The sequence below is a fragment of the Dendrobates tinctorius genome, unplaced genomic scaffold (genome assembly GCF_039654945.1).
Source record: "Dendrobates tinctorius isolate UK_male_01 unplaced genomic scaffold, ASM3965494v1 ptg000018l, whole genome shotgun sequence".
Lineage (NCBI taxonomy): Eukaryota > Metazoa > Chordata > Amphibia > Anura > Dendrobatidae > Dendrobates > Dendrobates tinctorius.
In genome coordinates, this window is record NW_027361686.1 from 17,759,181 (window position 1) to 18,047,538 (window position 288,358).

The 288,358-nt window shown below is 44.5% G+C and overlaps 1 protein-coding gene across 6 annotated transcripts; it reads left to right on the forward strand.

The window, feature by feature from the left end:
- Positions 1-5,075: 5,075 nt before the first annotated feature.
- LOC141082566 (myosin-10-like) lies at positions 5,076-202,523 on the forward strand. Of its 6 annotated transcripts, none has more exons than XM_073566532.1 (44): positions 5,076-5,195; positions 119,701-120,068; positions 130,768-130,924; positions 136,345-136,372; positions 136,667-136,769; positions 148,176-148,196; positions 150,576-150,668; positions 151,555-151,618; positions 152,376-152,474; positions 154,109-154,252; positions 154,826-154,921; positions 157,578-157,696; positions 157,771-157,923; positions 159,673-159,846; positions 159,988-160,161; positions 161,239-161,353; positions 166,465-166,533; positions 167,309-167,502; positions 168,333-168,454; positions 169,429-169,498; positions 169,681-169,841; positions 169,952-170,060; positions 170,722-170,853; positions 172,424-172,630; positions 172,849-172,986; positions 178,650-178,773; positions 178,895-179,066; positions 179,149-179,361; positions 182,618-182,762; positions 184,121-184,327; positions 185,195-185,299; positions 185,411-185,563; positions 185,632-185,880; positions 186,681-186,893; positions 187,249-187,461; positions 187,550-187,711; positions 188,872-189,000; positions 189,352-189,440; positions 190,152-190,275; positions 190,745-190,953; positions 192,083-192,191; positions 193,451-193,623; positions 195,562-195,585; positions 199,588-202,523. In XM_073566532.1, the coding sequence occupies exons 2-44, from the start codon at positions 119,721-119,723 to the stop codon at positions 199,721-199,723; spliced, it is 6,039 nt and encodes a 2,012-aa protein (XP_073422633.1). In that variant the 5' UTR covers positions 5,076-5,195; positions 119,701-119,720; the 3' UTR covers positions 199,724-202,523. The 6 variants fall into 6 exon arrangements, with proteins under 6 accessions (XP_073422633.1, XP_073422638.1, XP_073422632.1 ...); XM_073566537.1 differs by lacking the exons at positions 5,076-5,195; positions 148,176-148,196 and adding exons at positions 90,269-90,423; positions 144,039-144,068; XM_073566531.1 differs by lacking the exon at positions 5,076-5,195 and adding an exon at positions 90,269-90,423.
- Positions 202,524-288,358: the final 85,835 nt, after the last annotated feature.

The following is a 288,358-nucleotide window of genomic DNA, read 5'->3' on the forward strand; positions in this document are numbered from 1 at the left end:
GGGACATTATTACAGAATGGGGCCAGGATGGGGGGTGGTGGCGTGGATGAGGGTTCGGTGACCCCTCCTGAAGGGGGGGTACTGTTGTGAGTTCATTCTCTGGTTCACCAGTTGTAAGTTCCTCTTCTGGACTCCTTCTGGACTCCCTCTGGTGGTGACGGGAGGTGGTGCGGCTGGTTTGATCGGTGGAGATCTGCCACCTGAGAATGAGGATGACGATTGGATCTCAGGATTCTCAGATTGGATTTAAGACAGCAGACGCCCTATTCAGTTGCTGGTGATTCCTTCTGGCTTGTCAGCTCTTGGTTTTCAGCTCTGTTTCAGTCATCTAAAGCTAAGTTTTTCTGCTAATGTTCATACTTGATTTTGTTGGTCTATTCAGTTTTGTGTGTGGTCTGCCAGCCCCGGCTGGGGGCTGAGCTGAATTTCCACTCTTATTTATCAGTATTTTGCCAATTGGCTTTTTGTCCCTTACTAGTTCGGTCTCTTTTTGCTCTGTCTCAGAATATTTCAGAGTGCTGATATAGTGGGAGAAGTCTAGTGACTTCAGGGTTAATTTTGTTATCAGAAGTGTTGGACATTATTTTTGTAGGGTTTTTTGCAGGTTACAGACAGTGTCTTTCCTTTCCTGTCAAGTTAGTTTGGGCCCCATCATTTGCTCAGCCTATTTTCCTGCCTGTGTTTGTGCCTTCATCTTGTTTCACCGTCAATACGTGTGTGGGGGCTATCTATTCCTTTGGGGTCTGCTCTGGGGCAGTTAGTTTTCCCTTTTCTTGCTTTAGGCTTATGTAGTCCTCCGGCCGTGACGGGGCGTCTAGGTTCATCGTAGGCACGCTCCACGGCTACTGCTAGTTGTGTGGTAAGATCAGGGATCTGCAATCTGCATAGTTACCAACCCCTCTGGTTTTCTGTGGCTTAGCTTGTTTTGCTTTTTTCTCCTCGGTGACCCATTCATAACAGGGGACGTTATTACAGGAAGGGGACAAAATGGGAAGACATGATTACAGGATGGGGAGACATTATTACAGGATGGGGACAAAAGGATGGGCAACAATATTACAGGGCACCGTACATCATAACATGTTAGTGGAGACAGAGGTCCAAATTTTGCACTTAGGTCCATAGGCCTCGAGTTATGCCACAGGGCAGGTGGACTTTTCTCACCATGGTGGTAAAGGTGAGGTGCCCTTTGCCATTACAGCAGCCTGATACGTGCACAGCTCCTCCACACCAAGGGCCGGCGTCAGCGGCAGGCAGATCAGGCAGCTGCCTGGGGCCCCCAGCCAGTGGTGTGCCGCTAATAGCGCACATCACGCAGCTGCTATTGGGCCCGTGAGTCAAGGGGGCCCGCCTGCCGCCAGCGCTAACTCCCTACCCCTGTGCCACAGTTCAAAACAATGATGGAGGAAAGAGCGTCAGCTGACGCTCCCTCTTCCATCTGCCTCTGACACTGCGGGTGCGCGATGACGTCACTTCATCGCTTACCTGCTGTGTGCCGAGCAGTGCAGCCGCTGAGACTGGAGCCGGGAGCAGCGCGGGGCACGAGGAGAGGTGAGAATTGTGTGCTTTTTTTTTTTTATATATCAGTGAGTGAGTACTGGACTGTGGGGCTATTCTTGGGGGGGGGGACTACATTATATTCTATGGGGGGCTGTATTAGATTCTATATTAGATACTATTTGATGGGGCTACATTATATTCTATAGGGAGGTGGGCTGTATTGTATTTTATGGGGGGGCTGTATTAGATTCTATGAGGGAGGATTGCATCATACTCTTTGATCGGGCTACATTATATTCTATGGGTAGGTGGGCTGTATTATATTCTATGGAGGGGCTGTATTATATTCTATGGGGGGCTGCATTATACTCTATGAGGGGTTGCCATTTATTCAATGGAGGGGCAGCATTATATTATATCAGAGGGCTTGCATTATATTCCATTGGGGGTTACATTATATTGTATGACGGGGCTACTTTATATTGTATGTCGGGGCTCCATTATATTCTGTGGGGTGGCTGCATTATACTCTATGTGGGCTGCATTATACTGTATTGATGACTATGGGGAATACATTACACTATAGGAAGAACTATGGGGTGCATTATACTATGGGAAGTGAATTGTACTACATGGATGACTATGGCGGTGCATTATACTATATGGAGCACTATGAGGAGTGTATTATACTATATGGAGGACTGAGCAGTGTATTTTAATATATGGAGGACTAAGAATAGTGTATTATACTATATGGAGGACTGAGTAGTGTATTATACTATATGGAGGACTGAGGAGTGTATTATACTATATGGAGGACTGAGGGGTGTATTTTAATATATGGAGGACTATGAGGAGTGTATTATACTATATGGAGGACTATGGGAAGTATATAATATTATTTGGAGGACTGAGGATTGCATTAGACTATATGGAGGACTGAGGAGTGTATTTTAATATATGGAGGACTATAGAGAGTGTATTATACTCATGCACCTCTTCTGAGGAAGAGACTCTCCAAACGCGCGTCAAGGGGCATATTGTAGCAGTTTGGATCCTGGGTAACTATGATTATTCTATAATTAGATATATTATATATTTTTAATTATTGTCATGCACTTTACACATTTTGTCCACCTACTGACCGGACATGATGTGCTAAGAAATTGAATTAGCTTACAGGTCCCTTTTACCATTTTGTATATCTTATGATTTTATTCACATGGGTTCCTGTTTCTTAGATGATTATAACCCAGATTGTATATCCAGTTTGATGTGTTAGAACCTCCAGTTGTTTGCAGTGTTTTATTTCTTCCTGGCATATTTTGTAAACATTTTGCTGTTATTTATTTATTCTGGGATACTATTGCAAGCCGTTTTACATTTACCATTATTATTGGATGTAATTTTTCCATTTGCTCATTGTTTACTTGTTTTTTCATTTTTTTCTTTTTTTGTGTGTGTATTGTTATCCCTTTTTAGAATATTTTAAAATATGATTCAATAAAATTTCTATTTTATACGTACCATTTGGAGGATTGTTCTTGTGTAAGTTTTTTCAGTGTATTAAACTCTATGGAGGACTGAAGTGTATTTTAATATATGGAGGGCTATGAGGTGTGTACTATACTGTATGGAGGACTATGGGGAACACATTATACTATGTGGAGGACTATGGGGTGTATTACACTATATGGAGGACTATGAGGTGTGTATTATACTGTATGGAGGACTATGGGGAACACATTATACTATGTGGAGGACTTTGGGGTGTATTACACTATATGGAGGACTATGAGGTGTGTATTATACTGTATGGACGACTATGGGGAATATATTATACTATGTGGAGGACTATGGGGTGTATTACACTATATGGAGGACTATGAGGTGTGTATTATACTGTATGGAGGACTATGGGGAACACATTATACTATGTGGGGGACTATGGGGTGTATTACACTATATGGAGGACTATGAGGTGTGTATTATACTGTATGGAGGACTATGGGGAATATATTATACTGTGTGGAGGACTGTGGGGTGTATTACACTATATGGAGGACTATGAGGTGTGTATTATACTGTATGGAGGACTATGGGGAACACATTATACTATGTGGGGGACTATGGGGTGTATTACACTATATGGAGGACTATGAGGTGTGTATTATACTGTATGGAGGACTATGGGGAATATATTATACTATGTGGAGGACTATGGGGTGTATTACACTATATGGAGGACTATGAGGTGTGTATTATACTGTATGGAGGACTATGAGGAATACATTATACTATGTGGAGGACTATGGGGTGTATTACACTATATGGAGGACTATGAGGTGTGTATTATACTGTATGGCGGACTATGGGGAACACATTATACTATGTGGAGGACTATGGGGTGTATTACACTATATGGAGGACTATGAGGTGTGTATTATACTGTATGGAGGACTATGGGGAATACATTATACTATGTGGAGGACTATGGGGTGTATTACACTATATGGAGGACTATGAGGTGTGTATTATACTGTATGGAGGACTATGAGGAATACATTATACTATGTGGAGGACTATGGGGTGTATTACACTATATGGAGGACTATGAGGTGTGTATTATACTGTATGGAGGACTATGGGGAACACATTATACTATGTGGAGGACTATGGGGTGTATTACACGATATGGAGGACTATGAGGTGTGTATTATACTGTATGGAGGACTATGGGGAATACATTATACTATGTGGAGGACTATGGGGTGTATTACACTATATGGAGGACTATGAGGTGTGTATTATACTGTATGGACGACTATGGGGAATATATTATACTATGTGGAGGACTATGGGGTGTATTACACTATATGGAGGACTATGAGGTGTGTATTATACTGTATGGAGGACTATGGGGAATATATTATACTATGTGGAGGACTATGGGATGCATTATACTAAACAAGCAAAATGCTGCCTATTCGTGTAATTGGATTGCTTATGCCAGAACAAAAATTATTCTCAGCAGCACACCGTCAGTGTAAACTGCAGATATCCTGTTGATAACATGATACTGTGTGGTGATCTGTTAGTAATCCATTAGGCTATGTGCACACGTAGTTTTCGGTCCTGCGGATTTTTCTGCATGGATTTGGAAAAATCCGCAGGTAAATTCTCAGGTCAAAAGACTTGTGGTTTACCTGCGGATTGCTCTGCGGTTTTGCCCTGCGGTTTTTCATCTCCTCAATGGAGGAGATGGCAAACCGCAGGGGAATCCGCAGAAAGAATTGACATGTCAATTCTTTCTGCGGATTGAAAACCGCAGATAATCCGCGTGGAAAATTCCGCACCGTCTGCACTGCGGCTTTTGATTCCCATAGGGAATCATGGTACTGTACACCGCAGCAAAAGCTGCTGCGGGTCCGCAGCGGCCAAAACCGCTGCGGAACCGCAGCAAAATCCGCAGCGTGTGCACACCTGATGCCGCACACTCATCCTCCTACCACCAGGCTCCTGCAGTGCTACCCTCGGCCGTCAGCAGGGGGCGCTGTGACGTGCAGGCTGCCGGGCTCTTCGCTCTGCCGTCCACCTTCCCGGATCACGGGCAGCCGCTTCCTCACTGTCAGCTGTTTCATTGCAGGGAAGTCGGTGGCCAGACGGCAGGAGGCAGGACTCGGTGCAGCCAGCAGGTAACGCGTCACGTGATGCCGCCGCTCTGTTCTGTACAGTATGATGCGATAGTGATGTGCTCCCCGGCACAGTGCTGCACTGTGGGCGCCTCCTCATCTACCTGCCGGGGGCGCTGTGCCGAGTCCAGGCCTGGTCAGCTGGCAGAGGTGCCTGCAGCCTCGGGCGCTGTGCTGTCACCCGGAGCGCACAGTCAGTGCCAGGCCCGTGCCCGCTCTGCGGCCGCCAGTGACGCGGTACTGCTGCGTCTGTGTGTGCACAGTGACTGACCCGTGAGGCCCGGACGTGTGAGGCTAGTGTTACGAGCTTTAGTGTCTATGACTCCATTCATATGACCGTAGCGTTATATAGGAGCGATATAAATGGTAACAAGCGTCACTATTACATTTGGCGGGTTTCATTTTAGATTTAACAAAAAATGACCATTGTGAAAAAATAGGTGTGTGTTGTTTTCTGACAACTTTTTTCTGTATCCGTCATTTGGCCGTGAGGATTGGTGTTCTGTGTGCGTGCGCAGCGTGGAGCTCTGTGTGCAGCGTGGTGCTGTGTGGAGCCCCCAAGGGGTTAACTGCGGCACCTAAGTGGATAAACGGCAGCGCCTCTGGCAATCACTTGCTGTCTTTCAGATTACAGTGGTGATCTATTTATATAATTGCCTGGTAATGTTTTCATTTCCTGTTCTGTCCTGATGTCACCGTATCCCAGAATTCCAAGCAGAGGAAGTTCACTGACCGCCATATTGGGACACTCAAGTGATGGGTGTCTCAATATGGAAACTGCTGCTGGTACCAACCTATTGTGCGGTACCACCAGAAGGACACTGTCGCACCACACACACACACACACGTACACACATTCTATTACGCCGTACGCAACACACCCACACACACTCTGTACGCCGTATGCAACTCACACAGACACTCACGCAGCCTCTTGCGCGGTACCACCAGCGGAACACCGTCGCACTGCGCCTGTGTGAATTCCGGGCAGGCGCAGCGAATAATTTGGCAGCAGCAGATGCGCGTTGTGTCTACAGGCAGAGGAAGCCGGTCACATTAAGCCTGTGTGCCCACGTTGCATTTTTTAAGCGTTTTTGATGCGTTTTTCGGGGTCAAACCACATCAAAAACGCTTAAAAGAAGCATCCCATTCATTTTAATGCATTTTGGCCTTTTTGTGCCAATGGATGCATTTTTTACCGCTAAGGAAACGCTTGGCGGTAAAAAATGCAGCATGTTCATTAATTTCCGCTTAGGTCTGCGTTTTTGAATATTTCCTATAGTCCAAAAGACGCGCGGAAAAAAACGTGCATTTTCTGGGCTGGAGAACCTGTTTCCTGAGCGTTCAAAAGCGCTACTGTGGGCACATAGCCTAAACGGGATTTCCCTCGAACGAAAGTTCATTTTAAGAATGGTCTGTGTCTGACCGTGTATGGAGCATACCACATCTCCTGGGCAGGGGAGGAAGCAAAAGACAATACTGACATTACAGTGGGGGATCACAGAGGATTCATTTTGTGAGGTAAAATATTTCACTGACTGTGTTTAAACAATATTTTACCTCACAAAATGTATCCTCTGCGATCTCCTGCTGTATAATGTAGGTGAGTACATGAGGGGGAGAGATTCTCAACGCTGCAAAGCCTGCCCCCTGACATTACCGCCCTCCTGATGCGATAGCATCGGGCCTCCATCTAGTATAGTATAATCGATCAAACAATCCCAGGTCTCGAAGAGACCAGAAGTAAAAAAAAAAAAAAAAAAATACACACAAATACAAATAAAAAATTCTATTACCCTCTAAAATGATTTATACCATACGTCAAATGGCAAAAAGAAAACAATCAAAGCTCAAGAATTGCTGTTTGTTGCTTGCTGCACTTTTTCTAAAATAATTGCAATAAAAAGCTATTGACAAAAGAGTGAATAACGTTGCTGGTCTCATAAATGGCAACAATAAACCTTAGTTTAAAAAATTAACATTTTTTTAACAACTAAAATATAAACCACCTTAGAATTTGGTAACTCTACAATGTCACTTATTGGAGAGAGCCGTGTTTTCAGGTCATTTGTACTGCACAGTAAACAATGTTAACATTTCTCCTGTTTTTCAGATAAGTCAGTCAAAAACTACAAGGTGTTCTGCCAATAATAAGGCCTCATACAGCAGCGTCTATGGGGGAGGAAAAATCGCACAGACAAAAATGAAAAATAGGCTGGTCATGAAATGGTTAAAGTGAATGCAAGACGCGTCTGCTGCTGTTTCTGTCATTGTAACAGCAGTATTAGTGTAAAAATATTCCGGCCCAAAAGTTACTAGGAGGCTTGTGATATAGATGAAATACATCCCCTAATTTGTTGTAATCCACAGCTCATGTGGGCTACTGGCGAGGTCTCCGCACTCCATCACTTCATGCCGCCATACTGCACCCTGTACCAATTCTGCGCACACATACAGTGTTGATAAATCTGCCTCCTCCCTGTATGTCTCTTTTTATTCATCACTGGCAACATTCTGTAATGCTGTAGATAAGCCCCGATCTAACCTGAAAGGTAAGAAAAATAAGTTTTATTGTTTTATTATACTCACCCGGGGGCGGTCCGGTCCGATAAGTGTCGCCAGTCAGGCCCCTCCCATCTTCTTGCGACGCTGCCCTCCTGCTTGCTTCATCGCTCCCCAGAATCGCGCTTCTGCAGAGTAAAGTACTGCAGTGTGCAGGCGCTGGACCTCTCTGATCTTTCTCGGCGCCTGCGCACTGCAGCTCTTTCCTCTACCGTCAACAGGGCAGAGAAGTACGCCTGCGCTGGATCGCGATGCCGGGGAGCCATGAAGCAAGCGGAGGGCAGAGAAGTTTGCCTGCACAGGAGCGCGATGCCGGGGAACCAGAGAGAGAGTCCTGCATTAAATTGGTTTTATCATGCAGACAAAAGCAGCAGCATTCAGGAAATTATCCAGCAGCTGTGTCACTGTGTATCCAGCTCTGGGGTGAGGTAAGAGACTTTCCGCTGCCTGATTCCTTACTTCTCCCCCTGTCCGTAGAGTATAATGGGCTGTGTCACCTGACCCCCTCACTGCGATGGCAGCTTGTTTTGTCATGTTTGAGCTGACTAATTCAGGATGCAGAAGGGGAGAAAAGGTAATGGCTGAAAAGTGGGGAAGAAGGCAGATTTCTCTATTACAAAGTTCCATTGGCCTGTCCTATTGATGTATGCAAAGTTTGTGGAAAGAACAACTCGCATTTAATAAACTATCACCATTATTACACTGCAGTCAGTAATCTCTATAAAGCAACGTGCAGAGAAGACGCCGGTCATATGTAACCTGCCATAAAGGAATGCTATCAATGACTTGATAAATGAATATAATAAATGGTAGGAATAAAAATTAACCAAGAAACATGTTCAAGTATTACACCAAAATATTTATTTATAATGTAAAAAATGTCATCTGGTGTCAAAAACAGCAATCAGTGAGATCTGGCGTGACAGATGGACACACAGACATCGTACAGAGGAAGAGGCCTCCGTTATTTCTGGGTGCTGTGTCGTCAGTGGAGTAGAGCAGGGAATGGTGGCTGCCCGCACTTTCTACAGAGGCGCACTGTCTATACTACGTGCAGGGAGGATCACAGTCCGCGCCGTCATGTCAGACATTTTATAGGCAGGTGAGGACCATGCATCTCGTGTGACTATCTAAATGGCCGGTCCCCAGAGACACTTCCCCGTCCTCATTGAGTGTCAGATCTGCCATACACAGGCATCCATACACTCATGTACGGAGAGACCTGTCACTCAAGGGGAGCAGGGTGGGGAGAAACTGCCCTAGACTAGCCTGTTAGACCGGTCACCTGTGCTCAGGTGCATTTCGTTTTACTCCTTTATCTGTATGATACTTTTTGTATTATAAATGTAGATTGGTAATACAATAAATTGGTTTGATAAGTAGAGGCCAAAAAATGTCTTCCGGTTGAGGTGCCACCTGCAGGTCATTGTGTCTTTCTGCAGGTTTATGAAAATGACTGTTTTAAACTGTATTTAGTGATAAAATCGTGAATGTGTGGTTTATTTGGCTGTTTTCTTGCTGAAGGGAGCAAGTTTACCTTTCAAATGGTGCATCATTTGTGTGTGTGTGGGGCGAAGTATTCAGCGAAAAAGCACTGCATGTATACAGATGTGTTTGCATATGTGACTCACCTGCAGTGAAGTGTGCAATCCTCCAATTTGGCTAAAATAGGCTGGGCAAGCTGGAAAGACCCCAAGGCAGATGTTTGGATTGTTTGTGATGCTTGTAAGCAGCTTTGCTGTAGTGTGCTTTAGGGTACTGTGGTGCCACTTAAAACAAATGTGGAAATTTTTTCAAATTTATCTAAGAAAAACTGAAATATCACATGGTCATAAGTATTCAGGCCCTTTGCTCAGGCACTCATATGTAAGTCACATGCTGTCCAATTCCTTGTGATCCTCCTTGAGATGGTTCTGCTCCTTCATTGGAGTCCAGCTGTGTTTAATTACACTGATAGGACTTGATTTGTAAAGGCACACAGCTGTCTATATAAGGCTGTGTGCACACGCTGCGGATTAGGTGCGGATTTTGTAAAATCTGCAGGTGAAACCGCAGGTCAAAATACCTGCGGTTTTACCTGCGGATTGCTATGCGGTTTTGCCCTGCGGTTTTCCATCTCCTCAGTGGAGGAGATGGCAAACCGCAGCGGAATCCGCAGAAAGAATTGACATGTCAATTCTTTCTGCGGATTGAAAACCGCAGATAATCCGCGCGGAAAATTCCGCACCGTCTGCACTGCGTTTTTTGATTCCCATAGGGAATCATGGTACTGTACACCGCAGCAAAAACTGCTGCGGGTCCGCAGCGGCCAAAACTGCTGCGGAACCGCAGCAAAATCCGCAGCGTGTGCACACAGCCTAAGACCTCACTGCATGTCAGACCAAATGAGGATCATGAGCTCAAAGGAAATGGCCATGTGATATTTCAGTTTTTCTTTTTTAATAAATTTGCAAAAAGTCTACATTTCTTCTATTTTTTTTTTCAGTCAAGATGGGGTGCAGAGTGTATATTAATGAGAAAAAAAATGAACTTTTTTGAATTTACCAAATGGCTGCAATGGAACAAAGAGTGAAAAATTTCCAGGGATCTGAATACTTTCCGTAATCACTGTATGTCTAATATTTTTATTATTTCAGTATCATGTTCTTTTAAATTGACTATTGAAATGGTGGTATTATTTGTAGAGGTCTCGCATTGATCCCATTTTGTGGTGTACACAATATAACGGGCAGTGCAATAACAGCGCCGTTTGTCTCCTTTTCGGAGTCTTTCTCAGTAACAGTGAGTGGTAAGTACACAGGGTGCATTACATCCGCCATGAGTCCGTATATCCCTGACATACAGTGCCCATACACATTGTGCTCACACACGCTGCATTTTAGCTGTATGTTTTCTACAGTTGTCCGCACCATAATACCTGATAACATTCTTCTCTGATTCATGCATTTTTCATGTCTGCTCCATTTTTGGTGGAGATTTGAAGCGATGATTTTTTTAAATGTATTTTTCATGCAGGTGTAGGTTCGGTGAGCCGAGCTGGGGGGTGGTCCCTCTCTTACCGCGCACAGATGTAACAGAGACACGATGGAGGCAAATGCCGGGTACAACAGGTCCAAGTTTTTATTCTCTTGCCGCCCACTAGACGGCCTCTGCAGTACACCACACTTCAATGCACTTCACTTTGCTTCACTTTACTTTCGGCCCTCCGTTCCCAGAGCCGCTTCCCGCACACCGTACTTTACACTGGGGACGTGTATGTATACACCGTCCCCTCTTCACTCTTTGACGCTTCTGTCAGATCCGTCACTGTGGCCGCCTTAGGCCCGTAAACCAACAGTACTTTTACTGAACAGTCGTCTCTCTCAGTACGATATGCTTTACCTCAGTGCCTCGTCTTTTCTGCGGTACTTTCCTGTCAGGACCACTCCCCTGACGTTCTCTCTCCTCAGTCCCCCCGATTTGGTTTTCCTCAGAGTGCCCAGACTATCGTAGTCCTCCTGTTACTTGAGCTCCCCCTGAGGACTGGAACTTTCTGGAACCCTTCCTCAGTATTTATACCTTTCCTGGTTCCCTGTAACTCCGCCCCCCATGACCAACGGTTTCCTAAGTCCTAAGCTGATGTCAAGTCCTTTGTTCACACTCCTCCCTGCCCTCTAATGGTCAACCCAGGTACTGCACGTCCACTAAATTTTCCTAGCTGTTTCCCCACTGTAATAACTGACACCTACCTACACTGTGCAAACCTTTCCTTCTTCACTCTGACTAGTCTGTCATCCGTCAGGTCACCTTCCCTACACTCCCCCTTCCTTTGTCCATTGTTGTCCTCGACAATCGTCATCCCTGCCTTCGTCGTTCTGAAGCTTCACCTACACTCTGTTGTCGGACCAGCTGTTGGGCCAAACCCACTACCTGCGGGGGCCGAACCATACTGGGAGCACCATGCTCTGAGTAGCCTACTGCTACTCACCAGCGCGCATGCCACATGACAATGTCTTTCACACTGGGCTAGGTACACCCATATTCTCCCTATGGCGTGTACCTTCCCCTACTCTCCCCTTCTGTTACCTTCCACTATCTGGTACTCCATGATCGAGGCCTCACACCTACCAGTTCATTGCCGGCGTCCATCTTTCTCCTTCAGGGGTGTCCGTGGTGTCGGGGACCTGACCTAGGACGGCCGTCTTTTCACATCTTCCACCCTTGTACCGTTCTTTCAATTACATGTCATGGTCGGCGTCCCAGTCTCCCAGACCTCTTAACACATAGATCCTTCTTCGGATCTCACACTTCCCTTTGGTCCCTCAGACCTTCTCTTATCCGGACCTGTTGCATTTTACTTTGGCATATTATACATTTAAACAACTTTATAATAGCACAAGTACCCATTTTTATATTTTTTTTTCATTTTCTTTTGCTCATTTTCTTTAAACCAGCATTTAACAAATAAACATCACATGCTTTTTCCTCCCCCCCCCCCTTCCTTGGACATATGCACTCCCTTGCTAACTTTTCATTAACGTATACATCATCTGTCCTTATGCTTTGGCACAACGGTGCAACGAAATTTAGAGAGTTCAAACCACTCCCAGGCGGCCGGCAGCGAGGGGCCCCACAGCCGTGGAACGCCCGGGATATAGGGAGTGTCCTAGGAGTTCATACTATGGGGGTTCACGGTCCTCTGGCTCTGCAACCACAGCTACCGCGTAGTAGCCACGGGGCAGTACTCCTTGTAGTACGACACCCAGTCCCCCTCATGTAGAGCCCGGCCGTGACAAATAGATGCCACATTAATATAGACCTTTTGTCCAGTCTCATCCCGGATAAAACCATATCATCTTTCGATGTTGGTGTATACCAGCCGTCCCCGTGATCTCTTCACCGCCATGCCAGCCTCCCCCTTTTCATGCAGCTGTTTCCAAACCGCTTGCTCCCGAGCCTTCTTCCCCTTAATAACCCCCGCAACCCAAACAGAGGGTGCCGCGCCAGTCCCAGAGTCCGGTGGGCGTGACTTTGCCGAAAAAGCGTGTGGGGCAGAGGTGGCCGATATCTGCGGCCCAGCAGCCGATGGGGCCGGGTGGCGAACGGGAACAGCTGTGTTTCCAGAAGACTGAGTCGCAGGGCCTGTCAAGCAGGCCTCAGCCGGTTCTAGCGCTGGCATAGCCGTGACCGCAGGGTAGGCCGCATCCAAAACCTCCAACAGAATCGGAGTGGCGGCCGGTTCTGGTAATGAAGCTGTTACCGGTCAGGGGAGCACAGCCGAGCCTTCTGTAACTGAGCTCCGCGCTGATGTCTCCGGACGGGATGACTTGGGGATGGGGGCAGGGGCCTCGCTCAACTCCGCGTGCACCATAGGGCCCTCTGCGGCCAGACCGTCCGATATGCTGGAGGCTGCATGCCGCGGCAGAATGGTGGGGGCCGCTTGTGACGCTGCCGGCAGGGCCGGGGGTACTCTCACCTTCCCCGGCGCCGCGGCCTCCGTCACGTCACCACGCGGCTCCTCCCGCAGTCTCCGCTCCTCAACTAGTTCCGCGGGCCTAGCCTCCAGGCTCAGGGACTCTGCGGTGAAGTCCTCCGCCGGTATCAATGGCGGCCGCTCCTTCTGGCTCCGCACAGGCTCCGCTTCCTGCCTGTGGCTCTGAAGATGACGTCTTCTGGCGCAGCTCAGTCTCCCGCCGCCATTGCCACTCCAGGCGGCCGATGCCCCGACACCCGCAGCGTCTCATACCGTCCGGTGGGCAGCAGTCAAATGGCGCCAAGCAGCCGCACCCAAGCTTTTCTTCGGTGTCACTCCCTCTGTGGGGTGGGGCGTCGGCAGGCCTCTCCACCCACCGGTCAGGGTCCAATATATGGAAGCGTCGGTCTCCGGGCACATACCGCTTCCCTTTGGGGTACGTTGGAGGGGGTCCCAGTCCATTCTGAACAACTGCGAACACCCGGACCTCTCCTCTACGCTGAAGCAATACCGCCATACTGCACAGTACTTGGTACCGCCCCGGATCCTCTGCTGGCCACACAGATCCGCCACAGCGCTCCCCATTTGTATTCCACAGGTAGGTAATTTGTAATTCACAGGTGATTGTAATCCAAACAGCGTAGTCCCAGTCTTTTTCCATTCTTTGAGGCAGGCCTGCCGCAGAAGATGACGTATTAGCGGCGTTGATCCTGCCGACTACGCCAAGTGTAGGGTCGTGAGCCGAGCTGGGGGGTGGTCCTTCTCTTACCGCGCAGAGATGTAACAGAGACACGATGGAGGCAAATGTCGGGTACAACAGGTCCAAGTTTTATTCTCTTGCCGCCCACTTGACGGCCTCTGCAATACACCGCACTTCAATGCACTTCACTTTGCTTCACTTTACTTATCGGCCCTCCATTCCCAGAGCCGCTTCCCACACACCGTACTTTACACTGGGGACGTGTATGTATGCACCGTCCCCTCTTCACTCTTTGACGCTCCTGTCAGATCCGTCACTGTGGCTGCCTTAGGCCCGTAAACCAACAGTACTTTTACTGAACAGTCGTCTCTCTCAGTACGATATGCTTTACCTCAGTGCCTCGTCTTTTCTGCGGTACTTTCCTGTCAGGACCACTCCCCTGACGTTCTCTGTCCTCAGTCCCCCCTGATTTGGTTTTCCTCAGAGTGCCCAGACTATCGTAGTCCTCCTGTCACTTGAGCTCCCCCTGAGGACTGGAACTTTCTGGAACCCTCCCTCAGTATTTATACCTTTCCTGGTTCCCTGTAACTCCGCCCCCCATAGCCAACGGTTTCCTAAGCCCTAAGCTGATGTCAAGTCCTTTGCTCACACTCCTCCCTGCCCTCTAATGGTCAACCCAGGTACTGCACGTCCACTACACTTTCCTAGCTGTTTCCCCACTGCAATAACTGACACCTACCTACACTGTGCAAACCTTTCCTTCTTCACTCTGACTAGTCCGTCCGTCCGGTCACCTTCCCTACACAGGAAAGCATTGATTCTGCATTTTACACAGGCTCCTCACACACTGCCAGGAGTCATCATAAAGCCACATCTGCATTTGGACAGTTAAACAGCATCTGCAGTATTGGTGCAATAGAGGAAGATGGCCTAAGTGTCCTGAGTACGGCCTGGACTGTGCTGGGGCCGGTTTCCAGAAACCCTGAGAGAGGAGGACAGCAGGGAACATGGGATACCCTACAATGAGGGCTCGTGGCTGAGCAGGGAGGTGACCGCTCGCTCCGACAGGCCCTGCCACCACCTCCGCACACATGGAGCCAGAAATGGACACACCATTGAGTTAAATATTAATAACGAGGAGACATTGCTATGTCCTGCTACCTGATTGGGGCATAGATTTCCATACTGAATGATGCACTCTGTGGCCTGGTTACACAAGGTGAGATGTATTTCTGTACAGTCGGGCACACGAGTGCTGTGCACCGTGATTTTGGATGTAATGAGAGTATTTGTGATGGAAGCTGCGGGTCTTTTTACCACCTTACTGCCAGAGAGACTACGAATCGGAGACAAAACATTGCTGATCTGATATTGGTGAATAAGACACCTCCATTCCTGAAGTGCTGCCTACTGCTGTTTGTAGACCAGCAGGTAGGGGGCGCTGTAGTCCTGGCTTTCCACACCATGTGCAATACAGGAAATATTAGCCATGTTAATGGATCCTCTGGCCAATTCAGGAAACACTAGTGCTGAGCTCAGTGACCCGGCGGCCTCAGAGACATGTCTGTAAGACTGCTACATACAAGGCAGCTCAGCCTGTGCAGTCATTGAGGGTTGTAGCCACTGTCATATTTTGAATTATTATATTTTTAGTATTTAAATAAATGCTGAAATGTACTTTTATGTCTTCTGTTGAGTCAGTGGCCCAACCTGACCGATCCACTGGCAGCATGGATCAGAATCTGGCTGCATCATAGCGTTTATCTGTGAAGCGCTGCTGTGCTGCAGAGCGAAGCATAGATTAGTAGTGTGTGTATAGGGAGAGATCGGTCAGTCCAGGGCAGCGGGCGAGAAGAAGCTGCCGGGCACCCGCCGGTCTGACCAGTCTCACCTGCAGCACGTTCCCCAGTGGCTAACAAACCGCAGGGTGTGTGTGTTAGAGGAATCTTGCAGAGCTGGATCACTGTCCTCTGGACACACTGTTGTTGGTGGCCGTTCTGATGGATATTATCTGCAGGTTTTATGGAGTCATCAGTTTTCTGACACAGATGAAAATAAGAGAAAAACTTTGACATGTTCCTCCAGAATCTGTCATGCCACCTCTGTGAGAAAAGCAAACCTGAATCCTGCATACTGCAGTGTAGACGTCAGCCCTTCTAGGCTCGTCCTCCGTATATCGGCCACATAGGCTGCTGTGCTGCTCACTAAAAGAAATACCGGCCATGCGCCACAGTAAACGAAGCTGGCTTTCTTCTATGTGAACCGCTCCTCAAGTGTTAGTGAGCTAGCACATAATTGTATCTTCAGTTTTGTTCTTTCCTGACATTGTTCACACAGTCCAGTTTGATGCTTTCTTTTTAGCAGGAAACAATGAGTGGCTCCTTAAAAATGGTTAGTTCTAGAATATATTTGTTGTTTTTAGAATTCCTTTTCTGGTTATAATAAAGACATGTAAAATGTTAAAAAAGCCCAAACTGTGCTGTGTGAACCTGGCCCTAGAGGTTTGTATCCTGCATATTCTTTCTGTAAAACAATTGATACTCTTATTTTTCTAGTTAAAGGTTAACGGGAGAAGGGCAAAGGTTATTTTTCCCATGTCATTGATAAGATTAACTATAGTAAAGAATACAAGTGTTGCATGGTAACATCATTACAGGTCAACAGTCAGATACTTAGCCGAAACCTGGAAAGAAAAATATATTTGTTCCTCATTTTCCTGCCCCTATGCACATTGGTACTTCAGTGGGTGTCTGATTAACACAAGTTATTGCCTGTCCATACAATAGTGGATAACTTTCTCATTGGAGTGGGGGTCCAGTGCTGGGACCAGACTGATTAGCATATCGGCACACTTTTATCCCTGTTAGGCTAAGTGCACACGTACCGGAACTCTCGCGGAAATTACCGCGAGAATTCCGGAATTCCAGTCTGCGGGAAAATCGCATTTTAAATTCCCGCGTAATTAGCTTGCAAAATGCTAGCGTTCTCCAAGCGATCTGTAGCATCGCTTGGAGAACTGATTGACAGGTTGGTCACACTCGTCAAACAGTGTTTGACAAGTGTGACCAACTTTTTTACTACTGAGGCTGCCTATGCAGCATCAATAGTAAAAGATAGAATGTAAAAAAAAAAAAAAAAATACTGTTATTCTTACCTTCCGACGTCCCGCGCATCCGTTCCCAGTAATCCTTTGCGAAAATGCCCGCGATGACGTCCGTTCTCGCGGGATCGCGACGTCTCGCGAATGACCGCGAGACTTCGCGATCCCGCGAGATCGGACGCCATCGCGGGCATTTTCGCAAAGGATTACTGGGACCGGAGCGTGGAGAGAAGCGGGAAGACTGCGCGGGATGTCGGAGGGTGAGAATAACAATATTTTTTATTTTATAATTCTATTTTTTACAGGGATATGGTACCCAAAGCCCGGAGGACAGTCTCCTCTCCTCCGGACCGTGGGTACCATCCGCAATTGTTCTGCTTACTTTCCACATGGTGTGCACAGCCACATGCGGGAAGGAAGCGGAACAATGCAATCCTATGGGTGCGGGATCGCCGCGATTCCGCAAAATAATAAGCATGCTGCGTTTTTTACCACGAAGCGATTCCGCCGCGGTAAAAACCGCAGCATTAGCACAGCATTGCGGAATCCCATAGGAATGCATGGGATGCTTATTTTTCGCGTTTTCGCGGCAAAATCGCGCGGTTAAAACCGCCGCGGAAACGCGAAAAAAACGCCACGTGTGAACTCAGCCTTAGAGTGTTAGAGTGGTGCAGCAGTGCTTATAAGTAACCTGCCCTTCATTCTTTTTCTAAAGGGCTGCAGAGTGCTATACTTGCTTTTTGTGAAAGTTCCTGTGGTTGGCTCTCCAACCTGCCACGCCATCTTGTAACAGGGTTAAAAGATCCCTTTCGGAGATAAAAGGTGGGACACCTGCTGATAGTCAAGTTATCACCTATCCAATGCAGGAGTCGCAAACCATTTCAGAGAAATGTCTGTCCAGTCTCTGTTTGAAGACTTCCATTGAAGGAGAACTCGCCACCTCTCATGGCAGCCTGTTTCACTCATTATTCACCCTCACTGTCAAAAAGTTTTTTTTAATATCTAATCTGTATCGTCTCCCTTTCAGTTTCATTCCATTGCATCTCATGTTTCCATGTGCAAATGATAATAAGAATGGTCCCTCTACGCTGTGACATCCCTTCAGATATTTATAGACCGCTACTAAGTCTCTTAGCCTTCTTTTTTGCAAGCCAAACATTCCCAGATCCTTTAATCATTCCACATAGGTCATACTTTGCAGTCCGCTCACCATCTTGTTAGCTCTTCTCTAAACTTGCTCCAGTTTTTCAATTTCTTTTTTAAAATATGGTGCCCAGAACTGAACACATTATTCCAGAAGAGGTCTGACCAAGGAGGAGTAGAGAGGGATATTTACTTCACATGATGTAGTCTCTATTCTCTTAATACATCCTAGAACTGTTTGCTTATTTTTTCTGCTGCATCACACTGTTGACTCGTGCAGTCTGTGATCTATTAGTATACCCAAGTCTTTTTAACACTTGCGGTTGCTTAGTTCTATTCCTCCCATTCTATAGATGCAATTTTCATTTTTCTTGCCCAGATGTAGAATCTTGCATTTCTTCTTGTTAAATACCATTATATTAATCACTGTCAATTGTTCAAGTTTATATGGATCCTTCTGAATCCTTTCTCTGTCTTCTCTAGTGTTAGCTATCCCTCTTAGCTTTGCATCGTCTGCAAATTTAATTACCGTATATACTCGTGTAGAAGCCGACCCCCCCCCCCCCCAATTTTGCCACAAAAAACTGGGAAAACTTATTGACTCGCGTATAAGCCTAGGGTTAATGGTGGTCCAAGAAGATGCTCCATAAATACCCCCATATGCTGCTGCACAAGGGTTAATGCTGCCCCATAAGATGTTCCATAAATACTCCCCATATGCTGCTGCACAAGGGTTAATGCTGCCCCATAAAATGCTCCATAAATACCCCTCATAATATGCTGCACAAGGGTTAATGCTGCCCTGTAAGATGCTCTATAAATACCCCCTATATGCTGCACAAGGGTTAATGCTGCCCCATATGATGCTCCATAAATACCCCCAATAATATGCTGCTGCACAAGGGTTAATGCTGCCTCATAAGATGCTCCATAAATACCCCCCATATGCTGCTGCACAAGGGTTTATTGCTGCCCCATAAGATGCTCCATAAATACCCCCCATAATATGCTGCTGCACAAGGGTTAATGCTGCTCCATAAGATGCTCCATAAATACCCCCCCATATGCTGCTGCACAAGGGTTTATTGCTGCCCCATAAGATGCTCCATAAATACTCCCCATAATATGCTGCTGCACAAGGGTTAATGCTGCCCGAAAGATGCTTTATAAATACCCCCATATGCTGCTGCACAAGAGTTAATGCTGTCCCATAAGAGGCTCCATAAATACCCCCTGTTGTGAACTATCTCGATTTGACTTCTGAGTTGGGGCTCCCTCTGGTGGTTACTGTGGGTAGTGGAGCTGGCCGAAGTCTGCCACCTGACGATTGGAAATCCAGGGTTACTGACTGGAGTATTTAAGTGAGCAGGCTTCCTTCAGTTGCTGCTGGTGATTAGTTTTCTTCTTGTGCATTCTGAGGTCTGCTGTCTCCTGCCTGATCCTGCATTTTTCAGTTAAGTTGTTCATTTGCTAATCCTTTGCATCTAATCTGGTTTTGCCTCTTTCTGCTTTGCTGTGAGGGTTTAGCATTGTTACCTGCTGGGGCAGTGCTGGACCCCGCTCCATATGTTACAGCTTGTGTCAGTTTGTTCAGTCCTCTGTTATATTAGTCTCTTTTTGCTTTGCTGCCAGTTCATACCAGAATGCTGATATAGTGGGGGAGAGGTTGTGAGACCTCAGTGTTTTTTTGTACATAAGACGTGTTGGGTTTTTTGCGTGATTGCAGACAGTATCTTTCCTATCTAGTCAGTTTGTGCCCCATCATTTGCTCAGTCTATTTTCTGCCTGCGTTTGTGTCTCATCTTGTCTCACCGACAATATACTGTATGTTTGGGGGCTATTTATTCCTTTGGAGTTCTACTCTGGGGCAGTTTGGATTTCATCTTTCTTGCTTTAGGCTTAGTTAGCTCTCCGGCTGTGCAGAGGCGTCTAGGGCATCCTAGGTACGCCCCACGGCTACTGCTAGTTGTGTTGTTAGGATTAGGGGTCTGCAATCCGCTAAGTTACCAACCTTTCTGGTTTGCTGGTGGTCTAGCCTATTCCTGCCATCCTCGGTGACCAGTTCATAACACCCCCCATAATATGCTGCTGCACACGGGTTAATGCTGCTCCATAAGATGCTCCATAATTACCCCCCATATGCTGCTGCACAAGGGTTAATGCTGCCCCGTAAGATGCTCCATAAATACCCCCCCCCATAATATGCTGCTGCACAAGGGTTAATGCTGCCCCATAAGATGCTCCATAAATACCCCCCATAATATGCTGCTGCTGCAATTAAAAAAACAAACAAAAAACAATGACATACTCACCTCTCCGTCGCTGGGGGCCAGGTGCCGGTGTCCTGAGCCCCCGGCACCGGCGATATTTACCGGTCCCTGTTCCATCACCGACCACAGTGACGTCATCGCGCCCTCTGACCTGAATGTCACAGCAGGAGGACCCGGAGACACAGCGGTGCATGGTGATGGAACGGGGACAAGTGAATATTGCTCTGCCCCGTCATACTCACCCCCTCCTGGCCCACGGTCTTCTCTACAGCCCCTGCTTCTCCATCGGTTGTCTGCTTCCTGCATTCAGAGGTCACGTGGTACCGCTCATTAAACTCATAAATATGCGCATATTCATGAGTTTAATGAGCGGTACTAAGTGACCGCTGAACGCAGGAAGCAGATGACAGAGGGAGAAGCAGGGGCTGAAGAGACTTGCCAGGAGGAGGTGAGTATGGTCTCTGACACCCCCGCTCCCCCGCCCAACCCGGTATATGACTCGCGTATAAGCCGAGAGGGGGACTTTCAGCCCCAAAAAAATGAGCTGAAAATCTCAGCTTATACACGAGTATATACGGTAGTTTATATTCAATTTCCTTATCTAGGTCATTTAATGACAAAACCAAGGCCAGGCCAGATCCTTGTGGTAACCCACTTGAAACACTTTTCCAATTGGATGTGCAACCATTTATTACCACCCTTTGAGTACGATCACTGAATCCACCTAACCGTAGCCTTGTCAATCCAATACTTGCTCATTTTTTCAATAAGGATAGTATGAGATACTTTATCAAATGCTTTGCTGACATCGCGATATACTATATATACCGCATTTCCCTGATCCACCCAGTCAGTGTTTCCATCATAGAAGGAAATTAGACTAGTGTGAGATGACGTTTTTGCTACAAACCCATCCTGGCTCTGGTTAATTACTGTATTCTTAGCAATACTTAGATACATGCTGTTTAATAATTTGTTCAGAGTTCTTTCCTGATATAGAAGTACGGCTCACAGGCCTTGCTGGCTCCATCTTCTTTCCTTTTTTGAAGATAGGGACACCATTTGCCCTTCTCCAATCTTTTGGTACCCCTCCTGTTTTCCAGGATTTTTCAAAGATTCTGTCTAGTGGTTCTGCAATTTCCTCTGCTAACTCTTTCTGTACCCTAGGATGTAATTCATCTGGACCAGGAGATTTAAATTCAGGTAAAGTAGCTGAGTGTTCCCTCACCATCTCTCCATTTATGGATAGTGTGGATTATTTTATTCCTTTGATTTCACAGTGAAGATCAGCTGATTTTACATTTACTTTCTTAGATAACACAGATTCAAAATAGAAATGTAAAAGTTCGTCCTTCTCAACACCATTTTTTTCCTCTTCATCCGTTTCATTCTCTAACAAATATATCTTCCACTCTTTCCATTTAATATATATTTATTTTTTTCCTTTTTAACAAATGATTAAGTTTTGTGTTCATCCATCCTGGTCTCTTAAAAAGCTTCCAATTCTTTCTTTTTGAGATTGTAGTAAATGAAATTCTCACCACACAATCTCCCATCCTTCTTGGACATTTCTGTCCTTTAAAACATCCAGCCGTTGGACCTTTCCTACCCTCTTTCTAAGTCCATTAAAATCTGCCTTTCTGAAATCCAACCTTAAAGTCAGAGTCATCGCTAGTCTTCCTTCTCTTGTAATCCAATATTTGAGGATCGCATGATCGCTGCATCCTAAATTCCTGGCCACCTTAACTTCCTCAACCATGAAGCAACCATGAGCAAGATGAAACTCCAATACTTCTGCTACCAGCGAGACAATGATCTGTTGTGTGGTGACGCGGCCTTCTTATCCCATAGGGTCCAGTTGTAGTCACCCCTGACTATGAATGTTTTATCTCCATTGATAACCTACTGTATTGCTAGGTTATCGATATGGTGTGACTGGGCAAGCCCTTTATTGAAAGCTATTTTCTATGGATTGGATAAGGATAACTTTCTGATCACTTGGGCTGCTTTCACACATCCGGCTTTTTGAATCCGGCACGATGCGGCGACATTTGGAACAACTGGATCCGGTTTTGTCCCATAGAGTTGTATTGTCGCCGCACCGTGCCGGATGGGTATGCGGCTCATCCGATTTTTGCCGGATACGGCAAAAAGTAGCCGTCCGGCGTCTGCAAAATACGTTCGCTGCAACGTTTTTTTGACAGCGCCGGACCGGTTTTTCTCAGAGCGCATGCGCGGAGACTCTGAGTCTAGCAGAGGTCTAGCTCGTGTCTCTGCCCTGTTCATTGTGTACTGTATATGACTTCAAAAAAGTTTCATCCCACTCTGCAGTCACTATTACATCCTGTATCCAGTTCAACATGAAAAATTTGGTGAAATGCCCTTTTTAACCAGTGAACCAAAAGGCAACTAAAATGGTTGCAAACTGAGGAGATAAAAGCACACATATGGTTTCTTAAATTTTTGAGACCAGTCTGGGCTGGATGCATCAGTAAGTCCACAGTTTAATGGAATTCTTAGCTACTGGACAACCCTTTGTTAAAGCCTGTGGTCCTGCATATATAGTAAAAAAAAAAAAAAATTCATTTTCTGTATCCAGTGTTGTTGGCACGTGACATTGTCCTGTGAATGCTGCATTCTGTCAGTATCTACTGGCGCCCATGTGACATTGTCTTGAGAGTGCTCCATCCTGTCAGCATCTACTGGTGCCCATGTGACATTGTCTTGTGAGTGCTCCATCCTGTCAGCATCTACTGGCGCCCATGTGATATTATGTCTTGTGAGTGCTCCATCCTGTCAGCATCTACTGGCGCCCATGTGACATTGTCTTGTGAGTGCTCCATCCTGTCAGCATCTACTGGCGCCCATGTGATATTATGTCTTGTGAGTGCTCCATCCTGTCAGCATCTACTGGCGCCCATGTGATATTATGTCTTGTGAGTGCTCCATCCTGTCAGCATCTACTGGCGCCCATGTGATATTATGTCTTGTGAGTGCTCCATCCTGTCAGCATCTACTGGCGCCCATGTGATATTATGTCTTGTGAGTGCTCCATCCTGTCAGCATCTACTGGCGCCCATGTGATATTATGTCTTGTGAGTGCCCCATCCTGTCAGCATCTACTGGTGCCCATGTGACATTGTTTTGTGAGTGCTCAATCCTGTCAGCATCTACTGGCGCCCACGTGACATTGTCTTGTGAGTGCTCCATCCTGTCAGCATCTACTGGCACCCACGTGATATTATGTCTTGTGAGTGCTCCATCCTGTCAGCATCTACTGGCGCACACGTGATATTATGTCTTGTGAGTGCTCCATCCTGTCAGCATCTACTGGCGCCCACGTGATATTATGTCTTGTGAGTGCTCCATCCTGTCAGCATCTACTGGCGCACACGTGATATTATGTCTTGTGAGTGCTCCATCCTGTCAGCATCTACTGGCACCCACGTGATATTATGTCTTGTGAGTGCTCCATCCTGTCAGCATCTACTGGCGCACACGTGATATTATGTCTTGTGAGTGCTCCATCCTGTCAGCATCTACTGGCGCCCACGTGACATTATGTCTTGTGCTGCATCCTGTCAGCATCTACTGGCTCCCATGTAATATTATGTCTGGTGAGTGCTCCATCATCTCAGCATCTACTGGCTCCCACGTGACATTGTGTCTTGAGTGCTCCATCCTGTCTCCAAATGTTGACATGGTGCCCGCCATCGATTCCAGACAATTTTGCGTTCAAAAAGTCAAATGGTGCTCCCTCCCTTCTGAGCTCTGCCATGCACCCAAACAGTGACTTTCCCCCACATACGGGGTATCACCATATTCAGAAGAAATTGAGCAACACATTTTGTAATCCATTTTCTCCTGTTACACTTGTGAAAATAAAAAAGTTTGGATCTAAAGTAAATTTTTTTTGCGAAAACAGTTAAATGTTCATTTTTTCCTTCCACTTTGGTTCAGTTCCTGTGAAGGCTAATAAACTTGTTGAATGTGATTTTGAGCACCTTGAAGGGTGCAGTTTTTAGAATGGTGTCACTTTTGTTTTTTTCTGTCATATTGACTCTCCAAAGCCACTTCAAATGTGAGGAGGTCCCTAAAAAAATGTTTTTTGTAAATTTAGTTGGAAAAATGAGAAATAGCTGGTCAACTTTTAACCCTTTTAAAGTCGTAACAAAAAAAAATTGTTTCCAAAATTGTCCTGATGTAAAGTAGACATGTGGAAATGTTATTTAACTGTTTTGTGTGACACAATTCTCTGATTAAGGACACAAAAATTAAAATTTTTGAAAATTGCTAAATTTTTCCTAAATTTTTTATTTTTTTTCAAATCATAAATAAACGCAAATTATATTGAAGAAATTTTACCACTTACATGCAGTACAATATGTCACAAAAAAACAGTCTCAGAATCGGTGGGATCTGTTGAAGCGATCCAGAGCTATAACTTCATAAACTGATAGTGGTCAGAATTGTAAAAATTGGCCTGGTCATTAAGGGGTTTAGAAGTAACAATTGCTTCCATTAACACTATCTCTGTGGCAATTACTGTATCTTAAGGAAACGGGTAAAAGTAAGGTTCAGATATTCCAGAGATGTGTCCACCTTGTGTTCATTAATAAAGGTTTAGTATGGCAGCATTAGACTGTGAAGGAAGAAACGCTTCAATTAACTTTTGCTTTTCTTGGAATGAAACTCAGTCCCTAGTTTTGCTTATCCTGCCGGCCTCCATGGCCTTTATTGCTACATATTTTGAATGTTACAGCATTCTAGCAATGTGTGATTTAAAGTAATTTTTTAAAATCATTTTCTCAGTCCCTCTAAAATGTGTGACGTTTCCACAGTCAGTGATGGTTTGGGGAGCCATGTCATCTGCTGGTGTAGATCCACTGAGTTCTATCAAGACCAAAGTCAGCGCATCCGTCTGCCAGGAGATTTTAGAGCACTTCATGCTTCCCTCTGCGGACAAGCTTTGTGGAGATGGAAATTTCATTCTCCAGCAGGACTTGGCACCTGTCCGCACTGCCAAAAGTACCAATACCTGGTTTACAAACAACAGTATCACTGTGCTTGATTGGCCAGCAAACTCCCCTGAGAATCTATGGGGTATTGTCAAGAGGAAGATGAGAGACACCAGACCCAACAATGCAGACGAGCTGAAGGCTGCTATCAAAGCAACCTGGGCTTCCATAACACCTGAGCAGTGCCAAAGGCTGATCGCCTCCATGCCACGCCACATTGATGCAGCAATTGATGTAAAAGGAGTCCCGACCAAGTATTGAGTGCATTTACTGAACATACTTTTCAGTAGGCCAACATTTTGGATTTTAAAATCATTTTTCAAACTGGTGTTATAAAGTATCCTAATTTACTGAGATAATGACTTTTGGGTTTTCATTGGCTGTAAGCCATAATCATCAACATTAAGGCTAAGTTCACACGTACCGGAACTCTCGCGGAAATTACCGCGAGAATTCCGGAATTCCATTCCGCGGGAAAATCGCATTTTAAATTCCCGCGATTTTCCTGCGGAAAAACTAGCCTTTTGCAAGCGTTTTCCAAGCGATCTGTAGCATCGCTTGGAGAACTGATTGACAGGTTGGTCACACTCGTCAAACATAGTGTTTGACAAGTGTGACCAACTTTTTACTACTGAGGCCGCCTATGCAGCATCAGTAGTAAAAGATAAAATGTAAAAAAAAAAAAAAAGTGTTATTCTTACCTTCCGACGTCCCGCGCAGCCGTTCCCAGTAATCCTTTGCGAAAATGCCCGCGATGACGTCCGTTCTCATGGTAATTCGCGATGATCGCGAGACTTCGCGATGATCGCGAGACATCGCGATCCCGTGAGAACGGGCGCCATCGCGGGCATTTTCACAAAGGATTACTGGGAACGAGAGCGTGGAGAGAAGCGGGAAGGCTGCGCAGGATGCCGGAAGGTAAGAATAACAATATTTTTAATTTTAATTTCTATTTTTTACAGGGATATGGTACCCAAAGCCCGGAGGACAGTCTCCTCCCCTCCGGACCGTGGGTACCATCCGCAAATGTTCTGCTTACTTTCCGCATGGTGTGCACAGCCACATGTGGGAAGTAAGCGGAACAATGCATTTCTATGGGTGCGGGATCGCCGCGATTCCGCAAAATTAATGAGCATGCTGCTGTTTTTACCGCGAAGCGATTCCGCCGCGGTAAAAACCGCAGCATTAGCACAGCATTGCGGAATCCCATAGGAATGCATGGGATGCTTATTTTTCGCGGCAAAATCGCGCGGTTAAAACCGCCGCGGAAACGCGAAAAAAACGCCACGTAGCACGTGAAATAGATCACTCTGTAATGAATCTATATAATGAGTTTCACTTTTTGTATTGAAGAACTGAAATAAATTAACTTTTTGATGATATTCTAATTTTGTGAGAAGCAGCTGTATAACACGTGTAAAAAGAAAAGGGCACACTGCCAATGTAAAAAGGTTGTCACACAAGTATTGAGAATTATACTAGTCAAAAGAAAAATACAATACATATAACAATGCTCAAATCTATATAGAAAATTAATTTATTAACAATTTAAATAGACAATCCATCATTAAAACCTAAAAGGAAATGCATTGCCCTACAGGCACCATGATTAAATAGGATACAAATAGCGCTTTCCAGTATGAATATATGCACAATGTATACATGTAATATATATATACACAATAGAGATCAAATAATTTATTCATAATTATTTATGTCTGTGAAATAATGAATCAAATCTATATAATGAAAGACATAGCATATATACCTGATGTTATCATGGTAACCACCAATAATGTAGTATCCAATAGCTGGTGAGACAAGTTCGACTTGATAAGTAAAGTTTCTCGCATGAACCTGACGCGTATCGCTGTTCATCAGCTTCATCAGGGGAAGTGTGAGAAAATAAGGAAATTCCAAAGTATATATGGCGAATATAATGAAGAAGATAGAATATCGGTTAGAAAGTTCTCTGACTTGTTGCTGGCTACATGTCATCATTGTGCGCTAGTAGTCACACCTCACTATGTACTATGGTGGCAATGGTCCTAGATTACGATGCACAGACATTGGTGTCACTGCTATGCGCTTACAGACATGACACCATTACACTCCCTCACCGGTATTCTGCCTTCTTGTCGGGCAGCATGTATCAGCTGTCGGGGTCCCTCTAAATGTTTGATATTGGAGCTAGGAGACGTTTGCCTGTTTTGTGAGCTGACAGTCCAGTAAAATCCTTCGTCATAGTCACTGCTGTACTCCATCCAAGGCCTCATTCCGACATCTTTGAGTCATATGTCTTCTACCTGTGTTTTTCACTTATGTAACCCATACCCATTAAAGTCTATGGGGCTCTTCACATGTGGTTTTTTTGTTGACCAAGTGGTCTGCAAATAATCATGGAGATAATGTCTGTTTTTAATTTTGGATCAAAATATTGTAGGGAAGGAATTAATGTTAATCGGCTCCCCTTTCAGGGAAGAAGGGTCCATGAGGACTGGGCCCCAGCACCAATGGGAAAATTCACAGCTATGAATAATGGTTGCTCATCCGAAATGCATATGCTTATTGAGAATTTTTTTTCATATTTTTTGCTTTTTTTCACCATGTTTTTAATTGCACAGTAAAAGTTATGTTGTAGCATTTTCCCGTTGGTCCTGGAGCCCAGTCCTCATGGAGTCTTCTTCCTTGGATCAAAGTCACCCATGAATCACTAGTCTGTAGACTCGTGAAAATTGCGGACAGCACAGAGATAGCGTCAGTGTACTAGCGATGAATAGGAGAAACCTCACAATTCACTTTTTATTTTAGAATATGTGAAAATCGCTGATGAAACTTTGATGATAAAAACTGAGACACGGATCAAGCACTGATGGAACTCGGATCCCAGACACTGATGAATAATGGTCCGTGGTTTTACATAAGAGAATAATCACAGACCTCTGAATGCTGAGTATCTCCAGAAATACATAGGATGCGTGATCGGAGCGGGGCTGCTTCCTTCGTGCTACTTTTATCGTCTTTCTTACAATAGATCCCATTGTGGATGGCAGGTAGACGTAGCATACTATCATTTTCCTTTCCGTAGCTAAAGCTTGGCTGTAACATGTTATACACAGTGACATGTCCCATACTGATACATTCCTACCAGCCCCACGCTGTGTCGGACTGGGATGCCAAGGGCCCACCAGTAACATTGACTTTGGGGGCCCACTTTTCATCTGCATACACATATTGCATTACCCTGGTTCACAAATTTACCTCTACCTCTATATAATAAACGGGGCAGTTTGGTTAATGAATGAGGAGATGCTGTTTTTTTCTGTACTGAGGAAATCAAGTGAATTATGCCAAGTACTACCCATACAGTGGGGTTGGGGGCCCAGATCTGCACCAGGGGATTCCCCTGTTACCCTGTGGGCCAATTCGTGCCTGGCTCCACGCCATTCAGTGTTGTCAGCTCTTCCATTCTCTCCGGTGATGCCGACAGACACAGGGCAGCGCCAACACTTATCCTGCATGACTGCTAGTAGTTTTGGCCAATTAGAGAGACATGTATCCTTCTACTCTCAATGCTTTCTCCCAGACAGCATTGAGAGTAGAAGGATACATGTCTCTCTAGTTATAGCACTATGGCACTTTATGACAAGCTAGTCCCCTGAGGAGTTTGCTTAGATGAAACGCGTTGGGCACCTGTTTAGGGAAAGTGCAGGGCATGTGCAATATAGGGTTAGCTGTGGACTGCCCTTGTGAGGGCGGGAGTTTGGGGGATAGATGACTGCTAGCCCCATAGGGATCAACAGGGTAGGGATCAACAGGGTATTGTCTTCCCATCGCTGTTTTCCAGGGACCCTTGCTAATATACAGGATCTCTGAAGACTCCCGGCTCTCCTTCATCTTGGCTGTGAGACCGTTACTTATTTATGTTTTTACCTTCTCGTATATATGTGTAGCCATTACTTTTTGGCTTCCATCATTATTATATATGAGCAATTTGGGTTATGGCATATGTATGCTTAATTGTGAATTACCAATTGCTGTATCCTGGTGATATATTATCTATTCTAATGATTTTTAGGTGACAATTTACATCCTTAATAGTGTGTCAAGGCGGGTTTTTCCCTTTTCATTCAGGACCCTTTATTAAATCAACATTTTTAATGTATTTTTTTCAATTGGGTGACACACTTATTATTTAACAGATTAAAAGTTATGTTTTAATTTCACCTATTGCTGTATATTGACATTCCTTTTTGGTGAATCTTCTCTGTGTCAATTTTTGACAAGAAATTGTTTTTGCTTTATTGCGAATGTATATGATATATGTATGTGAAATTATGTAGTATATGTTGTGTATGTGATGGTATGTAATATACAGTATATAGTGTACGGTATATGTATGTGACTATATATGATATATGTATGTGAAATTATGTAGTATATGTTATATGTATGTGACAGTATGTAATATGGTATATGTATGTGAAATTATGTAGTATACGTTATGTGTATGTGATATGTAATATACAGTATATAGTGTACAGTATATGTATGTGACTATATATGATATATGTATGTGAAATTATGTAGTATATGTTATATGTATGTGACAGTATGTAATATGGTATATGTATGTGAAATTATGTAGTATACGTTATGTGTATGTGATATGTAATATACAGTATATAGTGTACAGTATATGTATGTGACTGCATATGATATATGTATGTGAAATTATGTAGTATATGTATGTGACAGTATGTAATATATGGTACATGTATGAAATTATGTAGTATACGTTATATGTATGACAGTATGTAATATATTTTATATGTATGTGACGGTATATGTATGTAAAATTATGTAGTATACAGTATATGTATGTGACGGTATGTAGTATACGGTAGATGTATGTGACGGTATGTAGTATACGGTAGGTGTGACGGTTTGTAGTTTGTGGTATATGTATATGAAAGTATGTAGTATACGGTACACAGTTGTGCTCAAAAGTTTACATACCTCGGCAGAATTTTTGCTTTCTTGGCTTTTTTTCAGAGATATGAATAACAGCAAAACATTTTCTCCACTCATGATTAGTGGTTGGGTGAAGCCATTTATTGTCAAACTCCTGTGTTTTCTCTTTTTAAATCATAACGACAACCCAAAACATCTAAATAACCCCGATCAAAACTTTACATACCCTGGTGATTTTTGCCTGATAACATGCACAGAAGTTGACACAAATGGGTTTGACTGGCTACTAAATGTGACATCCTCACCTGTGACGTGGCAAATGCCAGGAAAATTGTTCTGGATGCAAAAAAAACCCCACAAATAACATCAACTGAAATACAGGACTCTCTGAAAACTAGTGGTGTGACTGTTTCAAAGTGCACAATAGGGAGGCACTTGAAAAATGGGCTGCATAGTATATGTATATGATATACATATATGGTGTGTGTGTGTATCTATATAATGTATGTGATGTATATAGTATACAGTATATGTATGTGATGGTATATAGAATCTCTATGGACTTTCCACTTTGGTTAAATACCACAATGGCCAAATATATAACATAGGTGCATCTGAATATGGTGAGAGAAGCAGAGAACTGCTGGCATACGTGTTGGGCCCAGTGTCCATACCCGACACCTCCCTGGATTCATTAGCAGTTGAGGACAGGCTGGAACCTGTAGTGCTTGTCAATAACGATGTTACTGCGGTGACTTAAGAACTATTTATAACATGATCTCTTCTGAAACCGCTTTAACCCTATAAAGTCAGCTCTGTATGTGGGAGGCATTACACACAATGTGCACCGCAGACCACCCAGCGGGATCATTGTAGGGTTTGTGTTGCCAGTAATGAGTTTCAGGCTATGTGTTAGGGGAAAGTGCATGCTATTTTGATTTTATCGTTCCAGACATTTGTCAGCCAAAAAAGTGTTTTATTTGTAAGGCGACGTTTTGTGCCTTTTGTACTCGCATTCCTGAGGATTTCTTCGTGGTGTTGTAATGTCAGCTCGTGTGTTGTGTTTGTGTTGGCAGCACATTCTCGCAGGTGTGTCAGCCTCATTCTTCAGCCGACCTTTATTTAGGCACCAAGGATTAGGTCGTGTTCACACGTGAGCTTGAGTTGCGGTTCCACTTTTATGACAATATGTTTCTGGGACATATTCTTGGTCGTGATATTAAAATACTAACCTATTTGGTATGTATGGGAGCTTAATGGAGTAGAACAACAAGTACCAGTAAGGGGACGTCCATAGGGTATGGAAACTGGGCCCAACACTTGGAGACGTATGTCAGTAGTTTTCTGCATCTCTCACGAAACTCAGATGCACCTATTTTATAGATCTGGCCATTGTGGTATTTAACCGCAGTGGAAAGTCCATAGAGACTTTATATACCGTCACATACATATACCGTATACTACATACCTTCACATACATATACCGTATACTATATATCGTCACATACATATACCATATACTATATTATTATTCATTATTATAGCGCCTTTTATTCCATGGCGCTTTATATGTGAAAGAGGCAAATAGAGACACGTACAATAAACATGAGCAATACAAGTTACACACAAGTACAGAAGGAGAGAGGACAGAGGATGGGTGAGGATACTCTAGGAGAGGGTAGAGCTGGTCGTGCGGTGGTTCAATAGACTGAGGATCATTGCAGTTTGTAGGCTTGTCGGAAGAGGTGGGTCTTCAGGTTCCTTTTGAAGGTTTCCGTGGTAGGCGAAAGGCTTATGTGTTGGGGTAGAGAGTTCCAGAGTATGGGGGAAGCACGGGAAATCATGTATGCGGTGTTGGGAAGAAGAGATAACAGGAGTAGAGAAGGAGATCGATCTCGAGTGGTGCGGTTTTTGGGTGTTATGTTTGACACCAATCTCTCCTTCACATCCCATATACAATCTCTTGCCCGATCTTGCCGCTTACATCTAAAGAACATCTCTAAAATCCGCCCTTTTCTCACCATGGAAACAACAAAATCCCTCACTGAAGCATTATTGATCCACTCCCGCCTGGATTACTGCAACGCTCTATTAATTGGCCTCCCTGTTACTCAACTATCCCCTTTCCAGTCCATACTTAATGCAGCAGCCAGGGTCATATATCTGGCTAATCGGTTCTCGTATATCTGGCTAATCGGTTCTCGGACACGTCCGCTCTTCACCAGTCCTTACATTCGCTGCCCATTCATTATAGGATCCAATTCAAAGTACTTGATCTCAACCACAAAGCTCTCCACAGTGCAGCACCCCTCTACATCTCCTCCCTCATTTCTGTCTATTGGCCTAACCGACCACTGCGCTCTGCAAACGACTTTCGACTAACCTCTGTACTAATCCGTACCTCCCACTCCCGACTCCAAGACTTCTCCTGTGCTGCGCCAATCCTCTGGAATGCTCTACCCCAAGAAATTAGGACTATCCACAGTTTGCATGGTTTCAGGCACTCCCTCAGAACACATTTGTTCTTAGCGGCCTATCACGTTCACTAATCAAAGTCATTCTATGTGTAAATGTGCGTGTGTAGCTCATTCACTATCTCTCCATCCATCCCTCACTCTCTCAAGATGGCTGGACCATTATTGTAAATACACCATTGTAAATACACACCTGTACTCTGTATCTCCCCCACCTCATTGTACATTATAAACTCTCACGAGCAGGGTCGTCTTATTTTGCTTTAATTACTGTATTGTTAACGTTATTACTTATGATTTGTGTTTTGAAACTGTTAAACTGTAAAGCGCTGCAGAATATGTTGGCGCTATATAAATAAAGATTATTATTATTATTGAGCGGAGCGAAGGTTACATGTAGGTAAGTACCAGGAGATCATGTCACAGATGTATGGAGGAGACAGGTTGTGGATGGCTTTGTATGTCATAGTTAGGGTTTTGAACTGGAGCCTCTGCACAATAGGAAACCAGTGAAGGGCTTGGCATTGGGGAGAGGCTGGGGAATAAGGCTATGTGCACACGTAGTTTTAGGTCCTAAAAATCCGCAGGTAAATTCTCAGGTCAAAAGACCTTCGGTTTAACTGTGGATTAGATTGCGGTTTTCCCCTGCGACTTGACACCTGTACAATGGAGAAGGTGTGAAACCGCAGCGGATTTCGCACAAAGAATTGACATGCTGCAGATTTGAACCAGCAGCAAATCCGTGCGGCAAAATCCACAGCATGTGCACAGCGTTTTTCAGATTACCATTGAAAACAATGGTACTGTACAACGCACCTAAATCTGCTGCGGACCCGCAGAGCCTGAAACGCTGCGGATCCGCAGCAGAATCCGCAACGTGTGCACATGGCCTTACGGAGAGACGGGTGGATTAGTCAGGCAGCAGACTGTAGGATGGATTGGAGTGGTGCTAGAGGGGAGACCAGAGAGTAGGAGGTTGTAATAGTCGAGGTGGGAGATGATGAGGGCGTGCACTAGCGTTTTTGCATTTTTTTGATCAAAGAATGCACGGATCCGGGAAATATGCACCTATATGCCATCACATCACTTACATATACCGTATACTATACACCGTCACATTCATATACCGTATGCGATGTACCATCACATACATATACTATATACCATCACATATATACTGTATACTATTTACATCATATACTATACTATGTACCATCACATACATATACCGTATACTATATACCGTGACTTACCGTATTTTTAGGACCATAAGACGCACTTTTTTCCCAAAAAATTTTGCGGAAAAATGGGGGTGCGTCTTATGGTCCAGATACACTTACCAGGAGACACATCCGAGGCTGATGGGCGGCGATTTGGCAGATGATCGGTGGTGCGGGGGCTCCACCGGCATTGGTGGAAATCCCAGAGCCCCTGCACATTCATCCCTGAATGTAATGCTGAATTGAGCTTCAGGAAAATGGCCGCCGGAGACGGCGCATGCGCAGAGTGAGATCTCCGGAAACGAGATCTCGTCTCCCGAGATCTCACTATGCGCGACTATTTTCATGAAGCTCAATTCAGCATTACAACAATGGAAGTGCGGGGGCTCCGGCCTTTCACAAAAGGCTGGCGGAGCCCCCGCACCGCCGATCACCTACAAAAGTGCCGCACCAGCCCGGAATGGATGTGCGGGGGCTCCGGGATTTCCACCAATGCCGCCCATCAGCCTCGGATGGATGTGTGGGGCTTTCACAAAATGGCAGAGCCCCCACACCACCGAACCTGCTGCCCCAGACAGGTATGACCAGACCACCTCCTGTGACCCCACTCCACCAGCGCTCCATATCACACCATACCCCCCAGGTAAGCTGAATAATTCGGACTGTAAGACGGACCTTCATTTGACGCATTAATTTTTTTCCCTATTTTTCTTATGAAAATTTGGGATGCGTCTTTGGTCCGGTGCGTCTTATAGTCTGAAAAATACGGTACATATACTAATACCATATAATATACACCGTCACACACATATACCATATGCTATATCCCGTCACATACATATACCGTATGCTATATACTATATACTGTCACAGACATACAGTGGGTACGGAAAGTATTCAGACCCTTTAACATTTTTCACTTTCTTTCATTGCAGCCATTTGGTAAAATCCAAAAAGTTCATTTTTTTCTCATTAATGTACACTTTGCACCCCATCTTGACTAGAAAAAAAGGAGAAATGTAGAAATTTTTGCAAATTTATTAAAGAAAAACTGAAATATCACATGGTCATAAGTATTCAGAACCTTTGCTCAGACACTCATATGTAAGTCACATGCTGTCCATTTCCTTGTGATCCTCCTTGAGATGGTTCTACTCCTTCATTGGAGTCCAGCTGTGTTTAATTAAACTGATAGGACTTGATTTGTAAAGGCACACACCTGTCTATTTAAGACCTCACAGCTCAGTGCATGTCAGACCAAATGAGAATCATGAGCTCAAAGGAACTGGCCAAGGAGCTCAGAGACAGAATTGTGGCAAGGCACACATCTGGCCAAGGTTACAAAATAATTTCTGCAGTACTGGTTGCAATTGAAGGAAACATGAATGCGGCCAAGTACAGAGATATTGTCATGGGACAGTAGGGAAAAAAACAGGAGACGTGGAACCTGGGCCCCTGAACTGCCCCTTAGGCTAAGGAGGTGCCCTGACTTTCCTTAACTTGGGGGTACACTTGATGAAGTCCCCGACCTGTCCCTATCTCCTGTTTAGCCCTGAGCTAAACCCCAACCCCCTCCCCAGGAGGTGAGATGGGGAATAAAGTGTACTGCACCAATAACACGAAAGGAAACATAAAACAGACACCACGGGGTTAAAGCAACTAAAACTTAGCTTTATCTGCTGCCAATGCTCCAAGCAGCAGAGAAAGGCACCCGATCAGCATCCTGCAGCAACTCCACTGATCCAGATAAGCTGAACCCCCTCTCCACCAGGTAGGTCCAGTCTTCACCAAGGTTAGTTAGCAAATGACCAGTATTACCAACAGGGAGCAGCAGCAGCTGATGACCTTTTATAGGAAGGAGGGGGGAGGTCACCACCTGCTGACTAATTAAACATGCAGTAACACCAGCGGCCACGGGGGGCAAAAACCCAGCAGCCGACCAACTACAGTTGTAGTAACACCAGCGGCCACCTGGGGCAAAAACCCAGCAGCCGACCAACTACAGTTGTAGTAACACCAGCGGCCACCGGGGGCAAAACTCCATATTAACCCCCGAGGCCAGAAAGAAAAAAGGTTCATATAAGAGAGTCCAGACTCTGCCACAGATCCGAAAATGGATCGTGACAGATATCATGGATGAAAGCCTGTTCCAAAATGCTCTGGACCTCAGACTTGGCCAAAGGTTCTCCTTCCATCAAGACAATGACCCTAAGCACACAGCTAAAATAGCAAAGGAGTGGCTTCAGAACAACTCTGTGACCATTCTTGACTGGCCCAGCCACAGCCCTGTCCTAAAGCCAATTAAGCATCTCTGGAGAGTCCTGAATATGGGTGTCCACCAACGTTCACCATCCAACCTGATGGAACTGGAGAGGATCTGCAAGGAAGAATGGCAGAGGATCCCCAAATCCTGGGGTGAAAAACTTGTTGCATCATTCCCAAGAAGACTCATTGCTGTACTAGCTCAAAAGGTGCTTCTACTCAATACTGAGCAAAAGGTCTGAATACTTATGACCATGTGATATTTGCAGTTTTTCTTTTTTAATAAATTTGCAAAAATTTCTACATTTCTGGTTTCTGTGAGTCAAGATGGGGTGCAGAGTGTACAATAATGAGGAAAAAATTAACTTTTTTGAATTTACCAAATGGCTGCAATGGAACAAAGAGTGAAAACTTTACCGGGGTCTGAATACTTTCCGTACCCACTGTATATCGTATACTATATACCGAATACTATATTCCATCATATACATATACCGTATACTGTATACCATCACTTACATATGCAATATACCGTCACATACATATACTGTATACTCTATGCGCCCACATACATATACTGTATACTATATACCATCACATATACCGTATACTACATACCATCACATATACCGTATACTATATACTGTCACATATACCATATACTGTATACATAATATACCATATACCATCACGTACATATACCGTATACTACATCACATACATGAGTGACATCTCTCTTTACTAAAAATGTACAATTATTATTGTACTGTCAAATTACCAGAAATACAAGGAACCTGTAAGTCCACAGTATTCATGAAAAGAGGGTTTTTCCTCACTCCTGTGTGATGGACTCCTCCATGTGTGGACTATGAGGCCACAGTCATTCAGTGGTAAGGTCTCATTCACGCCTGAGTGATTTTTCTTGTATGTAAAAACAAGGTCCGTTATTCATTAGTGTTTGGTCCGTATGTTCGTTTTTACCATCAGTGATTTTTTTGTTCATGCGAAAAAATAAATCAAAGTTTCTCCTACCCAGTTCAATATTAATCACGGACTGTGCATGGATGACATGACCTTTTTCACAGACCCATAGACTTGTATGGGTAATTATGATCCATAAATCAGATATAAAATGAACATGTTGATGTTATTTTTTCACGGACTGCATAGACGTATGAACACACAGACTGTAATGAGTAGGCATTCTCTCTGTGAAAAACTTGGAGGGAACGGACATGTGAATGCACCTAAAAAGCACAGGTAGAAGCTCTGCTTTACTTAGGACATGGGGGTCAAATAATACAGAGGTCAAAACTACAAGCTTGTGGGCCAACTCTGACATGTATTAAAAATGTCTGTAATTGAGGAAGTTTTTCCTGATCATCAAATATAACGATGAACCTTTTCATATGGAAACAAACTTAAAGGGCTTGTTCCACAAAGTGAATTTTAATTAATAGATCTTAGAATAAAATATTAAAATAATATAATATTTTATGGAAGAGCAGTTAAAAAGCATATGGCCCGAAATCTTAATTTACATATGTAATTACAGAGGATAAAAACCCTACTTCCACAGTGAATTCTTCCACAGTACCTCCACATGCACGGTATGATGACCCTGCTGTACCCAAATAGTTCTCCATCGAGCATAATGGACCCACATAGTCCTCCACACAGTATAATTAGCTCTGCATTGCCTTCCATACAGTATAATGGCAAAGACCTACTGATAGGGAATTTAGATTGTGAGCCCCATCGGGAACAGTGATGATAATGTGTGCAAACTGTAAAGCGCTGCGGAATATGTTAGCGCTATATAAAAATAAAGGTTATTATTATTACACCGTACAGTATAATGGCCCCACACAGTGCACCATACGTTATAATGGCCCCACATAGTTCTCCATACAGTGCAATGGGATCCACACAGTGTAATGGGCCACACACAGTCCTCCATACAGTATAATGACCCCACATAGTTCTCCATACAGTATAATGGGATCCACACAGTATAATAGGCCAAACATAGTGCTCCATACAGTATAGTGGCCCCACACAGTGCTCCATAACTACCTGTAATTGAGTGCCAACCATGGATGTATATTATTAGTATATGTCAGATTCCCTGCACATAGAGTTCACATGCTGTAATGGAGACCAACATGTCCGCACCATGATGTTTCCTCATATAATATAATAACGTGCCTGTGAGAACCCCATCACTCCTGGCTAGGACTATCCTCACATATCTTCAAGATTGACTTTGTAAAAACTACAGCAATTGTTTCTTTGCGCAAAAATGTATTTATTTATTAATTTTGGTCTTTTATATTTTAGTGCAAAAAGTCACATGTTTTGCTAAAATGTCCTAAAATTAGTGCAAAAAAATTCAGGCCCAGATAACATCACTTAATTGAATAGAAAAAAAACTAGCTTGGCCCGTGCGGAATTTTCACACATTGGTTGTCGGGGGCGCAGGCAATTTCAGAAAAAGCAAGCTGGTCAAATGTAAATGTATTTCATGAGCTGATGAACACAGACAGGTATTTATATATGTAGATTGGTAATACAATAAATTGGTTTGATAAGTAGAGGCCAAAAAATGTCTTCCGGTTGAGATGCCACCTGCAGGTCATTGTGTCTTTCTGCAGGTTTATGAAAATGAATGTTTAAACTTTATTTAGTTGTAAAATTGTAAATGTGTAAATGTGTGGTTTGTTTGGCTCTTTTCTTGCTGAAGGGAGCAAGTTTACCTTTCAAATGGTGTATCATTTGTGTGGTGGGGCGAAGTAATCAGCGAAAAAGCAGTACATGTATACAAATGTGTTGGTAGTGTGCTTTGGGGTACTGTGGTGCAACCTGCAGGTAATTTTCCCTTACTGCAGGCTTATGAAAATTAATGTTTAAACTGTATTTTGTTATCAAGTCGTGAATGTGTGGTTTGTTTGGCCATTTTCTAGCTGAAGGGGGCAAGTTTACCTTTCAAATGGTGCATCATTTGTGTGTGTGGGTTCAGTGTGAACAGGGATACAAAGTAATCACCGAAAAACAGTGTTTTGAAATAATAGAATAGATTCCGGCCCCTGTATTCCATCCAAATATATAAAAATATACAATTCATTGACCAGTTTATATAAATAGAAATGACAATGAGGTATACACATACAAGTAAATTATACATGCGGTGCTCAGCATAAGGGCTTATACTCGCTTGCGAGAGACTCGCACGATTGTGATGCGAGTCTCTCGCATGAAAACCTGGGACTGGCACCGGCACTCGGACTGAAGCGTGCGGCTACATGTATTTCTATGCAGCCGCACGCTCTGATCCCAGTGCCTGCGGCAGTGCCAGGTTTTCATGCATCTCTCGCAAGTATGAGCCCTTAGGCCGGTTTTACACTAACCGTATTTTTGCGTGCCGATTTTGCGGCCCCAATAGATTTCTATGGGGCTGCAAAATCAGCCCACAAAAATTACATGGTGTGCCGTGTTAGATCGGGCTTGCTCGACCTTTTATACGGCGTACGGACACGGCCCCCATTGTAAATCAATGGGGCCATAAAAACAAAGGGAAGTTTGATTTTGCGGGACGCCGTCACTTCCGGTTTTCTGGAACACTGTTTTTTTTCACAATATTTCCATAGTATTGGAAAAAAAACCACAGCGATCCGCAAACTTTTTTGCGGCCCATTATTGCGGTACACAACAAAAAAATTCTGCGATATGGCCCGCAAAAACGGGCCGCCAAAAATGCGGTAAGTGTAAAACCAGCCTAAGTGAGTACACCTACTTTGAAAAGCAAGATTTTAATTAATATCTTGCTGAACACAAGAACTGTTATAAAATTTTGAAAAGACTGAGTTTCCTAGAAAATTTTTTTAATTCATAACATGAAAGTAAGGTTAGTAATATAACTTGTATTACAAAGTCTTCAGTTTTACTCAAATTAGTTGATGCAAAAATGAGTACACCACATAAAAAACAACTACTTCTAGTGTTTTGTATGACCTCCGTGATTTTTAAGGACAGTGCTAATTCCTCTAGGCTTGGAATGAATACGTTGGAGACATATTGCAACATCTATGTTTTTTCATTCTTCATCAATGACCTCATTTAGAGCCTGAATGCTGTAAGAAGAGTGATGCTCCACTTGTCTCTTCAGAATTCCCCACAAGACTTTGTGCCCACGTCAGCAGGAAAAATACAGCTGAAAAAAGGAGCGTTTTTTTGGTGCGTTTTTGCCCTGCATTTTTGACTGATTTGAATGAAGTCCATGGTGAAAAATGCAAGCAAAAACACAATTGACAATTAGCAGATTATTTTCTCCACCAAATCTGCAAGTCACAAATAAGGAACGTGTGCATGACACGCCAGGTTTCTCTCTCACTTGGCTGGCATCAGGTTTTGCTAGCAAATGTGCAATATGTACACAAGTGCTTAGTGTTCAATTGGGTTCAGATTCACCCTCCTTCTCATTTTCTGTGTTTTGCCACCATACAACCTGGAATTTCACTGTTTTGTTTTGTTTTTTTGAGGATTTGCATCAGTAAAGAACATGCCTACATCTGTGATCATTTTTTTTTATTGTAAAGTAAACAACAAATAGGACAAAATAACTGAAACCATCAGTGTGCATAGCTCTTCACCCCCCTAAAGTCAGTAATTTGTAGAGTCTCCTTTTGCAGCAATAACAGCTGTAAGTTGCTTTGGATAAGTCTCTGAGCTTTCCACATCTTGCCACTGGGATTTTTACCAATTCCTCGAGGCAAAACTGGTCCAGCTCCTTCAAGTTAGGTGGTTTCCTCTGGTGACCTGCAATCCTCAAGTCTGACTACAGATTCCCAGGTCTGGGCTGTGAATAGGCCACTCCAGACCATTTACATGTTTTCCTCTTAAACGACTTAAGTTTGCTTTAGCAGTATGTTTTGGGTCATTGTCTTGTTAGAAGGTGAACCTCGGTTCCTGCCACAAATCACTGACATACTGAAACAGATTTTGTTAAAGAATATCCCTATTTTACTCTTCGCCACGACAGCACCCACTGGAGGTATCGGATCCGCCCATTTGGAACAGGAAACCCTACAGGAAAGATAAAAGGGGCGGTCCGCCTTTCCTCCTCAGTTTTGGTTTCCTGTTCCAAATGGAGCAGGATCCTGCAGGATCTTACCTGGGCCATGCATCCGCCTGTGCGGTCTCCTCGGGAACGGCAGGGGCTGCGGTCCGGAAGCAGCGTCGGGGGAGATTCCGTTTGACGGCTCCCCCCTCGTCTGGTGGCATAGTGGTAATGACCGGGTCCGGGGAGGGCCGCCCGGTGTTACCGGCATCCGGGGGATCCCCCCCCCCAATCGGTGGGGATATAGCGTGGAGGTGAGGCCATGAGCGCGCGAGCCGCGCGTGTGAGTAACGGTGGCGCTGGAGCCGGCCGGCGCCCGACGCTCCTATACCCCGGAAGTAATGGTTGAACTTCCGGGGTAGGATGGCGATGACGCGGCGCATGCGCCCTGTGACAGGGCGACTTCCGGGGGCACGACAAGAATAAAGATAAAACAGCGCTGCAGCGCTACATCGTTGGAACCATGTCGTCCCCCGCAGAGTCGCAGACCCCAGCAGGTGATTCAGCTGGGGGCAACTCCACCAGGGACCGCAGCGCCAGGACAGAGACTGCCCGCAGGAGCGAGGCAGCAGAAACCCGATCCAGACCGTCTCAGCCATCCGACCCGGTATTAAGCTTCACTGGGTGAGTGTGCAAAGTATATACTCTACCTATTAAGCTAACCTCCTCCCTCCCCCCCCCTCTCTTTACCTTTGACCTCTCACTTCAGTCAAAGAAAAAAGAAAAAACTAAACATAAAGAATGCGCATTATGTTCAGATCCTCTCCCTGACTCCTACCCCAAAAAACTCTGCAAACAATGCATGAAAGAGACCAGGCAGGGGTCGACGATATCTTCCAAAGTTATCCGAGCCATAATTAGGGAGGAAATACAAGCCATCAACCGCGCCAGCACTCCCGCAGAGTCCAGTCATAAGAAACAGGTCATTGTTAGTTCAGAGTCAGAGGAAGAACAGGAGTTAAACTCAGGCTCCGCATCCACGTCCTCATCGTCATCCTCGGAGATGGAAGGACGCGCATGTTTTCCACTGGACAGCGTAGATAACCTTGTAAAAGCGGTTAGAAATACTATGGGGTGTGAAGAGGAAAGGGGAGCCCAAACCGCGCAGGACATTATGTTTGCGGGATTGGCAGAGAAAAAGAGGAGATCATTTCCGGTGATACCGGCAATTAAGGACCTCATCAAAAGAGAGTGGGAAAAACACGACCAGAGGGGTTTTCTCCCATCAGCTTCAAAACGGAAATACCCGTTCACTGATGAAGATCTATTAAAATGGACTAAAGTACCAAAGGTGGATGCCGTCATATCCTCCACTTCCAAACAGACCTCGATCCCGTTCGAGGACGCAGGATTGTTAGCAGACCCATTAGACCGAAAGGCTGAATCTTCGCTCAAAAGGTCCTGGGAATCCACCACCGGGGTATTCAAACCCGCAATAGCCAGCACATGTACTGCTAGATCAATGCTGGTATGGCTAGATCAATTAGACCAGCAGATTGAGCAAAGAGTGTCAAGGGAGAAACTGCGTGCAGCCATCCCGTTGATAAGAGGTGCAGCTGCCTTTATGGCAGACGCTTCAGCGGACACCCTAAGACTGGCAGCGAGGTCGGCAGCCCTGGTGAATAACGCCAGACGCGCGCTGTGGATAAAGAGCTGGAAAGGGGATGCACAATCAAAATCCAAAATTAGTGCAACCCCATGCGAGGGTGAGTTCCTCTTTGGAAAAGCCTTAGACGAAATTCTCGCCAAGGCAAAAGAAAGGAAAAAGGCCTTCAGTGATTCTCCCATTCCGTTTTATAGGAAAACCTTTAAGAGACGGCCATTCGGGAGAAGAAGACAATCGGACAGAACGAATAGATGGGCCACGAAAGACGAAAAGCAGAAGGGTACCATCTTCAGAGGGCCAACATATAGGAGAGATAAAAATTAAGAGTTTAGACCCACCAGTTGGGGGTAGATTAAATTTTTTTTTTACCAAGTGGGAACAAATTACGTTAAACCCATGGATTTTGAACATAATCAAGGATGGAATAAAGATTGAATTCCTTCGGATCCCCTATGAGTTCTTTGTTATAACTCGCCTTAATTCCTCACTTCAGCAAAAGGCTCTCGAAGACGAGATTCGAGTCCTACTAGCTAAAAAAGTTTTAGTTGACGTCCCTGAGGAACAACAGGGTAGAGGCTTTTACTCTCCCCTGTTTTTGGTGTCTAAACCAGACGGTACGTTTAGAACCATTATTAATTTAAAGAAGCTAAATTCATTTATAAAAAATTATAATTTCAAAATGGAATTAATTAGATCCACTATAAAGCTTCTTTTCCCAAATTGCGTAATGGCAGGGATTGATTTAAAAGATGCTTATTATCACCTCCCTATACACAACAGATTCCAGAAATACCTAAGAGTCGCAGTGGAAGTCGAGGGAAGGATTCGTCATTTCCAATACGCGGCAATGCCCTTCGGGCTTTCCACGGCACCAAGAATATTTACCAAGGTGATGGCAGAAGTGATGGCCTACCTTCGCCAAAAGGACACACTAATTGTGCCATATCTAGACGACTTCCTAATAATTGGGAATTCAGTCAAACAATGTACTGAACGCGTGACTGACGCAATCTCCTCTTTTCAGAGCCTTGGCTGGATCATCAATATCCAAAAGTCCAGACTCGATCCGCAATCTCTCCAGACATTTCTAGGATTTCAACTAGATTCCTTGACCCAGAGATGTCTACTACCTCAGGTAAAAATCACCCTCACAAAACAAAAAATACAAGCAGCTATAGATAAACCACGTGTATCCTTGAGAGGAGCAATGTCACTATTAGGATCACTAAATTCTTGCACCCCGGCAGTCCGGTGGGCCCAGTACCATGTCCGTACGCTACAATACCAGATCCTCCAAGAGGATAAGCGACATAGTGGTCATTTGCAGAGCAAAATAACCCTGTCACAAGAAGTCTTGACTTCCCTAGAGTGGTGGTTAGACGATGACCATTTATGTTCAGGAGTTCCATGGGTTATAGTTCCATCCTGTATCGTAACCACCGATGCCAGTCCCCAGGGCTGGGGAGCCCACATGGAGAATGGGTTTCATCAGGGAAGGTGGAGTAAAGAGGAATGCGATTACTCATCTAATTTAAAAGAACAGACTGCAGTGTTCTATGCTCTATACAACTTCCTTCCGCAGCTCCAACAGAAGCATGTAAGGATCCTATCGGACAACACCACCACAGTGGCATATATAAACAGACAAGGAGGAACTCGATCAGAGACTCTGATGTCTTCAGCGGCAAGAATTTTAAACTTAGCAGAAAACTATTTTTTGTCCCTCTCGGCCCTTCATATCAGAGGCGAGAGCAATCAAAAGGCAGACTTCCTAAGCCGACACACTCTACGACAAGGAGAGTGGTGCCTCAATCGGAAGGTCTTCAGGGACATAGTAGCCTCATGGGGACAACCCGAGGTGGACCTTTTCGCCACAAAGGAGAACAGGCAGATAAAAACATTTGCCTCCCTATCTCCGTCAGATCACCCAGACATACTGGACGCCTTTCTAGCTCCATGGAATTTCAACCTGGCGTATGCGTTCCCTCCATTGATCCTCCTACCTCAAGTAATTTGGAAGATCAGAGACGACAAAGCAAGAATAATCTTAATAGCACCGTTCTGGCCAAAAAGACCGTGGTTTTCGTGGCTGCAGATTATGTCAATAACAGATCCTTGGATCCTTCCGACTGCCAATCTACTCTCCCAAGGCCCCTTTTTCCACCCTCAAGTGCTCAGCTTGCACTTGACGGCGTGGAATTTGAGAGGCAGTTATTGAGGACAAGAGGATTCTCGGAGTCCTTAATTACTACACTTCTACAAAGTAGAAAACAGTCCACAACCCAAATTTACACTAGAATATGGAAAAAATTTCTTCAATTCCATACAGTACCTCATACAGCAGAAGTTCCGATAATCCCAATCTTGGAATTTCTGCAGAAGGGGAAAGACTTAGGCTTAGCAGTAAATACACTGAGAGTACAAATATCGGCATTAGGAGCACTATATGGCCATAATATAGCAGGCAACAAGTGGATAACTCGTTTCATTACAGCATGTGAACGAATAGCTCCAATCCACATACCCTCCGTCCCTACATGGGATCTAAATCTGGTCTTAGACGCCCTAACGGTAGACCCCTTTGAGCCGATCGACACAATACCCTTCAAATACTTAGCACTTAAAATGGCCCTCTTAGTATCACTGACCTCAGCTAGAAGAGTGGGTGATATCCAGGCCTTGTCAATAGATCCACCTTTTTTCCAAGAATACCAAGACAGATTGGTATTAAAACCAGACCCTGCCTACCTGCCAAAAGTGGCAACAAAATACCATAGATCTCAGGAGATACTCCTCCCAACCTTCTATAAAAATCCCTCTACTCCGGAAGAGCAGAAGTTCCATACTCTGGACGTCAAAAGAACTGTCCTAAAATGTATTGAGAGGTCCAACAGTTGGAGGCAGAGTAGGGCCCTATTTGTTTCATTTCAGGGCTGTAAGAAGGGGTATGGAGTCACGAAGAGCACCATTTCCCGGTGGATCAGAGAGGCCATTCGTTTAGCCTACTCCGCAAAAAACGAAGATCCTCCAGGGAACATCAGGGCGCATTCCACCAGGGCAATGGCAACCTCTTGGGCGGAAAAGGGAGATGTTCCGATTGAAACTATATGTAAGGCGGCAGTTTGGTCATCCCCTTCTACCTTCTATAACCACTACAGACTTGATCTTTCATCAACCTCTGACTTAAGCTTTGGCAGGACTATCCTTGGCACGGTGGTCCCACCCAGGTTATGGTCTCTGGAATCTCTCCAGTGGGTGCTGTCGTGGCGAAGAGTAAAAAGCCGGATTACTTACCGGTAATGCTCTTTTAATGAGTCCACGACAGCACCCGCTCACTTCCCCCCCTAAGGATATCAATAGTTAAAGTATATTAACCAAATAATGGATAAGAAAGATGTTAAAATAAGAGAACATTGCCTAATCCTTGGCGGTCCTTCTGGTACTCTGAAACGTAAAACTGAGGAGGAAAGGCGGACCGCCCCTTTTATCTTTCCTGTAGGGTTTCCTGTTCCAAATGGGCGGATCCGATACCTCCAGTGGGTGCTGTCGTGGACTCATTAAAAGAGCATTACCGGTAAGTAATCCGGCTTATTTCGCACCATCCATGTTCCCCCTGACTCTGACCATTTTCCCTGTCCCTGCTGCTGAAAAACATCCCTGCAGCATGATGCTGCCACCACCATGTTTCACTGTGGGGATGGTGTTCTTGGGGTGTTAGCTGTGTTGGTTTGGTGCTAGACATAGTGTTTAATTTGGTGGCTAGAAATTTCAATTTTGGTTTCATCTGATCACAGCACATTCCTCCATACATTTGGGGACTCTCCCACATGGTTTTTGGCAAGCTCTGCTTGAGAACTCTGCAGCTCCTTCAGGGTTATTTTTGGTCTCTGTGCTGCCCCTCTGAGTAATGCCCTCCTTGCCCGGGCTGAGAGTTTTGGTGGATGGCCCTCTCTGGGCAGGTTTGTTGTGGTACCATGTACTTTCCATTTGATGATAATAAAGATTGGAATATATTTATCACCCAACCCTGACTTGGACTTCTCAATAACTTTGTCCCTGAGCTGTTTGGAGATCTCCTTGTCACAGTAACAGAAATATATCAATAATATTAAGGGATCGAGAGTGAAAAACTGAATAGGAAGACACTTTTAATATACAGTTGTGGCCAAAAGTATTGACACCCCTGCAATTCTGTCAGATTATTACTCAGTTTCTTCCTGAAAATGATTGCAATCACAAATTATTTGGTATTATCTTCATTTGTCTTAAATGAAAAAACACAAAAGAGAATGAAGCAAAAAGCAAAACATTGATCAATTCACACAAAACTCCAAAAATGGGCCAGACAAAAGTATTGGCATCCTCAGCCTAATACTTGGTTGCACAACCTTTAGCCAAAATAACTGCGACCAACCGCTTCCGGTAACCATCAATGAGTTTCTTACAATGCTCTGCTGGAATTTTAGACCATTCTTCTTTGGCAAACTGCTCCAGGTCCCTGATACTTGAAGGGTGCCTTCTCCAAACTGCCATTTTTAGATCTCTCCACAGTTGTTCTATGGGATTCAGGTCTGGACTCATTGCTGGCCACCTTAGAAGTCTCAAGTGCTTTCTCTCAAACCATTTTCTAGTGCTTTTTGAAGTGTGTTTTGGGTCATTGTCCTGCTGGAAGACCCATGACCTCTGAGGGAGACCCAGCTTTCTCACACTGGACCCTACAATATGCTGCAAAATTTGTTGGTAGTCTTCAGACTTCATAATGCCATGCACACGGTCAAGCAGTCCAGTGCCAGAGACAGCAAAGCAACCCCAAAGCATCAGGGAACCTCCGCCATGTTTGACTGTAGGGACCGTGTTCTATTCTTTGAATGCCTCTTTTTTTTCTCCTGTAAACTCTATGTTGATGCCTTTGCCCAAAAAGCTCTACTTTTGTCTCATCTGACCAGAGAACATTCTTCCAAAACGTTTTAGGCTTTTTCAGGTAAGTTTTGGCAAACTCCAGGCTGGCTTTTTTATGTCTCGGGGTAAGAAGTGGGGTCTTCCTTGGTCTCCTACCATACAGTCCCTTTTAATTCAGATGCCGACGGATAGTACGGGTTGACACTGTTGTACCCTCGGACTGCAGGGCAGCTTGAACTTGTTTGGATGTTAGTCGAGGTTCTTTATCCAACATCCGCACAATCTTGCGTTGAAATCTATTGTCAATTTTTCTTTTCCGTCCACATCTAGGGAGGTTAGCCACAGTGCCATGGGCTTTAAACTTCTTGATGACATTGCGCACGGTAGACACAGGAAAATTCAGGTCTTTGGAGATGGACTTGTAGCCTTGAGATTGCTCATGCTTCCTCAAAATTTGGTTTCTCAAGTCCTCAGACAGTTCTTTGATCTTCTTTCTTTTCTCCATGCTCAATGTGGTACACACAAGGACACAGGACAGAGGTTGAGTCAACTTTAATCCATGTCAACTGGCTGCAAGTGTGATTTAGTTATTGCCAACACCTGTTAGGTGCCACAGGTAAGTTACAGGTGCTGTTAATTACACAAATTAGAGAAGCATCACATGATTTTTCGAACAGTGCCAATACTTTTGTCCACCCTCTTTTTTTATGTTTGGTGTGGAATTATATCCAATTTGGCTTTAAGACAAATTAAATGAAGATAATATTAACAAATAATTTGTGTTTGCAGTCATTTTCAGGAAGAAACTGAGTATTATCTGACAGAATTGCAGGGGTGTCAATACTTTTGGCCACAACTGTACATTTATAATTCATATTGAAACAGTTGCCAGCTGTATAGGAGAGATGGAGGTTTGAGGGGAAAGACAGTAATTTGATAGGGCTTTTTTCTTACTGGTTTTGACATACAATGGTATGTTATAATTGTGATTTACACAGCACTTAGTGCCACGTATTGGTGTCCTTACCTTGTACTTTTTATGTACCGTATATACTTGATTATAAGCCGAGGCACCAAATTTTGCTGCGAAATAATGGATAAACTTATTGACTCGAGTATAAGCGAGGTATGCATTGTCCCCTCATCCCTATCCTGGTATGCATGGCTCCTCGTCCCTGTCCTGGTATGCATGGCTCCCCCGTCCCTGTCATAGTATGCATGGCTCCCCCATGGTATGCATTGTCCCCTCATCCCTATTCTGGTATAAATGGCTCCCCGGTCCCTGTCCTTGTATGCATGGCTCCTTATCTCCTATCCTTGCATGCATGGCTCCTTATCCCCTATCCTTATATGCATGGCTCCCCGGTCCCTGTCCTTGTATGCATGGCTCCTCCATCCTTGTCTTTGTATGCATGGCTCCTTATCCCCATCCTTGTATGCATGGCTCCTTATCCCCTATCCTTGTATGCATGGCTCCTTATCCCCTATCCTTGTATGCATGGCTCCCCTGTCCCTGTCCTTGTATGCATGGCTCTCCCGTCCCTGTCCTTGTATGCATGGTTCCCCCATCGCTGTCCTTGCATGCATGGCTCCTTATCCCCTATCATTGTATGCATGGCTCTCCCATCCCTGTCCTTGTATGCATGTCTCCTTATCCTTTATCCTTGTATGCATGGCTCCTTATCCCTTATCCTTGTATGCACGGATCTTATAAAAAAAAAGCAAACATCCTAATCACTTTCCTGCGCACCCTCGCAGCATCTCGTTTCGGTGCCTGCAGCTCCTGCAGCCGAGCGATCATGTGGCCCTGCTCATTAAGGTAATGAATATTCACTCCATGCCTATGAGAGTGAAGAGGCATGCATATTATTTATCTTAATGAGCTGGGCCACATGATTGCTTGACCAGAAATGCTGCTGGCGCCAGAACAAACGAGATGCAGCGATGCACGCATGGAAGGTAAGTAGGATGTGTGCTGGATGCTGGCGGCTGTCACTGTGCATTATTACAGAGAAATGAATATTAATTTCTCTTTAGCAGCGGCACAGGCTTTAGCCACAGCTGCTGGCTCCCACCTCTGTGACCCGCTGCTGGCGGCTCCCCCTTCCCCACCAGCTACTGCCTCTGATCCGCCGCTCCCCCTCCCCCACTTGCTTTCTGGGACAATTGACTCATGAATAAGCCGAACGGGGGTGTTTTCAGAACAAAAAAAGTGCTGAAAAACTCGGCTTATACATGAGTATAGACGGTATGTCTTTTTATTGTTCTCTAGTGTCTAATAAAGATTTTTTGTACAATTTTTAAACATGCCTATAGTTCTCCTTTTTGAATATGCTAATTTTGGAGTTGTCTAGTAGTGGCTAAGTGAATTGCACTTGGCTAATGAATCAATATATGAGTCTGGGTTTTTGTATATTAACCATGTGATGCATCTGAACAGTCACACATGAAACATATCGTTTGTTCTGTTGGTTAGTTTATCACCATTTTGTGCACTTGGGTTTATTATTTTATAGTTTTTAAGAGATCTCTTTGGTCTTCATGGTGTTTGGTTAGTGATGCCTCTTGCTTAATGGTGTTGCAGTCTCTGCAAATTGTTTGTGTTCAGGGAAATATCGAATTGATTTAAAGTCTTACTTTTCAAATGAGGTGTACTTATTTATGCTAAAATTGTAAATGTATATGTGAAGTTAATTTTTCAAAGTAGAATTGTGTGGTTCATGAATTCTGCACAAAACAAAAATGCTCTTTATTTTTATTTTTTTACCTGTTTTTCATTTTTTTTTTAATCACACAAAGTTGTCTGTTCTGCTAAAATGTTGCAAAATTTGAACAAAAAGAATGCTTTAATCATTTTCAAGGGGTCTGGAATATATTTTGCAAAAATGTTGACTCTTTAAAAACTCATTGATTAGGCTGGTTTCACATTTGCATATTAAGACAGCATTATGCTATATTATGTTGCATACATATTACATTGTATATACATTATATAGGTGATACTGTGACTGGGGTGTATTGTTGCAGTATCACCTATGTAACATATGTACAGCAGTATCACCCATATATTGTATTTATAAGGCCGGTTTGACACTAGCGTGTGTGATGCGATAAACTCGCACGAGTCTCTCGCATCAACACCCAGCGCTGCGGCTGGCACTCGGGACCCGAGCGTGTGGCTGCATAGAAATACATGCAGCCTCATGCACCGCTCCGAGTGCTGGGGGCAGTGCCGGGTGTTGATGCGAGAGACTCGTGCGAGTTTATCGCATCACACACACTAGTGTTACCCTGATCTAAGTCACAGTATCCCCTATACATAGACTGCTGTATCTGCATTATATAGGTGATACTGTGATTATGCACACTTAGGCTACTTTCACACTTGCGTTTTTTTGCGCTGCGCACCGTGCGTTTTCTTGTTTTTTGCACATGGTTTTTACAAAAAACACATGTGTTTTTTGCGCTGACATGCGCACGTCAGTGCTCCCATAGACTATAATGTGTTTTTGGGTGAATTTCGTGCGCATTGCGTGTGCATGCGTTTTTTTGAGACCGGTTGGGCGCACAAAAAATGCAACAGGATGCATTTTGTGCGCCCGGACGCACACTACAAAAAAACGCATGCGCATATGAATGCGTACAAACGCATGACTATGCGCACCCATGTTAAGTATAAGGAAAAAAACGCATGCGCATTTATGCAAAAAAACGCAAGTGTGAAACCGGCCTTAGCAGCCACTGTCGCCTATATATATTGTATACACAGCAGTCTATATAGAGTATATAGGTGATAGTGCAAGTGCTGTAAATACACAAAGTTCGATATGCATACGTTCTTCAAAATGTAAATTGAAATCCAATGAGACGCCCATTTTTGTCTGATGTCATATCGAATGCATGCACATAAACAACGCAAACGCATGCAAAAACACATACACGCATGCAAACGCAGCCATTTTTGGCGTCATGCGTAAAATGATGCGGATAAAAAATGCTGCGTAAACATGCGGTTGCATGCATATGCGGATGATACGCTGCAGACGCAAACACTAATGTGAACCTAGCCTTAAAGGGCTAAAACTGTTTAAAAGCCACAAACCCCAAGCACCGTGACAAACAAAAAAGAGGCATACACATATAATATAGACTTAAGAAAAGGGGAAAATAAATACCTACCGTATCTATATAAATGCAGCAGACGCACTGTCTGGCCTTGGTCTAATAATACATTTGATATTTTGTATATAGTTAGATAACTGAAGGTGTTTTCTTCTTCTTTCAGGGAGAGTGATTCTTGCATATTGTTAACCTTTAACTGCATTGGTCGTCTGCCAGACTATGTGCACACAGTTACATCTACCAAGGAAAAGAATGACCTCATTCATGTGCGGGATTAACGATCGCTCATTAACTGCAGCAAACTGTGGTGTCAGCAGCGGCCTTTACTCACGATCATTAGTATGAATGAGCATGTTATAGCACTAATAATGACCAGAACTAGGATGTAATGGTAATTTAAGATATCTCCAAGCCTAGTAATGAACTATACATTGGACTATACATTGCAGGCTGCCTGGTTAGGTGGTGATAGTGTACAGTGTGATCTTTACACTAGATTCATGCTGTCAGTCTTATTATTAGTCTTATTAATCTCCTGATTGGATTAATCCAGTAGTCAACAGCTGGTATTGCAGCAGGAGATGGAAGTAATAGTGTCTGGGTCCACATACCAACCCCATGCTAGCACAGCATGTAGCAGACAATCAGGTAAGGGGGAGCTGAGGAGGAGGGAGAGAGGAGTTACCACCAGGCAGAAACAGGGCTGTGGAGTCGGAGTCGGTGCTCATTTTGGTGGAGTCGGTATAAAATGGACCGACTCCTAAAATATATAATAAATTGGGTACAGTAGTTCAATGCAGAATATGCTGAATATTTTTTCATAGGAATTTGGGAAAGTTATGAAAGGTCCTATAAATGGCTGTTCTATTCCTGATCTAAGGCTACATTCACACACAGCATTTTTGCTGCGTTTTTTGTGGATACGTTTTTCAGCTGCAAAAGCCGATCAAATTTTTAAAAAACCGCATCACCTGAAAGGTTTCTGAGCTCATAGATAATGTTTTCAATAGCAAAAGCAGATTAGAAATCTGCTCTATCCATTTATCCATATCTGTCTCCATATCTAATCTGTACCAAAAAGAATGAAAACCGGGTAGCACACAGACTGACACTTCCTGCCAGGCAAAGGAGGAGGAAAGAGCGTCTCAAACATCATTAACAATATATTTTGTAAGTGACAGTGACTGTAACAATGACAGCAGGATGTGTTTAACAGACCGCTCATCGAGCTTGTGGTGAAGGACGGTGTACCATTAACATTATTTGCACGACCAGCTTTTACAGCTCTTAATGGAGAAATGGCCCCCAAACTTGGTGTTTCTCTAGAAAGAGAAAGTATTAGAAAATTAGTGATTGAAGAAGCCCTTAAACAAAAGGAAGATCTTAAAAAGACTCTCAAAAGACGCTTCATGTTTCTTAAAATGGACGCCTGCACACGTCACAGAGTGAACTATTTTGCCATCAATATTCGATATGTTTGTGACAACAAAAATTGTTACCAACACGCTGGCAGTAAAAGATACTAAAGCTCATCACAGCAGCCAGTTTCTCCAGGCCTTAGTGGAAAAAGTTCTGCAAGATTACGAACTCAAAAAAGAACAGGTTCTTGCTATTGTAACGGACAATGCTTCAAACATAAGTACAATTACACTGAATAATAAACAGCTAGAAGAACATTCAGGATTCAGTATGTTTGAGATGGAAAGCCACAGTGCTGCTCATGTAACTGAGGAACAAACAGATATTACTACAGAAGAACAGCAAAATTATACTGTAGAAATAGATGATCTTGTTGAAGCGGCATCAAAACATTTTCCTATTCATCACATGCGCTGTGTTGTGCACACGCTGCAGCTGGCAATAAGAGATAGTCTGCAAGAGGGACATGCTAGAAATCTGATTGGAAAAGTGAGGAAATTGGTTATTGCCGCCAGAACCCCTAAAATTGATTCCATCTTGAAGAGACGTGCTGGAAAAAAAAGGCAATTGTTGATCAACTAAAACCGTTTCTTAGAGATATGGCGAACCCTCAGGTAACCCTAAATGAAGGTCAATGGACACAGGTGGCTGAATTGAAGGAATTGCTTAATCACCTATTTACCTTGACTAAAAAATTACAAGCTAAGGATTTAACTCCTGGCATTTTCATGAGGGAGTGGAAGAACTTGCTATTTTTCCTGTCCCAAAGAGGAGATTTAATCGCAGATGGCATTTCTGCTTCAATGAAACGGAGAGAGACACAGCTATTGGAAAATAAAATTTTTCTGGCAGCTGTTTATGTGGACCCAAATCATCGTATATTGCTTGATGATCAACAGCTTACTAAAGGAAAATAAGCTCTGACTGAGGTAGCAGTTAGGATGAGTGGCCTACAGGAGGACTGCCAGGCGCAAGAGGACTCTGGTCCTGACAGTGCTACTGCTGCCATATCTTCATCCTCATCAGATGAGGAGTTTGACTTTAACAAGTATTTGTATGACATGAGCAGGCAAAGCGTTGCCGCAAGGAAAAAGATTTCACTCCGTCTCCTATAGCAAGCAGATTGACCATAAATGTTTCACTTGCTCTCAAAGAAATAGAAAAATTCAACCGTTCATCAAAACTGACTGTGCATGAGGCAATTCCTTTATACCGGAAATTGTTAGCGATGTTGCCCATGATATTTAGTGTGTTTTTGTTGAAAACTGTTTTTTGCCACTTATAGTTTATTACATACTGTTATATATATATATATATAACACTATGTGATCGATATTACATAGTGTATTACACATTTACAATTTATTGCAGTTTTTTGTGTTCTAAAGTTGTATTCCAATAAATATTATGTTCTATCTAAATATCTTGATTATTGTATCATAAAAATGATTTAATGTCTGATGTTCACATTGTACTACAATACATTTTTCACTTAAATATAAGCAATATATGTTGGAGTCGGAGTCGGTGTAAGGGAAATTGAAGAGTCGGAGTCGCAGGTTTGGCTTACCGACTCCACAGCCCTGGGCAGAAAGAAGTGTTGGGTGGAAGGGTGTGAGCAGATAATGTAGAGCCTGTTAGGCATCTGTCTAGGCTCCAGCCCCGGGCTCCGCTTCCTTCCCCCATAACCGCTAATCTTTAGGGTATGTGCACACGCTGCAGATTCCTGTGCCGATTTTTCCGCGCAGAATCCGCAGGTAAAATGACCTGCGTTTTACCTGCGGATTTAGTGCAAATTTTCTGCAGATTTCGCCTGCGTTTTTACACCAGCGGATTCCTATAATAGAGCAGGTGTAAAAACGCTGCAGAATCCACACAAAGAAATGACATGCTGCAGAAAATAAACCCCTTCGTTTCTGCATGGAATTTTCCGCAGCATGTGCACAGCGGATTTTGTTTTCCATTGGCTTTCATGGTACTGTACACCGCATGGAAAACTGCTGCGAATCCGCAGGGCCAAATCCACTGCGGATCCGCAGCCAAATCCACAACGTGTGCACATACCCTTAATGTACTTCACTTCATGTTTCACAAGTTGCCCTGTGAATTCCAATGACCTCTTCACCCAAGGGCTTTTAAGGCCGATTCAGACACTCTTGTGTCTGTGGATTAAATAAGCTTTGCGTACTTGGAGTTTATCTCCCTAAGGATGCTTTCACTGCATTTTTGCACCTGTTTGTTGTTCTTGTTGGGGTTTACGTCTAAGCCCCCCAAAACAGGATTCGGGTGTATGCGCCGACAGAACCGTATACCTTAATGGTGCCGACAGAGTGAATGTGCGCTCTGTTGTGTATAATTTTCGGGAGTACCCTGTTGCAGATGCCATCTAGCATATCCTTCCCATTGTGCCATCGCCTTCGTGTTGTTCAACCTCAACCAGGGTGTCCTTAGCCCTCATAAATGCACTACCTCAAACTCTTGTGGTTAAACTTCAGGACGCTCACCGTGTGTCACAGCCTAATTCCTACCGCAGATATTCTGCTTTGGGAACATCTCCACATTTGTCTGCTAATGCCCATTTTGTTAGGTATCACTGGGCCGGGCTTTGTGAACGACTTCACCCTATACTTTAAAGCTTGTCCCCAGCTATTTTTTTTGCTCAGTTGATTGTGACATTTACTTTTGTTATTTTTAGATGCTTTAGCTTGTGAAGGGTATGATTCTATGATGCAGTCTCTGCCATCTTTTCTATCTGCCTTCTGTACAGTGTTAGACAAACCAGGTCATGTCCACTCAGCTGCTGCCACACTCCTGCTTAGACAAGGAATGTTATGTCATCCATTTCCATATCTCATTTTCTGAATTGCACTGGAACAGTGACACTCCTGGCTATCTTTTATGCTGGGCCATCCAGTCAGATCAAATATGAGCTTGCGGGCAGAGATTTGTCATCTTTCCATGATCATGTAATTTTCACTGCAACCCAAGAGGACTTGCAATTTAAATAGCAGTCAAAATTAAAAGCTCACGATTGCCGTTTCCTATATTCTAGAGCTTCATCAAAATCTCCTCCCAGAGAAGGTTTTCTGAAGCAAAACTTTTGGGACTTTCATGGCTAAGGCTATAGTCTCCAATCATTCAGAGATCGTCTGCCTAGTTAGCACAGTGGAGATTGTCTTGTTTTCAAAATTACCTCAAATCTCTACCTCAACCACCACCTCTGAAACTCTGCATCCATTGCTTTTGTTTCTAATTTTCCTGCTACTTACCAGGACTTTAGAAATGTCTTTTTTTAAACAGAAGGTGTCACGCACAGTGTGGGAAGACTTAAGTGCAACACGAAGGGATGAGGGGAAGGGAGCCCAACACTAGGGAAGTGAGAGTGGAGACCCCTAGGCAGATCTTAAGTCACGCTGTAGGCCCTAAACATCCCTATATAGGTTCTGCACCTATCGCCGAGCAGCAACCTAATCCCTGCCTGACCCTGGCAATAAGCACTGCTTAGGGAAGGACTGGGAGAGCACTAGTCAATCCTCTCTATAACTAAATACAGCTGGGATAGACAAACAAGGGGAACACTTATCTTGAGTAGACTTAAGGGCCTGTCACACTAAGCGATATCGCTAGCAATATCGCTATAACGTCACTGGTTTTTGTGACGTTATAGCGATATTGCTAGTGATATCGCTATGTCTGATACTTACCTCTGACCGCTCCCCCCGCTGGTTATCGCTGATCGCATGAGAACGTCCTGGGCCGTTTCTCGTCGGGCGCTTCCTGTGGCGCCGACGAGCGACGCGTGGACACGGGCGGGAGGCTGTCAGGATCACCTCGTCTGACAGGTAAGTAACGACCCCCGACCCCTGCGATGTCGCTGGTGAGATCTGCCTGTGTAGCAGCTCACTAGCGACCACTTAGCGATGCACCAGCGATCCTGACCACGTCATATCGCTGGTCGGGATCGCTGGTGCATCGCTAAGTGTGACAGTACCTTTAGAGAGGTAACACAGACGTCCTCCAACAGCACCAAAGAGGAAGATAACCGACTGCTATAGCTCCAAGCCTCAACAGGGGAACATGGAAATATCACCGGCAATTCCCAGAAGCAGACAGGAAATCTATAAACAACCAGGTCCAGGTATGTCAATTAAAGCCAGGGGAAGGTTGCCACTGGGTCCAAGAACCAGAAGGATTAGGAAGGTGACTGCAAAGCCAACTGCAGAGACCTTCTGCAGTCAGATGCTGTGTGCCTGTCTGCAGCCTCTGACACACCCATGACAGAAGGCTCAGACACTATCTCCACATTATCCTATTGAGTGTGTTTCCCTTCTTCCAGATATTGAACCATCAAGTGGAAGAGTATATCTTCTATCTCTCCCTGAGACTGAGGCAATATCTGCTTATGTTAAAGATTATCTAGAAAGGGGGTCCATCCAAAAATTTATATCTGCAGCCAAGTAGACGTTGCAAAAAAGAAAGATAGGTCTCTGATATCGTGTATAGACTTTCGAGGACTGAATAAAATCACACTAAGGGTGGTTTCACATTAGCGTTTCAGGCTGCAGCGTCGGCCTGCGCACGGCCGCGGCTAAGCCCCGCCCCCTGCCGCGCCTCCTCCGGTAGCTCCGCCAACAGGTTGCATTTGGCGCTGGTTGGCGCACCGTCAAAAGGACGCATGCACCGCCAAACGCATACCTGCGCACGGCCTGCGTCCCCAGTGCTAAAGATAGGGGACGCATGCAGCGTCATGCGCCCGTAGGCGGAGCTACCGGAGGAGGCGCGGCAGGGGGCGGGGCTTAGCAGCGGCCGTGCGCAGGCCGACGCTGCGGCCTGAAACGCTAATGTGAAACCACCCTAAAAGACTATTTTCCAATTCTCATCATATCATAACTATTTAACAGGACTAAAACTGCCACCATCTTCACCAGATTAGTCCTGCATGGAGTTTATAACCTAATTGACATTAAAAAGGGTGATGAATGTAAGACCATATTCAACACCTGTGATGGTCACTAAGATTGTCTAGTTATTCCTTTTGGATTATACAATGCTTGGCTATTTTCCAGAAGTTCCTGAATGAGATCTTTCATGTTGCCCTAATCTTTAGATATTTGGACTCGCATCATCTTCATGTCTGTTCCATTCTGAAGAGACTGTGATAAAACCATCTTTATGTCAAGCTGGAAAAATGTGTCTCTGAGCTTTTTGAACTGTTGTTTCTTGGATCTATCATCTCATCTGGAAGTCTGCATATGGATCCAGAGAAGTTTGCATGTAAATTATTACCACAATTTAATGAAAAATTACTCTCTAGTGTTTTCTCCTCAGAAGGGCGTTAATTCTTGGAACTGATTGGATTCTGCTGTTCAAACTTTCCAGTAACTGAAATCTTGTTTGTCCACTACTCCAGTTTTGCACCGTCATGTCAACAGATCGTTCTTCCTTGCATTGGAAACCTCTACTATTGTTATAGGAGCAGTTGTGTAAAAAAATCGTCTAAATCAAGAAATGATCTCTGCACACTCTTCTCCCAAGAAATTCTCTCTGGCAGAATGGAATTGTTCAATTGGTGAGCTTTTAGTCCTAAAACTAGCTCTGGAGGAATGGAGACATCTACTTGAATACCCTGAATTCCCAATGTTCATCTTTATAGACCACAAAAATATGGATTATCTTCAGTATGCTATAGCCCGATATCCCATCAAGCTTGATGGTCTTCTCATTATTGAACCTATCCTTGCTTCCATCTCTTCTTCTTCTGGAAGGGGTCTTCAAAGTGGGGTTCTATTGTGCACCTTTTTTTGGCTCCTGGTCCAGGGTCTTCTAATTTCACCTGTGGCTGCTACCCTTTGTTGTGCTCTGCGTTGGGTTTCACAAGTTTCCTGCAAACTCCATTGACATAATCACCCAAGGCCTTTTAAAGGGAACCTGTCAGCAGGCTTGTGCACAGTAAACTACAGACAGTGTCAGGTCGGCACCATTATACTGAATAAAATGATACCTGGTTGATGAAATCTGTCTTGTGTCTGTTTCTTAATCTTTATTTTCAGTTTTGTGTTAATGATATGCTCATGCCCTAAGGCGGGGCTGGGGTATGTGGTGCGCTGATTAGATATTCATAATGCAGACTGCTGACAGGTTACTGCTCCCTCACTGACCTGCCCCCTAGTTTACATAATGACTAACATACTGAGTAAGAAAAAACGCTTCTGCAGGCATGTGCCGGCCATGTCACCTGCTCTGTAGCATAATCGCTTGTTTAGTGTGCCAATAATACAGTTTCTTGATGTTATTCAGCTAGGGGAAGAAAAAAAAAACTATTTGGAAATGGTGTCCACGCAGTAGCAGCTATCGGTGTCTAGCTGTGATCCGACAGCTGCTACTGCGCATGCACCAGCGGCACCATTTTACTGCAGTTATAAAGAAAAAAATTCTTCTCCAAGATGGCACCGCCCGCTGCAATCATCTCCGCAATCTCCTGTTTGTTTTATGTATGCATTTACTTCCTGGCTCAGACATGCAGACAACCCTTCGTCTGCTGTATGTTTAACAAATTTATCTTTGGACTTATTCACACTGCAAATGTTGATGCAAGTCTTGAACACTTTGTATTGTACATCTTGAGTTCCTATGTGTGTTATCCCTGGCTCTGTGTCTTCTGCTGTGCTCTTCTTATCTGCCTGATGTCCTGGCCTTTGCTGTTCCACATGCTATCCGGCAATCCTGGCCACTGTACCATTGCTTTTGGTCTGTGTTGTTTAACCTGACCTGTGGCTTTGGATCCAGCTCACCAGTTGGACCCATAACAGAAGCCAGAACTGCTGAAATGTCACGTAATGGAGTGTATCTGCCAGCTGTCAGGAGGCACCTCATCAGGCTATGCTGTGGAGCTAGCCAAGATAAGCAGCTACTAACCTTTAATCATTGATTTTTAAAGGATATTACACATCTTCGCACATAATTGTTTATTTGGTTCTGAAATATAAAGTTAAGCATTGTTATAAAAAATTTTTAAAATGTTAACAATTTTCTACCATTTTGCCACTGCAAGGTGTCTGTTAGGCTGAGTTCACACGTGGCGTTTTTTTCGTGGCGATTTTGCCACGAAAAATAAGCATCCCATGCATTCCTATGGGATTCCGCAATGCTGTGCTAATGCTGCGGTTTTTACCGCGGCGGAATCGCTTTGCAGTAAAAAAGGCAGCATGCTCATTAATTTTGCGGAATCACGGTGATCCCGCACCCATAGGAATGCATTGTTCTGCTTACTTTACGCATGTGGCTGTGCACATCATGCGAAAAGTAAGCAGAACAATTACGGATGGTACCCACGGTCCGGAGGAGAGGAGACTGTCCTCTGGGCTTTGGGTACCATATCCCTGTAAAAAAAAAAAAGAATTTAAAATAAAAAATATTGTTATTCTCACCTTCCGATGTCCCGCACAGCCTTCCCGTCTCTCTCCATGCTCCTGTTCCCAGTAATCCTTTGCAAAAATGCCCGTGTTGGCGTCCATTCTCGCGGGATTGCGAAGTCTCCCGGTCATTCGCGAGACGTCGCGATCCCACGAGAAGGTACGTCATCGCGGGCATTTTCGCAAAGGATTACTGGGAACGGGAGCGTGGAGAGAGGCGGGAAGGCTGCGTGGGACGTCGGAAGGTAAGAATAACACCATTTTTTATTTTTTGTATTTTTTACATTTTGTCTTTTACTACTGATGCTGCATAGGCGGCCTCAGTAGTAAAAAGTTGGTCACACTTGTCAAACACTATGTTTGACGAGTGTGACCAACCTGTCAATCAGTTCTCTAAGCGATGCTACAGATCGCTTGGAAAACGCTAGCAATTCTGCAAGCTAATAACGCTTGCAAAATGCTAGTTTTTCCGCAGGAAAATCGCGGGAATTTAAAATGCGATTTTCCCGTGGAATGGAATTCGGAATTCTCTCGGTAATTTCCACGAGAGTTCCGCTACATGTGAACCCAGCCTAAGGCTACCTTTTGTAACCTTGATTGTGGCTGTTAAAGGGTTATTCCCAAAAACTCAACTTATGCTCTGTCCATAAGATAAGGGAAAATTTGCTGGTCTCCAGGGACACCATAATTGGTGCTCTGGAACCCCAAAAACTGAACTCTGCGGCTCTGTTACGAATGGAGCCAGGATACACATGCTCAGTCTCCCAATTCATTGCCTTTGGGACTGCCAAGTACAAGGCTCAGCTTTTTCCAACAGTCCTATAGACAATCAGTAGAACAGAGGCTGTGCATGTGCACCTCTGCTCCATTCAGCAATGAGCTGCAGAAACCAGATTTTAGGGTTGCAGAATTCTGATGTCTGGGTTATTGGGTGTCCCAGCAGTCGGTTTCCCAGTGATCTGCATGCTATGCCCTATTATAAGTATAGGAGATAACTTTCCTTTTTGGGCCCTAGGTCTTTTATATAGCTGAGTGATCTATAAAATATGTTACAAATCAGGTAGCTCCTGAGGGCTCGCTCCTGTTTTCTTAACTTCTCTCAGTGTTATCGATAACCGCAGAAAATGGAAGAGGATTGGTCACATATCTCCACATCATCAAGAGGGGAGAAAGTTTTTTTCAGTCTCAGGAAGGACAAGCAAAATACCTATTGGAAAAGGAGAAATGCACCTGAAGAAGTAAAGTATTGTAGTTGTGCTTATTAGCTTTGATGTGAATCGATTCGCAGACCCTGTTCCATCAAAGGTGTCTGTAGCCTTTAAAGCCGATCTGTCACCAGATTTCCCAATATAAATTGCACACTGTTAGACCTGATAAGCCTGGTGTACTTACTCTGAAAATCCATGTCAAATTGGCAGTACAATTTTTCCTAACATGTCTAACATGAATTTTTAAGGTGTGCAGCATTCTTGTAGTTCATACATGTACGTATATGACTCATAATATGCTCATTTTAATATGACTAGAAAACTTTCAAAATGGATTATATAATCATTATAATATACACTCACTGGCCACTTTATTAGGTACACCTGTCCAACTGTGTGTTAAGACTTAATTTCTAATCAGCCAATCACATGGCGGCAACTCAGTGCATTTAGGCATGTAGACATGGTCAAGACAATCTCCTGCAGTTCAAACCGAGCATCAGTATGGGGAAGAAAGGTGATTTGAGTGCCTTTGAACGTGGCATGATTGTTGGTGCCAGAAGGGCTGGTCTGAGTATTTCAGAAACTGCTGATCTACTGGGATTTTCACGCACAACCATCTCTAGGGTTTACAGAGAATGGTCCGAAAAAGAAAAAAAATCCAGTGAGCGGCAGTTCTGTGGCCGGAAATGCCTTGTTGATGCCAGAGGTCAGAGGAGAATGGGCAGACTGGTTCGAGCTGATAGAAAGGCAACAGTGACTCAAATTGCCACCCGTTACAACCAAGGTAGGCAGAAGAGCATCTCTGAACGCACAGTGCGTCGAACTTTGAGGCAGATGGGCTACAGCAGCAGAAGACCACACCGGGTACCACTCCTCTCAGCTAAGAACAGGAAACTGAGGCTACAATTTGCACAAGCTCATCGAAATTGGACAGTAGAAGATTGGAAAAACGTTGCCTGGTCTGATGAGTCTCGATTTCTGCTGCGACATTCGGATGGTAGGGTCAGAATTTGGCGTAAACAACATGAAAGCATGGATCCATCCTGCCTTGTATCAACGGTTCAGGCTGGTGGTGGTGGTGTCATGGTGTGGGGAATTTTTTCTTGGCACTCTTTGGGCCCCTTGGTACCAATTGAGCATCGTTGCAACGCCACAGCCTACCTGAGTATTGTTGCTGACCATGTCCATCCCTTTATGACCACAATGTACCCAACATCTGATGGCTACTTTCAGCAGGATAATGCGCCATGTCATAAAGCTCGAATCATCTCAGATTGGTTTCTTGAACATGACAATGAGTTCACTGTACTCAAATGGCCTCCTCAGTCACCAGATCTCAATCCAATAGAGCATCTTTGGGATGTGGTGGAACGGGAGATTCACATCAGGGATGTGCAGCCGACAAATCTGCGCCAACTGTGTGATGCCATCATGTCAATATGGTCCAAAATCTCTGAGGAATGCTTCCAGCACCTTGTTGAATCTCTGCCACGAAGAATTGAGGCAGTTCTGAAGGCAAAAGGGGGTCCAACCCGTTACTAGCATGGTGTACCTAATAAAGTGGCCAGTGAGTGTATACCGTACATGTATTTAAATAAAGTACACCAGTCTAATCAAATCAAGGGGAACTGTTTTATAATGTATGCTATTTTGTATTGTGAAATCTGCTGACAGGTTAATATTGGACACCATTCAGATAACCAAAATGAAAACTTTTGACTTTGATAAGAGTGAAAAATTGTAAAACACCAAGTAATTACAATTCCTAATTACCATGTGCATTATTTTGTTTTCATATCTACTCGCAAAACATTTTTACACTGATAAATCTTTAGTAAAATAGCTGTATCACATGCTGCAGGCGTCCACTAGTGTTTGGGGAGGAATTCACTGTCCACCCTGTGCTTGTATAGAAAGATAGGAGGACTTTATAACTTCAAAGAGAACCTGACGGTTGGTCTCACAAATTGATGGTTAGAGTGATCTCCCACAATCACTTTTTAAGACCAATAGGAACTCATATAGTGATCAACCTAAACCTTGTGGTTTTACAAATACACTCAGTTAAGTTAAATTGTTAAATAAAAGTTAATTTTTAGTCACATTAGTTAGGATCTATTTGCTGAACCTAGGCCAGACGGAGTCCAGAGTAACTCTGCGGATTCATTGTAGTGAATGGATCCATCGGTGGTTTCACCTGTCATGTCACTCAGAGATTTAGATGTAAACCTAGATGTACGTGCTCAGTGTAGAGCATAGGATAAATGTGATCCCAAACCTTATGTAAAATGTTCCCAATAAAAGCTTCAACTCAATCCACAAAAAAAGCAAGACCTCACTCAGGTCTGTCAGCTGTTAACTGAAATATAGGGGGCTTCCATGTTATTGGTAGTACAAAGGCCCTGTAAAAGCGAAATGGCTCCTGGCCTCGCAAAAGAAATACAGCAAATTCTATAGTCCCAAATCCAAATGCCCCCCTCCCTTCTGAGCCCCAGTGTTCTTAAACCACATAGAGCATCCACGTTAGGGATTTCTGTAGTGATGAGAGCCCGCATAATTTACGGATGCGTGTCCCCAGAAGCATGGGCAGTGCACTACAAAGTACTGGTCACTACCATGGTAGTTTGCAATTTTCACTCAGCAACATCCTCTGCTGTTGTTTCTAGAAAACACCCATGGAGTCAAAATCATCATTACACTTGTAGATCAAAGGGGTATCATTTCCAAAATGGGGTCAATTGGAGGGGATTCTGCTTTTCTAGCACTTGGTGACTCTGTATATGGAGTCTGCAAACTATTCTAGGAGAATCTGTGTTCCAGTGGGCAAATAGAGCTCCGTCCCTCCCAAGTCTCTCCATATGGCTGAGCAGGACTGTACAGCCACATATGGGTATTCCTACATTCAGCAGAAATTGTGGGGAAAATTTTGGCATCATTTTTGCACATTTCCAAGTGTAAAAATGTAAAATCTGCAGCTAAAACACAAATTATGCTGATGTAAAGTAGACATGTAGGAAATGTTATTTATTACATATCGAACAAATGTTACCACTAACATGAAGTACAATATGTCACGAGAAAACAGTCTCTGAATCAGCGGGAGCCACTGACGCGTTCTAGAGCTATAACCTCCTAAAGGGACAGTGGTCAGAGATGTGGAATTTGCCCTGGTCAGGAAGGTGATAACAGATTTTGGGGTGAAGGGGTTAATATTTCATGACAAACTTTTGTTTGTTAATCAGCAATAAAAAGTGACCTAATTTGCATGACAGTGTATTTTTTTTTTCTTTAGCCCAGTCATATATGCAGATGTGACTGCAGTCCTAGTGCGTTTCTGATGTGGCAGGGGGCAGGTGTTTTAAATCATAGTCGCGCAAAAATGTGCATAGGTGCTTGTATTGTTCTAGTAACACAGTGGCAAGACTGTGCCTTTAGCCGGTAGGGTTTTTTTTTACCGGTTAGACCCTTTTTTGTAGGGAAAGCGCTGGTGTCGTATATTGCTTGGTACAATTCTACCCTTCAGATTCCCACCACAACGCTTCGTCTCATGGTACCTGCTGTGATTGTATCCACACGGCCCCTCTGCCGTCCAGTGCAGTCCGTGGTGCAATCAATGGCCATTGGCTCTCATTTCAGCAGCCATTTTTCCTAGGTACTTTGGTTCCCTTGGGTAAGTGTCATGAGTCTACATACAATGCAGGATCTACGTTCACTAGACCTTTGGCCCTATCCATGATACTGCAAGCGCTTTATGTTGTTTCTCATTATATTTCCTTGTAAAAATTCCATCCTTATCTGTAGTGACCCCGGACAGAGATTCTCCAGATTCAACCCATGATGGCAAAGTACAAAGATATCATTTAGCGCAAGGGTGCAGAAAGTGTTACTCTGTTCAGCCCTCGGGAGCTCATTAGAAGTCAGTATAGACCAGCATAAAAGTTCAGGAGGTGCGTTGTGTCTGTCAGTCCTGCCAAGAGCCACAAAGACGGGATAATTGGCGATGAAACGGAGACATTAACATTTGATGAGCTCCAGCCCGGGGAACAGACCGAAGTGCATTAGATCGCAGTGTCTCGGTGTGGACAGGACCTGATACAGCGGTGCTCGCGGCTAGGACAACCAGCCTCTATCACTGGAGAATCATGTCCTAGCCACATTGTCTCATCACATCCATTTGGTGAATGCCTCGATGTGATGCTTTGGACAAAAGAAAAATAACTCAATGTGCTATTCATCCAACAGGGGAAGACTGATAAAAAACTCAAATTCTGAAAACCAAGAGACCCGAACATTAAATGATTTGATAAACCCATTATCATTTTTTTTTTTTATTATTATTATTGCATAGCCGCAATTCTGTATTTTTGCTTGCTACCATTTTTATAAAAAAAATTGTTCTTTCTGCTGCAGATCTAGCAGTTCTCTAAATGCTAAGCTCTGTATAACCCCGCCCACACCAGTGATTGGCTGCTTTCTGTGTACACTGTGCATAGGCGCAAAGTGGCCAATCAGTGGTGAGGATGGGGTTTAAGGGCCTTTCACACAAAGCGAGATCACTAGCGATATCGCTAAAGCGTCACCGATTTTGTGATGCAACAGCGATATCGCTAGTGATCTCGCTTTGTGTGACACGTACCTGCGAAATCGCCCCCCGGATATCGCTGATTGCGCTCGAAGTGCTTGGGCCATTTTTTCCTTGCTGGCGCTGACTAGTGACGCATGGACGCAGGCGGAAGTTGTCATCATCGCTGCGGTGTGACAGGTAAAAGCAACACCCGACTGAACGTTTATCGCTGCTGCATCGCTGGTGAGGTCTGCCTGTTTGGCAGCTCACTAGCGACCATTTAGCAATGCACCAGCGATCCTGACCAGGTCGTGTCTTGTCGGTATCGCTGGTGCATCGCTAAATGTAACGGTACCCTTATACACAGCTCATGAATATAGAGGACTACTTGGTAGTAGGTTTACTTGACATCTTATGGTAATCTGCTGATAAACATCAAAACTACAGCAAGCAGCCCAGTGACACATCACTGGAATCAGGGGCTCTGTCTTTACATTATGTTGTTCTCAGATTAGGAGGCAAAAACTTGGTGACAGATTCCCTTTAAGTAGGGCTCCATGCACCCATAATGGCAGCAGATTGGTCTGCTGACTGGTTTTGGTGATTGACCGGCCAGTAGAACTGACAGTACAACATAGTTAAATTAGATGTGTGGTGCATGTTCTGCATCCCATCCTAATAAGAATTGGCCAACGAGTGCACTCGGCACAGGCCCTCGGCCTCCCGTAAGAACGTCTACTGCAATTTAATGCACTTGAGAAAGCAAAAAAAAAGGTATGATCTAACCATTGAGTAACCTGTCCCAACAAGTAAAAGCGGCTAGCTGGAAGTAGTGTGAGTAATTATTTATGAAAGTGTAGGTGTAATGTGTACATACATGTGAGAACCAGAGCAGAGATCATTACGTCAGTCATGTTATTGTAGAGAAAGTAGTGAGGAGATGATGGAATGATTGGAGTGGTAGTTTAGCGTTAACCAGTGGAAAGCCGCTATGTGTTGATATAGTCATTGGAGATAACCATATCCAACCACGGTAATAACCGATCACTTGAACATTTTTGGGTTACTTCATTTATATTTATTTGCTGTGCTCTTCTTACAGAGGTCAAAAACATACAGGACGGTATCCGTTATTGGCATCGGTGGAGATCAGTTAGCGTCTCTTCTGTTAGACCCATGATAGCAGGAAGCTGAAGAAGGGGAGAGGGAAACCAAGAGAGCGCTACCTAACAATGACAGTGGTGATGCGTTTGTATATGGTCACCTATAGCGGTAGTGCAGACTAGGCACAGTTCTATGAATGATTTTGTCAGGCGTTGGATTCCAACTTCGTGGCTTTCTGGCCATGCGAATAGGGTGATGTGTTAGTCCTGTTCTGTTCGCTGCTCCAAATGGAAATATATAGTGGATAAAGCTTTTACGGAGGTGCTTCCCTCTAGTAGCTGGAATCCCAAGAAGACCTTGATTTTAGAGCAACCTCCAGGTAGTGTTCCAGAGTAACAGTATTGCACTTGCGTGTTTAAAATGAAATTTATTCACTAAATATTTTTTACATGCACTAAAACACAAAAAAGCTTTTCAAAACCACAACGCGTTTCTGCACTGAGCCTTCCTCAGGTGTATACCCCACAATGCGTTTCTGCTCTGAATGAGCCTTCCTCAGGTGTATACCCCATAATGCGTTTCTACTCTGAGCCTTCCTCAGGTGTGTACCCCACAATGCGTTTCTGCTCTGAGCCTTCCTTAGGTGTATAACCCACAACTCATTTCTGCTCTGAATGAACCTTCCTCAGGTGTATACCCCACAATACGTTTCTGCTGTGAATGAACCTTCCTCAGGTGTATACCCCACAATGCGTTTCTGATGTGAATGAGCCTTCCTCATGTGTATACCCCACAATGCGTTTCTGCTGTGAATGAGTCTTCCTCAGGTGCATACCCCACAATGCGTTTCTACTCTGAACCTTCCTCAGGTGTATACCCCACAATGTGTTTCTACTCTGAGCCTTCCTCAGGTGTGTACCCCACAATGCGTTTCTGCTCTGAGCCTTCCTCTGGTGTATACCCCACAACTCATTTCTGCTGTGAATGAGCCTTCCTCAGGTGTATACCCCGCAATGCGTTTCTGCTGTGAATGAGCCTTCCTCAGGTGTATACCCCACAATGCGTTTCTGCTGTGAATGAGCCTTCCTCAGGTGTATACCCCGCAATGCGTTTCTGCTGTGAATGAGCCTTCCTCAGGTGTATACCCCACAATGCGTTTCTGCTGTGAATGAGCCTTCCTCAGGTGTATACCCCACAATGCGTTTCTGCTGTGAATGAGCTTTCCTCAGGTGTATACCCCACAATGCGTTTCTGCTCTGAATGAGCCTTCCTCCGGTGTATTCCGCACAACTCATTTCTGCTCTGAATGAGCCTTCCTCAGGTGTATACCCCACAATGCATTTCTGCTGTGAATGAACCTTCCTCAGGTGTATACCCCACAATGCGTTTCTGCTGTGAATGAGCCTTCCTCAGGTGTATACCCCACAATGGGTTTCTGCTGTGAATGAGCCTTCCTCAGGTGTATACCCTGCAATGCGTTTCTGCTGTGAATGAGCCTTCCTCCGGTGTATACTCCACAATGCGTTTCTGCTGTGAATGAGCCTTCCTCAGGTGTATACCCCACAATGCGTTTCTACTGTGAATGAGCCTTCCTCAGGTGTATACCCCGCAATGCGTTTCTGTTGTGAATGAGCCTTCCTCAGGTGTATACCCAACAATGCATTTCTGCTCTGAATGAGCCTTCCTCAGTTGTATACCCCACAATGCGATTCTGCTCTGAGCCTTCCTCAGGTGTATACCCCACAACTCGTTTCTGCACTGAATGAGCCTTCCTCAGGTGTATACCCCACAATGTGCTTCTACTCTGAATGAACCTTCCACAGGTGTATACCCCACAACTCATTTCTGCTCTGAATGAGACTTCCTCAGGTGTATACCCCACAATGCGTTTCTGCTGTGATTGAGCCTTCCTCAGGTGTATACCCCACAATGCGTTTCTGCTCTGAGCCTTCCTCAGGTGTATACCCCACAATGTGTTTCTGCTGTGAATGAGCCTTCCTCAGGTGTATACCCCACAATGTGCTTCTACTCTGAATGAGCCTTCCTCAGGTGTATTCCCCACAACTCATTTCTGCTCTGAATGAGCCTTCCTCAGGTGTATACCCCACAATGCATTTCTGCTGTGAATGAACCTTCCTCAGGTGTATAGCCCACAATGCGTTTCTGCTGTGAATGAGCCTTCCTCAGGTGTATACCCCACAATGGGTTTCTGCTGTGAATGAGCCTTCCTCAGGTGTATACCCCGCAATGCGTTTCTGCTGTGAATGAGCCTTCCTCAGGTGTATACCCCACAATGCGTTTCTGCTGTGAATGAGCCTTCCTTAGGTGTATACCCTACAATGCGTTTCTGCAGTGAATGAGCCTTCCTCAGGTGTATACCCCACAATGGGTTTCTGCTGTGAATGAGCCTTCCTCCGGTGTATACCCCGCAATGCGTTTCTGTTGTGAATGAGCCTTCCTCAGGTGTATACCCAACAATGCATTTCTGCTCTGAAAGAGCCTTCCTCAGTTGTATACCCCACAATGCGATTCTGCTCTGAACCTTCCTCAGGTGTATACCCCACAACTCGTTTCTGCACTGAGCCTTCCTCAGGTGTATACCCCACAACTCGTTTCTGCACTGAATGAGTCTTCCTCAGTTGTATACCCCACATCTTGATTCTGGTCTGAATGAGCCTTCCTCAGGTGTATTCCCCACAACTCATTTCTGCTCTGAATGAGCCTTCCTCAGGTGTATACCCCACAATGCGTTTCTGCTCTGAATGAACCTTCCTCAGGTGTATACCCCACAATGCGTTTCTGCTCTGAGCCTTCCTCAGGTGTATACCACACAATGCATTTCTGCTCTGAATGAGCCTTCCTCAGGTGTATACCCCGCAATGCGTTTCTGCTGTGAATGAGCCTTCCTCAGGTGTGTACCAACCCCACAATGTGGTTCTGTTCTGAATGAGCCTTCCTCAGGTGTATATCAGGATATACACCTGAGGAAGGCTCATTCAGAGCAGAAACGCGTTAACGATAATTAAACAGCTAAAAAAAATGTGTAACTAATTCGCCACGGTTTAATTCTCGTGATCCACTGTTGTCCTATGTGAAGAGGACTAATAGCTAGTGGATGGACAGGATCGCTGATATTACTTGTTGCAAGCTTTGTGTATGAAGAAAACAAATTACTGTTTGGGTGCATTTGAGTCATTAATACTTTGGCGCTAATATTTTAGGAGCACTGTTCTTTTCAGAAGCACTGTCTTGTGATACTTTTTTATTGGAGGTAGTTACATAGTAACATAGTTATTAAGGTTGAAGGAAGACTTTAAGTCCATCTAGTTCAACCCATATCCTATCCTAAACTTCCCTAACATGTTGTTGTTATCACAACATTATATATCAACTACAGTATATGGTGAGCAGCGCAAACCCCGAGCTCTGTAGGAAAAGTATTAGCATACTGTAGGAGTTCAACTTCTACATCTAAGGCCATGTTCACACGTTGCGTTTTTGCAACGTTTTTTAATGCAAATTTTAAGCTGTTTTACGGTACCAGCAAAGCCAATAGGATTTCAGAAATCTCATGCACACACTGGTTTTATTTTATTTTCCTGACTGATTTGGAAAACTGCTGTGATTTTGAAAACTGTAGCATGTCGCTTATTTCCGCATTTTTTTCTGTGTATTTGCAGCCTTTTTTCATCCATAAGAAGCAATGGGTAAGTACAAAAGCGGAGCAAAAAATGCAGATATAAGTTTTTGCTGCGTTTTTGGTTCAAAAACCTTAAGGAAGTTGCATCATGATTTTTTGGGGGACACTAAACTTTGCCAGCATAGACAACAAACATAGCAAAAATGCAGGAAAAAAAACACAGCAAAACATGCTAACATTCTTTTTTTTGCAGCAGCTCCAAGTAGGTTTTGCCTGCAGAAAATAAAATGCAGCAAAAACTATAGCCTAAGGCTATGTGCACAGGATCAGGGATGGCTCAGTATTTGTTCAGGATTTAACGCAGGTGAAATCTGCACCAAATCTGCATCTAAGGTCACTTGCGTTTGGATGCTTTTTTTTTTACATGCGTTTTTGATGCGTTTTTTCATTGCATACTTTTTTTGTCACTTGAAATAAAGCTATGAAAGTTGGCTTCTGGGAGGGGAAAAAAAAAGTGATTTCCTGTTTGCAGATATATTAGGGGTATGTGCTCACAGTCAATAAACGCTGCGGGTTGGACGCTGCGTACATCCGCAGCGTCAAACCCGCAGCGTCCAGCTGTTACAGCATAATGGACATGAGGCACGTCTTTCCAGACCACCGCGTGTCAATTTATGTAGCGGAGACGCTCAGTCTCCGCTGCGTAAATTACCCATTCACTTTCATTAGATGCGGTATAAATGCATTGTCTTCTTAGTCACATGCGTATTAAGTGCGGGAACGCGGCTTACTACGCATGTGTAGTAATTTACATAATGGTGAATCTTGTGACACAGCCGGACGTACATGACACAGGATGTGGAGAAAAGCACAGAGAGAGGTCCCCTCTTTTTTTTTTTTTTTAATAAATTTAAAAAAATAGCGTGGGGTCCCCTTATATTTGTTAACCAGCCAGAGTAAAGCAGACTACTGGGACTTTTATTTTAGGCTGGTAAGGATCCAATATCCATGAACTTTACCAGCCTGATAATAGCAGGCCGCAGCAGTCTGCTTACCTTGGATGGTTAGCAAAAGTCGTGGGATCCCTTCCAAAAAAAATAACGCGGGGTCCCCCTATTTTTGTTAACCAGCCAAGGAAAAAGCAGACGGCTGCGGCCTGGTATTCTCAGGCTGGCGAGGCCCATGGATTTTGTCCGATACCAGCCTAAAAATAGCAGCTGCCCCACAATTGGCACATTCAAAGATGCACCAATTGTGGCACTTTTCCCTGCATTTCCCACTTGCCCTGTAGCGGTGGCAAGTTGGGTTCATATTTGTGGGGTTGATAGCACCTTTTTATAGTCCTGTGACATCAAGCCCAACGGCTTAGTAATGGAGAGATGTCAATAAGACACCTATCCATTTCTAATCCTATAGTTATATGGTAAATAAAGACAGCCAGAATAGAGTCTTTTATTTGAAATAATCACAGACTCCTTTAATAGATATTAATTAAAACATACTTTATGCATCTCCTATTCCACCGATGCCCTTGTCTCCTGGACGAGAATTTAAAATAAAAAAGCAACAATATCCTTACCTGTCCACTGAGAAGATATACATACTGTCCCATGACGAGTCCAGCTCTGCTACATCTGTATGCCTTTGGCTGAATGGTGGCATTATGCCACCATTCAGCATGACATCCAGAACACAGCGGAGCTTGAAGATGATCACCGGAAATAACTCGGTCCTCAGCGGTCACGTGTGCTGCAGTTCTCACGGTCAGCTGATCATGAGAACTTGGCTAGTGACCGGAGATAACCCTGTCCCTGGCAGGTCATGTGCACTGCAGTTCTCGCAATCAGCTGATTGATCGTGAGAACTGCAGTGTAGGTGAACTTCCAGCTAAAACAAGGTACTCTATTATTTAAATTAGTACACATGCGTACTAAGCTGCGTTCCCACACTTAATACGCATGTGACTGAGAAGATAATGTGGTTTTACCGCATCTAATGGAAGTGTATGGGTAATTTACGCAGTGGAGACCGAGCGTCTCTGCTACATAAATTGACATGCTGCGGTCTGGAAAGACGTGCCGCATGTGTGTCTCCGCAGGGAAGCCGGAGGCGCCCGTGCACACATAGTGGGCATGGGATTTCTTGAAATCCCATCCACTATGCTGTAACATCAGGACGCTGCGGATGTACGGAGTGTTCAACCCGCAGCGTTTACTGACTGTGGGAATATAACCTTAGACTTCTGTGAAGATTGTATTTTTTTTACTAGAGGGGTAAAGACCTTTCTCTGTAAGCAGCTGTCCTCAGCTGTTGCTTGGTTTCTTTGCTTTTCTTTTTGCAGATGTATAATTCATTTTGTGATTGCACAAAATGTGACTTTGCCCTTTGATCAATATGATTCTGCACTTGGCATGTAGTCTACTAAAATACCACAATTGACATGCCAGATGCTGAGTCATATATGAAAATCAGCAACATTAAACAATCACACATCAACTGAGGATGTAAAAAGTCACCAGGTTTTTTTCGTATAAAAAAATCATACCAAAAAGAAGCATTTCACAGCTTTTTACGCCTTTAATATCGCCCATAATCTGTACCTATCAATAGAAAAAAAATCATTTTGAGTGGGGAAAATAAAACTAGCAACACTAAAATAATGTGGCTGCATAAGTGTGATCACCCTCTTATAATTGTGTATGTTTAATACTAGTCATTAGCTGTTCTAGCAGGAATTTCCTGGCATTTTAAGTTGCATTTTACAGTAAAAATCCATGGACTTTACAACACAGCAAAGGGATATCATGGTTGAAAATTTTCAGTCAGGAGAATACACAAAAAATCCAAGGCATTAGAGACACCATGGAACAATGAAGACAGTCATTAATAAATGGCTTACATTTTGCACAGCAGTGATATTAACTGGGATTGGATGTCCCCCAAAAATTTATGAAAAGACAAGAACAACGGTCCAGGAGGCCGCCAAGAGACCTACAACAACATTAAAGGACTTGCTTAAATTTCTGGCAAGTCCTGGTTATGTACATCATGTGACCAAAAAATTTCCATATTCTCCAGTCTTCTTCAAAGCATCCAAACCCAGCTACGTTTTGCAAAAAAAGTCTCCCCAAAACCTATGAGAAAATGTTATGGTCTGATGATACAAAGGTATGTTTGGCACAATGCAAACGCTGTACATCACCAAAAGAAAACCATACCCACAGTGAAGCATGATGTAGGCAGCATTATGCTTTGCTGTTTTTCGGCAGCTGTAAGTGGGGTTAGTCAAGATGGAGTAAATTATATACAGTTCCAAATTTTGCAACAAAACTTTTCGATCTCTTTTAAAGAGCTTAAAATGAAGAGGAATTTCACCTTTCAGAATAACAATGATGCTAACCATTCCTCCAAGTCAACAAAAGAATGACGTTGTCAGATCAAAGATTTGGAATGGTCCAGACGGACCCACTGACATGAATACAAGAGAAAAATCTGTGGGTTGTCCTAAAGAGGGTGCTGTACACAGGAGTTATCCTTGTAGTATAACACATTTCTGGCACTACTGCAAGGAAGATTGGGCAAAGATTGCCAATTCTAGATGCGCCAAACTGATAGATTCCTACTCTAAAATACTGAATGCTGTCATATATTCAAAGGTTATGTCAACAAAGTATTCATTTAAATGAATAGAATAGAAATATCATTTTCTACAGTTCTGGCATTTGCATTAATATCCCCTTTATTTTTCTTGGACCAGCAGTCCTCCCATTTGATCCATGTATTTTTACATTGGCAGGAGACTGCAAGGCTATGTTCACACTAGGCGTTTTGCTGCGTTTTTTGTGCTATAACCTGATTCTAGAGAATAAGACTTTTTTTTTCGACACTATACTTAATCAACATGCACAAGAGACAAATCTTGCATGCCAAAACCGCACAAAATGCACAGCAAAAAACACAAGAAAAACCAAGGGAAATAAAAAAAAATGCTGAGATGCCTTGTGTGAACTTACCCAAAGAGGGGTTCCACCTATTTTTTTGCTCTGTCCGAAGTATGGGCGCTTATGGAAGGTGAGTTTTTTTTTTTAGCACCTTTCTACTTGATATTGGTACTGTGTGGCGACCATTGTTGCTGTGGTGCTGTGCCTGTTGGTTGGTGTAGTCTGGAATCATGGGGACTCAGCCTCAAAGCATGAGTGCATTGAGGCACCAGGTCGCCCGCCCTGCTGGTGCACTATTGCTGTGACAGTAGTTGGCCCACAGCGCCACACCTTAAGGTTAGGGACCCTCTAAGAGGTTCACCGTGACGTGGCAGTGGGCTTCATACAGTCTGGTCAGATTGTTAAACTAATAACCTTCAGTTTTGTTCATTTTTATCTAGCAGTATTAGATTTATGATTTTTTGGATGTGCGGTCCTTGTCTTTTTCTATAATTTTGGCATATTCAAAGGGTACTTCAACAAAGTACTCGTTTATGGTTACACAATGGTAAACCAGAGACACAGACCAAATGCTGATGGTAAACCCAAGACATGGACCAAACGCTGATGGTAAACCCGAGACACGGACCAAACGCTGATGGTAAACCCGGGACACGGACCAAATGCTGATGGTAAACCCGGGACACGGACCAAATGCTGATGAACCTTGGATTAAAAACACTGATGAAGTCAGACTTTTTTCACATACCAGAAAAATCACTGATGTGGCTTAATTTGCCACAGCTTTATATGATGTTAATTGGTGACCTGTTAAATGTGAATGCATCCTAAAGCCAAGTTCACACATTTGTGAAATATGGCTTGTGCTTGGATTGCAACACTTGGCTTGACCAGCAGGTCTTCTTAAAGTGATACAGTGTGAGGCTTTTGGTACAGATCAGGATACTCGCTTGCTGGTACGAGTATTAAAATCTGAGTAAAGGCTGCACATAACGGATGTGTGAACCCAGGATTTGTGTACATGATAAATAAGCACTTCTCCACCTCCCATCAAAGTGTTTATTCTCTTAATGTATTGCAATGATCAGCGGGACAGTCACAATTTTGACAGCCTGCCCCGCTGTCCCAGCCGGGAGTTTACTTTTCCCGCACAGCACTGATAAACCACCACGCCCCCCCATGCACCGACCCCATCCATTCCTCACCCTCCCAGCGAGACCCAGCGCAGCCCCTCACTGCTTATAAATCCCAGCAATGACATCGCTAGGCTGTTCTCTCTCCCTCTCTTTCTTTCTCTGTTCTTTTTTTCTGTCCCCTCTTTCTCTCTGTTCTTTCTTTCTCTCCTTTTTCCCCTCTTTCCCTCTCTCTCTGTTCTTTCTTTCTGTTCTTTCTCTCTCTGTTCTTTCTTTCTCTGTTCTCTTTCACTGTGTTCTTTCTTTCTTTCTCTGTGTTCTTTCTTTCCCCTCTTTCTCTCTCTCTTCTTTCTCTCTAATGTTTCTTTCTCTCTATTCTTTCTCTCTGTTCTTTATTTTTCTCTCTGTTCGTTCTTTCATTCTTCCCCCTCTTTCTCTCTCTGTTCTTTCTTTCCCCTCTTTCTTTCTCTCTCTGTTCTTTCTTTCCCTCTCCCGCTCTGTTCTTTCTTTTTCTCTTTCTCTCTCTCTGTTCTTTCTTTTTCTCTTTCTCTCTCTGTTCTTTCTTTCCCCTCTTTCTCTCTCTGTTTTTTTTGTTTTCTTTGATCTTTCTCTGTTATTTCTTTCTCTCTGTTCTTTCTTTCTGTGTTCTTTCTTTCTCTCTGTTCTTTCTTTCTCTCTCTCTGTTTTTTTCTTTCCTTGAGCCTTCTCTCTGTTCTTTCTTTCTTTCCCCTCTTTCTTTTTATCCCCTCTTTCTTTCTTTCTCTCTCTCTCGGTTCTTTCTTTCTCTGTTCTTTTTCTTTCTCTGTTCTTTCTTTCTCTCTGTTCTTTTTATCTCTCTGTTCTTTCTTTCTCTCTATTCTTTCTCTCTGTTTGTTCTTTCTTTTCTTCCCCTCTTTCTTTCTCTCTCTATTATTTCTTTCCCCTTTCTCTATCTCTGTTCTTTCTTTCTCTCTGTTTTTTCTTTCTTTCCCCTCTTTCTTTCTCTCTGTTCTTTCTTTGTTTCTTTCTCTGTTTCTTTCCCCTCTTTCTCTCTCTGTTCTTTCTTTTTATCTCTGTTCTTTCTTTCTCTCTGTTCTTTTTCTTTCTCTGTTCTTTCTTTCTCTCTGTTCTTTTTCTTTCTCTGTTCTTTCTTTCTCTCTTTTATCTCTCTGTTCTTTCTTTCTCTCTATTCTTTCTCTGTTTGTTCTTTCTTTTCTTCTCCTCTTTCTTTCTCTCTCTATTCTTTCTTTCCCCTTTCTCTATCTCTGTTCTTTCTTTCTCTCTGTTCTTTCTTTCTTTCCCCTCTTTCTTTCTCTCTCTGTTCTTTTTCTTTTGTTCTCTCTGTTCTTTCTCATTGTTTGTTCTTTCTTTGTTTCTTTCTTTTCTTCCCCTATTTATTTCTCTCTGTTCTTTCTGTTTCTTTCTTTCTTTCTCTCTATTCTTTTTCTTTCCCCTTCTTTTCTCTATCTCTGTTCTCTCTTTCTGTTCTTTCTTTCTCTCTCTGTTCTTTCTTTCTCTGTTATTTCTTTCTCTTTGTTTTTTCTTTCTATCTCTGTTGTTTGTTTGCTTGTTTCTTTCTTTCTCTCTGTTTTCTTTCTTTTCCCTCTTTTTCTCTCTGTTCTATCTTTGTTTGTTTCTTTCTCTCTGTATCTTTCCCCTCTTTCTCTCTCTCTCTGTTCTTTCTTTTTATCTCTGTTCTCTCTTTCTCTCTGTTCTTTCTCTCTTTGTTCTTTCTTCCCCTCTTTCTTTCTCTGTTCTTTCTGTCTTTGTTTCTTTCTCTTTCTATTCTTTCTTTCCCCTTTCTCTAGCTCTGTTCTTTCTTTCTGTTCTTTCTTTCTCTGTTCTTTCTTTCGTTCTTTCTATCTCTGTTGTTTGTTTCTTTCTCTCTGTTCTTTCTTTCTTTCCCCTCATTCTTTCTCTCTGTTCTTTTTTTCTCTGTTTTTTCTCTCTCTGTTTGTTCTTTCTTTTTCTTTTCTTCCCCTATTTCTTTCTCTCTGTTTTTTCTGTCTTTGATTCTTTCTCTCTCTATTCTTTTTCTTTCCCCTTTTTCTTTCTCTATCTCTGTTCTTTCTTTCTCTGTTATTTTTCTCTTTGTTCTTTCTATCTCTGTTGTTTTTCTTTCTCTCTGTTCTTTCTCTGTTTGTTCTTTCTTTCTTTTCTTCCCCTCTTTCTTTCTCTATTCTTTCTTTCCCCTTTCTCTATCTCTGTTCTTTCTTTCTCTCTGTTCTTACTTTGTTCTTTCTTTCTTTTCTTCCCCTCTTTCTTTCTCTATTCTTTCTTTCCCCTTTCTCTATCTCTGTTCTTTCTTTCTCTCTGTTTCTTTCTTCCCCCTCTTTCTCTCTCTGTTCTTTCTTTCTTTTGTTCTCTGTTCTTTCTCTGTTTGTTCTTTCTTTGTTTCTTTCTTTTCTTCCCCTATTTATTTCTCTCTTTGTTCTTTCTGTTTCTTTCTTTCTCTCTATTCTTTTTCTTTCCCCTTTCTTTCGCTCTCTGTTCTTTCTTTCTGTTCTTTCTTTCTCTCTCTGTTCTTTCTTTCTCTCTGTTCTTTCTTTCTCTCTGTTCTTTCTTTCTCTGTTATTTCTTTCTTTGTTCTTTCTATCTCTGTTGTTTGTTTGTTTCTTTCTCTCTATTTTCTTTCTTTCCTCTCTTTCTCTCTGTTCTTTCTTTGTTTCTTTCTCTCTGTTTCTTTCCCCTCTTTCTCTCTCTCTGTTCTTTCTTTTTATCTCTGTTCTTTCTTTCTCGCTGTTTGTTCTTTCTTCCCCTCTTTCTTTCTCTGTTCTTTCTGTCTTTGTTTGTTTCTTTCTCTATTCTTTCTTTCCCCTTTATCTCTGTTCTTTCTTTCTGTTCTTTCTTTCTCTCTGTTCTTTCTTTCGTTCTTTCTATCTGTTGTTTTTCTTTCCCCTCGTTCTTTCTCTCTGTTCTTTCTTTTTTTCTCTGTTTTTTCTCTCTCTGTTCTTTCTTTGTTTCTTTTCTTCCCCTATTTCTTTCTTTCTCTCTCTGTTCTTTCTGTCTTTGTTTCTTTCTCTCTCTATTCTTTTTCTTTCTCCTTTCTTTCTCTATCTCTGTTCTTTCTTTCTCTGTTATTTTTCTCTTTGTTCTTTCTATCTCTGTTGTTTTTCTTTCTCTGTTCTTTCTTTCCCCTCTTTCCATCTCTGTTCTTTCTTCCCCTCTTTCTTTCTCTCTCCCTTTCTTTCTTTCCCTCTCTTTCTTTGTCTCTGTTATTTCTTTCTCTCTGTTCTTTCTTTCTTTCCCTCTCTGTTCTTTCTTTCTCTCTATTCTTTCTTTCCCTCTCTCTGTTCTTTCTTTCTTTGTCTCTCTGTTCTTTCTTTCCCGTCTTTCTTTTTCTATCTCTCTGTTTTTTCCTCTCTCTCGTTGTTCTTTCTTTGTCCCTCTTTCCCTTCTTCAAAAGTTGGGAATATGGTGTATGTACAATTGCTCATTTTGCTTTTCTACCCAGCTAATTATTCTCTTTTCTCTGCTGTAGAAACAGGAAGTCTCTTGTCCTTGCATTTATCATTCCCCTCTTCACCTCCTGACCAAGCTGCTCCCTCCCCCTTGCCAGCTACTTTTGCAGTGATTTATGACTCATACTGGGAAAATTAACCTCCTGTTTCTATATAGAGCTTAGAAGAATTCAGCTCATTAGTTCTTAATCACGTGATGTCATAGATATGGAAAGAAGAACTCGGTGGGTAGAAAGGCAAAATGAGAAATTGTAAGTACACGGTGCTATATAATATGATGACAAAGGCTGGTTTCACTCTTGCGTTTTTTGCGCTGTTTTTTAGCGCAAGAAAAGCATGCGTTTTTTCCCCATATCTTTTACATGGGTGCGCATAGGTGCTCATACACCTGCGTTTGTATGCGCATGCGTTTTTTTGTAGTGTGCGCTCGGGCGCACAAAATGCATCCTGTTGCATTTTTTGTGCGTCCGACTTTCCCCAAAAAAACGCAAGCGCACACAATGCGTTTTTTTTTTTTTACAGCAAAACACCCATTAAAGTCTATGGGTGCGCATTTTTTTAAAAAAAAAGCAACAAAACACGCAAAAAAACGCACACAAACGCATGATGCGTTTTTTTCATGCGTTTGTGTGCGCAAAAAACGCACAGCAAAAAAACGTAAGTGTGAGAATAGCCTAAGCAAACTAAAAGGATAAAAATGTTCATAGGAGGAGAGCTTCTTTAGAGAAGGTTTTGATGACCTATCTACATGATTGATTATCAATAGCAGATCGTTGGGGTCCAGCACCATGGCTCCTTCACTGACTAGCTTTTTTTTTTTTTTTGCTCTGGCATCAGACAGATATAAACACTTTGATCAGAACTGCTGAGCACAGCTCTGATCAAAGTGCAGCAACCTTTTAAGCTGCTGCAGTGCATCTGTTACTTTTTTGCATACAAGTTGTGCTGCGGTAGTCATCATCGGCTGTCTATGGCTAAAAACATCTGCATTTTCTGCATCTAATGCACTTATATGGGAAAAATTTCCATCTAAAGATCAGCAAGATAAATCGACATGTCAAGGATTTTAAACACTAATCGCACACTGGCGCAGAATAGGCCCCAGTGCAAGAACAGTATATGGGCCCTTTGTAGTCCAATAGCTCATCATAATGCACGATTCCATTCACTTTGGGGTGGTAGTGGGCTCCCTTATTTTTCCAGTTCCTGTGCAGCTGTGTTGATTGCAGTATAGGGAAGGTGACCTGATGGACGGACGGACTAGTCAGAGTGAAGAAGGAAAGGTTTGCACAGTGTAGGTAGGTGTCAGTTATTACAGTGGGGAAACAGCTAGGAAAGTGTAGTGGAGGTGCAGTACCTTGGGTGGACATTAGATGGCAGGGAGGAGTGTGAGCAAAGGACTTGACAACAGCTTAGGGCTTAGGAAACCGTTGGTCATGGGGGGCGTGGTGACAGTGACAGTTTCAAGGAACCGGGTTAGCTATAAATACTGAGGGAGGGTTCCAGAAGGTTCTAGTCCCCAGGGGGAGCTCCAGTGACAGGAGGACTGCGACAGTCTGTGCGCTGTGAGGAGAATCTAAACCAGGGGGACTGAGGAGAGAGAACGTCAGGGGGGTGGTCCTGACAGGAAGAACCGCAGAAGGGACGAGGCACTGGGTGTGAGACACCGTATTTGACACGACGACTGATTAGTGGAAGCGCTGTTGGTTTACGGGCCTAAGGCGGCCACAGTGACGGACCTGTCAGGAGCGTCGACGAGTGAAGAGGGGACGGTGTACGCATACGCGTCCCCAGTATAGAGTACGGTGTTTGAGAAGCGGCCCTGGAAACAGAGGGCCGTGAGGTAAAGAAAGTGTGGTGTGCTTCTGAGGCCGTCAGACGGACGGCGAGTGAAATAAACTTGGACCTGTTGCACCCAGAATTTGCCTCCATCTTGTCTCTGTTTCGTCTCTGCGTGGTAAGAAGAGGGACCACCCCCCCCCAGCTCGCCCCACCGACCCTACAGCACCAATGGTATATCTACCCCCTGACAATGCAGGTCAGTTTACGCTGCTTAAAAAAGCACAGCGGACATGAGCTTTCGATAATTCCATCCACTTTGCTGAAACTACACTGACACAGCGTCAAAAACTTACCAAAAACTCATCATGGGAGCTCAACCTAAATCACAGCTTGGATCTGAAGGAAAGAAAGAGTCAAGGTAAAAAATGTTGCTTGCGTTGTATTAAGGGGTTGTCCGCCACTCTGACAACCCTTTTTCAATCCATACGTTGCTCCCAGTAAAATAATAACACTTAGGCCATGTTCACATGTTCAGTATTTGGTCAGTATTTGGAAGCCAAAATCAGGAGTGGGTGATAGTGCAGAAGTGGTGATGTGTTTCTACTAGACTTTTCCTCTGATTGGTCCTCTCCTGATTTTGGCTTATCAGAGGAAAAGTCTAATAAAAACACGTCCCCACTTCTGTATTTATCACCCACTCCTGGTTTTGGCTTACAAATACTGAGGTAAAATACTGACCAAATACTGAATGTGTGAACATGGCCTTACATTCACTTACCATGCCATTCCAGCGGTGTGGGCACTGTCTCTCCTGCGCCTCGTATGACATAGTTATGTGACGCCATCCATACAGCCAATAGGCGGCCGCTTCCCTCTCTCTCTAACATACATCCGGTGAAAGTGAGCACTGCTGTTCTCTCACTTCCTCCGTCTGAAGGCGCTGCTGGCCACAGTGCTTGCGTGACGTAACACTGTCACTTGTGTCCCAAGAAACTCAGTGCTGACATTACTGGAACAGCGCCAACACTGTGGGCGAGTATACATTTTATTTTACTGGGGGCAAACGGGGTTTCAGAGCAGTGGACGTCATCAAATGAAGTATCAACAGTCAGTGGAAACCAAGGTCATCAAACAAGAGCTGGATTCAAAATCACCCGGAAAATCACAGTAAGGCCGGGATCACACATGCGAGAAACTCGGACGAGTCTCGCATCTTAATACCCGGCCCTGCCGCCGGCACTCGGACCGGAGTGTGTGGCTGCATGTATTTCTATGCTGCCGCACACTCCGCTCCCGATTGACAGGTATTAAGATGTGAGTTTCTCGCATGTGTGATCTGGCCTAAAAAATGAAATCTAATACAGGTTCAAATTGTGTGATTTTCATCAGGACAACTCCTCATGTCTCCGATGTGCCTGTATGCACTCCCAATAACACTGGAGCCTGCCCCTGATCAGATGTTGGATGGGTGTCTTGGTGACTCTCCTCTCACACCTGGATAAGGGCAGCACTAAGCTCCTGGATAGCTGGCAGCGCTAATAGGAGTAGTCAAATATCGTGATACACAACGTCGTACAGGTTCTTAACTGGGTTCATGTAGAAAATGTGAGGGCCAAATAATGGCATCCACTCTGGTCACATGAGGCTGGTGTGGGGTATTGCTGAGGACCTAGGCCCACTGCATCCAGGTACCTAACAGCAGTCAGGGTACAGTGAGGTTAGGGCGCCTCTGTGAACAATATACCTCCTTGTAAAGCTGGACAATGTTACAGGCAGCTAAACATTCTCGATGTCCCCAGATTTTACGTCTGTCACATCTTTTCAGTGTGAACAGTGGCGTAGCTTGTGGCAAGAATTTTGCACCCCCCACCCATGTACCATTAGCACTCTCTGCGTCCCTTCCAGCCTAATTGAACACCCTTTTTCCTACGTATATGAATTGTATATTAAGAAAATACTGATACTAGGCCATGTGCCCACGTTAGCGTTTTTAAACGGTCAGGAAATGGGTCTCCTTCCCAGAAAACGCGTTTTTTGCGCTTTTTTTTGCGGAAAAACTGCGCGTTTTTGATGCGTTTTTTTTCCGTGCGTCTTCTGGGCTATAGGAAATAGCCAAAATAGCGGACCTAAGCAGAAATGAATGAAAATGCTGCGTTTTTTTAACGCTAAGCGTTTCCTTAGCGGTAAAAAACGCATCCATTGGCACAAAAAGGCCAAAATGCATTAAAATGAATGGGATGTTTCTTTTAAGCGTTTTTGATGCGGTTTGACCTCGAAAAACGCTTAAAAAAACGCAACGTGGGCACACAGCCTTACAGTTTGCCCTTTTGCGCTATATTTTTTCAGTTTTCTTACTGAAATCTGGCATAAAATTTTAAGTGAAAAATTTTTTTCACTTTTTTTTGAATGTTTTATTACAATTTGAGTGTATTTTGGGTAATGCTAATCGTTATTCATTGCCAATGAATAAGGATTACAATCCGAAACGCGTCTGCTCATTTTCCTCATTTATGTAACCCCATGCACATGGCTGCTACATTTCTGGATTTTTTTACTGCTCAATAAAGTGTCTATTTTTGCTGAAGACCTATATGCTGGATTTTTCTCCAGTTTTCTTCAGCACTCAGATGTCACCCGGCTGCAGTGTGATGATTCCCACACACCCATAGATTTGCAAGGTCCAGTATGATCCCAATATTGAACATGCGATCCGATGTTGTGTCCGGAGTGTACTCTGCCGAAAATACGCTGGTCTGCCCCTGCCCTTACGCTGTGATGTGCAGGCGGTCCCTTCATTTTCTGAACAGTGTGGATCTCTCCCACTCATGAGGGGACAGTTCTTCTGATACCCTGCAGGGCGTTGCTGTGGTGCAGGCTCCTTATGGAGTACTCAGAGGTGATTGCTTGCCTTATTCTCTTTTATAGCATATAATGACAGTGCAGGATCCTGCTATTTTATACATACTGTAGATTTATGGCGTGTTTTAATATGAAATTAAATAAAAAAAAAAAACCCTGTGTAAACACCCCAAATAAAAGATCCCAGGGGGTCAGGTGGGAAACAGGAGCCGTTATTAGAGATTGATTCTAGTCTGTGCTCGCTGTTATATAAAGCTGTTCAGGATCTCCAGCTCTGTAAATCATCATCATTTAACCCCTGGTTTTCCTTCCGTAAAGGTGAATTCCAGCGCCATTGTGCATAAGGTGTGACTTCTGGCAGACGGTTGCCATCATCCTGCCCCACCCTGTAGATTGTCTCTGTCATTGTCCAAGTATTTGAGTGCACATACAGAACACACCCTACCTGAGTGACGGCACCTCCTGTTCCTGGCGCGGGGCCAAAGGGTGGTGAGCTTCTGCGCTGCATTTTCTGCCCTTTTTTGGAAGTGGGTAAAACCTGTGTTTTTGCTCTCCTCCTCCTCGCAATCACATTTAGAAGTCTTGCGTGATCTGCAGGGTGTGGGTGAAGGAGTGGCATCGGTATACTTCACCTCTTTGAATCATTTTATTTGGATTTTTAAGTGGCAATTTTGCATCAAACTCTGGGCAATGCTGAGCAGATACTAATGTGCGGTTAGTCTTTCTAGGTCCGCTCAGCAACCTCCGAAATATTGGAAGCGCTAATTTCAAACTAGATTTTGTTTTGAATTATGACAACATATGAAACGAAACCCAGCTCATTCACCAAACTTTAATACATGAGACATGAGATTATAATATATTGACACCCTAATAGTGCGGCAAATGGGGCCGGGCAAGGTCTCTTTTTTGATTCTCACACACTAAATCTGAAAGTGTTCGAATTTGAGTGAAATTGCAAGAAATCAGACTTGAAGGCAATAATCGGCAGATCGATCCACTTGTCTCTAGCGTTCTATGACCTGTCTGAGAGAGGTGTTCAGTAGCAGATCGGGGCAGGCTGAGCATGTCATAATAACCCAACGTGGTGCCCTGTAGACTCCTCTAAAGGGAACACAATCACTCAGATGTCTGTAAAATGCAGAAACCTGGAGATGTACATATCCGCTTTCATTTCTTCTCTCAGCGGCTGTGTGATTGATCAGTTTTCTGTTCGTACTGTTGACTTAGGTAAGCAGTGTTTGCACTGGAACCTGTGCGTATCGGGGTAATGGTTATGCCATATAACGCTGCTGTTTGTGTGATAATGGATCAGTAGTCCTCTGCTATCGACTATAAAGATGAACTGCAAGCAGTCAATCCTATTGTCATCATATGGCGATTAGGGACTATTCGCATACACCACCGCGCTGTGCACTCTCCAGGGCATAGTCAAATGTTACACAGATAAGTAGAGAAAGTATTGGAGCTTTCCACAGCTCTCATCTCACCCCAGTGTTCTTAATGACCCCTTTAAAGGAGGCCTTTAAGTTTTGAAACTTGTTTGCTTTTAGTATAATTTAAAGGGAATGTTTCATCAAGTTTATGTTTCCCTGTCTGTGGAGGGCAGCAGCATAAGACCCTGTTTCCAGTGCTGTGTTACTGTCCTGTGAGTAGTAGTTTTGATAAACATTATTTTCCCTGCTGCAGCTCTGCTAGTCCTCTCAGTGATGAGCGCAGTGCATCTCCGCCCACATCAGTGATGAGCGCAGTGCATCTCCGCCCACACCAGTGATGAGCGCAGTGCATCTCCGCCCACACCAGTGATGAGCGCAGTGCATCTTCGCCCACACCAGTGATGAGCGCAGTGCATCTCCGCCCACACCAGTGATGAGCGCAGTGCATCTCCGCCCACACCAGTGATGAGCGCAGTGCATCTCCGCCCACACCAGTGATGAGCGCAGTGCATCTCCGCCCACACCAGTGATGAGCGCAGTGCATCTCCGCCCACACCAGTGATGAGCGCAGTGCATCTTCGCCCACACCAGTGATGAGCGCAGTGCATCTCTGCCCACACCAGTGATGAGCGCAGTGCATCTCCGCCCACACCAGTGATGAGCGCAGTGCATCTCCGCCCACACCAGTGATGAGCGCAGTGCATCTCCGCCCACACCAGTGATGAGCGCAGTGCATCTTCGCCCACACCAGTGATGAGCGCAGTGCATCTTCGCCAACACCAGTGATGAGCGCAGTGCATCTCCGCCCACACCAGTGATGAGCGCAGTGCATCTCCGCCCACACCAGTGATGAGCGCAGTGCATCTCCGCCCACACCAGTGATGAGCGCAGTGCATCTCCGCCCACACCAGTGATGAGCGCAGTGCATCTCCGCCCACACCAGTGATGAGCGCAGTGCATCTCCGCCCACACCAGTGATGAGCGCAGTGCATCTCCGCCCACACCAGTGATGAGCGCAGTGCATCTCCGCCCACACCAGTGATGAGCCCGGTGCATCTCCGCCCACACCAGTGATGAGCGCGGTGCATCTCCGCCCACACCAGTGATTGACCGTTTTATCCTACACTGTATATAGGAAGCAAAAACTGTGGGCAGCGCTACAAATAATTATGGGAAAGAGAGTGGTTTATTAGGCCATAGTGGCCAAGTGCGAACCTTCAGCCCCGAAACATGGCCACTATGGCCTAATAAACCACTCTCTTTGCCATCACTTTTTGGAGTGCTGCCCCCAGTTTTTGCTTTCTTTCTGGATGGTCTGGTTCTTGCCAGAAGCTGTGCAGCCGTACTTCTCTGCTGCTGATCCTGTTTCTCTATGCTGTGTATAGATAGGAATCCGCTGAATACCCATGGGGGAAGAACAGACAAAGCTCACGATTATCAAGAACTACATAGCGCATCATTGAAAGGACTAGGGGAGCTGTAGCAGATTAATCAGTGTTGTATCAAAACTACAGCAAGTAGGCCAGTAAGTGACCCAGCACTGGAATCAGGGCCAACAGCACAATGATGCCGATGGTCTGTACTGTCAGTCAAGAAGCTAGAGCGCATTCTGTCCCATCCAGCAAACAGGAGGCTGAAGGGCACTGCGCTCCTGCAGAAGATGACAGGGCAACCACAGTAGTAATAATGTTTGCTTGGCAAGTCCTCCAGTGCTCTATTCCTGTCATCCCAGTGGTCTCCGCTGGTCTCTTTACTACTGTGGTCATTCATATAGGACATGATCACGATCACGGCAGCAAGTGGAAATGCATTGGGAGGCAGAATATTTAGGAGGTGAGGGTTTTCTATTTTCTACCATTCCATGGTGGCAGAAGTTTGTTTTTTTTAAGTCCATGGCAACTCAGTAATTGTCATTGTTGAAATCACCGGACAGATTGGGAAGCAGTGATTTCACGATCTGCCATAATTATCAGCATTGGAGCAGCACAGAGGCCTTCTGCACGATGGCCATCAGTCAGTGGTGCACTGCGGAGGTGAATGCAGACTGTTATGTGAATAATGCATATCCATCGTATAATGAAAGGTATGCAGCTATCTGATGTATTCCTGGCCACTGTGCTTTGCTGCAGCATACTATCCTAAAGGCTTCTGATGACAGCTTGGCCCGGGTTTTGGAATGATACTGGCTGCTGTAGTGCTAAGGAGGCTGTATAATCACTATACCTGCTTGGCGTAAAGCAAGTGCATGTCGTCACATTGCAACCAGCAGTTTGTTAAGAAAATCCAAGTCACTGGATGGTATCACGGTAGCAGCAGAATGCTGATTACAGCACGGCCACATTCACTTACATTGAGTGTCGTCGTAGCAGCGCCGTAGTCCAGTTTTTGGACATATGGCTTAACCCCCGCTCTCAAAGGGATGTATACGGAATTTAACATTGGCCTATTCTTAGGATAGTTAATCAGTGTCTGATCAATGGGGGGTCTGACACCCGGCACCCCTGCCATTCAGCTGTTCCTGATTCAAATCAATAGGGAGCGAATGTGCAGTACCCGGCTGCGGCCACTTTTCCATCGATGGAGCTGTGCAGCTCTGCAACTGACTGTACCGGACACTGCCGACGCCAAGAGCAGCTGATTAGCGGGGGTGCCGGGTGTCGCCTCCTCACAAGTCAGGTCAGACATTGATGACCTATCCTAAGGATACACCATCAGTGCTAAAGTCCTGGACAATCCCTCTTAATATTTCTGCTCTCTGATAATAAAAGATCTTGAAAATGATAAATTGAAGTACAGAGTAAGGGCTCATTCAGAGGTCCATTTTACTAGTGCGAGTGCTAGCCATGTTTTTCACCTTTGATACTCTATGGGGCTGTTATCGTGTCTGAATTTTCCTTGGACAAAGTGGTCCGACGACTCACAAAACCATGGAGACTGGAGACTTTTCCGATATTGATCTAAGTGTTGGATCAAACTCGCCAGTGCAAGTCTATGGATCCATGAACAAATTGAACAGCATTCAGATGCTCCTCTTAGTTTTTCACGGACTGTTTGATAGGAGATGTGTGAGAAACCTACATCAGTTTTTTTTCATCCAAGAAAAACTGATGACCCTCTGATGAAGAACACTGATGACACTCTGATGAAGGACACTGATGAAACGCTGATGAAGAACACTGATGACACTCTGATGAAGGACACTGATGACGCTCTGATGAACGACACGGATGACGCTCTGATTAAGAACACTGATGACGCTCTGATGAAGAACACTGCAGTGATGATACTCTGATGAAGAACACTGATGACTCACTGATGACGCTCTGAAGAACACTGATGACACTCTGAAAAACAACACTGATGAGGCTCTGATGAAGAACACTGATGAGGCTCTGATGAAGAACACTGATGAGGCTCTGATGAAGAACACTGATGAGGCTCTGATGAAGAACACTGATGAGGCTCTGATGAAGAACACTGATGAGGCTCTGATGAAGAACACTGATGAGGCTCTGATGAAGAACACTGATGACGCTCTGATGAAGAACACTGATGACGCTCTGATGAAGAACACTGATGACGCTCTGATGAAGAACACTGATGACGCTCTGATGAAGAACACTGATGACGCTCTGATGAAGAACACTGATGAGGCTCTGATGAAGAACACTGATGACGCTCTGGTCAAGGACACGGATGATGCTCTGATCAAGAACACTGATGACACTCTGGTCAAGAACAGTGATGATACTCTGATGAAGAACACTGATGGCGCTCTGGTCAAGAGCACAAATGAAACTCTGAACTTCTTTTTACGTATGATAAAATTCTTGTCTGAATGAGGCCGTTAGAAAGTTACAGAACCTTTGCCTAATGATTACTCTTCACATCAAACCAGAATACTTTTTTAACAGAAGATTCGCTGTGCGGAGTGGACCACATGTGATGTGCGCAGAGCTGGGATGTGTCCAGTCCCAGCTAAGCATCTGTTCTCTATCACAATACACAAGTGAATTAAATGTAGAAAGTTTTATTTGGCAGAAAGTAATGTAACAAAGTAACAATGGGGCGTCCAATGAGGAAGCATTTTACACCTTTGTCAGAGTAGGTTAGCAGTGTCCTGAGCCCATCCCTTAGTGTAGGTATGATGTGTGGTTACATGGAGCAGAGCCTTCCGGGCCCCTCCTTGCAGTGACATCAGGGACCTCTGCCTCCCTCTCCTCCTTCCGGACATGCACTGACAGTACTGTCTGGATGCACTGCGAGCTGCAGGACACATCCACTTTGGAGTTAACTACCTGCTCTGCAGCTGGGGGAATCTATTTCTGCTTACTCTGGTTCTGCAGGAAAGCTGCACATTCCGTGAGAACAGGTACGATTCCTAATCCGCAGCCGGCTGTAGGGTGGTGTTTAGGCTCCAGATTGTGGAGGATTTCCTAACAGCGGGACATTCTGATATCTACGGGTATAGCTTTTCCTGTGTGGAGAGGTTATATCTGTAGTTACTGTATCTCGCCATATAGTCTTGGGGTACAGGTGTACTAATATTCATTTGTTCTGAGGGCGAGTTACCAAATGTAATGCTGTAAGACGAAGTGCAGTAGCCATACAGCGCAAAGAACAGATTTACTGCGTTGCCAGGTGATCATTTCTGATCTGTTCTGCACAGGATCTATGATTGTACTTATCATGCTAGTTTTATGTAGAGCAGTGGATCTTCAGCGGTTGTGGAACTACAAGTTCCAGCATTCCCTAAGACTTCCTCCTAGTTTACAGGTTGGGGACTACAGATGTGGAGAGTAGTGCGATGATGATAATAAGTTTAGCCTATTTTGTAAAGATCATCTTGTAAAGTACGGAAATTGATTTGTCACTCTATACAATTATCACTGGATATTATCAGAATTTTTGCAATCACACAATCTTTGTAGTTGATAACTATTTTGCATAGGTTTGTACAGTAAATCGCAGTCTTGGCTAGAGACATGCAGTGGATAGCAACGCTTTACATTGTTTTATGGTACAGATAGAGGCTGGTCACTATAGAGCGTCCGTGGTACAGATAGAGGCTGGTCACTATAGAGCGTCCGTGGTACAGATAGAGGCTGGTCACTATAGAGCGTCCGTGGTACAGATAGAGGCTGGTCACTATAGAGCGTCCGTGGTACAGATAGAGGCTGGTCACTATAGAGCGTCCGTGGTACAGATAGAGGCTGGTCACTATAGAGCGTCCGTGGTACAGATAGAGGCTGGTCACTATAGAGCGTCCATGGTACAGATAGAGGCTGGTCACTATAGAGCGTACGTGGTACAGATAGTGGCTGGTCACTATGGAGTGCCCGTGGTACAGATAGTGGCTGGTCACTATGGAGCGCCCATGGTACAGATAGTGGCTGGTCACTATGGAGCGTCCATGGTACAGATAGAGGTTGGTCACTGTGGAGCGTCCATGGTACACATTAGGGTGACCGGATCTCATATGGGGGGGGAAAAATGTCAGAATCTTGTTCGTCTGGACCCCACAAAACGATTCCCCTTTCCAGATATTGAGAGAGCCAAAATTTGAGCTCGATCAAACGACGTTAACTCGTGCCGCTCGTCGCTCAAAGTTTGAAAAAATCCAAATTGAGGTATTTTAAGATTTAGGTATTTTGCATAGTCTGTTAGACTATAAAGAATGTGACAACAACATTGCAGAAATAGCCATGACCAAATTTTCGAACCATTTGTGGTATTTGAATGCAGAGTTGGTGGGATTATCGTTTTTTGATCCCACCATTACAGACAATGAAAAGTTGTTAATGGCTAATAAATTGCTCAGTAGCACAGATGAACCATCAGAGCACGCTAACCTACATGAGTTGATAATTTTACATAGTTATCTAATCTATTCTAGAGCTTTTGTTAAAGTAGTTTTTGAAACGTCAGAATATAATGCTCGGCATTTGCTTACAACTTGCAGGACATATTGCTTTTGTTCTTCATCTTTTGTCAGAAGGTCGTTAAAGTCGGTTACTTCCTACCTCTTTTAATTTTTCTTTCCTAACTTTTGGATTTACAACCCTAGCGTGCTCTGATGGTTCATCTGTGCTACTGAGCAATTTATTAGCCATTAACAACTTTTCATTGTCTGTAATGGTGGGATCAAAAAACGATAATCCCACCAACTCTGCATTCAAATACCACAAATGGTTCGAAAATTTGGTCAGGGCTATTTCTGCAATGTTGTTGTCACATTCTTTATAGTCTAACAGACTATGCAAAATACCTAAATCTTAAAATACCTCAATTCGGATTTTTTCAAACTTTGAGCGACGAGCGGCACGGGTTAACGTCGTTTGATCGAGCTCAAATTTTGGCTCTCTCAATATCTGGAAAGGGGAATCGTTTTGTGGGGTCCAGACGAACAAAATTCCGATATCGATTTTTTGCGGTCACCCTAGTACACATAGAGGCTGGTCACTGTGGAGCGTCCATGGTACATATAGAGGCTGGTCACTGTGGAGCGTCCATGGTACACATAGAGGCTGGTCACTGTGGAGCGTCCATGGTACACATAGAGGCTGGTCACTGTGGAGCGTCCATGGTACACATAGAGGCTGGTCACTGTGGAGCGTCCATGGTACATATAGAGGCTGGTCACTGTGGAGTGTCTATGGTACACATAGAGGCTGGTCACTATGGAGCATCCAGGGTACACATAGAGGCTGGTCACTGTGGAGCGTCTATGGTACACATAGAGGCTGGTCACTATGGAGCATCCAGGGTACACCTAGAGGCTGATCACTATGGAGCGTCCATGGTACACATAGAGGCTGGTCACTATGGAGTGTCCATGGTACACCTAGAAGCTGGTCACTATGGAGCATCCATGGTACATATAGAGGCTGGTCAGTGTGGAGCGTCCGTGGTACAGATAGAGGCTGGTCACTGTGGAGCGTCCATGGTACACATAGAGGCTGGTCACTGTGGAGCGTCCATGGTACACACAGAGGCTGGTCACTATGGAGTGTCCATGGTACACCTAGAAGCTGGTCACTATGGAGCATCCATGGTACATATAGAGGCTGGTCAGTGTGGAGCGTCCGTGGTACAGATAGAGGCTGGTCAGTGTGGAGCATCCATCGTACAGATCTCTATGTCTCTGGTGACATTGGATCATCCCGGGGCCATACACGAGACGTTGGAGTAGTCCTCATAGTCAGTGCCTCTTGCTCCAGCCCCTTTATGAGTGTTTCTCCGAGTTGCCTGGAGTGTGAGGCTGGGACCGTGATGTGGGTGCACTTAAAAGCTTTGCCAATTCATTGGCATGAACACGTTTCCTTGGCACATTGTGTAAAAAGAAAAATAATAAACCCAGGAGAGTGCAACTAACTGATGTTTTTCTTGGCGGAGCGGTGAATGCTTTATTATTTGATAGTAATAGATTACAACTATTTAACATACGGCAGACAATAGGGTGTTTATGAAGCCCATAAACATGAAGCCCCGTCACACGAGTTCCCACCTGAGCGTCACCTCAGTAGTAAGCGGTTACTTACAATGCCGCCTGCTGAGAGCACATTAATGGCTGCTGGTCACGAGCCTTATTGCTATTTAGCTATGATACATAAGCCTGGTGGGACAAGCATGGGCCGTGCACCGCCGGCAGGGGTGGACAGGGCTTCTGGCTTAGATATTGTGCATATTATTCATGTAGTTTCTTCACATAATGCAATGCGTGAAAGGTAACTGAAGGGGGGAAATGATGGATCCATAGATTGAATGGGCGTTTAGTCTGGATATTGCATCAGTGAATTTGCTTTGCTCCAAGCTGTGAGAAGGTCATGGGTGTCTCGTGGCTCTAGTTTGAGGGTCCATCACTTTTATAGCCTCAGTGGCATAATTCTTAAATCAAGATAACCTGGGTTATAACAAGCGTTTATCACCATTTCACAGGGTGAGAAAGCTATGATCGCTGACTGTGGGACCCCCACCATCATCACGATTCTTACTCCACAGTCCTCTCTCTGAATGGAGCTGCAGTGCTCACTCGTGGCCACTTTTCTATTCACTTATATTAGACTTATGGATGAGTTACCTACATCAGTCTCATAGAAAGATGGTCATGCACCTGTTCTAGAGCTCCAATCACACAAAAGTCTTTGAACAGCCAAGTCGCAGAACCATTAGGTGTCCTAGCAGTTGGACCCCCAGCATTCATACTTTTTATCACCTGTGTTGTGGAAAAGTGATAAATGGGTTTAGTAGGAAATCCCCTCTAAGTTGCATGAACTGTAGGGACAGGTCAACAGTTGAAGAGGAGACCTCCACAGTACTCCTGCCGCAGTTGAGAAGACCCTCCGTGGCTGTGTCTTGGCTTTACCCGTGGGCCTCTTACTAGTCCTGGGAAACGTGTAGGTTATCGTTGACTTCACCCTTGGAGATGAGGCTCCAGCTGTAGGGTGGGGCAGAGCTGTGCGTGACTTTGTACTTGAAAGATCAGAAAGCACATTACAAAAGGCGTCTTCACACCATTTTGAAGATATTTTACCATTTTTGTATATATGCTCCGAAGCTTGCAGAAGGCAGTTTAGATGGAGAAACATATCAGATTCTTCAGGCCATCCCTACCATAACAGCTATGCCAAGCAACAATTTTTTATTGCTCCAATGCAAAAAAAAAAGCTATTTTAGAAATATCACACGTTACTCAATGCATTTCTGGCATTGCCGCCCTTAGTCATTGAATGTCCTCAAATATGAACGGTTTCTTTCTATACGTCACACGGTGAGGCAATTTTCTTCCGCTCTCTTGTATAGTTGGATTAGCAATTTTTGAAAATAATACTATTATGACTGCAGGGTCTGACTGCACCAGCTTAGGCTGTGACCTTCAGGATTTTTAATTAAGATTATTTTTAATTTTGAATTAAGGTTCAGTGTCAGAAACATGCGGCAATTACCTGGGATGATGCCGCTTGTAATAAAGTCTGCGGCAGATGACGTCTAGTGTGTTCCTGCCCTTCAGATAAATGTCCAACCCTGTAATGACTGTATCCACAAACCAGGCTCCCAGAAAGAGCCACGCTCATGGTTAGTGGCCCTCCATTCTGGCTAACAGAGGGGTCCTTTGCAGGAGACACCGTTTATGATATCCATATGCCCCATAGATAACCACTTTGAGTATAATTTTCTTAGTTTTGCTAATGAGAATTTTTTTCTAAACTATACAACAGTTTTATAGAAATGTTAGAAACTAAGAATTTTTTTTACAGTATTTCTACATAAGCTGTAAAGATAGACACCTCTTAGGAACCAGAAAGCGATATAGCCAACATGGTGGCTCAGTGGTTAGCGCTTTGCATTGCTGGGGCCTTGGCTCTAATTTCCACCAATGACAACATAATACTAATTAGTAATAATAATCTTTATATAGCGCCAACATATTCCTCAGCGCTTTACAGTTTAAGGGTAAGTCCACACTGGGCATTTTTGCTGCAGCAATACCTGATTTCTTGGCAGGAAAGAAGCTGTGGCAAATGTGCAGGTTTAGGTGCATTTTTGTTGTGGATTTGGTGCAGTTTTGGTGCGTTTTTGTGTCTTTGTCAATGCTAATGTCCATGACTTTTCTGCAGAAAAAAACCCTGCGTTTTTGCTGCATTTTTGCAGTGTTTTTTCAACACCCATTGAAGCCAATGGGTGAAAACCGCTGAAAGAAGTGACATGCTCTATGTCCAAAAAATGCAGCAAAGCACAAAATCCTGATGACACAAAAAACAATGTGTGTGCATGAGATTTCTGAAATCTCATAGGATTTGGTGGTACTGTAAAAAGCAGCTGAAAATTAGCATAAAAAAGCGCAGCAAAAACGCCCAGTGTGAACATACCCTAACAGTTTCAAACACAGCAGTCGTAATTAACGTTAACAATAATAAAATAATTAAAGCAAAATAAAATGACCCTGCTTGTGAGTGCTTACAATCTACTATGAGGAGGGGGAGATACAAAGCACAGGTGTGTATTTACAATGATGGTCCAGCCATCTTGAGGGAGCGTGGGGATAGATAGAGATAGTGAATGGGCTACACACACACTGACACACAAAATGACTTTGACCAGGGAACGTGATAGGCTACTGTGAACAAATGTGTTTTGAGGGAGCACCTAAAACTGTGCAAGTTGTTGCTGGTCCTAATTTCTTGGGGTAGAGCATTCCAGAGGTTTGACGCAACACGGGAGTAAAGGCCCTTTTACATTTAGCGATGCACCAGCGATCCAACCAGCGATCCGACCCGGTCAGGATCGCTGGTGCATCGCTAAATGATCGCTAGTGAGCTTTCATACAGAAAGATCTCACAGCGATGCAGCAGCGACGCAGCGGACGATACTTACCATTCACACACAGCGATCCTGCGTCCTCCCGCCCGCGTCCACGCGTCGCTCGTCGTCACAGCAGGAAGCCCAGCAGGAAGCGCCCGACGAGAAATGGAGCCGGACATTCTCTCGCGATCAGCGATGAGCAGCGGGGGAGCCGGTCGCTGGTAAGTATCACACATAGCGATATCGCTAGCAATATCGCTATAACGTCACAAAACCAGTGACGTTTTAGCGATATTGCTAGCGATATTGCTTAGTGTAAAACCCCCTTTAGTCTTGGAGTCAGGTGTGGGAGGTACGGATTAGTGCAGAGGTTAGTCGAAAGTCGTTTGCGCAGCGATCTGCTTGGCCAATAGACAGAAATGAGGGAGGAGATGTAAGGGGGTGGCGCACTGTGGAGAGCTTTGTGGGTGAGAACAAGTACTTTGAATTGGATCCTATATTGAATGGGCAGCCAGTGTAATGACTGGCGAAGAGCAGACGTGTCCAAGTACCGATTAGCTGGATGGACGACCCTGGCTGCTGCATTAAGGATGAACTGGAAAGGGGTAAGTCGAGTGAGGGGGAGGCCAATTAATAGAGCGTTACAGTAGTCGAGGCGGGAGTGGATCAGGGTGACAGTGAGCTTTTTGTTGTCTTCATGGTGAGAAAAGGGCGGATTCTAGGGATGTTCTTTAGGTGTAAGCGGCAAGAGCGGGCAAGAGATTGTATATGGGAGGTGAAGGAGAGATTGGTGTCAAACATAATACCCAGACAGCGCACCTGCTGCCAGGGTGTTGTTATGGTGCCACCCACAGAGAGGGAAATGTCATATTTAGGGAGGTTAGTAAACGGGAGCAGAAGTTCAGTTTTGGAGAGGTTGAGTTTCATATAGAGAGCGGGCATGATGTTGGAGACTGCGGACAGACAGTCACTGGCGTCCTGTAGTACAGCGGGGGTAAGGTCAGGGGATGACGTGTATAGTTGTGTGTCATCAGAATAAAGATGGTACTGAAAGCCAAATCTGCTGATGGTCTGTCCAATTGGGGCCGTGTAGAGAGAGAAGAGAAGGGGGCCAAGGACTGAGCTCTGAGGTACCCCAACAGTGAGAGGAAGAGGAGATGAAGTGGAGCTAGCGAACAAAACACTGAAGGAGCGGTCAGAAAGATAGGAAGAGAGCCAGGAGAGAGCAGTCCTTAATGCCTAGTGACTGGAGCCTAGAGAGTAGGAGATGGTGGTCAACAGTGTCGAAAGCTGCAGAAAGGTCGAGAAGAATGAGCAGAGAGTGGTCACCGTTACATTTTGCTGTCAAACGGTCATTGGTCACTTTGATGAGTTCAGTTTCTGTTGAATGTGGGGGAGGGCGGAAGCCAGACTGTGACGGGTCTAGGAGTTAGTTAGGTAATGGGTAAGGCGGGAGTAGACTAGGCGCTCCAGGAGTTAAGAGATGAAGGGGAGATTGGAGACTGGTCTGTAGTTTGTGCAGCATGGGTCAAGAGGGGAGGGAGAGATTAAAGGGAATCTGTCACCCCATTTTTCGAGTATCAGCAGCCGACACCGCCATCAGGGGCTTATCTACAGCCTCCCATCTTCTAACGATGCTGTCCCCTTCTTTGCTGCCTGTCGTGGCTCCTGCACAGGCACACTGCTCTGCCCTGTTGAGGGCAGATCAGAATACTGCAGTGCGCAGGCGCTGGACCTCTCCCGGCGCCTGCGCAATGCAGGACTCTGCTCTGCCCTCAACAGGGCAGAGCAGTGCGCCTGCGCAGGAGCTGCGACGAGAAGCAAAGAAGAGGACATCACCGTTAGAAGATGGGAGGCACCGGACCGCGACACCCATCGGACCAAAACCGGACCCAGACCGCCCCTGGGTGATTATAATCTAAGTCGTTTTTCTTATCTTTCAGGTTACATCGGGGGCTTATCTACAGCATTACAGAATGCTGTAGATAAGCCCCTGATGGCGGTGTCGGCTTCTGATACTCGAAAAATGGGGTGACAGATTCCCTTTAAAGATTGTAGTTAGGTGAGTTGTGACGAGTGGAGAGAGACTGGAGGAGATGTGACAGAATGGGGTCAGTAGTGCATGTTTTCTGACGTGAAGAAGAGAGGAGCCTGGAGACTTCTTCTGTGATGGGATCAAATGTGGAGAGTGAGCCAGAGGAAATGCAGGAAAGGAGGGGAGTCACAGCACCTGGTGGCTGGGAGCGGATTTTCTGACGGATATTATCTATTTTCTCTATAAAGTGGGAGGCCAAGTCATCAGCGCAAATGTCTGTGATAGGGCCTTGTGCTTTCGGCCTGAGGAGTGAGTGAAAAGTGTCAAAAAGTTTCTTGGGGTTGTTGGATAATGAGGAGATCAGGGTGTTGTAGTAGGTCTGTTTGGCGAGGTGAAGGGCAGAGTTATAGGTTCTTAACATAAATTTGAAGTGGATGAAGTGTTCTGGTGTGCGAGTTTTCCTCCATAAGCGTTCAGCACTCCTAGAGCATCGCTGGAGAAATCGGCTTTGCGATGTGAGCCAGAGCTGGTTTACTCTGTATTTGGAGATTCTGTGGGTGAGGGGGGAGCTACTTGGTCAAATGTGGTTCTGAGAGTGTCGTTGTTATGATATACTGCCCTATCAGGATAGGAAAAAGAGGACATTGGGGACAGTGATGAGTGTAGGGTAATGGTTTGTAGATTTCTGATTGGGTGGTAGGTAGGAGTGAGCTGGGGTGGGCGAGGATTTGTGAGCGTGAAGGAGAGAATGTTGTGGTCCGAGAGGGGAAGCGGTGAGTTATCTAGGTAGGAGATTGCACAGAGCCGGACAGAGACCAGGTCAAGGGTGTTACCGTCTTTGTGTGTTTCAGAGGTCGAGAGCTGTGAGAGGCCGAGAGTAGTGGTTAATAATAGAAGCTGGGATGCAGATGTGGAAGTGGGGCTGTTAATGGGGATGTTGAAGTCTCCCAGGATAAGGATTGGGAGTTCTGAGGACATGAAGTGCGGCAGCCAGGCACAGAAATGGTCAAAGAAGTGGGTGGGTGAGCCTTGGGGGCCGGTATATGACCGCTACTCTGAGGGAGAGGGGACGGAAGGGCCTGATGGTGTGGACCTCAAAAGAAGGAAATGAGAGTGATGGAACTGGGGGGGGGGATGACCTGGAAAGTGCACTGCGGGGTCAGGAGTATGCCGACTCCACCACCAGGTCTGTTTGTGGATCTCGGGAAAAGGGAGAATTGTAAGCCACCACAGGAAATGGCAGCAGGGAGACAGTGTCAGAATCCTGAATCCAGGTTTCAGTGAGGGGCCAACAGGTTAAGAGAGTTGTTCAGAAAGTAATTGTGCAGGAAAAGAAGTTTGTTACATAAAGACCGTGGATTCCAGAGGGCACAATTAAAAGGAGATTTTCAGACCCCCTTTAAATTTTTCACTCTGTTTCATTGCAGCCATTTGGTAAATTTAAAAAAATCATTTTTTTTCTCATTAATGTACACTCTGCACCCCATCTTGACTGAAAAAAACAGAAATGTAGAAATTTTTCAAATTTATTAAAAAAGAAAAACTGAAATATCACATGGTCATAAGCATTCAGACCCTTTGCTCAGTATTGAGTAGAAGCACCCTTTTGAGCTAGTACAGCCATGAGTCTTCTTGGGAATGATACAAGTTTTTCACACCTGGATTTGGGGATCCTCTGCCATTCTTCCTTACAGATCCTCTCCAGTTCCATCAGGTTGGATGGTGAACTTTGGTGGACAGCCATTTTCAGGTCTCTCCAGAGATGCTCAATTGAGTTTAGGTCAGTGCACTGGCTGGGCCAGTCAAGAATGGTCACAGAGTTGTTCTGAAGCCACTCCTTTGTTATTTTAGCTGTGTGCTTAGGGTCATTGTCTTGATGGAAGCCAAGTCTGAGGGTCCAGAGCACTCTGGAAGAGATTTTCATCCAGGATATCTCTGTACTTGGCCGTATTCATGTTTGCTTCAATTGCAACCAGTCGTACTGTCCTGCAGCTGAAAAACACTAGCATGATGCAGCCACCACCATGTTTCACTGTTGGGATTGTATTGGGCAGGTGATGAGCAGTGCTTGGTTTTCTCACATACCTCTGAGAATTATCACCAAAAAGTTCTATCTTTGTCTCATCAGACTAGAGAATCTTATTTCTTATAGTTTGGGAGTCCTCCATGTGTTTTTTTTAGCAAACTCTGTGCGGGCTTTCATACATCTGGCAGTGAGGAGACGCTTCCGTCTGGGCACTCTGCCATAATGGCCCGACTGCTGGAGGGATGCAGTGATAGTTGACTATGTGGAACTTTCTCCCATTTTCCTACTGCATCTGTGGAGCTCAGCCACAGTGATCTTAGGCTGTGTGCACACGCTGCGGATTCCGCTGCGTTTCCGCAGCGGTTTTGGCCGCTGCGGACACGCAGCAGTTTTAGCTGCGGTGTACAGTACCATTCATTTGAATGGGAAAAAAAAAACGCTGTGCCGACGCTGCGGAAAAAACCGCGCGGATTTGCTGCGGTTTTGAATCCGCAGAAAGAATTGCATGTCAATTCTTTCTGCGGAAACCGCTGCGGGTTCCTATCTCCACCATTGTGGAGATAGTGAATCCGCAGGACCAAACCGCAGGCAAAACCGCAGATAATCCGCAGGTCTTTGGACCTGCGGATTATCTGCGGTTTTTGCAAAATCCGTGCGGATTAATCCGCAGCGGATTCCGCAGCGTGTGCACGTACCCTAAGGGTTCTTCTTTATCTCTCTCACCAAGGCTCTTCTCCCACAATTGCTCAGTTTGACTGGACTGCCAGGACTAGGAAGACTTCTGGTGGTCCCAAACTTCTTCCATTTAAGGATTATGGAGGCCACCGTGCTCTTATGAACCTTGAGTACTGCAGAAATTCTTTTATAACCTTGGCCAGATCTGTGCCTTGCCACAATTCTGTCTCTGAGCTCCTTGGTCAGTTCCTTTTGACCTCATGATTCTCATTTGGTCTGACATGCACTGTGAGCTGTGAGGTCTTATATAGACAGCTGTGTGCCTTTACAAATCAAGTTCTATCAGTTTAATTAAACACAGCTGGACTCCAATGAAGGAGTAGAATCATCACAATGAGGATCACAAGGAAATGGACAGCATGTGACTTAAATATGAGTGTCTGAGCAAAGGGTCTGAATGCTTATAACCATGTGATTACTTTCCGTACCCACTGTATGTCACAACGCTCAGCATAAATGGACATGCTGCGGACTTGAGATCTGCAGGGCAGGTCAATTCCCATTGTGGATGAGATTTGCTCAGAACTCTGCTTCGCTGGTACTGTAATATGCATTACTTTGTATATAATATGAGGTGGAAAATCTGCTGCATATCAGTTCTGTGTGAACATAACCTTTAGAGGAATCTGTCACCAGGCTTTTGCCACCTAATCTGATAGCAGCCACCCTGATTCCAGCGATGTGTCTACTTGGCTATTTTCTGCAGTATTGATAAAATCAATGTTTTATCAGGGGGAGATTATTACTAAAGGGCTAGCAAAACTACTGGCATGCAGGCCTCAGTATTCATGAGCTGTGTATAACCCCACTCTCATCACTGATTAGCAGTTTTCTGCCTATGCAGGGTGTACACAGACAGCTGCCAATCAGTGGTGTGGGCAGGGTTATATAGACCTCAGCATTTAGATATGTGACAGATATGCTGCAGAGAAAATAGGGAATTTATCAATATTGTAGCAAGCAGCTGAGTAAGTGATCGCTGGAATCAGGGTTTCTGCCCCTACGTCATTCTACGTAAATTGTCTCCTTTGGTGGAGTCTGAAACTTTGAGAAATTCTTGCTTATCAAAGAAGAGGTAGCACCGAACCAATAAGGACTGAAGTTGTATGTGCTGGTTCTAGGTGAGGAGTATTGAGATCTGAACACCAGCAAGCAGTGATTTGTTGTTTAACCGCTTACAGCGGATTACTGCTTCTGTCTCATTGTAGGCTAGGAGTCCATGTAGGTGAGTGAATGTCATACAATCGCATACAAGGTGCATCACTGCTGGCAGAAGTACCTTAATCATATTTGTTAAGTGTCCTAACAAAGTTTTTTTTTAAATCTGCCATGTAGTTCAAGAGATATTGGCCTTTCTATTAAAGTACTAATTGTTATGGTCTTCAACCAGGAGGCATGGCTCACAGATCCTCATGGGCGTGTCTTTAGGCTGCCCTGCGAGCCACGCCTCCATATAGAATTGAAATAAAAGGGTTTTGGAAAGGGTGAAAGCTCAAAGCCCTCATTTTAAATGAAAAAGGTCCGTGGAAGTTGTATCCTCTGGAATCTTTGGCCAACATGACCACTACCTTCTGGCCTCGTAGGAACATTCAGCAATACTTACCACAACTATATAGCAGCTATAGTATTCGTCATGGCTACATGAGGAATACATTTTTCTCCCCAAACCTTCAGTAAGGGCTAAAATGTGCAAGAATGGTAATATGTACAGGGAGACAGACACAATGTAAGGCCCACTACCACGGCAATACATGGTCTGTAGTGTCATGAGTGACACATGAGTTGAGCTGTCACTGACAGCACCACCTGCTATGTGGGTCTCCATGGCACATAACTCCCTTAGTCACTGGGCTGTAGAAGATGAAGCCAATATCGCTGTCCTGAGCTGTCATTCTTCAAGAGCGCAGCATCCCCAGGAACCGGGGGGCCAAGGACCGGCGCGCTCCTCAGGAAACCACATGAGAAAACCCCTTTAACAAGATCATTTACGGTTACAGCGGCTGCTCCTTGTACTCAGAGCGGTGACTGAACCTGCGCCGGCGCCACCCCATGGGCAGCTGTTTGGCTTATCCATACAGTAACACAATAGTTTTCTGACAGCTCCCCCTAGTGGTGACTGCAGGCAACCATAAATGTATGACTTACCTATGCAGCGGGTGAGGGTCTCCAGCTGCTATAACAATATATTACAAAACGGATGTGAAACAGCATGTAGTTGGCCATTTAGTCTTCCAATAATAATGCATGAATATGAATTTAGTTAATATTTACAGGAATTTGCTCCAAGCATTTAAGTCTAAGGGTTATATTCAGATAGCGATTTCTCCATAAGAGCTACAGTGAAGCTAACATCCATGAGTAAATCTCTCGCTAGATGCCTCCAGAAGGTGTGGCGGTAATTGGTTGTACAGCAAGGCTTTGTATTTTCTATCATCAAAGAAAGGCATCTCTTGATGTTTTCAAGCTCTGGGGAAGAAAAGTCGATTGCACACAAGTTTTTTAGCTTCTCTCTAGAAAAAATGTTCTATGCAAATACCATACGTTTTATTTTACTTAAAGGGAATCTGTCAGTAGCATCCATCCTCCTAAGCCGTCTATATCGGCATGTAGGTCATAGGCACCTGAATACAATGATATCATGGTATCTGAGATCTGATGTTTTGTTCCAGAGGATTTCTTGTTTTTCATATATGTAAATGAGCTATTCAGGGCTATGGGTCGGACATAGATCTGCATGAGACTCCGCCTCCAGGGATTATCTCTCTATATAAAAATGAATGTGTGTGTGTATCACCAACCATCACAAAGCATCTTTCATTTCACCAGAGCTGTTTAAAAGAAGCTGAGCTGTGACTGGTTGCTATGAGCAACAGTTTTCCCGCTCCAGAAAACACCTCAGCAGACACTGACATGGTGGGAGAAATATAGCATCCCTGGGAACATAAGCTCCCAGCCATTGTCTGCCCCCCTGAAAGGAGCAGAGAGCACAACAGAAATGAATCCCCCCCCTCCTGTGCCCATATACACATCCTCTATCCTATAGGCACATCTTCCCTCTTAAAGGGATCATTGGTATGGAAGTCAGGGCAAATCCATCCAGAGCTTTGGTTCTAACCCCAGGCCTCTCTTAAAGGGATTCCTAGTATGGAAGTTAGGACCGTTCCACTCAGCTCTGTGGTTCTGACCCCAAGGTCTCTTAAAGGGATCCCCGGTATGGAAGTTAGGGCAATTCCACTCAGCGTTCTGATTCTGACACCAGGCTCTCTTAAAGGGATCCCCGATATGGAAGTCAGGGCAATTGCCTTCAAATGCTTTGGTACTGACCCCAGGCTCTCTTAAAGGGATCTCCTGTATGGAAGTTAGGGCAAATTCCTCAGCGCTCTGAATCTGACCCCAGGATTCTATTAAAAGGATCATTGGTATGCAAGTCAGGGCAAATCCACTCAGCGCTCTGGTTCTGATCCCAGGCCCCTCTTAAAGGGATCCCCGGTACGGAAGTGAGGGCAAATCCACTCTGCGCTTTGGTACAGACCCCAGTCCTCTCTTAAAGGGATCTCCATTATGGAAGTCATGGTAAATCCCTCAGCTCTCTGATTCTCACCACAGGCTTCTATTAAAGGGATCCATGTAAGTTAGGGCCATTCCACTCAGCACTCTGGTTCTGACCCCAGGCTGATGGGATGATGTGGGATATTAGGGGGAGTAGTCCGGTGCCTCTGGCTGGCGGGATGATGTGGGATATTAGGGGTAATAGTCCGGTGGCTCTGGCTGACGGGATGATGTGGGATATTAGGGGTAGTAGTCTGGCGCCTGTGACGGGATGATGTGGGATATTAGGGGTAGTAATCCGGTGGCTCTGGCTGATGGGACAATGTGGGATATTAGGGGTAGTAGTCTGGTGGCTCTGGTTGACGGGATGATGTGGGATATTAGGGGTAATAGTCCAGCGGCTGTGACGGGATAATGAGGGGAAATTAGGGGTAGTTGTCCGGTGGCTATGGCTGACGGGATGATGTGGGATATTAGTAGTCTGGTGGCTCTGGCTGACGGGACGATGTGGGATATTAGGGGTAGTAGTCTGGCGTCTGTGACGGGATGATGTGGGATATTAGGGGTAGTAGTCCGGTGGCTCTGGCTGACAGGATAATGTAGGATATTAGGGGTAGTAGTCCGGTGGCTTTGACCGGATGATGTGGGATATTAGTAGTCCGTTGGCTCTGGCTGACGGGACGATATGGGATATTAGGGGTAGTAGTCCGCTAGCACTGACTGACGGGATGATGTGGGATATTAGGGGTAGTCGCTAGCACTGACCGACGGGATGATGTGGGATATTAGTGGTAGTTGTCCGGTGGCTCTGGCTGACGGGATGATGTGGGATATTATTGGTAGTAATCCGGTGGCTCTTGCTGACGGGATGATGTGGGATATTAGGAGTAGTAGTCTGGTGGCTCTGGCTGATGGGATGATGTGGGACATTATGGGTAGTAGTCCGTTAGCTCTGGCTGACGGGATGATGTGGGATATTAGGGGTAGTAGTCCAGTGGCTCTGGCTGACGGGATGATGTGGGATATTATTGGTAGTAATCCGGTGGCTCTTGCTGACGGGATGATGTGGGATATTAGGGGTAGTAGTCCGGTGGCTCTTGCTGACGGGATGATGTGGGATATTAGGGGTAGTAGTCTGGTGGCTCTGGCTGATGGGACTATGTGGGACATTATGGGTAGCAGTCCGGTAGCTCTGGCTGACGGAATGATGTGGGATATTAGGGGCAGTAGTCCGGTGGCTTTGACGGGATGATGTGGGATATTAGTAGTCCGGTGGCTCTGGCTGACGAGATGATGTGGGATATTAGTGGTAGTAGTCCGGTAGCTCGGGCTGACGGGATGATGTGGGATATTAGTGGTAGTAATCCGGTGGCTCTGGCTGACGGGATGATGTGGGATATTATAGTGAATGTGGCTATGCGGCATGGGCGGGGCTATACACTCAGTTTTTTTATATATATATATATATATATATATATATATATATATATATAGAGTTATAATTTGTTATAACTAACCGTAGTTAGTTACTATGCCCGGGCAGCATCGAGCTCTTCAGCTAGTTATAAATAAAAGCAGGAGTCACCAGTGTGAGACAAGTGACACAGAACAGAACTAAACTTTGTCTCCTTGCAAACATGTTAGCAGCTGTAGCTCTCACTGCTCTGCCGTATTGGAACAATATTACAACCCTGTTTTCAAAAGAGTAGATCCACTGAGAATAATAACAGATGTCAGTAGGAAATACATAGAATCAAAGGTACCACCAACAGATCACTCATATGATAGTAGGGATACACGTGACAATCTGCCGACCTGACACTGTCTGTAGGTTACTGAGCACAATCCTGCTGACAGGGGCACATTAAAGGGACTGTGTCAGCACAGAATGACTGTTCACACCAAATACAGGCGCTTCATGGTGGGACCAGTTCTTTATATACACCTTCCCTCCTGCTTGGTTCCCTCCATCTCCATCCTCCCTCTGAGTCTATGAAGCCAGAGCTGTCAATCAAAGCAGAGGCGGAGGGATAGTGAGGGATAAACAAGCCGGTGGGAAGGTGTATTGGAAGGATTGGCCCCGCCATGTAGCACTGAGCGGTGGCGCTTAGAACAGTCATCCTGTGCTGACACCGTCCCTTTAATAACAGCTTGTGACATTCTGATTCATGAAGAATGGGTGACGTCCTGGCTGTAGCGCACAGCACTGCTGTTTCAGATGCCTGTAATATTAATGGAAGCATTGCAAGAGCAAGATAATGGATCCGTCTATATGGAATATTGATGTCTGAAATGTAACTCTTATGTTTGTGCTTGATGCTATAAAAGTCAGCAATTATGATAAAACAGCCATCAAGCCTCTGCTCCGTTTCTGGACAAGTGGTGAAAATATGATTTTAGAAGTAGTTGCCAGGGGGTGTGAGGAGCCGTTCGTTTTAGTGCCATCCCCATGTATTCTCACAGCTGTGCCCAGCATTATAACCCGTCACTAGTTTATATTGGCCTGTTAGATATTTATTACTAACATTTAAGGGGTTGTCACGATTGCGTTTCAGGAGCACGCTGCTCCCCAACCTCCTGTCTTCCTGTTTGCGATAGGTGGACGCTATGCTGATGAATGATTGACCGTTCCCATAGTGCAGGCAGGTTCGCCTCTTTAGCATCAGAGGAGTACAGGGGTCCTGAAGCTGGCGGATGCGGGACTTTGGAGAACACTTCCAAGTTCTATAGAAAAGAGCTTGTAAGCATTGCGCTCCTTGGCTAGGAGAACCGCCACTGCTGACAGACTGCAGAGGAGGCTGGTAACCTAGACAACAAGCAGCAATGTAATAAAAAGCCCTCCATTCTTGAGAATAAGGCTATGTGCACACGGTGCGGATTCTACTGTGGATCCGCAGAGGATTTGGCCCTGCGGATCCGCAGCAGAACTGCAGGTGATGTACAGCACCATTCTAGCCTATGGAAAATTGAAACCGCTGTGCAGATGGTGCGGATTTTTCTGCGCGGTTTTGCCTGTGGTTTCAAATCCGCAAAGAGAATTGACATGTCATTCTTTTCTGCGGATTCCGCTGCGGTTTGCCATCTCCTCTATTGTGGAGGTGATAAACCGCAGGCTAATCCGCAGGTAAACCGCAGGTCTTTTGACCTGAAATTTACCTGCAGATTGTGCAAAATCCGCGGGTGAATCCGCACCGTGTGCACATAGCCTAAGAATAAATTGCAAAGTTGCTTTTATAGGAATTAAATTACAAGACTGCGTGTTTTTTACAAGCACTTTACGATTTTAACTTTTAAGAACGTGAGAATAACTGTGACCAGCCAAGGTGAAGACCGTGATGGTCACACCGTGATTCCTGGCAAAGTGAATGTTGCCGTAAGATTCAGAATTTTGTCTGTGGCTCGGAATGTGTCTGGAAGGCTGGCATGTCTAATATGGGTTTGGACATCTACTCCTGGCCATTCTCACGATCTCTTCTTGCGGTCAGTGAATTGAAATAATCACATGTATACATTTGTGTAGCAAGTGTTTCTCTACTTATTGTTCTGAGAAAACATGATTTTCCTCCTTGACACCTTAGCACAAAAGAATAAGAAATGTTGAGTATTTGCTGGCCAGGCAGTTGTGGCGTAGAAGCCAGTATAGTATGTGTCCCTGGAATGAGGCGGGAGGCGCAGAATTGTTTGTACAGCACGGGAGGCCGAGGACAGTACGCAGCCTGGCAGCCGGCCATCGTTCCGTGGGCTGGATTGTGCGGCTGCCGTGGCCGGTGCATGCCAGGCTGACCCTCCAGCACTGTGTCCGGCTTTGTCCCACCAAGCGTTTGTAGGCCGGTTCTTCCTATTATTTTTATGGACAATAGACTCTTCACAACATATTCCATTGGGTTTAATGAAAAACTCACCTTTGGCTTTTATATCATTAATGACATGAGTAGTGGGAATAAATAGTTGGGATAGTTGTTCTGGGCTGTACGGTATTCTCCAGGAGATAAATCCGTTGCTGGTGAGGAATGAAGTCTGTGGCCATGAAAATACTGTACTCCTTTGTCTTACACTCACCACATTTACAGAAGCAAAACTAAAGCTTCATTCAAATGCTAATGTGTGAACTCACAGGCGGCAGAGGGGTCCCGGCACAGTGCTCCGACTGTACGTCGGGACGGGCCCAATAGATGTCCTGTATATACCTGCTCCCACTGTAAGGGAGTATGCCCAGCTCCGTCATTCATGGCCACAATATGAAGAAGCGCAGCGGGCGCTGCCATTCTGCTTCTGTAACCCCCATAGTTGTGAATTGGGGCCAAGGAAGCAGTGTAGCATGGCGAGCTGCGCTGAGATGGGAAGAACCCTTAGGGTTTCTCTCTGTAGTGGATGAATGTCAGCTGAAACCCCGCAGCAGATGTCTGGGAAATGAAAGGGTGAGGCATGTTGAACTTGTGCATGCCCAATCTTTTTGATGTGAGATAATCCGCCGCCCCCCCTGAGCTGTCTGACAGCAGTTTATTTCCCCCGTTCTTGCCAGATTCGATCATGTATGTGCAATGCAGGAAGCATGGCTGTCACAGTATAGCACACTTCACTTACCATGTCATCAAAGTTACTAGATAGATTTTAAAATTTGAGAAATGAAATAATATTCCCCTTATCTTAAAAATTGCCAGATGTCACCTTAGCCAAAAAGCTGTTGTTTAAAATGCTACCCATCCCCTAGCAGTGTCCCGGCTGCTGAGGCTCGCCCGGTACAGCATTGTAAGCTTACTCTGTCACCTGTCTGGGATGGGAAGACATCTTTCAGCCCCCTGGGATGAAGGTGCTGTGCTTTTGCCCATTGTACTGCTACGTGAGCAGTCCATCATCTCCTTTTACTACATGCAGCATGGATGAGCAGACATGCACTAATAGTACACCCCCACAATGGCGATTACTCTCAGGTCTTACGGTGACTATCCTGCGGTACCCCATACCCGCAATCACCAAATCCTGAGACAGACACTGCTCTATTGGAATCAGGCAGAGCAGCACTTATGTGCAGAGCTACGCACATGCTCTGCACTGTCAGAGCTTTCCCAAGCCTCCTGCTAACCTCTGGGGAAAAATGGTCTCTGATACTATTTTCATGAAGACCGCCATCAGCTAAATATGTGAGATCGCCGCCCGCAGCAAGGATGGCCCAAGCCCAAAATATAAATGACAAAGATAATGAATGCAACAGAGGCAGCGGAGGGGCCGTGGCTGAGCCCTCTGAGCCGAAGACCCTACCCACAAGTCCCGCCACGGAGCACTGAGGAAACCGAAATTTATCATGATGATTTAATGAAAACCAGGCTACAGATTTTTACACTGAATATTTGAATGAAATCAGTATGACAGCGCCATTCTGCCCATAGCTTTAGTTGAAATGCAGCCGCAAATTTGCAAGGACCCTGCTCCATGCTTTACTGTTGCCTGCAGTCACTTATTATTCTTATCTTCAGTCCTTCAGCAAACAAACTGCCTTCTGCTACAGCCACATATTTCACATCAGTGCTAAGTACCTGCATTTTTGTGCACCCCAGGTCCTATGTTTTTGTACATAATAGAGTCCTTTGGCCTTCTTCCCATGATAACGGCATGTCTTTTTGGACACAATTCTTCTGTGCAGACCACTTCTGGACAGACTTCTAACAATAGATGGGTGTAACTTGATACCATAGGTTGCTGACAGTACTGAGTTGATGACACTGCTGGACATTTTCCAATTTGAAGGGAAGTAATAATCACGATGTGTCTTTTTTTCTGATGCACTAAGTTTCCATGGCCAATGACTGCTTCTACTGTTCCCAACATTGTGTATTTCTTGTTGCGTCCTCAATAGAGCTTGGACAGCACATCTTGTAACCCCAGTCTGCTTTGAAATCTTTGGGAGAGACCTTGCTGATGCAGTATTACTACCTTGTGTGTTGCAGTACGCAGTCCTGTCATGGCGAGTGACCTGTCACATAAAACGGTCTTCATCAAACTCACTTTTGTGGTTGAGTTTCGCAGGTGCGAGATTTTGCATGGCTATGTGGATGATGCAGGAGGCCTCATCCACGTCTATCAGAGCAGGAGGGACGGTATAGAGACCGGAGAAAGGATGCCTATTGGACCTGACTGGCACGATTGACACAGAGTGCGGGAGAATTTATAAAGGTTTTGGTGGGTATACAGGGGGGGTGTCAGGAGGTTATATACCGCTTTATGGAATGCAGCACAGGCACTGATTAAGGTAATAGTCTTAGTTCACATGTGAAAAAGCTGCTGACAGGTTCCCTTTAAGGTTCTATTATGATAACTTGTATGGCCAACTTATTTTTAAGATCTTTAGATATTACTAAAGAATTGACGACACAGGACAATAGTGGGAATACTATTGACACAGATCTGTACTGTGTGGCGTACTTGCAAAGTATAAAGAGCCTTGAGCACATGTGGCCGGACCCGGTCATGAGCTTACACGCTGCAGCATAATTCTGCCTTTTCAGCCCAAGACACATAGGTTGGCTCTTCAAAGTACGCCTTCTCTGAAATGCTGCAGCCTCCGGGCATCCGATCTCTAATTCATGCTGCTCACAGGTCGGTCAGCATTAATCAGATGACAGGTTCCCTGTAAGAAAAGTAAGCTTACCAGGTATGCTCCTCTGCCTCTCCCTGCCAGGCAAGCTGCCTATGGGTGCACGCACGGGGAATATTCGCATGCCTTTGTGCAGAGGACATGACCACTTACAGCCCATGCATGGAAGCTGCGAGGCTCGTATGTTTCACACCTGTCTGTATAGTTTGCACTGCAGTCATTTACTTTAAAAACGTCATTTGTTTTTGGCCAGACTTCATTCAACTCTTCACGCTGTTAGTTTTTCACTATGCCGTATTCTCCAGCGAATCCATTGTTGGCTGAAAAAAAGTATAAATGTTTTGCACATACCGTATTACCTGTATGTACAGTGGGGAAAAAAAGTATTTAGTCAGTCAGCAATAGTGCAAGTTCCACCACTTAAAAAGATGAGAGGCGTCTGTAATTTACATCATAGGTAGACCTCAACTATGGGAGACAAACTGAGAAAAAAAAATCCAGAAAATCACATTGTCTGTTTTTTTTTCATTTTATTTGCATATTATGGTGAAAAATAAGTATTTGGTCAGAAACAAAATTTCATCTCAATACTTTGTGATATATCCTTTGTTGGCAATGACAGAGGTCAAACGTTTTCTGTAAGTCTTCACAAGGTTGCCACACACTGTTGTTGGTATGTTGGCCCATTCCTCCATGCAGATCTCCTCTAGAGCAGTGATGTTTTTGGCTTTTCGCTTGGCAACACGGACTTTCAACTCCCTCCAAAGGTTTTCTATAGGGTTGAGATCTGGAGACTGGCTAGGCCACTCCAGGACCTTGAAATGCTTCTTACGAAGCCACTTCTTCGTTGCCCTGGCGGTGTGCTTTGGATCATTGTCATGTTGAAAGACCCAGCCACGTTTCATCTTCAATGCCCTTGCTGATGGAAGGAGGTTTGCACTCAAAATCTCACGATACATGGCCCCATTCATTCTTTCCTGTACCCGGATCAGTCGTCCTGGCCCCTTTGCAGAGAAACAGCCCCAAAGCATGATGTTTCCACCACCATGCTTTACAGTAGGTGTGGTGTTTGATGGATGCAACTCAGTATTCTTTTTCCTCCAAACACGACAAGTTGTGTTTCTACCAAACAGTTCCAGTTTGGTCTCATCAGACCATAGGACATTCTCCCAAAACTCCTCTGGATCATCCAAATGCTCTCTAGCAAACTTCAGACGGGCCCGGACATGTACAGGCTTAAGCAGTGGGACACGTCTGGCACTGCAGGATCTGAGTCCATGGTGGCGTAGTGTGTTACTTATGGTAGGCCTTGTTACATTGGTCCCAGCTCTCTGCAGTTCATTCACTAGGTCCCCCCACGTGGTTCTGGGATTTTTGCTCACCGTTCTTGTGATCATTCTGACCCCACGGGGTGGGATTTTGCGTGGAGCATCAGTGGTCTTGTATGTCTTCCATTTTCTAATTATTGCTCCCACAGTTGATTTCTTCACTCCAAGCTGGTTGGCTATTGCAGATTCAGTCTTCCCAGCCTGGTGCAGGGCTACAATTTTGTTTCTGGTGTCCTTTGACAGCTCTTTGGTCTTCACCATAGTGGAGTTTGGAGTCAGACTGTTTGAGGGTGTGCACAGGTGTCTTTTTATACTGATAACAAGTTTAAACAGGTGCCATTACTACAGGTAATGAGTGGAGAAAAGAGGAGACTCTTAAAGAAGAAGTTACAGGTCTGTGAGAGCCAGAAATCTTGATTGCTTGTTTCTGACCAAATACTTATTTTCCACCATAATATGCAAATAAAATGAAAAAAAAAACCAGACAATGTGATTTTCTGGATTTTTTTTTTCTCAGTTTGTCTCCCATAGTTGAGGTCTACCTATGATGTAAATTACAGACGCCTCTCATCTTTTTAAGTGGTGGAAGTTGCACTATTGCTGACTGACTAAATACTTTTTTTTCCCCACTGTATGTGTATGCAATGTAGGTGGATGTGAAACTATAAGGGTGTGTCCTCAGAAAATCATCTACTGACCAAATCAGGTTTTTGTTTTAAAAAATGTCAGTGATTTTGGTAATCATGGTCTTTATAAAGAAAAAAATAAACAATGTTTACACTGAGATGTTAGACTCCTACTTCCTTCATACTTCTACTGCTCAGCACTGCCCCATAGTATACGATGGTCCTAGTGCTATCCCATAAACATCAGGCAGCGTATGCACCTATGTGAGCAAGCCCTCAGTGATCTCGCCAGAGTGGTCACTCCCAGGCTGAGCAGACCCCGATAATTGGTGTGGTCTGGAGGGTATATTATTTGCTGGAGTCTGGTGGAGCAGTAGTAGCCCCCCATCCAGGCTCTAATGATATCTAGTGATGTCGCCAGAGCGGTCACTCCCAGGCTGAGCAGACCCCAATAATTGGTGTGGACTGGAGGGTATATTATGTGCTGGAGTCTGGTGGAGCAGTAGTAGCCCCCCATCCAGGCTCTAATGATGTCTAGTGATGTCGCCAGAGCGGCCACTCCCAGGCTGAGCAGACCCCGATAATTGGTGTGGTCTGGAGGGGATATTAAGTGCTGGAGTCTGGTGGTGCGGTAGTGGCCCCCCATCCAGGCTCTAATGATGTCTAGTGATATCACCAGAGTAGTCACTCCCAGGCTGAGCAGTCCTCGATCACTGGTGTGGACTGGAGGGGATAGTGGGTGCTGGAGTCTGGTGGTGCGGTAGTGGTTCCCCCATCCAGGCTCTAATGATGTCTAGTGATCTCACCAGAGTGGTCACTCCCAGGCTGAGCAGTCCTCGATCACTGGTGTGGACTGGAGGGGATAGTGGATGCTGGAGTCTGGTGGTGCGGTAGTGGATCCCCCATCCAGGCTCTAATGATGTCTAGTGATATCACCAGAGTAGTCACTCCCAGGCTGAGCAGTCCTCGATCACTGGTGTGGACTGGAGGGGATAGTGGGTGCTGGAGTCTGGTGGTGCGGTAGTGGCCCCCCATCCAGGCTCTAATGATGTCTAGTGATATCACCAGAGTGGTCACTCCCAGGCTGAGCAGTCCTCGATCACTGGTGCGGACTGGAGGGGATAGTGTGTGCTGGACTCTGGTGGTGCGGTAGTGGCCCCCCCCATCCAGGCTCTAATGATGTCTAGTGATATCAACAGAGTGGTCACTCCCAGGCTGAGCAGTCCTCGATCACTGGTGTGGACTGGAGGGGATAGTGTGTGCTGGAGTCTGGTGGTGCGGTAGTGGCCCCCCCCCATCCAGGCTCTAATGATGTCTAGTGATATCACCAGAGTGGTCACTCCCAGGCTGAGCAGTCCTCGATCACTGGTGTGGATTGGATGGCATGGTGTGTGCTGGACTCTGGTGGTGCGGTAGTAGCCCCCCATCCAGGCTCTAATGATGTCTAGTGATATCACGAGAGTGGTCACTCCAGGCTGAGCAGTCCTCGATCACTGGTGTGGACTGGAGGGGATAGTGTGTGCTGGAGTCTGGTGGTGCAGTAGTGGTTCAGTAGAGCCCCATCCAGGTTCTAATGAAACCTGGACCCAAACACCTGTTAGGTAAGCTACACAGTGACTGGTATCATGGCCAGAGTGGCCTCAGTGCCACATACCTGCCGTCCGCCATCTTACCTCCTGACTATTTATATAAAGCCGTACTGTGTGGTCACGGTGATAAATTATCTTACCAGTAAGCATTCTTCATATTTATGATGTGACTGAAACTAATGTTGAACTTTTATCAGCAATATTGAAAGCAAATGTAATGACCCCATATTGTGCAATGATTAACCTGCGATGTCCTGGACAGTGTTCAGGAATGTGTATTACCGGCACTCTGGTCTCCTACTCTACCTGATAGCTGTGTGAGCGCACAGTATGGCGGCAGGTGCACTGTGGGGCAATGTGTGGGTGACAGATGTGTCATTGGCAGACTGAAGACTACAGTGACACATACACATTAAAGTCTAGTATTACATGCAGATAATAATAAGAAAAGCCTACACCTTTTCAATGTCTACATGACCTTACTAAGCTGGAGCATTAATTTAATGGGTCATTTGTTGTGAAATGTGCAGTAAAAAATGTAAGAACAGAAAAGTGTGTCTAAAATAATATATAAATCACACTGAAGTTTATATGTACCTGAAAAAAGCGTTTAAAAACACAAAAATACTTCCCACGTGATTAAGTGGGGGTTGGCCAGTAGTGGCTAACCCCTGTATGGTTTTGCTATGATCTCTAAGGGTGCGTGCACACGCTGCGAAATCTGCTGCGGATTCATCCCCGCGGATTTCGCAAAATCCGCAGATAAATCCGCAGGTCAAAAGACCTGCGGATTATCCTGCTGTTTGGCCCTGCGGTTTCACATCTCCACAATGGAGGAGATAGGAAACCGCTGCGGAATCCGCAGAAAGAATTGACATGTCAATTCTTTCTGCGGTTTAGCAATGTACAGTACCATGTTAGGCTAGTTTCACACTAGCGTTTTTTTGCGCTGCGTTTTTGCGCAGTGCAAACGAATACAAAAACGCATCATGCGTTTTGTATGCGTTTGCTTTTTTGCGCATGTGTTTTAACCATTTTTTAGCCATTTTCAGGCTATGTGTGTGTACACGTATGCAGAAAATTTCTGCATAAAAACCGGACTCCTTCCCAGAAAATGCGCGTTTTTGCCGCGCGTCCCCAGACACACAGAAAATAGCTAGAAATGCGGAATTTTCCACGAAATTAATGAGCATGCTTTTTTTTTTTACCGCAAAGCGTTTTTTTCACGGAAAAAAAACGCATCAATATGCACAAAAAGTGCAAAATGCATTAAAATGAATGGGAAGCTTCTTTTAAGCGGATTTTTTGGTAAATCCGCTGGAAAAACGTGAAAAAAACCCTGCGTGTGAACACAGCCTTACTCTTAAAACGCATGCATTTTTAAACGCAGATGTGCACATCTGCGTTCCCATAGACTAATGTTTTTTTTGCGCATTCCGTGCGCATGCGTTCTTTTGAGACAGGTCGGACGGACCAAAAATGCAACAAGTAGCGTCCGGCGTGCCTGGGCGCACACTACAAAAAAAGCATGCGCGCGTAAAACGCGTACCAACACGTGCAAACTCTAGACCATGTGCCCCCATGTTAAAGATAGGGGAAAAGGACGTATGCGCAAAAACGCAGCGCAAAAAACGCTAGTGTGAAACCAGCCTTAGCCAATGGGATTTCAAATCCACAGTGCCCACGGTGCGGATTTGCTGCGGTTTTAAATCCACAGCATGTCAATTCTTTCTGCGGATTCTGCAGCGGTTTGACACCTGTTCCATTGTCCAGGTGTCAAACCGCAGGGGAAAATTGCAGGCAAATCCACAGGAAAGCCGCAGGTCACTTTACCTGCAGTTTTACCTGCAAATCCGCGTGGAAAAATCCGCAGGTGAATCTGCACTGTGTGCACTCACCCTTACTGGTCTGCAGCCCTTTCCATCTCTACCGCCCCTCTGCGCTTCTATCCCCATAAATGCCGTACGTGCTGATTCCAGCCTGATATTTCTATCTTCTCATGACATTTACCTTCTATTCTGCAGAGAATTGTCCTGTACAAATAACCTGACAGTAACGTGTGTGAACAGCGCCCACACAGCCCACGCTTCTACCACTGAAGTCGGGGTTTATTACACTTTTTGGCACTGATATATATGAGAGGTAATAATGTGACCTGGAATGTAACTGGGATCCTTTGGAAAACTATAAATTTAGTGGCACAGTGAGTATTATAGGACCACTAAACTTCAAATATGTTTTCAGGGGAATGTGCCATGTATGTATGTCATTCATTAAATCTACATCCTTAGTTTAGAAATAGTGTACAATTAATTATTTCATGTACAGTCATGGCCAAAAGTTTAGAGAATGACACAAATATTATTTTTTCACATGATCTGCTGCACTCTGGTTTTTGTGTGTGTTTGTCAGATGTTTTTATCACATACAGAAATATAATTGCAATCATATTATGAGTAACAAAAGGTTATATTGACAGTTAGAATGAGTTAATGCAGCAAGTCAATATTTGCAGTGTTGACCCTTCTTCTTCAGGACCTCAGCAATTCTCCCTGGCATGCTCTCAATCAACTTCTGGATCAAATCCTGACTGATTTCAGTCCATTCTTGCAAAATCAATACTTTTATTTTGTCTGAATTTGAAGGTTTTTGTTTGTCCACCCGTCTCTTGATGATTGACCACAAGTTCTCAATGGGATTAAGATCTGGGGAGTTTCCAGGCCATGGTTCCAAAATCTCTAGGTTTTGTTCCCTGAGCCATTTAGTTATCACCTTTGCTTTATGGCAAGGTGCTCCATCATGTTGAAAAAGGCATTGTTGATCGCCAAACTGCTCTTGGACGGTTGGGAGAAGTTGCTCTTGGAGGACATTCTGGTACCATTCTTTATTCATGGCTGTGTTTTTAGGCAATACTGAGAGAGAGCCCATTCCCTTGGCTGAGAAGCAACCCCACACATGAATGGTTTCAGGATGCTTGACAGTTGGCATGAGACAAGACTGGTGGTAGCGCTCACCTGGTCTTCTCCGAATAAGCCATTTTCCAGATGTCCCAAACAATCGAAAAGGGGATTCATCGGAGAAAATGACTTTACCCCAGTCCTCAGCAGTCCACTCCCTGTACCTCTTGCAGAATATCAGTCTGTCCATGATGTTTTTTCTGGAGAGAAGTGGCTTCTTTGCTGCCCTCCTTGAGACCAGGCCTTGCTCCAAGAGTCTCCGCCTCACAGTGCGTGCAGATGCACTCACACCTGCCTGCTGCCATTCCTGAGCAAGCTCTGCACTGCTGGTAGCCCGATCCCGCAGCTGAAACACTTTTAAGAGACGGTCCTGGCGCTTGCTGGTCTTTCTTGGGCGCCCTGGAGCCTTTTTGGCAACAAGGGAACCTCTCTCCTTGAAGTTCTTGATGATGCGATAGATTGTTGACTGAGGTGCAATCTTTCTAGCTGCGATACTCTTCCCTGTTAGGCCATTTTTGTGCAGTGCAATGATGACTGCATGTGTTTCTTTAGAGATAACCATGGTTAACAGAAGAGACACAATGATGCCAAGCACCAGCCTCCTTTTAAAGTGTCCAGTGGTGTCATTCTTACTTAATCATGACAGATTGATCTCTAGCCCTGTCCTCATCAACACCCACACCTGTGTTAATGGAGCAATCACTGAAACGATGTTAGCTGGTCCTTTTAAGGCAGGGCTGCAATGATGTTGAAATGTGTTTTGGGGGATAAAGTTCATTTTCTATGCAAATATTGACTTTGCAAGTAATTGCTGTTAAGCTGATCACTCTTTATAACATTCTGGAGTATATGCAAATTGCCATTAGAAAAAATGAAGCAGTAGACTTTGTAAAAATTAATATTTGTGTAATTTTCTAAACTTTTGGCCATGACTGTAGTTATATTGTACATTTTTATTTTTTTCACTTTCATTAGGGTGGCCTTATTTCTGATGATAACTTACTTTCCTGCATTATCTGCACATCGGTGGCATGTGCTATATGTCTAAAGTTATGAATTGGAGATCATGGCCAGAACGTGTTCATATACTATAGGTGCTGTCACACTTAGCGATGCACCATCGATCCCGACCATGATATGACGCGGTCAGGATCGCTGGTGCATCGCTAAGTGGTTGCTAGTGAGCTGCCACACAGGCAGCTGCGGATGCTGCGGATTTGAAACTGCAGCAAATCTGCGCGGAAAAATCAGCAGCATGTGCACTGCGTTTTTCATTTTCCAGTATCTATAGTGGTACTGTACACCACAGCAGAAACTGCTGTGGATCTGCAGGGCCAAAAACGCTGCGGATCTGCAGCAGAATCCGCAACGTGTGCACATGGCCTAACGTATGGAAAGTGCTATGGTAATGGCTGGAAACTGGAGCTAGCCAATCATTACTGGAAAGTCTGCTATTCTCCTGGAAGGTTTCTCTTTACTTTACTGGACCTGGTGGCACAGTGGGTGGGCACCCTGCAGATGTGGGCCGCTTTTCCATCATGTAATGCCAGCTTTACTGTATCGTGTATTTGATCTCCACACACATCGGTCATTGTTACAGGAGGGAACGGGCACTTTCCTGCTTACAACAGACTGACTTAGATTTTCCATGAAGTTTCTATTCATTTTCCATGACTTTTTTTAATCACTTCCCTTACTCATGTAGTGCTTCTGGCAGACAACCAAATGCCGTTTATTGCCTTTCTGACTGCGCTGTAACATCATGTCATAGCAGAAATCCTGGGATTTTTCAGAAGAACCGGCATGACCTATGTGTAATGAAGAGTTAATGATCGTGAGGCAGAAACATATACTTCAGTGGTCCCGTATTCTGCATATATTGATTATTTTTTTTTATCTCTTTCTTCTAGGGCCCTGATCAGCTCCCAAGATGTCATCTCGAAATTCACATAGAGATGATGCTGAACGCTACCTTTTTGTCGATCGTAACCCTGTGAGTATCACTGCCACACAGGCTGACTGGACAGCGAAGAAGCAGGTCTGGGTACCCTCTGAAAAGCATGGCTTCGAAGCGGCCAGCATCAAAGAAGAGCGGGGTGATGAGGTGGTGTTGGAACTAGCAGAAAATGGCAAAAAAGTAGTGGTCAATAAGGATGACATCCAGAAGATGAACCCACCCAAGTTTACCAAGGTGGAGGACATGGCTGAATTGACTTGTCTGAACGAGGCATCTGTCCTGCACAACCTGAAGGATCGCTATTACTCCGGACTCATCTATGTGAGTACCGCTTACATTAAGTCATGTTGTTTATCATTCTTGTGGAAATGAGCAGATACATTTGCTGGACTTTGTCCCAAAGGACAGGTTAGTTATCTGTGGCTGCTGGACTGAGCCCTGTGGACCACCTCGTACCTCCTGGCATCCGCAGCTCCTCTTATATTAGCTGGCCTGGTGCAACTTCGTTTGTGTGTCACTCTGCCATGATGTCATACTAGGCCGGCTGATCAAGAGGAGCCGCTAATGAGGTGTTGTGCTGAGCTCCTGTCCAGTGGCCACAAAATACTGACATGTGCTCTGGATCAGGGTTCTGCGAATCAATTTGTTCATCTCTAATAGTAAGTTATTGTTACATGTGTGAAAAAGGCAAAGGAAGCCATTGTATTTCATGCTACCCTCTAGGAATATATATAGAAGAGATGTGTATATGGGGGATGTGGTGAGACCACTGGCATTTCATCCACTTCATACTGTCATACACTTCTCATAGTCTGACTCCAGTGCAGTAAATTTACAAGTGGCTTAGACCTGTTAATATATTAGTTTCCTTATTGTCTGCACGTGAGGTAGAGAAGCAGATCCATGAGCAGATGTTGGTTTGTGCTATTGTTTATGCCAGGCTCTCCATGCCAAGAGCAGGAAAAATGTTTAGGAATGAGAAAAGTTTCATATTTTTGTGCAGAAATTCCATTCTCCCACATTGTCAGCATCGGCTCTATAGCTACGGTCACGGATAGTAAAGCTTCGGGACCACCAATTGATCAGAAGAGCATTGTTCAGTCTGTGCTGTGGAATTCTGTAGAGCCATGATCCCGATTGTGTCCCTTCTGTCCTCTACCATCCGTAGGCACATTAGGCCGAGCCTCTCAATCCCCTTCTGTCCTCTACCATCAGTTGTCACTTTAGGCCAAGCCTCTCCTTCCCCTTCTGTCCTCTACCATCAGTAGGCACATTAGGCCAAGCCTCTCCTTCCCTTTCTGTCCTCTATCATTAGTAGGCACATAAGGCCAAGCCTCTCCTCTACCATCAGTAGGCACATTAGGACGAGCCTCTCCTTCACCTTCTGTACTCTACCATTAGTAGGCACTTTAGGACGAGCCTCTCCTTCCCCTTCATCCTCTACCATAAGTAGGCACATTAGGCCAAGCTTCTCCTTCCCTTTCTGTCTTCTACCATCAGTAGGCACATTAGAAAGAGCCTCTCCTTCCCCTTCTGTCCTCTACCATTAGTAGGCACATTAGGCCGAGCTTCTCCTTCCCCTTCTGTCCTCTACCATTAGTAGACACATTAGGACAAGCCTCTCCTTCCCCTTCTGTCCTCTACCATTAGTAGACAACTTAGGACAAGCCTCTCCTTCCCCTTCTGTCCTCTACCATCAGTAGGCACATTAGAAAGAGCCTCTCCTTCCCCTTCTGTCCTCTACCATTAGTAGACACATTAGGACAAGCCTCTCCTTCCCCTTCTGTCCTCTACCATTAGTAGACAACTTAGGACAAGCCTCTCCTTCCTTTTCTGTCTTCTACCATCAGTAGGCACATTAGAAAGAGCCTCTCCTTCCCCTTCTGTCCTCTACCATTAGTAGACACATTAGGACAAGCCTCTCCTTCCCCTTCTGTCCTCTACCATTAGTAGACAACTTAGGACAAGCCTCTCCTTCCCCTTCTGTCCTCTACCATCAGTAGGCACATTAGGCCGAGCCTCTCCTTTCCCTTCTGCCTAGTTTGCACATTCCATCACCGGCTGTGTAACCCTGGCTGGTGGTGACCTCAGGACAGCATTGTGCTCAGGAGACAGGTGGATTCCTGCCCAGACTTGTACTTCATGCAGGTGGATTATTTTGCTGTTGTCTCTATGATACTCAGGAATGTAATGAGCTTGTACGAAAACAGGATCTGAAATAACACCTGTGCTTAGAATTCACGGCTAGTATGGGGAATAACGTCACATGGCAATATCATTCTTATAGCATATTCCCATATACTTTATCTGTCTTTAGGTTTCATTCCTTGTTTAGTCTTAAAGATAATCTGTCTCCAGGTTTTTACTTCCCCATATGAGAGCTGCATGGTATAGGGGCAGAGACCCTTATTCCAGCAATGTATCACTTAGTTTACAATTTGCTGCAGTTCTGATCAACTGATTTCTCTGCTGCAGATCTAGCAGCTCTCTGAATGCTGAGCTCTGTATAGCACCACCCACACCACTGATTGGCAGCTTTCTGTGTACACTATGCATAGGCAGAAAATTGGCAAACGGTGTTGGTGGGGTTTACTAGTCCTCTAGTGATAATCTCCTGCTGATAAAATAGTGATAACCTACAGCAAGCAGCCAAGTAAGTGACACATACCAGGAATCAGGGTCTAAGGTAATGCTAAAATGGGGTCTACCTTGGCATTCCAACCAGGAGAATTTTCCAGGCAGCATTCATCTACTGGGACATGAATTAGTTGTAGAAAAATATAATTTTTTTCTTGCCCATGGTGGACACAGTGTGGCAAATCTCATCCCCACACTGCACAAAATAATCCACCGCACATGTTAACCTGTGATGTAGATACTAAATCCAAGTAATGTCAATATCTGCTGCAGATTTTCACATTTGTTATACATGGGGTGAATAGAGCAGCTCATCCGGAGTGTCATATCTGTGATTAGTGTGCATGGAAGGCCACGCTCACATAATGAAAATTGGGCCAGTCAGAACCGAAAATGGCGTCCATGACTGGCTCTGTGTGCAGCTCCGTGTCCTTGTCCACACTGCGGATGTGTGACAGAGCTGATACTAATTGCATGCATTATCCTGGTCTGTACAATGTACCATGCCCTGATTTTTGGCATCCTGGCTATAATAGGTCAGTGCACTCTGTGTTCGCACCCATTATATATACTTGTCTGAACTAGCCCCAAGACTTGCTCATTTTCTCGCAGATACCTGCAGTGGCAAAATCTTTGGTAAAATGTGTAGATGTGAATGTATCCAATACTCCAAATATAACTTGTCATCACATGGGTACACAGTCCTCGCCCTAAGAAATGGCTGCACTGACGCTGAGTGTCTCCTAGCTAAAGCTTTGGTTTTGCTGACTCCATAGAATTTCCTTGTTCACACTACCGCTGAAGATTAGAAGCCATGTCCTAGATTTGTTGAGGCGTGTCTTCGGCTGTCATAAACCATTGTGGAGAGACCTTTGCTTAGGTGTAGACACTGGAAAGAGGCAGAAATGGAGGAAGGTGTGCTCCGACCTCACACTGCACCTGCCGGTGTCCTCAGGAGCCGGATGTAGACCCTGAGCTACTGAGGGAGCAGTACGGGGGAAACGTTCACTTTAGGAAACCTTGGAGAAGAGAAATGTCACCTCACAGTAATTACAGAGGACAAGATGTACAGCCGAAAGATTACAGTGACATTTCATGGCACCTATACGATCAGGGATGCAGGATTATTGACCCGTTATTGGGTAGATGAGCTTGTTCTGTAGAGTATAGTCACACTGGACTTTCTGCAGTGGAAAATGGGCAGAGAATGAAATCCAATCAGTTTCATAAAATCTCATCCAGTTCGCTGGTCCCGTAATAAGCATTGTGAACATCCTCTTGGATCACTGAAGGATTCCTACTAAATAGCCAGCCCACCATTGGTGATGGCTCAGGGGCCTGTGACCCCTCTGTACTTGTCCCATGAGCAGCTTGCCCAAGGTTATCCTCCCCTTTCCAGAGTAAATCTTCCCATTTTCTGATCATTACAGATATTTATGTTGACCACTACAATTCCAGAAAGGAGGACATTAAACACTGACTTGTCTCCTAATCATGACACCAAGGAACCCAAGAGCCAGTTACATTAAGGCTGTGTGCACACGCTGCGGATTAGGTGCGGATTCATCCGCACGGATTTTGAAAAATCCGCAGGTGAAACCGCAGGTCAAAATACCTGCGGTTTTACCTGCGGATTGCTCTGCGGTTTTACCCTGCGGTTTTTCATCTCCTCAATGGAGGAGATGGCAAACCGCAGGAGAATCCGCAGAAAGAATTGACATGTCAATTCTTTCTGCGGATTGAAAACCGCAGATTATCCGCGCGGAAAATTCCGCACCGTCTGCACTGCGGTTTTTGATTCCCATAGGGAATCATGGTACTGTACACCGCAGCAGAAACTGCTGCGGGTCCGCAGCGGCCAAAACCGCTGCGGAACCGCAGCAAAATCCGTAGCGTGTGCACACAGCCTAAAGGTAGAAAGATCCGGCACTTGTGGACGTCCATACAGAGGGAGAGTAGGAATGTCTGCCTTTTCTGTGGCTTCTCCTCCACTATCACGTAAATGATTAATCCTCCACTCTGCAGCAGTCTGATGTCTGCGCTACTGATGGATGTCTTCTTTCAGCAGTGCAATGACTGGGCCTTGTACTAGGAAAGAGTTAAATCAGGTGCAGGACATAATGACAGTCTGCTCTGCCTGTCTTTCCAGAGCTTGCAGAATGCAGCGGCCATTACGGTGCCCCACACTCATGGGTGTACTTGTGTTTGTCTGACAGGATTATACGCAGAAAAATACTTCTTGTTCAAGCAAGTAGATTTGGAAATGAAAAGGGCAGAGGAGTTACTGTGTGCAGCTGCGCCCACTGTATATGCATATATACACGATAGAGCTTTGCTGCCTTACTGGATACCATTCATGGGGTCTGTCTGCAGTCTGACATGTTCCCGTCTTCTGCCACTCAGTAACTCACAGGCTGCTTCATCAGGGGACACCAGATAATGATGTCCTGACACCGCAATCACAGCATCATTGTTGACCTGATGACATGGAGACATTTCTGGAGGAATCAGCGGTGCCGAGCAGTGCAGGAGCCACCACCATAGAGCTCACCGCTCCGCACAGCGTCATCCTGCCCCACCTGCGTGACAGTAGGCACATTGGGGCCTGTTCACATGTAGCGCATTTCAGGCCTTTTTTCCCTAATGACACACAGCATGTTAGTAACATGCTTGACCTGAGATGTGCCTTTTTCAAGATGCAGCATGTCAATTCTTTCAGCGTATTTTCAATGTTTATCAGCCTTTGAAATCAATGAGGGTCTTAATAGACATAGTCAAAATCAGGTACGGACTGGGGCTGAAATTCAGCCCTGGCATTTGAAATCACACAGGCCCATGCTGTCCCCGTCCCCAAGCACCAGATGGGATATATTACTACTAATATCATCCAGGATGGAGAAAAGGTATCAAACAAGGCAGCCCATGACCAGACAGGCCCTTCTGGCATGTGCCAGAATTGCCAGATGGCCAGTCCAGCCCTGGTAAAAATGTAGTTGAAAGTTTGCAGACATTTTTCAACGTTTTTTTTGTTGCATTTTTAGCCTTGAAGCGCAAATGCAACGAAAAGAATAAAAAACAAAAATCTGCCAATATTCTGCAAAAACGCTGCATCTGAACATGACCCTGTGCATGTTTTATTTCTGCTATCTACTGGGAAAGACAACGCCGTTTGTTCCAAAGGTGGCTAACAATCTAAGGCTGTGTACACTCAGTCTTTTTGCAGAGTTATTGGAGCAGAGACTGAGCAGAGCCTTGAAGTTTTGGAGGAGTTTTCAGTTTTTGCTAAGGATTTGGAGAATTTCCATTCATTTTGTGCTCCAGAACCTCCTAAAACACGATCAGTGTATGGCATTCCTCTTGCCTCTGTCTACCCCCTCATCATCTCACACACATGCAAGACTTCTAACTACTGGACCATGCAGACTGGTGAGGGGACGCTATAGATGGAAACCACTTATTGAGAGAACGCAAACCTTCAGCTGTAGAAGGTGACAGAAGTTGGGAATCCCTGACGTGATTCTTACCAGTGGTGCCAATGGCTGTAATGGAGTCCATTAGGTTGCTATCATGGAACTCAGCGTTTTACTAGCCAACATAGTAGCCAAGTCCACACCAAGGCCTACATGAAGATTGCTACCTCTGCCCTGGGCTTGTCCCCCTATTCTTCCAATATCACAGTTATGTATTGTGCCTATGGCAGGATTAGTGCGTGACGGCCCAAACGAGACATATATTGCCCTAATGACCATCGTGTGCGCTGTGGGAGTTTGCTGGAGAAGACATCTGTGGGAACTGTATTGTTTCTGCCGCTCCTGATGTGTTAATAAGATGAGTATATGTCCCATGAGTAATAGTGGGAAATGTCATTTTCCTTTTCTCATTAGAGAAGACATCATTATTGTGTCTGGCATTACTTTATTATTGTGATGCAGTCAGAGTAAGGCTTTATTGCCATTATTATTAGCATTCTTATTAACATTAATCTTTCTGTCTTGCCGGTGTCCTCATTAAGGGCAGGGCAGCCCTACATTTCTTGGCACACGTGGAAATCAGGCATAGATTATGTGACGTAGGCAGACACATCACACAACCCAGTGGAGCGATGTTAGAGTACCGTGAGCGTAACAACACGCCGGTGTTATCTTCTATGATGGTGGTCGTGTGGAGGCCAAAGCCTATGGCCATTACGTTCCTCAGTGCCGTCCTTTCCATGCAGGTGGTACAGTTCCTAGGCTGGCATTTGCCCCTTATCTCTTTGTGTACGCAGGGCTGTGGAGTCGGTAAGCCAAACCTGCGACTCCGACTCCTCAATTTCCCTTACACCAACTCCGACTCCGACTCCACGACTCCGACTCCCACACATATTGCTTATATTTAAGTGAAAAATGTATTGTAGTACAATGTGAACCTCAGACATTTAATCATTTTTATGATCCAATAATCAAGATATTTAGATAGAACAGAATATATATATTGGTGTACTACCCAGTTTTCATTCTTTTTGGTACAGATACGATATGGATAGACAGATATGGATAAATGGATAGATAGAGCAGATTTCTAATCTGCTTTTGCTATTGAAAACATTATCTATGAGCTCAAAAACCTTTCAGGTGATGCAGTTTTTTAAAAAGATGATCTGCTTTTGCAACTGAAAAACGTATCCTCAAAAAACACAGGAAAAACGCTGTGTGTGAATGTAGCCTTAGATCAGGAATATAACAGCCATTTATAGGACATTTCATAACTTTCCCAAACTCCTATGAAAAAATATTCAGCACATTCTGCATTGAATTACTGTACCCAATTTATTATATATTTTAGGAGTCGGTCCATTTTATACCGACTCCAACTCCGACTCCACCAAAATGAGCACCGACTCCGACTCCACGACTCCGACTCCGACTCCACAGCCCTGTTGTGTAGCCCATGTGGTTTGTCCGTCCCTGCTATGTGTGTACTCGGCCTGATCCGATTTTCTAGGAAGCGTGCTCTCGTCTGGATGAGGGGATGATGGTATTTAGGCTGTGCCATGCTGTTTGCCCAGTGAGAGTCACTGAGGGCCGAGCCTCGCTCTCTAAAGCTCTGTCGGAGAAGCTGGAGCAGACGCCTGTAATTGTAGGAGTTGTCCCACCGCTCGCTCTTTAGGAGACTTATGAGGGATAGGTGTGGTCGCTTTGGCTTCTGCTACAGGAAATTTGCTTTGTTTCGCTTCCTTTCCCATTTTATACCAGTGTAATTTCCTCAGCGGAGATGTCATCGTAGTCTGCACATACATGGATGTTTGCTCTGTTGTTGCCCCCACATGATTCATTCTCTTGTGATAAGAAAGAATTCCAGAAGAAACAGCACGGACTCCGAACAGAACATGGCCACTGCCTTCTGTCAGGCAGACCTTCCACAGCTTATGGACTGCTCCGTGTAGCCCGCTCCTACCGGCTTCAGGGAACATCATGGTGTACTGCTTGCTAACAGTTTCCCTGCCAGTTTGGCAGCTTCTATATCATATTATGTAAAATTACATAAATAGAGGTGTTACCAGACTCCGGAAGCACAGTACCCTCATGACCAAAAGTTTTCAGCCTGAGACAAATTTTGGTTTTCACAATGTTTTCTGCTCCAGGGTTTTTAGATCTTTTAGTCAGATGGTTCTGTGGTTACTGAAGTACAGTTATCAGCATTTCATGAGATTTTACACTTTTAGTGACAAATCCATCAAATTTATACAGAGACTGTGCCCTGACAGCTGGATATTAGCTTCTGGGACAAATCCTGACTGATGGCAACCCATTCCTCTCTAAATCAGTGCTTTAAAGGGTTTTTTTTGCTATGGGGCTAAGAACTAGCTGGCAGGTAGTTGCCGACCATGTTCTGCACTTCGACAGTCTTCTCCGGATCATAGCTCAATCCTGCCGGCGATTCTCCCTCTTCCAGTGACATCATGTCAACACGGCAGATTCTTCTCTTCCACTCTGCTCTGTCGATGGGACGTCACTGCCGATGTCATGCTGATTGACAGCCGACTCAGCCTAACACAGCAGGCAGCTGGCTGTCTATCAGCGTGATGTCAGCATTGATGGCCCGCCACAGAGCAGAGTGGAAGAGAAAGACCTGCTCTGCCGACATGAGGTGAAAGGAGGTAGGGGAATCGCCTCCTGAGCCCGAACAGATCATTGCAGGGCAGAACAGGCAGGTAGCTAGAAATTACCTGCCAGCAAGTTCTTAACCATAGCAAAAAAAAAAAAATCTTGTCTAACCCCTTTAAGTTTATCACAGTTTCTGTGTTTTCATTTGTACACTAGCTTTTTTGAGGATTGACCACAGGATCTGAATGCGATTATGATCTGCCGAGTTTCCTGGCCATGGGCCCAAAATTTCCATGTTTTCTTCATCAAGCCACTTGGTTATCACTTTTGGTTTGTGGCATTGTGCTCCATTTATCATTTAGGAAAAAGCATTGTCCATCAGCACATTGCTCCTGGGGGAAATTGCTCTTGGAGGATGTTTAGATCCCATTTATTCATTCCAGTGCTTTTAGCCAATATTCAGAGTGAGCCCCCTTCCTTGCATGAAAAAACCCACACATGAATGGTCTCCGGGTGCAGAATATTGGTCTGTCATTGATGTTTTTCTTGGAGAGAATCCTCTTTAGGAGACAGTCCTGGCATGCACCATTTGGGGCGTCCTGAAGCCTTCTTAACAGCATTTTATTTGTGTTTTTAATGATACAGTAAATGTCTGATTTAGGGGCAATCTTTCAAGCAGCAATGTCCTTGCCTGTAAAGCCCTTTTGATAGAGAATGATAAATGCACAGGTTTCTTTGAAGGTAACCATGGTTAACAGAAGAAGTCAATGGTTTCAAGCACCAACCCCTTTTAAAGTATCTGACTGCTGTCATAAATCATCAGCCTTGCAGATTGACACCAGCTGCTTTGCCTCCTAACACTTTCTCCTGAGCTAACCAGATCACTGACATGATGGAGGCGGGTCATTTTGTAGTAGGACTGAAATTCAATGGGAATGGAGTTTTTGTGATTAAGGTAATTTTCATTGCAAGGAATGACTCTTCAGTTCATCTGATCACTCTTCATAATAATGTAGTTAATGCAAATTGCCACTGTAAAAACTGAAGCAGCAAACTTAAAAAAATGAGGACTATTTAGTCTCGAAAAAAGATGACTGAGGGGTGATCTAATAATCATGTATAAGTATATAAGGGGACAATACAAGTTTATGCCAAGGAAGGTGACGGTCACAAGGGGGCATTCTCTGCGTCTGGAGGAGAGAAGGTTTTTCCACCAACATAGAGGAGGATTCTTTACTGTTAGGGCAGTGACAATCTGGAATTCCCTGCCTGAGGAGGTGGTGATGGCGAACTCAGTCGAGGGGGGCAAGAGAGGCCTGGATGTCTTCCTGGAGCCTAACAATATTGTATCTTACAGTTATTAGGTTCTTTAAATCCCCAGATCTACGTCCTTCTATACTGATGGAATATAGGCTGAAATGGGTTGACAAATGTCTTTTTTTCGGCCTTGCTATGTTACTAAACTTTGTGAAAACCAGAATTTGTGTCACTATCAAAATTTTTGGCCACAACTGTAGATAAGAATGGAAATTAAGGTGCCGATGATTCAAGCTAATTCTGAAATTTCATACAAATTTTCACTTTTCACGCGTTTTTGCGCAAATTACAATTTTTGAAATATGCAATATAGAAAAGGGCTCTAAACCAATGTATCAATTGTCTCATATTAATGTAAAATGTAGTCAAATTGAAACTTTACTAAAAAAGTGTTGCACTACAAGACTACTATTTCCCACGCTGTTTTAAGACCGCTAGGACCTGGCTAGAATATAGAACTTTATAGCATTGCAATTATAAATATTCTGCACGTCACTTAACCACATACCGTACTTTTTTTAAGTTTTGGCGTAAGTACTTAAAAATAATGTTATACTGGCTTAAAATACTGATAAATTTTGCTCAGATATTTTGTGCAAAAATTTAGTGCAAGCCTTTGGTATTTCTGAATGTATATGATTACACAGATCCAGAACCTCGGGTGCGTCCACACATTGCAGGGAAAATCTGCATTCTAAATTATCCGGAGCTGTGAATTTGAGATCCACATCAGGTCCATCTAAGCTGCACACTTTGCTGTGGACTTTGCTGTGGACTTTGCTGCACACTTTGCTGTGGACTTCGCTGGGGACTTTGCTGTTTGCTGGTAAAATCTGATGCAAAATTACCGCGTTTCCGGAGCAAATTCTGCAGCTGATTTTACGCTTTGGATACAGTGAGTGGATTATTAGTCCAGGCTGAATGTACAACGAGCAGTCTGCAATCTGTTACTGATGGCAGTGTTTCCCCTTTACATCCAGACATATTCAGGTCTCTTCTGTGTTGTGATTAATCCGTACAAGAACCTGCCCATATACACGGAGCAAATAGTGGAAATGTATCGAGGAAAGAAACGACATGAAATGCCTCCACATATATATGCAATCTCAGAAGCCGCATACCGGAGCATGCTTCAAGGTGAGACACACTTTGTGAAGGACCACTCAACCTAAAAAACAGCTGATGCAGTGTGGTGGGAGGAGATGGGGTTATTCCTTCCTATTAGGATGAAGGACAATGGACGGAGCCAACGAAGGGTCAGATAAAATGCAGTTTATTAATGCATTTCGAAGTTTTATACACCTTCGTTCTCAGGGCAAAATCACCAGATCCTTCATTGGCTCCATCCATCATCCTTCATCCGAATAGGCAGCCTAGGATTAACCCCATCCCCACCCACCACATTGCATTATATGGGGGTCTACAGCAGCCTTTCTAAGTGATTTCTGTGGTTGGGCTCACACAGCCTGAGGCAGGTGAGCACTTCCCTCACTCACCCATGGGTATCTATTAATTGGTGCTATCTGAGCTCGCTCGGGTACTAATAGAGGGTCTTCGGCTTGCTCGAATGCTATGTTCGAGTCCCCGCGGCTGCATGTCTCGTGACTGTTTGACAGTTGCATCACATACAGGGCATTTACCCAACAAGCAGTCTGTCCCTGCACGTGTTGCAGCTATCGTACAGCCACAACACATGCAGCTGCGGGGACTAGAACGTGATACACTATTAGAACTCGAGCATGCTCAGATAACACTTTATCCGAGCACACTCGCTCATCACTAGTTAAGACCCTATTGCGCCATTGTTTTCACCCAGCTCTTCCACGTAATAAAGAGCTGATGAGATTTCTGGTGGTTCTCAGAACTGAGCACTTGTGGGATGAAGTTGAGATCTTGGGGGCAGCATTTGCCTGGACTTCCTACCTGCAATCCAACTGAAGAACATAAAGGCGTTCTTTTCCCATAGATTTGATAGAAATAGAGGTAAAGACACACAGAACCTAGCGCCTGGATTTACGAGCAGTCACAAAGGCACACTATTAAAGTGGTTGTCCAGGACTTTTAGATTAATGGCCGGATACTGTAGATCCAGCTATTACTTGAGTCAGTAGGGGGCGGATGTGCAGTCCGTGGCCACTGTGCAGGTGACTGAGCTGTGCAGCTTGGCACATTGGGCCACCACCAGGAACAGCTGATCAGCCGTGTCACACCCCCACCGATCAGATCTTGAGAAAACCCCTTTAACCTGTGTGTCACTGGCTCTGAATGTGTAGCTGCTGCTCATAGGCATTCATTTGTTACCTTGCCTGGTGAAGGGGCTTTTGTGCTAGATCACATTTCTGGTCAGCCAATAACATATCACTTCTCTAATACTTTTGTCTGTTATTGAACAAAAATACAGAACATCACATGAATTTTACTGAGGTTTTTAAGGGGTAAAATACGTCCTTATTGAGGTCACCAAGTCAGGAAAGAAAGACCTTTAGGCCATGCAATTCCCCCTGGAAATTAAAATATGCAAATAGCCTTTTCAGAGAGGAAGGTAACACAGAATGTGGCACCATCTACTGGAGGTAGCAACCTCAAAAGTCAACACTGACCCTTTATACGTACGTCCCTGCCAAATGACTCGGGAAAGGAAGCCAAGTCATAAGACAAGGCCCTTTAGCTGGTTACATCCTATCATCTACATTTATAACATAGGCTGCTAAACAAAGTATGACGCGGGCTCAGGAGCTGATCCTACTTCATAGCAGCAGGTGCCAGCTGTGTTACCTAGCCAGCATCTGTCTTCCTGTGAGTACAGAAACCAAAGCTTGCTCCGATCTCTGTGCTTTAAGCACTTAACTACCACTATTAATTACTTACAGTAGCATTTAAAAGGGTATTACACCTACTACATATTGGAATAGGATCTTGGAGATGGGAATAGCCCTTTAAATTATGACCTGGCCGATACACGCAACCGGCCTCTGCTGCAGCCACCTTGGTCTTTAAATAAAGCTCAGCTACAGCCTACAGGCAGTATACTGTACTAGCTGGTGGCCCGATTCTAACGCATCGGCTATTCTAGAATATATATGCAGTTTATTTTTGAAGATTTAATAATAATGCAATAATGCACCCCCCAATCCTGATATGTATTGTTCTCTCACCCCCAATCCTGATAGGCATGCTACCCTTCAACCCCCTATCCTAGTATGCATGGTCCCCTGACCCCCCCAATCCTGGAATTCATGGTCCTCTCACCCACCAATCCTGGTATGCATGATCCTCTCACCTCTCTTTCCTGGTATGCATGATCCTCTCACCTCTCTTTCCTGGTATGCATGATCCTCTCACCTCTCTTTCCTGGTATGCATGATCCTCTCACCTCTCTTTCCTGGTATGCATGGTCCTCTTACCCCCCTTTCGGGGTATGCATGGTCCCCTCACCCCCCAATCCTGGTATGCATGGTCCTCTCACCCCCCAATCCTGGTATGCATGGTCCCCTCACCTCCCTATCCTGGTATGCATGGTCCCCTCACCCCCCTTTCTTGGTATGCATGGTCCCCACACCCCCCTTTCTTGGTATGCATGGTCCCCTCACCCCCCAATCCTGGTATGCATGGTCCCCTCACCCCCCAATCCTGGTATGCATGGTCCCCTCACCCCCCAATCCTGGTATGCATGGTCCCCTCAACCCCTAATCCTGGTATGCATGGTCCCCTCACCCCCCAATCCTGGTATGCATGGTCCCCTCACCCCCCAATCCTGGTATGCATGGTCCCCTCACCCCCCAATCCTGGTATGCATGGTCCCCTCACCCCCCAATCCTGGTATGCATGGTCCCCTCACCCCCCAATTCTGATATGCATGGTCCCCTCACCCCCCTTTCCTGGTATGCATGGTCCCCTCACCCCCCTTTCCTGGTATGCATGGTCCCCTCACCCCCCTTTCGGTGTAGCCGCGACCAATCAGTGTCGCGGCCCTCTGTCCGCGACCAATCAGCAACGTGGCCCTGTAGCCGCGACCAATCACTGCCGCGGCCCTGTACAAAAATATTAAAAAATAAAAAAAGTTATTCTCACCTTGCGACGGCCTCCTGTCTTCTTTCCACGCGCCCGACCTCGCGTTCCCAGTAATGCTTTGCGGTTTAGACCGCTGATGACGTCGGTCGTCTTTCTCGCTCTCACGAGAGTGATGTCGGTCTTCTTTCTCGCTCTCGCGAGAGTGACGTCATCAGCGGTCTAAGCCGCAAAGCATTACTGGGAATGCGAGGCCGGGCGCGTGGAAAGAAGACAGGAGGCCGTCGGAAGGTGAGAATAACTTTTTTAATTTTAATTCTCTTTTTTACAGATTAAGGCCTGCGCCTGCCGCTGATTGGTCGCAGCCTGGCGGGGGCCTGGCTGCCGCGACCACTCAGCGGCCCGCGATTTCGGTTACAGACAGACACGATAAGGCGTTTTTATATTTATATATATATATATATTGCAGTATATTGTAGAAATGATAACATGTTCATGTTTCCTAAGGAGAAATGAAAAGATAATACTTTAAATAATAAAATTAAAAAATGAATATATGTATGTAATAAACACAGAAAACCAAATGCGATGTCAAAACGTAATGCGTATCCAATATAAAATGCCCCGTGTCGATGATCTCATGGAGAAGCTAAGGTCAGCCAGAGACATCAACAACCTGGACCTAATGAAAGGTTATTGGCAAGTTCTTCTCTCTCAAAGTGCAAAGGAGAAGAAGGACTTCGCTACATCTGACAATTGCTTCCAGTATACCAGAATTCCATTTGGGCTGGAAGGAGGCCTAGCTTTCTCCCGGAGGGCCATGGACCAGTTCTTAGCCCCTCACAAAGAAAATACATTGCAGCTAACCTCAACGATATTGTGATATTTAGCCCAGATTGGTGAAGTCATGTTCAGAAGGTCCAGGCTGTGCTGGATGCACTGAGGAAGAGAGGTATGGGTTACCATAAAACCAAAGAAGTGTGCCATGGGGAACATGAAGGGAAAATACTTGGGCTACATAATCGGAAAAGGAGAAGTAAACTGCAAGTGAATAAGGTGGAAGCAATCCAAAATTGGTCTCCAAGAAACAGGTTCCGGCATTTCCAGGAATGGTGTGATACTGTCAGCAGGGTATCCTGAATTTCACCATGATAGCCGCTCCCCTGACCCACTTTTAAGGCACAAAGATGTCAGTGGCCAAATGATCTCTTGAAGCAGAGATGGCCTTCCAAGAGTTGAAACTCAGGGCTACAAGACTTCAACTTTAATGTGGAACACAGGCCTGGGAAGCTACACGACAACGCAGATGACCTGTCTAGACATCGCTATATGGTGACTGAAGGTGCTTTGGGCAAGCTCTGGAGATGTGCTTTTGTGTTAAGGAAAGCTGGACGTATGGAGATTGCAGGTCTGGATTGAATGTCCTTTGCTAAAGGACATGGAAGCTGGAATCTAAGCTGGTGGGCTAACCAGCCCTATTGTATGGACTTCTTGCTTTATGTTTTACCTTCTGCCGGACCAAGACTGTATTTATGTTTTCTGGTGATGTAGTTTGAGGATTGCAATAAACCAGACTGACTTTAAATAGAAACGATTCCTAAAACCTGGAAAAAGTATCCATAATCACCCTTTTCCCTGCTCAATAAAGAAATGTAAAAATAACAAAAAAAAAACATATTTCATGTTGTTGATATTAAAAAGTCTAATCTTTCAACATTATTTAAATCATATGTTAAACAGCAACAAAAACGCCACCAAAAGTTTGTAACTCCAGATTGGCCAGTTTTTGTTGGCCACATTTGCACCCCCCCCCCAAAAAAAAAGCAAAAAAGCAATAAAAAGAGATCAAAATGTCATATGTAACCCAAAATAGCATCAATAAAAATGTCAGCTCAAGGCACAAATAACAAGCTTTTATCTAACTCCAGTGACGGAAAAATAAAAAAATTCTGAATCTCAGAATATGGCAGCATGACAATTGGTTTTTATTTTAATTTAATTTTTTTAAGTTTCACGAGTATTTTTTGTCACCAACAGTAGTAGTAATAATGATAAAGACTGGACAATTTTAGCATTACCATAATCAAACTGACCTGCAGAATTATGGTGCCAGGTCATTTTTAATGACTTCCATAATAAAAAAAAACAATGGTGAAAGTGCAAAAACAGAAAAATCCCTGCTGGTTAAAGGGTAGCTGTTGTCTTTTAAGATTGCTCCCTCCAGTAGGTGGAGCTAGAGTCCCTGCTACCTTCCTCTATGGAGCGGCCGTTTGCATGGACGTTACTGACAGTATAGGGGCCCTGAGCCATGGACACGGTTATGTAGGTCACACCAGATCCGTGGATCATTATGTCCAGATTGACGTGTAAAGCCAAAGACTTATTGCAGGATATTAATCTTGCACCACTTACTGCAGCCTCACACCCACATCACAAACAAGAGTCTGCAAATATTGCACAGCGTCATGATTGCTTCACCTGAGAACAAATATGATATTGGCATTTGTAATGACCTGTTTATTTACCTGTCTTTTATTTCTTCCCTCTAGATCGGGAGGATCAGTCAATTCTGTGCACGTGAGTGACATGTTGCATTATGAGATTTGCCTCTTTGGGAATAATGGCGTACTTGTCTAGGACAGGCTAGTGGTAGCTGTTTCCTCTCTTACATTCTCTATCATGTTTTTACCTGAGCTCCATTATATATATATATATTTTTTTTTTTCAGATAGGGTATTACTTATTTTGTATGCTATTCTGACCCTTTTAAAAAGAATGCAAAATGGATAACACTTTTAAGGGAATCTGACATATAAAGTACACTCATGCATTTATTATTTCACCTGTTTTGCTTATGTTTTATAAATGCAGTGGAGAATCAGGGGCTGGAAAAACCGAGAACACGAAGAAAGTAATCCAGTACCTGGCTCACGTGGCCTCTTCACACAAGGGCCGTAAAGAGCACACCGCGCCGGTAAGAGCTCTATGTGTGCGGCTGTGTTACCAGCAATGTAGATAGCAGACGCACTCCACCACAAATGCTGACAGTAATTGACATATTACATGACCATCAGAAAATGACATAAACCACAGTTAACATGAAGATTACATAGCATTAAGCCTACTTCCCTAGTGGTACACTGCAGTGCTAACATTACATCAATCAGAATCCTTTGGCCTTTTTCACACATCCTGATATTTCTGGTACAGGAAAAACGTGTACCATAGATATCGGTGTCCTTGTGTGTCATACTTATAGCATATGTGTGCCGCCCATGTGTCGCATCTGTGCCACACATACCGGCTCCTGGGAAGCAGCAGTACAGTTAGCTCTGTTCCTCGGCACCAGGTGCTGAAGACCGCTCTCTTGATTCTCCCCTGCTCGCAGTGAGATCGGCGCTAACAGGGGAGAATGTTGAGAGTTATATTCAACTGAAAACAATGAGAGCAGACAGTGGCTGATGGGAGTATTCATCAGACGCTGCCTGCACTATAAATAAACCTGCGTGGGTTCCCCTGTATTTTTGATAACCAGCCAGGCAAAACTCACAGCTGCCAGCTTCAGCAAGGCTGGTTATTAATAATAGAGGCTGTTTTTTTTAAAATTATTTAAATGAATAATTTTCAAAAATTTACGTGGGGTCCCCTTCATTGTTGACAGCCAACCTTGCTAAAGCAGACAGCTGGGGGCTGGTATTCTCAGGCTGATAAGGGGCCATGGATATTGCACCTCCACCCCCAGCCTAAAAATAGCAGCCTACTTGCCCAGAAAAGGCACATCTATTAGATGCGCCAATTCTGGTGCTTTGCCCGGCTCTTCCCACTTTCCCTGTAGCGGTGGCAAGTGGGGTTCACATTTGTGGGGTTGATGTCACCTTTGTATTGCCAGGTGACATCAAGCCCACGGTTTAGTAATGGAGGAGCGTCTATAAGACACCTATCCTTTACTAATACTATAGTTGTATGGTGAATAAAGACACAGCCAGAATAAAGTCCTTTATTTGAAGTAAAAACAAAACACACTTTTCCATTTTTATTTAAAAATAACACACAGTTATACTCCCCTAACACCCATTCCATTGAATCCCTCATCTCCTGTAATAAAACTAAAATAAAAAACACCAATATCTCTCACCTGTCCAACGTTCTGTCCCACGCTGTAATCCATGTCTAGGGATGAATAGTTTTCAACTTGCATAGGGGAAAGATGCAACCAGTTCCACACACGGTGGGTGGAAACACCCTAACATGTGCACAGACCCATTCACATGTCCACAGACCCATTCACATGTCCAATTCACTTCTATGTCTGTAAGTGTCTCCGGTACGTGTGAAAACGGTCACCACACCTACCAGACACATGGACATCTGAAAGAGGCCTTAATATAGGTCCTTAAAGGGAGGTTGTCATTGCTCCGTGATCCTCAATATTATAGGCTTAATCAGTGATCCTTTATATTGTAGGATTAATCAGTGATCCTCTATATTGTAGGATTAATCAATGATCCTCAATATTATAGGCTTAATCAGTGATCCTTTATATTGTAGGATTAATTAGTGGTCCTCTGTATTATAGGAGTAATCAGTGATCCTCTGTATTGTAGGGTTAATCAATGATCCTCTATATTGTAGGATTAAACAGTGGTCCTCTATATTGTAGGATTAATCAGTGATCCTCTATATTGTAGGCTTAATCAGTGATCCTTTATATTGTAGGATTAATCAGTGATCCTTTATATTGTAGGATTAATCAGTGATCCTCTATATTAAAGGATTAATCAGTGATCCTTTATATTGTAGGATTAATCAGTGATCCTTTATATTATAGGATTAATCAGTGATCCTCTATATTGTAGGATTAATCAGTGGTCCTCTATATTATAGGATTAATCAGTGATCCTCTATATTGTAGGATTAATAAGTGATCCTCTATATTGTAGGATTAATCAATGATCCTCTGTATTGTAGGATTAATCCGTGATCCTCTATATTATAAGATTAATCAGTGATCTGTTATATTGTAGGATTAATCAATGATCCTCTATATTATAGGATTAATCAATGATCCTCTATATTGTAGGATCCTCTATATTATAGGATTAATCAATAATCATCTATATTGTAGGATTAATCAGTGATCCTCTATATTATAAGATCAGTGATCCTCTATATTATAGGATTAATCAGTGATCCTCTCTATTATAGGATTTATTAGAGACCCCTTCTATATTATAGGATTAATCAGTGATCCTCTCTTTATTATAGGATTAATCAATGATCCTCTATATTATAGGATTAATCAATGATCCTCTATATTATAGGATTAATCAGTGATCCTCTATGTCAGGGGTGTGGAATCTTTTTTCGGCCAAGGGCCATTTGGATATTTATACCATCCTTCGGGGGCCGTACAAACTCCACCCACAAAGTACATCCTGACTCTGGCACTGGTGTCATGACTTAATCTTTCATTGCACGCCCTTCGGTGATCAGTAGTGAACACTGCGTGTGTGTGCTAACAGAACAAGAATAAATTAATGAGCTTGTGGCAAACAAAATACAGCTCCCTGCCCAAGAATGCAGTCCCTGAGAATCTGCTCGGGGGCCTAATAAAAGGTCATCGAGGGCCGTAAATGGCACTGGGGCCTGAGGTTCCCCACCCCTGCTCTATATTGTTGGATTAATCAATGATCCTCTATATTATAGGATTAATCAGTGGTCCTCTATATTATAGGATTAATCAGTGATCCTCTCTATTATAGGATTTATTAGAGACCCCTTCTATATTATAGGATTAATCAGTGATCCTCTATTGTAGGATTAATCAGTGATCCTCTATATTATAGGATTAATCAGTGATCCTTTGTATTATAGGATTAATCAGTGATCCTCTCTATATTATAGGATTAATCAGTGGTCCTCTATATTGTAGGATTAATCAGTGATCCTCTATATTATAGGATTAATCAGTGATCCTCTGTATTATAGGATTAATCAGTGATCCTCTGTATTATAGGATTAATCAGTGATCCTCTGTATTATAGGATTAATCAGTGATCCTCTCTATTGTAGGATTAATCAATGATCTTCTATATTGTAGGATTAATCAATGATCCTCTATATTGTAGGATCCTCTATATTATAGGATTAATCAGTGATCCTCTATTATAGGATTAATCAGTGATCCTCTATATTATAGGATTTATTAGAGACCCCATCTGTATTAGGGTATGTGCACACAGTGCGGATTCTGCTGCGGTTCCGGATTCTGCTGTGTTGTACAGTACCTTTATTTCCTATGGAAATTAAAAAAAGCTGTGCACATGCTGCGTTTTTTTCCGCGCGGTTTTGCTTCGGTTTACAAACCGCAGCATGTCAATTGTTTGGTGCAGAAACGCTGCAGTTTTACACCTCATCCATTATGAGGTGTAAAACCGCAAGGCAAAACCGCAGGCAAAACCACAGATAAACCGCAGGACTTCTGTCCTGCGGATTTACCTGTGGTTTTCTCTACAAAATCCGCAGACCCAAAAAACTACGTGTGCACATAGCCTAATAGGATTAATCAGTGATCCTCTATATTATAGGATTTATTAGAGACCCCATCTATATTATAGGATTAATCAGTGATCCTCCATATTGTATGATTAATCATTGATCCTCTATATTATACGATTAATCAGTGATCCTCTATATTATAGGATTAATCAGTAATCCTCTATATCATTGGATTAATCAGTGATCCTCTATATTAATGGATTAATCAGTGATCCTCTATATTAATGGATTAATCAGTGATCCTCTATATTGTAGGATTAATCAGTGATCCTCTATATTGTAGGATTAATCAGTGATCCACTATATTATAGGATTAATCAGTGATCCTCTATATTAATGGATTAATCATTGATCCTCTATATTGTAGGATTAATCAGTGATCCTCTATATTATAGGATTAATCAGTGATCCTCTATATTATAGGATTAATCAGTGATCCTCTATATTATAGGATTAATCAGTGATCCTCTATATTATAGGATGAATCAGTGGTCCTCTATATTATAGGATTAATCAATGATCCTCTATATTATAGGATTAATCAGTGATCCTCTATATTGTAGGATTAATCAGTGATCCTCTGTATTATAGGATTAATCAGTGATCCTCTATTATAGGATTAATTAGAGACCCCATCTATATTATAAGATTAATCAGTGATCCTCTATATTGTAGGATTAATCATTGATCCTCTATATTATAGGATTAATCAGTGATCCTCTATATTATAGGATTAATCAGTGATCCTCTATATTATAGGATTAATCAGTGATCCTCTATATTATAGGATTAATCAGTGATCCTCTATTATAGGATTAATTAGAGACCCCATCTATATTATAAGATTAATCAGTGATCCTCTATATTGTAGGATTAATCATTGATCCTCTATATTATAGGATTAATCAGTGATCCTCTTTATTATAGGATTAATCAGTGATCCTCTATATTATAGGATTAATCAGTGATCCTCTATTATAGGATTAATTAGAGACCCCATCTATATTATAAGATTAATCAATGATCCTTTATATTGTAGGATTAATCAATGATCCTCTATATTGTAGGATTAATCAATGATCCTCTATTTTGTAGGATTAATCAATGATCCTCTATATTATAGGATTAATCAGTGGTCCTCTATATTATAGGATTAATCAATGATCCTCTATATTATAGGATTAATAAGTGTTCCTCTATATTATAGGATTAATCAATGATCCTCTATATTATAGGATTAATCAGTGGTCCTCTATAGTCTATATTATAGGATTAATCAGTGATCCTCTCTATTATAGGATTTATTAGAGACCCCATCTATATTATAAGATTAATCAGTGATCCTTTATATTGTAGGATTAATCAATGATCCTCTATATTGTAGGATTAATCAATGATCCTCTATATTGTAGGATTAATCAATGATCCTCTATATTGTAGGATTAATCAATGATCCTCTATATTATAGGATTAATCAGTGTTCCTCTATAGTCTATATTATAGGATTAATCAGTGATCCTCTCTATTATAGGATTTATTAGAGACCCCATCTATATTATAGGATTAATCAGTGATCCTCTATATTGTAGGATTAATCATTGATCCTCTATATTGTAGGATTAATCAATGATCCTCTATTTTGTAGGATTAATCAATGATCCTCTATATTATAGGATTAATCAGTGGTCCTCTATATTATAGGATTAATCAATGATCCTCTATATTATAGGATTAATAAGTGTTCCTCTATATTATAGGATTAATCAATGATCCTCTATATTATAGGATTAATCAGTGGTCCTCTATAGTCTATATTATAGGATTAATCAGTGATCCTCTCTATTATAGGATTTATTAGAGACCCCATCTATATTATAAGATTAATCAGTGATCCTTTATATTGTAGGATTAATCAATGATCCTCTATATTGTAGGATTAATCAATGATCCTCTATTTTGTAGGATTAATCAATGATCCTCTATATTATAGGATTAATAAGTGTTCCTCTATATTATAGGATTAATCAATGATCCTCTATATTATAGGATTAATCAGTGGTCCTCTATAGTCTATATTATAGGATTAATCAGTGATCCTCTCTATTATAGGATTAATCAGTGATCCTCTATATTGTAGGATTAATCATTGATCCTCTATATTATAGGATTAATCAATGATCCTCTATATTATAGGATTAATCAGTGACCCCCTCTATATTATAGAACCGTCCCCGATGCACAAAATCTGCTTTCAATGAACATGTATAAAATATACTAATATACTTTCTTATGAAAACTGTCCCACTGTAAACACTGTCCCCAGTTCCTGCATCTCCACCGCTAACTGCTTTGATAAGGGAGAGGGTTTCCGCTCTTTCACTGTGATGGCACATTACCAGTGTTGCGTAAGAAGGGGGCTGGTTGAGAGGCTCATTTTGCTATGTAAGCCATACCCCTTCTCGGTCACGTGTCACTGTAACAGAGGAGAGGGCTGAATCAGCTATTGGTATCGGCTGTCAGATACTCACCGTAACACAGTGCTCCGGAGGTGGAGAAGCCTCTCTCCTGTCTGAAGGAGACTGCAGCAGCGGGGCTGAGAGCGCGACACTGACGTGCCTTTGTTGTACTGTATATATTTAGGTTTTATGCACAAAACACTACTTGTTGGTTATTGTCCTAAAAAAAAACCTTATATTGTCTTGGGGAGCTGATATAAACAGCCATATTAGCGGAGTGCAGGCACCGATCCATCCTCCTTACTGGAAGTTATGGTGGCTGGAGGCAGTGGGATACTTTACCCATGTGCACCTCCTCATAGGCTGCATAGACTTAAAGGGTTTGTCCCCTACTCGGACAGCCCCTTCTGAATACCTGTGTTATTACCCCAGCAAAATAATAACACTTATACTCTCCTCTGGTGCCGGTGCCGTTCCACCGATGTCTGCACTCACTAAATGCAGATGGTGTGACATAATGGACATTATTGATATCCGGAGGCGTTGAGAGGGCTGCAGCAGCTCTCACCACCTCCCAATGTCTTGATTGGTCTGAAGAAGAAGAGCGTGAAGCCAGTTCTGATTGGCTACAGGGATCTCATGACATAATGTCACGTGATCCCCGGGAGAGCCAGTGCCGACACTGATGGAACGGCGTCTGCTGCGGAGACCGGTACAGGTGTTATTTTTATGGGGTGAAACATAAGGATTCAGAAGGGGTTGTCTGAGTAGTCTAGAATGCCTTTAAATAAGATCCCATAAAAATACTTTAATGAAGCCAGAAATATAATTGGGGTCCAAGAAGACCAGAACCCACCTTTGTTGTACGTTATTGGTGATATATGGAAAGAGCCCAGTGTGACAACATGCACTCCCAATAAATGTATGATCTTTATGTTGGTTCAGTAAAAGGTTTACCAGCCGGCATAGAATCCGGGTTCTTCTGGGACCAGTCCCCCAGACCAGACCGCAAACATGAAAACATCTCATGTGTAAACAGTAATTCCTTTTTGATTTTCTATGTCCACACTTCTCACAGGTAGATCGCACACGTTGCATGACCTGTATGTGGCGTACTTGAGTATGGCTCTGTGCATAGACATGACACGGCCCACATTGTAGTGCAATGCTCTGCAGTCTCGGCTACTAACAGACTTTGTTGATTATCTTGTGCACTTTACTAATACCAGATGGAATCTTTCAAATCTGTCAAACACAAGGCAAGTGGACATTGTGTGCACCCTGCATGATCCGTGTAATGCATGCCACTAGCACCATGTAGCCGTATCACTTGTGCCATGAATATCTTGTCACTAGTTTAGCAGTGTAGAAATATTTTATATGAACGTTCTTAGATATGAAGCTAACACGGGATATTTCCTGAATATTAGCTATGGGGTAAGTCAAAAGTAGGAAAAATGAAATGATCTCATAGCACAAAGTGCCAATGAAGCCATTACAGCAAGAACTGGTGCTCTATATATTCACATTTCCTGGTGATCGTCCCGAACAACTAGCGGTGCCCTACTAATTAGGCTCTAGATCACTGGAAGCAAAGGTCTTGGGTCCGATTCACCATTTCAGGATTTTAAGTTACTTTTCTATTTTAGTCTTCTGTTATTCTTTGACTTTTTTTTGCACTAAATTCATACAAAATGCACATACGGTTGATCAATTTGGCTCAAGTCCTTTTTTCCTGTCTCTCTACCGTTCTTGCGATTATTTAGCTCAAAAAGTTGCAAAAATTGTGCAAAATTTTCCTGAGATCACACCAAGGCGAAACTGGAGTACATTTGAGACATTTTTGGCCACTTTTCTAAAAGTCACAAATGATGAATTGGGCAAAACACCTGGAAAACAAGAACCCACATCCACAATCTTACTCATAGAAAATGACAGGTGAACTCATTTAAAATAGACTTAAAAAAAAAAAGGTCACAAATGGAAAGATGAATTTGGTGGAAACCCAAAAAGGCATAACACATCAAAAACTCAACTAAAAAAAGAGGTATTGAATGGTTCCTCTAGTGTGTATATCTTGAGTTGGGAAAATGTTTTTGGTGGCTCCTCACTTTTGACTTACCCTGAGTTTAGCGATTGTTTAGTTCTTGGTTAATTTGATTTTACTGCCTATGGGAAAATATTTTGCTCTTCAATGAGACAAAGATGTATATATCCTTGTAGGTAGTGTAAAGCAGCGGTGTCCACGCTGTGCCGTGATGAGGCAGTGACACAAGCAAGTTCAAAACAAAACGTGTTTAATGTCCAACAACTCACACAGTGCACAGCACGCTGTATCCTCCGGATCACAGCAGGGAAAACAAAAGACAGTCCGCGACCGGTTGCCGTGAGCGACTGCACTGCCGTGTATGCAGGGGGTGCCAGACCTTTTGGCTCTGTTTGGCCCTATGTTGCCTCATTCAGGGAGTGCTCTGCAGAGCACCTGCTCTGTCTGCTTGCAAGACCAAAACTGACACACCCAAACTCTTTCTGCAGGTTTTTTTTCCTTCACTCCAATCTGTGGCCATAGGCCACTTATAGGAGCTGGGCTGGAGGAAATGGACCGGACCCCACTACCTTCCTGCAGTCCGTTTCAAAAATAAAAGCACATACCGGGTTTTCCTGAACAAACTCCTTGGTCAAAATAACTTGACCAGGTTCAAACTTACTTTTTTTCTGCCTTGTGACTCATAGGCAACTTGCTGTGACCACAAGGCACTCCAGCGGATCTAATACACTTCTGATCGCATCCTGGGGAACACATAGCGACCCTCACATATGACTCCGGTCACTGCCTCACAGTAGAAATAGGTATATTAGATATATAGATCTTTTTAATGAATGTTGAAAGTTTTTAATACAGTGAAATAACATTTTTGCCACTGCATACTACCCAAAAGTATGCCAGAAAGAATACCATACATCCACCCTCTGTAGCCTATGGACGTGTTTGGTGTACGTAAGATATTTTTGGTGTATCCACCCATTAGCACATAGCCTATGTAATGGATAAAGCTGGTCTCAGTAGATGTGGACACTATCGAAAGCAGACAGAATAAAAATTGATGCCTTTGAGCGATGGTGCTGGAGAAGACTTCTACGAATCCCATGCACAGCTAGGATGGCCAACATAGATGTTTTGCCAGAGAATATGGGAAGCAAGATGTGCCACAGTCCGCGCTGCTGAATCCACAAAATCACCTGGGATGCAAGATGTAGTAACAAAGTACTACTTTATTCCTTCCTACGCGTTTCGGCGCCCTTCCTGACTTCCTCCATGCACAGCTAGGATGGCCAACATAGATGTTTTTGATCATATAAACCCAGAGCAGTTCCAGGAAAGAATGATCAACTAACACAAACTGAGATGTGTCTGTACATGTGATGAAGGAGAATCCATTAGAACAGATGGTCAGTGGTAAAAGGAAGCGGGAGAGCAAAGTGTGGAAAACAAGGAAACCTGCTGAGAACTGGCCTACAGCTTATCCGAAGGTGAAGCACGGCTAAAGGGATAAAATCAGAATAAATGACAGAATCTCCTATGTAAGCCTGGCCTGATGTGACCATGAGCATTACATTTGCACTTTAACATAAAAAATGGATCCATTGCATAACCGATGCAAATGAAAGCGGATGGACCCCATGGATTATTATGAGTTCTGCCTGTGTCCGTTTATTGCAATGTAAGAAAAACTTCTGCATGCTACTCTTTTACATCTGTTCAATAAATGGGCATGTAACAGGTCCCAGACAGACTCCATAGTAATCACTGAGGCCTCTTTGCCTTTTCTTACATCAGTTACGCAACACATCTGTTTTTTGCATTAATATATATATTTTGTTCCTAAAAACAGAATAGACAGCATATTAAAGCATACGTGTGAACGTAGCCAAAGACAAAGTATAAAAAAGTATGAAGACAAAAATAATCATAAATAAAAGCAAAAGTGTATTATGGACTTCCAACAATACTCATCAATAACACAGGAAACAATCATCTGCCTGTATGATATGCAATACAAGTTATGATGTATCCGTCCAGTGATGGACAGCTCAGAAATGACGCCATGTTGTGCCGGTACAGATGTGATATCCCGTCTGGCGGAGAGCCGTGCCTCTTGGGCTCGTGTGCACAGTTTTGAAGCATTTACCGTGAAGTGTTTGGATGTGGACTGGAGTCAGACATGTTGTCTTTGATGTCGGATTTAAGCCAAAGCCAGGATTCACAAGAAATAAGAATTCTGAAGAAAGGATTTAGACTTCCCATTCCTGCTTGATTGATTTCTAAGTTTGGCTCAAGAAAGCTCCATCTAAATCAGTGGTTCCCAAACTCCAGTCTTCACGGACCCCAACAGGTCATGTTTTCAGGATTTCCTTAGTATTTGACAGGTGATGGAAGTATCATCAAGGCATCAGGAATTCTCTCACATGTGTAACACTATGGAAATCCTGAAAACATGACCTGTTGGGATTCGCGGGGACTGGAGTTTGGGAACCACTGATCTAAATGAAATAATACAAGAAGTGATTACTTATTGAAAATCGCATGTTTGGTATGTGTGACACGTGGCTCTTACATATGGTCCCCCACTTTATACTCCGGGGCTAAAGCATGCAGCCCCTAAAAACACACGGTGAGCATTGTGAATTGGCGTTCATAAATTGTGCACGCTACGGCCCAGTCTTCTGTCGTCGTACAGTTTAGTCTAAAGGCCCCATACACATTAGATTAATGTCAGCCGACCCCATCGATATTAGTGGGCTCACCCGACAATCTAATGTGTATGTGATGCCGTCCGACTGATGGTCAGGGGAGATGTTGATTAGGGATGTCTGATTTTGGACTGCTGATTACTCTGTTGTCCAGTAGATAAGGCGCCAGCTGTAGTGTCAGATAGTGGTTTTCTCATGGAGATGGACTGAATGAGCGCTCCTGTGTATGGAGGAGCTGGCTGGCGGCTGAACATTGGACCCAAGCATCGTTCAGCCGGCAGCCAAGTAATGTGTTGGGGGCCTGAAGTCTGCAGTTTCTACCACATATGGTTGAGTGGAATTCATTCATTGGAGGACTTGCATTCTGTTTGTCAGATAGTGGGGTGCACTCTTGGGATTGCCCTTGCTTATATTTGCCATCACTTAGTTTATTAGATACAACCTACTTACCTATTCCACTATGTAGTCACCAGTTTTGTCTTTGTTCTTTTTCCTCCTATCACCTTGAACATCAATCATTAGACGTTTTTTTATCATTGATTTTGTGTTTCTGTTGCCTACCATTAACATGTGTTTTATGTTTCCCCATCCCGTTGTGTGCGGTCCTCCCTCAGAACTCCAGCGCTGTGTCATATGTGAGTAAATCATTTTGCTTCTTCTGTTTTCTCTTTTATGTTTTATGCCTCTTGAATTATGCCAGCCTTCATGAGTTAAATGACATTGATGTGATTGTGTCACCATGGATAGATGGCATCGCCAAACATCTGCATGTCTGGGGCCTCAGCTTTTATTACCTTTATGTTTTTGTACTAAAAGAGAACTTTACAGGGAACCTGTGAGGCGATTCATAGCCCTCAAACCGCAGCCTCTCCAATCAGAGCCTGGGTGCACGATTGCAGTTGCCCCAAAATGTTGCATCTTTTGATGTTTACATACCACTTTTGATCAGCTCTGCTGAAAATGATGCAGCTGGGGAGGAGTCGGGGCATTGTCATGCCCACCGGTCTGATTCATGACGCGTTGCGGCGGTTTTTACACCAGAGACACAATCTGGTCACAGATTGGAGTAGCATTTCTGGCTCAGTGCATGGAGGTGCACACCACTCATAAGAAGTGTCAAATTGATTAAGTGGCGTGTGCTGCTTAATGGATTTGGCGCCTCTATTACTCCATCAAGACTTCTGTGGAGCGAGCATGTGTTACACCAGTCTTGGTGAATCTGGCTAGAATCCTAGGGAAAGATCAGACTAGTCTTACGCATGGCTTCAGGTGGTTGACACGTCTCTCCCCATGTACACACATAGGACAAACCTGTTGGTCAGCTAGAGCGATGCCGGGAGCAGCCGGTTTGGGGCTGCAGCAGATTAGTCCTATTCTAGTCCCTGGACGGATTTCACAGCTATGTTTTCTACGTACCTGTCTGCAGTGTGTAGCCAGGCTCTGATTCATGCCGCTCCTGGTTTGGGAGCATGAATCGCCCAACAGGTTCCCTTTAAGTTACAGGTTATTCCTCAGTACAGATGCCTATGCTATACCTGCAGGTTTATAGTGGATAGCTTACAAAATACTAAATAAATAAAACTGCATCCCAAATTATCAGATTTGTCCAGGTGGGAATTCTATAACATTGCATGGTATACATAGACTTCACATTCGTAGGGGAGACTTCCCATGGACCGGGTTTACTGTAAGGATGCCACATTTCTGGGGTGACCATCAGTGAACAAGCAATGTACCTGAGGTTTCCGCTTTTCGTTTTTCCTGGACACGTGATTCCCTGCAGTATCTACAAGGATTGTCTAGGAGGGCTTTCTTTTATAATGACCAGAATCATGCTGGAGATGCTGTTATTCCGGCAGGTGGGCCCTACCAGGGAACAAGCTATATTATTAACCTATTACAGTTGGCTAAGGAGCTAACTAATTCTAACCTGAGCACAATTTTGCACATGGCCGAAATCCCTTGTAGTAGGAGGGACACATGGATGGGCATGGTGGAGCCTTTCTAATGTATAGGGCTGGGGCAGCTCCGCTGTGTGTTTTGTAAGCTGAGGACTTTTCAGGGTAATTTGAACAATGTGGAATAACCGCGTCACTCGGCCGTGGACGCTCAGGTTGCAGGGTTAGTTTCAGGTTCCCGGTCTGTTCTTGAGTTACGAGTTGGTCGGGTGAGAGCTCCGTGCAGTGTGCGTCTCCGTAGCACAGCCAGACCTTTCCTCAGGGGCTTAGGCTGCTTCCCTTGGTCTGTGGGAGGATTTTGGGTGCTGATCTTCCTTATCATTCTGATAAAATAAAAATGTCCTTATCTATTGTAAAATGTCCGTGTTTCCCTGAAACCGCTAAATATGACCTGACTTACCAGAACTTCTCCTATCAATGGACAGCACCCAGATATCCCGCAGATGGAAGCCAAGTCCTGTCTGTTTTATCACAGACCCATTCTCTTGAGTGGACAACTTTGGTCTGTAACACAGATCATCACGTCTTCATTTTTTTTCAGTGGACACTCTGGTCACAAGGAAATGGACATGCTTAATAAATGGATAGCAACTGCTGTGTGAATGGGCCTTTAGGCAGACATGTGAGGTCTATCAGTAGCAGGCACCACCCCTGTGTCACTGTACTGGTGTGGGGAGACGGCCCAGTGGTGATTGGTGGAGTGGATGGTCAGTGAGGGGGATCTGGCGATCCTCGGCTCCCTTACCTGACCGCAGGGCTCATGGGCGTCTCTTCCAGGCTGGAGTGAACACTATGGGTTAACCCTTCATCGATGTCAGTATGTAAAGATCATGTGTCTTGCACCTGTTGGCCATGTAATGTTGTTGCTTTGCATGCAGGTGCTCTGTAATATGGTGTTCATTTTTCAATACTTGAAATGTTCTATCTATGCATGTACCAGATATTGTCATTATGAATCGGTTGTAACCCGCCAGCACATCTGTCAGCGCTGTGAACGCGCTATGTAATGATGTGCACTGTATCGCGACTTTCCGTAATAATTGTTTCTACCCTTAGGGAGAGCTTGAGCATCAACTTCTACAAGCTAACCCCATATTGGAGGCTTTCGGCAATGCCAAGACTGTGAAAAACGATAACTCTTCGCGATTTGTGAGTGGGCAATCATTTCATTTCTCCATGCTTTACGTCTACAATATCAGTCCTGTAGTAAATAATGAAGACGCCTGTAACCTCATTGGGAGTGTTCATTTTGGGGGGTTTTTACAAGTGCGTTTGTTTGCACCCATTAAAAGCTTCCCCAAATTGTGATGAGTATTAACCCTTAGGTTATGTGATTGCTATCCTCCCTGTGGGGGCTGTATGTGGCGCCCCTTGTGCTGATGTTTAGGATGCATTCATTTCACTGCCCTGTCCCACTTTGTAGTTTCCCATTCAATATAACGATATTTCCGTTCAGCCTCGTGTACCCCACCATGTGCACCTCACTTGTAGTATGGTGGAAGACTAAACCTATCCTGGACTAAATATGGCTGTGATATGATGATGGGATAATGCAGGTGTTTGCTGATCGTCTGTATTTTAAGGGTCATGTGCCACCTACTGGATAAAGAGGCTAATTGTCATGCCCAATTGACTCTTTCCGTCCTTCTGAACCTGTGTAAATGTTAGGGTAGTGTCAGTGTGCCAATATTCTCAGCGATCACCATCTTCTCTGGTGTCCAGCGCTCTTCTGAGTGCCATGATGGTGATCCCGGAACTCACAGCGCTCTGGGTGTGAGCTGGAGGTCTCTTCTATAGTGTAAGTCTATGGAGTCTCGTTGTGACGCACACAGTGCAGTGTAACCTGAAGAGTCTGAATCGGTGTCACGTAGAGGAGCAGGGCGACGCTTTTCCTGTACAAGGTGGCAATCAACCATTGACACTACAAGAACGATTACACAGGTTTAGGAAATAGAACCTTAATACGAGTGACTTTTTAAGTCTCACTAATCTTATTTCAGGGTCACTTCATTTTTCTTATTTGTTCTTCTTTCAGGGAAAATTTATCAGAATCAATTTTGATGTAGCCGGATACATTGTTGGAGCCAACATCGAAACCTGTATCCTTTCAGCAAGTTATCGCAGCGTCGGGTGAAATAATGGAAACTGGTTGTCATTATATAGCGAAAGGTTCTGCACGTTGTCATTTTCCTACACACATCCTACACCATGTTTTAGCTTTTTCGGCTCCAGCATTCCCAAGATATCGAAGACAAATATTAATTTGAGGCCAAACAACTTGACCGGTCTTCTCCAAATTTGGCATATTACTAAATCAGGCATTGAGCAGTATTAGAACAGGTTTATGCTCTTGTCGTACCATTCTTAAAATATCCACCACAACAGCGGAATACAACGGCAAATATTAATTTACAGCCAAACTATGGGACCAATCTGCCCTACATTTACCACATAGGTAAATCAGGCTTTACTGACGGTTTTACATCAGGTTTTGACTCCCAAACTTACCGTCCTCACGATGTTCACCCCAAAATACGGAACATCAATGCAGATATCAGTAACAAAGTTATTAATCACACACTAACAGTTAAACATCGGTGTGGAGCCGGGTAATTCTACGAGAATATAATTAATGCAGCAGACGTTTCTCCCTTTTATTAATCAGGGTCATTTCTTTCTCTGACAACATATGACAGTCTTAAAATCAGTAAGGAGCTGAAGCACAAATGTCATTTTACATCATATGTTTGCGCTTCTCTACATGTGTCCAGAAAGTCTGTAAAGACAAAAACCTTTGTGTATAATTTAGAGCTTAACCGTATGGGCTGCTTGTATCATTCCTTATCAACGCCAAAGATTTACTGGAAAAATCTCGAGCGATCCGCCAAGCCAAGGATGAAAGAACCTTCCACGTTTTTTATCAGCTTCTTGCTGGTGCAGGAGAGCACGTCAAAAGTAAGCCCGAGTTGTGTAATACAGGGTGGAAGGACCTTCTCCTCACACATCCTTCTATATCCCACGTGTATGATGCCATTCCTCATCAGATCACACAGCGGTTTGTGCTGACTTTGTAGAGTGGGCGTAGGTGAGCGTGAATTGCAGTCTCACCAGCCATCGTTACCAAGGAGGACCGTGAAGTTGTATTCAGCTATTTGTGCTCCCCTTTGTAATTATCAGGCATGCTTTATTAATAGTCATGGTAATTAAAGGGGTTTCCATAACAAATACATGTATCATTTATTGACAGTCAGATGATAAATCATTTATCACTGATCATTCTCTTACATATAGTTGTCCACTTTAAATAATCACGAATTGTGAAGGCCGCCATACACTTTATATATGTCACGGCACACTGCGGATAGAAGATTGGTAGTACCCAAAAAGGCTTCCAAGGACAGGCTTTGCACTAGTCCTTCTGTCTAGCACGTCCCATGGGAATTCTGACCTTCATCCGTTTGTTCTGCTGATCGTTCCTGTGTTCTCTTTGAGAGAGCCACTGCTAGACATCTCCGGCGGTAACTGATAGGTCAGAGTCCAAAATCATTTGGGGAGTGGGAGGGTGCGGGACCTTCGTACCCATTAGACAACCGGCCGGACCTGTTGATTTCAGTGGATTTGGCTGACGTTATTCTAATGTGTATGGGGCCTTTGGAGGCTTCCCTTTATTATATGCTGTGCCCCCTATTAGGATCCTGAACATTCTGCTAGACTCGGAGTGAAACCTGGCAGTAATCTTTGTCACATTAAAATCAATGTATAGTCTGTGTAAGGCACAGGGGTGACAGCTCTCGCCTCTGGCCAACAGATGAAGATCCTGATATGAGGACTCCCTTTTGCAAATCTAGAACCCCAGAGCACATGAAATTGGGGTTTCTAGACTAACTAACCCCTCCAATGGAGGCATCACATTGCATGTATATATTCAGGCCTCGATTCCTCAAAGTTTTTAACGCGAGGATTCTGGTGTAAAAAGCTTTAAAAAGTCACAAAATTATGGCGCAACACAAGGCTGTGCTAAAATGTTTCATCGTTTGGCAGTCTTAGCCATTTTCTCCCAATTTCGACAGTGGATGGTGGGACGGAGACATGGCTTCCTCCTGCTTGTTAAACTCTTGACGAGCGGTCTTGAGTGGAGCAAGATTTGTGTCAAGGCGCACGGCAATTCTCGATGCCCTGGATTCATCTGGCGGTGTCCCTCCTGTTCATGAATCCGGAGCATCTGGCTCCAGCACGTTCCCTCATCAAACCCAATGGAAAAAATGCAGGTCTTTATGAATCGGGGTCAAAGTGTCTCTGTGGCAAATGTTTTGTTATTACAAATTTGCTAAAACTTATCAGACAATGCCGCGCTCTCAGCACAAAGACACTTGAGTATAATTTTTTAGCGATTCTTGTTGTTGAAAATATTTTACTTTTCTAATAATTTTTGTGCCTTCTCAAAATGATAAGGACATGCAGAAGGCCTCATCCAGGGGTACAGGTGCCCGAGCCTGGCAATGAGTGGTATGCGGCGATGTTCCTCTGTGCGGAAAGTTTCGTATCACATAATGTTCTGGAATATATTCTTCTCTTGCCCCCGTCTCTAGCGGACTTGTTACTGGAGGGCTTCAATCAATATCGCTTCTTGTCCAATGGAAACATAACCATTCCTGGACAGCAAGACAAAGAGATCTTCCAGGAGACAATGGAGTCCATGAAAATCATGGGAATTAATCATGAAGAAATCATGTGTAAGTAACAAGCTGGCCCCAATTTGATGACAGTGGAATGTGTACCGCCATCACTCCCTGAAGAATGCTATTGTTGTGCGCTACCCGTTGCTGAGGGGGGAAGAGTCTGCGGAGTGCACCACTTCGGCTTAAAGGGCTAGTGCATGAATTATATCTCTATTAGATTAAAGTAGCGTTTATGACATTTACAGAATGAGCGTTAAGTAAAAATTAATAGCAGTCAATACAGTTGTGAAAGTCGTGTGTCTGTAAGGTCAGAGGTTCCAGAACAGGAACTTCTATCCTGGCGTTAGAGACATTTATGGAAACTTCTAAATGGCTGTTTGTGCAGTACATGGAAACAATAGCTCTATGGGCTCGGGGAGCAGTGAGACATAGTAATCAGCAGGCGATGAAGGGAATCATAAAGCCCTAAGTTAAGGACTGCAATAGTTTAGATGTGGCTTCTTGAAAGACACTTTTCTCCCCTTCCCCATAGAGCGCTGTCAGTGGCTGCACACTTTCTATCTCATAGCCAAGAATTTGGGTGGAATATAAATATATCTGCTGTAAAATGTCTGTGTTTTCTTGTAGCTATGCTGAGAATGGTGTCAGCAGTGCTTCAGTTTGGCAATATTGTGTTCCGGAAGGAGAGGAACACAGACCAAGCTTCCATGCCAGACAACACAGGTGCGCCATTCTTTCTAAACGTGTAGATGGATCTTTATCAGTATTATTTATAGCATAAAAATGACTCCTTTCTATGTGCACTAATAGGGGATATAAAAAGTCTACACACCCCTGTGAAAATGCCAGGTTTTTATTATGTTAAAAAATATTACCGGGAAGAATCACTAGAGAACTTTTTACACCTTTAGTGTCACCTGTAACCTGTACAAGTCATTGAGAAACAAACTGAAACCATTTTGGATGGAATAAGCAAAGTAAAGAGCTAAAATAAAATAAATATGCACACCCTTACACTAATACTTTGTTGAAGCACACCTTGAATTTATGACAGCATTTTGTCTTTTTGGGTATGAGTCTTATCAGATTTTCAATTGGAATCATGTCTGGGTCTGACGGGCCCATTCCAACACTTTGATATTATTTTAGCAAAGCCATTCTTTTCTTGATTTGGAGGTATTCTTAGGGGGGTGGTTGTGCTGAAAGGTGAATATCATCTTCAGCTTTTTAGCAGAGGCTTAAATATTTTTTTGCGAAATTGACTGATATTTTGAACTGTCCATAATTCACTTCACCTTTAGTAGAGCTCCAGTTACAGCTGCTGAAAAACCGCCCCAAAGCATAATGCCGCCTCCACTGTGGGTACTGTGTTCTTTTGGTGATGGGCAGTGTTGGGTTTGCACCAAACTTACCTTTTGGAATTAAGGCCAAAAACGTTAACCTTTGTCTCATCAGACTATAACACATTTCCCCAAGTAATATAGGTTTGGACAAAACCTAGCCAGGCTTGGATGTTTTTCTTTGCGTTCAGGTGGCAAGATGGAAGCCTTTCCTTACAATGACCAGCCATATGAAGAATACGGAAGATTGTTGTCACATGCAGTTCACAACCTGGACTTTCCAGAAATTCCTGCAGCTCCTTCAACGTTGCTGTAGGCCTATTGACAGCCTCCCGAACCAAATTTATTTGTATTTTTTTTTATTATTTTTTGAGGGACTTCCAATTCTAGGTAATGTCACTGTTGTGCCAAAATTAAAGGGGTTGTCCACTACTAGGACAAACCGTTCTTAAACTAAATGTTCAGCCCCAATAATATAATAAAGCCTATACTCGCCATTCCAGCAGTGTCAGCACTCGCGGTCCCAGGGCTGTGACGCGGTAGAATGGCACGTGATGCCTGGCGCCCAATCTGCACCTTTTGACAACAGAACAGGAAGAGGAAGTCCTGGATGAGCTGATCCCAGACTTCCTCTTCGTGTTTAGTTCGTGTGAAGGCGGAGACAGTGATGCCAACGCTGATGGAGTGCCAGCGTCAGGTGTCGCAACACCGCATCACAGCCCCGTGGAGAGCGAGTGCCACAGCGCAGGAATGGCGCCGGCACAGAAGAGGCGTATAGGCTTTATTATTTTATCGGGGACAAACATTTAGTTTAAGAAGGGGTTGTCCTAGTAGTGGAAAACCTTTTTAAGCTACTTTTCATGATAGCTTCATAGTACGTCTAATACCATGAAAATCTTTTGTACCCTCCTGGCTGATAACTTCAAAATGAGATCCATTTGCTGTGTTGTAAGCTGTTTATGGACCATGGCTTTTTCTGTAAAATTCAACTAATAAAATGCCAGGAAAAACCTATTGGAACAGATAAAACTGTACATGAGGTTAATCAGAATCCATGTAAATGATTGCGGCTGTGCACTGACTACTATTCAATATTATTGTTTTAATGCGATTTACTAATTCTGAACACAACCACATCCCCGATTATAAGAGGGTGTTCACACTTATGCATCCACGATATTTTAGTATTGTTATTTTTATTTTCTCCATTAAAAATGATTTCAGTTTTTTTCTCAATAAATCTTGTACAGAATGTGAGACATTAAAGGTGGAAAAAGTTGTGAAATGATTCTTCTTGGGAAAATTATTTTCCATGACAAAAACCTGGCATTTTAACATGGGTGTGTATACTTTTTCTATCCTCTGTGATCGTAATAGAGGGTTAGTGGGAAAGTGGCCAAGAAGATCTGGATAGTATATTTTTTTATTTATTGCATAAAAATGAGAATTGGTTGCAAAAGTTGTATATCTCCTTTATAAAGTAGCACCTGGATACAAATGTTATTGCACGTACAGACGGATCTTGTGACCATTGTTGCACATATGTACAGTAACTGTACTTGTTAAAATGCTCCTTTCTTGGCTAAAATATTTGTAGATGGGTCACGTAATTCTATGCTGACCCCATGTGACCTCTCTCTGTGCTGATCTGCAGCACAACCCAAGGGGCAGCAGATACAGGGTCCACAGGCTCATGACGTAGAGGGTCCACACAAGTTATTACAGGTCACAGGATTCGAAAAATGCCATTTTTTTTCTCCAGAATTTTTAAAAAAAGTGTTTTCTTAAGTAATGAATGCCTCCCATGTGAGTGATTCATTCTACAGCTCTTCCTAGCGCTGGGCAGATATGGCTTAGTTGTGCTCTGTGTAGACAGGCAGCATCACCTACTTTTCTGCAACTGTGTCATGGCTTCAGGCTCTGATTAAGACCCCCAGACCAGTAATTTGTGTTACGTGTAACCCACTACCACAGGCTACCCGGCCCGCCGTAGACAATCTGCATGATGTAAATGTACCCTTGTGCTTTGGTTTTCCTAGCTGCCCAGAAACTGTGTCATCTCCTGGGACTCAATGTCACAGAATTCACCCGTGCCATCTTGATGCCAAAGATAAAAGTGGGACGTGACTACGTCCAGAAAGCTCAGACTAAGGAACAGGTGAGTGATAATCTGAGGACTCGCACCACAGACACCTCCATGCTACACGCTGACGCCTTTCTTCCTCTCCACAGGCGGACTTTGCAGTGGAAGCGCTCGCTAAGGCCATGTACGAGCGGCTTTTCCGATGGTTGGTTCATCGCATTAACCGAGCTCTGGATAGAACGAAAAGACAAGGTGCCTCGTTCATAGGCATTCTGGACATAGCTGGCTTTGAAATCTTTGAGGTAACTCTCCCAGTTTAGGTCATGTCTATGTTTTACTTCTCAGAAGTAGCTGAGATTCCGTCATTTCATTCACGTCCTGCAGAAACTTCTGCACAGCAATGAACCTTGCTCCATTCTGGTTCTGAATGAAAAAGGAGGGGTTGCAAATATTCTCTTGAATATAAACCTGTGCCTCCGTAAAGTCCACAAAGTTCAGAGTTTAAAGACTAAAACGCCATATTCACCAGCCTTGTCACCTCCACAGTTTTGGGTAGCTGGTATCTCGACGGTCTCTATACGCCCACTCTACAGGGATTACTTACCAACACACGATCGCTGCAACCAATCACAGACATGTCATCACTGGGTATATGGAGACCGGTGGAGGACCATGGGAACGTTCCCACAGAAGCTCCAGGAGAGATGATTATAGGGGCTTGCGCAGACATGAGAGTGAAGGATGAACATTGCACAGCAAGGTATATGGGTACGACGTCTTTACCTGGAGGGTGGACACCAAGTTTTCCAAGCGAAAAATATTTCAGGAAATTCCAGTGGTTTTTTTTTTCCCCTAAAGTGCCATTTTTGGGTTGTTGACATTTTTTTGAGCCATCCCACAGTATGAGTATGAAAGACGCCTGACGAATGGTCGGGTCACTTTTTTTTAACCCCTTGGTATCTTTGGAAGCATGAAGCAATTAAGAGGCGCAAAGACTGAACATATGAACAAGTCGTCGTTACATAGAAATGCTTCTGTTCATTCTTTTGAGTGTTTGGATAGACGTCATATGCACATTCCCTACAGTCTCTAGATATATGATGATGATGGCAGCCCCTGTGGGAAGCATATGGGTAATCACATTGGTGGTCGGGCAAGAAGGATTGCTACCTTTGTGGAAGAAATGGGTTTGACAGTATGGTCGTTATGCTTAGTATTCAGTCCACATCAAAAAGACTGTGAAGGAAATGTATTTCCCAAGAAAATGTGCCTCTCTATAAGTGAGAATACTGTAAATGGAACAGGCAAGACAGTGGCGGTACGGGGACTGAGACATACATGCCAGAAAGGAAATAAATTCACATAACCATGATTTTCACTGCTTACAAATACTCTTCTCTTCATGGCTTAGACTAGAAGCAAGTCCTAGGCTTGGGCCCACATAGTGTCTGACATTCCGGTGGTGTGCGTCCATGATGGGCCTGCAAAGAAATAACTTTCTAACAGTTGAAATTAATTGCATGTGACCTGCTTATTATTCGGTAAAATGGTGCTCCCTGTAACAGTACACAGGGATTTCGAACTTCACCTCTAGTGATGAAACGGGAAGTTGCTGTGACTTTTAGGGCACAGTCAGACGGCCATACTGCTCACGCGGGGGGCGCATCGCAATCCTTGGACTGTGTGGCGGCTCTTCTGACGTGAGTGTGACAATATATATTTCTACACAGCTCTCACGCTCCGGTCAGGAGAGTGGACAGCCAGTCTAAGGATTGCGATACGATCCTTGCACGAGCAATACGGCCACCTGACTGCACCCTAAAGAAGAGAATTGTTAGTATCCGCACCTCAGACACGCCCATTACTGTGTAGATCCCCAATGTTGTGTTCAGCATCTCTCTATTATAGCATGTGATGGCGCGCTTTCCAAGCTTTACAGTCTGTAGGGTCATACCGTCAGCTGCATGATGTAAACAATAATGGCGTAATAGGGACACCGTATGTTTGATCAAACTATTAACAATTCTTGCCTTGTCTGTAACTATCCACAGCTGAACTCATTTGAGCAGCTCTGTATTAATTACACCAACGAGAAGCTGCAGCAGCTCTTTAACCACACCATGTTCATTCTGGAGCAAGAGGAATACCAGCGTGAAGGCATCGAGTGGAACTTTATTGATTTTGGTCTGGACCTGCAGCCTTGCATTGACTTGATTGAGAGGCCGGTAAGATAGAACTATAGTGAATCCATATATATCCTGTATATGAGATGCTAAATCTCCCAATACTTAACATTTGTTCCAATTTCATTCTCAGCTGTTGTAAATCCATCCGTGTTATAATCTGGGGTCTCTTCTGTTATTTAGGCGAATCCTCCCGGCGTTCTGTCACTTCTGGATGAAGAGTGCTGGTTTCCAAAGGCCACTGATAAAAGTTTTGTAGAGAAGGTCATCCAAGAACTTGGCACTCATCCGAAATTCCAGAAACCAAGGCAACTCCGAGACAAGGCTGATCTCTGCATAATCCACTATGCTGGAAAGGTGGGGGCTCTGCAGAACTACCGTCCCTGTATACAGTGCTGACCTCCATTACAGACCGTACAATGTGGACATATAGATTAAGTGTTATATTAATCCCACAGATTAACAATAAAAATATGCTGCAGGCTCTAAGGATTGAAAAGTATCCACCATTCCTGGACCTGTGAGTCTAATTCAGGCCAGGTCATTCGGTGCTCTTTGTGCACAGTTTTGTGTTACTGTGATTAGCCCAGCTGAAATAAGTAAGAGCCCCTATACACTTTACATGATGCTTACACAAAGAGAACGCCCTAGGATGAACAGCAATTACCAAAGGGTCAAAACTGAAATTAACCAGCCGACCAAACGAAGAGAACCAATGTAAAGATTAAAAAATCAACTTTATTAATAAATGATAAAAGACACAGATCATTAATACACAAAAAATACCCAAGGGGACCAGATAGACCGTGCCCACAATAAATATCAAAATGAATAAATGGACTGCCCGTCACAATGGAATCAACAAAAAGACCTAAGTGTACAATAAATATTAACATCAAGGGTAAATAGTGTCTAAAGCATCATGGGATAAATCCTGAAAACTACAAGAACCCTATCTGCTAAATGAATGTTACAGCAATATTTCACATAAGATGTAAATGTATTACCTGTGCACAGGAGTCTCCAATGTCCTGATTAGTAAAGAAGATGATTGTGGGTGATCAGTCAAGTTTCCCCCCCGCCCTGATGTGCATTTTGCCCTTGGCTTCTTTACCCACAATCATCTTCTTTACCGTTGCTGATGGTTAGTTAGCAGTGCCCCCAGTTCCTCTTGATTATCGTTAGTAGAAAACAAAGCGATATTGCAGTGAGTGTGCACTTCTCCAACTTGAACGCAACAACCCGGCACCTCCACGTAAAACAATGGTAGACCTTGATCAGATGTTTACAGCATAGCCAATGAACATGTTATGGATGTCTATGGGAATGGTCCATTGTCAGCAGGCAGCATCACTTATTTTGGTTTTGTTCGGACTATTGAAAGAGCTGTAGAGAAGTGTTGTGCATGATCATGTCATTTCTTGGTGTTGATAGGTGGATTACAAAGCTGACGAATGGCTGATGAAGAACATGGATCCTCTGAATGACAATGTTGCAACTCTCCTTCACCAGAGCACCGATAAATTCACAGGAGAGCTCTGGAAAGATGGTGAGTGCTAGGAGAATTAAAGGAGAACGGTAACTGGTGTAAAAGAGTCCAGTTTTTGCTCTTTTATTCCCCCTGCTTGCTGAGTATTCAATCTTTTGTTTTTTCTTATTCCACCATATGTTTTTAAAGATGCGGGCCTTTTATTTTATGCTGCATTTTCTGGTCTTTACAAGGGGGTGTGGCTAGCAAGATAATTATACAAGGATGCCGTAAGACACGCCCCTATGTAACCTGTTTGCCACACCCCGTTGGTGAAGACATAATTGTGGAACCAAATGGCAGATTTTAAAAACAAAACGGTAATCTCTGAAACGACTGGAATAAAATTAGAACAAATCTTTCCACTCTGGTCCTGGTGAAAGGTCATGTTTAGTGATGGCCTGTCCTTACCATAGACACCAATGTTTGACTGACTCCTGTGAACTCCACTGATCACCAGAATGAAGGTGTGTCCATTGTGCACCCCGACCCTGCAAGGTATACATGGCTGTGCCTGGTACGGCATCCTAATTAGCCATAGCATTCTGTTGGTCGGTGGGATGTCTCTGATGATCCATTCTAAGGGTTCCCCAATATCATGGTCTTTGTGGTTTACCTTTTCACAGTTTTCACAGTGGGCAGCTCATGTATCCATTCTTTATCAGCTGTAGAGCTATGTTCGATATTACGATTAGTATTGCCTCTAGCAGGTAGATGATATCATGTCTGTGATGTGTAATGCTTAGTGTATTATATAGAACTAATCTACTTTCTGTTACTAATTTCCTGCCTTTTTGACTACACTGTATCTATCCTCTACAATGTAACTTTCTCCGTTCGCTTTGCTTTTCCTTCCTTATTCTTTCCTTAAACACCATCTTATCTACACAATAATATTGGTACATCCTGAAATCTCTCTTTACCTGCACTGCTTTGTATTCTGCTCTTATGATTATATTTTACATATTAAACTAATATACCGACTATTGCTCACATCACCACTGTCCCACATTCATAACCATCCCATACTGACACCTAATAATCCCACTCCAACAACCCACTACTATCCCATACTGATACCCCCACTAATCCATCCTAACACCCTGTACTATCCCATACTGATACCCCACTAATCCATCCTAACACCCTGTACTATCCCATACTGATACCCCCACTAATCCATCCTAACACCCTGTACTATCCCATACTGATACCTAATAATCCCACTCCAACAACCCACTACTATCCCATACTGATACCCCCACTAATCCATCCTAACACCCTGTACTATCCCATACTGATACCCCACTAATCCATCCTAACACCCTGTACTATCCCATACTGATACCCCCACTATTCCATCCTAACACCCTGTACTATCCCATACTGATACCCCCACTAATCCATCCTAACACCCTGTACTATCCCATACTGATACCCCCACTAATCCATCCTAACACCCTATACTATCCCATACTGATACCCCCACTAATCCATCCTAACACCCTGTACTATCCCATACTTATACCCCCACTATTCCATCCTAACACCCTGTACTATCCCATACTGATACCCCTACTATTCCATCCTAACACCCTGTACTATCCCATACTGATACCCCCACTAATCCATCCTAACACCCTGTACTATCCCATACTGATACCCCCACTAATCCATCCTAACACCCTATACTATCCCATACTTCATACCCCCACTAATCCATCCTAACACCCTGTACTATCCCATACTTATACCCCCACTATTCCATCCTAACACCCTGTACTATCCCATACTGATACCCCCACTAATCCATCCTAACACCCTATACTATCCCATACTGATACCCCCACTAATCCATCCTAACACCCTGTACTATCCCATACTGATACCCCACTAATCCATCCTAACACCCTGTACTATCCCATACTGATACCCCCACTATTCCATCCTAACACCCTGTACTATCCCATACTGATACCCCCAATAATCCATCCTAACACCCTGTACTATCCCATACTGATACCCCCACTAATCCATCCTAACACCCTATACTATCCCATACTGATACACCCACTAATCCATCCTAACACCCTGTACTATCCCATACTTATACCCCCACTATTCCATCCTAACACCCTGTACTATCCCATACTGATACCCCTACTATTCCATCCTAACACCCTGTACTATCCCATACTGATACCCCCACTATTCCATCCTAACACCCTGTACTATCCCATACTGATACCCCCACTAATCCATCCTAACACCCTGTACTATCCCATACTGATACCCCCACTATTCCATCCTAACACCCTGTACTATCCCTTACTGATACCCCCACTATTCCATCCTAACACCCTGTACTATCCCTTACTGATACCCCTACTATTCCATCCTAACACCCTGTACTATCCCATACTGATACCCCCACTATTCCATCCTAACACCCTGTACTATCCCATACTGATACCCCCACTAATCCATCCTAACACCCTGTACTATCCCATACTGATACCCCCACTATTCCATCCTAACACCCTGTACTATCCCATACTGATACCCCCACTAATCCATCCTAACACCCTGTACTATCCCATACTGATACCCCCACTAATCCATCCTAACACCCTGTACTATCCCTTACTGATACCCCCACTATTCCATCCTAACACCCTGTACTATCCCTTACTGATACCCCTACTATTCCATCCTAACACCCTGTACTATCCCATACTGATACCCCCACTATTCCATCCTAACACCCTGTACTATCCCTTACCGATACCCCTACTATTCCATCCTAACACCCTGTACTATCCCATACTGATACCCCCACTAATCCATCCTAACACCCTGTACTATCCCATACTGATACCCCCACTAATCCATCCTAACACCCTGTACTATCCCATACTGATACCCCCACTAATCCATCCTAACACCCTGTACTATCCCTTACTGATACCCCCACTATTCCATCCTAACACCCTGTACTATCCCTTACTGATACCCCTACTATTCCATCCTAACACCCTGTACTATCCCATACTGATACCCCCACTATTCCATCCTAACACCCTGTACTATCCCATACTGATACCCCCACTAATCCATCCTAACACACTGTACTATCCCATACTGATACCCCCACTATTCCATCCTAACACCCTGTACTATCCCATACTGATACCCCCACTATTCCATCCTAACACCCTGTACTATCCCATACCCATACCCCCACTATTCCATCCTAACACCCTGTACTATCCCATACTGATACCCCCACTAATCCATCCTAACACCCTATACTATCCCATACTGATACACCCACTAATCCATCCTAACACCCTGTACTATCCCATACTTATACCCCCACTATTCCATCCTAACACCCTGTACTATCCCATACTGATACCCCTACTATTCCATCCTAACACCCTGTACTATCCCATACTGATACCCCCACTATTCCATCCTAACACCCTGTACTATCCCATACTGATACCCCCACTAATCCATCCTAACACCCTGTACTATCCCATACTGATACCCCCACTATTCCATCCTAACACCCTGTACTATCCCTTACTGATACCCCCACTATTCCATCCTAACACCCTGTACTATCCCTTACTGATACCCCTACTATTCCATCCTAACACCCTGTACTATCCCATACTGATACCCCCACTATTCCATCCTAACACCCTGTACTATCCCATACTGATACCCCCACTAATCCATCCTAACACCCTGTACTATCCCATACTGATACCCCCACTATTCCATCCTAACACCCTGTACTATCCCATACTGATACCCCCACTAATCCATCCTAACACCCTGTACTATCCCATACTGATACCCCCACTAATCCATCCTAACACCCTGTACTATCCCTTACTGATACCCCCACTATTCCATCCTAACACCCTGTACTATCCCTTACTGATACCCCTACTATTCCATCCTAACACCCTGTACTATCCCATACTGATACCCCCACTATTCCATCCTAACACCCTGTACTATCCCTTACCGATACCCCTACTATTCCATCCTAACACCCTGTACTATCCCATACTGATACCCCCACTAATCCATCCTAACACCCTGTACTATCCCATACTGATACCCCCACTAATCCATCCTAACACCCTGTACTATCCCATACTGATACCCCCACTAATCCATCCTAACACCCTGTACTATCCCTTACTGATACCCCCACTATTCCATCCTAACACCCTGTACTATCCCTTACTGATACCCCTACTATTCCATCCTAACACCCTGTACTATCCCATACTGATACCCCCACTATTCCATCCTAACACCCTGTACTATCCCATACTGATACCCCCACTAATCCATCCTAACACACTGTACTATCCCATACTGATACCCCCACTATTCCATCCTAACACCCTGTACTATCCCATACTGATACCCCCACTATTCCATCCTAACACCCTGTACTATCCCATACCCATACCCCCACTATTCCATCCTAACACCCTGTACTATCCCATACTGATACCCCCATTAATCCATCCTAACACCCTGTACTATCCCATACTTATACCCCCACTATTCCATCCTAACACCCTGTACTATCCCATACTGATACCCCCACTAATCCATCCTAACACCCTGTACTATCCCATACTTATACCCCCACTAATCCATCCTAACACCCTGTACTATCCCATACTGATACCCCCACTAATCCATCCTAACACCCTGTACTATCCCATACTGATACCCCCACTAATCCATCCTAATACCCTGTACTATCCCATACTTATACCCCCACTATTCCATCCTAACACCCTGTACTATCCCATACTGATACCCCCACTAATCCATCCTAACACTCTGTACTATCCCATGCTGACATTCATATTCATACCCACAATTGTCCAATACTGAAACCCACTAATATTTCATACTGACACATATATTGATTCCCATATCTCTCCCATGGTGGCATTTACAATTTTCCCATATTGCCACCTATATGGGGAATTTATTTTAAATTCTCATATAATGTTATGACCCTATCTTTTCCCATTTCATACTTTACATAAAATGTCCCTTCCCATCCTGGCAATGCTATATTTCTTCAGATATCCAGAATATTCAGGCGGTTTATTTCTTTGACACCTACGCTGTGCTGCCACAGGGCCCCGGTGAAAGTAGGTGATCTGTTATTCTGTCTGTTCTCCATCCCCAGTGTCCATGACTCGCGCATGCAATGCTTCCCCCGTCTGCATCATTGCTTTTGACTCTGACTTTCCCTCTTACTGTCTTACTGAAGGCATGCTATATAGCCTGAGACTTATTAGCGATACATAATTATCAGTATTCCATAATATGTTACATTAAATATCTCAGAGTTTGGATTGCATTACAAGCTTTGCAGTGTGGTGCCAAGGTGGACTGCAGCCTGCATATTCTTCCGAGGACCCATCCTGAAGTCCTGAGTATCAGTATTGTATCCAGAATACAGGCTGCCATGACGGCTGTTCGTCTTCTGCTATAACAGTGTCTGCAGGGCAATGGCAGTGCAGTGATTGCTCCAGCCCTGCTTATATAGGGGTAATTCTGAACTATATTTTAGAGAATTGCAATTTGTACAGTTACATAAAAAGTGTCTCCACCCTGAAATCCAAGGAATACTGAAATGTAGCCTGCCTTTGAGTGTGTTGTCTTGTGCCAAGTGACATTTGGGTGCTGTATCACATCCCTGTATGAGAAGGATGTTTCTATAGTCTGTATCTACCTCCTAGAGTGATCATTGTATAATGTTCGGATGCGTGCTTGCTCACACATTCTCCATTTTGTGTCATTATTATGGTGGAGTAATTGACATGCCTACAGTAGAGACGTAATATTTGGAGCTCCAGATCTGTGAGTTATTTTAGACCTTCGTGTGTGTCGTCTTCATCACTCTCACTGATTTGCCTTCAGTGGATAGAATTGTTGGACTGGACCAGATGAGTGGCATGGCCGAGATGTCCTTCGGGTCTTCCTACAAGACTAAGAAAGGAATGTTCCGCACAGTCGGACAACTCTACAAGGAATCTCTGTCTAAGCTGATGTCTACACTAAGAAACACCAATCCCAACTTTGTCCGCTGTATTATCCCCAACCATGAAAAGAGGGTAAGAGCATCTAACTTTGTGCTTTTATGTATACATTTATCAGAAAAATGTTAGAGTTTGGTGCAGAAAAGAAGCCGGTGCAAGCACCTTGCTACATGCAGGCCTTTGTCCTAAATCTCACTAATGATTCCATCATACTGGCGATAGTGGGTTTATTATAGCGCATATTGCTAAAGGGGTGTTCAGCGATGGGACACCCCTTTTCAGTATCGCTAATAAAATAACAAAAAAAAAGCATTCTTACCACCTGGACCAAAGGTCTGCGGTGCTCTATCCCCCAGCTTGTCTGTTAAGGTACTGTTACATTTAGCGATGCACCAGCAATCCCGACAACGATACGACCCGGTCAGGATCGCTGGTGCATCGTTAAATGGTTGCTAGTGAGCTGCCAAACAGGCAGATCTCACCAGCGATGCAGCAGCTGGCGGCGGTTGTTACTTACCTGTCACACGTAGCTCTGCTGACGTCTTCCGCCTGCGTCCATGCATCGCTCGTCAGCGCCGGCGATGAGAAAATGGACTAGGACGTTCTCGCGCGATCAGCGATATCCAGCTGGGGGCCAGGTCGCAGGTAAGTGTCACATGTAGCAAGATCGCTAGCGATGTCGCTGTTGCGTCACAAAATCGGTGACGCTTTAGCGATATCACTATGTGTGAAGGGGGCTTTACATGAGCGCTGCAGTTGGTCAGTGACCACTGTTGGTTGCAGTCTTCACACTTCAGTTTAATGACCCAAACACATGGGAAAATGATAGGAAATGTAGAGTGTTCTAGTTCCTCCTAGTAAAAGTATGCACTGTGATTGAAGTTACTATTATCTTTATTCATTAGGCTGGAAAACTGGAGCCTCACTTGGTGCTTGACCAGTTACGTTGTAATGGGGTCCTAGAAGGGATCCGAATCTGTAGACAAGGCTTTCCAAATAGAATCATCTTCCAGGAGTTCAGACAGAGGTAACTGCATCTTTCATTTTCAGTATTTTTACGCAAGCATATAATTACTTTTAGAGCTCTTGACATTATCGGTTTGGCTAATGCCACTCAGGGCATACCTGGCATACTGGCCTTAGTAGCCAACACACAAGCCTGGCTAGCTTACCAGCACCTGGAAATCTATGTAATGGATCCTTGTCACACCGGTGGGTTATCTTCTTCAGTCGTGACATTGCCTACAATGCCAGCATACAATGTGCCAAGGCCACCTGCACATCAAAGCATTTATCCAGGTTTTCAAACATTTGTATAAGGTGCTTCCAGTACACATGATTTCTTCTCAAACCCTAGCCCTGATCCAGCATTGATTTTTCTAGTGGTCCTCCTAGTCTTTGTTTTAATCTACTGGCGCGTGACCGCTGCTTCCAGGCGGTGGCTTCAGAGGTCATTTGCCGTACTCCCTTCCCCACTAGCTGATCGGTGATGCCAGTACATGAGGGCTGTGCCACTTATGAACTGTAGTGGCCATATTATCACCAAAAAGACCTTACAGGACCCCCTAAACACTAATGCTAGCTATGGCGATGGCGGGAATCGCTTTACTTCATCATTCTCAAATTGTTTGTAGCTTGTGAAGCATTTTGACTATGACACAGGGTCTTCAGCTTACAACGTATCACAGGGAAAAAAATAATAAAGATATGAAGAATAATACCTCGATTGAAATTTTTATGGTTTTGAACTTAGTTCCAAGTTCTCATGTGACATTGCTGGTCACATTAGTGTTCTGGAGCTGCCACGGTAAGGTGGAGCATCCCATGGGGGGGACTAGAGGACCATCAGCTTTGTAGCGACCACTGTTTTTTACTATGCTTGTAATAGCTATTGGTGTAGAAGTTGCAGCTGCAAGCGCGGTGCAGATTTCAAGTGCCGGTAAAGTCATTTTAAATGTTTTAACTAGCAAAAATTTTTTTTTTTTTTTTTTTTTTTTTAAGATATGAGATCCTGACACCAAATGCTATCCCCAAAGGATTCATGGATGGCAAACAAGCATGTGCAATAATGGTGAGCATGTATTTCACTTATACACCAATTATGTAACCAGATCTGGTGGCTTTTCAGGATAGCATTAGCAGATGGTGGATATCTATCTCATCAGTACACTTCATCCAAGAATTGTAATGAAAGCTTCTAGGACTTTTGAAGAACCATTTTATGTGACTTTTATATACCTTTTTGATTTGCAGATCAAGGCTTTGGAGCTGGACCCCAATCTATACCGCATAGGACAGAGTAAAATTTTCTTCCGGGCTGGAGTGTTGGCTCACCTGGAAGAAGAGCGAGATCTGAAGATCACAGATATAATTGTCCTCTTCCAGGCGGCTTGCAGAGGCTACCTGGCCAGGAAGTGAGTTATAGCATATTGGTTCATGGGACACCTGCCTTCTGCCAGCCATAGTATATGTGGTTATGTTTTACAAGCTGAATAATACATTGAAAATGTTTTCTTCATCTCAGAGCTTTCTCAAGAAGACAGCAACAAATGAGTGCACTGAAGGTGGTTCAGAGAAACTGCGCTGCGTACCTGAAGCTGAGACATTGGCAATGGTGGCGATTATTTACCAAGGTTTGTAGTTATATTTCACCTGTCCAGTTTTCAGGATCCGCGCCATTGTGTTGTCACTTATAAAGAAGACTGGAGCTGTGTCTCTTCTCGAGTCCATGGTGTTTGTGGCACCACATATATATATAATCACACATACACACGTGCGGGTAAGTATACAGGGACTAGATTAGGTTACATGGCCACTGTTCCCTGCGTTTTGCATGACTGTGGATCAAACATTCAAAGGTGCTCCTCCATGCCCACTAAAGGGGTATAGCAAGTTCTCACCTATCCCCAGGATATGTCATAATTGTTAGTTGGGACTGACCAATAGGACCCTCACTGATCTCCAGAATGGGGTCCCATATCCCCCATTCAAGTGGAGTGGTGGCTATGCTTGGGCACTGCTGCTCCGTTCACAGTTGATTAGACTGATGGGGTTAGTTTCCACTATCTAGCAGTTATCTTTTTGTGGCCAATGGATGGTTGATCTGATTAGCCCCGTGATGGTGACTTCACCCTGTAAGCATGCCATCTCCTGACCTTTGGGATATATGCGGCCTACAGTTTTCCATCCAGGCTCCTCTGTCTAAATTCTCTTCCTTCATCTGTTAATAACTGTAATAACTAATATGCAAATATTTGTTTCCATAAATGACAGTATAAATATTTCTTTCTGAAGGTGAAGCCCTTACTACAAGTAACACGGCAGGATGAAGTAATGCAGGCAAAGGTAGTCGAGCTGCAGAAGGTCAAAGATTCCCATCTGCAGACCGAGCGGGAACTTATGGACATGGGAAGCAAATTCCAGCAGGTGAGAGCGGAAGAGCAGTAGGACCCCCATGGCTCTTTGTCTTTGGACCCTCATTTGCAGACTGTAGACTAGTTTTGCTGGTGGACGCTCTGGCAGCTGCGGTGAAGCTGATTGCTGGCTGCCATGTTGTACTATATGATGTGAGCTATTCAGAAATAGTGTTAGACATTTTCTATATAAAGGCTTTTCTTTCACTTGCAATTTTATTTTTATTACTGAACGACATATGAAAATGAAAAATGAAGTGACTGACCCTGCGGTTCTGTATAGATGTGGTCACAGAGTGCGACCAGCAATGTGCAGTCTGTGCCTTCTGCCCCTCCTTCTTATTAACCAGCAGACAGTGGGAGAGGGAGATTTTGGAGGAACGTAAGACTATGTGCACACTCCTTTTTCAGGCGCTGCAAAATCGCCCCCATGAATGAACAATTCTGTGCTGTTCTGTGTTTTCTTACTCCATTTAACCACTTCAGGCTTCAAAAACCATGAAGCCGTTTATAGAAGCAGCATGTTCACTCTCCGGGCTGTTTCTGCTGGGAAGCCACTCGCCAACTCTACTATATCTTATAGAAAAAAACACACCTCCGTCTGTGAGCACACTGCAAAAATGATGGCAAAATTGCCAGTGAAACTGATTTTGGAAAAATGCCCCTGGCACTTTCCTAAAGTGGCATTGTCTAGAAAAGCTCGAGGACCCTGAATGTTGTCATGTGCACATAGCCTGACACATGACTGAAGAAGCAGGCTGCACCCAGAGGAAATCTGCCGCCCAAAGCTCGGGCTGGATATGGATATCCCTAACACTGAATCCTTATGTGTTATATGCAGATGTTACAGCAGAATTGCAGTGGACGTTACCCTACGTATTGCTAGGGGTGGGATTTGCACTGAAAATCCTCTAGATTTTGAAAATGTATATACGTTTATAACTGGCCATAAGTGTACGATGCTTGTTCCTGGGTTTTAACCCTGGGTCGTTGTAAATTTACAGCATGGGGACTGCAGTTTGGGTTCACTACCGCGTCTGCCTTCTCCGTTTCTGGCTGCAAAACACTCAGTAATCCCCTATTCAGGTCTGGTCACTAAGGGGTTAAAGCTGTAGGTAAAAAAATAGGAGCATTTTGTGATCAAAGCTATTTGCATGGTTGCTGTATTTTCTATTTTAGACACAATAGCTTGATAAAAAAATGTTGTAAATGGGGTTTAAAGCCATCTACGTATGTCCAGTACAGTTTATAGTTTGTCCTAACCTGCAATTTAAGGGATTTTATCATAAAATGTGTTTTACCTGGTTTTCCCTATTCCCAACCTTCATGGCACTATGAAGAACGTTCTTACATTGCAGAGGAGCACCGTTGGTCAGACATATCATATCAATGTGCCACCATTGTTTTCGGCACAAAACCTCAGGAAAGTACTGCTGCTAATCAGTACTGCTGCACTCCGTATCCTGTAATCTCGGCCATTTACAGTCTCATACTATAGCGCCATCCTTGAGGTGGTATTCTCCAGGACATAAGTCTTGGTTTTAAAGATGATAATGTATTTTTCTCATGTTTCCTTATTCTAGTTGGTGGAAGAAAAGAATATTCTGGCTGAACAGCTTCAAGCAGAGACTGAACTGTTTGCCGAAGCAGAAGAAATGCGTGCAAGACTGGCAGCAAAGAAGCAGGAGCTGGAGGAAATCTTGCATGACTTGGAGTCTCGGGTGGAAGAAGAGGAAGAGCGAAATCTACAGCTGCAGAATGAGAAGAAGAAGACGCAGCAGCACGTGCAGGTAATGCCGCAGCAGGAGCCGGACCGTGGCCTGCAGCACGTCTGCTCCCCAGGGGGCACTGTTATATTGGGACAAGAACAGTCGTATTGTTAGACTTTAACGTATATTTAGTTATCATAGACGTAGCTACATATATATACCATTATACATATAGAATATTCAGAATGACTTCACTATATTAAATGTATCCAATTTCTGATGTTCTTTGTAATATTCAGGACTTGGAAGAGCAGCTGGAGGAAGAGGAGGCCGCTCGGCAGAAACTGCAGCTGGAGAAAGTAACAACAGAGGGGAAATTTAAGAAGTTGGAAGAAGATGTTCTCCTATTGGAAGACCAAAATGCCAAACTCATTAAGGTATGGGAACCAGGCGCACTCAGGCGCCGTGGATTATATGGTTGAGATACAGAAATAATAAGAGGTCCTGCACTGAAGTCTTGACCATCAATTTGGTACAACATAATAGTTGTGTCAGGAACACCGCACTGCACCAGAGCGCGTGTCCTGAGTACAAAGACTGTGCACAAAGATACCTGTGGAGCGGGCAGCAGTGATGACAATGCATGCTCCAGGACCTGAATCACGTGACTGCTGGGGGCGTGGCCTAAGCTCCACGGAGCTAGGAGCTGCAGGGAAACTCCTAGAAAGGTAACTACAGGACAATGTTACCAAGGGGCATAGACAGAGACAGAAACCAGATCAAGCTGAGGTCAAAGCACGAGATAGCAATACAGTACCAAAGGATTAAACAGAATGGATAGTCAGGACGTAGCAATAGATCAGAAAACCAGAATGGGCATTAGACGGTACAATAGGGGTAAACTCTAACGGAGTAACGATAGCCAAGCCAGGAGGTAAGAACCAGAAAAGACAATGGTACCAAAATGAGAGACGGAGAACAGAGTGAAGGAACAAGCCGGGTCATACACTGGAAGCAAACAAACAACGCAGAGTACACGCACACCAGGGTTCAGACACACCAGAAAAGCAGTATAACTGACAGAGAATGCTAGTTTGGAGTGAGTATAAATACCCCTCCCAGATCCAAAGAGAGGCCGGCAAAAGTTAACCCTATGAGAACAGGATATTAACCATGTCCTAACCATGACAGTACCCCCCTCTTAATGGGGGGCCACTGGACCCCCAGGTTTCTCAGGGTACCTGGCATGAAAAGCCTGCACCAGTCGATCAGTGTGCACCGAACTGGCCGGAACCCACGATCGATCCTCAACGGAATATCCCTTCCAATGGATAAGGTACTGAAGTCTCCGGCGCACCCACTGCGAATCAGCGATGCGCCCTACCTCGTACTCCAGTTGACCTGCTACCAACACTGGTGGAGCCACAGATGAGGGATCTTCTCTAACTGTCCCCACAGGTTTTAGTAGGGACCTGTGGAAGATGTTAGAGATTTTGAAGGAGGTGGGCAACTATAATCTGTATGCCACCGAGTTGATCACCTCTACAATCTTGTATGGGCCAATAAATTTGGGGCCCAACTTCATAGAGGGTATTTTAAGTTTGATGTTACGGGTGGACAACCAGACTTTTTCCCCCACTGTCAACGCAGGAACCACCCCCTTCCTCCTGTCTGCAAAATGTTTGAACTTCTTCTGGGCTTTGGAGATGTTCCCCTGTACCTCCTTCCAGAGGATTTTTAATTGTTGTACCATCCCCTCGGCACAAGGGCAATCCGAATCCATACGGGAAAATTCCCCAAACTGCGGAACAAACCCATAATTGACCAGAAAGGGAGACTTTCCGGTAGACTGATTAATCCGACAGTTGAATGCAAATTCTGCCATGGGTAATAATACCTCACACCAGTCTTCCTGTCTGGAGGAGGCCAGGCATCTCAGAATCTGCTCCAATGACTGGTTGGTGCGTTCCGTTTGTCCGTTGGATTCCGGGTGATAGGCAGAGGAGAATGACGTGACCCCCAACTTCATACAAAACGCTCTCCAAAACCTGGCCAGAAATTGCACACCCCTGTCTGACACCACGTTCACAGGCACTCCATGCAGTCGAACAATGTGCTGTATAAACAAGTGGGCCAAGGTTTCAGCGGATGGTAATGCAGGTAATGGCACATAGTGGGCTTGCTTAGAAAATCTATCAACCACTACCCATACCACTGAGTTGCCCTTGGAAGGTGGAAGGTTAGTGATAAAGTCCATGGACAGGTGTGTCCATGGTTTATCCGGAATTGGCAAAGGCACCAATTCCCGGGCCGGCCGGACCTGAGAGCTTTTAGAGCGCGCACACACCCCACAAGTATTCACAAACGTTTTTATATCAGTACCCATAGAGGGCCACCAAAAACCCCTAGCTACTGCCCCCCGGGTAGCTGCAATACCAGGGTGTGCACTTAACACAGAGGCATGAAATTCTTGAAGGAGTGTGGGACGGAATTGTTTGGGTACAAACAATTTACCTGGGGGTTTATTCCTGGGAGCTTGTGCTTCCAGAATCTCTCTGTAACTCAGAGGAGATTTCGGCTACAACCACTCCCGGTTGAAGAATGGAGGAAGGAGGTTCTGGAGGGGACATAGAAGCAAAACTTCGGGATAAGGCATCTGCCTTTACATTTTTAGACCCTCGTCGGAACGTGATGGTAAAATGAAATCGAGAAAAAAAAAGTGCCCACCGAGTCTGTCTGGGGGTCAATCTCTTAGCAGACTCGATATAGGCCAGGTTTTTATGATCAGTGATGATCACCTTAATGGGATGAGCGGCCGCCTCCAAAAAATGCATCCATTCTTCAAAGGCCAATTTAACTGCTAACAATTCCCTGTTACCGACATCATAGTTTCTCTCGGCCAAAGAGAACTTCTTAGAGAAAAAGGCACAGGGTATGAGGTTAGTCAGGGTAGAGGGGCCCTGTGAGTGAGGTCCGTCAAGGGTTTTACCACCTGCGAGAACCCTTTAATGAACTTCCTATAATAATTAGCGAAGCCCAGAAATCGCTGCAACCCCTTCAGGTCATGAGGCTGCACCCAATCTGTAATGGCCTGAACCTTCCCTGGATCCATGCGGAATCCCTCCCCGGATACAATTACACCCAGAAAAGACAGTGCTTGCATAAAAAATGAGCACTTCTCCAGCTTAGTGTACAAATGGTTCTCCCGGAGTCTCATAAGCACCGTACGCAGATAATGCAAGTGTGACTGACTGTCCTCAGAGTAAATCAAAATGTCATCCAGGTAAATGACTACGTAACGTCCAATCAAGTTAGAAAAAAACAACATTAATAAAGATCTGAAAAACCGCAGGAGCGTTAGTGAGGCCAAAGGGCATAACCAGGTTTTCAAACAGCCCCTCAGTTGTCAGGAACGCTGTTTTCCATTCGTCCCCCTCCCGGATCCTTATAAGGTTATAAGCCCCTCGTAGATCGAGCTTAGAAAACCATTTGGCCCCCGTGAGTTGATTGCATAGATCAGGAATCAATGGGAGAGGGTACGTGTTCTTAACACTAATTTTGTTCAGTTCTCGAAAGTCGAGGCACGGTCGCAACCCACCATCTTTTTTCTTTACAAAGAAAAACCCCGCTGCCACGGGTGAGACCGAGGGCCGAATATGCCCCTTGCGAAGGATTTCTTTAATGTACTCTTTCATAGCTTGGCGCTCAGGCCCGGACAAATTAAACAAACGAGCCTTGGGTAATTTGGCTCCAGGTACTAAATCGATAGCACAATCATATGGTCTATGTGGTGGGAGCGCCTCAGCCTCGCTTTCGGAAAACACATCTTTAAAGTCTCTCAGGTACTCCGGAATACCCTCCAGACCGACAGATGACACAAATATGGATTTTATCGGATTGACAAAAGGAACCGGGTTACAACACAGACCATTATCATTACATCCCCATCGGGTGATCTCCCCCTTCACCCAATCAATAAGAGGATTGTGGCGTTGCAACCAGGGCATTCCCAATACCAGTCCTGCAGGCAAATTATTCATAATGAAACAACTTAAATTTTCGACATGAGTGGAACCCACTTTCATAGAAAAAACTTCAGACATAAAACAAATTCCATCCCGGGTAAGAGGGGATGAATCCACAGCCACAATTTTAACAGGGTCTTTTAACGTGACTGTCCCTATCTTATTAAGAGTCACAACTTGGGCATCAATCAGATTAATGGAGGAACCACAGTCAACAAAGGCGGTGGTCATAACAGGACTGCCAGCAATTTCCAATTCAACCTGGAGCACCATTTTTGTACGTGAGAAAAAATGTACCTGGGAGTCTGGACAACCTCCTCGATTGTTGCCCAGACTCAGTCGTTTCTCTGATGGTTTCTCTGAAGAAGGGCAGGAGGGGCAATTCCTTTTCCAATGTCCAGAGGCTCCACAGTAAAAGCATAGTATGTTGTCTCTACGGTGCCTTCTCTCTTTCTCCTTAACCGAGACTGACCTAACCTTCATGGGCTCAGATACAGGTGCAGTGTCACACAATTTGGGGTACAAGGGAGACTCTTGTTGCATCATTCCTCTAGCACGGAGTCTCCGGTCCATACGGACCGCCTGCATCATGGCATCCTCCAGGGTATCAGGAGGCGGATGTAATGCCAGAGCGTCCTGCAGACGGTCAGAAAGGCCCCTGCGAAACAACCCCCTCAGGGCGGCGTCGTTCCAGGGTACTTCGGCGGTCCAAAGTCTAAACTCTGAGCAGAACCATTCAGCAGAGTGCCTCCCCTGTGTCTCACTCATCACCATATCCTCAGCCAGACGCACTCTATCAGGCTCATCATAGATGTTCCCCAGAGCCTCAAAGAACAAGTTCACTGACATACGTTCAGGAGCAGAGGAAGACAGAGAGAAAGCCCATGCTTGCGGAGCTCCCCGAAGTAGGGAAATAATGACCCCCACCCTCTGGAACTCATCCCCGGAGGAGCGGGGCCTTAGAGAAAAAAAAAAGCTTGTCTTCCTTCTCTGAAAGACCTGAACTCCTTTTTATCCCCTGAGAAAGGGTCGAGCAATTTGACCGGAGCTTCGGGGGACGCTAATGACACATCCCTACCCCCAGAACTAGAAACCCCTGCATCGACAGCCCCCTGCACAGTAACCACCAACTGTTGCTGGGTATGGGCCATCGTGTGCTGTTCCACATTGGGTTTATGGAACATTTGGGTCAGGTGCTTGACCTGCTCAGCCAAGGCTTGTATGGGATCCTTGAAGATAACACACACTTTTTTTTTCTCTCTTCAGAGGAAAAAAAAACTGAAACGGTCAGTTATAATGTCAGGAACACCGCACTGCACTTGCTCACTGAGCCAGAGCGCGTGTCCTGAGTACAAAGACTGTGCACAAAGATGTCTGCGGAGCGGGCAGCAGTGGTGACAATGCATGCTCCAGGACCTGAATCACGTGACTGCTGGGGGCGTGGCCTAAGCTCCACAGAGCTAGGAGCTGCAGGGAAACTCCTAGAAAGGTAACTACTGGACAATGTTACCAAGGGGCATAGACAGAGACAGAAACCAGATCAAGCTGAGGTCAAAGCACGAGATAGCAATACAGTACCAAAGGATTAAACAGAATGGATAGTCAGGACGTAGCAATAGATCAGAAAACCAGAACGGGCATTAGACGGTACAATAGGGGTAAACTGTAACGGAGTAACGATAGCCAAGCCAGGAGGTCAGAACCAGAAAAGACAATGGTACCTAAATGAGAGACTGAGTACAGAGTGAAGGAACAAGCCGAGTCATACACGGGAAGCAAACAAACAACGCAGAGTACACGCACACCAGGGGTCAGACACACCAGAACAGCAGTATAACTGACAGAGAATGCTAGTTTGGAGTGAGTATAAATACCCCTCCCAAATCCAAAGAGAGGCCGGCAAAAGTTAACCCTGCGAGAACAGGACATTAACTATGTCCTAACCATGACAAGTTGGCATGGATATCACAATTGACTGCACTAGGCCTGTGAACACAGGCAATACAGAGAAAACCTTACTTGATTTATACAACACAATGCGCTAGACAACAATTTATTGCTTTTTATTATAACAGGAACGGAAGTTGATGGAGGATAGAATTGCTGATTTTACTTCAAACATGGCTGAAGAAGAGGAGAAAATAAAGAGTCTAAGCAAACTGCGCACCAAGTATGAAGCCGTCATTGCCGATATGGAAGGTACAATATCTCCATTAATAGTTTGGCTTAGATGCCATGAGATGCTCAGCACTTGTGTTCCTTACTAAAAAATAATAACTAATAGCAAAATATTATCTAATGTTTATGACAAACATTTCAGATCGTCTAAAGAAAGAAGAAAAGGGCAGGCAAGAGATGGAAAAAGTGAAAAGGAAGTTGGATGGAGAAACATCAGATTTACAGGATCAGATTTTAGAGCTTCAACAGCAAATTGAGGAACTAAAACAACAACTGGCCCGTAAGGAAGAGGAGCTGCAAGCCGCGCTCGCCAGGTAACCGAATCAGTGCGCCGTCTCTTCATTACTCCTAATGTTTACAGATAGGAGTATTTAATTAGTCTTGTTCCCCATGTAGGATTGAAGAAGAAGCAAGTCAAAAGAATAATTTACTGAAGCAGCTCCGGGAACTGCAATCTCAGATCTCAGAATTTCATGAAGACTTGGAATCTGAAAAGGTTGCAAGGGCAAAAGCAGAAAAGCAGCGGCGAGACCTAGGGGAAGAGTTGGAAGCATTGAAGTCGGAACTTGAAGACACTCTAGACTCTACTGCCACACAGCAAGAACTTAGGTGAGAGTGACCAGTAGGGCTGCAGCGGCAATAAGCTAATAAGTGACTCTTCATGTGCTTATCATTACGTACAGTTAGGGCTATGTATATTTGGACAGAGACAACATTTTTCTAATTTTGGTTCTAGACATTACCACAATGAATTTTAAGCAAAACAATTCAGATGCAGTTGAAGTTTAGACTTTCAGTTTTCATTTCAGGGTATCCACATTAAAATTGTATGAAGGGTTTAGGAGTTTCAGCTCCTTAACATGTGCCACCCTGTTTTTAAAGGGACAAAAAGTAATTGGACAGATTAAATAATTGGAAATAAAATGTTCATTTCTAGTACTTGGTTGAAAACCCTTTGTTGGCAATGACTGCCTGAAGTCTTGAACTCATTGACATCACTAGACGCTGTGTTTCCTCCTTTTTGATGCTCTGCCAGGCCTTCACTGTGGTGGTTTTCAGTTGCTGTTTGTTTGTGGGCCTTTCTGTCTGAAGTTTAGTATTTAGCAAGTGAAATGCATGCTCAATTGGGTTGAGAACAAGTGACTGACTTGGCCATTCAAGAATATTCCACTTCTTTGCTTTAATAAACTCCTGGGTTGCTTTGGCTTTATGTTTTGGGTCATTGTCTATCTGTAGTATGAAACAACGACCAATCAGTTTGGCTGCATTTGGCTGGATCTGAGCACACAGTATGGCTCTGAATAGCTCAGAATTCATTCGGCTGCTTCTGTCCTGTGTCACATCATCAATAAACAAACACTAGTGACCCAGTGCCACTTGCAGCCATGCATGCCCAAGCCATCACACTGCCTCCGCCGGGTTTACAGATGATGTGGTATGCTTTGGATCATGAGTTGTACCACGCCTTCGCCATACTTTTCTCTTTCCATCATTCTGGTAGAGGTTGATCTTGGTTTCATCTGTCCAAAGAATGTTCTTCCAGAACTGTGCTGGCTTTTTTAGATGTTTTTTTAGCAAAGTCCAGTCTAGCCTTTTGATTCTTGATGCTTATGAGTGGCTTGCACCGTGCAGTGAACCCTCTGTATTTACTTTCATGCAGTCTTCTCTTTATGGTAGATTTGGATATTGATACGCCTACCTCCTGGAGAGTGTTTTTCACTTGGTTGGCTGTTGTGAAGCGGTTTCTCTTCACCATGGAGATTATTCTGCGATCATCCACCACTGTTGTCTTCCGTGGGCGTCCAGGTCTTTTTGCATTGATGAGTTCACCAGTGCTTGCTTTCTTTCTCAGGATGCACCAAACTGTAGATTTTGCCACTCCTAATGTTGTAGCAATTTCTCGGATTGTTTTTTTCTGTTTTTTGCAGCTTAAGGATGGCTTGTTTCACCTGCATGGAGAGCTCCTTTGACCGCATGTTTCCTTCACAGCAAAACTTTCCAAATGCAAGCACCACACCTCAAATCACCTCCAGACCTTTTATCTGCTTAATTGAGAATGACATAACGAAGGGATTGCCCACACCTGTCCATGAAATAGCCATGGAGTCAATTGTCCAATTACTTTTGGTCCCTTTAAAAACAGGGTGGCACATGTTAAGGAGCTGAAACTCCTAAACCCTTCATCCAATTTTAATGTGGATACCCTCAAATGAAAGCTGAAAGTCTGAACGTCAACTGCATCTGAATTGTTTTGTTTAAAATTCATTGTGGTAATGTCTAGAATCAAAATTAGAAAAATGTTGTCTCTGTCCAATTCTATATGGACCTAACTGTATGTGATGATGATGGCAGCCCCTGTGGGAAGCATATGGGTAATCACATTGGCGGTCGGGCAATTTTCAAACAGAAAGATATAAAATAAAAGATAGGAAGGATTGCTACCTTTGTAGAAGAAATGGGTTTGACGGTATGGTCGCTAGTATTCAGTCCACATCAAAAAGTCTGTGAAGAATATGTATTTCCCAAGAAAATGTGCCTCTCTATAAGTGAGAATACTGTAAAAGGAACAGGCAAGACAGTGGCGGTACGGGGACTGAGACATACATGCCACAAAGGAAATAAATTCACATAACCATGATTTTCACTGCTTACAAATACTCTTCTCTTCATGGCTTAGACTAGAAGCAAGTCCTAGGCTTGGGCCCACATAGTGTCTGACATTCCGGTGGTGTGCGTCCATGATGGGCCTGCAAAGAAAATGCTTAATAGCAGTTGAAATTAATTGCACGTGACTTGCTTATTATTCGGTAAAATGGTGCTCCCTGTAACTGTACACAGGGAATTCATGCTTCATCTCTGATGACGAATTGGGAAGTTGCTGAGACTTTTAGGGCGCAGTCAGACGTCCATATTGCTCACGCGGGGGCGCATCGCAATCCTTGGACTGTCCGGTGGCTGTTCTGACCTGAGTGTGACAATATATATTTCTACCCTTCATCCAATTTTAATGTGGATACCCTCAAATGAAAGCTGAAAGTCTGAACTTCAACTGCATCTGAATTGTTTTGTTTAAAATTCATTGTGGTAATGTCTAGAACCAAAATTAGAAACATGTTGTCTTTGTCCAAATACGGAATATATGGACCTAACTGTATATCTTTATACCATATATATCTATATCGGTCACAGCAGCTAGCATTTGTTTCATACTTTATTCTGTTCAAAGATGCTGGTCAGTCTTTTTTGTTTTTTTTTGTCGTATACTACTGGAAGTGATGACTGCCTCCATACTTGGCTCCCATTCTCAAATTAAAGTTGTTTTTTTAAATGGTATTGGCTACCTACCATGCTTTTTGGCCTGTGAGATGCTTGTTTGTAGTCGGGGTCCCATCAGAGAGTGGTCGCCTGGTCACTAGCACTTATAGTGTGCTGCAGTATTATATGTATGCTGTATATATATATTTCCCACCTGTATAATGTCATACAATCTATAATCCGACATATATAGGTGGGAAACGTGTAAGGTTCTTGCAGGCAAAAAAGAAGCATAAATGAATGTTACATCTCCGATGTGTGCTGTTCTGTAGCCTTCATGTAGCTGCGGCCCACTGGTAACTTCATTGACCTATCCAGCCTGTAAGTGTGCTGAGTGGGTCATCGGTTACGTGGTCCTGATTACTTTTAGACTGGTTCTGTGCCTTGTCCAGATGGTTGGAACTGAGCGATGCACATCGGAGACATAACATTATTTCTTACCTAAAAACCTTAACATAATAGTTGAACATTTTTTTGTCTACCTGCATCCTCTTGTGGGATATCTGCACAAAGTATTCAAGTAGATTCTGATTTTTAAATTATATTTAAGGGCAAAACGTGAACAGGAAGTGACTGATCTGAAGAAGAACATTGAAGAAGAATCTAAAGTACACGAGGCTCAAATCGTAGAAATGCGTCAGCGGCACACTCAGGCTCTGGAGGATGTTTCAGAACAGCTTGAACAAGCAAGGAGGGTGAGTATAACATTTGGGAACTAAAGTACTTTCCCATTGATAAAGGAAGTAGTAGCACAGATACCGAGGAGGCAGACATGTATTAAGGCGAGTGAGTCAATTCACAGAGTAGCATAAAACCTTGGTAAGACTTGTAAGGATAGGTGCCCACGATCAATAAACGCTGCGGGTTGGACGGTGCGTACTTGTACAGCGTCCATCCAGCAGCGTCCAGATGTCTCAGCATAGTGAATAGGATTTCAAGAAATCCCATGTCCACTATGCGTCCAGAGACGCCCGCGGATCACCTGCAGAGACGGACATGTGGCACGTCTTTCCAGAGGCGAGTCTCTGCAAGAGAAATTTCACCCATAGAATTTATTGAACGCTGTGAATCCGCACGGTTCAGTGATCACATGCTGATTCACCTGCGTTCAATAGACGGCAGCACTTTGGACTGAGCGGACATGTGCTGTGTCCAAAGCGCTGCCAATTCCTGATCGTAGGTCAATAATCTTCTATTAGATTTGGATGAATTTTATCCATAATTATCTTCAACAGGGACTTAATGTTACAGAAATAGGAGAAAAAAAGGGATTAACGCTAAGGCCTGTTTCACACTTCCGTTTTTTGACGTCAGTTGCAATCCGTGAAAAATGTGAAAAAGGGATCCGTTTCCGTTGTGACACCAACGCGTGCCACCGGACCGTTGTTTTGACGGATCCGCCGAAGTTGGAATTTTAAAGGAACTGCAGCCTGGAAAAGGGGAGAGAGTCAGTCTATGGGGGAAACAAGTGGATCCGTTTTTTTCGAAAATTGGCAGATTTTGACTGACATCAAACAACGGAAGTGTGAAACAGGCCTAAGGAAACCTAGTCACCACATGATGTATTTAAATCCTTGTCACCTAGCAAGATTGGCTGTTCTCATTGTAGCTTTCACAAAGGGGAGAGATTGGAAATTTGCTCAGAAATCTAGTTGAGCTTTGATGTCCATACGGCGCAAGAAAAATTATTGCATTTCCTAAAGAAGTTATCATATGTGAATGCCAAGGACTTTAACAATAGATCTTACCATCTATAACAAATCTGAAGTAGTTAAAAAAGATAGATTTGAGCAAAAAATGTCATCTTTACCAAGGCAAACAATTTGTATGGCAGCCATGATGCATACATTTTCATTGGAAGATGGGATTAAGCCATTTCTCATTTTCCTGGCCGCAGCCCAATGACTATGTTGAAATCTCACATGCCCAAACCTTACTTCCCCAACATCTGATGTTAGGGAGTGTCGGACCACCCTCTACAGGCTAGATGTTTTAGCGATCCCCCAAAATCGATAACATACAACGATGCTACATCTGTTTTTTATCTTTTTAGTTCAAAGTGAATCTGGAAAAAGTGAAACAGACTCTAGAAAGCGAGAATGCTGATCTAGTGAAGGAAGTCAAGAATCTTCATAGTACAAAACAGGAATCGGAACAAAAACGAAAGAAGCTGGAAGGACAGGTGTCTGAACTTCAAGTCCGAGTCTCTGAAAGTGAGAAGGCAAAGTATGAACTGGCGGAAAGACTGCAAAAAGTGCAGGTAAGGCTGACGTATAATATCTGACTGGTGTCCTCCAGTTTTTGATTTATATAGTTTATGAAAATACTTGTCCTTCCTCCACTTGTTTCTCCACTCCTCATGTGCCAAGATGTTACACAAACATGGATAAATGTGGACTGTAAGATGGCAGCTGAATGGAGTATATGTGCACCGAGGTGCCTAACGTTGGTGATATAAAACCCAGTGAGAAAGCTCCAGCGCTGATGGTGATAAGAGGTTTATTTAATGATGCCAGATTCTGGGTCCAGGTTTTAGGAGCATCTGGGAGAGATGGGTAGGACTGGCTGCTCCCATATCTCCTATCTAGGCCTAGCAGTTGATATAAAAGGGCAGCTGAGCTGCTCCTCAATTGCCTGGGAGTGGAGGTACATCTTGTATGCTAGTCAGACTGCCAGAAGCTGATCAAGTATAGACCTCTGTTGCTTGTGAGTCTCAACCAGTGACAAAAGGTGTGTGGATTGTGTAGGAAGGACTCTGTCAGTGTTGCCATCTTTTTATATGATTTCCGTTTATGCCAAATAAGGGCTTGTTATCTTCTTTTCCTGGAAGTATCATGGACTTTTTGTGTAATAAATCCTCCTGTATGAACAAGACCGTTCATGCTTGTGTGTATCTCAGCCATCCATCTCACCTATAGTGTCCAGTGTCACAGAAATAGCTACCCTTAGCTTCTCCAGTTTGTCAGATTGTATAGAATTGATATATCAGCTGTATATTTAAGAGACGCGTATTTGTGCTTATCCAGATACTCCTGACTCCATCAATTTCACTAGCCATAATAAAATGCATTAGATTAGACTTTAGGATCTTTTTCTTCCATAACACCTGTGTTTATTATGCTCACAGGCTGAATTAGATGGTGTATCTGGTACCTTGGGATCCACAGAAAGCAAATCCATAAAACTATCCAAAGATTTGTCCAGTGTACAGTCATCACTGCAGGACACCCAGGTACGTAGCATCATAGCATCACCTTGTACTGCACAAGTTGATATTCGGCACCTCCGCTTCTTTTCTATACCTCTTAACTGTGTTGCACCTTTCTGTTAAATCCTAATCCAGGAATTATTGCAAGAAGAGACCAGACAGAAACTAAACTTCAGTTCTAGAGTAAAACAGTTGGAAGATGAGAAAAATAACCTTCTGGAAAACCTTGAGGAAGAAGAGGCAGCCAAGAGTCAGCTCAGTCGTCATATTCAGGCACTGCAACAACAGGTAATCGGCAGACCTGAGACAACTAGTCGCCATAACTGGATCTCTCTCTAAACGTGTGTTCTTCTCAGCTATTGGACTCAAAGAAAAAGATGGAGGAACACGGAGGTGCAGTGGAGGGTTTGGAAGAGGCCAAAAAGAAAATGGCTAAGGAGCTAGAGCTTATGCACCAGCGCTTTGATGAGAAGCATCAAACCAATGACAAGCTGGAAAAGACCAAGAATCGTCTGCAGCAAGAGCTGGATGACCTTATGGTTGACTTGGATCATCAGCGGCAAATTGTTTCAAATCTGGAAAAGAAACAGAAGAAGTTTGACCAGGTAAAAACAGTGATAGGTATTAGCATATTGGGAATTCATGTGGATGTGTTGCTGCTAAGTAATTACTGTACATTTGGTTACAAGTGCAACGGGTTCTAGCTGAATGTGTCACCAGAAAATGGCCCACTGGTTAACACATCTTTGTTCAAGAATTTTTTTTTTAATTTTCCATGGCCTTATCTATCTTCTAAATAAATCTTGTAATCTGGCAAATTGAGGCTCATATCAGATTGCCACACCGTGCTCTGTAGGGATCTCTTTTTATATCAATCATCTAGGCTGGATTACTAGTCACAATAGGTGACGGACACCATCCTCCTCCCTATGATTCCAGTGGTCAATGCGATTGCTGTAAATTACGTCTCTGAATCTTGGTAACAGCAGCTCAGACTCGCGAGCAGGCCCCATAATCGTATACAGAAAATAGTTAAAAAAAAAAAATATATATATACAGTAAGAAAGTCCAGACATAATGGCAAAAATGATGTATTAGTATCTGGTTTTCATTAGAGAGGCACTGGCGATAGACTCCCTTTTAAATGTTTACATCAGTTGTGATGTCAGATTGGTCAATGTTGGTGAATATATATAGGCACTTGGAATTTATACCCATAAAGCTAAAAAATTCTCCATGACAATGTCTTGGAGTAGTCAGCGGTAATACACATTGGGGCTTAGGAGTGGGTAGGGTAATTCCGTACATTCTGGATAGTCATGTGGGCCAGCTGGCGATGTAGTAAATGAGTGCTGGGAATTATTGCTTGTGAACCATTTCACAACTGTTCCTGTGAATTTCTTAGATGCTGGCCGAAGAGAAGAATATATCCGGACGTTATGCTGAGGAAAGAGACAGGGCAGAAGCAGAGGCGCGGGACAAGGAGACTAAGGCCCTGTCTCTAGGTCGAGCACTGGAAGAAGCCCTCGACCAAAGGGATGAATTTGACCGGCAGAACAAGTTGCTGCGGGCAGAGATGGACGACCTGATCAGCTCGAAGGACGATGTTGGCAAGAACGTAAGGATTCTCTATACCTCTGTCATCTCACAGATTTTAGTGTCATTTTCAAACATTTTGCTGCTTTTCTGATGTTATTCAATGGTGAACATAGAAGATAGGAGACTGTATGACACAGATCCAAATGTTTTGTTACCTAGTTTTTTTGGACTTGTGATTCCACTCAATGCCTTTTCCATAATCTTAGGGACAGTTTTCGATCACCTTCTTTGTATTTATAATGCTGCCCCTCCTGTGAAAATTCTGACTGCCCAGTAGCAAAGGGGATGGTTCTCACCAGGACTGGATATCCTCACTATAGAAGGATCAAAAAATAAATATATTGAGATATATATATATATATATATCATTACAGGTTCATGAATTGGAAAGAGCCAAGAGGGCTCTGGAACAACAAGTCGCGGAAATGAAGACCCAGTTAGAAGAACTAGAGGATGAGCTTCAGGCCATTGAAGATGGCAAACTCCGTGTGGAAGTTAACATGCAGGCCATGAAAGCACAATTTGACAGGGATCTTCAAAACCGCGATGACTCAAATGATGAAAAGAAGAAACTCCTGATTAAGCAGGTGCATTGTATTACAGGTTTGGATTTCTGCCCAGTGTTTTGCTCATATATGTACATCACCTAATATTTGTGGTTGTCTGTTATTTTAGGTGCGAGATCTAGAGGTGGAGCTGGATGAAGAACGCAAGCAAAAGGCTCAGATTATAGCTGGCAAGAAAAAACTGGAGATTGACCTTCAGAACTTGGAAAGTCAAATTGATGCCGCAAACAAGGGGCGAGAAGAAGCAGTGAAGCAGCTGAAGAAATTACAGGTGACTAAAGACATTGCTTGTCTACAATCGTAGCTTGGATTTGTTCCTTATTTTCTGGGCTCTGCAATCATTTTTCCGCTCCTTATTTTCTACATTGCTACATAAATTAATTGACTAGGGCCATAAAGACATAATTTCTTCAGTCGCCAAATGTTCTGTCACTTATTGTGTGATATTAAATGGGCTGGCCAATTAATGGGAACCTGACAGCCGATACATGCTAATGAAATGAAGAAGCATGAAAAAGACCACTTGGTGGTTGAAACATTGCATTTCTTCATGGCTGAATACATTTATACATTTCTCACCTGGATTGGATGCTGCTCTTCTTCATTTCATTGGGATTCCTGTTTTCCAATTGGGTCTCTGGACGGTGAGCGTGCATCTCTCTGATCCTGTAAGTGCTGTTTGCCATTTTTTCTATTTATGAGCCGATACATGCTGTCTGAACCACGGGCAGTATGTATCTGCACTGGCTGTATGGTCTTAGCCCATATATGTTTGACACTGCAGTGTTTCAGAGTAAAACATGCTTTTAAAAGCCACCAAGGACTGAGACGTGCAGGAGTCCAGTCTTACAGTCGGGTCCCTAGCGGCTTTTCCCCACCCATTGTCAGTGACTGACAAGTCTCTTCCTGCATGCGTATTTAGGGAGAGACCTGTCGATCCAGGGGAGCAAGCAGGCAGAAGCCGTGACTTTTAAAGTCTGTCTTTCACTGAGATGCCGCAATGTTTCACAGTGAACCATACCTGGCTGAAATCAAGCTGCCAGTGTCTGATAAAGGTTGCCCGTGGATAATTTGCTGGTCAGTGGGTGTCTGACCATTGGGAACTGCACCTATTGGGAAAAAGTAGAAATGTTATCCATGTTACAAAATGAAGTGGGAGATTAGATGCCCTACTGTCTCTCCACTCATGGTCTATGGAGATGGCCACACACAAGGCTCAGCGCCCCCATAGGGAATGACTGGATCAGTAGTCGAGCTTTTGCACTGTGTGCCCCTTCTAATGGGGATAAAAGTGCCTCGTTCTGCTGATCAGGTGGGTCCTGGGGGTCAGACCTCACCGATCAATACGTCATTGCCTATCCTGTGGTTTTACTGTATTTTCATTTGACTATGGAAGTATGTAGTTGATGGTAGATGTGATTTGTACTACAGCTCCAACTGAAAGAAGTGTGGCGTGAAGTGGAGGAAACCCGGTCTTCTCGAGAGGAAATGTTCATCCAGTCTAAAGAGAATGAGAAGAGGCTGAAGAGTTTGGAAGCAGAACTTCTCCAGCTACAAGAGGTTTGTCCCATATGAAAACTTGCCTTCTAAGAAATAAGGAGCCTGGCTCCAATACTGGGCTTAGATGTAGGCTAGGCATGAGTACCTAGTCATCAGGACCCTGTTGATAGTAATCCATGGAGCATGTCTTATACCAGCTCTCATTACCACACAAGGAGAACTCCTGCTGAGAACTCTTACCTTGTCACTCCTGCTCATGTGTGACTATCTAAGCTTAGTCTGAGTAAGAATCCTCTGAACCTACAAGAATAAGGTTTTCCATTTGTCTTCCTGTGAATAATGGCAAGCAATGGCATGTGCCATGTCGTGTGTAACAGATAATGGATGATTTACTTACTCACATTATTATAGGATTTGGCAGCTGCAGAAAGGGCAAAACGACAAGCTCAACAGGAAAGAGACGATCTGGCAGATGAACTGGCTAATGGTGTCAGTGGCAAGTAAGTGTCCGCATTCCGCCTCCATGTCGAGCACTTTAGCTATAGATTAAAGGGACGGAGAGTGTCACCTGTATTGGCTCATGACCATGCATGACAAGGTTATTGATGGAGTCGTGCTGGGAGCACAACGTCCTACAACACAGATTTATTGTGACCGAGAAGTTATGTCTGATTTTAAGGTTCTCTGTGTTTTCAGCAGGGTTTACCAACAATCAGCCTTGCATAGGCGTGGACCCAAGTGTAATTGATTGACTTCTTTCTCATGTCAGGCCTACAAGACTTATCTGCACTGATTCATGTCAGATATATTAAATGTGTGTCAGCACAAAATGACTGTACAAGCCAAGCCCAGGCACTTGGTACACCCTTGGTGTGGTCAAACAGTTCCGTGCACCTTCTCACCCACTTTTTTGCATCTATCTCCACACCCTCTTTTTTGATTGACAGCTCTGACATTAAAGGAGACAGAGGAAGGTGGAGATGGATGGAAATAAGTAGATTGAAAGGTGCACTGAACTGTTCGGTCACTCCAAGGGTGCACCAATTAAAGCTACTGATTATCTCGCCAAAGATTGTGTAAGCTGACCACATTGAAGCAAACTCTCAGCTATGAGAGGTGTCAAGTGTATACAAACAAGGATAAAAATGCTCATCCAAGAAGTACATCACATAAAGGTATTCCAGTATTAACCTCGTCTTATTCCCTGACAGGTCAGCCTTGTTGGATGAGAAACGTGCTCTGGAAGCCAGGATTGCTCAGATGGAGGAGGAGCTGGATGAGGAGCAGAGTAATATGGAGCTTCTTAATGATCGATATCGGAAGTATACCCTACAGGTAAGATGAGATTGTAATAGGACTAAGGAACAGACGTAAGAGAGCAGGATACAATGACAATGATGGCCCTAACATGGCAACCAAATGCCAAACCAGCCTGTATAGAGACCTGCAGCTGCACCTCTTCCCTTCTGTACATGCAGACATACAGCACTTGTGTCTCCTGTACACTAAGCACCGGTGCTAGCACACAGTCAGATCTGTCATGGCAGTATGGCGTATCAGAAATGGCAATTAATGTTCCTCATGCTTCTCTTTTCTATAGTTATATGAAACCGGAGCAAAGAACAAGAGGCACTTTTACTAGTAGTATAAGGTGTTTAGCATCTCCATGTAGGCAGCTAATGAATTGTACACAGGTTTGATTGGTTGCATTACTATGGATAGTTGATAAGCCAGTATTATGTCCCTCTTTATAACCGCCATTCCCCGGCACATACACGGCTACAGTACTTGATGCTTCCCGCAGGTGGAGACAATGACCACTGAGCTGGCAGCAGAGCGGAGCTTCTCCCAGAAGGCAGAGAACGCGCGCCAGCAAATGGAGAGGCAAAACAAGGAGCTCAAAGTGAAATTAAATGAGATGGATTCTAGCGTCAGGGCAAAATACAAGATTGCCATCGCATCCCTGGAGTCTAAGATTGCTCAGCTGGAGGAGCAAATGGAACAAGAATCCAAGTAAGTAGACAGATTGGACCTCATGTATTGCTACTGCATTGGAGAAAAAGACTTATCCACAGTCTCCTGTCCAGGTCCAGCAGTCATTTCCTGATCTGCATACATTGCACCTGCTAAACTGCTGCAAATCTATGTTTTATGTAATAAAAGTGGACAAAAGAGAATCCGTAGCTTTGGATCCATTACAAGTGGGGACTCAAGAAGCAGAGTTTAGGTGGCCAAGAAAATACAGACAGATGAGGAATCCTTACAGGGCCATACTACCATTTATTTATCTCACTTATATAGCGCCAGTAATTTCACAGCGCTCTCCAGACATCAGCACTGTCCCCATTGGGGCTCACAATCTACATTCCTTCTCAGAGTGTGAGAGAAGACCGGAGAATCCGAAGGGAACATACAACCTCCTTTCAGATGTTGTTCTTGGTGGGAGTTGAACTCAGGACCCCAGTGCTGCAAAGCCGCAGTGCTAACCATTGAGCCACCGTGCTGCCCTAAATGGACTGTCCTTGCAATGGCCGTTTATCTTCTAATCCCTGTATAAGTAATACATGTGTGATCCCTGCTGGGCGACAATGATCACTAGGATTGGAGCCCAACATTTGGATCCTCTCTACTGCATAACTGTAATGAGGAGAACTGTGTATGGAGCGGTGTCAGGCATGCAGGGGCTGCTCCATTTAAGTCTGTGGGATGGAGGTTGATTCTGTTAGCCCCATGTATGTATAGTGAGGCATGGGTACAATTGTCGCTTCAGTCAAAATCCTCCCCCTAGGTGATGTTCAGTGAGAAGGAACAAGAGTCTTGGGACCCTGTGTTAGTGGGGACACCAGTTATAAATAATTTATTACTTATTCTGTGGATAGATGATAAATATTTCACAAATATCCAGTTACCCTCTCCACCCTTGGATAAAACGTTTTTAGTGAATTTCAAAAATATAAAAGCAGTGATTCATTTCCATGTTTCATCTTCATCTTGCTTAACTGTTCACAATAAGAGGAGTAATGACCAGGGGTGCCCAAACTTTTACATGCCACTGTACATGGATTCGTACTCGGTTATGATATATCAAAAGGTAAATGTTAAGAAATTGAGTTACATCAACATTATGACATTTAATTACCAGGGAGCGTGTTATGGCTAACAAACTGGTACGACGTGCCGAGAAGCGGCTAAAAGAGGTCATCATACAAGTAGAAGAAGAGAGAAGGAATGCCGATCAGTTCAAAGATCAGGTAATCTCACATTTTTGTATTTTTGTTTTTATTACTTTTTCATTATTAATTTTCTCATTCTTTGCTGGAATTGCACACCAGTTTGTTTTAGTGAATTAATATAGAAATTCCTGCCATACTTATCTGTATATACCAGGGGTGGGGAACCTTTCTTCTGCCAAGGGCCATTTGGGTATTTATACGATCCTTCAGGGGTCATACAAAATTACCAACTTGAAAAGGACCCTTCTGCATTTGGTCAAACTTTTAATTAACTCACCCCTTTTGTGATGGAGCTGCTTCTCTTTGGTGCGGCTGTGATGTTAGGTGCTATTGATGATGTTGCTACTTGTAACTGCTTTTTCAGATTTCCATCGATCTTGAGTGCAGGCGATGATAACTTATGATAAGCTTATAAAGACCTTGCAGCAATAAGTTGTACCAAACACCTATGTATATTACACTGCAGGTCTCCTCACTGGGGGAAATCCATCACTGCTCACATTACATTTATAGAACTCAAGCAGAGGGAGGCCTGCTGTATATACATAACATAGGAGACACTTAGCCTGCTGTATAATCACATAAGAGACACACAGACTGCTGTATATACATCACATAGGAGACACTGAGACTGCCAAATATACATCACATAGACACCGAGACTGTCGTATACACCACATAGTAGACATCGAGACTGCTCTATACATCACCGCAGGTACCAAGACTGCCGTATACATCACATAGGAGACGCAGAGACTGGTATATACGTCACATAGGAGACATGGAGCTGTGGTATAGACCTCTCAAGAGAATTGTGACTATGGCATAGACATCACAAGAGACATGCGGCTGCGGTATAGTCATCACAGGAGAGCAGGGACTGTGGTATAATCATCACAGAAGATGCTGCCGATGATGTCTTCTACTGTGGGACGGCAGTGCTTTGCACACTAACTTCACCCACAAAGTACGTCGTCACGCTGGCCTGTGCCAGCCTGAGGGCATAATGCTTCATTGCGCTTGCTGCAAACTTAAATAATGAATGCTGTGTGCACTTGCTTGCATAATAAGAAATTAAAGGACTGACAGCTGTCAAAATGCAGCTGCGAGCCCGAGCACTGTGGATCCCAGGAATCTGCCGGCGAGCCGGTGCTTCCCCCACCCCTAGTGTAGATAAATCACGGGTGCCATACTCATCTGTGTAGACAAATCACAGGTCTTGATGCCGCACCTCCAATGAAATGATGCATTATAAGAAATGTGCTTTCTTTTTCTAGCTGGAGAAAGCGCACATCCGCATGAAGCAGCTGAAACGTCAATTGGAGGAAGCTGAAGAAGAGGCGTCAAGAGCGAACTCTAACAAGCGCCGCTTGCAGAGGGAACTGGAAGATGTGACGGAAAATGCAGAATCCATGAACCGAGAAGTGACCACACTCAGAAGCCGGTTAAGGTAAGGGGGAGAGTTATTTAGCTAATTACAAAGTAGAGTGGAAATCTGGTCAAAATGCTCTTCTAAGATCGTAAAGGTGTGAAAAGTCTATGATGTCAGGCACGACAGGTTACCAGGATGACAGGGCTTAATAGAAACCCGGAAAGAGGAAACATTGTTTTCATTTTTATTTCATAAATGAATAGTAATCATGACAAGAGAAATCTGCTTCTTTCACCCCTTGGACTGATCTTTCATTCTCAATTCATGGGTAAAGCCTATATTAAAGGGGTGTCCACTACTAGGGACAACCCTTTCTTAAAGTAAATGTTCAGTCCCGATAAAATAATAATGCCTATACTCACTTCCCATGCCGGCTCCGTTCCAGCGGTGTCTGCACTTGTGGTCCCGAGGCTGTGATGCCCGGCGCCCAATTAGCACTGGTGTCGCTGAAGACAGCTTTTACCCATGAATTAAGAATTTTGAGATTGATCAGTCTTGGTAGAAAAAGAAGCAGATTCTCTTATTCCCACTTGTACTATTGATTGATTTAAGGCTGGGTTTGTTTCTTCTTAACATATACGTCAACAAAGCTCCTGACAGACACTCTAAAACTGTCTAGAGGGTTTAGTAGCCTCTCGCCCCTCCCTCCGCTGCCAGTAACAGCACGGCACTGTCGAACTGCTGCACTGCTAGATCGGCTGCCGAGCTGTGATTGGTGGGAGGGGTGAAAGTGCCCACCCCCTGAAAAGACTGAACAAACGACCAGTTGGTCTGCAAACAGAAATGTCACATACTGCGCTCCAAAGGTAACAGATGTGAATATCTCTGCAAAGGAGTGATGTATCACAAGACTGAGCAGAGCGTCAGAATCGAGGGAGATCTGCAGTGTTTACATTAGTATTTAATTTTAACTGAAATTGCCAGACATAGCGTAAACAAACATACACTTACAGAGTGGCGCTCTTACTGCGATGTCAGCTCTGTGATTTCTGGCAGTCACTGACCTTATGACGTCATGTGAGTGCTGCAGCCTGTCAGTGGCTGCTGTTGGGCTGCAGCGCTCACAGTTCTCTCAGATGGAACAGTTCCATCCACAGAAGCTGCTTATAGACTGGGAGGGCACATGTGACATACCAATGCCACGTGACTGGTGGAATCACAGTCGACATGGCAGTCGTGGCGCTGCTCCGGAAGGTAAGTGTATCTGATTTTAGGCTATGAGCAGCACACAGGCAGTTAAGAATGGGTTTTCCAGTAGTGGGATAACCACTTTAAGATTGTGATGAAGTGGTCAGTGTTTTAATGGATCCCTGACAGCATCCTGGGCTCTGATGATTCGGTATCATATGCCTTATGCTGGTCTGACAGTCCACACCAATTACCACGTAACAATCAGTAATGTTTATTCACAGACTGTTCGAACTTTTTCTATTCACTTCTTCCTGTGAAAAATGAGAAGTTACTGCATTTATTTTATATTACAGAATAATGTTCTCGGGGTCCTAGAATTTCTCTGAAGACCCTATTTCTATTTATTCTGTACCCCCTCTGTGTCACAGGAGGTGCGAGCTACTGTCTCCTGAGCTGTGCACTGTTCAGGGGTCTGGTGAACTATCAGTGGGGTCTTGGGACCCGGACCTTCAATGCATAGCAGACAATGAAAGGGCCTAAGGAATTTCAAAGCGTAGTTATCATCTTCTGATGCTTTGTTTGCACAGTGCAAGTAAAGGGAGGGATTTTGTGTCATTGCTGTACTTGTAGTGTAGAGTGTGTGAACTGAATAGTCCCGACCCGAGCCTAGAACGGTGGGCCGGGTACACAGACGCTGCGAAATGTGTGTTGTGTGGTTACTATAATGAACATGTGCATTGTAATATCCGGAGGCCGCAGGTTGCACTTCTGGTTTCTATAACTTCTCTTTTTCTTTTACTGTTTCTTTCTGTTTTCCAATCACAGCAAATTAGAGCGTCAGCAACGCAAGTACGTGTATGTGCATGACCCTGTGTGAGAGTTGATTTGCTTTCCTGTTGCTTCTGATTCCCACCGGCCCCTCATAGCGCCCTGTTGTATTGCGCACTAAGCGCTCTTCCCTTTGTTCTCGCTCTGCTGTCGTACATTTCATTGGCCATCAGCCTTAATTATTGGTTTGTCCAATGCAATCTTGGACAGAGCATCATATATATGTTAGAAAAGAGGCCAACTCTGCAACAGTGACATTGTAAAGTGTATTTTAGTGACCGGCATCATAAGCTATTCCCAGATGTAATGACGCTCTGTCATTTTAGCAATGTACTGCAGCTGCTGCCGGCATTGCTGGTGGTAAATCACCTGGACAGGACGGGAGGTTTACCAGAGCTCCAGGCCTGATACTAACATTGTTCCTTCTCTATCTAATAATAACATTGGACCGTGGGGTTTTTAGGTTTCTTTCTTTAAAGATAAAACTAAGAAGCGGATTCCCAAAAAAAGAAAAGCTAAATGAGACATTGTACTTTGCCATGTACATGGGGCATAGGTCTTGCTTTTATATTATTTTTATAGGGCTCATCACATTTATATGTTTTTAGCTTGTAAGATTGGAGTATTTGAGCCTCTGTTCACGCACCTTCTTCTTGGGAGGAATTCACTAGCACCAGTGGCTTTGGAAGGAGTAATACACTTTTCTTCCATCAGATAAGGAATATGATCTTTAGTGCATTCCCTACTGTAATGGTGCTTTGTCATTCTTGTGTAGCCGTGTTCTCGGATGTGTGTACATGTATGTATCTCTACCTTCAGACTAGATTAGTCCTCAGACTGGCAGAAATGCCAGGAGCCCACTACTTGTGGTGCCAAGCAAGCTTTATGGGGAAAGAAAAGATGCAATCCTTCTTTAAACTTTTAAGAATATCTTTATTGTTGCAGTAAAAATCTCTGTGTTATTTTTAATATTAAGGATAATTCAATTTTCACTAAACAATGAAATTCTTCCCAGACGTTAGAGTTTAATAAGAGCGATTGCATTTTTGGCTGTAAAGCATAACTAATCCTTTGTAGTGCTTTGATGTGAAGTGTTCGCAGTCACTGACAGATTTAGATAACCCACTGTTTATTTGCTTTTTTTTTTACATTACCCTTTAATCTCTGGCATGTTTTGGCTGTGTCTCCTCGTGCCCTGCCGTCTTATATGACTGAAAACCTTGTGTGTCTCCATAGCTGTGCGCACAGCAGAAAAAAAAAACCTGTCCAAGTTTATTACAGTCCAGGTGCCAAGAGCACAAAGGAATCCTGTGTGAGAGCGGGAGATGTTCTGGCCGGTGACAGCAGCAGCCGGACCCCTCCTGGGCAGTGCACACTGACTCCCTGTGTTAGTTATCAGTGCCCCATGGTGGGCCGGGCCAGGTCGGCGCGTTCCAGTTTACTCACATTAACTATGTGCAGACCACATCTATGTATAATCACATATGGTGGAGGGAAATTGTGTAATACCTTCCACCCACCTCTAATAACTAATGCCAAGTCACTGCCTTATTCATTCACTGTCCATGACCACAATGGGCCTGCGACATCCTCCTCTCTGGAGTCTAAATGTACAAGTTTATGGAATGAGACAAGCCATAATTAATCATTATAGTCAATGTGACGGCGACGTACAAAGAATGGATTAATCCTCATCAGTCCTTGCCCAAATCAATTTCACCATCTTATTTCTAAAATGTTATCTCTAAAATGGGTGAGGAGATGGCCGTTGAATAGTCTGGTAGATATAGAGCTCATGTACTGTGCCCCATTATGGATGTGGAATCTGTAAGAAGTAAATCAAATTGTGCGGCGATTCTTCCCTGGAAGCATTACTGCTGAAGAGGAGACGTAGGGCATCACATCAGCACCTATAGGTCCACACTACGTGTTCCCTAAGCCTGTGGGCATTGTCATGTTATAGCCTCGCCTGTCTCATTCTACATCATCAGTATTATTACAGCGGTCACTATTAACCATTACCGGTACATGACTGGGTTGCGTCACAGCAGACGTTCAATAGGCAGACTCAGACATTAGGAACAACTCCAACTTGGCGATTTACAAAGTGCGGAGCTTTTCTTTCACTTATTTGCAGTCTATAGCAATGACAGGGAACCGATGGGGATTATCGTTTGGGTCTCACTTCATGATGAAGTTTCTGCACTTTGTTCTTCCCTTGCAAATTGAAGGTTTTTCCCGAGTTTTTAGTATGAGGCGCTGCTACAGCTGTTTTGGAAATTTGAGCAACCTAGACGATTAGAAACAATAGTTCTCACCTCTACCCTGGATAGATGATAAATGTCTCATTGCTCAGGGCCCGGATGTCTTCTCCTCACCCATCCAAGTAAGGGATCTCAAATCTCATGTGTGAATGGAGCATAGTAAGATGTGCAATCACCACCCACATCTTCAGACAAACTTGACCATTTTCGTTTGGGGGAAGGGTATGAAGCACATAATACCTTTTTCAATAAGAATTTTATAATACGATTACTAAACATTTCTAATATATTTCCGCGTCCAAGGCCTAGTCTGTGGTGACCTAAGCCTGGTAATGCTGGTAACAAGTGTACGGACTCCATATTTGTGGTCCTATATGGTTAGAGCCTAGTATTGCGGGCGTGCTGAAAGAGCCGGAGGTTACAGAGCCAGTTATTGATAATGTTAGTGTGACCATCTATCTAACCAATCTATGATTATCGCACTGCTTCGGCATGTTGTACGATATTTTCATTTGGTTATTATGTTCTCTAAATAAAAGAAAACCATATACAGTGGGTACGGAAAGTATTCAGACCCCTTTAGATTTTTCACTCTGTTTTATTGCAGCCATTTGGTAAATTCAAAAAAGTTCATTTTTTATCTCATTAATGTACACTCTGCACCCCATCTTGACTGAAAAGCAAAACTGAAATGTAGAAATTTTTGCAACACTGCAGCTGAAAAACACCCCCATAGCATGGTGCTGCCACCACCATGTTTCATTGTTGGGATTGTATTGGGCAGGTGATGAGCAGTGCCTGTTTTTTTCCATGCATACCGCTTAGAATTATAACCAAAAAGTTCTATCTTCATCTCATCAGACTAGAGAATCTTATTTCTCATAGTCTGGGAGTCCTTCATATGTTTTTTAGCAAACTCTATGTGGGCTTTCATATGTCTTGCACTGAGGAGAGGCTTTCATCAGGCCACTCTGCCATAAACGCCCAACTGGTGGAGGGCTGCAGTGATAGTTGACTTTGTGGAACTTTCTCCCATCTCCCTACTGCCTCTGTGGAGCTCAGCCACAGTGATCTTGGGGTTTTTCTTTACCTCTCTCACCAAGGCTCTTTTCCCACGATTGCTCAGTTTGGCTGGACTGCCAGGACTAGGAAGACTTCTGGTGGTCCCAAACTTCTACTATTTAAGAATTATGGAGACCACTGTGCTCTTGCGAACCTTGAGTACTGCAGAAATTCTTTTGTAACCTTGGCCAGATCTGTGCCTTGCCACAATTCTGTCTCTGAGCTCCTTGGCCAGTTCCTTTGACCTCATGATTCTCATTTGGTCTGACATGCACTGTGATCTGTGAGGTCTTATATACACAGGTGTGTGCCTTTACAAATCAAGTCCTATCAGTTTAATTAAACACAGCTGAACTCCAAAGAAGGACTAGAACCATCTCAAGGAGGATCACAAGGAAATGGACAGCATGTGACTTAAATATGAGTGTCTGAGCAAAGTGTCTGAATACTTACGACCATGTGATATTTAGTTTTTTCATTTTTAATAAATTTGCAAAAATGTCTACATTTCTGTTTTTTTCCGTCAAGATGGGGTGAAGAGTGTACATTAATGAGAAAAAAATGAACTTTTTTGAATTTACCAAAGGGCTGTAATGTTAACAAAGAGTGAAAAATTTAAAGGGGTCTGAACACTTTCCATACCCACTATAACAATCTACCATTGTATGTTCTGTAACATGTTCTAACCTCTTTGCAGGAGGGCACCGATGCAGTTTACTACCCGAACCATTCGTCAAGTATACCACCTTGAAGCTGTTTCTGATGAGGAACCAGAGGCAAATAGTGGAGAGCCATCAACCAACCACCAGCAGCAGCAACCTCAGCCCGAGTGAGACCCCGAAACGGCTATAGGAAGGCGGTGATCTGAACACCGCCCCAAACTGAAAGACAGACTGGTTTAACAGAAATGGACAAAATGACGCATCACTTCACATAATTCACAGACCACTCGCCTCAATTCCAATGACCTCTGAATGAGTGACTACACACTCCATATGAGTGCACTTAACCCCTTGTTTCCTTATCTCAGCCATGATTTCACCGAGCACTTTATATGGTAGTAATTCAAACTTTTGGCAGGTTGTGAGAATACTGGTTTGTTGGCATTTAGCTACAACAGGTGGCGCTCCATGGAGCACATAGATACGTGGATATACATATGTATCATACAGACCCAGCGCTTTTAGTATTAGCGAGGCTGAAAGCTTCCTCTGAGATCTCATCATACTTATTAGCAGTTCAAATACGCTCTGGTAGATTTCTTCATAAACTAAGTCTTCTCTTAAGAAGCCGCAATGGTATGTGTGATGGAAACAACATCTATGTCATTCACCATGACTTACTTTGTACATTGATAAATGGGTTGTATGGCGAGGAAAAGTTTTTACAAAAATCTAAGTATTAAAAAAAAAAAAAAAAAAATGCAGTACTGAAGTTACCTTTCCCCGCTGCTCCTATCCCGATGCAGCCCGTCCACCCTCCAGACCAGACTACCCGCTACAAAGATAAAACATTGTGACGCCCCAGACAGCCTCTTGTAAAGGTTGAGATCACTCCCTGTACAAAGTGATGCTGATGTAATAGGAGCTCACCACTACTTACAGAAACTAACATAACACTAAGCTTAACTCACACCTCCACGTTCTCAAGGAAACGATTGGAGTATACGCAGTCTGCGATCAAATCTTTTTCTTAAATCTGTCTATTACTAGCTGATGACCTGCAGCACTGAGCGCCCGGAGTCTGGGCGGAGGACTACGCTAAACCAAGCAGCCTCCTGCGCGTCACTCCCAGCTGCCGTCTCCAGTGCCGAGCGAGTGCTGTAAGATCCTATGACGCTTGCTTGTGCACTGAAGATGGTGGCCAAACAGCCTCCCGCGCGTCACTCCTAGCTGCCGTCTCCAGCGCCGAGCGAGTGCTGTAAGATCCTATGACGCAAGCTCGCCCATTGAAGATAGTGGCCAAGCAGCCTCCCGCGCGTCAATCTTAGCTGCCGTCTCCAGCGCCAAGCGAGTGCTGTAAGATCCTTTGATGCGTGCTTCTGCACTGAATATGGTGGCCAAGCAAACTCCCGCGCGTCACTCCTAGCTGCCGTCTCCAGTGCCGAGCGAGTGCTATAAGATCCTATGACGCTCGCTTGTGCACTGAAGATGGTGGCCAAACAGCCTCCCGCGCATCACTCCTAGCTGCCGTCTCCAGTGCCGAGCGAGTGCTGTAAGATCCTATGACGCAAGCTCGCCCATTGAAGATAGTGGCCAAGCAGCCTCCCGCGCGTCAATCCTAGCTGCCGTCTCCAGCGCCAAGCGAGTGCTGTAAGATCCTATGACGTGCGCTCGTGCACTGAAGATGGTGGCCAAGCAGCAGCAGAAGGACATTGCTTATTTAGTGTACCCCACAGTACAGAATTCGGGTGGTCCATGCTGCGGGTTATCTTCAAAAACGTGTAATCAAGTAATCTAAAAAAGTGATTGACCTGCAGTTTTGCACATTTTCTTGGGAAAGTGGAGGTACGCTTTACGAACGATATAATATATCTCGTCCTCGTTTCCCGGGGTCCCCTGGCATTCCTTCACTGAATGGTGTACAGAACATTTTATACTGTTATCAGATGTATTCTTCATTTTATTGCATCCCTATGGCAATCCTGCACAACAAGCATGTGGCGTTACCTAAGTGTCTTCTTACCCTTACTGTATGTATTGTCCTCGGGTATGTCTGCTGTCTTTGCGTGGAAGTGTCCTTTACTGTCCGTACATTTAATGTATGGGAGTGTGACTGGGAAACAGAAAAGCCAGCCAAGGCCCTAAACCTCTTCGACACACGTGAAATCAGTGGTAGTACTGGTTTTGGAAGACTAGGCATACTGGATATAAACTGGACCAGACTACTATTAGGTTGTCTTCTTAATGGAGTCACAATTAGGTATTTAGATTGTTTTTTCTCTAATCATTTTCATAGATGGCATCTCAGACAAAAATGCTCGAGAGCTTCACGGCCAGACATCCAAAGCGTAAGGTTACTATAGGGTATTCCATAACCAAAATGCACAGAATTCTACTCAAGAGCCCATGATGTGTAAATGACGTGTTCACCGGGCTCGCAGGTTCAGTTTTAAAATATAGTCTTATATTTTTCTGTTAAAATCTAAAGATGTATTTTTACGACCGTTCAAAAAGCTTCGGTTGGCCTTTCCTTGTGTGTTCTTTATTTTCCTTCCTATTTTTTTAAATACTAGATTGGCATTGTGCTCCTGGTAAGCCATTAGTCAGATATCTCTCCAGCGTCACCGTCGGGAACAGATGTATGGCTGTGATTAAAGTGTCATCTTCCACCTCTGTCTCTCTGATATGTACAGTATAGTCAATAAGTTGTATTTAGCAGCAAACTGACATTCAACCTCCTTGTTTTGAAAATTTTACATTCATCATATAGTTATAAATGCGGCGAGGCAATAAATATTTTTTAGGTTTTCGTATGTTAGATCCATATTTAAATAAGTCATTTAGGAAGCTCAATACAGAAGTAAGCTATGATATCTTGGAACCAAATGCTAAGATTAAAACATTTCTATTGAAAGCTACGAGATGTATGTATGTGCCTAAAAAAGAATAAAAAAAAATTATAGTCAAACAATTCATTTTCAACACAGTATTGTGAGAGTTATCAGCAAAAAAACAGCTCGTGATCCCTGCACAGCCTACCTGATTGTCCTTCTTCCCCACAGGTAAGCATCCTGCTTGCTTCTAATAGACTCCATGTTTTAATTCATCCTGCTTTTTCTATCTTTTTGCTTTGGTATCAGTTCCAAAATGACAGCATTAATTGAGCTGGTGGAGCCGGTAACCTTTCTGCATGAGAGATTAACATTTTAGTTATCATTCAGAGAAAAATGCTTCTCTCTTCACTTTTTGAGAGTCCTCAGTGGTTGATACCTTTTAATGGATAACTGAAAAGATGGTAACACATTGCAAGCTTTCGACACTACTCAGGTCTCTTCATCAGGCATTGACTAGTACAAAATCTAAAGAGTCACATATTTATGCATAGCGGGACACATAAATGTAATAGCTAAGACAAGTGATGTGAAACAACTATTATTATGGAAGAGGGAGAAACCGTTGTGGCTATAAATATTGGATCAGTTCATAGAGTGTGAAAGTTTTATTGTCCTGTGATTGAAGTCCGGTCCATGGTCCTGATGCCCCCAAATGATCTGAGGAGCACATTTCTTAGTTGTTGTAGAAACTAAGGTCTGTACATAGGGGAGACAGGTAAAAACTTAGAACAAGAATGAATTTTCATCGCCACTGTTATGTCCCATGTATGAGACATTTTACAGACTGTCCTGTGCATTTTACATGCTGTATTGCAGTCTCTCATATCGTTTACTGTTGCTATGTGTTCCTGTGTTTTGCATAGCTGAAATCCTCCCTCTCCATCAAGTTTCTCCCTCCTGTCTCCCTCTTCTGAGTGTGATGTCACTTCCTTCTTCCCCCTGTGTCTCATTCTCCATCTTGGCTTCATTAGAAGCACATGTGTTTTCAGCCTGTCTGAAGAAAGTCTTTTTTACCTGCTGCTGTTTGATTTCTTTAAGAATTCTTGTTGAATGCATACAAAGTCTCTTCTGGATTCTTCACAACATGTGTGCCGGCAGCTGAGTTGAGCTATCTGTTACCGTCGCCAATTGTAAGTAAGGTGAAGATATTCAGCATCTCACAGAGCCATATTTGCAGCCACAGGCCCCGGGGACAGAAAAGTAAAAAAAGACCAGATTCATTTGTAAAGCCCACAGCTTCTATAAAGCTACAGAACTTCCTGCAAAGCACCCGCTCTCAGCATATAAACTGTGTTCCAAATTATTATTCAAAAAGAGTTTAGGAGTGATAAGGTTAGAATTTTTTTGTTTGTCATTTAAACTCATTGATGGTGATGTGTGTCAGGGCTCTTTATAGCACTGAAAGCAATTGCAGATACCTGTGCAAATTAGTTTGGCAGGTGTGTCCAAATAAAGGCAAGACTACTTAAGAAGGCTGTTCCACATTATTAAGCAGCCTACATTTTTTGCCAAAATGGGAAAGAAAAAGGATGTGTCGGCTGCTGAGAAGCAACAAATTGTGGAGTATTTAGGTCAAGGCATGACTACAATCAACATTGCCAAGACACTTCATCGTGATCATCGCACAATCAAGAAGTATGTAGCTGATTCCCAGCACACGTGTGCGTGCTGATAAGGAAAAATTGAGGACTCTTTCCAACAGGCAATTGCGTCAGGTTAAAAGAGCAGCTGCAAACATGCCTTGTCATAGCAGCAGACAAGTTTTTGAAGCTGCTGGTGCCTCCATCGTCCCCCGAACAACAAGATGCAGGGTCCTTCAGAGGTTTGCAGCTGTGCGTAAGCCATCCTGTCGACCACCCCTATCCACTGCACACAAGCAGAAACGGCTCCAGTGGGCCAAACGATACATGAAGACTGACTTCCAAACTGTTCACCGATGAGTGCTGTGCAACGCTCGATGGTCCAGATGGATGGAGTGGAGGATGGCTGGTTGATGGACACCCCATGAAAACACGGCTAAGGCGCCAACAAGGAGGAGGTGGAGTAATGTTTTGGGCTGGAATCATGGGGAGAGAGATTGTCGGCCGCTTTAGGATCCCTGAAGGGGTAAAGATGAACTCCATAATCTATGTGGAGTTTCTAAAACAGCACTTCCTGCCATGGTTCAAGAGGAAGAACCGTGCTTTCCGCAGCAAGATCATTTTCATGCATGATAATGCACCGTCTCATGCTGCAAATAACACATCTGCATCTCTGGCTGCTATGGGCATAAAAGAGGACAAACATGGTGTGGCCACCATCTTAGATATTAGAAAAAACTTTTTGACAGAGTGATCAATGAGTAGAACAGGCTGCCACGAGAAGTGGTGAGTTCTCCTTCAATGGAAGTCTTCAAACAGAGGCTGGACAGACATCTGACTGGGATGATTTAGCGAATCCTGCTTTGAGCAGGGGGTTGGACCAGATGGCCCAGGAGGTCCCTTCCAACTCTACGATTCTATGATTTCCCTGACCTCAACCCCATTGAGAACCTCTGGAGTATCATCAAAAGGAGTGTCTATGATGGAGGGAGGCAGTTCACATCTAAGCAACAGCTCTGGGAGGGTATTCTGTCCACATGCAAAACAATTGAAGCACAAACCATCCAAAAACTGACATTCAATGGACGAGAGAGTTCAGAAGCTTCTTTCGAACAAGGGGTCCTATGTGCAAATGTAACATCACCTAGAATAAAGTTTTGACTTGAAAATGGTTTGATTTCATTTTGTAATAAGCTGATAATGCTTATAATTTCACAATTGACCATTTTTTTGTTAAAAATAAAAAGGTTGAAAACTGCTGTGCATTGTAATTTGGAACATGCATTTTGAGTGTTTCTTATTTTTTAAAATATACTGTTTTCATAGGCAGTTTGTTCAAAAACATTGCAATTATACTAGAATATTAGATGACTGGAAAATAACAATGACTGCAATTCATAGAGGTAATTTAGAGAAAATAAGAGGAAATATTTTTTGCATAATAATTTGGAACACAGTGTAAGAGACTATACAGCTCCCCTTCTCCCTGTGAATCAGGATGGCTGAAGGAATGACTACACGATCTCTGCCAGACCCATTGTTAGAGGAAGAGTGCATAGAACTTGATCCTCCATTTAGTGAGAAGGCTAGATGTCTCACAAAGCCAACATGGAAAATAAGGGAGAATCTAGAATCCAGTAAACATGATCTTCTCTGTGCTACAGCAGAGCTATGGCAAAATCTGCTGATTCACATAGACAGCCTGTCTCAGCCTACTTCTCTCCAACGATCACCAGAGGGAACCCTTGCACACCTGTGTTCAGAATATCAACGTTATGCAAAAATAGCTGACCGGTATATCTCAGTGTTAAAGAGACTTAATCCATTAGTTACCTGCAAAGAGCTATAAGCTTTCCAACAACTTAACTCTGAGAGAGAAAACATGGTGCGCGACATAAAAGCCAAGACAGGCAAGAATCGCGCTAATAGCCGAGATGTCATCTTGTATTTCTGGCTCAGCCAGTCAAAGCGATCATCTAAGTCACGCTCCTCAAAATCTTCAACCCTCAGTGAACAGCTCGTAAAAGCACGTGCAGAAGCCGAGGCCACTAAAACACAAGCTGCCTTCGCTCAAAAGGAAACAGATGAAAATAGAGGCAGCCGAAGCAGTGCACAGAATAAAGGCCCTAGAGAAGGAACATGAACACGCCATAGCCATGGCAAGGTTAAAGGTCCTGGAACAAGCCATCAGTGGGAGCCAAAGACACAACATCAGTTTAAGTGATTTTGACTGAAGACCCTCTTACGCGTACTAGAGACAATGTACAAAGCCAATACAGCACTAACTCTGCTCCTGCAATCCTTCCTGACCGCACAGATGCTCCCCTGAGACAACAGGACACAGAGTGTTTACCCGCATCCTGCACCCAAGGTCAGTACAATACGCTGCCAACCTTGCATCCTGATCCTCCTCTGTGCACCGAAATGTATCGGAAACCTGCTCCTCACCAAATCTTATACACAGAAACATACATGCAGGCAAGTCACCACACTCCGGTCAGTCACACAATTCCAGTCCCATGTGTGGCAGAAACTAAGCTCATTAACCCCTTCATGACCCAGCCTATTTTGACCTTAATCACCTGGCCATTTTTTGCAATTCTGACCAGTGTCCCTTTATGAGGTAATAACTCAGGAACACTTCAACGGATCCTAGTGATTCTGAGATTGTTTTTTCGTGACATATTGGGCTTCATGTTAGTGGTAAATTTAGGTGAATAATTTTTGCGTTTATTTGTGAAAAAATCAGAAATTTGGTAAAAATTTAGAAAATTTCGCAATTTTCACATTTTTAATTTTTATTCTGTTAAACCAGAGAGTTATGTGACACAAAGTGGTTACTAAATAACATTTCCCACATGTCTACTTTACATCGGCACAATTTTGGAAACAAATTTTTTTTTGTTAGGAAGTTATAAGGGTTAAAAGTTGATCAGCGATTTCTCATTTTTACAACAAAATTTACAAAACCATTTTTTTTAGGGACCACCTCACATTTGAAGTCACTTTGAGGGGTCTATATGGCAGAAAATACCCAAAAGTGACACCATTCTAAAAACTGCACCCCTCAAGCTACTCAAAACTACATTCTAGAAGATTATTAACCCTTCAGGTGTTTCGCAGGAACTAAAGCAACGTGGAAAGAAAAAATGGACATTTTAATTTTTACAACAAAAATTTTCTTTTAGCATCAATTTTTTCATTTTCACATGGGCAACAGGATAAAATGGATCCTAAAATTTGTTGGGCAATTTCTCCTGAGTACACCGATACCTCATACGTGGTCATAAACCACTGTTTGGGCGCACGGCAGGGATCAGAAGGGAAGGAGCGCCATTTGACTTTTGAATGGAAAACATGCTGGAATATTTAGCGGACACCATGTCGCGTTTGGAGAGCCCCTGTGTGCCTAAACATTGGAGCTCCCCCACAAGTGACCCCATTTTGGAAACTAGACCCCCCAAGGAACTTATCTACATGCATAGTGATCACTTTGAACCCCCAGGTGCTTCACAAATTGATCAGTAAAAAAAAAAAGTACTTTTTTTTCACAAAAATTTTCTTTTAGCCCCAGTTTTTTCATTTTCACATGGGCAACAGGATAAAATGGATCCTAAAATTTGTTGGGCAATTTCTCCTGAATATATCGATACCTCATATGTCATCATAAACCACTGTTTGGGCGCACAACAGGGTACGTAAGTGAAGTAGCGCTATTTGACTTTTTGAATGGAAAATTAGCTCCAATCGTTATCGGACACCATGTCGCATTTGGAGAGCCCCTGTGTGCCTAAACAGTGAAAACCCCCACAAGTGACCCCATTTTGGAAACTAGACTCCTTATGGATCTTACCTAGATGTGTAGTGAGCGCTTTGAACCTCCAGGTGCTTCACAGAAGTTTATAACGCAGAGCAGTGAAAATAAAAAATCATTTTTTTTCCTCAAAAATGATTTTTTAGCACGCTATTTTTTATTTTCGCAAGGGTAACAGGAGAAATTGGACCACAAAAGTTGTTGTGCAATGTGTTCTGAGTACACCGATACCCCATATGTGGGGGGGAACCACTGTTTGGGCGCACGGCAGGGCTCAGAAGGGAAGGAGCGCCATTTGACTTTTTGAAATTAAAATTACCTCTAATCGTTAGCGGGCACCATGTCGTGTTTGGAGAGTCCCTGTGTGCCTAAACATTGGAGCTCCCCCACAAATAACCCCATTTTGGAAACTAGACCCCCCAAGGAACTTATCTAGATGTGTGGTGAGCACTTTGAACCCCCAAGTGCTTCACAGAAGTTTATAACGCAAAGCTGTGAAAATAAAAAAATTTTTTTCCTCAAAAAATTATTTTTTAGCTCGCAAATTTTTATTTTCCCAAGGGTAACAGGAGAACGCTGATACCCCATATGTGGGGAGGAACCATTGTTTGGGCGCACGTAAGGGCTGAGAATGGAAGTAGTGACATTTTGAAATGCAGACTTTGATGGAAAGGTCTGCGGTCATCATTACGTTTGCAGAGCCCCTGATGTGCCTAAACAGTAGAAACCCCCACAAGTGACCCCATTTTGGAAACTAGACCTTCCAAGGAACTTATCTAGATCTCTGGTGAGCACCCCAAGTGCTTCACAGACGTTTATAATGCAGAGACGTGAAAATAAAAAAATCATTTCTTTTCCAAAAAAATAATTTTTTATCCCCCAATTTTTTATTCTCCCAAGGGTAACAGGAGAAATTAGACCACCAAAGTTGTGCAATTTTTCCTGAGTACGCTGATACCCCATATGTTGGGGTAAACCACTGTTTGGGCACATGTCGGGGCTTGGAAAGGAGGGAGCACCGTTTGAACGCAAAATTGGCTGGTATCAATGGCTGCACCATGTCGCGTTTAGAGACCCCCTGATGTGCCTAAACAGTGGAAACCCCTCAATTCTAACTCCAACCCTAACCCCAACACACCCCTAACCTCAACACATCCCTAACCCTAATCCCAACCCTAACCATAACCCTAACCCCAAAACACCCCTAACCCTATCCGTAACCCTAATTCCTACCCTAACCCTAGTTCTAACCCTAATTCCAACCCTAACCCTAATTCCACTCTAACCCTAATTCCATCCCTAACCCTCTTTCCAACCCTAACCCTCTTTCCAACCCTAACCCTAACTTTAATGGAAAAATAAAAATAATTTCTTTATTTTATTAGTTGATCCTGCCTATGGGGGTGATAAACGGGGGGTTTATTTACTTTTCATTCTATTTTGATCACTGAGAGTTTATCACAGTGATCATAATAGAATGAAGGGAAATTGCAGCCGGCGGGCGGACTGCGCATGCGCCCGCCATTTTCAAGATGGCGGCGCCCATGGTCCGGGACCGCGGGGCACCGGGAGGTGGAGAGGGACATCGGAGGTCCCGGGGGGGTCGGAAGGTGGGGGGAGCACAGAGAAGGGGGAGGGGAGCCGATGATTATGGCGGCGGCACATTGCCACCGTCAGTCGGTATCGGGGGCCGATCGGCCCCGTGAGCCGGTGGGGGGGGTCGGATCACAGTCTCCAGCCATGTCCGATGCTACTGCAGCATCGGCCATGGCTGGATTGTAATATTTCATCAATTTTCATTGATGAAATATTACTATCGCTCTGATTGGCTATTTCACTTTTAACAGCCAATCAGAGCGATCGTAGCCACGTGGGGGCGAAGCCATGCCCCCTGTGGTGAAGAACAAAGCCTCCTGTATCTGCGGGTCAGGTGACCTTTCAGTGACCTAGGTCACCCGACCCGCAGGGGGGCTTTAAAGTCATGACGCCACATAGGCATCATGGTCGTTCTGGCACGACTTTTCATGACACCTACGTGGCGTCAAAGGTCGTGAAGGGGTTAAGCCAGTTAATGGACTGAACGCCTACGCTGCCCCATATGTACAGTGGGGAAAAAAAGTATTTAGTTAGTCAGCAATAGTGCAAGTTCCACCACTTAAAAAGATGAGAGGCGTCTGTAATTTACATCATAGGTAGACCTCAACTATGGGAGACAAACTGAGAAAAAAAAATCCAGAAAATCACAGTCTGTTTTTTTTTTCATTTTATTTGCATATTATGGTGGAAAATAAGTATTTGGTCAGAAACAAAATTTCATCTCAATACTTTGTGATATATCCTTTGTTGGCAATGACAGAGGTCAAACGTTTTCTGTAAGTCTTCACAAGGTTGCCACACACTGTTGTTGGTATGTTGGCCCATTCCTCCATGCAGATCTCCTCTAGAGCAGTGATGTTTTTGGCTTTTCGCTTGGCAACACGGACTTTCAACTCCCTCCAAAGGTTTTCTATAGGGTTGAGATCTGGAGACTGGCTAGGCCACTCCAGGACCTTGAAATGCTTCTTACGAAGCCACTCCTTCGTTGCCCTGGCGGTGTGCTTTGGATCATTGTCATGTTGAAAGACCCAGCCACGTTTCATCTTCAATGCCCTTGCTGATGGAAGGAGGTTTGCACTCAAAATCTCATGATACATGGCCCCATTCATTCTTTCATGTACCCGGATCAGTCGTCCTGGCCCCTTTGCAGAGAAACAGCCCCAAAGCATGATGTTTCCACCACCATGCTTTACAGTAGGTATGGTGTTTGATGGATGCAACTCAGTATTCTTTTTCCTCCAAACACGACAAGTTGTGTTTCTACAAAACAGTTCCAGTTTGGTTTCATCAGACCATAGGACATTCTCCCAAAACTCCTCTGCATCATCCAAATGCTCTCTAGCAAACTTCAGACGGGCCCGGACATGTACAGGCTTAAGCAGTGGGACACATCTGGCACTGCAGGATCTGAGTCCATGGTGGCGTAGTGTGTTACTTATGGTAGGCCTTGTTACATTGGTCCCAGCTCTCTGCAGTTCATTCACTAGGTCCCCCCGCGTGGTTCTGGGATTTTTGCTCACCGTTCTTGTGATCATTCTGACCCCACGGGGTGGGATTTTGCATGGAGCACCAGATCGAGGGAGATTATCAGTGGTCTTGTATGTCTTCCATTTTCTAATTATTGCTCCCACAGTTGATTTCTTCACTCCAAGCTGGTGTCTTCCCAGCCTGGTGCAGGGCTACAATTTTGTTTCTGGTGTCCTTTGACAGCTCTTTGGTCTTCACCATAGTGGAGTTTGGAGTCAGACTGTTTGAGGGTGTGCACAGGTGTCTTTTTATACTGATAACAAGTTTAAACAGGTGCCATTACTACAGGTAATGAGTGGAGGAAAGAGGAGACTCTTAAAGAAGAAGTTACAGGTCTGTGAGAGCCAGAAATCTTGATTGCTTGTTTCTGACCAAATACTTATTTTCCACCATAATATGCAAATAAAATGGAAAAAAAACAGACAATGTGATTTTCTGGATTTTTTTTTCTCAGTTTGTCTCCCATAGTTGAGGTCTACCTATGATGTAAATTCCAGACGCCTCTCATCTTTTTAAGTGGTGGAACTTGCACTATTGCTGACTGACTAAATACTTTTTTTCCCCACTGTACCTGCATTCCCAGGTCAAAGCACAGACTGTAGGAACAATGCTATCCAGCCAGCGACGGTCCTTCCAAAATCGGAGAATGCTGATATGACTGGCCTTGCAAGGTACATGATTTGGCGTGATCTAACTACGACCGGTCTTACAAAGTTTGACGATAAACCTGAGAACTACAGGTGTTGGAAGTGCACCTTTAAAACCACAATCAGTGACCTCGGCATCACCGCTGCTGAAGAGCTAGACCTGCTAATCAGGTGGCTTGGGCCACAATCCACGGATCAGGTCAAGAGACTTAAATCCGTCCACACCAGTAATCCCATTGCGGGTCTCACCGCTGCGTGGAAGAGGCTAGAAAGAAGCTATGGCAGTCCTGAGGCCATAGAAAAGGCCCTGTTCAAGCAAGTAGAGGATTTTCCAAAGGTATCTAATAAGGACAGTACAAGGTTCCTAGAGCTCAGTGACCTCCTGTTAGAGCTTCAGCTGGCTAAAGCAGACCCGTACCTGTCTGACCTAAGCTACCTGGACACTGCTCATGGGGTAAACCCAATAGTTTCCAAGCTGCCGCCCAATATCCAAAATAAGTGGGCCATGCTTGGATCAAAATACAAAAGGGAAAGCCAAGTCTCCTTCCCTCCATTTTCCTACTTCTGCGAGTTCATTGAAAATGTTGCAGAGTGTAAGACCGATCCAAGTTTTTCCTATGGAGAGCACAGCGACCCTGTTTCATCCCCTAATCACGACAGTCCACGCCTTAACTACAGGAACCACCGAGCTCCAATGTCCGTCATGAAGACTGATGTTCTTCCCACACCTTCAGTATCACAAGATAAGAGCAACAGGTGAGAAGGTTGAGAATCCTAATCGTATGTGTCCCATTCACAAGAAACCTCACCTCTTAAAGAAGTGCATCGGCTTCAGAAAGAAACCACTCCAGGAACGCAAGGAGCTTCTGAAGAACCTTGGGATATGTTACAGGTGCTGCGCTTCTACTGAACACTTTGCTAAGGACTGCAAAACATCTTTTAAGTGTTTGGAGTGTGACAGCAAGGAGCATGTGAGAGCGAGGAGCATGTGCAAGCGCTCCCTCCATCCCAATCTAACATTGCACAGCTTACTCCTTCCCCCACCACAAGGCAAGGCGGGGAGGATGATGTTCAAACTGAGTTCTATCGTAATATCTTCATGCACAGAAGTCTGCGGAGAAGGCCTCTGGGACAAGTCATGTGCAAAGATATGCCTGGTGAATGTGTATCCCAAAGGTCGACCAGAGAAAACCGCAAGGGTGTATGTTATCCTGGACCATCAGAGCAACCGATCACTTGCAAGGTCAGAACTCTTTGACATGTTTGACTTAAAGGGAAACTCTCACCCCTACACCCTAGGTACCTGCAGCGGTGTTACTGAGGTCTCTGGGAGAAGAGCCAATGGTCTCATGGTGTCTTCTCTTGAGAACAATGTGGAGATACCCTTACCCACTCTGGTCGAATGCAACCAGATACTGTCCAACAGAGAGGAAATTCCAACTCCAGAGGCTGCACTCCATCACCCTCATCTAAAGACTTTTGCAGGCAAGATACCAGCTCGAGACAACAACGCAAACATCCTGATCCTGCTTGGCAGAGACATTCTGTGACTTCACAAGGTACGTCAGCAAATCAATGGGCCACATGACGCTCCATTTGCTCAACGCCTTGACCTAGGCTGGGTTATCATAAGCAAAGTCTGTATAGAAAAGATGAAGAGACCCACGAGGAGTTCCTCATTTAAGACTCACGTCCTACCGAATGGTCGCAGCACTTACTTTCAACCATGCTCACATCATTACTGGGTGAAAGAGATGATCAGCAACAAGTGGAAGAAAGAATCCTCTGACGACACGAATATATTCCTGTCCTGTAATGATGACCTCGGGTCAACAGTGTTCATCTCTGCAAGAGAAGACAACCAGCTAGCACCTGCAAGGGAGGACAAAGAATTTATAAAGATTATGGAAAAGGAATTCGCCAAAGACGATTCAAATAGCTGGGTAGCACCTTTACCTTTTTGCTCTCCAAGAAAAAGGCTACCTAATAATCTGCAACAAGCAACGGCAAGGTTTTTATCCCTAAAACGCACCTTAAAGAGACTGAGATGGAGAAACATTTTGTTGACTTCATGCAGAATATCTTCGATAGAGGTCACGCGGAACCCACACCCCCGCTAAAAGAAGGTGAAGAATGCTGGTATCTTCCATCCTTTGGTGTCTACCATCCTCGCAAACCTGACCAAATTAGAGTGGTGTTTGACTCCAGTGCTCAGTATGAAGGCATCTCCCTAAATAGCCTGCTCCTCACTGGGCCTAATCTAAACAGCCTTATATGAGTACTGATTCGCTTCAGACAAGAATCTGTCGCAGTAATGGCCGACATTCAACAAATGTTTCATTGCTTTAACGTGAGAAAAGACAGCAGAAACTACCTCAGATTCCTATGGCACAAAGACAACGACGTCCGCAACAAGGTTATAGACTACAGGATGAAGGTGCACATCTTCGGGAACAGCCCCTCGTCTGCAGTAGCCATCTATGGACTAAGACGGACAGCACGGGATGGTGAGAGTGAGTATGGGTCTGATGCTCGTCTATTTGTGGAAAGAAACTTCTACGTAGACGATGGGCTTAAGTCTCTTCCCACAAGTGAAGAGACTATCTATCTGCTCTCTAGGACTCAGGAAATGCTGTCAACAGCGAACCTTAGACTCCACAAAACCATCTCCAACAGTGAAAAGGTAATGAAAGCATTTCCATCTGAGGATCACGCTGCTGGTGTAAGGGATCTTGTCCTAGGTTCTGACGTTCCTCCCCCGCAACGCAGCCTCGGTCTGCTTTGGGATATTAAGCAGGACACGTTCACCTTCCAGGTGTCAGCTTGCGATAAACCTTTCACTAAAAGAGTCCTTTCTGTTGTGAACAGCATCTATCATCCTCTCGGGTTTATTGCACCCATCACCATTCAAGGCAAGATACTGTTGAGACAGTTGACCGCCGAGAGTACGGATTGGGACACTCTGCTACCGTCCCAGAAACAACAAAGGTGGGAGGCATGGAAGAAGTCTCTGAAGGTCTTAGAGCATTTCCAAGTCCCACTTTGTTATTCCCCAGGCACCCTTTCAGCCACCATCAGAAGAGAAGTCCACATTTTCTCCGACGCTTCTGCAGAGGCTATAGCTGCCACAGCCTACCTGAAGACTTTGGAAGAAGGTAGCAAGGTGCATTGTGAATTCATCCTCGGTAAGGCAAAACTTACCCCGAAACCTGCTCACTCTGTTCCAAGACTCGAACTTTGTGCCGCTATTCTGGCAGTGGAGTTAGCTGAAGCTATAAAGGACGAAATGGACATTGCTATTGATTCATTTACCATCTACACAGACAGTATAGTGGTACCAGTAACATCGGACCCTGATGCACCAATGATGCTTACTCCTGCTACACTTCTTACTCAGAAGGTTGGAGCTGTTTGTGGATGAGGACATTTACAAACGTCAGTGGAAACAGGTACAACACTTGTCCAAGGTCTTTTGGCACCACTGGAAAACCAAATACTTGCACTTGCTTCAAAGCCGTCACAAATGGCAGACTGCAAAACCTAATCTACAAGAGACAGACCTCATCCTCCTGAAAGATAAAGAAACTCATTGCAATGTCTGGCCAGTGGGTCTTATTACCAAGGTTACACCAAGCGATGACAGGAAGATCTGTAAGGTAGAAGTCAAGGTTACGAAAGGCGGTTCAACTCGTATTTTCTTACGTCCAGTCACTGAGCTTGTGCTACTTTTACCAAAGGAGGACATCACATGAAAGTCTTGTTTATGGACACAGCTCACGGCGGGGAGCCTACCGGAATATACTCCTCCAGCTGTGTTGGAACATTTGAACTTTCTCCAGCGGATTATTGGGTTGGTGGAAGTGTTGGCACGTTGCGGCTTCCCCAATCTGAAGATGGGTTTACGTTTGGACTCGGTCTATTCCACTGTTGAGAACTTCATGCCTCCAACTGAAGATTGGACCATGCCAATTGGACTACAACTGTTGTTATTTACTTGCATGCTTGTTTTCCCTTTGTTTTTCAGGTCTACAGTGACATCTCCAGAGGACATCATAAAAATTATGAAATCTGTAGATTTCAGACGGGAAGTGTCATGTCCCATGAATGAGACATTTTACAGACTGTCCTGTGCATTTTACAATCTGTATTACAGTCTCTCATATTGTTTACTGTTGCTATGTGTTCCTGTGTTTTGCATAGCTGAAATCCTCCCTCTCCATCAAGCTGCCCCTCCTGTCTCCCTCTTCTGTATATGATGTCACTTCCTTCCCCCTGTGTCTCATTCTCCATCTTGGCTTCATTAGAAGCTCATGTGTTTGCAGCCTGTCTGAAGAAAGTATTTTTTACCTGCTGCTGTTTGTATGCATTCAACAAGAATTCTTAAAGAAATCAAAGTCTCTCCTGGATAACATGTGTGCCGGCAGCTGAGTTGAGCTATCTGTGACCATTGCCAATTGTAAGTAAGGTGAAGAGATTCAGTATCTCACTGAGCCATATTTGCAGCCACAGGCCCCGGGGACAGAATAGCCGCACAATAAAAGAAAAAAAAAATGGGATCTGCCTGTGGCCAAATATTTTTGTATCCCTGATCACAGCACCATGAACATGACATTTCTTGTATTAAAATATAACTTCAAATCTCAGAGTGATAGACGAGGCTGGGAGTGCAAACTTATGACAAACTTTGACACACTCAGTGCAGGAATGAATGTGTTGCATGGATTTATGTCTTTCTACTAAGGAATGTGCTCCTCAGATCATTTGGGGACATCAGGACCATGGACCAGACCTTAATCACAGGACAAGAAAACTTTCACACTTATTATCTATGAGCTGTTCCAGTATTTTCAGCCACAACTGTTTCTCATCTTCCCATACTGATAGTTCTGCTTCACGTCACGTCTTTCTATTCCATTACTCTTGTATCCTTTTGTGCCTAAATATGTGACTTCAGATTTTGTGTTATTCTATGCCTGATGAAGAGACCTAAGGACTCTCAAATCTTAATATTTTTCTGTCTACTGGCTAACACGGTACAAAGATTTATATCTTTACTCTTTCTTCACTTATGAGCCAATTTTCAGTCATACCTAAAGAACGCACTACTCAACTCTGTAAGAAACAGCTCAAATCCATCTGTCCATCTTGACCAAAGCAAGACAGGGAGGCGTCTAGTTACACCTCCTATTATACTCTGAGGAGGGGGAGGAGTGGTGAAAAGCATTTAGCACAGTGAGAAACCAGGCAGATCAAAATTCAACTGTTTTGCCTCACTCTAGTGCAGGATTCACAGCCACACAGATCAGTACTGCTGTATAATATCTTCCATTTTACTGCAGAAGTACATTTCCCTTTGTGCTTTGTTACAGGAGACAATTTTAGCAGCTACCCTTCACCCACCCGCTCAGAGAGATCTAAAAAAGGAAAAAACTGGTAAAAAATGCAGAATACAAGTAAAAAAAAAAAAATGGCCAGAAATGGTGTTATTTTTTAGTACTCTAATGACAGCCTATTCTGAAATGTTACCTGAGAGGTGTTATATGTTCACAGCCTGTGAGAAGATCATATCATCAAATCCTTAGTCCATATGATGATAATATGCATATGAGGAGGCTTAAATGTCTGGTATGTATCTCTAGACTCACACCCATGTTGCAGTGAATGAAAAAGAGACTTCAGCAAGCTCAACTCCTTATATTTATACGGTCTCCAAAAACAGCTAGGCAAATGAAATCTAGAGCCCGCATCTATTCAGACATTTATGACATCCTGTGGATCCTGTTTCATGAATGTCAAAAAAAATCTTTATTATTGAGCTTTTGAGCTTCCCTTTAAACTTGCTCAGAGTCAGGATGTGTTACATGAGTTATGTGATTTCTGCTAGTTTTCATGAGCCGGGTCTACTGTAATTGTGACTTTATTGTAAAAAGTGCCTACAAGCAACAAGAGCTTAACCATCAAGTAGTATACCGCCTCCATAACATCTCTGATGGTGACATCTGCATAAGACTTGAGCATCAGAAGCTTCATGAAGAGGTTCATGGTCAAACTGCATGCAAGATGATGTGCAGTGCCATTCCTCATCTGGTGTGATGTAAACTGTGATCGCCCTTTCTCTAAGCTCCTGTTTGATGACCAGAAAGTTCAGCTGGACTGTCCCCTACCTGGTCATAAATCAGAAAGATAAGTCATAGACTCTCCCAGTAGAATAAGTTCAGTGACAGATTCTCAAATAAACAGCAATAATGCAACACAGAGACTATTGGAGGCAAACTGTTTAATGAAATCCTAATTTACAAGATGATTTTTAGGCAAAAGTATAGTTTAGTAAAAATGCACCTCCTCTATCCAAAGATGTCCATATGCTTCAAGGATCCTTTCAAATTATATTTTTGCCCTATATTTGAAGTGTTCTTTGCGTCTCCATCTGATATTTGTCAGTTATATGTGGTCTAACCAAAAATGAACAATTAATCACTGATTTTGTGCCTAGAATCATAGAATCATAGAATCGTAGAGTTGGAAGGGACCTCCTGGGCCATCTGGTCCAACCCCCTGCTCAAAGCAGGATTCGCTAAATCATCCCAGTTAGATGTCTGTCCAGCCTCTGTTTGAAGACTTCCATTGAAGGAGAACTCACCACTTCTCGTGGCAGCCTGTTCCACTCATTGATCACTCTAACTGTCAAAAAGTTTTTTCTAATATCTAATCTGTGTCTCCTCCCATTCAGCTTCATCCCATTGCTTCTAGTCTTTCCTTGTGCAAATGAGAATAAAGTTGATCCTTCTACAATGTGACAGCCCTTTAGATATTTGTAGACAGCTATTAAGTCTCCTCTCAGTCTTCTCTTTTGCAAACTAAACATTCCCAAATCCTGCAACCTTTCCTCATAAGACAGGGTTTGCAGACCGGTCACCATTCTGGTCGCTCTTTTCTGAACTTGCTCCAGTTTGTTGATGTCTTTTTTAAAATGTGGTGCCCAAAATTGGACACAATATTCCAGATGAGGTCTGACCAAAGAGGAGTAGAGGGAAATAATTACTTCACGTGATCTAGACTGTATGCTTCTGTTAATACATCCTAGAATTGCATTTGCCTTTTTCTTTATCGCCTTATTGGGGGACACAGAATACCATGGGTGTATGCTGCTGCTGCTAGGAGGCTGACACTATGCAAAAACAAGAAAATTAGCTCCTCCCCGGCAGTATACACCCACCGACAGGCACCAAGCACCTCAGTTTGTGCTTAGTGTCTGTAGGAGGCGGACCGGGATCTCCCCAGATCCGCAGTTTTAATCCAATTTTCCTTTCAGGTTTAGTTTGAACTTTTTAATTTTCTCCCTCTTTTGTCTTTTAGGTTTTTTCCATTGGGAAACAGGGTATAAGTTATCACCCTGATTTCCTATATCATGCGGCTGAGCGAGCAGTGTGGTGTCACCCACATCGCAACTCTCAGTACCGCAGGCAGGACTTTTCCCTATCACTTCTGGTGTTAAGGGTTGCGGACAGGTGGCTGGTCCTTGCCGAATCCCCCTCCTCACCCCTTTCTCGGGACAGGGCTGAGAGGAAGACGGCGATCGTAGGTGTTCCAAGAAAGCTGTCTTCTGCAGGATGCGGGTACAGAGGACTCCTTCCCCTCCCAGCGGCCTGCCGATTCCCCATGGGCCCCTGTGTTCATCCTCTTCAGGGACGTCAGGTAAGTGCCTGTACGTTCCCTCCGGCCCCGCATAAGCTTCAGTGACATGGGAGAAGAAGGGACCTTGTTGGTTTCAGGTCCACAGATTTGAATCTCCCGCCCTTTTCTGCCTGCCGCGCGCCCAGCCGCTTGCGTTCCTACACTTTCCCTGCTCTAGTCATGGAGTCTATGGGGATCTCCTCACTCACCGCAGCGTCACAAGCAGCAGGACCTGGTCAGATTGCATCCTTAGCGCGGTATGTCGGGCATGGGGCTGCGGCGCCGTCAGGGTGGGAGGCACTTTCACTTTCCCCTCAGCGCGGGGAACTCCTCTGCTCTCCCTCCTCCCTTCCTGAGCGCGCTCTTTTCAGCGCGCCCTTTCTAGCCCATCACAGGGCTTCTTTCTCTCTTGGATGCCAGCCCCCCTCTTCTGCCATGCCCTCTCCGTCGCTATTAACCAGTCACGGCGCGGCCGCTAAGCTCCGCCCCCATCTCCCAGCACAAGGATTTCCTGATGCCTGAATCACTCCTTCCTGCGCTGCTTGGGGGACACTTCGGCGTTTCTTCTGCTGCTCGCGCAGAATCTCGGTAGGCTCGGCTCTGAGGCAAGGATTAGCTCTCCTCGGCAGTTATTCCCTAATTTCTGCGGCCATTCAGTGCAGTTTACTTATGCCCAACCCTTCAGGGGATCTCTGCTTCAGGCCCACCGCTACCTATTACGCCTGTGCACGCTGTAAAAAGAAGTGGGCATCGGGTCAGTCGTCCCCATTCTGCCCCCCCTTGCAGTCCTTCAAATATGTCAGCATCTCAGGAACGCACAGAGTCCCGGGCGGAGGGCGCTCTTCCCTCCTCTCTCCCCCCGGAGTGGGCCGTTACAATGTCACAGTCTGTTTCTGACTTGACAAAAGTATCACAGTCGCTGGTCCAGGTCTTAGAACGATTACCTCAGCTATCCTCAGCCACCTCTGCCCCGACCGCCTCTCGGGGTGAGTCGTCCGCACCTGACCACGACCTTCAGAGAGACAGACAGGGAAGGACTTCTAGGAAGCGGGCTCTGTCCACTTCGTCTTCGAGCTCGCAGGGCCCTTCCGCTCCCAGGCCTCCTTCTCCTTCCTCGGATGACAACCTTCAGTCAGGCGATGATTCTCATTCGGAAGCTAGCTCAGAGGGGAACAGCGTTTCTAAAACGCGGGACATGGTCGATAGTCTTATTGCAGCTATCTTCCAAACACTAAAACTTAAACAGGATGAGGCTCCACCTCAGGAAAGCTCGGTTCTCCTTAAACGAGCCAGACCTCCGTCTCGAACCTTTCCCAATCACAACGATTTCGATACTACCTTATCCAAACACTGGGAGCACCCTGAGCAACGTTTCTCAGGCCGCAAGTACTTGGACGTTCTGTACCCCTTTGACGCAGAACTGCTCTCAAAGTGGTCCAAGGCTCCCGAGGTAGATCCTCCAGTTTCCCGGATAGCCTCAAAAACGGTGCTCTCTCTGCCAGACGGGGCATCGCTCAAAGATCCTACTGACAGGCAGATTGAATCTCTGGCTAAGTCTATCTTTGAGGCATCTGGCGCCTCTCTCTGCCCTATTTTCGCATCCGCCTGGGTGGCGAAGGTCATTTCCGCTTGGGCAAAAATTCTTCGCAGAGGCATCTTAGCGTCAGCTCCTCAAGACGAGCTGGCAGATCTTGCAGATCAGATTAACCAGGCGGGAAAATACCTTTTGGCCGCCTCCTTGGACGCGGCCGGCTGCGTAGCAAGGGCTAACAGCAACATAGTAGCTGTACGCCGAGTCCTTTGGCTAAAGTCATGGAATGCGGACACTACTTCGAAAAAGTCGCTTACCAATCTGCCATTCCATGGCTCTAGGCTCTTTGGAGCAAAGCTGGATCAGATAATTTCCGATGCCACTGGAGGTAAAAGTACTTCGCTTCCCCAATTTCGACCAAAACGTCCTTTCAACAGAAGGGGTTTTCGACCATTCAGGCCCTTTCGTCCCTTCTCTGCCACGGAGAGAGCCACTCAACAGGATCGGCCGCCCGCCACCAGGGAGCGGGATCAGAGGAAACCTTCCTACAAACCCGCTCCTCGCTGGAGATCTAGAGGACAAGATTCCAGATCTGCAGGAGCCAATTCCGGCAGATTTTCGTCTAAGTGACGGGTCACCCCCACCTGGAATTTCTTCCAGGGTGGGAGGCAGACTTTCCTTTTTCGCGGATGCTTGGCTGTCCGTTGTCGACGACGCTTGGGTCAGAGAACTCGTCGCATCCGGATACAAGATCGAATTTGCTTCACTCCCGAACAGACGGTTTTTCTGGTCTCGGCCTCCGCGACAGCGGGCCCAGATTCCGAGTTTTTTGCAGGCCATTTCCTCCCTTCTTTCCGCCGGAGTCATTGTTCCCGTTCCCTCAGACGAACGGTTTTCCGGGTTCTACTCCAATCTCTTTGTAGTCCCGAAGAAAGACGGCTCTCTTCGTCCTATTCTGGACCTCAAATTGCTCAATCGCCACGTGAAGATTCTTCATTTCAGGATGGAGTCTCTTCGGTCGGTGATTGCTTCCATGGAGCCCGGGGAATTTCTCTGCTCAGTGGACATTCGGGATGCCTATCTGCACATTCCAATTTGTGTGCAACATCAGAAGTATCTTCGATTTGCGTTTCAGGGAGACCACTTTCAGTTCACAGCTCTTCCTTTCGGCCTAGCTTCAGCGCCCCGTGTTTTCACGAAGGTGATGGCGACCATCATGGCCATCCTTCGCTCCAGAGGGATCCTCATCATCCCTTATCTGGACGATCTTTTGATCAAGGGTTCGTCTCGCCAGGACTGTCTCCGGAGCCTTCAGATAACCCTGGACACTCTCAGCCGCCTAGGTTGGCTGGTCAACAAGGAGAAGTCCATTCTGATACCCACCCAGCGTCTGACCTTTCTGGGTATGGAATTCGACACGAAGCTAGCCCGTGTTTTTCTTCCAAAGGAAAAATTTACAACTCTGTCCAAGGGCATCAGAACTCTCAAGAGGCCTGCTCCCATTCCCATTCGGTTCTGCATGAAGGTCCTGGGGAAGATGGTGGCCTCCATGGAAGCAGTACCCTTTGCGCAGTTTCATCTTCGCCCCCTCCAGCTGTCTCTGCTTTCAGCCTGGGACAAGACCACGATGTCCTTGGAACGTCCTATTCGGCTTCCTCTCAGAGTGAGGCAGTCTCTCACTTGGTGGCTACGGCCAGCGTCAGTTCTCCAAGGGAGGTCCTTCCTTCCGCCTCAGTGGCAAGTCATCACCACCGATGCGAGCCTTCTAGGATGGGGAGCCGTGTTCCATCAGAAAGCGGCCCAAGGCCGCTGGAAGCCACAGGAGTCTCTCCTCCCAATCAATCTTTTGGAGATCAGAGCAATTTTCCTGGCCCTTCTTCATTGGCAGCCCCTCCTCTCCGGCAAGCCGGTCCGTATTCAGTCGGACAACGCCACGGCCGTGGCGTACATAAACCATCAGGGGGGCACGCGCAGCAAACAAGTAATGTCAGAAGTGGCCAAGATATTACGCTGGGCAGAACGTTACGTTCCGACAATCTCCGCCGTCCATATTCCAGGGGTGGAAAATTGGGCAGCCGACTTTCTGAGTCGCCAGGGCCTAGCGTCCGGCGAATGGTCCCTGCACCCCGCGGTTTTCTCTCAGATATGCGACCGTTGGGGCACCCCGGATGTCGATCTCATGGCATCTCGGATGAACCACAAGGTGCCGCAGTTTGTAGCCAGGTCCAGGGACCCTCTAGCCGTCGCATGCGACGCACTGGTGACTCCGTGGTCCCAGTTTCAACTTCCGTATCTGTTCCCGCCTCTGGCATTGATCCCTCGAGTGGTCAAAAAGATAAAATCGGAAGGCGTACCAGTGAATCTAGTCGCTCCAGATTGGCCAAGATGGCCTTGGTACGCGGAACTGGTCAACATGCTCGGGGACGTTCCCTGGAGGCTTCCAGACCGTCCAGACCTTCTCTCACAAGGCCCCCTTTACCACGAGAATTCTCAGTCTCTGAGTTTGACGGCATGGCCGTTGAGACCGCAATTCTGAAAGAATCAGGTCTGTCCAGTCAGGTTATTCAAACTATGATCAGAGCCAGGAAACCAGCCTCTTCCCGCATTTACTATAGGTACTGGAAGGCTTTTTTCCGTTGGTGCGATAAGAGTCTACCCAATGTCTTTTTCTATCCCATCTATCCTGGGGTTTCTTCAGTCTGGGTTAGACGCGGGTCTGTCCCTCAGTACGCTCAAGGGCCAGGTTTCCGCTCTCTCTATCCTCTTCCAAAGAGAGCTAGCTTCTCTACCACAGGTCAAAACCTTTCTGCAAGGGGTTTCCCACGTGGCTCCTCATCATCATTCGCCAATAGACCCGTGGGATCTCAACCTCGTCCTTAGCGCTCTCCAGAAGGCGCCGTTCGAGCCTCTCCAGGACATTCCTTTGTCCCTTCTCTCTTGGAAGGTCACCTTTTTGATCGCCATTTCATCCATCAGAAGAGTTTCTGAATTGGCGGCCTTGTCATGTCGTTCCCCTTACCTCATTCTCCATCAGGACAAAGCCGTCCTCAGGCCCGTTCCTTCTTTTCTTCCAAAGGTGGTTTCCGCTTCCCATATCAATGAGGATATCGTCCTTCCTTCTTTTTGTCCGGCTCCATCTCATCCTCTTGAGAAGTCTCTCCACAAACTGGACGTAGTTAGAACCCTGCGTGTCTATCTCGCCAGGACGTCTTCCTTTTGTCTGTCCGATTCCTTGCTGATCATCTCTGAAGGTCGCCAGAAGGGCCTTCCGGCTTCCAAATCCACGATCGCTCACTGGATTCGTTCTACCATTCTGGAAGCGTATCGTCTTCAGGAAAAGCGCCCCCCTCCGGGAGTAAGTGCTCATTCCACCCGGGCTGTGGCGGCTTCGTGGGCTGCTCGTCACCAGGCCTCGGCCATGCAAATTTGCAAGGCTGCAACCTGGTCATCTTTGCACACCTTCACGAGGTTCTACAGGGTTCATACCCAGGCCTCGTCTGATGCTGTGGTTGGTAGGAAGGTTCTGCAGGCGGCGGTGGCTCACCGGCCGACCTAAGACTTTCGGTTACTTTCGTTCCTTATTGCTGTTCCCACCCTTGGGACTGCTTTGGGACGTCCCATGGTATTCTGTGTCCCCCAATAAGGCGATAAAGAAAGATGGATTTTTGGTTCTTACCGTAAAATCTCTTTCTTGGAGCCTTCATTGGGGGACACAGCACCCTCCCTGTTTAAGTTGTACCGTGTTGGGTCTTAGAGTCCCTTGTTGGGTTGGTACATATGGTTCGAGTTTTTCTCGTTGCTTCTCCTACTGCTTTTTCACCAACTGAGGTGCTTGGTGCCTGTCGGTGGGTGTATACTGCCGGGGAGGAGCTAATTTTCTTGTTTTTGCATAGTGTCAGCCTCCTAGCAGCAGCAGCATACACCCATGGTATTCTGTGTCCCCCAATGAAGGCTCCAAGAAAGAGATTTTACGGTAAGAACCAAAAATCCATCTTTTGCTGCTGCATCACACTGTTGACTCATATTCAGTCTGTGATCTATTAGTATACCCAAGTCTTTTTCACATGTGCTGTCACTTAGCCCTATTCCTCCCATTCTATATATGCTTTTTTCATTTTTATTGCCCAGATGTAGTACTTTGCATTTCTCCCTGTTAAAAACCATTCTGTTAGTTGCTGCCCACTTCTCCAGTTTATTTAAATCTTTTTGAATCCTCTCTCTCTCTTCTCTAGTATTAGCTATCCCTCCTAGCTTTGTGTCATCAGCAAATTTAATCAGTTTACCCTCAATTCCTTCATCTAAATCGTTGATAAAGATGTTGAACAATACAGGGCCCAGGACAGAGCCCTGTGGTACCCCACTTGAGACATTCTTCCAACTGGATGTGCAGCCATTTACGACCACTCTTTGGGTCCGATCACTAAGCCAGTTATGAATCCACCTAACAGTTGCCTTGTCCATTCCATACTTAGTCATTTTTTCAATAAGGATTGTATGAGAGACTTTGTCAAATGCTTTGCTGAAGTCAAGATATACTATATCTACAGCATTTCCTTGATCCACCCAATCAGTAATACCATCATAGAAGGAAATTAAATTAGTCTGACATGACTTATTAGTTACAAACCCATGCTGACTCTGTTTAATCACTTCATTCTTATCCAGGTATTGACATACATGTTGTTTAATAATTTGTTCAAAGATCTTTCCTGGTATAGAAGTCAGACTCACCGGCCTATAGTTGCCTGGGTCCGCCTTCTTCCCCTTTTTGAAGATAGGAACAACATTTGCTCTTCTCCAGTCTTCTGGCACTTCTCCTGTTCTCCAAGAATTTTCAAAGATTATGGAGAGGGGTTCAAAAATTTCTTCTGCTATCTCCTTCAGTACTCTGGGGTGTAATTCATCTGGACCTGGAGACTTGAATACATTTAGGTTAGCTAAGTGTTTCCTCACTATCTTTCTGTTTATAGATATCCTGGATTCTTCTATTCCCTTAATAGGACAGTGAATAACAGTTGATGTTACATTTCCTTTCTGAGAGAAAACAGATGCAAAATAGGAATTTAAAAGTTCAGCCTTCTCAACATCCTGTCTTACCATTTCATCATTTTCATCCTGTAAAAATCCTATAGCATCTTTGACTTTTCTTTTACTTTTGACATATCCCCAAAATCCTTTATTATTGCTCTTGACATCTCTTGCAAGCCTCAATTCATTTTCAGCTTTAGATAATCTGATTTGTGCCTTGCAGGTTCTGCAGACAGCATTATATTCTTCTTTAGATATGCCTCCTTCTTTCCATTTTATAAACATTTTTTGCTTCCTTTTTAGCATGTGCTTAAGTTCTGTGTTCATCCATCCTGGTTTCCTTAAATGCTTCCTATTCTTCCCTCTTTTCGGAATTGTTAACAACTGTGCTTTGAGAATTTCATTTTTCAAGATTTCCCATCCTTCCTGGACATTTTTGTCTTTAAGGATATCCAGCCATTGGATCCCTCCAATTCTCTTTCTGAATCCCTTAAAATCTGCCTTTCTGAAATCTAACCTTGACGTCTGAGTCTTCACAGGTCTTCCGCCTCTAGTTATCCAAAATTCTAAAATAGCATGGTCGCTACCTCCTAGGGTCCCAGCCACTTTTACCTCCTCAACCATTTCCTCCCTGTTTATAAGGATTAGATCCAAGGTAGCAGTTCCCCTTGTTTTCTCCTTTACCTTTTGGAAGATAAAGTTGTCAGCAAGAGAGGATAAGAATTTCCTTGACCTGTTAGTTTTGCCTGAGAGAGATTCCCAACAAATGTCTGGATAGTTGAAATCTCCCATGACAACTATGTCATATTTTTTGGAGAACTTGGCCATTTGATGCATAAAGAGTTCATCCATATCTTCAGCTTGCACAGGCGGCCTGTAGTAAATGCCTACAATGGTGTCCTTTCCATTGTTCTGTCCTTGTATTCTTACCCAAACAGTTTCCAGAGAACTCCCAGTCTCTGAAGCTTCAATCTCTGTGCAGATATACGCATTTCTAACATACAATGCGACACCCCCTCCTCGTTTATCAAGTCTGTTTCTTGAAAATAAGTTGTATCCTTCTAGTCTTGTATTCCAATCATGTGTATTGTCCCACCAAGTTTCAGTGATTCCAATGACATCATATTTCTTTTCCTGTGTTAGTAGTTCCAATTCTCCTTGTTTGTTGCCCATGCTTTGTGCATTAGTATAGAAACATTTTAGTTTGTGATTGGTTTCTCTTTCTCCAATATTTTTTTTAATTAGATTCTTTCGTCTTTGTTCTTCCTTTCCACTTCTAATAGCAGAGTTCTCAGTAGCATGTGTCAGGTGTATGGCTTTTTCTGGTCTTTTGCTTCCCTTCCCATGTTGTTCTAGTTTAAAGCTCTCCTTACAAGTGTAGCAAGGCGACTTCCAAATACCTGCTTTCCAGTCTTCGTAAGGTGCACCCCATCTCTAGCAAGTAGTCCATCGTATAAGTAGTTCACTCCGTGATCCAGAAATCCAAATCGTTGCTGACGGCACCATCGACATAGCCAGTTGTTCACCTGGTTCTGCTGGCTCCTTGTCAGATTTGGGAAACAATAGCCATCATTGCCAGCAGACAAGAAAGGTCATACTGGCCCTCCAGGTGTAAAAGGGAGGGGGCGACATGATAGGGGTAGTGCAGGAAGCTGAGTAAGAGGAATCAAGGCCGCAAAGGGGTTAAGTGGTCAGAAGAGGGGGAGTGGCATGTTCAAGGGGAGGACCTTTTGGGTGAGGAAGAAGGCTGGGGACTGTCAAGAGAGGGGAGCCATTTTAGACAGCCATCAAGGAAGCAATCTCCCTGTGCCCCTTCTCTCATATTTTCTTCCCTCCCATAAAGTTGGAATTTGTGGACCTGATGCTGCAGCAGTTGAGAAGCGCAGCTGGCACCAGCAGGGGAGCAGATTGGTTGCAGGGCATTGATCCAGCGCCTGCTATAAGGGGCTGAGGATGACCCAGCTCAAATATCAAAATGAGGAAATGGTTGCAGTCAACTGCATTAAGGCATATCAATGTGAAATACATGAAGTGTGAATAGCATAATGGTTTTTTGGAATGCACTTGTGCAGACTAGTTCTTGATGTGCCGTCAGTTTTCTGTTATTTGTAAGTCAGCTGTATTTGAGCATTTCACAGAGACTCAAGATAAAAAAAAATGTGTATAAGTGATCCAGATGAAAACAAATGCTGTGATGCCTTAATCAGTGCATACTCAGGCAGTTATAAAATGCTCCTTCAAGAGCTTCCAATCTAAAAAGGCATTTACAACGCTACCACCCAGGAGTTTACAAAGCTGTGATTGAAAAAGATCACAGCAGCACCAAGAAATCAGAGCCCAGCACTTCCCGCCAGGCAAAGGAGGAGGAAAGAGCGTCTCAAACGTCAGTTACAAGATATTTTATAAGTGACAAAGTAAGGCCGGTTTCACATTTGCGTTTAAGGCCGCAGCGTCAGCCTGCGCACGGCCGCCGCTAAGCCCCGCCCCCTGCCGCGCCTCCTCCGGTATCTCCGCCTCCGGGCGCATTACGCTGCATGCGTCATGCGTCCCCTATCTTTATCAATGAGGACGCAGGCCGTGCGCAGTATGCGTTTGGCGGCGCCTGCGTCCTTTTGATGGTGCGCCGAGCGCAATCAAATTGCAACAGGTTGCATTTGGCGCTGGTCGGCGCACCGTCAAAAGGATGCAGGCGCCGCCAAAAACACACTGCGCAAGGCCTGCATCCTCAGTGATAAAAATAGGGGACACATGCAGCGTCATGCGCCCGGAGGCAGAGCTACCGGAGGAGACATGGCAGGGGGCGGGGCTTAGCGGCAGCCGTGCGCAGGCCGACGCTGCGGCCCTAAACGCAAATGTGAAACCGGCCTTACTGTAACAATGACAGATGTGTTTAAAGACAGCTCATCGAGCTTGTTGTTTAGGACGGTGTACCATTATCATTATTTGCACAACCAACTTTTACAGCTCTTAATGGAGAAATGGCCCGCAAGCATGGAGTTTCTCTGGAAAGAGAAAGTATTAGAAAATTAGTGATTGAAGAAGCCCTTAACCAAAAGGAAGATCTTAAAAAGACTCTCAAGAGATGCTTTGTGTTTCTTAAAATAGATGCCTGCACATGATACAGAGTGAACTATTTTGATGTCAACATTCAATATGTTTGTGACAACAAAAAAATTGTTACCAACACGCTGGCAGTAAAAGATACTAAAGCTCAACACGGCAGTCAGTTTCTCCAGACCTTAGTGGAAAAAGTTCTGCAAGATTATGAACTCAAAAAAGAACAGGTTCTTTCTGTTGTAACTGATTATGCTTCATACATGATAAGTATAATTAAACTGATGAATGAGAATAATGAAGGTGAACAGCAGCTAGAAGAACATTTCACATTCAGTGGAAGGTCACAGTCCTGTTCCCATAATGGAGGAACAAACAGATATTACTACATAAGAGTAGCAAAATGATTCTTTACAATTAGATGATCTTGTTGAAGCTGCTTCACACCTCTTTCCTATTCATCACATGCGCTGTGTTGTGCACACGTTGCAGCTGACAATAAAAGAAAGTCTGCAAGAGGGACATGCTGGGTCATGAAAATTGATTGAAGAGACGTGCTGGAAAAGGGGCAATTGTGGTTCAAGCCACTTGTTGGGGCAGCACCTATTTAATGATTGCTTGAGCTGAAACCCTTGTAGATATGGCCAACCCCCAGGTAGCACTACATGAAGGTCAATGGTCACATGTGGCTGAATTGAAGGAATTGCTTCATCACCCATTTACAGTGACTAAAAAGTTACAAGCTAAGGATTTAACTCCTGGCATTTTTATAAAGCAGTGGAAGAACTTGCTTTGCTTGTCCCAAAGAGGAGGTTTAATCGCAGATGGCATTGCTGCTTCAATGAAACTTGAGAGAGACATGACTTAGGAAAGTCTGACTGACGGCTTCACTGTAATGACCCCTCCCAAAACCCACACTTACCCCTTCTTAACTTAAATAAGACACGACTGCGTGACATTGGATGTAAAAGGCCACAGCAGCCCCGTTTATTAACACCAAACAAGCAATAACATTGTATCCATAAATGTAGAAATATTCCATAAACATAACCACCAGCAAAAGGAGGGGGGTAAATGAAGAGTCCATTGTACATGATTGCAACACCAGCTCCACCACGTGCCCTCAGCCGCACCACACCGGCTCGAGGACACCCAGCCGAGTGTTGCCCAACCAATGTCCTGCTGGGACCCAGCCCAGCAGGGACCCACGTTAACATGCCCCGCTGTGACCCAACACAGCAGGGTCCCACGTTAACATGTCCCGCTGTGACCCAGCACAGCCGGGACCCACCTTAACCAAGTATACCATTGCACCACCAGGGGTAACCCGCTCCTGCACTGGGTTCACCCCCCCCGCTCTTTGTGCAATCCACCGACTTCAAATACCCCCCTCCTTTCCGCCGACTGCTGCGACAACGTCAAACCTCTTCTTCTCTTCACCATGTCGATCTCCAGAAGATCCTAAAATTAGGGCGGGAGGGCGGGAGGATTCCGGACGTCTGCAAGGTAAGGAATGACTATCCCCCCACAGTTCTGCCCTATATATCCATCCCACAACTGACCATTCCCTGCCAACTCACATTGCACAATAAGCCCCATAGCTCCAACCCACACCTTCCCCACAAACACAAAGCACTACTGACCACTCCCTGCCAACTCACATTGCACCATAAGCCCCATAGCTCCAACCCACACCTTCCCCACAAACACAAAAGCACTACACCTTACCCTTCACTAACCCTCAGGCCTAGCATTCCTCCTTAGTCATGTGCGCCCTCCCTGTAGCCCCTTTGGGGCAGGCGTCCGGGCTTGCCTCTGCTATTAGAAAATAAAATTTTTCTGGCAACTGTTTATGTGGACCCAAATCATCATACATTGCTGGATGATTAACATCTTACTAAAGGAAAAGAAGCTCTGATGGAGGTAGCTGTTAGGATGAGTGGGCTACAGGATGGCCAAGGACAAGAGGACTCTGCTCCTGCCAGTGCTGCTTCTGCAGTTTCTTCATCCTCATCAGATGAGGAGTTTGATTTTGAAAAGTATTTGGATGAGAAGGAGCAGGGAAAAAGACTCTACTCCCATAGAAAACAGATTGACCATATTTCAGCAACATTTTTCACTTGCTCTCAAAGAAGTAGAAGAGTTCAACCGTTCATCAAAACTGACTGTGCATGAGGCAATTCCTTTACACCCTGACATTGTTAAGAGATGAACCCATGTGGCTACTGCTTTGCCACCAACCCAAGTGAGTGTAGAGAGGTTGTTCTCTAGCCTTAAAATAATAGGGTAAGATTTGAGGTCATCTATGAAGGAGGATCTGATGGAGGCGATACTATTTCTCAGAACAAATTCATAGACTGCATAACTGTTTTTTTTCCACTTACTGCATAGGGTATAATAAATTGTAAATATGCAACAGTTTTTTGTTCTAAAGTTGTATTCCAATAAATATATTTTATGATTTATCTAAATGGCTTTATTATTGTATCATAATAACGATTAAAAGCCTGATGTTACCATTTTATCAAAGTAAATTTATCACGTAAACTTAAACATGAGCCATGTGTAAGATAGACGAGGGGAGGTGCTGCTCCAACAGGAATGGGGGGTGACCCACTTCTTGGTGCCGACAGACACGAGACAGAGACAAGAGTTATATTCAACAGGTTCCGCAATATTGGCCGTCTTTCTGACGACCAGCACAATTCTTGACAGGAATTTTTCACTGTTCTCTTGCTCGCAGGCCCGAGTACCTTCACTTCTTAGTTTGTCACCGTCGTGGTGTCTTTCGTGGCTCTTCCCACCGTGGCTGCCCTAGGCACATCCACCACGGCGTTTCACCCTTCAAAGTACACTGAACACTTGGTACTCACAGACCATCTCTGTCTGCGACTACTGTCCTTTTGGGTCACCCCCCGTGACCGTCTCCACTGTCAGCTACTCTCTGAAGGCTTTTTTTCCCATCTTCCTCCCTACAGCAGGTCCTCCTCTCTAGTGAGCTCCCTTGGCTGACTGGACTTTCCAGAACCTTCCCTGACCTCTTATACTCCCAGTCCCAGTAGCCCCGCCCACTATCACCTGACAATTACCTTTGACCAATGGCAGTTACCTTGACCCAGGGCAGTTACACTATCCCCCCCGTCCTATACTCCCCACTGCCCTCTAATGGTCAAACTGCCACATGACACCCTTTTCACTATCTCTGTCTCTTACTACAGACAGACCTGTCCATCAGCTCAACCTCCCCACATTCTCCCTTCCTTTATCCATTGTCATCCCCGACAATCTTATCTCCTTCTTTTCCGTTCTGAAACTTCCCCACCTCCTTTTGTCGGACCGGTTGTTGAGCCAGGTCCGCGATACGCAGGGGCTGAACCAAACCGGGAGCAATCATGCTCCGAGTAACTCACGAGTTACTCGCCAGCGCGCACGCCACCATGACAATTCTTTCAGGTTGGGTTAAGTCCATCCGGACTACTCTACGGCCGTGGAACAGACATGGCGGCCTTCCCCTTCTCATGTAGTAATGCCCACACCTCCCGTTCCCTGGCCTTCTTCTTTTCAATAATCTCCGCAACCCAGGCGGAGGGTCTGGTATAGGCCGCAGAGTCCGGTGGGCGGGCCGCAGCCGAGAGTGGAGCAGAGGCGGCCGCAGACATTGGGGAGCAGGCCGCAACCGGATCAGCAGACGGGGCAGAAACAGCCACAGTTGTCTTCGGGTAGGCTGTGCAGTCAGCCGCAGCTGGAATCAAGGAGGCCGTGGGCTCCAATGAGTAGGCCGCAGCCATGGCCACAGATGATACACCAGCGGCCGTGGGTGTCGGTAGGTAGGCCGTGGCGACCGGCGGCGGGCCTGAAGCAGGATCCGGTAAACAGGCTGCTGCCGGAAGACAGATCACGGCAGGGGCAGCCGCAGATTGGCTCTGCACCGGCTTCGCCGGGCGGGGTGACTCAGGATGTTGGTCAAAAGGCGTAATGTTATCCAGGGCCGTAGTTGCTGGAGAGTGGGAGGTCAGTCAAGGGGGCCGATGGCTGGCGTCAGGGCCCGGGGACCTGTCTGGTGCACTGGACGTGGGGACGGGATCTGTCTGTAGTGCTGCCAGCTGGGCCGGGGGAACGCTCACCTTCCCCGGCATCGTGGCTCCTAGCAGGCTTTCCCACAGCTCCTCCAATCATCAAGGGTCTTTACTCTGGCGTCCGGCAGGGTCGGTTTCCAGGCCCGATAGCTCCGCGGGAGATACTTTTCCAGCTTCTTCCACCGGCGGTTGCATCGGGGTACGGGGCACCGAGAACGGCTCCCAGGGGCAGGTCTCCCAGCGGGTTTCAACTTCCTGACGCCATTTTCACTCCAGGCGTCCGAGGCCATGGCAACTGCAGCGTCGCATATCGCCCGAGTTCCCGAGACTAAATGGCGCCAAGCAGCTACACTCAGTCTCTTCACCAGGGCCACTCCTGCCCGAGGGTGGTGCGTTGGTCAGCCTCTCCACTCATTTTCCAAGGTCCAGCATGGGAGGGCGGCTGTCTCCTGATGTAAGCCGCTCCCCCCAGGGGCGGATGCGACACAGTCCATTACGGCCGCAAGCTCCTGTGTCTTTTCCTGACGCTGAAATGCCACAGCCATTGTAACAGTACACTTTTCTGCTCCGGTTTTACTTATTGGCAGCCAGCAATCCGGAGGACAGTCCCAAATTGTAATCCACAGAAGAAAAGAAAGAAAGAGAAAAAAAATAAAATAAAAACTCTTCACCCCGTACAGCTTGGGGGCCTGTGGTACTTGGGAGCAGGCTTGCCACTGAAGATGTTGTATTGGTGGCAATTGATCCTGCCGACTACACCAAATGTTAGATAGGCGAGGGGAGGTGCTGCTCCAACAGGAATGGGGGGTGACCCACTTCTTGGCGCCGACAGACACGAGACAGAGGCAAGAGTTATATTCAACAGGTTCCGCTTTTATTGGCTGCCTTTCTGACGACCAGCAGAATTCGTGACAGGAATTTTTCACTGTTCTCTTGCTCGCAGACCCGAGTACCTTCACTTCTTAGTTTGTCATCATCGTGGTGTCTTTCGTGGCTCTTCCCACCGTGGCTGCCCTAGGCACATCCACCACGGCGTTTCACCCTTCAAAGTACACCGAACACTGGGTACTCACAGACCATCTCTGTCCATGACTACTGTCCTTTTGGGTCACCTCCCTTGACCGTCTCCACTGTCAGTTACTCTCTGAAGGCTTTTTTTCCACCTTCCTCCCTACAGCAGGTCCTCCTCTGTAGTGAGCTCCCTTGGCTGACTGGACTTTCCAGAACCTTCCCTGACCTCTTATACTCCCAGTCCCAGTAGCCCCACCCACTATCACCTGACAGTTACCTTTGATCAATGGCAGTTACCTTGACCCAGGGCAGTTACACAATCACCCCCTCCTATACTCCCCACTGCCCTCTAATGGTCAAACTGCCACATGACACCCTTTTCACTATCTTTCTGTCTCTTGCTACAGACAGACCTGTCCATCAGCTCAACCTCCCAACACATGTATGAGGGAGTCGGAGTCTGTGTCATGGAAATTGAGGAGTTGGAGTCCGAGGTTTGGCTTACCGACTCCACAGTCCTGTATACAGGTGCATCTCACAAAATTAGAATATCATCAAAAAGTTAATTTATTTCAGTTTTTCAATGCAAAAAGTGAAACTCCTATATTATGGTCATTACAAACAGCGTGATCTATTTCAAGTGTTTATTTCTGTTAATGTTGATGATTATGGCCTCGTCTGCAAGGATTCTATGGAAATCCACTGCCCTGAAGAACAGGCTCTTGTTGGCCCTAGCAGTCCACTGCATCTGACCACTGCTAACACTTCACCACACTCCCTCTAACTGAACTGACACTTCCTGAACTTGACACTAACTCCCAGTTCCGCCTCCCCAATCTTGGCTGGCCATTATAGTTAACCCTGTCTAGGCTATACTGCATCCCGGGGGGGTGTGGGGGCTTGCTTTCAGATAACATACATAACTATAAAATACATTTAACCACTTGGGGTGTTAGAGAGTGGGACACCATTTCCACGACTTTCACACTGTCACCACTCATCATACACGACACGAGTCCCCTCTAAAAGGCCATGGATTCTTTAGAATATACAAGGACAAACTTATTAAAATTTTAAGCTTTAATATAAAAATAGTGATTACAAGAAAAGGTAGAAAAAGATCAAAATAAAGCAACACAAATTTGCAAAAATGTTATAAAATAAAAATGGAGAACTAACAGAAATACCTAAACGCTTCAGTCTAAAGTTATTCTTCAGTTTCTTTGAGGGAAGGAGAAATGAACTATGGATCACAACCAGCACCCACATGAGAACACTTCCCTATAGTGTAACTCATCTTTTAAATACCTAGTCCTGAGCCCAGGTTCCCAGGATGGCCTACATTTTAATATTGAAATTGCAGGTCTGTGACTGGACCCTGGGCGAATTTAGCGGTGAGCACCTAGCATTTTAAATACTTTGTTTCTACTAACCACCCCCTCCCTATAGTAAATAGAGAATATCCACCCTAGCTACAGGTGCTTCTCACTAAATTAGAATATCATTAACAAGTTAATTCATTTCAGTAGATAGATTCTCTATGGGATTAAGGTCAGGTGAGTTTGCTGGCCCATCAAGCACAGTGAGGTATTGGTACTTTTGGCAGTGTGGACAGGTGCCAAGTCCTGCAAGAGAATGAAATTTCCATTTCCACAAAGCTTGTTGGCAGAGGGAAGCATGAAGGGCTCTAAAATCTCCTGGTAGACGGCTGCGCTGACATTGGTCTTGATAAAACACAGTGGACATACACCAACAGATGACATGGCTCCTGAAACCAGCGCTGTAATGAAACGATTACTTTCATCTGAAAACAACACCTTAGACTACTGAGCAACAGTCCAGTTCTTTTTCTCCTTTGCCCGGGTAAGACTCTTCTGGTATTGCCTATTGGTCATGACTGGCTTGACACAGGGAATTCTACACTTGTAGCCGCCCATGTCCTGGATATGTCTGTGTGTGGTGGCTCTAGAAGCAATGACTCCAGCAGCAGTCCACTCCTTGTGAATCTCCACCAAATTTTTGAATGGCCTTTTCTTAACAATCCTTTCAAGGCTGCGGTTATCCCGGTTCCTTGTGCACCTTTTTCTACCACACTTTTTCCTTCCACTCAACTTTCCATTAATATGCTTGGATACAGCACTCTGTGAACAGCCAGCTTCTTTATCAATGACCTTTTGTGGCTTACCCTCCTTGTGGCGTGTGTCAATGACAGCCTTATGGACATCTGTCAAGTCAGCAGTCTTCCCTAAGATTATGGAGCCTACTGAAACAGACTAAAGGGCCTGTCCCACTAAGCGATATCGCTAGCAATATCGCTATAACGTCACTGTTTTTTGTGACGTAGCAGTGATATTGCTAGCGATATCGCTATGTCTGATACTTACCTCCTACCTGCTCCGCCGCTGACTATCGCTGATCGTGTGAGAACGGCCTCCGTTTCTCGTCGTCAGCTAGCTGCTGGGCTTCCTGTGGCGCCGACGAGCGACGCCTGGACGCGGGCGGGAGGAAGTCAGGATCGCCTCGTCTGATAGGTAAGTAGCGACCCCTGACCCCTGCGATGTCGCTGGTGAGATCTGCCTATGTGGCAGCTCACTAGTGACCACTTAGCGATGCACCAGCGATCCTGACCGCGTCGGATCGCTGGTGCATCGCTAAGAGTGACAGTACCTTAAGGCAGGGGTCCCCAACCGCCGGTCCGCGGCCCAGCACCGGGCCGCTGCAGTGCCCTTGCCGGTCCGCGGACACAAGGGGAGCCAGGGGCGGTCAGTGGCGTAGCGGGGGCTGGGGCGGCGCGCAGCAGTTCTTAGCGGCGGCCAGGGAGCGATCCAAGCAGCTCCGCTGCCTGCAAGAGGGAATAGCAGGAGCGGAGCTGCAAGGACCCGTCCAGCTTCCTGCCCGCCGCCCGCTCTTCCTGTCTCTGACACAGAGAGGAGCGCGCCGCTGCTGTGTCAGAGCGAAGAAGCGCGGGCAGCGGGCATGTGATGTGTGTGTGTGTGTGTCTGTGTGTGTGTTTGTGTAGCCTGGCCCTGGAGGAGATGGGGACATGAGGAGAAGGCCATGAGGGGAGTGATGGAGAGATGGCAGTGATGGGGTGAAGCCAATGATGGGGAGAGGGGAGTGATGGGGTGAAGGCAATGATGGGGAGAAGGGAGTGATGGGGTGAAGGCAATGATGGAGAGATGGCAGTGATGGGGTGAAGCCAATGATGGGGAGAGGGGAGTGATGGGGTGAAGGCAATGATGGGGAGACAGCAGTGATGGGGTGAAGGCAATGATGGAGAGATGGCAGTGATGGGGTGAAGGCAGTGATGGGGAGAAGGGAGTGATGGGGTGAAGGCAGTGATGGGGAGAAGGGAGTGATGGGGTGAAGGCAATGATGGGGAGAGGGGAGTGATGGGGTGAAGGCAATGATGGTGAGAGGGGAGTGATGGGGTGAAGGCAATGATGGAGAGAGGGGAGTGATGGGGTGAAGGCAATGATGGGGAGAAGGGGGTGATGGGGTGAAGGCAGTGATGGGGAGAGGGGAGTGATGGGGTGAAGGCAATGATGGAGAGAAGGCAGTGATGGGGAGAGGGGAGTGATGGGGTGATGGCAATGATGGAGAGAAGGCAGTGATGGGGAGAGGGGAGTGATGGGGTGAAGGCAATGATGGAGAGATGGCAGTGATGGGGTGAAGGCAATGATGGGGAGAAGGGAGTGATGGGGTGAAGGCAATGATGGGGAGAAGGGGGTGATGGCGCACTTATTCAAAACCTATGGTGAGTTGAGTCACATTATAAATGTTATTTAATTATAAGTATGCACTGCTACACTACAACCGCGTCCATAGCCCCGCCCCCTTATGACCAAAGCCCCGCCCCTGCCACACCTCCATCCCCGCCCTGCCGGGCCATGGAAGAATGGTCTTGCTTGAAACCAGTGCCTGGTGCAAAAAAGGTTGGGGACCACTGCCTTAAGGAACCTTTTTATATGCTTAGGAGCCTGTGCAGGTGTTTTTTGGTTAATTATTCTAATTTACTGAGATAATTACTTTTTGTTTTCATTGTCTGTAAGCCGTAATCATTAACATTAACATAAATAAACTCTTGAAATACATCACTCTTTGTAATGACTATATAATGTGAGTTTCACTTTTTTTGTATTGAAGAACTGAAATAAATGAACTTTTTGATGATATTCTAATTTTGTGAGAAGCACCTGTATCATTTTGCTCGTCTTCTCCTTCTCTGTAACATGCTGCCGCCATATCGGACTACCTGTTCAGCATGACAGGTTCCCTTTAAAGTTAAGAGACTCTGGCTATTCAGACATTGATGAAATATTTTTATTTTTTTTTTGCAAATTTTCCAGTGAAATCTGTACAGATATGTGCAATTTAGTTATATGCTATTTTAGAAATGATTTATTAAGATGCTTGGAGTGCGTAGTGTTACTACTATGTGGATTGAATACCCAGGCAGAAGTATTTTTAGCAGAAACTCTTACCCTGCTTCACAGGTGTCAAAATAAAGGGAATAAAGAAGCTCTACAGATTTTTCATCCACCTATTGCTGAGTAGGAGGAACACAGTTGACAAAGAAAGTATTACGCTTTTTTTGTGAAATTCTGTGTGAATTATAATAATAAATCATCTATGTGTGTGTGGTGCATGTGTATAGGGACTGTTAATTTAAGATGATCCCTTGCCTTGGTTCTCCTGCCCTGGATGTGATAATGGTAGAGTGAGACACAAAGTAATTCTGTCTGTCATACAAACACGTTGTACACATGGAAATATGAGAAACGAACAGATACTCCAGTGTAGTGTATAGTAGTATAGTTTTATTTAAAGTTTTGTATTTTTGCACTCACGAAAATTGTTTTATGAAAAAAACTCATGTTGCCAATGCCACAGTCCAACTTGCCATAAATATTTTATTTTTTAAAAAACTTAGCTTTATCAAGACTATTTTTTCATGGAATCAGTTGTTGTTTTTATTGATACCATTTTGGGGTGCATATCTTTTGTTTCCAAAATTTTCTACATTTCTTTTTTGGTTGAGATGGAAAAAAGCACAAATCTGCCATTTTTGTACGTTATATGTCATGAATTAAAAAAATTACATATATTCTAAGGAGTCATTATATGATAGCGGCATTAACAAGAAAGAGAGAGAGAACAGAGTGAATGAAAAAAATTGTAAATTGTCTGATATACACCATTAATACCTTTTTTTGTATCTTTACCTGCAACAGAGGGATCCTGGCTGTCAATCACCACCAGAGAATCTGTCTCCAGGTTTTGCTATGTAAACTGAGAGCAATTTCATGTGAGGATAGAGACCCTGATTCCAGTGATGTCACTTACTGGGCTACTTTATGCAGTTTTGATAAAATACCTGTTTTCTCTGCTGCAGATCTAGCAGCTCTCAAAAGCTGAGCTCTATGTAGCCTATTCCTATCACTGATTGGCAGAAAGTTGGTAATCAGTGGTGAGGGTTTGGTTACACTGAGCAGGAGGACTAGGAGGCATAAGACAACTAGTCCTCTAATTACAATCTCCTACTGATAAAACACAGATTTTATTGAAACTACAACAAGCAGTCGAGTTAGTGATAGATCACTGGAATCAAGGTCTCTGTCTCTACATTATTCTGCTCAGGAGCGGACACTGACAGCTTGGAACCCTTGGGCAAAAAATGTGTTTGTTCCCCTCTTCTTTTATTGATGACCAAGCTACAGATACAGTGGGGAAAAAAAGTATTTAGTCAGTCAGCAATAGTGCAAGTTCCACCACTTAAAAAGATGAGAGGCGTCTGTAATTTACATCATAGGTAGACCTCAACTATGGGAGACAAACTGAGAAAAAAAAATCCAGAAAATCACATTGTCTGTTTTTTTTTCATTTTATTTGCATATTATGGTGGAAAATAAGTATTTGGTCAGAAACAAAATTTCATCTCAATACTTTGTGATATATCCTTTGTTGGCAATGACAGAGGTCAAACGTTTTCTGTAAGTCTTCACAAGGTTGCCACACACTGTTGTTGGTATGTTGGCCCATTCCTCCATGCAGATCTCCTCTAGAGCAGTGATGTTTTTGGCTTTTCGCTTGGCAACACGGACTTTCAACTCCCTCCATAGGTTTTCTCTAGGGTTGAGATCTGGAGACTGGCTAGGCCACTCCAGGACCTTGAAATGCTTCTTACGAAGCCACTCCTTCATTGCCCTGGCGGTGTGCTTTGGATCATTGTCATGTTGAAAGACCCAGCCACGTTTCATATTCAATGCCCTTGCTGATGGAAGGAGGTTTGCACTCAAAATCTCACGATACATGGCCCCATTCATTCTTTCATGTACCCGGATCAGTCGTCCTGGCCCCTTTGCAGAGAAACAGCCCCAAAGCATGATGTTTCCACCACCATGCTTTACAGTAGGTATGGTGTTTGATGGATGCAACTCAGTATTCTTTTTCCTCCAAACACGACAAGTTGTGTTTCTACAAAACAGTTCCAGTTTGGTTTCATCAGACCATAGGACATTCTCCCAAAACTCCTCTGCATCATCCAAATGCTCTCTAGCAAACTTCAGACGGGCCCGGACATGTACAGGCTTAAGCAGTGGGACACGTCTGGCACTGCAGGATCTGAGTCCATGGTGGCGTAGTGTGTTACTTATGGTAGGCCTTGTTACATTGGTCCCAGCTCTCTGCAGTTCATTCACTAGGTCCCCCCGCGTGGTTCTGGGATTTTTGCTCACCGTTCTTGTGATCATTCTGACCCCACGGGGTGGGATTTTGCATGGAGCACCAGATCGAGGGAGATTATCAGTGGTCTTGTATGTCTTCCATTTTCTAATTATTGCTCCCACAGTTGATTTCTTCACTCCAAGCTGGTTGGCTATTGCAGATTCAGTCTTCCCAGCCTGGTGCAGGGCTACAATTTTGTTTCTGGTGTCCTTTGACAGCTCTTTGGTCTTCACCATAGTGGAGTTTGGAGTCAGACTGTTTGAGGGTGTGCACAGGTGTCTTTTTATACTGATAACAAGTTTAAACAGGTGCCATTACTACAGGTAATGAGTGGAGGAAAGAGGAGACTCTTAAAGAAGAAGTTACAGGTCTGTGAGAGCCAGAAATCTTGATTGCTTGTTTCTGACCAAATACTTATTTTCCACCATAATATGCAAATAAAATGGAAAAAAAACAGACAATGTGATTTTCTGGATTTTTTTTTCTCAGTTTGTCTCCCATAGTTGAGGTCTACCTATGATGTAAATTACAGACGCCTCTCATCTTTTTAAGTGGTGGAACTTGCACTATTGCTGACTGACTAAATACTTTTTTTCCCCACTGTACCTGCATTCCCAGGTCAAAGCACAGACTGTAGGAACAATGCTATCCAGCCAGCGACGGTCCTTCCAAAATCGGAGAATGCTGATATGACTGGCCTTGCAAGGTACATGATTTGGCGTGATCTAACTACGACCGGTCTTACAAAGTTTGACGATAAACCTGAGAACTACAGGTGTTGGAAGTGCACCTTTAAAACCACAATCAGTGACCTCGGCATCACCGCTGCTGAAGAGCTAGACCTGCTAATCAGGTGGCTTGGGCCACAATCCACGGATCAGGTCAAGAGACTTAAATCCGTCCACACCAGTAATCCCATTGCGGGTCTCACCGCTGCGTGGAAGAGGCTAGAAAGAAGCTATGGCAGTCCTGAGGCCATAGAAAAGGCCCTGTTCAAGCAAGTAGAGGATTTTCCAAAGGTATCTAATAAGGACAGTACAAGGTTCCTAGAGCTCAGTGACCTCCTGTTAGAGCTTCAGCTGGCTAAAGCAGACCCGTACCTGTCTGACCTAAGCTACCTGGACACTGCTCATGGGGTAAACCCAATAGTTTCCAAGCTGCCGCCCAATATCCAAAATAAGTGGGCCATGCTTGGATCAAAATACAAAAGGGAAAGCCAAGTCTCCTTCCCTCCATTTTCCTACTTCTGCGAGTTCATTGAAAATGTTGCAGAGTGTAAGACCGATCCAAGTTTTTCCTATGGAGAGCACAGCGACCCTGTTTCATCCCCTAATCACGACAGTCCACGCCTTAACTACAGGAACCACCGAGCTCCAATGTCCGTCATGAAGACTGATGTTCTTCCCACACCTTCAGTATCACAAGATAAGAGCAACAGGTGAGAAGGTTGAGAATCCTAATCGTATGTGTCCCATTCACAAGAAACCTCACCTCTTAAAGAAGTGCATCGGCTTCAGAAAGAAACCACTCCAGGAACGCAAGGAGCTTCTGAAGAACCTTGGGATATGTTACAGGTGCTGCGCTTCTACTGAACACTTTGCTAAGGACTGCAAAACATCTTTTAAGTGTTTGGAGTGTGACAGCAAGGAGCATGTGAGAGCGAGGAGCATGTGCAAGCGCTCCCTCCATCCCAATCTAACATTGCACAGCTTACTCCTTCCCCCACCACAAGGCAAGGCGGGGAGGATGATGTTCAAACTGAGTTCTATCGTAATATCTTCATGCACAGAAGTCTGCGGAGAAGGCCTCTGGGACAAGTCATGTGCAAAGATATGCCTGGTGAATGTGTATCCCAAAGGTCGACCAGAGAAAACCGCAAGGGTGTATGTTATCCTGGACCATCAGAGCAACCGATCACTTGCAAGGTCAGAACTCTTTGACATGTTTGACTTAAAGGGAAACTCTCACCCCTACACCCTAGGTACCTGCAGCGGTGTTACTGAGGTCTCTGGGAGAAGAGCCAATGGTCTCATGGTGTCTTCTCTTGAGAACAATGTGGAGATACCCTTACCCACTCTGGTCGAATGCAACCAGATACTGTCCAACAGAGAGGAAATTCCAACTCCAGAGGCTGCACTCCATCACCCTCATCTAAAGACTTTTGCAGGCAAGATACCAGCTCGAGACAACAACGCAAACATCCTGATCCTGCTTGGCAGAGACATTCTGTGACTTCACAAGGTACGTCAGCAAATCAATGGGCCACATGACGCTCCATTTGCTCAACGCCTTGACCTAGGCTGGGTTATCATAAGCAAAGTCTGTATAGAAAAGATGAAGAGACCCACGAGGAGTTCCTCATTTAAGACTCACGTCCTACCGAATGGTCGCAGCACTTACTTTCAACCATGCTCACATCATTACTGGGTGAAAGAGATGATCAGCAACAAGTGGAAGAAAGAATCCTCTGACGACACGAATATATTCCTGTCCTGTAATGATGACCTCGGGTCAACAGTGTTCATCTCTGCAAGAGAAGACAACCAGCTAGCACCTGCAAGGGAGGACAAAGAATTTATAAAGATTATGGAAAAGGAATTCGCCAAAGACGATTCAAATAGCTGGGTAGCACCTTTACCTTTTTGCTCTCCAAGAAAAAGGCTACCTAATAATCTGCAACAAGCAACGGCAAGGTTTTTATCCCTAAAACGCACCTTAAAGAGACTGAGATGGAGAAACATTTTGTTGACTTCATGCAGAATATCTTCGATAGAGGTCACGCGGAACCCACACCCCCGCTAAAAGAAGGTGAAGAATGCTGGTATCTTCCATCCTTTGGTGTCTACCATCCTCGCAAACCTGACCAAATTAGAGTGGTGTTTGACTCCAGTGCTCAGTATGAAGGCATCTCCCTAAATAGCCTGCTCCTCACTGGGCCTAATCTAAACAGCCTTATATGAGTACTGATTCGCTTCAGACAAGAATCTGTCGCAGTAATGGCCGACATTCAACAAATGTTTCATTGCTTTAACGTGAGAAAAGACAGCAGAAACTACCTCAGATTCCTATGGCACAAAGACAACGACGTCCGCAACAAGGTTATAGACTACAGGATGAAGGTGCACATCTTCGGGAACAGCCCCTCGTCTGCAGTAGCCATCTATGGACTAAGACGGACAGCACGGGATGGTGAGAGTGAGTATGGGTCTGATGCTCGTCTATTTGTGGAAAGAAACTTCTACGTAGACGATGGGCTTAAGTCTCTTCCCACAAGTGAAGAGACTATCTATCTGCTCTCTAGGACTCAGGAAATGCTGTCAACAGCGAACCTTAGACTCCACAAAACCATCTCCAACAGTGAAAAGGTAATGAAAGCATTTCCATCTGAGGATCACGCTGCTGGTGTAAGGGATCTTGTCCTAGGTTCTGACGTTCCTCCCCCGCAACGCAGCCTCGGTCTGCTTTGGGATATTAAGCAGGACACGTTCACCTTCCAGGTGTCAGCTTGCGATAAACCTTTCACTAAAAGAGTCCTTTCTGTTGTGAACAGCATCTATCATCCTCTCGGGTTTATTGCACCCATCACCATTCAAGGCAAGATACTGTTGAGACAGTTGACCGCCGAGAGTACGGATTGGGACACTCTGCTACCGTCCCAGAAACAACAAAGGTGGGAGGCATGGAAGAAGTCTCTGAAGGTCTTAGAGCATTTCCAAGTCCCACTTTGTTATTCCCCAGGCACCCTTTCAGCCACCATCAGAAGAGAAGTCCACATTTTCTCCGACGCTTCTGCAGAGGCTATAGCTGCCACAGCCTACCTGAAGACTTTGGAAGAAGGTAGCAAGGTGCATTGTGAATTCATCCTCGGTAAGGCAAAACTTACCCCGAAACCTGCTCACTCTGTTCCAAGACTCGAACTTTGTGCCGCTATTCTGGCAGTGGAGTTAGCTGAAGCTATAAAGGACGAAATGGACATTGCTATTGATTCATTTACCATCTACACAGACAGTATAGTGGTACCAGTAACATCGGACCCTGATGCACCAATGATGCTTACTCCTGCTACACTTCTTACTCAGAAGGTTGGAGCTGTTTGTGGATGAGGACATTTACAAACGTCAGTGGAAACAGGTACAACACTTGTCCAAGGTCTTTTGGCACCACTGGAAAACCAAATACTTGCACTTGCTTCAAAGCCGTCACAAATGGCAGACTGCAAAACCTAATCTACAAGAGACAGACCTCATCCTCCTGAAAGATAAAGAAACTCATTGCAATGTCTGGCCAGTGGGTCTTATTACCAAGGTTACACCAAGCGATGACAGGAAGATCTGTAAGGTAGAAGTCAAGGTTACGAAAGGCGGTTCAACTCGTATTTTCTTACGTCCAGTCACTGAGCTTGTGCTACTTTTACCAAAGGAGGACATCACATGAAAGTCTTGTTTATGGACACAGCTCACGGCGGGGAGCCTACCGGAATATACTCCTCCAGCTGTGTTGGAACATTTGAACTTTCTCCAGCGGATTATTGGGTTGGTGGAAGTGTTGGCACGTTGCGGCTTCCCCAATCTGAAGATGGGTTTACGTTTGGACTCGGTCTATTCCACTGTTGAGAACTTCATGCCTCCAACTGAAGATTGGACCATGCCAATTGGACTACAACTGTTGTTATTTACTTGCATGCTTGTTTTCCCTTTGTTTTTCAGGTCTACAGTGACATCTCCAGAGGACATCATAAAAATTATGAAATCTGTAGATTTCAGACGGGAAGTGTCATGTCCCATGAATGAGACATTTTACAGACTGTCCTGTGCATTTTACAATCTGTATTACAGTCTCTCATATTGTTTACTGTTGCTATGTGTTCCTGTGTTTTGCATAGCTGAAATCCTCCCTCTCCATCAAGCTGCCCCTCCTGTCTCCCTCTTCTGTATATGATGTCACTTCCTTCCCCCTGTGTCTCATTCTCCATCTTGGCTTCATTAGAAGCTCATGTGTTTGCAGCCTGTCTGAAGAAAGTATTTTTTACCTGCTGCTGTTTGTATGCATTCAACAAGAATTCTTAAAGAAATCAAAGTCTCTCCTGGATAACATGTGTGCCGGCAGCTGAGTTGAGCTATCTGTGACCATTGCCAATTGTAAGTAAGGTGAAGAGATTCAGTATCTCACTGAGCCATATTTGCAGCCACAGGCCCCGGGGACAGAATAGCCGCACAATAAAAGAAAAAAAAAATGGGATCTGCCTGTGGCCAAATATTTTTGTATCCCTGATCACAGCACCATGAACATGACATTTCTTGTATTAAAATATAACTTCAAATCTCAGAGTGATAGACGAGGCTGGGAGTGCAAACTTATGACAAACTTTGACACACTCAGTGCAGGAATGAATGTGTTGCATGGATTTATGTCTTTCTACTAAGGAATGTGCTCCTCAGATCATTTGGGGACATCAGGACCATGGACCAGACCTTAATCACAGGACAAGAAAACTTTCACACTTATTATCTATGAGCTGTTCCAGTATTTTCAGCCACAACTGTTTCTCATCTTCCCATACTGATAGTTCTGCTTCACGTCACGTCTTTCTATTCCATTACTCTTGTATCCTTTTGTGCCTAAATATGTGACTTCAGATTTTGTGTTATTCTATGCCTGATGAAGAGACCTAAGGACTCTCAAATCTTAATATTTTTCTGTCTACTGGCTAACACGGTACAAAGATTTATATCTTTACTCTTTCTTCACTTATGAGCCAATTTTCAGTCATACCTAAAGAACGCACTACTCAACTCTGTAAGAAACAGCTCAAATCCATCTGTCCATCTTGACCAAAGCAAGACAGGGAGGCGTCTAGTTACACCTCCTATTATACTCTGAGGAGGGGGAGGAGTGGTGAAAAGCATTTAGCACAGTGAGAAACCAGGCAGATCAAAATTCAACTGTTTTGCCTCACTCTAGTGCAGGATTCACAGCCACACAGATCAGTACTGCTGTATAATATCTTCCATTTTACTGCAGAAGTACATTTCCCTTTGTGCTTTGTTACAGGAGACAATTTTAGCAGCTACCCTTCACCCACCCGCTCAGAGAGATCTAAAAAAGGAAAAAACTGGTAAAAAATGCAGAATACAAGTAAAAAAAAAAAAATGGCCAGAAATGGTGTTATTTTTTAGTACTCTAATGACAGCCTATTCTGAAATGTTACCTGAGAGGTGTTATATGTTCACAGCCTGTGAGAAGATCATATCATCAAATCCTTAGTCCATATGATGATAATATGCATATGAGGAGGCTTAAATGTCTGGTATGTATCTCTAGACTCACACCCATGTTGCAGTGAATGAAAAAGAGACTTCAGCAAGCTCAACTCCTTATATTTATACGGTCTCCAAAAACAGCTAGGCAAATGAAATCTAGAGCCCGCATCTATTCAGACATTTATGACATCCTGTGGATCCTGTTTCATGAATGTCAAAAAAAATCTTTATTATTGAGCTTTTGAGCTTCCCTTTAAACTTGCTCAGAGTCAGGATGTGTTACATGAGTTATGTGATTTCTGCTAGTTTTCATGAGCCGGGTCTACTGTAATTGTGACTTTATTGTAAAAAGTGCCTACAAGCAACAAGAGCTTAACCATCAAGTAGTATACCGCCTCCATAACATCTCTGATGGTGACATCTGCATAAGACTTGAGCATCAGAAGCTTCATGAAGAGGTTCATGGTCAAACTGCATGCAAGATGATGTGCAGTGCCATTCCTCATCTGGTGTGATGTAAACTGTGATCGCCCTTTCTCTAAGCTCCTGTTTGATGACCAGAAAGTTCAGCTGGACTGTCCCCTACCTGGTCATAAATCAGAAAGATAAGTCATAGACTCTCCCAGTAGAATAAGTTCAGTGACAGATTCTCAAATAAACAGCAATAATGCAACACAGAGACTATTGGAGGCAAACTGTTTAATGAAATCCTAATTTACAAGATGATTTTTAGGCAAAAGTATAGTTTAGTAAAAATGCACCTCCTCTATCCAAAGATGTCCATATGCTTCAAGGATCCTTTCAAATTATATTTTTGCCCTATATTTGAAGTGTTCTTTGCGTCTCCATCTGATATTTGTCAGTTATATGTGGTCTAACCAAAAATGAACAATTAATCACTGATTTTGTGCCTAGAATCATAGAATCATAGAATCGTAGAGTTGGAAGGGACCTCCTGGGCCATCTGGTCCAACCCCCTGCTCAAAGCAGGATTCGCTAAATCATCCCAGTTAGATGTCTGTCCAGCCTCTGTTTGAAGACTTCCATTGAAGGAGAACTCACCACTTCTCGTGGCAGCCTGTTCCACTCATTGATCACTCTAACTGTCAAAAAGTTTTTTCTAATATCTAATCTGTGTCTCCTCCCATTCAGCTTCATCCCATTGCTTCTAGTCTTTCCTTGTGCAAATGAGAATAAAGTTGATCCTTCTACAATGTGACAGCCCTTTAGATATTTGTAGACAGCTATTAAGTCTCCTCTCAGTCTTCTCTTTTGCAAACTAAACATTCCCAAATCCTGCAACCTTTCCTCATAAGACAGGGTTTGCAGACCGGTCACCATTCTGGTCGCTCTTTTCTGAACTTGCTCCAGTTTGTTGATGTCTTTTTTAAAATGTGGTGCCCAAAATTGGACACAATATTCCAGATGAGGTCTGACCAAAGAGGAGTAGAGGGAAATAATTACTTCACGTGATCTAGACTGTATGCTTCTGTTAATACATCCTAGAATTGCATTTGCCTTTTTCTTTATCGCCTTATTGGGGGACACAGAATACCATGGGTGTATGCTGCTGCTGCTAGGAGGCTGACACTATGCAAAAACAAGAAAATTAGCTCCTCCCCGGCAGTATACACCCACCGACAGGCACCAAGCACCTCAGTTTGTGCTTAGTGTCTGTAGGAGGCGGACCGGGATCTCCCCAGATCCGCAGTTTTAATCCAATTTTCCTTTCAGGTTTAGTTTGAACTTTTTAATTTTCTCCCTCTTTTGTCTTTTAGGTTTTTTCCATTGGGAAACAGGGTATAAGTTATCACCCTGATTTCCTATATCATGCGGCTGAGCGAGCAGTGTGGTGTCACCCACATCGCAACTCTCAGTACCGCAGGCAGGACTTTTCCCTATCACTTCTGGTGTTAAGGGTTGCGGACAGGTGGCTGGTCCTTGCCGAATCCCCCTCCTCACCCCTTTCTCGGGACAGGGCTGAGAGGAAGACGGCGATCGTAGGTGTTCCAAGAAAGCTGTCTTCTGCAGGATGCGGGTCCAGAGGACTCCTTCCCCTCCCAGCGGCCTGCCGATTCCCCATGGGCCCCTGTGTTCATCCTCTTCAGGGACGTCAGGTAAGTGCCTGTACGTTCCCTCCGGCCCCGCATAAGCTTCAGTGACATGGGAGAAGAAGGGACCTTGTTGGTTTCAGGTCCACAGATTTGAATCTCCCGCCCTTTTCTGCCTGCCGCGCGCCCAGCCGCTTGCGTTCCTACACTTTCCCTGCTCTAGTCATGGAGTCTATGGGGATCTCCTCACTCACCGCAGCGTCACAAGCAGCAGGACCTGGTCAGATTGCATCCTTAGCGCGGTATGTCGGGCATGGGGCTGCGGCGCCGTCAGGGTGGGAGGCACTTTCACTTTCCCCTCAGCGCGGGGAACTCCTCTGCTCTCCCTCCTCCCTTCCTGAGCGCGCTCTTTTCAGCGCGCCCTTTCTAGCCCATCACAGGGCTTCTTTCTCTCTTGGATGCCAGCCCCCCTCTTCTGCCATGCCCTCTCCGTCGCTATTAACCAGTCACGGCGCGGCCGCTAAGCTCCGCCCCCATCTCCCAGCACAAGGATTTCCTGATGCCTGAATCACTCCTTCCTGCGCTGCTTGGGGGACACTTCGGCGTTTCTTCTGCTGCTCGCGCAGAATCTCGGTAGGCTCGGCTCTGAGGCAAGGATTAGCTCTCCTCGGCAGTTATTCCCTAATTTCTGCGGCCATTCAGTGCAGTTTACTTATGCCCAACCCTTCAGGGGATCTCTGCTTCAGGCCCACCGCTACCTATTACGCCTGTGCACGCTGTAAAAAGAAGTGGGCATCGGGTCAGTCGTCCCCATTCTGCCCCCCCTTGCAGTCCTTCAAATATGTCAGCATCTCAGGAACGCACAGAGTCCCGGGCGGAGGGCGCTCTTCCCTCCTCTCTCCCCCCGGAGTGGGCCGTTACAATGTCACAGTCTGTTTCTGACTTGACAAAAGTATCACAGTCGCTGGTCCAGGTCTTAGAACGATTACCTCAGCTATCCTCAGCCACCTCTGCCCCGACCGCCTCTCGGGGTGAGTCGTCCGCACCTGACCACGACCTTCAGAGAGACAGACAGGGAAGGACTTCTAGGAAGCGGGCTCTGTCCACTTCGTCTTCGAGCTCGCAGGGCCCTTCCGCTCCCAGGCCTCCTTCTCCTTCCTCGGATGACAACCTTCAGTCAGGCGATGATTCTCATTCGGAAGCTAGCTCAGAGGGGAACAGCGTTTCTAAAACGCGGGACATGGTCGATAGTCTTATTGCAGCTATCTTCCAAACACTAAAACTTAAACAGGATGAGGCTCCACCTCAGGAAAGCTCGGTTCTCCTTAAACGAGCCAGACCTCCGTCTCGAACCTTTCCCAATCACAACGATTTCGATACTACCTTATCCAAACACTGGGAGCACCCTGAGCAACGTTTCTCAGGCCGCAAGTACTTGGACGTTCTGTACCCCTTTGACGCAGAACTGCTCTCAAAGTGGTCCAAGGCTCCCGAGGTAGATCCTCCAGTTTCCCGGATAGCCTCAAAAACGGTGCTCTCTCTGCCAGACGGGGCATCGCTCAAAGATCCTACTGACAGGCAGATTGAATCTCTGGCTAAGTCTATCTTTGAGGCATCTGGCGCCTCTCTCTGCCCTATTTTCGCATCCGCCTGGGTGGCGAAGGTCATTTCCGCTTGGGCAAAAATTCTTCGCAGAGGCATCTTAGCGTCAGCTCCTCAAGACGAGCTGGCAGATCTTGCAGATCAGATTAACCAGGCGGGAAAATACCTTTTGGCCGCCTCCTTGGACGCGGCCGGCTGCGTAGCAAGGGCTAACAGCAACATAGTAGCTGTACGCCGAGTCCTTTGGCTAAAGTCATGGAATGCGGACACTACTTCGAAAAAGTCGCTTACCAATCTGCCATTCCATGGCTCTAGGCTCTTTGGAGCAAAGCTGGATCAGATAATTTCCGATGCCACTGGAGGTAAAAGTACTTCGCTTCCCCAATTTCGACCAAAACGTCCTTTCAACAGAAGGGGTTTTCGACCATTCAGGCCCTTTCGTCCCTTCTCTGCCACGGAGAGAGCCACTCAACAGGATCGGCCGCCCGCCACCAGGGAGCGGGATCAGAGGAAACCTTCCTACAAACCCGCTCCTCGCTGGAGATCTAGAGGACAAGATTCCAGATCTGCAGGAGCCAATTCCGGCAGATTTTCGTCTAAGTGACGGGTCACCCCCACCTGGAATTTCTTCCAGGGTGGGAGGCAGACTTTCCTTTTTCGCGGATGCTTGGCTGTCCGTTGTCGACGACGCTTGGGTCAGAGAACTCGTCGCATCCGGATACAAGATCGAATTTGCTTCACTCCCGAACAGACGGTTTTTCTGGTCTCGGCCTCCGCGACAGCGGGCCCAGATTCCGAGTTTTTTGCAGGCCATTTCCTCCCTTCTTTCCGCCGGAGTCATTGTTCCCGTTCCCTCAGACGAACGGTTTTCCGGGTTCTACTCCAATCTCTTTGTAGTCCCGAAGAAAGACGGCTCTCTTCGTCCTATTCTGGACCTCAAATTGCTCAATCGCCACGTGAAGATTCTTCATTTCAGGATGGAGTCTCTTCGGTCGGTGATTGCTTCCATGGAGCCCGGGGAATTTCTCTGCTCAGTGGACATTCGGGATGCCTATCTGCACATTCCAATTTGTGTGCAACATCAGAAGTATCTTCGATTTGCGTTTCAGGGAGACCACTTTCAGTTCACAGCTCTTCCTTTCGGCCTAGCTTCAGCGCCCCGTGTTTTCACGAAGGTGATGGCGACCATCATGGCCATCCTTCGCTCCAGAGGGATCCTCATCATCCCTTATCTGGACGATCTTTTGATCAAGGGTTCGTCTCGCCAGGACTGTCTCCGGAGCCTTCAGATAACCCTGGACACTCTCAGCCGCCTAGGTTGGCTGGTCAACAAGGAGAAGTCCATTCTGATACCCACCCAGCGTCTGACCTTTCTGGGTATGGAATTCGACACGAAGCTAGCCCGTGTTTTTCTTCCAAAGGAAAAATTTACAACTCTGTCCAAGGGCATCAGAACTCTCAAGAGGCCTGCTCCCATTCCCATTCGGTTCTGCATGAAGGTCCTGGGGAAGATGGTGGCCTCCATGGAAGCAGTACCCTTTGCGCAGTTTCATCTTCGCCCCCTCCAGCTGTCTCTGCTTTCAGCCTGGGACAAGACCACGATGTCCTTGGAACGTCCTATTCGGCTTCCTCTCAGAGTGAGGCAGTCTCTCACTTGGTGGCTACGGCCAGCGTCAGTTCTCCAAGGGAGGTCCTTCCTTCCGCCTCAGTGGCAAGTCATCACCACCGATGCGAGCCTTCTAGGATGGGGAGCCGTGTTCCATCAGAAAGCGGCCCAAGGCCGCTGGAAGCCACAGGAGTCTCTCCTCCCAATCAATCTTTTGGAGATCAGAGCAATTTTCCTGGCCCTTCTTCATTGGCAGCCCCTCCTCTCCGGCAAGCCGGTCCGTATTCAGTCGGACAACGCCACGGCCGTGGCGTACATAAACCATCAGGGGGGCACGCGCAGCAAACAAGTAATGTCAGAAGTGGCCAAGATATTACGCTGGGCAGAACGTTACGTTCCGACAATCTCCGCCGTCCATATTCCAGGGGTGGAAAATTGGGCAGCCGACTTTCTGAGTCGCCAGGGCCTAGCGTCGGGCGAATGGTCCCTGCACCCCGCGGTTTTCTCTCAGATATGCGACCGTTGGGGCACCCCGGATGTCGATCTCATGGCATCTCGGATGAACCACAAGGTGCCGCAGTTCGTAGCCAGGTCCAGGGACCCTCTAGCCGTCGCATGCGACGCACTGGTGACTCCGTGGTCCCAGTTTCAACTTCCGTATCTGTTCCCGCCTCTGGCATTGATCCCTCGAGTGGTCAAAAAGATAAAATCGGAAGGCGTACCAGTGAATCTAGTCGCTCCAGATTGGCCAAGACGGCCTTGGTACGCGGAACTGGTCAACATGCTCGGGGACGTTCCCTGGAGGCTTCCAGACCGTCCAGACCTTCTCTCACAAGGCCCCCTTTACCACGAGAATTCTCAGTCTCTGAGTTTGACGGCATGGCCGTTGAGACCGCAATTCTGAAAGAATCAGGTCTGTCCAGTCAGGTTATTCAAACTATGATCAGAGCCAGGAAACCAGCCTCTTCCCGCATTTACTATAGGTACTGGAAGGCTTTTTTCCGTTGGTGCGATAAGAGTCTACCCAATGTCTTTTTCTATCCCATCTATCCTGGGGTTTCTTCAGTCTGGGTTAGACGCGGGTCTGTCCCTCAGTACGCTCAAGGGCCAGGTTTCCGCTCTCTCTATCCTCTTCCAAAGAGAGCTAGCTTCTCTACCACAGGTCAAAACCTTTCTGCAAGGGGTTTCCCACGTGGCTCCTCCTCATCATTCGCCAATAGACCCGTGGGATCTCAACCTCGTCCTTAGCGCTCTCCAGAAGGCGCCGTTCGAGCCTCTCCAGGACATTCCTTTGTCCCTTCTCTCTTGGAAGGTCACCTTTTTGATCGCCATTTCATCCATCAGAAGAGTTTCTGAATTGGCGGCCTTGTCATGTCGTTCCCCTTACCTCATTCTCCATCAGGACAAAGCCGTCCTCAGGCCCGTTCCTTCTTTTCTTCCAAAGGTGGTTTCCGCTTCCCATATCAATGAGGATATCGTCCTTCCTTCTTTTTGTCCGGCTCCATCTCATCCTCTTGAGAAGTCTCTCCACAAACTGGACGTAGTTAGAACCCTGCGTGTCTATCTCGCCAGGACGTCTTCCTTTTGTCTGTCCGATTCCTTGCTGATCATCTCTGAAGGTCGCCAGAAGGGCCTTCCGGCTTCCAAATCCACGATCGCTCACTGGATTCGTTCTACCATTCTGGAAGCGTATCGTCTTCAGGAAAAGCGCCCCCCTCCGGGAGTAAGTGCTCATTCCACCCGGGCTGTGGCGGCTTCGTGGGCTGCTCGTCACCAGGCCTCGGCCATGCAAATTTGCAAGGCTGCAACCTGGTCATCTTTGCACACCTTCACGAGGTTCTACAGGGTTCATACCCAGGCCTCGTCTGATGCTGTGGTTGGTAGGAAGGTTCTGCAGGCGGCGGTGGCTCACCGGCCGACCTAAGACTTTCGGTTACTTTCGTTCCTTATTGCTGTTCCCACCCTTGGGACTGCTTTGGGACGTCCCATGGTATTCTGTGTCCCCCAATAAGGCGATAAAGAAAGATGGATTTTTGGTTCTTACCGTAAAATCTCTTTCTTGGAGCCTTCATTGGGGGACACAGCACCCTCCCTGTTTAAGTTGTACCGTGTTGGGTCTTAGAGTCCCTTGTTGGGTTGGTACATATGGTTCGAGTTTTTCTCGTTGCTTCTCCTACTGCTTTTTCACCAACTGAGGTGCTTGGTGCCTGTCGGTGGGTGTATACTGCCGGGGAGGAGCTAATTTTCTTGTTTTTGCATAGTGTCAGCCTCCTAGCAGCAGCAGCATACACCCATGGTATTCTGTGTCCCCCAATGAAGGCTCCAAGAAAGAGATTTTACGGTAAGAACCAAAAATCCATCTTTTGCTGCTGCATCACACTGTTGACTCATATTCAGTCTGTGATCTATTAGTATACCCAAGTCTTTTTCACATGTGCTGTCACTTAGCCCTATTCCTCCCATTCTATATATGCTTTTTTCATTTTTATTGCCCAGATGTAGTACTTTGCATTTCTCCCTGTTAAAAACCATTCTGTTAGTTGCTGCCCACTTCTCCAGTTTATTTAAATCTTTTTGAATCCTCTCTCTCTTCTCTAGTATTAGCTATCCCTCCTAGCTTTGTGTCATCAGCAAATTTAATCAGTTTACCCTCAATTCCTTCATCTAAATCGTTGATAAAGATGTTGAACAATACAGGGCCCAGGACAGAGCCCTGTGGTACCCCACTTGAGACATTCTTCCAACTGGATGTGCAGCCATTTACGACCACTCTTTGGGTCCGATCACTAAGCCAGTTATGAATCCACCTAACAGTTGCCTTGTCCATTCCATACTTAGTCATTTTTTCAATAAGGATTGTATGAGAGACTTTGTCAAATGCTTTGCTGAAGTCAAGATATACTATATCTACAGCATTTCCTTGATCCACCCAATCAGTAATACCATCATAGAAGGAAATTAAATTAGTCTGACATGACTTATTAGTTACAAACCCATGCTGACTCTGTTTAATCACTTCATTCTTATCCAGGTATTGACATACATGTTGTTTAATAATTTGTTCAAAGATCTTTCCTGGTATAGAAGTCAGACTCACCGGCCTATAGTTGCCTGGGTCCGCCTTCTTCCCCTTTTTGAAGATAGGAACAACATTTGCTCTTCTCCAGTCTTCTGGCACTTCTCCTGTTCTCCAAGAATTTTCAAAGATTATGGAGAGGGGTTCAAAAATTTCTTCTGCTATCTCCTTCAGTACTCTGGGGTGTAATTCATCTGGACCTGGAGACTTGAATACATTTAGGTTAGCTAAGTGTTTCCTCACTATCTTTCTGTTTATAGATATCCTGGATTCTTCTATTCCCTTAATAGGACAGTGAATAACAGTTGATGTTACATTTCCTTTCTGAGAGAAAACAGATGCAAAATAGGAATTTAAAAGTTCAGCCTTCTCAACATCCTGTCTTACCATTTCATCATTTTCATCCTGTAAAAATCCTATAGCATCTTTGACTTTTCTTTTACTTTTGACATATCCCCAAAATCCTTTATTATTGCTCTTGACATCTCTTGCAAGCCTCAATTCATTTTCAGCTTTAGATAATCTGATTTGTGCCTTGCAGGTTCTGCAGACAGCATTATATTCTTCTTTAGATATGCCTCCTTCTTTCCATTTTATAAACATTTTTTGCTTCCTTTTTAGCATGTGCTTAAGTTCTGTGTTCATCCATCCTGGTTTCCTTAAATGCTTCCTATTCTTCCCTCTTTTCGGAATTGTTAACAACTGTGCTTTGAGAATTTCATTTTTCAAGATTTCCCATCCTTCCTGGACATTTTTGTCTTTAAGGATATCCAGCCATTGGATCCCTCCAATTCTCTTTCTGAATCCCTTAAAATCTGCCTTTCTGAAATCTAACCTTGACGTCTGAGTCTTCACAGGTCTTCCGCCTCTAGTTATCCAAAATTCTAAAATAGCATGGTCGCTACCTCCTAGGGTCCCAGCCACTTTTACCTCCTCAACCATTTCCTCCCTGTTTATAAGGATTAGATCCAAGGTAGCAGTTCCCCTTGTTTTCTCCTTTACCTTTTGGAAGATAAAGTTGTCAGCAAGAGAGGATAAGAATTTCCTTGACCTGTTAGTTTTGCCTGAGAGAGATTCCCAACAAATGTCTGGATAGTTGAAATCTCCCATGACAACTATGTCATATTTTTTGGAGAACTTGGCCATTTGATGCATAAAGAGTTCATCCATATCTTCAGCTTGCACAGGCGGCCTGTAGTAAATGCCTACAATGGTGTCCTTTCCATTGTTCTGTCCTTGTATTCTTACCCAAACAGTTTCCAGAGAACTCCCAGTCTCTGAAGCTTCAATCTCTGTGCAGATATACGCATTTCTAACATACAATGCGACACCCCCTCCTCGTTTATCAAGTCTGTTTCTTGAAAATAAGTTGTATCCTTCTAGTCTTGTATTCCAATCATGTGTATTGTCCCACCAAGTTTCAGTGATTCCAATGACATCATATTTCTTTTCCTGTGTTAGTAGTTCCAATTCTCCTTGTTTGTTGCCCATGCTTTGTGCATTAGTATAGAAACATTTTAGTTTGTGATTGGTTTCTCTTTCTCCAATATTTTTTTTAATTAGATTCTTTCGTCTTTGTTCTTCCTTTCCACTTCTAATAGCAGAGTTCTCAGTAGCATGTGTCAGGTGTATGGCTTTTTCTGGTCTTTTGCTTCCCTTCCCATGTTGTTCTAGTTTAAAGCTCTCCTTACAAGTGTAGCAAGGCGACTTCCAAATACCTGCTTTCCAGTCTTCGTAAGGTGCACCCCATCTCTAGCAAGTAGTCCATCGTATAAGTAGTTCACTCCGTGATCCAGAAATCCAAATCGTTGCTGACGGCACCATCGACATAGCCAGTTGTTCACCTGGTTCTGCTGGCTCCTTGTCAGATTTGGGAAACAATAGCCATCATTGCCAGCAGACAAGAAAGGTCATACTGGCCCTCCAGGTGTAAAAGGGAGGGGGCGACATGATAGGGGTAGTGCAGGAAGCTGAGTAAGAGGAATCAAGGCCGCAAAGGGGTTAAGTGGTCAGAAGAGGGGGAGTGGCATGTTCAAGGGGAGGACCTTTTGGGTGAGGAAGAAGGCTGGGGACTGTCAAGAGAGGGGAGCCATTTTAGACAGCCATCAAGGAAGCAATCTCCCTGTGCCCCTTCTCTCATATTTTCTTCCCTCCCATAAAGTTGGAATTTGTGGACCTGATGCTGCAGCAGTTGAGAAGCGCAGCTGGCACCAGCAGGGGAGCAGATTGGTTGCAGGGCATTGATCCAGCGCCTGCTATAAGGGGCTGAGGATGACCCAGCTCAAATATCAAAATGAGGAAATGGTTGCAGTCAACTGCATTAAGGCATATCAATGTGAAATACATGAAGTGTGAATAGCATAATGGTTTTTTGGAATGCACTTGTGCAGACTAGTTCTTGATGTGCCGTCAGTTTTCTGTTATTTGTAAGTCAGCTGTATTTGAGCATTTCACAGAGACTCAAGATAAAAAAAAATGTGTATAAGTGATCCAGATGAAAACAAATGCTGTGATGCCTTAATCAGTGCATACTCAGGCAGTTATAAAATGCTCCTTCAAGAGCTTCCAATCTAAAAAGGCATTTACAACGCTACCACCCAGGAGTTTACAAAGCTGTGATTGAAAAAGATCACAGCAGCACCAAGAAATCAGAGCCCAGCACTTCCCGCCAGGCAAAGGAGGAGGAAAGAGCGTCTCAAACGTCAGTTACAAGATATTTTATAAGTGACAAAGTAAGGCCGGTTTCACATTTGCGTTTAAGGCCGCAGCGTCAGCCTGCGCACGGCCGCCGCTAAGCCCCGCCCCCTGCCGCGCCTCCTCCGGTATCTCCGCCTCCGGGCGCATTACGCTGCATGCGTCATGCGTCCCCTATCTTTATCAATGAGGACGCAGGCCGTGCGCAGTATGCGTTTGGCGGCGCCTGCGTCCTTTTGATGGTGCGCCGAGCGCAATCAAATTGCAACAGGTTGCATTTGGCGCTGGTCGGCGCACCGTCAAAAGGATGCAGGCGCCGCCAAAAACACACTGCGCAAGGCCTGCATCCTCAGTGATAAAAATAGGGGACACATGCAGCGTCATGCGCCCGGAGGCAGAGCTACCGGAGGAGACATGGCAGGGGGCGGGGCTTAGCGGCAGCCGTGCGCAGGCCGACGCTGCGGCCCTAAACGCAAATGTGAAACCGGCCTTACTGTAACAATGACAGATGTGTTTAAAGACAGCTCATCGAGCTTGTTGTTTAGGACGGTGTACCATTATCATTATTTGCACAACCAACTTTTACAGCTCTTAATGGAGAAATGGCCCGCAAGCATGGAGTTTCTCTGGAAAGAGAAAGTATTAGAAAATTAGTGATTGAAGAAGCCCTTAACCAAAAGGAAGATCTTAAAAAGACTCTCAAGAGATGCTTTGTGTTTCTTAAAATAGATGCCTGCACATGATACAGAGTGAACTATTTTGATGTCAACATTCAATATGTTTGTGACAACAAAAAAATTGTTACCAACACGCTGGCAGTAAAAGATACTAAAGCTCAACACGGCAGTCAGTTTCTCCAGACCTTAGTGGAAAAAGTTCTGCAAGATTATGAACTCAAAAAAGAACAGGTTCTTTCTGTTGTAACTGATTATGCTTCATACATGATAAGTATAATTAAACTGATGAATGAGAATAATGAAGGTGAACAGCAGCTAGAAGAACATTTCACATTCAGTGGAAGGTCACAGTCCTGTTCCCATAATGGAGGAACAAACAGATATTACTACATAAGAGTAGCAAAATGATTCTTTACAATTAGATGATCTTGTTGAAGCTGCTTCACACCTCTTTCCTATTCATCACATGCGCTGTGTTGTGCACACGTTGCAGCTGACAATAAAAGAAAGTCTGCAAGAGGGACATGCTGGGTCATGAAAATTGATTGAAGAGACGTGCTGGAAAAGGGGCAATTGTGGTTCAAGCCACTTGTTGGGGCAGCACCTATTTAATGATTGCTTGAGCTGAAACCCTTGTAGATATGGCCAACCCCCAGGTAGCACTACATGAAGGTCAATGGTCACATGTGGCTGAATTGAAGGAATTGCTTCATCACCCATTTACAGTGACTAAAAAGTTACAAGCTAAGGATTTAACTCCTGGCATTTTTATAAAGCAGTGGAAGAACTTGCTTTGCTTGTCCCAAAGAGGAGGTTTAATCGCAGATGGCATTGCTGCTTCAATGAAACTTGAGAGAGACATGACTTAGGAAAGTCTGACTGACGGCTTCACTGTAATGACCCCTCCCAAAACCCACACTTACCCCTTCTTAACTTAAATAAGACACGACTGCGTGACATTGGATGTAAAAGGCCACAGCAGCCCCGTTTATTAACACCAAACAAGCAATAACATTGTATCCATAAATGTAGAAATATTCCATAAACATAACCACCAGCAAAAGGAGGGGGGTAAATGAAGAGTCCATTGTACATGATTGCAACACCAGCTCCACCACGTGCCCTCAGCCGCACCACACCGGCTCGAGGACACCCAGCCGAGTGTTGCCCAACCAATGTCCTGCTGGGACCCAGCCCAGCAGGGACCCACGTTAACATGCCCCGCTGTGACCAAACACAGCAGGGTCCCACGTTAACATGTCCCGCTGTGACCCAGCACAGCCGGGACCCACCTTAACCAAGTATACCATTGCACCACCAGGGGTAACCCGCTCCTGCACTGGGTTCACCCCCCCCGCTCTTTGTGCAATCCACCGACTTCAAATACCCCCCTCCTTTCCGCCGACTGCTGCGACAACGTCAAACCTCTTCTTCTCTTCACCATGTCGATCTCCAGAAGATCCTAAAATTAGGGCGGGAGGGCGGGAGGATTCCGGACGTCTGCAAGGTAAGGAATGACTATCCCCCCACAGTTCTGCCCTATATATCCATCCCACAACTGACCATTCCCTGCCAACTCACATTGCACAATAAGCCCCATAGCTCCAACCCACACCTTCCCCACAAACACAAAGCACTACTGACCACTCCCTGCCAACTCACATTGCACCATAAGCCCCATAGCTCCAACCCACACCTTCCCCACAAACACAAAAGCACTACACCTTACCCTTCACTAACCCTCAGGCCTAGCATTCCTCCTTAGTCATGTGCGCCCTCCCTGTAGCCCCTTTGGGGCAGGCGTCCGGGCTTGCCTCTGCTATTAGAAAATAAAATTTTTCTGGCAACTGTTTATGTGGACCCAAATCATCATACATTGCTGGATGATTAACATCTTACTAAAGGAAAAGAAGCTCTGATGGAGGTAGCTGTTAGGATGAGTGGGCTACAGGATGGCCAAGGACAAGAGGACTCTGCTCCTGCCAGTGCTGCTTCTGCAGTTTCTTCATCCTCATCAGATGAGGAGTTTGATTTTGAAAAGTATTTGGATGAGAAGGAGCAGGGAAAAAGACTCTACTCCCATAGAAAACAGATTGACCATATTTCAGCAACATTTTTCACTTGCTCTCAAAGAAGTAGAAGAGTTCAACCGTTCATCAAAACTGACTGTGCATGAGGCAATTCCTTTACACCCTGACATTGTTAAGAGATGAACCCATGTGGCTACTGCTTTGCCACCAACCCAAGTGAGTGTAGAGAGGTTGTTCTCTAGCCTTAAAATAATAGGGTAAGATTTGAGGTCATCTATGAAGGAGGATCTGATGGAGGCGATACTATTTCTCAGAACAAATTCATAGACTGCATAACTGTTTTTTTTCCACTTACTGCATAGGGTATAATAAATTGTAAATATGCAACAGTTTTTTGTTCTAAAGTTGTATTCCAATAAATATATTTTATGATTTATCTAAATGGCTTTATTATTGTATCATAATAACGATTAAAAGCCTGATGTTACCATTTTATCAAAGTAAATTTATCACGTAAACTTAAACATGAGCCATGTGTAAGATAGACGAGGGGAGGTGCTGCTCCAACAGGAATGGGGGGTGACCCACTTCTTGGTGCCGACAGACACGAGACAGAGACAAGAGTTATATTCAACAGGTTCCGCAATATTGGCCGTCTTTCTGACGACCAGCACAATTCTTGACAGGAATTTTTCACTGTTCTCTTGCTCGCAGGCCCGAGTACCTTCACTTCTTAGTTTGTCACCGTCGTGGTGTCTTTCGTGGCTCTTCCCACCGTGGCTGCCCTAGGCACATCCACCACGGCGTTTCACCCTTCAAAGTACACTGAACACTTGGTACTCACAGACCATCTCTGTCTGCGACTACTGTCCTTTTGGGTCACCCCCCGTGACCGTCTCCACTGTCAGCTACTCTCTGAAGGCTTTTTTTCCCATCTTCCTCCCTACAGCAGGTCCTCCTCTCTAGTGAGCTCCCTTGGCTGACTGGACTTTCCAGAACCTTCCCTGACCTCTTATACTCCCAGTCCCAGTAGCCCCGCCCACTATCACCTGACAATTACCTTTGACCAATGGCAGTTACCTTGACCCAGGGCAGTTACACTATCCCCCCCGTCCTATACTCCCCACTGCCCTCTAATGGTCAAACTGCCACATGACACCCTTTTCACTATCTCTGTCTCTTACTACAGACAGACCTGTCCATCAGCTCAACCTCCCCACATTCTCCCTTCCTTTATCCATTGTCATCCCCGACAATCTTATCTCCTTCTTTTCCGTTCTGAAACTTCCCCACCTCCTTTTGTCGGACCGGTTGTTGAGCCAGGTCCGCGATACGCAGGGGCTGAACCAAACCGGGAGCAATCATGCTCCGAGTAACTCACGAGTTACTCGCCAGCGCGCACGCCACCATGACAATTCTTTCAGGTTGGGTTAAGTCCATCCGGACTACTCTACGGCCGTGGAACAGACATGGCGGCCTTCCCCTTCTCATGTAGTAATGCCCACACCTCCCGTTCCCTGGCCTTCTTCTTTTCAATAATCTCCGCAACCCAGGCGGAGGGTCTGGTATAGGCCGCAGAGTCCGGTGGGCGGGCCGCAGCCGAGAGTGGAGCAGAGGCGGCCGCAGACATTGGGGAGCAGGCCGCAACCGGATCAGCAGACGGGGCAGAAACAGCCACAGTTGTCTTCGGGTAGGCTGTGCAGTCAGCCGCAGCTGGAATCAAGGAGGCCGTGGGCTCCAATGAGTAGGCCGCAGCCATGGCCACAGATGATACACCAGCGGCCGTGGGTGTCGGTAGGTAGGCCGTGGCGACCGGCGGCGGGCCTGAAGCAGGATCCGGTAAACAGGCTGCTGCCGGAAGACAGATCACGGCAGGGGCAGCCGCAGATTGGCTCTGCACCGGCTTCGCCGGGCGGGGTGACTCAGGATGTTGGTCAAAAGGCGTAATGTTATCCAGGGCCGTAGTTGCTGGAGAGTGGGAGGTCAGTCAAGGGGGCCGATGGCTGGCGTCAGGGCCCGGGGACCTGTCTGGTGCACTGGACGTGGGGACGGGATCTGTCTGTAGTGCTGCCAGCTGGGCCGGGGGAACGCTCACCTTCCCCGGCATCGTGGCTCCTAGCAGGCTTTCCCACAGCTCCTCCAATCATCAAGGGTCTTTACTCTGGCGTCCGGCAGGGTCGGTTTCCAGGCCCGATAGCTCCGCGGGAGATACTTTTCCAGCTTCTTCCACCGGCGGTTGCATCGGGGTACGGGGCACCGAGAACGGCTCCCAGGGGCAGGTCTCCCAGCGGGTTTCAACTTCCTGACGCCATTTTCACTCCAGGCGTCCGAGGCCATGGCAACTGCAGCGTCGCATATCGCCCGAGTTCCCGAGACTAAATGGCGCCAAGCAGCTACACTCAGTCTCTTCACCAGGGCCACTCCTGCCCGAGGGTGGTGCGTTGGTCAGCCTCTCCACTCATTTTCCAAGGTCCAGCATGGGAGGGCGGCTGTCTCCTGATGTAAGCCGCTCCCCCCAGGGGCGGATGCGACACAGTCCATTACGGCCGCAAGCTCCTGTGTCTTTTCCTGACGCTGAAATGCCACAGCCATTGTAACAGTACACTTTTCTGCTCCGGTTTTACTTATTGGCAGCCAGCAATCCGGAGGACAGTCCCAAATTGTAATCCACAGAAGAAAAGAAAGAAAGAGAAAAAAAATAAAATAAAAACTCTTCACCCCGTACAGCTTGGGGGCCTGTGGTACTTGGGAGCAGGCTTGCCACTGAAGATGTTGTATTGGTGGCAATTGATCCTGCCGACTACACCAAATGTTAGATAGGCGAGGGGAGGTGCTGCTCCAACAGGAATGGGGGGTGACCCACTTCTTGGCGCCGACAGACACGAGACAGAGGCAAGAGTTATATTCAACAGGTTCCGCTTTTATTGGCTGCCTTTCTGACGACCAGCAGAATTCGTGACAGGAATTTTTCACTGTTCTCTTGCTCGCAGACCCGAGTACCTTCACTTCTTAGTTTGTCATCATCGTGGTGTCTTTCGTGGCTCTTCCCACCGTGGCTGCCCTAGGCACATCCACCACGGCGTTTCACCCTTCAAAGTACACCGAACACTGGGTACTCACAGACCATCTCTGTCCATGACTACTGTCCTTTTGGGTCACCTCCCTTGACCGTCTCCACTGTCAGTTACTCTCTGAAGGCTTTTTTTCCACCTTCCTCCCTACAGCAGGTCCTCCTCTGTAGTGAGCTCCCTTGGCTGACTGGACTTTCCAGAACCTTCCCTGACCTCTTATACTCCCAGTCCCAGTAGCCCCACCCACTATCACCTGACAGTTACCTTTGATCAATGGCAGTTACCTTGACCCAGGGCAGTTACACAATCACCCCCTCCTATACTCCCCACTGCCCTCTAATGGTCAAACTGCCACATGACACCCTTTTCACTATCTTTCTGTCTCTTGCTACAGACAGACCTGTCCATCAGCTCAACCTCCCAACACATGTATGAGGGAGTCGGAGTCTGTGTCATGGAAATTGAGGAGTTGGAGTCCGAGGTTTGGCTTACCGACTCCACAGTCCTGTATACAGGTGCATCTCACAAAATTAGAATATCATCAAAAAGTTAATTTATTTCAGTTTTTCAATGCAAAAAGTGAAACTCCTATATTATGGTCATTACAAACAGCGTGATCTATTTCAAGTGTTTATTTCTGTTAATGTTGATGATTATGGCCTCGTCTGCAAGGATTCTATGGAAATCCACTGCCCTGAAGAACAGGCTCTTGTTGGCCCTAGCAGTCCACTGCATCTGACCACTGCTAACACTTCACCACACTCCCTCTAACTGAACTGACACTTCCTGAACTTGACACTAACTCCCAGTTCCGCCTCCCCAATCTTGGCTGGCCATTATAGTTAACCCTGTCTAGGCTATACTGCATCCCGGGGGGGTGTGGGGGCTTGCTTTCAGATAACATACATAACTATAAAATACATTTAACCACTTGGGGTGTTAGAGAGTGGGACACCATTTCCACGACTTTCACACTGTCACCACTCATCATACACGACACGAGTCCCCTCTAAAAGGCCATGGATTCTTTAGAATATACAAGGACAAACTTATTAAAATTTTAAGCTTTAATATAAAAATAGTGATTACAAGAAAAGGTAGAAAAAGATCAAAATAAAGCAACACAAATTTGCAAAAATGTTATAAAATAAAAATGGAGAACTAACAGAAATACCTAAACGCTTCAGTCTAAAGTTATTCTTCAGTTTCTTTGAGGGAAGGAGAAATGAACTATGGATCACAACCAGCACCCACATGAGAACACTTCCCTATAGTGTAACTCATCTTTTAAATACCTAGTCCTGAGCCCAGGTTCCCAGGATGGCCTACATTTTAATATTGAAATTGCAGGTCTGTGACTGGACCCTGGGCGAATTTAGCGGTGAGCACCTAGCATTTTAAATACTTTGTTTCTACTAACCACCCCCTCCCTATAGTAAATAGAGAATATCCACCCTAGCTACAGGTGCTTCTCACTAAATTAGAATATCATTAACAAGTTAATTCATTTCAGTAGATAGATTCTCTATGGGATTAAGGTCAGGTGAGTTTGCTGGCCCATCAAGCACAGTGAGGTATTGGTACTTTTGGCAGTGTGGACAGGTGCCAAGTCCTGCAAGAGAATGAAATTTCCATTTCCACAAAGCTTGTCGGCAGAGGGAAGCATGAAGGGCTCTAAAATCTCCTGGTAGACGGCTGCGCTGACATTGGTCTTGATAAAACACAGTGGACATACACCAACAGATGACATGGCTCCTGAAACCAGCGCTGTAATGAAACGATTACTTTCATCTGAAAACAACACCTTAGACTACTGAGCAACAGTCCAGTTCTTTTTCTCCTTTGCCCGGGTAAGACTCTTCTGGTATTGCCTATTGGTCATGACTGGCTTGACACAGGGAATTCTACACTTGTAGCCGCCCATGTCCTGGATATGTCTGTGTGTGGTGGCTCTAGAAGCAATGACTCCAGCAGCAGTCCACTCCTTGTGAATCTCCACCAAATTTTTGAATGGCCTTTTCTTAACAATCCTTTCAAGGCTGCGGTTATCCCGGTTCCTTGTGCACCTTTTTCTACCACACTTTTTCCTTCCACTCAACTTTCCATTAATATGCTTGGATACAGCACTCTGTGAACAGCCAGCTTCTTTATCAATGACCTTTTGTGGCTTACCCTCCTTGTGGCGTGTGTCAATGACGGCCTTATGGACATCTGTCAAGTCAGCAGTCTTCCCTAAGATTATGGAGCCTACTGAAACAGACTAAAGGGCCTGTCCCACTAAGCGATATCGCTAGCAATATCGCTATAACGTCACTGTTTTTTGTGACGTAGCAGTGATATTGCTAGCGATATCGCTATGTCTGATACTTACCTCCTACCTGCTCCGCCGCTGACTATCGCTGATCGTGTGAGAACGGCCTCCGTTTCTCGTCGTCAGCTAGCTGCTGGGCTTCCTGTGGCGCCGACGAGCGACGCCTGGACGCGGGCGGGAGGAAGTCAGGATCGCCTCGTCTGATAGGTAAGTAGCGACCCCTGACCCCTGCGATGTCGCTGGTGAGATCTGCCTATGTGGCAGCTCACTAGTGACCACTTAGCGATGCACCAGCGATCCTGACCGCGTCGGATCGCTGGTGCATCGCTAAGAGTGACAGTACCTTAAGGCAGGGGTCCCCAACCGCCGGTCCGCGGCCCAGCACCGGGCCGCTGCAGTGCCCTTGCCGGTCCGCGGACACAAGGGGAGCCAGGGGCGGTCAGTGGCGTAGCGGGGGCTGGGGCGGCGCGCAGCAGTTCTTAGCGGCGGCCAGGGAGCGATCCAAGCAGCTCCGCTGCCTGCAAGAGGGAATAGCAGGAGCGGAGCTGCAAGGACCCGTCCAGCTTCCTGCCCGCCGCCCGCTCTTCCTGTCTCTGACACAGAGAGGAGCGCGCCGCTGCTGTGTCAGAGCGAAGAAGCGCGGGCAGCGGGCATGTGATGTGTGTGTGTGTGTGTCTGTGTGTGTGTTTGTGTAGCCTGGCCCTGGAGGAGATGGGGACATGAGGAGAAGGCCATGAGGGGAGTGATGGAGAGATGGCAGTGATGGGGTGAAGCCAATGATGGGGAGAGGGGAGTGATGGGGTGAAGGCAATGATGGGGAGACAGCAGTGATGGGGTGAAGGCAATGATGGAGAGATGGCAGTGATGGGGTGAAGGCAGTGATGGGGAGAAGGGAGTGATGGGGTGAAGGCAGTGATGGGGAGAAGGGAGTGATGGGGTGAAGGCAATGATGGGGAGAGGGGAGTGATGGGGTGAAGGCAATGATGGTGAGAGGGGAGTGATGGGGTGAAGGCAATGATGGAGAGAGGGGAGTGATGGGGTGAAGGCAATGATGGGGAGAAGGGGGTGATGGGGTGAAGGCAGTGATGGGGAGAGGGGAGTGATGGGGTGAAGGCAATGATGGAGAGAAGGCAGTGATGGGGAGAGGGGAGTGATGGGGTGATGGCAATGATGGAGAGAAGGCAGTGATGGGGAGAGGGGAGTGATGGGGTGAAGGCAATGATGGAGAGATGGCAGTGATGGGGTGAAGGCAATGATGGGGAGAAGGGAGTGATGGGGTGAAGGCAATGATGGGGAGAAGGGGGTGATGGCGCACTTATTCAAAACCTATGGTGAGTTGAGTCACATTATAAATGTTATTTAATTATAAGTATGCACTGCTACACTACAACCGCGTCCATAGCCCCGCCCCCTTATGACCAAAGCCCCGCCCCTGCCACACCTCCATCCCCGCCCTGCCGGGCCATGGAAGAATGGTCTTGCTTGAAACCAGTGCCTGGTGCAAAAAAGGTTGGGGACCACTGCCTTAAGGAACCTTTTTATATGCTTAGGAGCCTGTGCAGGTGTTTTTTGGTTAATTATTCTAATTTACTGAGATAATTACTTTTTGTTTTCATTGTCTGTAAGCCGTAATCATTAACATTAACATAAATAAACTCTTGAAATACATCACTCTTTGTAATGACTATATAATGTGAGTTTCACTTTTTTTGTATTGAAGAACTGAAATAAATGAACTTTTTGATGATATTCTAATTTTGTGAGAAGCACCTGTATCATTTTGCTCGTCTTCTCCTTCTCTGTAACATGCTGCCGCCATATCGGACTACCTGTTCAGCATGACAGGTTCCCTTTAAAGTTAAGAGACTCTGGCTATTCAGACATTGATGAAATATTTTTATTTTTTTTTTGCAAATTTTCCAGTGAAATCTGTACAGATATGTGCAATTTAGTTATATGCTATTTTAGAAATGATTTATTAAGATGCTTGGAGTGCGTAGTGTTACTACTATGTGGATTGAATACCCAGGCAGAAGTATTTTTAGCAGAAACTCTTACCCTGCTTCACAGGTGTCAAAATAAAGGGAATAAAGAAGCTCTACAGATTTTTCATCCACCTATTGCTGAGTAGGAGGAACACAGTTGACAAAGAAAGTATTACGCTTTTTTTGTGAAATTCTGTGTGAATTATAATAATAAATCATCTATGTGTGTGTGGTGCATGTGTATAGGGACTGTTAATTTAAGATGATCCCTTGCCTTGGTTCTCCTGCCCTGGATGTGATAATGGTAGAGTGAGACACAAAGTAATTCTGTCTGTCATACAAACACGTTGTACACATGGAAATATGAGAAACGAACAGATACTCCAGTGTAGTGTATAGTAGTATAGTTTTATTTAAAGTTTTGTATTTTTGCACTCACGAAAATTGTTTTATGAAAAAAACTCATGTTGCCAATGCCACAGTCCAACTTGCCATAAATATTTTATTTTTTAAAAAACTTAGCTTTATCAAGACTATTTTTTCATGGAATCAGTTGTTGTTTTTATTGATACCATTTTGGGGTGCATATCTTTTGTTTCCAAAATTTTCTACATTTCTTTTTTGGTTGAGATGGAAAAAAGCACAAATCTGCCATTTTTGTACGTTATATGTCATGAATTAAAAAAATTACATATATTCTAAGGAGTCATTATATGATAGCGGCATTAACAAGAAAGAGAGAGAGAACAGAGTGAATGAAAAAAATTGTAAATTGTCTGAGATACACCATTAATACCTTTTTTTGTATCTTTACCTGCAACAGAGGGATCCTGGCTGTCAATCACCACCAGAGAATCTGTCTCCAGGTTTTGCTATGTAAACTGAGAGCAATTTCATGTGAGGATAGAGACCCTGATTCCAGTGATGTCACTTACTGGGCTACTTTATGCAGTTTTGATAAAATACCTGTTTTCTCTGCTGCAGATCTAGCAGCTCTCAAAAGCTGAGCTCTATGTAGCCTATTCCTATCACTGATTGGCAGAAAGTTGGTAATCAGTGGTGAGGGTTTGGTTACACTGAGCAGGAGGACTAGGAGGCATAAGACAACTAGTCCTCTAATTACAATCTCCTACTGATAAAACACAGATTTTATTGAAACTACAACAAGCAGTCGAGTTAGTGATAGATCACTGGAATCAAGGTCTCTGTCTCTACATTATTCTGCTCAGGAGCGGACACTGACAGCTTGGAACCCTTGGGCAAAAAATGTGTTTGTTCCCCTCTTCTTTTATTGATGACCAAGCTACAGATACAGTGGGGAAAAAAAGTATTTAGTCAGTCAGCAATAGTGCAAGTTCCACCACTTAAAAAGATGAGAGGCGTCTGTAATTTACATCATAGGTAGACCTCAACTATGGGAGACAAACTGAGAAAAAAAAATCCAGAAAATCACATTGTCTGTTTTTTTTTCATTTTATTTGCATATTATGGTGGAAAATAAGTATTTGGTCAGAAACAAAATTTCATCTCAATACTTTGTGATATATCCTTTGTTGGCAATGACAGAGGTCAAACGTTTTCTGTAAGTCTTCACAAGGTTGCCACACACTGTTGTTGGTATGTTGGCCCATTCCTCCATGCAGATCTCCTCTAGAGCAGTGATGTTTTTGGCTTTTCGCTTGGCAACACGGACTTTCAACTCCCTCCATAGGTTTTCTCTAGGGTTGAGATCTGGAGACTGGCTAGGCCACTCCAGGACCTTGAAATGCTTCTTACGAAGCCACTCCTTCATTGCCCTGGCGGTGTGCTTTGGATCATTGTCATGTTGAAAGACCCAGCCACGTTTCATATTCAATGCCCTTGCTGATGGAAGGAGGTTTGCACTCAAAATCTCACGATACATGGCCCCATTCATTCTTTCATGTACCCGGATCAGTCGTCCTGGCCCCTTTGCAGAGAAACAGCCCCAAAGCATGATGTTTCCACCACCATGCTTTACAGTAGGTATGGTGTTTGATGGATGCAACTCAGTATTCTTTTTCCTCCAAACACGACAAGTTGTGTTTCTACCAAACAGTTCCAGTTTGGTTTCATCAGACCATAGGACATTCTCCCAAAACTCCTCTGGATCATCCAAATGCTCTCTAGCAAACTTCAGACGGGCCCGGACATGTACAGGCTTAAGCAGTGGGACACGTCTGGCACTGCAGGATCTGAGTCCATGGTGGCGTAGTGTGTTACTTATGGTAGGCCTTGTTACATTGGTCCCAGCTCTCTGCAGTTCATTCACTAGGTCCCCCCGCGTGGTTCTGGGATTTTTGCTCACCGTTCTTGTGATCATTCTGACCCCACGGGGTGGGATTTTGCGTGGAGCACCAGATCGAGGGAGATTATCAGTGGTCTTGTATGTCTTCCATTTTCTAATTATTGCTCCCACAGTTGATTTCTTCACTCCAAGCTGGTTGGCTATTGCAGATTCAGTCTTCCCAGCCTGGTGCAGGGCTACAATTTTGTTTCTGGTGTCCTTTGACAGCTCTTTGGTCTTCACCATAGTGGAGTTTGGAGTCAGACTGTTTGAGGGTGTGCATAGGTGTCTTCTTATACTGATAACAAGTTTAAACAGGTGCCATTACTACAGGTAATGAGTGGAGGAAAGAGGAGACTCTTAAAGAAGAAGTTACAGGTCTGTGAGAGCCAGAAATATTGATTGCTTGTTTCTGACCAAATACTTATTTTCCACCATAATATGCAAATAAAATGAAAAAAAAACAGACAATGTGATTTTCTGGATTTTTTTTTCTCAGTTTGTCTCCCATAGTTGAGGTCTACCTATGATGTAAATTACAGATGCCTCTCATCTTTTTAAGTGGTGGAACTTGCACTATTGCTGACTGACTAAATACTTTTTTTCCCCACTGTATACAAGTGCTTCTAACTAAAATAGAATATCATCAAAGAGTGTGTCAATGACTGCCTTCTAACAAAAAAGGAAGCACACTGTAGCGCCAAACCATGCAAACATGAAAAATGAATAATGAATTGCATTACTGCATTAGAAGTATGAAAAATTGAGAAAGTTTAGCGCATAAAATGGCCAAGTTATGTGTACCTGGAAGCCACGTTAAGGCATTTCTCGTTTTCCAGGTCCCTATTCTATGCCAATCCTCACTAAGACTGTAGTCTCCATCTGAATGGGAGCCTATGAAAAATCCTCTGTTAGGACTGAAGTCTATATCTCTGTGGAGGGGAAATGGCCCTGGTTTGATTAATGTTTGCATGGCCACAAAAGGTCATTGCTAAAGAAGCTGGCTGTTCACAGAGTGCTGTATCCAAGCATATTAATGGAAAGTTGAGTGGAAAGAAAAAGTGTGGTGAAAAAGGTGCACAAGTAATCGGGATAACCGCAGCCTTGAAAGGATTAAGAAAAGGCCATTCAAAAATTTGGGGGAGATTCACAAGGAGTGGAATACTGCTGCTGGAGTGCCAGAAGCGTCTTACCTGGGCCAAGGAGAAAAAGAACTGGACTGTTGCTCAATGGTCCAAGGTGTTGTTTTCAGATGAAAGTAAATTTTGCATTTCATTTGGAAATCAAGGTCCCAGAGTCTGGAGGAAGAGTGGAGAGGCCACAATCCAAGCTGCTTGAGGTCTAGTGCAATGGTTTGGTGAACCATGTCATCTGCTAGTGTAGGTCCACTGTGTTTTATCAAGACAAACGTCAGCACAGCCGTCTACCAGGAAATTTTAGCGCACTTCATGCTTCCCTCTGCCAACAAGCTTTTTGGAGATAGAAATGTCATTCTCCAGCAGGACTTGGCACCTGTCCACACTGCCAAAAGTACCAATACCTGGTTTACAAACAACAGTATCATTGTGCTTGATTGGCCAGCAAACTCGCCTGACCTTAATCCCATAGAGAATCTATGGGGTATTATAAAGAGGAAGATGAGGCACACCAGACCCAACAATGCAGATGAGCTGAAGGCTGCTATCAAAGCAACCTGGGCTTCCATAACCCCTCAGCAGTGCCACAGGCTGATCGCCTCCATGCCAAGCCACATTGATACAGTAATTGATGCAAAAGGAGCCCCGACCAAGTAAGTGCATTTACTGAACATAAATTTCAGTAGGCCAATATTTTGGATTTTACAATCAATTTTCAAGCTGGTGTTATAAAGTATTCTAATTTACTGTGATAATGACTTTTGGGTTTTCATTGGCAGTAAGCCATAATCATCAGCACTAACAGAAATAAACACTTTTTGTATTGACGAACTGAAATAAATTCTAATTTAGTGGGAACTTGCATACTGTATATATTACATAGTCTCCTCTCATTATGTATATTGCCACCCCTTTTTACATAGTGCCCTCTCTTGTTATTTACATCACTGTTTTCATTTATTTAACTCATTTCTATAGCGCTGTTCTGCCTTCTTCCACTTATGACGCTGTGTGGATTCCAGCATACGGCTTAACCTTTCAGCCACTCCCAGAAACAAGATTGTATGGGTGCTTAAGTCTATATTTTTGTGATGCTATGGACAACAATAGGGATGATAACAGATGGTATAGTAGAACACAGTAGTAGATGAGATCAGGAGTTGTACAAAGTTGTAGGTGATATCAGAGATTGTTGAACACAATGTGGATGATTCAGATAAAAACTACAAGAGACAGATAATACAGCATGTCAGTACTGAAAGACAGTATACAATACACAAATACGGGCAGGTAATAGCAATGCAGGTTATTATCACAACAGTAGCAATGATATAGGATGCTGTTATCATGCATTATATAAGAGCTGGGCAATATAACATACACAGCAGCAAAGGAGAAAGATAACTAACACACTAATGGCTGCCAGCTTTACACTCACTGAACGAAGGATGCATAACTAGAGGATGCTTATAACAAACATGCAGTGAAATAACATCACAGGAGCTGAGTATGCAATGCAAACATCATAACTAATAATTGCATTATCCTTACCAGAATCCGCTTGTTATAGCAATGGTTTTGCAAAGAGCTGAGCTGAGCAGGTGTGAGCTTTTCAGGAGACGGCTGGAGAATGGTTACATGTTGTTGACCAAGGCAAGAAGAAGGGGCGGTTCTGAACAATTAACCATTTGGAGAACAAAAAGATATGGCAGCCATGGGTAGAATGGAGTTAGATTTGTGGGGAGGATGTATTATGATATAGATGATGTTCATAATAAACAATTATATATGGATGTGGGAAAGAGTACCGGAATAGAAATGAGGAAGACACTGAGGGGGTCTCGGAGGGGGGGATAGGGGGGAAAAAAAGGGGGGGGGGGAGTTTTGTTCATAAAAATATATGATTATATGTGAACAATTGCTTGATGTCATATATGTTATAATTGTTATCATTAATAAAAATTTATCTGATTAAAAAAAATAAACCATTTTGAGAACAGAAAATTCTAAACACATGAATAAAAGGAGAAGGGCAACTTATGACACCTACTGGTGATAGCTGGAACAGCACTTAAAAATATCTAGCTGCACAGAATGGGCAGAACAAGTGCCATTAATTAGGCACTGCTTTACAGACATTATTGGCACTGTCCCCGATGGGGCTCACAATCTAAATTCCCCATCAGTATGTCTTTCGAATTTAGGAGGAAACCCATGCAAACACAGGGAGCACATACAAACTCCTTGCAGATGTTGTCTTTGGTGGGATTTGAACTCAGGACAACAGCACTGCAAGGCTGCAGTGCTTTGTTATTCAGTTCCCCTTTCTGGTGTAATGTGTCCCATCCTGGTACCTTACGCCAAAAAAGAGAGCATGAACCTCACCTCCATAAGTCTTACATTGATCTAATGCCGCTAGGCAAAAATTTATATAACTGAACATGAGGTTCTTAGTTTAATATTCTGATCAGACAGTATGAAGCCCACTGCCACATCACGGCAAGCCTTGTAGTGGGTCCTACCATCTTAACGGAGCGGAACCGTGTGCCGATCACTGTCACAGTGGCCATGCACCAGCAAGGCAGACGGCCCGGTGTCACGTGACCGCGATGCCCCACCAGCAAAAAACCACAGGAACGACGGCCCTACACAGCACCAACACCAAAAGAAAGGCGTCCCTGAAGCCTCAACAGAGCAGAGCTGCACACCAACCACCGCCACAGCGGCAATGCACAGGCAGGGCAGATGGCCTGGTGCCCCACAGAACTCATGCTGCAAGACTGAGTCCCCATGACTCCAGACCGCGCTGCCCCACCAGCACAAACCACAACAACAATTGCCACCACATGAAAGGAGCACTGAAACTCACATTCCTTCCTTCAACCTCTACGAGGTTTGCCATGACATGGCAGTGGGCTTCATACAGTCTGATCAGAATGTTAAACTAAGAACCTCATGTTCAGTTATTTATATCTTTGCCGAGAGGCATTAGATCTTTGTATGATTTTTGGAGGTGCTGTTCTCTCTCTTTTCAGCACCATCCTGGTACCTTTCCTGGGCTAATATGTCCCATTCTATTCACTTTCCAGGGGTAATGTGACCTATCCTGGGGTAATGTGCGCCATCCTTGTCCCTGTCACACCGGTAACTATCACTCTTTCTCAGCTCCATTCTACTCATTGCGCTCACTGCTCTGCTCTTCTCCGTGTCAGGCCATCATGCTGAAATCCCTCTAGCAGCATTCCTAGCTTGGCTGCATCCTCCTCTTGCTGACTAACTCCACCTGGCTATAGGAAGACATGGCCAGACTCTGCATGAATTTAAACTCTGTGTGTCCTGCAGAGTTTAACTTCCCTGACTGAGATATATTAGGCAGCTCTGCTCTCCACACCGTGCCTGAATTTAGGTTCCTAATGCAGTTCATCTCCTAGTATTCTGTCTAAGTGCATGCATAAGAGGAAGTAGAATCATAGAATCATAGAGTTGGAAGGGACCTCCTGGGCCATCTGGTCCAACCCCCTGCTCAAAGCAGGATTCGCTAAATCATCCCAGTCAGATGTCTGTCCAGCCTCTGTTTGAAGACTTCCATTGAAGGAGAACTCACCACTTCTCGTGGCAGCCTGTTCCACTCATTGATCACTCTAACTGTCAAAAAGTTTTTTCTAATATCTAATCTGTGTCTCTTCCCATTCAGTTTCATCCCATTGCTTCTAGTCTTTCCTAGCCTTTGCTAGATGTGACCACAGTAAGGAGGAACCACCATCTACTGGTTGGACGCAATCAAGCGAAACCTATTTGTTCAGAAAGGATTTCAGTGAGATCAGCTTCTTGTGCTGGATCTGGTCAGGTGACAAGCAGGACGGAGCCCCAGGATATAAAAGCCCTGGCTGTAAACCACAGGGCGATTTGGTGCCAAGAGTAAGGCTACGTTCACACGTAGCGGAACTCTTGCGGAAATTACCGTGAGAATTCCGAATTCCATTCCGCAGGAAAATCGCATTTTAAATTCCTGAGATTTTCCCGAGGAAAAACTAGCGTTTTGCAAGTGTAATTAGCTTGCAGAATGCTAGCGTTTTCCAAGCGATCTGTAGCATCGCTTGGAGAACTGATTGACAGGTTGGTCACACTCGTCAAACATAGTGTTTGACGAGTGTGACCAACGTTTTACTATTGAGGCTGCCTATGCGGATGTAAAAAATAATAAAAAATATTGTTATTCTCACCTTTCGGCGTCCCGCGCAGCCTTCCCGCCTGTCTCCATGCTCCCGGTCCCAGTAATCCTTTGCGAGAATGACCACGATGATGTCCGTTCTCACGGGATCTCGACATCTTGCAGTCATTCGTGATAACGTCGCGCGAATGACCGCGAGACTTCGTGATCCTGCAAGAACGGACGTCATTGCTGTCATTCTCGCAAAAGATTACTGGGACCGGGAGCGTGGAGAGAGGCGGGAAGGCTGCGCGGGACACAGGAAGGTAAGAATAACAATATTTTTTATTTTAAATTCTACTTTTTACAGGGAAATGGTACCCAAAGCCCAGAGGCCAGTCTCCTCTCCTCCAGACCGTGGGTACCAGCCGCAAATGTTCTGCTTACTTTTCGCATGGTGGGCACAGCCACATGCGGAATGTAAGCAGAACAATGCATTCCTATGGGTGCAGGATCGCTGCGATTCCGCTAAATTACTGAGCATGCTGCGTTTTTTACCGCAAAGCGATTCCGCCGCGGTAAAAATGGCAGCATTAGCACAGCATTGCGGAATCCCATAGGGATGCATGGGATGCTTATTTTTCGCGTTTTCCAGGCAAAATCGCACGGTTAAAACCGCAGCAAAAATGCGAAAAACCGCCACGTGTGAACTCAGCCTAAGAGAGGAGAATAAGTGGACCAGCGATGATGATGAGGCCAGTGTAACAGGCCTCAGAGGAAAGTCTGCACCACCAGGGTGCTGGACACCGCCTGTTAAAGGTCGGTCTGTGTTTGGGAAGATCCAGAGTTCCAGCTGTGCCAGTCAAGACGAGGACCTGCGCCTTATTTCGGTCAAGAACCAGAGACTGGACTTCACAAGTGAAGAGCCGAATTCCGGTCCTATCCGCTCCAGGTCCAGCGGATATTCGTTGACGGTCAAGCAACAAAGATCCGTGACGAGGCGATGACAAAGGAGGCACACCTGCGACCACAGAGGGATGGTGTGAGAGAACAAAGCCATTGTTTCCAGTTTAGACATACGGGACAGGATAACAGGTTGGAAGGGGCCCGCCTGGGGCACGGGAGGCTCAGCGCGCTTTAATAGACTTCGTCAGAGAGAGAGACTTGTGGCCTTGCATGAAAACCTGGTGACTCCGCTAGGTCCGTCATTACAGAGAGAGTGAATCTAAGTGGTCACTTCCATGAACGAGCATACCACGTTGATAAAGAGAATTTTTGTAATGTATAGTGAAGAACTTTCATTGCTAATTTCCTCTTAACAGTATATGGTTTATTGTTTGATTTGCTTTGTTACTATTACCAACTGTTTAGAATTGCTGTAAATTACTATTGTATTCAAACCAAATTATTTGGTCCACTGACTGTTTTTGCCTTGCGTTATCTATGCATTGCATCCCGTCACCTGCATTACATTTGGCGTAGTCGGCAAGATGCAACAGCCAAACACAGTCTGTGGCCGAGCCGTTTAGGGGAAATATACCTTTTGGGGCTATGCTTAGCAATGTCTGCAAGTTCACGGGGAGAAGCATGTCACTGTGGGACTGGGTAAAAAGACTGAAGAGCATGCTGTGCATGTACCCCCTGACATCCTCTGTTTAGGCCAAGTTAGCCATCCTGACACTCGACGGGGGGCATGGTAGATGGTGATGTACCGCTCACCTAGGGTCTATGACAGTGTGGAAAGTGATAAAAATCTTAGAGGACATGCACGGTGACACTACAGACCTAACTCATCTCCGCATGTTCCAGCTGGTCCAATGGGGCAATAGCTCATAAGATAATTCATTGCAAGATGTGATGACCCACATCACCAAGAAGACCCAAAATGGGCACAGAGGACTGGAACCATTGGATAAAGTGTTGCGGGATCAACTAGTTGCTGGACTGGATGACCCCTACCTGAGACAGGCCTTAGAGGAATGGCTGCACCTGAATCCGGATTTGGCCTTTCTTGAAGTCAGGGTTAAAGCTAGAGTTCTGGAAAGAGAGATCAGTGATCTGACTGGCGCGGTGGCCCCCTCTGTGTCAATCCACACTGAGCCCGTCTTGGACTGGGAGATGCATCAGAAATACAGGATATTTAAGGTGAGCTGTGCAGTATCAAGGTGACCCCGCTGGCGTTCCCTTGCCTGACCTCTGGCCCAATATGAGAGGAGGGCAGAGCAGGAAAGCTATTTCTCTCAGGCCCCGCCACGCTACGTACGTAGCTCATCAGTGGAACACGAGCCAGAATGTTGGAGTTGCAGTGGTAGAGGTCATATCTCCAGAGACTGTCTGGGTTGGGAAAGAAGAGGAACAGAGCCCATTAAACTAATGTGCCAAGCTCAGCAAGTGGATCAAGCATGGTACCTGTGTGAACTTGCCAAGCCTCACAGGTTACAGCCATTATCAAACTTGACCCTGCCTACTTGGAGGTTCACTGGCGAGGTTTGGGTCTTTTATTCCTTTCAATAACTCTGCCGTGATGTGTGGTTTTTCTCCTTGACAAACTAGAGTCTGCAGTGCTTGTTACCAGTTCGCTGAGGCAGTGCTGCAGAACTTCCAGCTTCTGGCTGATGTGGAATGCAAAGCCTTCCAAAAATTACAAGCAGGGTCAGCTATACACCCTGAAAGCAGCAACTGGACAACCGCATTAAAATATTAAGAAAGTGTATACCTGTAGCTGGACAAATTTAGATTTTATGTCAAACCAATGAAATGTTAACATAAACAAAGTTATACAGTATATATGACAATAGTCAATTTTTGAAAAAACAAATTTGTATACCTATATCAGCCAATTTTGGAATTTATTTCAAACCAACAAAATTTCACACAAACCAAGTTCCACAGTATATATTACAACAGTAAATTTTTGAACAATCAAATTTGTACACATATAGCAGGCTAATTTAGGGTTTTATTTTAAACCAATGAAATTTGACAAAGAAAGCAGGAAAGGGAAATTTCAGGAGGAATGCTGTGTGGACTGTAATGTAACTGATGTGCCCGGGACCATTGAAGAGAAAAGTAAAATAGTTTGGCATCTGAACCGGTATCTGTGTCCTTTCTTTCTACCCTATGCACCGAAACTGAGTGTACAGGAGCTGTGCAACACCGCTGTGGAATCCCTGACAGTGAACTAGGACCTCAAACAGGAACGCCGGTAGAAGCTTACAGTTTTCTTGTGGGAGGAGGCTGGGACACCATGGCCTTGGTTTCCTCGGCCACAACTGCCGTCCTGGTCCCCCTCTTACACCATCATGGCTTATAGTGGTGAAATACACCTACAGCATTCATGGCTAGGATGAGCCCCTAGATACCACCTGTAAGAGGGTGAAGGTAGCCTCTAACCATCCACTTGTCAGTTAGCAGTTTATTATTACATCGAGAATGTTGTTCCTATGGTTTTAAATTTACATTTTTATTTGATAATCTCAGAAGTGAATGCAGCAGGACCCGAGACAGATGTTGGAGCGATTATCCCTAACTATCAGAGTCTGAGTGTTATTTAGCTGAGCAGAACACAAGCTAAGTGCACTTGTCTATGATGTAATTACTTGTTCATTTACAAGCAATGGATTCTGTGTGTGCAGTTTGCCTGCCAACAATAATAATGTTGCAGCAGCTCAGGAGTTAACATCTGCCTGTTGTCCATGGTAACACAAGACTCACTTATACTAATATGCAACTCTAAATTTCATGGAATAAAATGGCCGTGGCGCTTTATTTGAGGGGGTTACATTGAAAATAATTTATTCACTCATAAATGATAATTAATATAAAATCCATAAACTAAAATTCATCATGACCAACATATCCAATCCACCCAGCAAAACCGGGCGATTTTCCCTCAAAATAAACGACACGACGGAGAAAGTAAGATCAGAAAATAGGGAGGGATCTTCTTTCTTCTTGTCACAAATGATCCTGACGGTTAGAAACAACTGATATTTATACACAATAAACCCTAAAAAAGTCGTCTAAATAATTCGCCCTTTCCCATCAAAGAAATCCAATCAGAACTGGAAGAATGAGGTGCATATACATGGACGTGAATGCAAATAGTTTATTAATGCCCATAATGAAAAAATAACAAGGAGAAGAGAATAAACAGGTGAAAAATCACCAGGTAAAACACATTGAAGTTCACACCATATGAGCTGTGTAGGTACAATAACATGCATGCAATGTGCACAAATATAGTACAAATACCCAATATAGACCCTTTAGCAAAGATGCAAAAAAGGGCATATATGCCAAATAGCAATCACGAGACTCTTATAGTAGGGGTTATAAAAGTGAAAATGCAACCTCTCATGAGGTATAACCCTCACAAAAAAAGTATGATAACAAAGTCATAAATAGAAGTCCAGGAAAAAGGTGTACAGTATAAGTAACATAGTAACATAGTTATTAAAGTTGAAGGGAGACTTTAAGTCCATCTAGTTCAACCCATATCCTATCCTAACTTGCCCTAACATGTTGATCCAGAGGAAGGCAAAAAAACCCCATGTGGCAAACAGTAAGCTTCACATTGGGGAAAAAAATTCCTTCCCGACTCCACATACGGCAATCAGACTAGCTCCCTGGATCAACGCAATATTAAGGAAACTAGTGTATATACCCTGTAATATTATACTTTTCAAGAAAGGCATCCAGTCCCTTCTTAAATTTTAGTAGGGAATCACTGATTACAACATCATATGGCAGAGTTCCATAGTCTCGCTGCTCTTACAGTAAAGAATCCACGTCTGTGAGTATGCTTAAACCTTCTTTCCTCCAGACGTAGAGGATGCCCCCTTGTCCCCGTCACAGGTCTAAGAGTAAAAAGATCATTAGAAAGCTCTTGGTATTGTCCCCGCATATATTTATACATTGTAATAAGATCACCCCTAAGCCTTCGATTCTCCAAACTAAATAACCCCAAATGTAATAACCTGTTATGGTATTGCAGACCCCCTAGTTCCCTAATAACCTTGGTTGCTCTTCTCTGCACCCGCTCCAGTTCAGCTATGTCTTTCTTATACACCGGAGACCAGAACTGTACACAGTATTCTAAGTGTGGTCGCACTAGTGACTTATATAGAGGTAAAATTATGTTCTCCTCATGAGCATCTATGCCTCTTTTAATGCATCCCATTATTTTATTTGCCTTTGCAGCAGCTGCCTGACACTGGCCGCTAAATGTGAGTTTGTCGTCCACCCATACACCCAGGTCTTTTTCAGTGACTGTTTTGCCCAGTGTTTTACAATTAAGCACATAATTATACATCTTGTTCGTTCTACCCAAGTGCATGACCTTACACTTATCCCCATTAAAGCTCATTTGCCATTTATCAGCCCAAGCTTCTAGTTTACATAAATCCTCCTGTAATATAAAATTGTCCTCCTCTGTATTGATTATCCTGCAGAGTTTAGTGTCATCTGCAAATATTGAAATTCTACTCTCTATGCCCCCTACAAGGTCATTAATAAATATGTTAAAAAGAAGCGGGCCCAAAACTGACCCCTGTGGTACCCCACTGCTAACCGTGACCCAGTCCGAGTGTGCTCCATTAATAACCACCCTTTGTTTCCTATCCCTGGGCCAGCTCTTAACCCACCTACACATATTTTCCCCTATCCCCATTGTTCTCATTTTATGTATCAACCTTTTGTGTGGCACCGTATCAAAAGCTTTTGAAAAGTCCATGTACACCACGTCCACTGCATTCCCTTGGTCCAGTCCGGAACTTACCTCTTCATAAAAGCTTATCAGATTAGTCTGACAAGAACGGTCCCTTGTAAACCCATGTTGATATTGGGTCATGAGGTTATTCTTCTCCAGATACTCCAGTATAGTATCTCTTAGGAAACCCTCCAGGATCTTACCCACAGTTGAGGTTAAACTTACTGGCCTATAATTTCCAAGTTCAGTTTTTGTCCCCTTTTTGAATATTGGCACCATATTTGCTATACGCCAGTCCTGTGGTACAGACCCTGTTATTATGGAATCTTTAAAGATTAAAAATAATGGTCTATCTATGACTGTACTTAATTCCTGCAGTACTCGGGGGTGTATCCCATCCGGGCCCGGGGATTTGTCAATTTTAGTGATTTTTAGACTTCCTGCTGGGTTAAGCAGGTGACATTTAATGGAGAATTTTTATCCCTGATCATGTTATCCGTCATGGGATTTTCTTGTGTAAATACTGTTGAAAAAAAGTCATTTAGCATATTGGCTTTTTCCTCATCCTCCTCCACCATTTCACCCAGACTATTTTTAAGGGGGCCAACACTATCATTTTTTAGTTTCTTACTATTTATGTAGTTAAAGAATATTTTGGGATTATTTTTACTTTCTCTGGCAATGAGTCTCTCTGTCTCAATCTTAGCTGTCTTGATTTGCTTTTTACAGAATTTATTTAATCTTCTGTATTTAGTTAATGCCTCATCACTACCTACTTGCTTTAATTCTCTAAATGCTTTATTTTTATCTCTTATTGCACCCCTTACAGCTCTATTTAGCCATAGTGGTTTCTTCCTATTCCTCGCATGCTTATTCCCATAAGGTATATATTGTGCACAGCTCCTATTCAGGATGCTAATAAACGTCTACCATTTTCTTTGTGTATTTTTATGTCTCAGGATATCGTCCCAGTTAATTGCACCAAGATCATCTCTCATCCGTTGGAAATTTGCTTTCCTGAAGTTTAGTGTCCTTGTAACCCCTCTACTACACATCTTATTAAAGGATACATGAAAACTTATTAATTTGTGATCACTATTACCCAAGTGACCCCCAACCCTTACATTTGATATGCGGTCTGGCCTGTTGGTTAATATTAGGTCTAGCAGTGCCCCCCCTCTTGTTGGGTCCTGAACCAGTTGTGAAAGGTAATTGTCTCTCATAGTAGTCAAAAACCTATTACCTTTGCTGGAACTGCAGATTTCGGTTCCCCAATGTATTTCAGGGTAGTTGAAGTCCCCCATAATAATGACTTCTCCTTGAGTCGCTGCTTCATCTATTTGCTTTATGAGGATATTCTCTGTTGCTTCCATTATTTTTGGAGACTTATAACAAACCCCTATCAGTAATTTATTATTTTTCCCCCCTCCCCTTATCTCTACCCACAGGGACTCTACATTTTCATTAGATTCATATATATTATCACGAAGGATGGGTTTTAAGGATGATTTTACATATAAACACACACCTCCCCCTCGCTTATTTGTACGGTCATTTCTGAACAGACTATAGCCCTGTAAATTAACCGCCCAGTCATGGCTCTCGTCCAGCCATGTCTCAGATATCCCCACCATGTCATAATTATGTTCCAACAACATTAACTCCAATTCCTCCATCTTGTTGGCGAGGCTTCTGGCATTAGTATACATGCACTTTATGTATCTCTCTGTACCTCTATTCTTTCTTAAATTATTAACTGTTCTAACCCCACCCCCCGTGCCACCCCCACCCCCAATTTCATTATTTGTGCCCAGGTCTCTAACTGCACTGTTTTCCCCTCCTATAAAAGGAATACCCTCCCCCCCGTCCCTAGTTTAAACACTCCTCCAACCTTCTAGCCATTTTCTCCCCCAGCACAGCTGCACCCTCCCCACAATATAGTGCATGTACCCAGAAAAAAGGGGAAATATGGATAATACCAGTGTATAAATAGCAACCGCATGACTCCAAAAGGGGGTATATAAATCGCTATATAACCTCACATGAGGTATGTACCCCTGACCAATGTCAAAAGAAGTCCTAAAAAAATTATATATGCGTGTAGGGATTGTATTACATATATACCCTATAACACCCACAGGGCTCCAATCAAAAACAGGGGGGTATCAATCAATTATATAGCCTCAGATGAAGTATGTACCCCTAACCAACCAGTGTCAGAAGAAGTCCTGAAAAAATATACATGGGGATTGTGTTTCATATATCCTGTAGCAACCAGAGGACTCCAATCAAGAAGGGGGTATGGAGATCAAAATATAAGCACAAATGGTGTATGTCCCCCTAAAAAAAATATAATGACAAATGTCATGGACGAAGTCCGGGAAAGTTGTACAGGGCAATGTTCCACATAATGTAAAGCCTCTACACACATGATTGCAGTAATGCCCGCTTAAAACCATCCCACAAGGCAGTGAACATAGTAGATAATTGCTAAAGTGCTAAGTGCATACCTGGCGACAGAGAACAAACCCCGACGCGCATTTCGAGTCAGCTTCCTCGGGGGGGGTTATAATTTATTCACTCATAAATGATAAATAATATAAAATCCATAAACTAAAATTCATCATGACTAGAGATGAGCGACTTTGCCTTTTTGAGGGTCGAGTTGGGTTTCATGAAACCCGACTTTCTCAAAAGTCGAGTCGAACGAAATCAGCCGACTATCGTGAAAAGTCGAAGGTCCGACTGAAACATGAAACCCAATGCAAGTCAATGGGGAAGCAGAGTCGGCAGGGAGTGGAGGACAGTAAACACACCTACATGCCGGACCGCTTTTTTGAAGTGTGTGAAAACTCTCTCTCTCGACGCTGCACATGTCATCTCGTTGCCCACAGTGTACGTCCTTGCGCAGTGGCTGAAAAAAGTCACGTGCAAGCATTCTGGGAAATCCGACTTTGGCGCTTGTTTTGCCGGCCGCATGGCCGACTTCACACTGTGGTCGGGTTTCGGTCGGCGAAACCCGAGTTTGCCATAAGTTGGTGAGTTATGAATCTGGCTGACCTGTTTCGCTCAACTCTAATCATGACCAACATATCCAATCCACCCGGCAAAACCAGGCGATTTTCCCTCAAAATAAATGGGGGTGTTATTTACTATTTTTTTATTTTGATCACTGTGATAGTTTATCACAGTGATCAAAATGAATTAAAGGAATCTGGGGCTTGGCAGATTCGGTGGGCTCACTGCGCATGCGCCCGCCATATTCTACTAGGACCAAGATGGTGATGGGAGCGACCAAGGACCACCAGGAGGAGACCCAGTACCACAGGGAGGTACCGGAGGGATCGGGGGCCCTATTTCTCTCTCCTCTGATGTGCGATCACATCAGAGGAGAGAGAAATTTAATGGAAAATCGCAGCTTTTTTATCATTGTGATGGTGTGATAGGCTATATGGATATCATTTTGTGTATATTTCTATTTCACTGATTTTTATAATGTTTTCTTGTTGCCTTGTATCATTTCGTGTATTCCCCATATTGTCTGGAGTCTCAATCACCTTCCAAAAGGCTGATAATAGATAACTGAATTAGCTCACTTACTGTCTGCAGCTGACTGTACATAATGTGTGTTTATCTTTGTCTATTGATGTGTACTGATTAGTGTTGAGCATTCCGATACCGCAAGTATCGGGTATCGGCCGATACTTGCTGTATCGGAATTCCGATACCGACTTCCGATATTTTTTCAATATCGGAAGTCGGCATCGGAATCGGAAGTTCAAAGTTGATTGACAGCCAAAATGACGTCATCATGATGCGCGGTGTGTGCGAATCATGATGCGCCGTCATTTCGGGCCTTCCGGGGGTCTCTGCCGGCCTGCCGGGGGGCTGTGTGGACTGCCCGGGGTCTGTACCGGCCTGCCGGGGGGCTGTGCCGGCCTGCCGGTGGTCTGTGCACCCTGTGGGGGTCTGTACCGGCCTGCCGGGGGGCTGTGCCGGCCTGCCGGGGGGCTGTGCTGATGTCCGGGGGTCTGTGCAAGCATCGTCCGATGGGACTATAAGTCCCATCTGGCGATGCCTGCTACCATGACAGTGATTGACACATTAGCCAATGATGGGACAGTAGTAGTCCCATCATCCGGCTAATGTGTTAAATGTTAAAAAAAAAAAAAAAAAAAAAATACTACATACATACTACATACATACTACATGCATGCTACATACATACTACATATATACTACATGCATGCTACATACATACTACATGCTACATACATACTACATATATACTACATGCATGCTACATACATACTGCATGCTACATACATACTACATATATACTACATACATACTACATATATACCACATATATACTACATACATACTACATACATACTACATACATACCACATATATACTACATACATACTACATGCATGCTACATACATACTGCTTGCTACATACATACTACATATATACTACATACATACTACTTACATACTACATACATACTACATACATACCACATACAGTATATACTACATACATACTACATGCATGCTACATACATACTACATACATACTACATACATACTACATACATACCACATACATACTACATACATACTACATGCATGCTACATACATACTACATACATACTACATGCATGCTACATACATAACACATATATACTACATGCATGCTACATACATACTACATGCTACATACATACTACATATATACTACATACATACTACATACATACTACATGCATGCTACATACATACTACATATATACTACATGCATGCTACATACATACTACATGCTACATACATACTACATATATACTACATACATACTACATACATACTACATGCATGCTACATACATACTACATGCTACATACATACTACATATATACTACATGCATGCTACATACATACTACATGCTACATACATACTACATATATACTACATGCATGCTACATACATACTACATACATACTACATGCATGCTACATACATACTACATGCTACATACATCAAGTGCTGACAAGTATACAAGTTGACTAAAATAGGGGGGATAAGCCCCAATGATACAACAATCAGGACAGACAAGGACAGGGTAAATAAAATGATACCAGTGCTCGAAATCTACATGGCACAACGTTCAGTCAGCCCATGGGCATTGCACATAACAGACATGTGTCTAATGGTAAAAGATAGTCAAATATGGCATACTCAATTAAATGTGTATTGTACATAGTTGTACATGTCTAGAGCGCCAAAAAAAAAAAAAAAAAAAACATCCAGAGGGGTCAATGTGCAAGTCCAATGGACACTGAACATAAATGAATCAATGACATGTGGAAGGATTCTTACATAGTAAATAACATATGTATCAGCATATCAAAACTGCGCAATTGTGCCAGAGAGAACCCGGGAGACGACCCGCCCAGCGGTCCAAATGACCGAAGTGTGGAAACAAGTAAAGGCAGGCTGCTTACCGGGGAGCAGAGGAGGTGAAGGCCCATGCAACGACACCCGACGTACGTTTCGCGCCCGCCACAGGCGCTTTATCAAGGGAGTCATACCACATACATACTACATATATACTACACTTGCGTGGGAAATGGCATAAAGTGAGACTAGGGACTTTTTTTTTTTTAAGTGGCGGAGGAATACAGTGCGGAAGGATACCTACCTTCCATCATTGGATTCCTGCAGCCCGTAGAGAACGGCAGCATCAGCTGATGCTGCAGTTCTCTACCCAAGATCGTCGTGGGACACACTCGTGGACTGCTTCGGATCGTGGGTGAGTATTTTTGTGGTTTGTTATGTTAATATTTATTCCGTAAAAGACAATGGCTTCGGGGAACAATGTGACAAGTATTGGTAAGTATGTTACTCTATGTTATATGTACTGTATGTCTATGTATGTATTGTATGAATGTATTGTATGTAGTATGTATGTAGTATATATGTGGTATGTATGTAGCATGTAGTATGTATGTAGTATGTATGTAGCATGCATGTAGCATGCAGTATGTATGTAGCATGCATGTAGTATATATGTAGTATGTATGTGGTAAGTATGTAGCATGTAGTATGTATGTAGCATGCATGTAGTATGTATGTAGTATGTATGTAGCATGCATGTAGTATATATGTAGTATGTATGTAGCATGTAGTATGTATGTAGCATGCATGTAGTATATATGTAGTATGTATGTATCATGTAGTATGTATGTAGCATGCATGTAGTATGTATGTAGTATATATGTAGTATGTATGTAGCATGTAGTATGTATGTAGCATGCATGTAGTATATATGTAGTATGTATGTAGCATGTAGTATGTATGTAGCATGCATGTAGTATGTATGTAGTATGTATGTGGTATGTATGTAGCATGTAGCATGCATGTAGTATGTATGTAGTATATATGTGGTATGTATGTAGCATGTAGTATGTATGTAGCATGCAGTATGTATGTAGCATGCATGTAGTATATATGTAGTATGTATGTAGCATATATGTAGCATATATGTAGTATGTATGTAGCATGTAGTATGTATGTAGCATGCATGTAGTATATATGTAGTATGTATGTAGCATATATGTAGTATGTATGTAGCATGTAGTATATATGTAGTATGCATGTTGCATGCATGTAGTATATATGTAGTATGTATGTTGCATGTAGTATATATGTAGTATGCATGTTGCATGCATGTAGTATATATGTAGTATGTATGTTGCATGTAGTATATATGTAGTATGAATGTAGCATGTATGTAGTATGTAGTATGAATGTAGCATGTATGTAGTATGCATGTTGTATGTATGTAGCATGTATGTAGCATGTAATTTTTTTTTTTTTTTTTACATTCAACACATTAGCCGGATGATGGGACTACTACTGTCCCATCATTGGCTAATGTGTCAATCACTGTCATGGTAGCAGGCATCGCCCGATGGG

Coding starts and splice junctions, on each gene's coding strand:
- LOC141082566 (XM_073566537.1), top strand. CDS start 119,721: ATGTCATCTCGAAATTCACATAGAGATGATGCTGAACGCTACCTTTTT. Junction 189,441..190,151: donor GCTAATGGTGTCAGTGGCAA/GTAAGTGTCCGC, acceptor ATTCCCTGACAG/GTCAGCCTTGTTGGATGAGA. Junction 193,624..195,561: donor ACACTCAGAAGCCGGTTAAG/GTAAGGGGGAGA, acceptor TTCCAATCACAG/CAAATTAGAGCGTCAGCAAC.